The sequence below is a fragment of the Dendropsophus ebraccatus genome, chromosome 1, assembly GCF_027789765.1.
Source record: "Dendropsophus ebraccatus isolate aDenEbr1 chromosome 1, aDenEbr1.pat, whole genome shotgun sequence".
NCBI classification, from domain to species: domain Eukaryota; kingdom Metazoa; phylum Chordata; class Amphibia; order Anura; family Hylidae; genus Dendropsophus; species Dendropsophus ebraccatus.
In genome coordinates, this window is record NC_091454.1 from 88,348,025 (window position 1) to 88,553,265 (window position 205,241).

General features: G+C 42.6%; 3 protein-coding genes and 1 long non-coding RNA gene across 8 annotated transcripts; 2 read left to right on the forward strand and 2 right to left on the reverse strand.

The window, feature by feature from the left end:
- Positions 1-20,926: 20,926 nt before the first annotated feature.
- Positions 20,927-63,499, forward strand: LOC138775172 (uncharacterized). Its single transcript, XR_011360518.1, has 3 exons — positions 20,927-21,016; positions 48,487-48,536; positions 63,358-63,499. It is a non-coding gene; the product is annotated as an uncharacterized lncRNA (long non-coding RNA).
- Positions 63,500-68,452: 4,953 nt separating this feature from the next.
- On the reverse strand, positions 68,453-184,459 carry TBC1D30 (TBC1 domain family member 30). Of its 5 annotated transcripts, none has more exons than XM_069974626.1 (15): positions 184,410-184,459; positions 127,046-128,021; positions 110,090-110,254; positions 100,274-100,335; positions 97,627-97,692; positions 95,944-96,069; positions 94,493-94,678; positions 83,428-83,596; positions 83,124-83,292; positions 82,010-82,115; positions 81,686-81,798; positions 80,379-80,518; positions 76,480-76,686; positions 75,688-75,726; positions 68,453-70,344 (listed from the first exon to the last, which is right to left on the reverse strand). In XM_069974626.1, the coding sequence occupies exons 2-15, from the start codon at positions 127,560-127,562 to the stop codon at positions 69,593-69,595; spliced, it is 2,817 nt and encodes a 938-aa protein (XP_069830727.1). In that variant the 5' UTR covers positions 127,563-128,021; positions 184,410-184,459; the 3' UTR covers positions 68,453-69,592. The 5 variants fall into 5 exon arrangements, with proteins under 5 accessions (XP_069830727.1, XP_069830716.1, XP_069830737.1 ...); XM_069974615.1 differs by lacking the exon at positions 184,410-184,459 and adding an exon at positions 128,689-128,796; XM_069974636.1 differs by lacking the exons at positions 75,688-75,726; positions 184,410-184,459 and adding an exon at positions 128,689-128,796.
- On the forward strand, positions 152,093-175,184 carry GNS (glucosamine (N-acetyl)-6-sulfatase). The gene is made up of 14 exons (XM_069974569.1): positions 152,093-152,363; positions 156,350-156,409; positions 157,704-157,907; positions 158,234-158,299; positions 160,847-160,945; positions 163,724-163,891; positions 164,170-164,252; positions 165,021-165,139; positions 167,285-167,388; positions 171,341-171,442; positions 171,900-172,004; positions 173,339-173,449; positions 173,888-174,048; positions 174,154-175,184. Exons 1-14 carry the CDS (start codon positions 152,211-152,213, stop codon positions 174,245-174,247), a joined length of 1,629 nt encoding a protein of 542 aa, XP_069830670.1. The 5' UTR covers positions 152,093-152,210; the 3' UTR covers positions 174,248-175,184.
- A 5,887-nt stretch (positions 184,460-190,346) lies between the features above and the next one.
- On the reverse strand, positions 190,347-203,561 carry LOC138775183 (adipocyte plasma membrane-associated protein-like). Its single transcript, XM_069955842.1, has 9 exons — positions 203,420-203,561; positions 200,917-201,006; positions 200,656-200,774; positions 197,201-197,299; positions 195,154-195,303; positions 194,022-194,134; positions 192,776-192,936; positions 192,329-192,524; positions 190,347-190,676 (listed from the first exon to the last, which is right to left on the reverse strand). Coding segments are annotated over exons 1-9 (1,131 nt in total). The 5' UTR covers positions 203,422-203,561; the 3' UTR covers positions 190,347-190,475.
- Between the last annotated feature and the right edge of the window lie 1,680 nt (positions 203,562-205,241).

A 205,241-nucleotide genomic window follows, 5' to 3' on the forward strand; every position in this document is an offset into this window, starting at 1 on the left:
GTTGGACCCGCCACCCACAGAAAGAGGAAGTGTCCCAAGGTTGCGGTGTACAGGCTGTGTAGGTGGTGAGGAATGATCACAGACTCTTGAGATAACGTTGAGTTGGTTTACTACTTGGTTTACTAAATGTGCAGCAGGTAATACAGAAGATCTTTGATATACACTTGACAAAGTTCCAATACAGACTTGAACATAAGACAACTGATCTGTGAGATAAGTTCTGAGTAGGAGATATTTGTGTTGGTAGAGTTGTGTTGAGGTAGAGTAGCAGAGAGGAGGATGCCGTAAGAGTCTTAACCCAAGTAGAAATGTGCTCTGCCGGGATGTTGGAGGATATAGAAGAATACTTGTAGACGAAGAACACCAGTGCCTTTGTATTGACCTTTGATTTCAGTCTTCACTCCACCTTATGCCCACTAGTGTTGGCTGAACCGTACTAATGGGTAACACAGGTCCCAAACCTTGTTACCTGGGCTGAGTGGAATGCTGAGGGTTCCCTGCTGACACCCGTGCTGCGAGAGGGAGTTGATAGGCTTACTGCAACTTTGCTCCACCCGGATAAGTTCCTAGCTCTTTGGCTCTATAGCGGATACTGTCCTGCACTGTGACTTATCCTTGTCCACGGCGTGGGTTGAGGTTGTCTTTTGGCTCTTTTTCCTCTCCTAAGAGCTTTAACACTGCATAGTGCTTTGTGTGGATATTTGAGAGAAAGTTGGTGACAGTGTGCTGTCTTGCGGAGTACTGGCTAAGACTGAACTACGGGGACATGGCAGAGGGCCAGTGTCCGGACAAGACTGCTGTGGAGAGCTATAAAGCTTGCGTCCTTCCTCCACACTGTCCCAAACGGAAAGCTCTTGCTCCTCCCCCACCCAAGGGACTGACTTCCTCTACAGGGTGTAGGGTGCACTATGAGTGAAAAGAGTGCAATAGAAGAACAGAGAGAAAAGGTAATAGGAAAGGAGAAAGCAGAAATCCTACTGGTTCACAGATTCTGGTACACATAAAGGCTATGTTCACACTACGTAAAAAACACGACGGTATTTCATAACAATGGCCGTATTTGCGGAAATAACAGCCGTTGTTTGCGCAAATACTGCTGTTGTTATGAAATACGGCCGTGTTTTTTACGTTATCAGTGTGAACCCAGCCCAACACAATAACCCTTTGCGATCCTTCAGCTGTGCAACTTCTATACATCAATACATAATACAGCGACATCTAGTGGTCAACCCTTAATACTACTTTTACTATAATAAGACCACAAAAACTACAGACTTTTGCGAAGGGTGTATATAATAGTAACACCCCTAGTGGAATACCACAAATGCATATAATTCTGCCTCCTGAGTGATATTTTCCCCATCATTTTCTGCAAGCTTGTTGTCATAAGCAGCAGTTCATTTATCCTTACCTGAGTTATTGGGGAGTTGTAACAAATCATGATGGTGTTCATGCACCAGTACTTCCCTGAAGTAAAGTGTATGCAATGCAGAAAGATGTAAAGGCTCTATCTGTTGGGTGAAAAAAAAAAAACAGTTTTTGGATAGCAACCTAAAACATGGAGACAACAACCTATGCCCAGCCTTGGAGGTACGTTATAACCTTTATTTAAAATAGAGGTTGCACAAACCTAGGGCCCACTGTAGTGAACTGGCTGGTCACATGGGCTCTTGCCTGGACCGCACAAAGCACACATTTTTTCTTTTTTAAATAAATTAATTTGCGAAGGGTGTATATAATAGTAACATCCCTAGTGGAACACCACATATACATATAATTTTGCCTCCTGAGTGATATTTTCCCCATCATTTTGTGCAAGCTTGTCGTCATCAGCAGCAATTAAAAATAAATTAATATCTGACTTGGAATTCTGCATAACGTGGTATAACATTATGCATAGCAATAGAGACTTAGGGGGAAATTTATGAAAGGGTGTAAATATACACCTGGTGTCAACTGCCCACAGCAACCAATCACAGCTACTCTTATATTTTACTAGAGCTGAAAGATGTGCTGTGATTGGTTGCTGTGGGCAGTTTACACCAGGTGTATATTTACACCCTTTCATAAATGTCCCCCTTAGATTTAAAAATTCACTTCTGTTCAATGTTGGAGCTGTTTTAAAATGTATAAGTCTTTGTATAATGACTGTAAAATCACGTTCCTTCATACATGGCCGTTTCTAGAGGCAGGCGGGGCGGGCAACCGCGCGGGGCGCCAACAGCTTGGGGGCGCTGGTGGCACCCCCAGGACCTCACTTAGCGGCGTGCACCCCCGGCCATCAGCCCGCCCGCCCGCCTGGCCACCTCATCACCTGCCACAACCACTGGACCTCCCGCTGGACCACCCCTCCCCCCCCCCCGGACGGTGCTCGGCCGAGCGCTCATCACCCGGCAGCAGCCACCCCCCTCACACATCGTCTCCACAGTGACGTCATATCACTGCGCTGGAGGGAGATGTGTGCGGGGGCGGTGGCGACCTGCTTGCTCCTCACAGGCCGGAGGAGAAGAACAGAAGACAGGGACCTGCTCTTTCTATTGAGGTGAGTATAATGTTTTTGTTTTTTGTGTGTGTGTGTGTGGGGGGGGGGGGATGTTGCAGAGCACAGGGGAAGATTATTACTATGGGGGGCAGAGCACAGGGGGGGTTATTAATATGAGGACAGCATGGGGGGATTGTTACTATGGGGGGCCCAGAGCGCAGGGGGGGTTATTAATATGAGGATAGCATGGGCGGTTTGTTACTATGGGGGCAGAGCACAGGGGGGGGTATTAATGTGAGGACAGCATGGGGAGATTGCCACTATGGTGGGGCAGAGCACAGGGGGGGTTATTAATATGAGGACAGCATGGGGCGGATTGTTACTATGGGGGGCAGAGCACAGGGGGGTTATTAATATGAGGACAGCATGGGGGGGATTGTTACTATGGTGGGCAGAGCACAGGGGGGGTTATTAATATGAGGACAGCATGGGGGGGATTGTTACTATGGGGGAAGAGCACAGGGGGGTTATTAATATGGGGACAGCATGGGGGGATTGTTACTATGGGGCTGAGCGCGGGGGGGTTATTAATATGAGGACAGCATGGGGGGTTGTTACTATGGGGGGCAGAGCGCGGGGCAGATTATTATTATGAGGACAGCATGGGGGGATTGTTACTATGGGGCAGAGCGCGGGGGGGTTATTAATATGGGGACAGCATGGGGGGATTGTTACTATGGGGCAGAGTGCAGGGGGAATTATTATGAGGACAGCATATGGGGATTGTTACTATGGGGGCAGAGCACGGGGGGTTATTAATATGGGGACAGCATGGGGGGATTGTTACTATGGGGCAGAGTGCAGGGGGAATTATTATGAGGACAGCATGGGGGGAAATTTTTACTATGGGGACAGAGCACAGGGGGGGTTATTAATATGGGGAAAGCACAGGGGAAATATTTTACTATGGGGGCAGCACAGGAAAGGATTATTACTATTGGGACAGAGCACAGGGGGATTATTACTGTGGGGGACAGCACAGGGGGCATTATTACTATATGAAGGCAAAGCAGGTGGCATTATTACTATATGGGGGCACAGCAGGGGATGCTACATACGGGGGGCAACCCACATACCTACTCACTTTACTGCACATGACACAAAAAAAGTGGAAGTTGTAAAAGTGCTGAGCCTAAAATGTTTGTCTGACAGGTTCACAAGAGACAAATTGTTGCTGCAAGAAATCATCATGGTGGTCCAGGCCAGAAGGAGAGGAACCAAAGGGACATCACCTGTGAGTCATTGAATGACTTTTTTTTGCCCCGAGTCGAAAAGGATTGAATAACATGGCTCTATGCCATAATATACACACTGCTTCTCCCTAGTAACACTCTTAGCAGGATTCGCCCTGTAGTTCAAATTACCTAGAAACAGCCCTGCCTTCATATTGCAGAAGCATACTTGAGGTTAGCAATTAATTATTGTCGAAGGAGGCACCATTCGGTTTATCACCTGGTTAATACACTGAAAAAGGGTGACCTGGGAGGGAAGCAAACAGGAGGGGAAAAAACAAAACACATTTATAGCATTTGTCCTGGAAAAAGAGTTCGCAACTGTACAGACAGATTAATTTAGTAAGCCAGACTTAAAGGGCAACTTTTTTTTTCGTTAAAATAAACTTGTATCAAAAAGTGACAGAAATTTGTAATATACCTCTATTAACAAATTGGAAGTCTTCCAGTACTTATAAGCTGCTGTATGTCCTACCTGTCTATATTTATGTCTATGACATACAGCAGCTAAAAAGCCATTAGCCCCCACTACCTTCCCCCACAAGGTCTCCCCCAATGTGCTGCCATTTCTGCTACAACTGCCTGAGCATTGAGCACCAAGTGTGCCATCAGGGGTGGGGCTAAACACAAAATTCCAGCCAGGGCATTGGAAGGATGCTTGTCCCATCCACCTGATGACTCATCCGGTGACTTCACATTCACTGGAAGGAACAGAAAGTCAAAATATTTACACATTTAGGCTATGGTCACACTACGTATATTTGAAGCTGTATGTTTGAGGCTGTATAGCAACCAAAACAAGGAGTGGATTGAAAACACAGAAAGGCTCTGTTCACATAATGTTGTAATTGAGTGGATGGCCGTCATTTAATGGCAAATATGTGCTGTTATTTTAAAACAACGGCTGTTGTATTGAAATAATGGCAGTTATTTATCGTTATATGGCGGCCATCCACTCAATTACAACATTATGTGAACAGATCCTTTCTGTGTTTTCAAGCCACTCCTGGTTTTGGTTGCTATGAGGACCTGACATGAGGACCAAATACAGCCTCAAATATACATAGTGTGAACCCAGCCCAAACATCACATTACAGAGGAAAGCAGAGCTGTCATGTGACCCAGATTCAGAACACAAGGTGTGATTTATCATGCTCTGCAGAACAGCGAAAAATTTATTTTTTCCGCACTCTTTGCCACTCGTGCCAGGGTGGCAGATAGAGCCAGAATGATGGGTGTAGCTGTGTAGTAGCTTCCATGTGAAAAATAAAAAACAAAAGTATACCTGCCACATGGCTCCCTGGCAGTTGCTCTCTCCTCCTAAAGCTCTAGTTGGTCCCAATAGTTGCTATTTCCAAGTAAAGAGAGCCTCGGATGTAGGCAGCCTGATACACAGTTCAGCTACCTGCACCACTCTTCTCTCCTGTTTGGTTCCAGACATGTGACATCAGCCGTATATTATAGAAGACATGTAGCTGACATTACATGTCTGGGCCAATCGCGGCTGAGCAGCTGGTGACGCGGCATAGGGGGGCCGGCATGAGGGACGGATGGAGCGGTTTGGCCGGCCTCCAAAATACGACATCATTGTTACAAGATGGCGGACGGGGGTCGACACGAATGCGATAAGTATAATGCATCTTCTTCACAACTTCCGCTGATGTGTTGTTCTGACAGAAAACGGATGATCAGCATAGACATCGCTATAATGGAACTGGCATTTACAGTAGAGTTGGACCAATAAGTATATAGTATACATTAGTCGCTTAGGCTGGACATCTTTAACATAAAATTCACAACTTATAACATTTCTTAATGTCTGATGAAATTATGCAATATGTTCTACAGATAACAAATAAATGTTGCTAAACTTTCATCCTTTCAAAATTATTTTTTGGAAGGTACCAAGCTTAAAAGCCAACAATATATGAAACACACAAATGCTTTCTGCATTATGATGAATTTATGACATGCAAAAACTCCACTCTATACTCTTGCATATGAACTCTAAAAACTACGTTAAATTTATCTTTAGTTTCCAGTACAACTAAAAGTAAATATTGGCCTTATAGCTTTGTATGGATAGTTAAATGCTATACCTGTGTGTACTGTAAAAAAGTTATTGAGTTTCTTTTAGGATATATTAGAATATGGAAAAAATATTACATTTCCTCAGCTAGCTATTCACCAGCACCTTCAATATATAAGTTGGCATAAAAAAAATCAAGTGGGATCATGGAAACAATTTGTGAGTAAAAGAGAACCCATCAAGAATATACATGCCAGACTTAAAAAAGAAAAACTAAAGGACTTGTGGAATAAGAAAATGAAATATTCCAAAAACATCATTTTTCATTGTCGCTGGCAAAAATATGGCAAGAGATGGAAATCTGTCAGCCTATCAAAATTACTAAGTGTTCAGGAAAGACATCATGCCAAGGTGGATAAAAAACATCTGTAATACATTCAATGGTAGAGCCATGTAGCGGGAAAAATCTGTTATGATCATTGCCTGTCTATATCATGTATTTGACATTTTAATCATAAGTCAAACAATTAAAAGTTAGAATTAAAAGTCATACTGAAACACGGTACTTGTGGGAAAGTCATTTACAGAGTGGCATCACAATAACCATGATAACCACCTACAACAATTATGACTCCCTGCTGCCGTTATGAAGAAACTTGGTCGCACCAGACAGTACCGCCTTGTACTGGTCGAGTGATGAGTGAGGCGGTTGAGGTTCGGGTTTGTACAAACATGAACTGTCAGCTTCTGATTCCCGCTGTCTGCTTGCTCCGTAGAGAGGGTGGATACAGCCTTAGGCCCGCCTGGAAAACTGGGATACAACCATAAATCATAAGCTGAATCCCAGTTTTCCAGGCAGTCCTTAGACTGGATCCACCCATTTCACAGAGCGGGCAGACAGCGGGAATCAGAAGTCGATGGTTCAGGTTTGTACGGACCTAAACCTCGGCTGGCTCGCTTATGTCTACTTTTAAGTCATCTATTACTTTTTAAATGTTTGTCTATTAAAAATTTAAGCTGTGCATTGTTGCGTCTTTTGTATCTAACAAACTTCCACAAAAATGCCAGTGTCTTATTAACAAATAGACCATGTTCCCACAATGTATGAACATTAGCCGTTGTTTGACCCTGTTCAAACAATGGCCGATGTCTGAGATGTTCACCCGGCCGATACTGCAGTCACTTTTTTTTATTAGAATGCAGGCACATTCGGTTGTGCCCTTGCTCCAATTTGCCAAAGAACACAGTGTAAAGTACGGCCAGGAGCCGTACTTTAAACTCTGAGCACAGGCTATTATGTACGGCTGCTGTTCACTGAATAGCGGCCGCACAAAATAGATCTGTCAATTATTTTGTGCAGCCACAGAGAACCACAGTCGTAAACACTATGGCCGTGTTTCCATGGACTGCTTAACTGGTTCCATGGACTGTTGTTTAACGGCCAAATGCACTGTGTGAACGTGGCCACGTAGACATTTTACGTCTGAATGTACACTGTTCTACAGGCATGGGTCTTATCTACAAATGTACAATATGGCAACTCTGAACCAAATAAAATTAGTAATGCACAGATATGTGTCAAATTCATTGAATACAGATGTGTACGTAGGCCTCATAATAAGATAATGTGTATAATGTGCTATTTTTGAAGCCAGTGTCAAGAACAAATCATGAACAGTGAGAAAATATGAATAGATTACTTTATTTTTTGTCATCTAGTCCTTGATTTGGCTTCAAAACTGAAAAACAAAGACTATAACTCCAATTCACATTTGCCTCAGATGTTTGTCCTTGAGTTCAAAGATTCATAAAAGATTTCAAACCTTGTATTTGTTTATTTCATCTCCTAAAAGAAAGTCTTTGTAGGATAATGAATCAATATTTATCAAACAGACCCTTCAAAAATATACTAAGTACTGTTTATTTACTAACCTTTGGTCTTTCATAAAATTCTACATTATGCAGGAAGTCCGACTTCAATAAACTGCAAGGAATTCTAAGCACTGAACATGTGCATATGGACAGCCAGGGAATGCTTACAACTTTGAATATTTTCTACCTTTTCAAATGTGTTTCAAATTAAGGAAGATCTCTGCTCCCACTTTTCTTATTAGTAACTGTATCATTACTACAAAGAGCAAATGCCTCTTTTTATTTCTGCCAAATTGCTTTGTTAAGCTTTCCAGCCTAGTAAATTGTAATAGTTTACCTCAATCTACAACAGGTGCCTAGCTGCTGGGCTATTCAGGTTTTTTGCTGTGTATATTTAGGCTGGCCTAACGGAATATAGTACATTTTGTATGTAATGTATTAGGCTATGTTCACGCTATGTAAAAACAACGTCCATATTTCATAACAACGGACGTTGTGTGTGCAATGGACATTATTTTTGAAACAATGGCTGTTGTTTGCACAACAACTGCAGTTGTTATGAAATACGGACCTTGTTTTTACATAGTGTGAACATAGCCTTTGTGTGTATTTCAGTCATTTTTCCAAATACAGCTTCATTTCATGAGCTACGTTTCTTCAATGTAGGTAGTAGCACAAAAATAAAAGGAAATTCTTTCCCTCTCAAATGTATATATAAAACAAATGAATGTCCAATTTAGATATACTGGTCCAGGTGTGTAAAATATAAAGTGGTGTAAACTGCCCACAGCAACCAGTCACATCACAGCTTCAGGCTACGCTCCCACACAGTATATTTGCTCAGTATTTTTCAACCAAAACCAGGAGTGGATTAAAAACACAGAAAGGCTATGTTCACACACTGTTGAAATTGAGTGGATGGCCGCCATTAAACGGCAAATAACAGCCGTTATTTCAAAACAACCGCCATTATTTTTAGACAGCATGTAATTAGATCCCTCAGTAAGCTGACAGTGTCGTTTCTCTAACAATGGACTTGTAGCAGGTTTTAGTGAGATTGACGAGTTTAGGAGTGCCCAGATGACTACTTCCCGCCTCTGCCTGCAACACGCCTCGGGAATAAAACTTCATTTCATGTCAGCAATCACAATTACGCTTGGTGAGTGGTGAAAATCTTCATCACCCACTGGATGGATACGCCCAAAACAGTTTCCACATGCAGATCTGCTGCAATCCACCCGGACAGGCTCAAGGTCCTGCGGTATTGGAGATATTTGTACAAAAAAGAAGAAAATGGAGAGCGGATACTAGTATCATAAATAACAATCAATGACCTTACCTTCTTATACAGGGCCGGACTGGGACTGAAAATCAGCCCTGGCATTTCAGAGCACACAGGCCCACTCGCCGCGCGGTGAAAAGTTATGAGATGGTGTTATGAGTGCAGCATGGCTACATGTTGTATCATCACGGCCAATTGCAGATAATAACAGAGTAAATGGGGTCAGAAGCTTCTGTCTCTGTACTGTGTCACAGTGCTGCAGTTACAGGTCCTCACCACTACACAGTGTACAGAGACAGACTGCTTCCGAATCTGGTCACCGTGCTGAGTTTAAGACCACCACCACATACTGACTAATACCACCACATACTGATTAATACCACCACATACTGGCTAATACCTCCACATACTGACTAATACCACCACATACTGACTAATACCACCACACGCTGACTAATACCACAGCATACTGACTAATACAACCGCATACTGACTAATACCATCACATACTGACAAATGTCACCACATACTGACTAATACCACCGCATACTGACTGATACCACTGCATACTGACTAATACCACCGCATACTGACTAATACCACCACATACTGACTAATACCACCACATACTGACTAATGCCACCGCATTATGACTAATACCACCACATGCTGACTAATGTCGCCACTGCTACTGAATAAAATCCACTTAAAAAAGACCAATATCACCTCATACAGTTATGTAGAGGTAGGCCCAGCTCCACACAGGTTCTGTACACCATATACAGTACATTACAGTGCAGTTGCATCAGGTGACTCACAGGGGACGTCTTCTCTGATCAGAGTTCTTCCCTTTTCATTTTCTTCTCCATCTGCCCTGGGCCATTAGAACTTCTCCGAGCCACAAATCCACAGAATCTGCCAGACAAAAATATTTTGTCAGGCACCATCCTCATCACTCTACAAACTGTACATCTGTATTGGCCCCTCTACACCCTCCCCTTATAGACCCCTGTCCCCCATGTTGTCCCCTTATAGATTGCCCCCTCTCCCCCTATGTTGTCCCTTTATAGCTAGTTCCCTCTGCCACTATGTTGCCCTCCCTTATAGATGGCCCCCTCTCTCCTCTATTGTGCCCTTATAGGCCCCCTCTCCCCCTATGTTGCTCCCCCTTATAGATGGCCCCCTCTCCCCCTGTTGCCCCCCCTTATAGATGGCCCCCTCTTTTCCCTTATAGATGGCCCTCTCTCCTCCCCCCTTGTAGATGCCCCCCTCCTTTATAGATGGCCTCCTCACCCCCACAAAGAATATAGAAAAAAGAAAACAACTCACCTTACAACATGCTCCCCCGTCGATCCTCTCTCCTCCTGTTCTGTTCCCCGTATGATGCGTGGCTGCTGAAGTTGTCGCGTCCTATCCCCGGGCAGTGCGTGCATAATAGAGCTCCCTGGGACTTGCGACACAGGGAGCGTCTCTAACGTGCAGGAAGTTACAGGTGCACAGAGAGCTCTATGATGCGTGTGCTGCCGGGGATAGGAAGCGACACCCTTGGCAGCCACGCATCATAAGGGGGACAGACGAAGCGCTGTGGGCCGGTTCCGTCTTCCTCCTGGCCCGGTGACTCCTTTTCTCTATGGTAAGGGAAAGGAGTCGCCGGGTCAGGAGGAGCATGGGACCAGCCTCCGGAGGCCATCGGCCCTTCTGGCATTTGCCAGAAGTGCCCTATGGCCAGTCCGGCCCTGTTCTTATATATCTGAGAAGCTAAGGTCATTGATTGTTATTTATGATACTAGTATCCGCTCTCCATTTTCTTCTTTTTTGTACAAATAAATAAGTATATTGTAAGGTTGAATCATCTTTATCCATTTTTGCTTTAAGGGCCCTTGCACACTATGAAAATCCTGCGTAGAGATAACTTGCTGCAAATTCAGTCTCTTGCCCCCCCACACTCCCACTTGAAGTTCTGCCAGTCCCATTGGCTCCATTCTATGGTCAGGTGGATTCCACCAAAAGAATTGACATATCAATTCTTTAGGCAAACGTCAAAATCCTCCTGAGTCTAGAATGAAGCCTATGAGACACCCAGATGTTCAAGCGGGAGCACGCACGGAATCCGCGGCAAGTTATCGGCGAGATTTCTGTAGTGTGCAAGGCCCTTAGGAAGAGAAGGACCATTATGTGTTTTTAATAATGACAAGCAAACATCCAAATGACTATAAAACACTTTTGGGCTTATTTCTAAATAATCAGCTCAAGAAAATGTAGGGAAGAAAAAGTAAGGATGAAGACTGTGGAAGTATGGGAGAAAAAGAGTAATATAATGAATAGAAAAGAAAGGCAGAACTGGCTGACATATAAAAAAAGAGACCAATATCTATTAGACGTTAGATGTCTTTTGTTCTGGGGGATCTGCAAAAAAAAAAAGCTTCTAGTTCTAAAGACTACAACCAGATTATAGTGCAGTAGTCACCAAAGATAGTTATTGCAGGTTCCATTCAAAACCCATTTAACAGTAACCATTTGACAGTACATAAACTACTACACTTGCCCATCAGTCTTTGCTATATTTGGTCAGAATCTTAGAGCATATTGTGCTTAAAGGTTTCTGAGCTATAAATCCGATCTTGAGAATGGTAACTTTATGGCTATATTCCCACTATGGAAACATGCCACCATTTAGCGGGGAAAGGCGGCTGTCTATTGATAATGATGGCCGCAAATAATGATCATGATCATTATTAATAGATGGCTGCTTTTCCCTGACAAATGCCGACCCATACGCATAGTAGGAACATAGCCTGTAAGTGCTTCAAACACTGCTCAGTATGTACCTTTTCAGGTGAGGGGGGGGGGTATAGTAAGAATGAATGTGGCCATTTTGGAATGCATAGGTCCTGGTCATATCTGTTAATCTCATCAAACCCTCTCTGGATTTTGTAGCTTCTATGTTATTGTCATCGAGTCCTTTTCATCTTGCTTTGTTCCCTCTGAAGTGATGACATAGAGCTTTTATCTGTCTTTATTCACTTTATTATGAATTTTCTCTTTATTGTACTTGATGTGTCTTTGAAACCTTAATATCTAAATGGCCAAATGCATCTGTGTTAGAGTTTTGGCTGAGCCTGTTCCTATATTAACATATGATTGATGTATGTGATATCATTATTTTAGCATTTGATCTCTATAATGTTATTTGTAAATTTCTAAAAATATAGACTACTTTGGGATCTACGAGCTTTTATCTGCCATAGTCATTTGCACTTCAAAATTCATACCAATGCACAGGCTGAGCATTTGGCTGCCTTCTACAATAAACCAACTTCCTTATATTTTACCTGTTGTTTTGAAAGACTTTTGAAAGCCTGCATTGTTTTGTTATAGTAACTCTTCAGAGTGCTTACAATAGGGATTTTTAATGCTTTTACTTGGGTTATTAAGCCCCTGGGAGTCCTCTCTATAATGCATTTGAGGGGGCAGAACCAGTGCTGGGCTGTTTGCCAGTTGTATACACAGGGCTTCCTTGTCCTTACTTCTCTGACCAATCAAAGCATCCCACCACGCTTATGGTCCCCATGTCCCAGATGTCCCAGATACCATACCTAAAGCCCCTATTCCACGGGTCGTTTAAAGGAGCAATATCGTTCGTATTCGGCCGATATCGGCCGCTACGAACGATATTCGTCCCGTGGAATAGAGTGCAACGATCAGCCGACATCGTTCATGTCGGCTGATCGTTGCAGTCGCTTGTTTTTCAACATGTTGAAAAACAAGCGACTGATATAGCAGCGATCTGCTGCCGTCGCTCCGTTGAATAGGAGCGTCGGCAGCAGATGCTGCTATATCCTATGGGCTGCCCGGACGATCAGCGATCCTCCGAGCAGCCCCTCCCGCACTCACCCGCTCGCTGCAGCCGCGTTGAATAGCGGCGGCAGTGAGCGGGGAACGAGGAGCAAACGAGCGCTAATAGCGCTCGTTTGCTCCTCCAAACGACTCGTGGAATAGGGGCATAACAGGAATGGGTTCCCTACTCCTTGAGGTTCAGGAATGAACTGACTAAAGCCAAAGTTGTTGCCCACAGATCCTGAGGGCACAAGGACCACAATTTAATGTACTCCAAAAAACTGTATAAACACATGATTTTAATCCCTTAACTCAGCAGACACTTTTTGCATTAAGGACCAAGACCAATTTTTTAAAATCTGACAGCTCTCGTTACGTGTTAACAACTTTGAAACTTATGCAGTTAATTCTAAAATGATTTTCTTGACAAAATGTACTTCATGTGGTAATTTTTTTGTGAAAAACTCTAAAATATCGTGAAAAATGTAAAAACGCTCTTTTTTTTCTAGGTTTGAATTTTTCTGCTTGTAACAAACATAGCCAGGCAACAAAAAAGAGATTATAATTCACATTTGTAATATGTCTACTCTGTGTGGCCATTTTTTGGTCACAGTCCTATTACTTTTAAGGACCTTATGGGTTTAGAACTTTAGGAGTAAATTTTTCAAATTTTACATACAGTAACAGAGACGACAATCATGTACACTAACAGAAGTGAGGAATAGGTACAGAAACAGGACCAATGAGCATATACTCTAACAGCAGCAACAATCAGGTACACTAACAGCAGCTGCAATTAGGTACAGTATCAAGGGCAACAATCATGTATAGGGACAACTATCAGAGTAACAGGGGTGACTATAGGTTTAGTAATGGGGAATAGGGGAGACTATCAGGTACAGCAACAGTGGACAGGGATGACTATTAGGTACAGCAACAGGGGGCAGGGATGACTATTAGGTACACAACAGGGTACAGGGGAAATTATTAGGAACAGAAACAAAGGACGGGGCAATGATCAGGGTAGGAAGGTGTTAATTTTGGTCCCATGTCGTTTGCTGGTCCCCCTGCTGGTCATAGCATCTAGCCTCCTCTCCTGCCTACTTTCACTGCCTTCTCCTCTGTCTTGAGCCAGCATGCGTGTTCCCATCTCCTAGGGCACACGTATGCCATCTCTTTAATTTAAGAGGCTAGTGCCCTAATTATTGGTTAATTGTGTATCCACCCCTAATATTGTTCAGCCTCTTCCTGGGTCCTTTGCCAGATCTTTAGTGCCCTAAGCCTATTGGGAAAGTATTCCTTGCAAGTCATCTTGTTAAAGTGTCTCAGTTCCCTTGACTCTGTTCTTGCCTGCTGCTGCTGCCTGCCCTGACCTGCCTGTTCCCAACCACACCTCTGCCTCACATTTCCGTACCTGGCCTCACCTTGCCATCAACACAAGCAATCCGCGCCAGGGGTAGCAACCTGGGGGTCGCCTGCCACAGCAAGCCCGTCCTGCCTTGCAGCAGGCTCTGGTGAAGACCCGCTTCCTGGTGCGGCTTACCACTATTCGCTTGTGGAGGTTCAGCGTATCCACTGCTCTCCAAGCTGTTACAATTGTGCATATTATGAGGCACACATGTATTTCTAAATATGCTACATCTTTTGTCTGTCTGTTATAGCATGTACTAATTTAGCAGAACATCTATTTGAAAACTCAGAAGACAAAGTTTACCACATCATCAACTGCAGAGAATCTCAATACATAGAGGGGACATTGACATGGATACCCCTTACTATACTTTTGCATATTACTGCGTGGTGTTGATTAAAGTTTGATTTACTTTTTGGTTGGAACCGTTAATGAAATAACTTTTATATATAACCAAATAAAAAGCAAACAATAAAATACATCAAAGGAAACTATCATCTCACCAGAGACATTAATAATGTTAACGTACGCTGGCACATGGAAAAATGAGAGAATTTCTTGCCAAGGTGTATGGAATAAATGCTCTCACTTGTTTCTCAAGCCTCGGTGTAAGCAGTAAAATGACATATACTCCGAATGGCAGTGAATCAAATGTGGGCTATAAAGATGAAGACATTGGGTAAATGGTCTTTAAATTGTCCACACTGAAAGGCTGAATTAGCAGACATTAATAGACATTTCATTTTTAGCATATAGCGACTGGTTTATGTTGGCTTCAGATTTACATTATAATCAAGTTTGCTTTGGTAGAGTTTTATGCTGTAAAATCAGGAACTCAATCGTAACAGTTGATTGCACAAGTAAAGATATGTTAATAGAATGACTGTCTTACTGAAAGGTTTGAATCCCTTCTTTCCTTCTTGCCAATGACAGGGGAACAGGCACACATATTTTAAAGCTATCACTATTAATTATAACTGTGTACCTAGCATTAGCTTGCATAGGAATATAGCTAATACGAGGGGCTGCTGAAGTCTTTGGATTTACCGAGAAAGAAACAAGATAGGAAGATAAAGCTTTATATTTATTCCACAAACTGATGTCAGCACACTTCTTACATCGGTATTCCAAGTTCTGTAAGCCTTGCAGATAGAAAGATTTCGGTTGTGTCCCAAACCAGTCATCTGTAGCAGCCATGGCATCAGAAATGGTGTGAATTTTGGTACCCTTGAGGTGTTTCTTCAAGTTTGGAAACATATAAAAGTTGGAGGGGGGTAGATCTGGTGAATAAGGTGGGTGGTTAACCAGCTAAAAGCCTAGCTCCACCAGTTTTGCCGTGGTCACTTGTGCAGTGTAAGCGGAGGCGTTGTCTTGCAGGAACAAGATTCCTTTGGACAGTTTGTCACATCTTTTGGCCTTCAAAGCTGCTTTCAATTGGTCCAAAAGTTCAATAACTTGCATTGATGGTGGAACCATTTTGAAGGTAGTCCACTAGCATCACACCCTCCTTATCCCAGAACACAGACGCCATCACCCTGAACTTCTTTGGACCAGGAGAAACACTGTGCCTCCACTCTTTTGACTGCTCCTTTGGTTTCAGGTCATAAAAATAATTCCAGGTCTCATCCATAATATCGATCCAGGAAGTTCTTTTTAGTCTGGAAACATTGACAAATGGACCAGGAAGTTTTCACTCACATGCTTTTCTGATCTGTTGTCAAACATTTAGGGACCCACTTTGCAGATAGCTTCTTCATATTTAAATGTTCATGGATAATGACACAAACACGTTAATGAGAAATCCCCGTGATCTCTGCTATTTCTTTAGCTGAAATTCGCAGATTCTCCAGTATGAGATCCAGGTCATCCAGAATGTCCCTCATCATTGGTGCCGAAGCCGCCCGTTTTAAATTTGGCCACCCAACTGTTAACTGTAGAATATGAAAGACATTGATCCCCAAATGTCTGCGACATATCACCATGAATATCCTTCATGGACATTCCTTGCGGAAACAAGAATTGTATCACTCCTCTGCCCTCATTTTGTTTTCCTGCGCACCTAGATCACTGATGCCATAAGCTACATACACGAAACATATATTAGACACATAAGGCTTTCATGTGATGTAACATTTGTTACCATAGAAACAAAAAAAGAACACGAAGCCAAAGACTTATCAGCAGCCCCTCACAAGTAACAACTAGAAGTACTATTGTTACTCTGAAAACTCTTTATATAGGAAATTATATTGTTCACACAAGGTCCTATAATACAATATTTAGGAGAAAGCCTCAAGATGATTTTGCATCCCCACTGCTGTGCAAGATAACCTACCGTTTCGCAAAACATTTCCCAGTGTAATTTCCCATCTTAAGGTCCCTTTTACATAGCCCGATGTAGTGCCGCAAACATGTGCCCATCAGCTAGACTGGTGCTCATTTGCAGAACCTTTACACTCAATTAATCACGTCTTTTAGTGCTTTTAAATAAAACTTCTAAAAAATCCCCCCAACCCTCCACCAATAAAAAAAAACAAGCATTGTATTCCCCATACTTAACCTCTTCAAGACCGAGCCCATTGATGCACGGATGTCCGGGACAAATTAATGCAATGTTCCTCCCCGCCTTCTAAGAGACATAGCGCTTTTATTTTTTTTAACCTACAGGACTGGTTGGGGTGTCATTTTTTGTGCCATGATATCATATTGGTGTAAAATAAAAATTTTGATCGCTTTTTATATATTTTTTAATGATATATAATTTAAAAAGTCTGCAATTCTGGTGTTTTTTTAAACTTTTAAAAACTTTTATTACACTTTTTTTTAAACACTTTTAAACACTTTAAAACATGCAATCAATAGATTTACAATGATATGTAACTTGGGTAACTTTTATTTTATCTGATGGCTTTTAAAAAATTAAAACCTTTCTAAAAAAAAAGGTCTATGAGATCTATGCAGTACATATATACTGTATAGATCAATGAGATCGTCGATCTATTGCTCTGGCCTGCTGCAGCCAAGAGCAATAGATCGTCGAGCCAGGATCACTGCCAATACGGCACAGACCCCTTGCCGGACAAGATGGAGAGACCACTCCTCCTCAATCGCATCGCGAGGGGGAGATCCCGCCCACTAGGCCACTGGGTATGGGGAAAAGAAGCCATTTAAATGCAGTTGTTAGCTTTGACAGCTGCATTCAAATGGCTAATTAGCGTGCACAGCGATTAGACCGCAGATAGCCGCCGGGATTGCAGTGGTTCACAGTGGGGTTGCCGCGCCCCCCCTTTGAACTCCCCTAGTGACGTCAGGGTGTACATGGGGCTCACGCCTACTGATGCATATTCCAGCCTGCCTGCTTATGCATATGCGTCAGTAGGAGTGAGCATTGGAGGCAGGGGGTGGGCTGAACGGTGCTCTGGGGGGGCCAAGGGATGCCCCCAGTGCTCCTAACGAGCAAATTTGCCTATTCTTATAGCATTGAATATCACAAAAAACGGCGGCACTTAGGAGCATGAGAAGAATAGCGCCTGTAAGAGAGGTTTAGAGGCTACCAGGAACTATCAGCAGGTTCCTATGCACAAAGCTGCTCAAAGTTTTCCTTTAAGTCATTGAGCATTGTGTGGACCTAGCTTTATCCCTTTTGAACAAAGTCCAGCAAGGACTTAATTTTTTGAATTTCTTCAGCACAGTTTTGAAAAGCATCTAGCATCCTCCCTGTATATTTATGTCAAAAGTCATTTTTGAGTTGGCAGCTGAAAATGCAAGAGACTATTTTTTTACATTTGTTATTATCATTATACAGCTTGCATGAGAAATGAGAACAAAAGTGATATTTTTGGAATTGCCTACGAGTAACAAGCTTCATGATTTAAAAAAAAAAAGCTCTCAATAGTGTTTAAATTTGTTAGTTTTTATCAAAGTTTCTATGGACACAGATTTTCTATGGGAAAATAGCAATTCAGAGATTAATCTCTGAACATTTCAAAAAGAAGATGAAATATAAGTAAGCCATGTGTTGGATAAGCCTCAAACTTTGTGAAATGGCTACATCCCAGTTGTGGAAATTTTATTATTTTTCAAAACCATTAGTGCTGAGACCATACAACCTTCTCAAAATACTATGTTAAATGTTGAGATAGAGTTAATAACAATATATTAAAGGAATTAAATATCTTGACTGGACTAAACTTAATAACAAAGGTGACATGGTGACTACATGGTGACCACTTGGTTCCTAGTGAAAGCTGACCTGCTTTATTCCAGTCACTTCCTGATTTATGGCAATGGCTTTTTATTTTTTTTACATCTCCACCAGTGGTGGAACTACCGCTATGCTGCTACGGGGCCCGCCACATCACGGGGCACAGCGGCCCGATTATGTAATGGCCCGAGCCCCCTGAGCTAATATTCCATGCAGCACCAGGCAGCCGGGTCTCCCGGGTGCTGCAAATGTCTAGATCCGGCACCTTCACTGTGGGCGCTCCTGAAGAGCGCTCGCAGCTAAATGCAGGTCTGTGATTGACAGGAGCCACTGGATCCTGACTCTGCCAATCACTCTTATATTCGGAGGCAGCATTCTGCCTCTGTCCACAAGAGCCTGCTCCCTCCCCCAGCACTCTGGCGCACGAGTGGGAGGAATGAGATGTCAGGCACTGCAGTAGGTGAGTAAAGTTGCTTGTTTTTTCACACAGGAATGCCTACAATGGGGAGGGATTTTATGCTTCCTAACAGAGGGATGCTTATATGAGGAGAGAGAGGTTAATCCACAGGGGGGTGTTCACGTTGTGGTAAGGGTTAACTCAGAGGGGGATTGCCTGCATGGGAGAGGGTTAATCTGCAGTGGGATGCCTACATGCGGGGGAGGAATTGAACGCGGGATGCGCATATGGGGGGGGCACAGTACCAAGGGAGATGCTTACATTGGGGGAAAGGGGGGTTGGGGAGGCTAACTGCCAGAGGAGAGACAACATAGAGAGGAGCGGGGGATAACTACCAGGGAGATGAGCACATAGGAGGGAAAGGGGTTAATTACCAGGAGAGATACCTATATGGAGGGAGGAGACTACAAGGGGTGATGCCTAAGAAAACTACTTATGGGGGAAATAGTAACAAAGGGGATACTACCTAACTACTATACAGATGCACAGATAGGGGCCTAACTACTGTATGAATGGGGGGTATAGAAGGGTCTAACTACTATATGAATGCAGAGGGGACTAACCACTATATGAGGGCACAGATATGGGCAACACGGATGTTGGGAATGATGATGGTGCATAAGTGAGGAGCCTAAAATGTTTGTCTGGCAGATCCTATCGGGACAAACACTGTAACTGGCTGTAACTGCACTATAACCACTTATAGTGTGCAGGGCCTGTGTAGATATGGCCTGTGTGATATCTGCTTCTATATGGTCACTGTATGAGGTGATATTGGTCTGATATTGGTTTTTATTCAGTAGCAGTGGTGGTATTAGTCAGTATGTGGTCATTATATTTGTTCCTCATAAACTGGAAATTAGGTATTATTGGTCTTAGTATACTGGATTTGGTCAAACAGTAATGGTGGTAATGTTAGTTACATCCCTAATTCCCACCTTCTAAGAGCCATAACTATTTTATTTTTCTGTTGAACTACCTGTATAAGGGCTTGTTGTAGGCCAAGCTGTATTTTGTTACGGTACCATCCAACCCTTTTGTCTTTGGTTGACTGTGCCATATGAATGAGATGCTAAAATTATTCTGCAGTTATGTAAAATTACAGTTATATCAAATTTATACTTTTTTTCTGTTAATCGGCCTATATTTCTACCATTTGGGGGAGATGAAATTTTTAATCACCTTTTCTCCAATTTCTTTTGGGGCCAATGTGAAAAAACTAAATAAATTTGGCATAAAAAAAAAAAAAAAGACAATTTTTTTTAATACTTTTTTTTAGTTCTCATAATAAAGTAGAAAATGATTAGGAGGACTAGAATTGAACACCCAATTTATTTACAGGTACATGTCCCTGGCACACTGGCACATCAGCTTCAGTCTGGAGGTATAATTTACCAAATTTTCAATAAATAAAAGGATAGGCCGAACATTTAGGCCTAGGTAAGAACTTGGCAACACTCCTATTACAACTGTATAAATTGTACACACAAAATTAAAATTAAGTGATATTGTCACCGACCCCCCCCTTACTCTATGAGCTGTTCTCCACACCATCCACAAGATTAGATGCTGCACATGTGATACATCCCTATATAACACTTGTCTGTGTCTTCTTTCTGCTCTAAGGGTACAAACCCACTTGACGTATTTGCTGCGTGAATCAGTCTTAAAAATAAGCAGGCAAAACGCAGGTTGGCTTTATACGATTGTTCTGCATTAAAATACGCAATTGCGTATTTTTGAAGCGTGAAGCTTGTTGTTAGCAAAGCATCAGTTGTTAACAACCTGTGTGAAAAACGCATGTAGCTTCACGCTTCAAAAATACGCAATTGCGTATTTTAATGCAGAACAATCGTATAAAGCCAACCTGCGTTTTGCCTGCTTATTTTTAAGACTGATTCACACAGTAAATACGTCAAGTGGGTTTGTACCCTAAAATTGCTTTATTTTATCGATAGACTGTGGCACTGCAACAGCAGTTGGGCCATCTCTCTCTATGGACAGTGGCAGTTAGGCTTTATCTCCCAGGCAGGTAGAGGGCCTAACTGTCGTGAAGCCCTGCCTAGGTGACACTGTCCCCTGATAAAATGAAGCGATTTCAGAGCAGAAAGAAGACGCAGACAATTGTGGTGTGGAAAACAGCACATAGAGTAAGGGGGTGACCATATCACTTTAAGTCCACTCCAATTGAACAGTATGTCACTCGAACAAAATAATATTAAAGGGGTGCTCCAGCATGGGGGCACTTTCTGAACGGGTCACTCACCGCTGCGCTCCGGTACCCGGTTCCCGGACGCTTCCTGTAACCCCTTTAACCTAAAAAAGAAGAAAGGGAATTAGAAAGGTAGAAATCATTATGTCCCTCCTGCCTTTTCCGAAAAGTAAAAGCCTGATCTTAGGGTTCGTTTACACAGAAAGATTTATCTGACAGATTTTGGAAGCCAAAGTCAGGAATGGATTTAAAAAGAGGATAGATCCCAGTCTTTCCTTTATGACCTGATCCCTGTTTATAGTCTGCTCCTGGTTTTGGCTTCAAAGATCTGTCAGATAAATCTGTCTGTGTAAACGCACCATTAGTAAATTTGAAGTGCCACCATAGTAATGAGCCTTTATGCTTAGTTTTGTCCACATTTTTATACAGCATAAAGACAAATATTCATGCAAAAGCTAGCCTCTAAGACCAAAGGCAGATTCCAGTTGATCATATGGTCAATGGAATATTGTATTAATAAACAGGTTTTACAGTAAATGTAATTGTAGCAGTATGCATACTTCTTTACATGACTTTTCTATTCCTGTATGCCTGCATAGATAATTCTTGGAGCTTACCAACAGTGAGGTGTCTCAGACATATAAGGAAAAGTTAAGGTAACAGAAGTTACATGTTTATGAGTATTGCCACCCAAATCCATCCACTTTGGCAGTAAATTAAACATGTTGGTATTCACAGATGAGTCATTTTTATTAGCTGAATTACGATTTGGCTTATTTAACACCAATAAAAAGTAATGACTTATAAATAATGACCACTCACTAAAAATACTGTAACTACATGTTTTTAAATTTCTGTATGTCTAAGATTAAGCAGCTATTTGTAGGAAAAATATTAATTACTTAGTATAAAGATTAGAAAACATCAGGCTCTTCTCATTTAATGAACTGGAAAAAGACCTTTAGGCTGGGTTCACACTACATATATTTCAGTCAGTATTGTGGTCCTCATATTGCAACCAAAACCAGGAGTGGATTGAAAACACAGAAAGGATCTGTTCACACACTGTTGAAATTGAGTGGATGGCCGCCATTTAATGGCAAATATTTGCTGGTATTTTAAAACAACGGCTGTTATATTGAAATAATGGCAGTTATTTACTGTTATATGGCGGCCATCCACTCAATTTCACCATTGTGTGAACAGAGCCTTTCTGTGATTTTAATCCACTCTTGTTTTTGGTTGCAATATGAGGACCACAATACTGACTGAAATATACGTAGTGTGAACCCAGCCTTAAGCTGTTGCAGAATCTACTCAAGTCATGTGTTTATTGTGAACAACTTTTTATTCTCTCATTTTCACTCCCATTGCACACATTTTCCATCATATATTATGTTCAGAAACTATGAAGTGCCGCACCCAAGGATTGACAAGCCTAAACCATGTTGTGTTGAATCAATCTCATTGATCAAAGTTTTAGACTCTATCTGTTCTTCAAAGACTTGAAATCTACATTGTAGTACAAACAGACTTCTTGGCTTTTGCTTTTTCATGGGTTTACAAAGAATTCATTGTAGGCGCGTCCACCGATATTTCATAAATCACAGCCAATAAAGGAAAGCTGATCATTAGCCATATGTCATTCATTTCTCAGAAAAGAGAGGACAACAGTTTGTCTATTACACCAGTGTTAGTCAAAATAACACAAAATACCCTAGGACATAGTTGTCAAAAAAAAAAAAAAAGGAAGGAAGCCTGCTAACCATATGTAGGGATTGAACTATGGGGGGATTTATCAGGACTGGCATATCTATGCACTGGTCTTAACTAACATGGCTGCACTCTGCAATTTAAGGACACAAAGAATTGCTCTGTTTTTAATGTAATCCCTTAGATTAACACCTGCCTTTTGGCATTTTACATACACCATACCGGATGTCTTATGCTATCGGGAGCTCTGTCTGATTTTACTTTAATTGTAAAAAATCTGTGTTGTGCCGCGCTAAGTACTAAAACTCCAACTGATTATACTTATAATTAGCAGTGGATAGCGTTAAAAAACATAAATAGCGTTTGAAACATAAAAGCTCACCAGTTTCCATGCATGGGCTGGCTTGGATGTGTAGTTCTATAAGTCCGTACTCCTGCACGTTCGTGGATTGGCTGGATTGTATAGAATATAGGTCCGTGATCTTGCACATCCGTGATGTAGCTATAATGGCATAGTCATCGGGATCCAAAGCATTTGAATGAAAATAGAAGAATCCTGTCTTCTTGCAAGGCGCGCCCCGGCCGGTGGCATGTAGGCACTTGCTGGGAGAAAACCTGAGCAAGAGTCCTTCTGTGACGTCACAGATTCTACGGGTCGCTTCGTAAGGCAAAAACTACCTCAACGCGTTTCAAAGGATACGTCCTTCTTTCTCAAGAGGATCTTGCACTTCTCTACAATTCCCCTATATAGGTACATGTTCTCTTCTCAGGTATTAACCCTTTCAAGTGACTTTTACAGAAATGCAAATAGTTCAAACTCTGCATTGAGTCCTACCGGTTGCATACTATCAAATAGAAAGATATATTCACTTTCTTTTCTAGACATTTTGTGAATATAATTACCTCCCCGTCGATCTGCTTTCACTAGTTCCAATGCCCCGAACATGGAGCCACCTATTTGGCCATTATGATGTTCTCTAAAATGCCGTGATAGTGGATGACCATCAAATTGTCTTTTGATATTATACATATGTTCAGATATTCTTTTATGTAATGTTCTTTTCGTTCTCCCTATGTATATTTTATTGCAAGGGCATTTTAAAAAGTAAATTACCCCTTTAGTTTTGCATGTGATGTGACCTTTGATGTCGTAACATTGTGATGGACAAATTTCTTCATTCGTTTAACATTTGTCATACTGTCATACTGTCATACAGCAATTGCACTTCCTACAGGGGAAAAAACCTTCTTCATATGATATTCCCCCCTTAATACAATTATTACGGGAATCCCTCATTTGTAGAACAGTGGGGGCTATTTTATTTCCCAAACTGTTTGCTTTACGATAAATCATTCTAGGTTTGTCTGGGATAAATCCCCCTATGATTTTATCCTGTTTAAGGATGTCCCAGTAATTTTGTATAATTTGTTTCACGTTCTTTGCTTGATTGGAATAAGTTGTAATGAGTGGGATGTCGAACAGGTTTTTTGAGTCATCTTTTTCATCATTTTTCTTCTTCTTTTCCTTATTTACCATTAGATGATCTCTGTCCATCTCTCCCACTTCTTTTCTATTTTTTTCTAGTTTTTCTAACTGGTATCCTTTCTGCAAGAATTTTGTTTGTAATATATGAGCTTCTTCTTCATATTTTTCTTTATATGTACAATTTCTTCTTAATCGTAGGAATTGACTGCGTGGAATATTCAAAAGCCACATCGGAAGGTGGCAACTATCAAGTGAGATGAAACTATTGCTATCAGTAGGCTTCTGGTTTTAGTGCATAGTTGGCCATCATGTATATAAATAGTGAGATCTAAAAAATTAATGCTGGTGGTACTCGATGTTGGTGTAAAGTTTAAATAAAAATCATTTTTATTGATATCTATTAAAAATAAATCCAGTGAACTCTGATCCCCCTCCCAAATAAAAATCACATCATCGATAAACCTTTTCCATAGGACCAGGCCTGCACCAAGGCCCCCTCGTGGGTATATGGTGGACTCCTCCCACCTACTCACGTAAAGGTTGGAGTACCTTGGCGCGAATCTGGTCCCCATGGCCGTACCCCACGTTTGAAGATAAAAAACATTGTCGTATAAGAAAAAATTATGTGTTAAAATAAAGTGGAATGCATTGACTTTATTTTAACACAATGTTTTCTTATTAAGGGGGGAATCATATGAAGAAGGTTTTTTCCCCTGTAGGAAATGCAATTGCTGCACCAGTATGACAAATGTTAAACGAATGAAGAAATTTGTTCATCACAATGTCACAACATCAAAGGTCACATCACATGCAAAACTAAAGGGGTAATTTACTTTTTAAAATGCCCTTGCAATAAAATATACATAGGGCGAACGAAAAGAACATTACATAAAAGAATATCTGAACATATGTATAATATCAAAAAACAATTTGATGGTCATCCACTATCACGGCATTTTAGAGAACATCATAATGGCCAAATAGGTGGCTCCATGTTCAGGGCATTGGAACTAGTGAAAGCAGATAGACGGGGAGGTAATTATATTTACAAAATGTCTAGAAAAGAAAGTGAATATATCTTTCTATTTAATAGTATGCAACCGGTAGGACTCAATGCAGAGTTTGAACTATTTGCATTTCTGTAAAAGTCACTTGAAAGGGTTAATACCTGAGAAGAGAACACGTACCTATATAGGGGAATCGCGGAGAAGTGCAAGATCCTCTTGAGAAAAAAGGACGTATCCTTTGAAACGCGTTGAGGTAGTTTTTGCCTTACGAAGCGACCCGTAGAATCTGTGACGTCACAGAAGGACTCTCACTCAGGTTTTCTCCCAGCAAGTGCCTACACGCCACCGGCCGGGGCGCGCGCCTTGCAAGAAGACAGGATTCTTCTATTTTCATTCAAGTGCTTTGGATCCCGATGACTATGCCAATATAGCTACATCACGGATGTGCAAGATCACGGACCTATATTATATACAATCCAGCCAATCCACGAACGTGCAGGAGTACGGACTTATAGAACTACACATCCAAGCCAGCCCATGCACGGAAACTGGTGAGCTTTTATGTTTCAAACGCTATTTATGTTTTTTAACGCTATCCACTGCTAATTATAAGTATAATCAGTTGGAGTTTTAGTATTTAGCGCGGCACAACACAGATTTTTTACAATTAATATTTTTTATGAGTGGAAGCAGTACCACTAGTTGTAGCTCGCAGCAGTACATACACTAGTAAACATATAGTTCTGTTACGAGTGTACTATATCAGGAGCGCGACTGTGTTTTAGTTCTTTTTACCTGATTTTACTTTAGCTTATGCATCTCCAAGCCAGCATCCCCTTTTTGCTCTAAGCCAGGTCTGTTCAGCCATTCAGTGGCACAGATGGGACACTACTGCTCTGTAATAGCAATCTGTCAGCTCTGTATGTGGTAAAAAGCTGAAGCCCCTGTGGTTAGGACATAGGGAGATAAGAAGGAGAGCCAAGGCCATAGCACAATGGAGGGCTCGCAATCCCAGACCCATTCCTTTATTTTATTGCAGCACAATTACAACACATGAAGAGTTGGGGTCAAATAAAGGGGGTGGGAGTAGTGGGTCATATGGTTACCTGGTTAACTGGATACACCCCGCCTTTGGCTGCTATTGATGTAGGCTGTATAAAGGGACAGGGTCAACCACTGCCTACTCTCCAACTATTGACCAAGGTTTGGGTTAAAACCAAACGGTTACTGGGAATAAGTGGTTTTACTAACTATTCTCTTTTATAGAGAAACCCAAACTACTAGAATTATTCAGTTTAGAGGGTTTCTCATGGAAAGGGTCAGGGATTTAATGTCTGGCACAAGTGTGGCAAGAAGGAGTAATTGTGTCATTTGAACACCTTTAAGATACAAAGATACTTTCTTACTCATGAATAGAGCGTTTCAGACATATTTGCAGAATAGACACGCTCTACAAACACAAAATACACTGAGCCCATTGGTTATCTCATCTCACCATGTTTTGTCAGATGTGGGTGACAAGGGAGTTTGAAGGGGACCTATTTCTAAGTTTACACTTCACTACTGCAGAACAAATTGCCTAACACACCTCTGGTAGCAAGAGACAAGTAGGTACAAGACCTGGGTCCAATTGAGCACTCTCAATGGCAAGGGAAGTTTGAGATGACCCCTGCATTATCCTTATGTGAAGCCCAGAAAATACCTCAGCTCTTTTTGATTCCCTGTGTTTATAAAACCCCATATGTTCTACACAAAATATGATAGAGACAAAACTCTAATTGCCCAAGATGTCATATGGAAGAGCCCCACGCATAACACGTTTTAGGAATGTCAGAAATTGGACAGTTATTTTAGGAGTATACGGGGATTAATAAGGCAGGTATATGGTATTACTTTGACTTTGTCGCCTAAACAATGTATATTGGGAAAAACCATAGCATCTAAATGGATCCAAATGGAAGCCCCCACCATAACTGAATTTCTAAATATAATGAATGCAGTTATAAGGCTAGAAAGGGGAGTATATATTAAAAGAAAATGTAAATAAATGTGAGCAAATTTGGGGACAGTGGTTAGATACCCCAGGTCTCCCAAGTCCTGTTCTATTGCAGAAGTATAGAAGCGCTTATCAGCAATTCCTAAATGCAATGGCCAGATAAAAGCGGAAAACAGACATAGTAAGGAAAAATGATTCCACTGGGGTAGTAGGCCCTTTGAAAATGTACCCACACGTTCTTATGCAATATGTGATGTCTATTTTGGTGCAATTATATATAGGAAGGTGCATAGTAAAGAATGCAAGGCTCCCATAGAGCCTCTTGTTGACGTTTTAAAACTTAGGGGTTGTCCAGCAAAAATCTTTCAAATCAACTGGTATCAGAAAGTTGTTTAGATTTGTAATTTACTTCTATTTAAACATCTCAATCTTCCCATACTTATTAGCTACTATATGTCCTGCAGGGAATGTTTTATTTTCATTCAGACACAGTGCTCTCTGCTGACATCTCTGTCCGAGACAGGAACTGTCCAGAGCAGGAGAGATTTTCTATGGGCATTCCCAAGAGGAGGTAAAAAAGAATTACATTACAGCACTTAACTTTAAAAAAACATGATGAAAATACACCTGAAAAATGTCTGAAAAAGTAAAAAAAACAAAAACAAAACACAGCTTCAAATGGAATTTTTTTTTTTCAAGACTGAGGGGGAGATTTATCAAAGGGTGTAAAATTTAGACTGGTGCAAACTGCTCACAGCAACCAATCACAGCTCAGCTTCCAGCTCTGGTCAAAGAAAAGAGGAGCTGTGATTGGTTGCTGTGAGCAGTTTGCACCAGTCTAAATTTTACACCCTTTGATAAATCTCCTGCTGAATGTGCACATTGCCTGAAGATATTCTAACCATAGCCCATGGATGTGATTAGTTACACTATGTGAAACCATATGACAAATTTGCTTTAAAAGAATATATATAGGGACTGCATAAATAGATGTTTCCAAATATACATTAAAGGAAATGTTTCCTTTCATGTTTGTAAAATTCTGATAGCTCCATGAGGTCTGCATGGGATTTCAGCATTGTCAGAAAACAGGCTATTGGTTTCAGATGGTTCTGCAGGTACGTTAACCAGCTAAACAGACAGCGTTGAGACACCAGTTCATCCCTATATGTTGTTATCAAAACATTATTTTTAATACCACTGATGTAAGTTTATCAAAGTTTATCAATAGGTGAATTTAGATTGCGAGCCCAGATGGGGACAGGGACCTCTATGAGTGATGTAAAGCACAGTGGAAGAAGTTAGTGCTATATAAATAAAGGAATTAATATTTATTACTATAGATGAGAGAATCTCAAGCACGCTTTGGTTCATCTGATCCCGGACCCTGCATTTATCTAACTGGCTGAAGAAGTCGGATGCAGCCCTAGGGAACCCTGGAAAACATGGATACAGACAATGGCAGTAAATCTGCACATGCAGAGTGTTTGGATTTGTGTCGGACGGCATATATTGCCATGGTGTATATTTTCTCTATCTCATAAATCCCCAAAACCCTTAAAGCAAACCTGCCCGCAGTATGACCCAAACTTCTGATAGGCCTATACAGAGGTTGGGGTGGGGATGTTTCAGTCATGTAGCTTGGATGACTAAATACCCAGAGCCCTCTGTATTGAGAGTGTTCCCATTCCTCCTCTCAGCTATGACTGATAGCTCTAGAGTCCAAATAGAACACCACTAGAGCTATCACTCAAGGCATACCTCCCAACATTTGGCGAGAACAAAGAGGAACATGTGTGCCACGGCCCTAATAACCACCATAACCACCCCTTGGCCACACCCCATGACTACACCTCATAACTATGCCCCCATAGTCACACAACCACTCCCCAGGGTAGCTTCATACACTGCAGATTTTTTTGCCGCAGAAAATGTGGTAAAATCAAAAAGTAGATTAAGCAGAAAGTAGAGTATAACATCTTTCCTCACCAATCACCTAGTTATCCCTTATTCCTGAGCAAAAATACGGAGTGTGAACACATAGTTGCCTGGACTGTTCCGATTCTGAGGAGACATCCCCGGCAAAACCATGTCCCGGGTATGTCCTGGGAAGCCCCGTCCCCTTCCTGCGCGGGTGATGTCACTCATGCAGAGCAGGGAGAGGAGTGAGGAACCATACTGGTGAGGTAAGTATAGCTTTTTTTTGTTTTAAAGGGACAAGTGAATGCTGAAGGGGGTACTGGTATGATGATGAAGGGACAGGAGGAGGATGAAGGGGGAAGTAGTATGATGATGGAGAGGCAGGAGGATGAGAGGCAGGCCCGGACTGGTAATCTGGCGAGCCGGGCAAATGCCCGCTGGGCTGGCCAGATTACCAGTCCGTGGGCCGCCTGGGCTGCATAATAAAAAAAAAATATTATTAAAAAAAAATAAAAATCACCGCCGCAGCCCTTCTCTCTTGTCCCGGCCCGACCAGGTCACCGCAGCCCGCACGGCCCGCTCCGGTCACTGCAGCCCGCTCCTAATGTGCTCATCCAATCAATTTGGAGTAGGAGCGTGAGGCCGCTGCGGCCGGCCGTGGAGCGCACGTTGTATGTGCACTACAGCCGGCCGCAGCGGCCCCATGCTCCTTCACGTTGATTAGATTAGAGAAGCACATCAGGAGTGGGCTGCAGTGACTGGAGCAGGCCGTGCGGGCTCCGGTGACAGGAGCGGGCATTAACGGGCTGCAGTGACCGGTGCGGGCTACTGTGAAAGGTGACCGGAGCGGGCCGTGCGGGCTCCAGTGACAAGTAATCGGAGCGGGCCGTGCGGGCTCCGGTGACAGGTGACAGGAGCGGGCAGCAGTGACCGGAGCTGGCCGTGCAGCTCCGGTGATAAGAGGTGACAGGAGCGGGAAGGGCTGCGGTGACCGGGGGCCATCTATAAGGGACAGGGGGAAAAGAGAGAGGGAGCCATCTATAAGGGACAGGGGGAAAAGAGAGAGGGGGCCATCCATAAGGGAAGGGGGAGAAGAGAGAGGGGGCCATCTATATAGGAGGGGGGGAGAAGAGAGAGGGGGCCATCTATAAGGGACAGGGGGAGAAGAGAGAGGGGGCCATCCATAAGAGAGGGGGCCATCCATAAGCGAGGGGGAGGAGAGGGGGTCATCAATAAGGGAGGGGGGAGAAGAGAGAGGGGGCCATCTGTAAGGGAGGGGGGAGAAGAGAAAGGGTCCATCTGTAAGGGAGGGGGAGAAGAGAGAGGGGGCCATTTATAAGGGACGGGGGAGAAGAGAGAGGGGACCATTTATAAGGGACAGGGGGAGAAGAGAGAGGGGGCCATTTATAAGGGACAGGGGGAGAAGAAAGAGGGGACCATTTATAAGGGACAGGGGGAGAAGAGAGAGGGGACCATTTATAAGTGACAGAGGGAGAAGAGAGAGGGGGCCATCTATAAGGGAGGGGGGAGAAGAGAGAGGGGGCCATCTATAAGGGAGGGGGGAGAAGAGAGAGGGGATCATCTGTAAGGGGAGGGAGAATGGGCCATCTATAAGGGGTAGGGAAAAGGGGGCCATTTATAAGGGGGGAGAGGGGGCAATCTATAAGGGGGGGAGAGGGGGCCATCTATAAGGGAGGGGGGGAGAGAGAGGGTGCCATCTATAAGGGAAGGGGGGAGAGAGGGGGCCATCTATAAGGGGGGGAGAAGGGGCCATCTATAAGTGGGGGGACAACATAGGGGGGAGGGGGCCATCTATAAGGGGGGGATAACATAGGGGGAGAGGGGGTCATCTATAAGGGGGGACAACATAGGGGGAGAGGGGGCCATTTATTAGGGGGCTAAATAGAGGGATGCATATACTATACGGGGGTCACATAGAGTCAGCCTACATACTAAATGAGGGTGTAAAGGGGCCAATGCAGATGTGCAGTGTGTATAGAGATGAGGATGGTGCCAGGGTGAGGAGCCTAATATGTCTGTCTGGCAGATTCTGTGGATTCGTGGCTCGGAGGGCCCAGGGCAGATGGAGAAGAAAATGAAAAGGGAAGAACTCCGATCAGAGAAGACGTCCCCTGTGAGTCACCTGATGTAACTGCACTGTAATGTATGTGGTGTACAGAACCTGTGTAGAGCTGGGTACCTCTATATGACTGTATGAGGTGATAGTAATCTGTGTACAGTGGATGTTATTTAGTAGCAGCGGTGGTATTAGTCAGTATGTGGTGGTATTAGTCAGTATGCGGTGGTATTAGTCAGTATGTGGTGACATTAGTCAGTATGCTGTGGTGTCAGTATGCGGTGGTATTAGTCAGTATGTGGAGGTATGTGGTGGTGGTGTTAAACTCAGCACGGTGACCGGGGCAGGAAGCAGTCTGTCTCTGTACACTGTGTATTGGTGATGACCTGTAACTACAGCTCAGCTACACAGTACAGAGACAGAAGCTTCTGACCCCATTTACTGTGTTATTATCTGTAATTCCAGTCATGGCCGTGATGATACAACATGTAGTCGTGCTGCGCTCACAACATCCTCTCATAACATTTCACCGCGCGGCGAGTGGGCCTGTGTGCTCTGAAATGCCAGGGCTGATTTTTAGTCCCAGTCCGGCCCTGATGAGAGGGATAGTACTATGATGATGGAAGGGCAGGAGGATGAAGGGGGTATTAATATGATGATGAAGGAGCAGGAGGAGGATGAAGGGGGAAGTAGTAAGATGATGGAGAGGCAGGAGGATGAGAGGGGTAGTACTATGATAATGGAAGGGCAGGAGGATGAAGGGGTACGTAGTATGATGATGGAGGGGCAGGAGGATGATGAAGGGGTAGCCTTAAAAATTATACAATAATGGGAAAAAGTAAAGACCTATATTTAATTTCCATCAAGGGATTTGAGCCAAAAAATGAACTGCTGGAAGGTCTGTAAACAGACCAGTTACCCCTTGACCACAGCTCCAACACAGAGCCTTCTTCTGAGTGCTTGTGGTGGTGTCCAGGAGGAACGGCAATAGGGGTCAAAACTCCAATATAACTGAGCCTGTATGGTTGGGGGGCCTGCTAGCCCCCCTTGACACATGCTGTCACTCTGGAGTGGTGCCCTGTGCTCTCCTGCTATACAAAATGTCTGTGTTATGAAGAGCAGTGTCATTGGCTCTGCCTGCACTACACAGCATCCAGACCTGACCAGATGAGGTCAGAGAACGGGAGCTGACAAGGAGCCAGTAGAGGTAAGCATTACCAACACGTGGCTCTCCAAGTTGCGGAACTACAGTCCCCCTTATGTCCTGCTGACAGTTTATGTTTGGAGCTGTAGATTTGCAGCATTTGGCTATCCAGCTTTCAGAACTACAATCCCATTATGCTCTGTTGACAGTTCATGGCGGTAGTTGTAGTTTTGCAACCTATGGCTGACCAGGTGTTGCAGAACTACAACCCCCATTATGCCCTTTGTGTTTATTCTGCCCCTGATTGTGTCTGATTTAGGGTGCGTTCACACGTACAGAATGCGCAGCAGATCCACTGCAGATTTGATGGTGCAGATTTGATTCTGTGTTCAGTTATCTAGATCAAATCTGCTCCAGATCTGCTGCAGATCCGCACCATCAAATCCACTGCGATACGTTACGTGTGAAGCTACCCTTAATGTGTGAGTTGGGAGAGGGAGGGGCATGCTGAAATTTTTCATTGGGGCTCAGAAGCGTCAAAAAATTTTATTTTGGTCATGCTAGCGTTATCAGGTAGGTGTGGACTCCCCTAACCACCCTCTGTATAGTCCTGTCAGCAGTTTTAATAGCTCAAAACTGCCGACAGGTCCACTTTAAATGTATTGAACATCAAATAACAGGCACACAATTTCTATTTTTTTTTTAATCACAGCTAATGATGTGAGTAGAAACTAAATACTGCCATAGCATTTTCTGTGAATTGTAACGAGCAGGAAAATCATGTACCAGGACTGGCAAAGTAAGATACTGGAAGATCTCCACTGGAAGGTAGACGTGTGATTTCACCCATCATCAGGCAGTTGCCAAACTGGAAAGTTTGACTTTCTTTGGAGATTTCATGGGAATAATTTAGAAGATCCAATGTATTTTAAAATATGTACAACAGACCAGGGTAGAAGTATCAAAGTTTAGAATAACCTGTAACATCTGCAAGAAGCAAGCAGTGGAAAAATGATTTGTTCTGACTATAACACTAATAAATAATTAGACCAGATGCAAAGTTGACATATCACATGTGCAGGAGGCCCATTGTCACTTCGAAAGGAAAAAAAGATTGCTTCCCAATGTTTACTAGATTCCATGTTAGTTTGTACTAATGGCTACCAATACATTGTGAGGCATTGTTTGTTTTCACACTTTTGTGCATTAACTTAAAGCACTACAGATTTTTGTGAGGGGTGTAAAATACTAGTAACACCCGTGGTGGGACACCACACACAGAGAGGCCTAACTACTATATAGAAGCTCAGACAGGTCTAACTACTATATGGGAGAACACAGGGACGTACTTATTATTTAGGAGCATAGAGGAGGCCTACTTACTAAATGTGCTGGGGAAAGGAACCTAAAATGTTTCTCTTCTGAACATAATTGTTTGTGAGTGGATTTATATATGCCTAGGATAAACATATACCTATTCTTAGATAATAAAAAAGGAATTAATAAAAGGGCAGATTAGATGGACTAAGTGGTCTTTTTCTGCCAACAATCTTCTATGTATCTATGAATCGGGGGGCAATGGTCACAATAAACCTAGACCACTGCACCGAGACCACTAACCTGTGATCTACAAGAGGCTGGCAGCACAATTAGGATGTCAGTGATGCAACAATATTGCATCGCACCTCCTACACTGAACCTCAGACTATAAAACGAGGTCTCAGCTGTTAGTTGTAGTTACTGGTAAACAGTGATTTTATTTTCCTGGCACAAAGAGGGCACTACTAATGTGGGTGAAGAAAGTGTACAAAATACCTAACTTGTATATATGGACAAAAGAGAGGACAACTACTGTATTGAGCAAAAGGCGGACATATACTGGAAAAAAAGGCCAGGGTGAAGCCTAGGATAGTCAAACAGAGGCACACGTATACCATCACTTAACCAACTTTAGATGAGAATAATAAGAAGAGTTCTTCTATCACATGATTAGACCTATACACTTCAATTCACAGTCAAAGGAAAATCCTTATTACATAGTTTCTTTATAGAAACTAGGGGAATTTATACATAGCACCAGGTCTTCTAATCAAACGCAGCCTAGGCGCATCCTCTCCCGGAATCCTTCACACAGCAAAGTGATACTCTCTCTAGCTCCTACAGGTGTCTCAGCTACTTAGGTGCAGTGGCTCATGAAACCCCTGTAGTTTATACATGATCATTAGTTGCAATTTAGCAGTGTAACAATGGGATTAGGCAATATTATTCTATTGTCATGTAACCTAAACCTACAAAATCAATTCAGAAGGCTATTCATACCCAGGTTGCAAGCATTGGGAACCTAGGGCTCATGCCCTGCATTTTTTGCCTGGTTTCCTGGTCTCCAGGCAACTGGCTTTCCTCACTGCATGTGTGGTGTACCCCCTGTGGTGTTAATCGGAGGAGCGGACGGTTACTTGTTAGATGGTGAAGTGTGACGCCACTTCTGTGGTGGTTGGCCGAGATACAGTCGGACCTTGGGATGTTGTCACGTGATGCCAGTGCCTGGAGGGCACACAAGTGTGATGGCACGCCTGCTTTTATTTTACAATGCCGGTTGTACCCTTTTCCCCTGTGCTTAGTGTCCTGCCGGGTTGCTACTGGGTCCCTTGGGGTTATGTCATGGATCGCCAGAGTGGTATAGTGACCCTCCCGGATAATAGGACCAGCAACCCACAGAAAGGGGAGAATGTCCCAAGGTTACTGTGTGTGCTGTGTGGGTGGTGGCGAATAATTACAGAGTCGTGGAGATATAGTTGAGTCGGTTTATTACTTGTAGATGTGCAGCAGGTCATACAGGTTCAACAGCAACGGTTCCTTCAGATAAAGGCTCTAAAACACACTTGATAAAGTTCCAAATTAACACTTAACAATAGAACGACCATATCTGTAGTAGAAGTGCAGTGGAGGATATAGTTGTGTGGGTTGAGTTGTGCTGAGTGATACAAGAGTGAGTTGCAGAGAGGAGGATGCCGTGAGAGTCTCAACCCATGTAATACTGTGCTCTGCCGGGACGTTGGAGGATGAGGTAGAATACTTAGAAGAATTTGACTTCAGTCTTTACACCACCTTATGCTCACTAGACTTGGCTGAACCTTCCTAATGGGCGACACAGGGCCCAGACCTTGTTACCTGGGTTAAGCAGAATGCTGAGGGTTCCCTGCTGCCGACTTGTCCTCGCCTAGAGGAGGAGTTTAACCATGCTGCCTTGCGTCCTACCCATACGGGGTACTGACTAGGACTGACCTACTCTCACTGTCTTTTGTGTGACTTATTTCCTCTCTAGCATGTAAGACGCGCTGTGAATGGGTGAAAGAGTGCAACAGAAGAAGAAAGGAGGAAGATGATAGGAAAGAAGAAAGCAGAACTCCTACTGGTCTACAGATTCTGGTGACTCATAGAAAGCAATAACCCTTGGCAATCCTTCAGCTGTGCAGCTTCCATATACATAATATAGCGACATCTAGTGGCGAACTTTAGTACTACTTTCATCACAATAACGGCACAATAAGTACAGACTTTTGCAAAGGGTGTCTATAACTGCAACACCCCTAGTGGGACACCACACATTTGTCCAGACACAGGCACAGAGTAACACTGTCAGTTCTCTGACTCGCTCGTAGGCTGCAGGTACTTCAAGCTTATAAACAGCTGGGATGTGATATCCTTAGGGGAAGCTAGGGGATTTTTCCTGCATTATACATAGCGCCAGGTCTCTTGATAAGATGCAGTGGTACTTCCGTTCTCAAAGATATTTGCTTCTGGAAGCCTGTTCACCTGTTACATGTAGTGGTCTCCACCCTGTAGATCAGGAGGGTCCCCTGGCTGCTGCATCACTCTGCCCAAACTTCATTTACCGGGAATGATGAAACATTTCAGACATACACAACACAATCTCTTAAAGGGATTTATTATTCTTACTGTATTCTTCATGTGAGGCAATCAGAATGTCATCTGCTCCAAAGTATGGATATACTGTAGTATGCTTTGTGTCAGTCCCCCTCTGCTGCCAGTTATTTGCCAATCCAGGGTGGGCTGCATGGAACCTAGGTAGGAGCACCAACAGAAATATTTACTTTCAGATTTGTGCCTGTGTAAACAGCCCAGTACTGCCCATAACTCTTCTGAAATCCTAGAGCCTGGTATTAAAATATTTATATTAAAACCCAAACGCTCAGCATTCAACTCCTGGCGTCTGGAGAAATTGGAGGCTGCCCTAGGGCTGCCAGAAAAACAGCATGCAGGGTGCAGCCTATCAGCAGTGATTAACAGCATCCATCCCCACCCCACCCCTCACTCAGCACTGATTGATAGCACAAACACCTTCTAGTATAAGGTTCCTCCCCTCTGCAGCCCTCAAAGAACCCGGTGCACTCCCCCCCATATGGTGTCAACCCCCTCTTGGAGCCTTCACATATTATCAGTCTCACCTTCTTGGAAGACTTCATTTAGCAACAAGTTCCCCCTGCAGACCCCATATAGTAACAGTTCCCACCATATAGTATCAGCCCCCCCCCTTGCCGCCCACATATCAAATCAGTCCCCCCCTTGCTGCCTACATATAAAATCAGCCCCCCCCCCCCCGCAGACCCCATATTATATCCATCCCCCCAGCAGCCACACCTTAATATCAGACCCCTTATATAATTGTATAGATAAAATGTTGCTTTAAAAAAAGTAATTTCTAAAAAACAATCATATACATGGCTCTGTACTTAGGAAAAAGCCAACTGTTATGCTGCTAAAGTGTAGCAAGGGATTCCGTGGTCCCTAATAGTTAAAATACGCCACAAATATGTGTATACACTTAAAGTGCTACAGTGTGTGCTTAAATGATGGAAAAGAAGTTTCCTAAGAGATACTGTCCTATAAAGATGTTATCATAATATATCTTATGTAAAGTACGTAAGTAAATAGTAACAATGGTCCGTTCAAGCAGTTTAAGTATCCTTAGTAATATATAGCTATACTGCTGAATACCTGGTAGTTTTGTGATGTAGTATAGTATCCTCGATTCTTCTGTATCTTTTCAGTAGTTGTAGGTGTTTAGGTGTCGAGTTGGGAGCGGGCCCCGGCCAGTGGCTCCACTACTACCAACTCTCGGCATACGGTGAGTAATCCAATGATTTTCCACCGAGTAGCAGTGACGTCACTGTAGTAGTTGCCGTAGTTCATGCAGGTCAAACATCTAACATGTTTCGGCGATCAGCGGTCGCCCTCATCAGAGATAATTTTGGCCTTTATGCAGAATTTATTTAATGTTACCCCCACATCCCTCATTTAGTATCAACCCCTGCAGCCACCATTTAGCCATCATATCAGTATCCCCAGTCCCCATTTAATCAGCTTCCCCTTGCAGCTATCATTTAGTGTCATTCCCTTATTCCCCTGCAGCCCCTGTATAGTCTCATCTACTCCCATTCCCTGCAGCCCCCATTTAATATCAGCCTCTTCCCCTGCAGCCCTATAGAGTATCAGGCACACACTGTGCTAAAAAAAATAAAACAATCATACTCACCTAGCTTCCGCTGGCTGCTAGCTGCTCTGTCGCCCTGTCTTTTTTCCCCGCTCTGTGCCGCTCTCCTCCTAGAAAGTAGTAATTTATTCCACTTCCTTATTTAGTTACTCAATTTATTTAATTTGGGTTTAACCCCTTAGCGACCCATGACGTACCTGGTACATCATGGTGCCGCGGGGGATGTTCAGAGCAGGGTCCCGCCGCAGCACCACGGCAATCTGCAGCCGGGCAGTGCCTCTATTAGCCGGCGCGGGTCCCGTTGCCGCGCTGGCTAATTAAGCACTTCAATGCAGCTGTTCTTCTGGCCGGCCCGGGCCTCAGCGTCGTAATGACGTTGATCCCGGCTTGGCAATACATTGCTATGGCCTGCAGCAGGCCAAAGCAATCTATGACCCATCTAATCGATCTTTGCTGTGTATATACACAGAGACTTCTAGTTGATGTAAAAAAAAAAAAAGTAAAAAAGTGTTTTTATTAATAAAAAATCCCCTCCCCTAATAAAAGTCCAAATCACCCCCCTTTTCACATTTTACAAATATAATAAATAAACATATTTGGTATCGCCACGCACGTAATCGTCCGAACTATTAAATTATCACATTCCTGATCTTGCACGGAAAACTGCGTCAGCACAAACAAATTCCATTTTTGGGCGCATCAAATAAAAAGTGATCAAAAAGTCATATATGCGCAATCAAGGTACCGATAGAAAGAACACATCATGGTGCAAAAACTGACACCTCACACAGCCCCATAGACCAAAGGATAAAAGCGCTATAAGCCTGGGAATGGAGCGATTTTAAGGAACATATATTTGTTAACAATGGTTTGAATTTTTTAAAAGCCATCAAATAAAATAAAAGTTATACATGTTACATATCGTTGTAATCGTAACAACTTGAGAAACATGCATAACAAGTCAGTTTTACCATAGGACGAAAGGCGTAAATGCAAAATTCCCCGAAATCAAAACAAATTCCTTTTTTTTTTTCAATTTGATAGCGCAAATTATTTTTTTCCGGTTTCGCAGCATATTTTATGGAAAAATAATGTCTGTCATTGCAAAGTACAATTGGTTTCGCAAAAAATAAGCGCTCATATACGTCTCTAGGTGAAAAAATGCAAGCGCTATGGACTTTTAAACTTAAAATGTAAAAAGGAAAAGCGCAAAAACGAAAATTGGCTTTGACCTTAAGGGGTTAATGTTTCTACATATTTCTTCGTCTATAATGAAATCTCAATGCCCCGAATGCCACCTTAAGTTCTGATTCATTGTTGAATTAATTGGCAGCAAAATAGATTTATGCTAGTTTAAATTCAGACCTGAGTAAAAACCAAAATTCTTTACTTTGTTTGTGGCCTAAAAAAAAACGTCATCAGCATATAATGCAATTTTACCCCCCCTTCCTCACACCCTGAATCCCTCTTAATTTCCCTAGCTAAGGGCTCTACTGCAAAGACAAAAAATAGAAGGAAGGTAGGTAGGTAGCGAGACCTGGTGATTCTTTATAGCAGGTGTAATGCAGATCTTTAGAATACATGTGACACCAAGCCTCAATCCAGCTCAACCCCTGCGGCAGTCATGTTAATAGAGTATAACAATCTACATTTATAAGTCTTGCACCCCTCAACCTATTACCTTTTTCATTGGCTACAAAATTTAAATCTTCTATTATGTAAACTAGAATACCCGAATGTCTGGCAGTGAAAAGAAAAAAAAAGTCTTATCAAAACCTCAGGAGAGAAAGGATGATTGATAGATAGATAGATAGATAGATAGATAGATAGATAGATAGATAGGATTCTACATCCATATATTTATCCCTTGAGGAATTCGCACACTTCCCTAGCAAATGCAGAGTAGGTTTAATGAGCTGTAAACAATGGGAGGGAAGGAGCAGCATATCAGGTGTAGGAGGCAAGTTTGCGAAAATGAATATATTCACAAAAAACATGGTAGAATATATATATATACACATCTTCTTGAGAAACTGCACAAGTGCAATGAATTGTATTACAGTGGTAATACTGTCATTTCTGTAATGGCAATGCTCTTAATATTGTCTGCATCTTATGTCTCAGTTATTGGCGCAGCATCAATCACCATTGGTTAAGGAATGTTGGTAAAGGATTATGTTAGCTTGACTGTGACTGCCATAAGTATAGATAACACACAACATATAACAACAAAGCTTGTGTAATGGCCCTATTCCACGGAACGATTATCGTTCGTTTTCGGACGATATCGACCGCTACGGACGATAATCGTTCCGTGGAATAGAGTGCAACGATCAGCCGACATCGTTCATGTCGGCTGATCGTTGCAGTCGCTTGTTTTTCAACATGTTGAAAAACAAGCGACTGATATAGCAGCGATCTGCTGCCGTCGCTCCGTTGAATAGGAGCATCGTCAGCAGACGCTGCTATATCCTATGGGCTGCCCGGACGATCTAGCGATCCCCCGGGCAGCCCCCCCGCAGCTCCCCGCCGCCCCCTCCCGCACTCATCCGCTCGCTGCAGCCGCGTTGAATAGCGGCGGCAGCGAGCGGCGAACGAGGAGCAAACGAGCGCTGAAAGCGCTCGTTTGCTCCTCCGACGACCCGTGGAATACGGGCTTAAGTCACCTTAACATACAGTCATTAGATTCTGCTGTCAGCTGTGTTATTTTTATTCTTCATCATCATCATGTTAGACTCTTAGACAATTATAATCAAAAAACACAAAGGCTGGTGAGAGTCTGTGAAATTCCCTTAACACATCATCACACATCATTTATTTTAGGTTTCTGTTTCAAGTTAAGGAAACTAGAGAATCTCCTAATTTACACGAAACCTTAGATCATTTTACTGTGATAACAATTTGTTGTATTATTCATTTTCATTGTGTTTTGCAAGTTCTTTGAAAACAAAGATAGAGCTTCACCTGGCAAAACAAAAATGTTTTTATATTGTTGTTTTATTTTGTAGCCCCCTTTCAATTGCAGCTACCTGTGTTATCTGTTCCCAAACTACAATTTTTTTTCTGTAAATGAAGAGTCCCAATTTTCCAATGGGAAATTTGATTAAAAACAGACAGCCCAGTATAATATGTCTCCCACTGGCGAATAACAGCATCTTCTGCCAGATAGACAAACATCTGAAAGGTGTTTCTTATGCTACTTGAAGCTGTTGAAATATTAACTGTGTGAATTTCTATACTATTGATCACCCTGCTGGCCAATTATATTATTCAAGGTCACTGTGACATTTTATTACTCAGCAAAAGCCAATTCAATAGTGTTAGTGATTGGTCACTCATTTTCATTACCCATTGACATATGGAAACAGTTTAGGGAATAGTTCTTGAATAATGTAATGTTTTGCATTTAAGTTTTGATGGCTGTGTCACAGTAAATACCATCACAAGTAAAATATCTTACAAGGCATAATGTGTAAACTTGTAAGGCATTGGCATACTGCAAATACTGAGAGCATCTGTAACAATTGTTAAAGAGGCCATACTGAGCTGCAGAATCAACATCTATTTCCTTCCCCACCCATCCCTGCCTTGACTGACTGACATACAGGGTTTGTTTGGCAGCACTGATCCATGCACGTCAATCAGGCAAGGCAAGGAGAGATTAAGGAGGGAGGAGGTATGCATGCTAAAGCTCAGCACTGCCTCCTTGACACTTAAGTTCTGAGCAGGATCTAGAACATTCCCTTTAACCCCTTAAGGACAGAGCCAATTTCGATTTTTGCGTTTTCGTTTTTTCCTCCTTGTGGCCATAGCAGTTGCATTTTTCCACCTAGAAACCCACATGAGCCCTTATTTTTTGCGTCACTAATTGTACTTTGCAATGACAGGCTGAATTTTTGCATAAAGTACACTGCAAAACCAGAAAAAAATTCAAAGTGTGGTGAAATTGAAAAAAAAAACGCATTTTGTTTATTTGGGGGAAATGTGTTTTTACGCCATTCGCCCTGGGGTAAAACTGACTTGTTATGCACGTTCCTCAAGTCGTTACGATTAAAACGATATATAACATGTATAACTTATATTGTATCTGATGGCCTGTAAAAAATTCAAACCATTGTCAACAAATATACATCACTTAAAACCGCTCCATTCCCAGGCTTATATCGCTTTTATCCTTTGGTCTATGGGGCTGTGTCAGGTGTCATTCTTTGCGCCATTATGTGTTCTTTCTATCGGTACCTTGATTGCGCATATACGACTTTTTGATCGCTTTTTATTACAATTTTTCTGGATTTGATGCGACCAAAAATGCGCAATTTTGCACTTTAGGATTTTTTTGTGCTGACGCCGTTTACCATGCGAGATCAGGAATGTGATTAATTAATAGTTCAGGCGATTACGCACGCAGCGATAGCAAACATGTTTGTTTATTTATTTATTTATTTACTTTTATTTATAACCTGGGAAAAAGGGGGTGATTCAGACTTTTATTAGGGGAGGGGGCTTTTTATTCACAACAACACTTTTCTTATTTTTTTTACACATATACTAGAAGCCCCCCCTGGGGGACTTCTAGTATATACACTTTGATCTCTCATTGAGATCTCTGCAGCATAGATATGCTGCAGAGATCCATGAGATCGGCACTCGTTTGCTTTCGGCTGCTGCAGCCGGAAACAAACGAGTGCCGAGCCGGGGACGGCGCCATCTTGGCGCGGTCCCCGGCCGGCTTCAGAAATGGAGATCGCTTCTCCGAGATAACATCCCGGAGGAGCGATCTCCGCCACTAGACACCAGGGAGATGCTGGATCCGGTAATCGGATGCAGCTGTCATGTTTGACAGCTGCATCTGATTACTGTATTAGCGGGCACGGCAATCGGACCGTGCCCACTAATACCTACGGTCCCGGGCTACAAATGGCACCCGGGACCGCCGCGGTTCAGAGCGGGGTCACCGCGCGGCCCCGCTCTGAACGCCCTTACCTGCAATAGGGCGTACCTATACGCCCTTTGTCGTTAAGGGGTTAAGTATTTGGGTATCACCACACACAGTTCTGTAGATTTTTATTGCAGATTACACCCATCTTATATTAAAAATTGTGATTTCCATAAAATTCTGAAAATTCTGCAACATAATTAACACATTACTGAATGTTCAAAGCCCTGTACTTGTAACAGGCATTTTATCCTATTTATTTTACAAGCATGCTCCCTTTTCACAGCAGTTATATACAACATTATTGCTTGCAGTGTCATGCATAATTGTCGACGTCAGCCTGTACAGGCCCATCCACACTTTTCTCTTTCTAGTGGTTGCACTAAAATAAACAGACAACACTGGCAGCAGACTGGAAGGAGCCAGGGAGGATGTATCATTTAGCAACCTGTTAGAAACAAAATTAGACATTAAAGAGAGGTCAAGAGACGGCCCTAACCATGGGGGCAGAATTCTGTAATTGTAACGGTCAACTCTTTCACTAAGAAACATAATTAAGATAAAGAATAAAGCTTGGCTTTCAAAGGCTTCTTACATACAACACTTTGTCATTATTCATGATAATTGTTTTACACTTCATCAGATTGCATGTTCCTTCATTTTGGACACTGCCCCTCTAATATTCTAGGCCACGTTTCCTTTGTAAAATACTATTTAACATTTAAAATGATGTATTTGTTTATAATGTGCCCAGTTTCCTTTGAAAATACACCCATCACCCCACTTTGCCACATTGTCACGTTTATTAATCCATATTGTTCTAAAGCTGCTCAGATGCTTAGAAATCTCAGAGTCCTTAGAGTCCTGCAACTAGAGATGAGCAAACTTTTAAAAAGTTCGATTCAGCAGGAACGTTGAAGCAAAGTTTGAGTTCATCTGAACAGAACTGTAAATGAACTGCACTAAAACAGCATGTTTTCATTCCAATGTTGCAGTCAGGAACAAAATAACAGGAACATTGAAACGAAAACATGCTTTGATGAGTAAATATACACAAAAGAAGCTGGCGGGGGAGAAAACAATACGTGTAAAGCTAGCATACAGAAAACTAACTGTATGCACCTAAATAATATGGATTGGTAAATAGTAGGTGACCTATCTGTGCTCCTAAGCCAACAATAATACCCTGCTATACAGGCCAGTATTGCAAATTCTTGCCAATAGAAGTAACTGCTAACTAACCATATGCAGTAGGTGTAAGTTGTCAGATGGGATGTCCAAGGTTGTATGAGGATTTTCCTTGACACACAATTGTTTTCTAATGTCATAATTAAAAAAATGCTCCTCCACCTACATGTCTTACATTTAAATGAATCATTCCATGAGCATTGGTACCCATAACAAACATAGCAACATTGTACTTAACCCAAATGATTTATAAATAAAAAATAACCTATTAAGGGTATACTGGGGAAAACGCCATTAAAATCTCAACTTTTAATAATACAATTAAAATAGAAAACCCCACAAACAATTAATACCACACATGTGGCGAACACAAGTACAGACCTTATTCCACAAGGCCACGCACCAACCACGTGGCAATCCTGGACCCAATCCACACCAAGGTCAATGAATGCGGTAATAAAGAATAAAGATACGATCTCACCCATTCAGTTGTCCAACTCGTTCATGGTGTGTTACTTCATGGTCCAGTGTAAAGCAGGAGTATACACTCACATGTAGCAGGCCTTCTTATCTCTCCCTGTATGCCCCTAAGTACACGTGAATGTATATGTGTTTCTACCCCTGCTCGCACAGGGTCTGTCGGGGCACTCGCCCTAACAAGGGCGACCCCTGCCCCGATCTACCCTTTGAAGTCCAATCCCTATTAAAACCCTATATCTGCCTCCCGACGTGGCCCGTTTCTATTGGATTTGCCAATTATCATCAGGGGAATGACAAACAAAAAGGGAATAACTTAATCTGGGTATTAAAGTGCGTAAAAAATAGAGTACCTAAATATGGTCACAGTGGTGACTACAAAAAGGTGTCCTGTGCAGGTAAACAAATCCCCATGCTAGTGGGGATCACTAGTTCAGTCTACAGGTAGCCACTGCACCAGACTGCACCTTGGCAGGCCCCGAAGCTAATACAGTGCATCGGCTTATCGCTTGCCCACTGGTATAGTTTACAGCATTGAGCACTTTAGCATGGGGATTTGTTTACCTGCACAGGACACCTTTTTGTAGTCACCACTGTGACCATATTTAGGTACTCTATTTTTTACGCACTTTAATACCCAGATTAAGTTATTCCCTTTTTGTTTGTCATTCCCCTGATGATAATTGGCAAATCCAATAGAAACGGGCCACATCGGGAGGCAGATATAGGGTTTTAATAGGGATTGGACTTCAAAGGGTAGATCGGGGCAGGGGTCGCCCTTGTTAGGGCGAGTACCCCGACGGACCCTGTGCGAGCAGGGGTAGAAACACATATACACTCACGTGTACTTAGGGGCATACAGGGAGAGATAAGAAGGCCTGCTACATGTGAGTGTATACTCCTGCTTTACACTGGACCATGAAGTAACACACCATGAACGAGTTGGACAACTGAATGGGTGAGATCGTATCTTTATTCTTTATTACCGCATTCATTGACCTTGGTGTGGATTGGGTCCAGGAGTGCCACGTGGTTGGTGCGTGGCCTTGTGGAATATTGTCTGTACTTGTGTTCGCCACATGTGTGGTATTAATTGTTTGTGGGGTTTTCTATTTTAATTGTATTATTAAAAGTTGAGATTTTAATGGCGTTTTCCCCAGTATACCCTTAATAGGTTATTTTTGATTTATATGTGATTGCCGTAAGGGGAATTTATTCCAGCATTTAGCTGGATTTGGTAATTAACCCAAATGATGCAACAAAAAAAACACCTGTAATTAAAAAAAGTGACAGTTACATAGTTAATAGGGTTGAAAAAAAGAAAAGAGTCCGTCAAGTTATACCTATAACCCTACTGTGTTAATCCTAACAATATACCAAAGTATCGATCAATGGGTGTGAGAAGTGAGAAACCTAGTGGCCAAGACTTTCAAGCTGTACTCCTGAGAAAAAAGTTATATTATTAGTATATTACTTCTATTTTAAAAATTTTAAGTCTTGAAGTACTTTTCTTTCTTTGAGTACTCATTTGCTGTATGCCCTGCTGGAGGTGGTTTATTCTTTCCAGTCTGACACAGTGCTCTCTGCTGACAGGAACTGTCCAAAGCAATAGTAGATCCCCACAGATCAAAGCAGGAGAGGTTATATGTGTGGATCTGCTATTGCTTTGGACAGTACCTGTCAGCAGAGAACACTGTGTCAAACTAGAAAGAATACACCACTTCCTGCAGGACATACAGCAGCTGATAAGTACTCGAAGCCTGGCACAGGCAGTCCCCCCTTCCCCCTTATATTTATTCTATAGGCCCCTATTTCAGGTCTATAGTGGTTTGAAAACCATGGTTCTTTAAAGTAGCACCATGAGCAGGTTCGGGCAAGTGAACCTGCTGATATGAGCCAGCCACTCTTTACTTCAGGATTCCCGTGCTATACTTGTTATTCCTCTGCGGTCCGGTATAGTTGCCTTTTCTGTTAATTACCAATATGCTAATTAGCTGGTCTGAGCACCCGCTCTTCCTGCCTAGCCTGCCTCTTCCCTGCCCGCCCACTATGCATATTTATTTAAGCATAGTTAGGCCACTTGTTATGGCGCATGTGCAGGAAGCAGCCCATAACAAGCAGCCTAGCTATGCATATATGAATATGCATAGTGGGCGAGCCGGGAGGGGGCAGGCTAGGCTGGACGAGCAGGTGCTCGGATGCATGAGGAGCGCCCCAAACTTTCCCTCTAGCATTCTAAATGACCTATTACTGTATTCTTAAAGTGTAACTTTTTTTTTTTTTTAGCAAAAGAGTTTCCTTCTGTACTCAAAAAGCTGTTTCCCTACCTCCTCCCCCCCCCCCCTCATATCAGAAGAGGCAAGATTTGTGTCCATTATGCTCTATAAAGGGGAAGGAAGGGTCGAGGGGGTGAGTGAGCAAACAAAGAGGAGAAAAGGCAGAGAGATTGCAGAGAGCCTAGACAGTCTCCAAACTGTACAGCTGTTTCTTATGCTCACTCATGCCCCTTAACCCCTCCCCACTCCACAGGTTATAATGGGCTCAGCTAACCAATCTTTACTTTGCTCCTCTGTAATGAAGACAGCCTTGCCTTATGATGCACAGTTAAGAAGTTATGGGGGGAGGCTGGAAAACAGCTTTTTAAGTACAGTATTGCCTAATAAAACTTATTACAGAGTTTCTTAAAATCACTTGTAATAATGATTTCTGAAAAAACAAATTTTAAATTAGTTATACTTTAAGCAAAAAAAAAAGATCACTATCATAACCATTTGCTTGCATATCAGGACAACAGCTGAACTGAATGATGTAAGTAATTCCTGGTTCTGTTCACCATTTCTGTCTCTATTTTATCTGCCCTCATTTCAGATTACGAAAAATTATGAAAGCTTCCACCTTCCTCACAATTTCAGTGCTTGTCCAGGGATCCTATTAACCGCCACTGTATTGACCTTGAATAAAGCAGATTGTTCACACTGGCCAAAGATGTTCCAACTTGCAACAGCGCTGAAACCACCTCTGAGCCACAGTCATCATAGGGTGGCCAGCCATGAAATGGGTTATCCAGGCTTAGAAAACATTCCATTTTCTTCCAAAAACAGCACCACTCTTGTCCTTAGTTTCAATGTGGTTTTTCCTCTCAGTTCCATTCAAGTCAATAGAGCTAATTTGCAATACCATACGCCATCTGAGGACAGGGGTGATGCTGTTGCAAAAAAAGTAGCTATGTAGCTATGCTTGTACTAATCCTAAAAAAAAGTTCCATTGATGTAAATGAGAGCTTCAGAGTATAACCACACTTAAGAGACTTTTTTTTTACGTAACACTGCATGGTATAAAAAAAGAAATCAGAACATATTCTCCTCCCCACCAACCCCACTCCCTGTGTCTGCATGACGAACTTGAAGGGGGCCGGCTGCCCTAAGCCACACAGAAAGCCCCCTTCAAGTACATCACTAAAACAGAAAGTTGGGGGAAAGCACTATGTTTTTGTGTGACCAGTGTGGAAGTTACAAGACACCCAGAACCAGCACTAACAGAACAGTTCATTACACCATACTAGTCGTGTCAAATTGTGTTTGTAAATAATTGTAAATAACAATTTTTGTCTCTGGACAATCCCTTGTCATGTCATAGAGGCTTCTGGCAATCTTGCCTCCATGACGCAACTGGTCCAAAAACATGCAGCTTAACATCAAAGCTGTGATTAGACGTGCAGACAGGAAGCTGCTGTACTCAGTTCATTGCAGTTTTAAATAGCATATTGGATTGAGAAAATGAGATCCCCATGTACAGCTATACAGGAACAGGCAGTATAACAGTAGAACCAAATGGCAGTAATGCTCTCTTTTCTCCTAATGACAAGAGAAATAGTTGCAGATTTTAGAGATTAATAGAACTTCCTACAGAAACAGCAAAACACAAGTGAACGTTCAGCTTTTTTTTACAGCCTAATTAAGTTAAGAGAAGCTAAAGAGACAAACAGACTACCAGGGATCGGTAAGTAACCCAAAATGTGACGTTTTCTTCTCAAAACTGGTGTTTCAGTCATCCCAAGAGAACCATTCTAGTCTCATAGAAAGTGCCAACCCCCATCCACGTTTTCAGTTTAACATCCTCCAGCCTGAAAAGAAGGGAAATATAAATTCCACTTAAAATTCCTGTGGGTCTTGTATGTGTGATTGACAGTTCTGAAGAATTCCAGATGGATTAACACATTCTTTTGAACATTCCGTTTGATCTTAGCTAACTGTCTTTTTCATTTCACCTGCTGAATGTTTATAGAGTGGGGGAAGGCAGGTGGGCTTGCTGACATTCTCCCTCCATCTTCTCCTTGAATGGTTCCCCTCTCCAGATGGGCACCTGTGCAGAATCACATTCAGTATGTGTATACAAATAAATTAAGACGATTTTGGGGAGAGATATATAAGAACCCACAGTTATCTTAGCATGGCACATATCGTACATTTTATGGCAATGCCTCATTGCCAACAGACTTTGTTTGACAGGTCGGGGCACATTATCAGGATGCTGCTTAGATTTGGCTCCTGATTCATGGATGCACGCATGGAATGTCTAAGCAATTAGGAAAGAATACATTTATTTAGTTTTGAGAGGAAATGTGTGGCATGATCTACTTATTTAAGTGCATAAAATGAAATACAGAAATACAGTGAAAAGATGCTCCAGGTAAAACCCCTTAAAAAGACAAGGGGGCACTGCCTCCGCCTGGAGAAAAAAAAAGTCCAGTCCTCTTTACCATGAGACCTGTTGCAGTGTCCCAAACCCTGCTCTTATTGCTGCTGAATGTAAGCATATGTGTATTGTGGCACTGTCTAACATTTATTCCAGGTCTACAGGGTATTCTAAGGATGAAGGGTTCTTATACTGCATTTTTATGTCTTATATAGTGGGTTTCCATTCAATGACAGCAGGCATAGGTTGCTGGATATTAAAGGGTTAAAGTGTTATTTCTACAAAAGATTGTTAACACATGATGTATCTGCACCTTATAGAACTTTGCAGTAAAGTTAACCACTCTGAAATTTTTCCTGAATGCTCTGTGATTGTGTCTTGCACCAACACACTATAGAAAGGGGGAATACGGACATTTACAAAGTGTGTGTTTTGGGACCATGAGAAAAGCTATTGTACCAATCAAGCCCTGTGACAAGTGCCTCAGCAGTACCACAACATTCCTAGCTCCTGCATGTACCACTTTGCAGCCCCTCAGTCAACACACTGCGACTCTGTGGAACAGTCTACCCCAGGATCTGGTCACAGCAAAAACAATGGAGTGTTTCAAAACAGGCCTAGACAGGTTCTTAGAACAAAACAACATTAACAGCTTTCTTGAAATATAGAATTTTCCATCTATGCATCAATCAATCCCAATCCATTTCATCCATCTTCTCCCTTGGTTAAATTTGATGTACATTTGTATTTTTCCAACTTTACTATGTAACTATGTAATAATGCCTTCCTGGCCCCCTTTGGCCTGTTCCCAGATGCCCGAGGTGGCTGTGAAGCTGAAAACAGCCGATGCACAAGAGTTAGGGTCCTATTACAAACTACAGCCCGATCATTTTAGTAAACGAGGGCCGGTCTGCTCATTTAATGGACCTATTAGGCGGCCTGATAATTAGACAGCAAGGGCTGCATGGACATAGTTAGCGATGTCCATGCAGCCTTTCCCCAAACACCTGACACCTTACCTCTCCCCGCTCACGGTCTTCTCTCCTGTGCTCTGCAGCTTCCTGGTCCCGGCAGCAGCAGAGTCTGAGCGACCTGTCAGCTGACCGGAAAGCTGCGGAGCACAGGGAAGAAGACCGGGAGCGGGGAGAGGTAAGGTGTCAGGTGTTTGGGGAATCATCAGCCGTTGGCTGTGCATCACTATTACATTACGGCGCCCGACGATTTCAGGTCCAAACCTAAATGAAGTATCAGCCGATAACAGTTGTCACGGAGTGATAATTGACCCAATTCAGACGATTATTGCTTTGTGTGATAGGGCCCTTACACAATTTGGGAGGTATGCAAATAACATAGTCCCACAAGCTACTATGCTTCTGTAACTCTGTAATGGGAATCCCCATTTAATACATATCAATTTAGTCTGCTCCATGAAATCTTTATTGCTTACAAGCAATGTGTTTCACTTTTTCAAGGTCCATTAGAGGACAAAAAGGGACTGTGCTGATGTTTCCATACTGTTTGTGCAAAATAATTAAAAATTGCTTTAAATAAAACACACAACTTATCATCTAAAGAGAACTGGAAAATGAATATCTGTGGTTTTCAAAATGGAAGGAAATAACAGAAAATTTTTAACAGGGGGACAATTTGCACACTGTTGAGGCAGTATTGATGGGAAACATATTGTAACGGAATGTCCAGACAATGCTGGAAGCCAACATTTTAATTACATAGAGACATTCAGTTCTGTTCATTTGGCAGTAAAGCCTAAATACAAATGCCCACTTGCTGATTATGGTCACCATGGTGGAGACACTGATAGCAGAATGTTTTCTGAAAATATGCTACTTAAAGATAATATCAGTGTTTCCATCTTTAAACTATTTCCCAGACAGTGTAATACTAGCCTACAGGAAAAGGGACAGATTTTAAATGAGCCTCTTAAGTCATAAGTATTGTTTGTAACTTTCTTGGACGTGAAAAAGAGCATTAGGAATTATACAGCTTTATGATACAAAGAAGGTTAAAGTGCAAATGACGGGCTAGTCACAAGGAATGTCAAAGGTGGTTCATTCATAGCAAATGCTTCAATTGCAATCACATATAGCTAATAACAAATGTCCTTATTTACAGGTCCTGTAAATTTAGGGCACACTGATTTCTATTGAGCTATTCACACTATGCATAGTTTTGCAGGTCAGCAATCTGTGCTGAAAAAAAAATAAAAAGGACACGTCCTAGTGCAGACCGTAATTGCGGCATTGATTGACACACAGAAATCTATGGGAGCCTCTGTAATTTTTGCAGATGTGTATTTTTGGGGGAAAAAAACATCCATAAACGTCCGCAGAACATATGGATCACCCTAATTTAACCATCACCTTCCCATTTTTATGGATTAACAACAAATAGAGATTACAGATGCACTGTGGACAAATTTTTTTTGCGGATTGCGGACAACGATTGCTAACATAATATACAGTCCTGAAAAACGACTGAACATATAAATGAGGCCTTAGTTTTGTTTTTTCTGTTTGAACATACCCATTATATTCACATACAGTTGGCTATATTTTCAGCCTGCAGACTGCAGTTTTCCATGCAAAAAGAGCTGAAACATTTCAGACATTTTTAACAGCTAAAAAAAGAAAAAAGACTGCAAATACAGACTGTTAGAAACAAATAAATAAACATATGACTGCTCCTACCTTGGCGTCCCTCAGTGAGCCCATATGTTCCTATGGAGGATGACAATGGAGGCGCATGATCACATGCTCAGCCATGTTATGGGCAAGATCCACTGTTTGGAAAAATACATAAAAACACATAAATAGGCCATATGCTTAGTTTTTACACACACAAAAAAAGAATATTTTACCGAGTACACACAGGGTCACTGAATGCAATAAAATGTTCAAGTCAACTGCATTACATATACCCCTAGAGCCAAATGAACTTCAGTATGAGGAGGTTCTAAAGCCCCCAATACTTTAAGCACACTATTCTTCTTGTCGCAAGCAGCCAGAAATGTGTGTGTCTTCTTTTGGGACAGATTTGTTATGTAAACAGCTATTTTTGTATTTCAGCTTCACCAGCATGACATGTCAATACTTTATTAGATTTAATTCACACTGTGTTTAAAGCCTGTATATGCACTCCGCATGTGTCCCTCTAGTACTTTTATCAAAAACAGGAAATGAAGAACATCAGGTCACACCAGAGGCTGGGGGCTGAATAAAGGATTTTCTCACTGGTAAAACTTTAAGCCTACGTTAATTTTGAAAGATGTTAAACAACAGTAAGAGTGAGCATTTAACAGGTTAATAGACCAAAGAGGAGACATACGGTAGCAGCATGGCATATGAAACAGGGCATTTCAAATACTCATCATTCTTGTGCTGAATTTGCTATCCATAAGTCTTAAACTGTTAACATTCCAGTAAAACATCAATATAAAACTATGCTGGGCTGGTTAACCAGAACCATGCAGGTACACCTCTATGAATGATATTCCATCCTGCATCCAGATGTGGTTCCTCTTACAAAAGAGGTCTATTGTAGCCACTGTGTACAGAATATCATACAACACTTACTCAGAGATGTGATTCCTCAGTAGTAATGGATGTTATTTCCCGTAAATGTAAATAGCTGCACACTGAACTTGAAAGATAAAACCTACGTTTATTTTCTCAAAAGCACATAAAAGACATGCCATAGTTCAGCATATACAAAAACACAGTCAGCAGATAGTAAAATATAAAATATAGGAATCAAACTTGAAGATGTGCGGTCAGCCAGTGCCAGTGTGGTTCCAACCACTAAGAAGACCATCAAAACAGGAACTTATAACACAAGCGATAATACATAAGCGAAAATAAAAATATATCAAAGATGTTTGGTAGACAAGCTACAAAAACACATCTTTAAAAAGGCCAATATTCACCATCAAAGAGATGACCTTAAAGCGACTCTGTACCCACAATCTGCCGCCCCCCCCCCCCCCCCCCCAAACCGCTTGTACCTTCGGATAGCTGCTTTTACTCCAAGATCTGTCCAGGGGTCAGTTCGGCAGGTGATGCAGTTATTGTCCTAAAAACAGCTTTTAAACTTGCAGCCCTGTGCCCAACAGCGTGTGTGCCCAAGCCTTGCACCACCTCTCCGTCGCTCCTCCCCACCCTCCTCATCATTAGGAATGCCCTGGGCATGATTTTTCCTATTCATCAGCTGTCTGAACACTGCACAGTTTAAAAGGTTTTTTTAGGACAATAAATCACCTGCCAAAACGGACCCCAGGACAGATCTTGGATTAAAAGCAGCTATCCAACGGTATAAGCGGTTTGGGGGGAACAGATTGTGGGTACAGAGTCACTTTAACTGGGACAAAGTCGTCACTATATACACCTTATGGGAATAAACACCTTAGAAACAGAAGTAAACCAATGTGATTGTGTAAAAGAGAGAGACATTCAATAAATAATAAAGTTTATGAAAGGCTGATTGTAGTGAAAACACATAAAAAATTATGAAGACAATGGTGATTAAATAAAAAATTAAAAGGATCTAAAAGTGTGTACCCACAGAAATAATTCGGGGGTAGTGGTAGCATAGGATGATGAGAAAAGTGTCAGTTTATTAAATGCCAGTAGTTTAGTAGTGCATTGCTCTGGCCATCGAGGAACTCACTGCATCATAATTCAGTATGATGCTGGGAGTCTCATTTACAAAGATGTGTTCAGTCCATGTAATGTGGCTATCATGCACACCACATTTCATGGACAGAACATGGTCATGTGTATGCGCCCTTTGGTGTGGATTTCCTGCTGTGTGGCCATACCTTTAGGTGGAATCAATAGCTGTGAATCGTTTTATTACTAATTGCTGATGGACCACAACATGGATTCTGTTATTTACAGCCCCACATCACTTCTCAGCATGTAGTTTTAATTTCCAAGAAAAACCATCTTTGGCTAAGAATGACAGATAGCTGCCAAATATTTAATTGTAAAACAGTGGATTGTAGTGAAATACAGAGCACATCGGGAAATCATTGCCATCATGAAAAAAATAAAAAAAAAGTTGGAAACAAAAGCCTACTGTACGAATTGCTTGTTAGTATCAAGTTCTTAACCATAGCGAACACACTTCTTTTGATGTGGGGTTAGAAGAAAGATCCAGTGTCCAAGAAGATTAGTGTAACATAAACCAGGCAAATGTTTTGTTTAGTGGTTAATAACTTTACTTACATTTTTGTCCAAATCCTTTGTAAACTCTGGAGGAAATCTAAAGTGTGATTTTAACCTGATCTGTGGTTGGGCCAACAACTGCAATTATTGACTATACTACTATTCTCACATGTCTATAAACCAATGGGTATGTCTGGTCTGGAATAAATACATAAACAGCCATTAGAGATGAGCAAGGCAGATTCGTTTTGCTTCGTATGAAGCAAAACTGATCTGCGCTCATATCCCTGATGCTGCTGGTTTCGTGCAGAGGGAGGATACCGCCCGGGGACCACCTAGAAAATGCATGGTGCTTTTTGTCTTAATTTTTTGTTGTTGGAATAGTAGCAAAGTTTTTATTTTTTGCATAGTAAAATACATTTTATCTGTTACTACATCAGGGTATGTGCACACTAGGGAATCCCAGTGGTTTACTCGCCCCGGATTCCGCAGCTCGCTCCCTCTCACGGACGCTGATGGCCACACGCATCTCCGCTGGTCCCATAGGCTTTATTCTATGATTTACCAGATTCCACCATCCCCCCCCCCCCCCCCAAAAGAATGAACCCACTCATTGTTTTGGGTGGACAGCTGAATCTGGCAAACCATAGAATGAAGTCTATGGGACCAAAAGAGATGCGCAGGTCTGCAAGCGGGGGCGGGCTGCGGAATCCGGGACCGGTGATCTGCTAGGATTCCACATTCCCTAACTCCTGAATGCATCTTATCAAACAAAATATGACCAGAAAAATCAAGAGTAAGGTCTTTTTTACATCCATCATCCATACAAGTACAATGTTGGTATATGTTAGAATACCAAAAAACAGTACTCTGACATATACCATGAGCTAAAAGGGGAACTCCAGGTAGTGGTAAAAAAAAAAGCTGCAGAAGCAAATAACAGTACTACATGTTCCAGAATGCGTTGCTTTCCCTCAGTTGTTCATTACAGTCCTCCAACCTACGACACCCATGTGACACACTGCCCCCATGGCCCACCTCTTGCGCTCATTGATTGCTCTTTTGGGCTCCTCCTTCTCTCCAGATTTGCCTCTATGCCCCCATCCTCACCCTAGTCACCCTGTGTCCCACAATCCAAAACTGGTTAATTATGTCCCTTAACAAGAAACCATAGTTTCTCAATCTGTGGCTCTCCAAATGTTGCCAAATTACAACTCACGCCCCTGAGACCAGTCACAATTATGCACCCTTTGGTGAGCTACAGATTAGGGAACACTGACTGCTAATATTTCAAAGCTAAAAAGTATAAAGAGTGCGACATTCACCAGTCCAGAAGTAGTTAATTAAAACAAGTATTAGGGGGGGCGTGGTCTAGGAATGGCGCCGAGCAGCCGCATACTGTAAGAGCTCCACTCCTTTTTCCCGGCACCGAGCCCATAAGCACCGGCCAGACCGCACCACATGTCCCGCCCTGTAACCCCAAGAACCGGCAAGCCACGGAGGACAAAGAAGTCTGTAGCTGCTCCCTCTCCAGGACCTATCCGGCAGTATCTGCGGAGCATAGGGGTGAGTCCCGCGGTCTCCCCGCCGCCATCACGGAGCAGCAGCCTCCCTCTTATAGCTTCCCCTGCTTCTGCCGCCTACCTGCCGCTCATCTCCAGCGTCCCGGACCGGGGCTCGCAGAGTCCCCATAACAGTCGGTCACCTCCAGCACTGCTCCCGACGGGAGACCCGCCACAGACCTCAGACACCACGTGGCTCCCTGCGTCCTCACAGCCGCCATTGCTGTGTAGCGGTCCAGACCTCCCAGCAGCAGACTTGCTCCTCACAGCTCCCTGCACATTAGCCACTGCACACAGAGACTGCCTCTCTCAGGAGGACGTGTCCCCCCCTTTAGCTGAAGGTTGTGTCCCCTTTGTAGGTGCAGGTGTTTCCCCTGCAGCTCCTGCCATGGGGGAAGATCTCAGGGAGCTCAGGCAGCAAATGACAGCCATGCTCACCAAGGCAGATATGGAGCACTATGTGCAGCGCCTAGAATCCACATATAAGCTTGAAATAAAAGCTCTTTCTGCTAATCTCTCTCAACTAACTGATCAGGTGCAGCGCCTGAAGGAGGACGTTGTCACTATTTCTACGGCACAAACTGCCCAGCATAATGTACAGTCTGATCAACAGGTCATGCTCGCCCAACATACCCAGCAAATTCACTCTCTCTTTAATATGGTGGACGATCAGGAAAATCGCAACCGCCGCAATAATGTCCGGCTTAAAGGCGTTCCTGAGACTGTGGACACTGCGGCCTTGCTTCCTGCATTACAAAAGTTCTTCAACACCTTATTGGAGAGGCCTGCTGACAATGTGATAGAAATTAATAGGGCGCACCGTGCACTTGGCCCTCGCAATCTTGATGCGGACAAACCGTGCAACGTCATCTGTCGTATTCATTTCTATCAAATAAAGGAGGAGATTATGCGAAGAGCTAGGGACAATGAGAATCTATTCATGGATGGTCACCGTATACAGCTGCTATCAGACCTTTCCCGCCTCACACTAGCAAAAAGGCGCTCTCTCAAACCGCTACTGGACTCACTACTCAACCGTAACCTGATGTATTCTTGGGGACACCTATTTCAATTGCAAGTGAGAAAGGATGGTCGCCTGCATGCTTTACAGTCGCCGGCAGATGTGGAATTCTTCTGTGAATCTCTGGATCTCCCTGTTACTCGAATCGCTGACTGGCCGTATACTACTCCTCCCATTCCTCATTGGCAGCCTCGTCGCAGAGACAGACGACGTCGAGGCCCACCTGGAGAGGATGACCACCCCCGAGAGGCAGAGGCTGTCTGAGTGGACTTGTAGCGATAAGTACCTTGCTGGAGCAATGTTTTGTCTAGCTGGGACATGTACAGTTAGGAATGTGGAGAGACTGCCGGATAAGCTATTCGCCCTATGTAACTGACACTGCTCACCTCGAGTGCCTCTCATTGCTTACATTGCATTTCTCAGTTATAATAGATTGGAGCACTTGTGCTTTGGGGGGTGGGAGGTAGTCGTTTTCAGCATAATTCTGTTTAGCGGTAGTTACTACTTACTTAATGGGAACGTTCTATTTTAGATGGGGTGGGTGTTGTTCATGTGTTGTGTGTTTGCATATTTTCTCTGTGTAATTCTACTTGGTGCCGGGCGGGAGGTAATGCTTTGGCTTACCTGGGCAGCTCCCCCGCTTTAGGGTAGACCGCTATTTTGTGGTCCTTTTGTACTTCTTTTACCCCTTAGTTTAGTTGCTAGGGGGTTTGCCGGAAGGCTTATCCCTTCTTCTTCCTTTTTTTTTTTTTCCTTTTCTCTTTCTTTCCTTTTTTGTCTTTCATACTCACCTATTCTGTTGGCTTCTTTTCTTTCTTCTACTTACTTTTCTCCACTTCTGTCTGTTCCCTAACCTTTGGCTGTTTTCTCTCCTCCTTGCTCTCTTCTTTTCCCTCTAATACTTTTACATTCTTCCTGTAACATTAGTTTTATTCACCTTTTTTGGTTGAAGTTGTCAACAAGTTATTAATGGCGTTGTTTCAATGACTGAGTGACTATTAATATATCAGAAAAGTGTAGGCTGACAACAATGGAGATGCTTATACTTGTTGTTCGCTACCTTAATGGTCACTTCTTGCATCTATAATTTCTATATCACTACTGGGGCCGTATGTTATGTGATGTTATGTTATTTTCTTTTTTGTGCCCTACATATTGTATTTGTTCACAATGACTTTTATGGAAGCTTGTTGCGCCTTCCGCATTGTTCTGCTTTTCTTTCTTATTCCTTTCTGTTAAAAGAAAATTCCTTTCACTAAACACATTTAAAGTAAAAAAAACAAGTATTGGGGCGCTATAGGCAACAGCTGTTTCACTATGTTCCCATAGCTTCTCCTGAGCCAAACTCACCTGCATTAATCCCGTGCTGCTCTAGCTCCACTGGTTAGTTCTGACTTTGGGGTGGGAGAAATTATCACTGCCTGGCTCCAAACTTCAAGGGAGGCAGGGCCCTCCCTCCTGCCATCACTCAGCTTTTCAACTGTATCGGCACCCTAAGGCTGTGGTTATACATAGCTTTTTTTGTTCATTTTCCATGCACTTTTCTGCACTAATCTAAACACAGCCTAAGAGGTTTTTTAAATTGACATTGCTCATTTACGTAAACAAAACGCACAATCCAGTTCACATCTAAAGACTGTATGAGGCTGTAATCACACATGTGATAATGTTGTGGTACAATTTCGGTTTTTGCCACCGTTGTAATTTTTGTAATAGAAAAGAAAACCATCTATTAAAACATCAGCTAACAAAATATATGTAACAATTTTATGGAATCAGAAGGGTCATGGTACCCACACAGAATACAGACACGACAAAAACAGGGGGTTTAAGTAATGAGGTTCCTATATAATATCACAAATAGAAAGGGAGTCCCACTGTTAATTACAGATTTAGTAGCTGTAAGTATTGGGAGTAGCAATTTAGCGAAGTTTAGCTAGCATTTTAGCTAAGTTCCTGCAAACTTTTTGGGAGGAACACAGATAAATTACTGGGGTCGGCGCTGTCTCTATATTATATATATATATATATATATATATATATATATATATATATATATTCTCTTTCTCAAACATTAAATAAAATATTAAGAAACACAGAAAAATGAAGTAGAAAAATAAATTAAATTACAGTAAGGGTTGGTACTTTTCATAGGAGGAAATTTCAAGTGGAAGCCGCTTGAAATTCTGCCTGTCCCATTAATTTAATGGGATTTCTCATGCACCTCCAATCAAAGAATGGACATAAGATTACAGATGAGCAAACTTAAAGTAAGTTTGACCAAACCCAAACCTGATTGCTTGGCCGTTGAATCCCAAAGCCTGGAAAAGATGGATGCATGCATTTCATGATTGCTAATCAAGTAATAGCTAATCACAATATCAGGTGTTATATACCAGTTTTTAAAGCCTATTTGCAAATTCTATGGTTGCATGAAATATATTCACTGCACCAAAGTATCGGCCTGATAGGCAGAGTGCCAGTTGCTGGCTACACACCTAACATGTCTGTGATGAATATGGACAGCCCTGTCCCTATTCATGAGTGTGTAGTTATATTATATGTGGTTATGAAAGTGCAACACTATAGACTGTTATGTGTATTCCACTCACTATAGCTTGTCAAAACATCATAAACTCTGGGCAGTTTATTGAGGGTCTCTGGTCAGGAAACACCAGGCCTGGTTTATTGAGGGTCTCAGGAAACCTGGAGTTCTTATCTACTTCAAAGAATGGATAGACCCACTGAAGCACAACACCCCCCAACCATAGGTCAATGGTTCAATTACAGGACATATGCAATGAGGTGTCCCTGGTCCTTCCCCATTATCACCTAAACAGCCAATTAGGGACAACTCATTATCCTAATCACCTGATGGGCGGCCAATTAGGGACAACTCATTATCCTAATCACCTGTTGGGTGGCTCGGAAATCTGAGCTGAGTTTTCACTGTATAAAATATGGTGCCAACAGCTAAACTTGGTGGCAGAGTTGGGGGTCAGTCTGACTGAACTGCGATCCATGATTTCTCCTACCCCCTGGGAAGGCAACAACTATTCTAAGTGTTAGATAGTTTCTGCTTATTTCTCCCTTTTATTTTATACTGTTATTGCATGTATGTCATCTTATTTACCTTTTTTTTTGTAAGCACTGTACCTTTTGTCTATTAAAGCTTAAAACTTTAATAAGTTTGGTCCTTGTATGCTCTAAGAATCCATAGCCTTTGGATGTAGCATTTTAACCCTGTGAGTGCCAGTGAGTGGTGTTGTGGGTTGACCGTGTCCTTTTACACTTAATTTAAAAGATGGTGGCAGTGTGTGTGTGTTGGGGTGCTGGGACTGTGTTGGGGTGTGATTTATGCTCAATTTGCCACCTGAGTGAAAGGTGAGTGCAAGATTGAGTGATTGGAAATATATTAACCCCTTGCAGTGGCATCCCCGTCACGTGCTGGTGTGTACGTGACAATGTCTACTTTTATTTGCTTCGTAATTTAGGTCATCTTAGCCAAGTTACAATAGATTATTTGTGAAATAATACAAAAAAGTAATAAACCCCTGCAGTGACTGACTTGCTTCACTCTGAATGAAGAGGTTTTGTTATACATTATTATGATCTGGTGACGTGTGATATAATTTTGACATTAGTAATTAATGCTTTCATTACTACAGACATTTACAGTGAATACAACAGACTTAAAGGGGTGATGCCGCAAAGCAGAGAATGTATAATCAGATGTGTACCATATACATACATGTGCAGGAGAAAATATGTGCTGTTCCTAGTAAAGTAATCTACATCACTACAGCACTGCAGACCATGGTTGTGTTCCCACAACGTCTTTTGATAAAAATGGACATCAATGACCATGATTTATGTATTATGATTTATCATAAGACAGAAGTTTTTCACGTTAAAAAGACGTTGTGGGAACATAGCCAATCTTCCAAAGACCATGACCAGTGGACTTTGTACACGTCCGCTTGTCGTTGCCTTTCAGCATGCGCTATTACACTGAACGATAAGTGACCCGAATGGCCAATAGTAAGGCTGATAATCGTTCAGTGTAATAGGGCCTGAAGTATATATAGGTAACACATAAAATAATGTTATGCAGTTTAAAACACAGAACCCTGGGCATAAATAGACTTATTTCTCGAGTGAGCGAACCCAAATGTGCATCATTTGATTACCGGTAGCTAAAGAAGTTGGATGCCCGGGTTCACTCATCTCTACTTATTTCCTACCCTGGATTTTATATCCTTCAGTCATATTCAGAAGAATGTATTTAATAGGTTTAGGGTCTACCTTTCGTGGTAAATACTTGAAATCAAAGTATTTTAGGAGTGATCCCTTCGTCAGACAGGTTGATTCATTTGTGAACTTGTCTGACGAAGGGATCTTGTGAATCCCGAAAGCTCACAGCTCTAACAATTTTTTGTTGGCCAATAAAGGTATCACTCCTAAAATACTTGGATTTCAAGTATTTACCACGATATGGATTTTTCTGGCTAACACGGTACCATACTATACATTTTTTTAGGGTCTACCTTTCAAAAATCATTGGTATAATAATCAAATATTTCAAGTGTCTAGTAGGTTGTTAAACCTTTATGTTAAAAAATAAAATTATACATACAGCATAAGAATCGTATTATCACAGAGCACATGTCATAACAGCAGAATCTCTATGAATGATCTCTGCAGTCTGAATCATGTCATTTGTTAAAGTAGCATAGAACAATACTGCCCTCTGCTGTTCAAACTAGTTAATAAGCATATTTTAAAACACAATAAAATCTATTGGTTTTGATTTATTGTATGTCTGCAGTAACGTGGGGTAGCTAGGTGTTGTTAGCAGTGGGCTAGGTATAGGGGTACCAACAAGGAGCTTGTCATGGTGGCCAGGAGTTGTATGCCCACCCCCAAGTATACTAACACTAGGCTTTGTAAAGGTAGCACTAGATGTGTGGTTGCTGGTGCAATGCAAAAATGAGCACGTACAACAACGTTGTAGTAACCAAACGTCCATAGAATTGAAGTGAGACCTAGTTACAGAGATGTCGGGTAAGCAGTGAAGGCTGGAATACAGCTCTCGGCTAGGCCTTCATACGAAAAATCTCCATTAGGTGTAACCTAAAGCATCTAGAAACTAATAGCAGATAAAACTATTATAACCATAACCAAAACTCTCCGTCTAACACAAGGAAGAAAAAGATGTCCTGCCAGATGAAGCAGGCCAATTATAAAAATAGGACCAACAGCTTGTGAGCGAGTCGTACTGAAAAGGATTAACAATAATAAAAAGAAAGAAGAAGAGAAATCTCAAACGCCCAATCGAGACAAGGAGTGTGAGAAAAGGCTGTACAGTGCCATATTCACGTATACAGATACCTGACTGTCGCAGGTCATATCACTCAGATGTTGTTACAGGGAGTTTTAGGTTTCCCAGCGAACCCGTAAGGTCTGACTGGCAATACCATGATGTTAGTTTAAAATGCTGCATTAATTAGTAACTCCTTTCAGCGGACGACCAGACCTGTATGTACTTTTTCCATTTAATAAAGAAATTTTTTGCTGACCGCTCCTTGTCTCGAAGCACAATTATTAATTCCCGATGTAGAAGGGAATCCATATAGTCACAAATTTCCCCTATCTGGGGTGTGGTGGGTTGCAGCCAGTGTCATAAGATACACTTGAGGGCCACCAAGAGGAACAAGTGAATCCCTTTGTGTGCCACCAGCGTGGAGTAAGGGTCAGAAGGGACAGTGGGTATGTAATGGAAGATATAGGCCAGAGGGTCCAGCGCTACAGTCATTAGCCACACGTTCTTTATGAATGCACTCACTCCTTTTCACACATCCTCAATCGAGTGACAGTGCCACACACAATGAAGTAAGTCAGCCCTAGGGAGCTGGCATTTGGGACATTTGTCTAAGTGCACAGTGTGAGTGTCTCTAAATGGTATATTAAACGCATAAGTCGCTTTGTGTAGCATTCTAAGGTGAGTTTACCTCAGGGATTCGCTGGGGGTAGCTTGTCTGACATAGAGGATACCTTTCCTCAATTTCTCAGGCAGGTCATCAGTCTGAAAGGAGGTCGACCATTTGGTTAGAGCTTTATCCTCTACAATTTTCAGAGAGACCCCTTTTAGTGTTTTATAGATGTCAGATAGAGAATCATGTCTCGAGGCAGGGCCTATGATAGAGTCAAACACATTCAATTGTTCTAATTTGTCACAGCGGGTTAGACCGTATATTACAAACGTGTGAATGGGGCTGTTTTTTTTATTTAAAAAAAAATTTACAGTGGTGTATTTATAAGGAATGTAAAGTAAAAATGTATACTTCCTCTCCCGGCAGGATCCACTTCTGGAATCAAAAACTGTACAGTTATGTCAGCCGTACAAGTAGAAAATTGAAAAGGCGAGTGAACATATATGACATTATCTATATACGCTGAAGAAATCCGTCAGTGACATTGAGGCACTTTATAGAAAGGCGTCAGGGATCTGCAGCATATTTACAGTTCTATGCTATTGAGAAATTAAGTGCGCCACCTTGAGGTGGGGATCTGAACAGCAGATAACACAATCAGGAAGCATATTGGATGTTTTTGTTGAAGCGTTAAAACTATTAATCTAAATATTAAAGATTTGTGCTGGTATCTGATGTTACAATGTATGCTATTAAGTGTATTATAGTACTGAACATCTGCGTCTTCACATACATGAATTAGGGTTTGTTTTTATGTTATTAGAGAAGGTCACTTTAAGAGTTCTCATTAGCTGACATAAGTATGCACCTGATGTGGGTGCTCTGTTCTGTTCAGCTATTTAGTGGATTTCCACTTCTGCCCTAGCTAGCCATGAGTAAGGGTGTCGGAAGCACACCAGAAACCCGTAGGCGTTCATTCTTAGCATCCTACTTTAAGAAAAAGATAGATACTATCCGTCAGATCATCTCCCAGTCCCCAGGTAATATTAATCCTCTTCCCTCTCAGCATTTGAACCAGTAACAGAGGAGGAAGTCTCCAGACTATTCTCCTCCTCTTGTCCCACAACCTGCCCTAGTGACCCTATTCCTTCACACCTTGTCCAGTCTCTCTCTCCTCTCACTACTTACCTAACTAAAATCTTCAACCTCTCACTCTCCTCTGGCATCTTCCCCTTGACTTTCAAACACTCTGTCATTACTTTATTACTGAAAAAACCCTCCCTAGACCCATCCTGTACAGCCAGCTATCGACCTGTCTCTAATCTCCCTTTTATCTCTAAACTCTTAGTACGTCTGGTCTATTCCCGCCTAACCTGCTACCTCTCTGACAACTCTCTTCTTGACCCCCTTTAATCTGGTTTCCGTCCTCTCCATTCTACAGAAACTGCCCTTATGCTATGTTTACACGGAGCAATAATTCGCCCAATCGATCGTTTAACGATTTTGAAGCAACGATTTGGTTTTGATAATCAGCGTTTAGACAAATAAATTGTTAGAAAAATTATTGGAAAATTCGTAAGAAAAATCGTATTGCGATCGTTTTTAAGATCGCTTAAGCCCATCTTTTACATAGGGTAAATCGGTGAAAGACTGTTTACACTAAGCGATCTGCGAATTTTCAGAAAACGACGAAAGACGATTTAAGAACATGTTAAAAGATCAAAATGAACGATTTCTCGCTCGTCGTTTGATCGTTTGCTGTTTACACTGTAGGATTATCGCTCTTTCCTGGTTTTCCTCCTCTCTCTCTGACCGCTCCTTTAGTATATAATTTACTGGCTCCACCTAATCTTCTCTCCACCTTAATGTTGGGGTTCCCCAGGGATCAGTCCTGGGCACTCTCCTTTTCTCACTTTACACTTTACCCATCGGACAAATCATCAGCAAGTTTGGTTTTTAGTACCATCTCTATGCTGATGATACCCAGCTATATACCTCCTCTTGTGATATCACCCCCGCTCTTCTACAGAACTGTCTCTCTGCCTTCTCTAACGTTATGTCCTCCCTATTCCTAAAACTAAACCTTGCTAAGACTGAGCCGCTTGTATTCCCTCCCTCTGCTAACCACCCTCCACCTGACCCCTGGACAACAAGCCCGCTGCCTTGGGGTTATGTTTGACTCTGATCTCTCCTTCATTCCCTATATTCAATCCCTCTCATGTTCCTGTAATCTGCATCTAAAAAACATCTCTAAAATCCGTCCCTTTCTTACTATGGAATCCGCTAAACTCTCATTGTTGCTCTGATTGATTCCCGTCTAGACTATTGCAATTCCTTACTAATCGGCCTTCCTTCCTCTAAACTCTCCTCTCTCCAGTACATTCTCAATGCAGCGGCCAGGCACATTTCCATGTCCAGCCACTATACCAATGCCTCCCCCCCTGTGCCAGTGACTACACTGGCTCCCTAATAAACACAGGATACAATACAAAGTCCTCCTGCTCACCCACAAAGCTCTCCACAGTGCTGCACCTCCCTATATCTCCTACCTCATCTCTGTCTACCGCCCTACCCGTGCCTTACGCTCCTCTAACGACTTAAGACTAACAACCATCTTAATCCGCACCTCTCACTCCCGTCTCCAGGACTTCACCCGAGCTGCACCAGTTCTATGGAATGCATTACCCAAGACTGTCAGACTCACCTCCAATACACAAAGCTTCAAACGTGCCCTCAAAACACATGTGTTTAAACAGGCTTACCAGGTTCCCTGAATTGATACCCCCCCCCCTTCCCCAAATACATACGCCAGGCATTCAAGCACTTAGACCTGTAGCAGGCAGGCATTGGTTGGTGACTGCTTTACTCACCTTCACCTGCACTGCCTTATTTATAAAGATGGCCGGACCATGCTAAAAAGTAAGGACATTGCCCCTCTGCCATTTTGTCTCGCACCCCCTCCTAGTAGTCTGTAAGCTGATGCATGCGAGTAGGGCCCTCACTCCTCATGTATGGATAATTATATGTAGATCTCTGTAATGCCTGTTTTATGTCTATTTATGTACCCCCACAATTGCAAAGTGCTGCGGAATCTGTTGGCGCTATATAAATAAAAATTATTCTTCTTCTTAGGAATATTTCATTGCACATGTTTAAGTGCTGTATAAAACTTGAAGAACGCATCACAAGGTTTGCTGGACTCATTTATTACCTGTCTATATGTTTAACAAATATATTTTATACTGTTAAAAGGAATAAAAACAAAAGCCAAGTAGATGCTGCTGTACGCCATAATATTGATATGGAAATGGTGAAACTGTGACAAAAACGCAGTGTGAACCCATGAGCTGTTTAGCTTTACGTCTTGTCATACAGCTGGATGCAGTCCAACCTACTTTTTAATGTCAACATTGATGATTTAATGACCCAGTACAGATTCTTATACATAAAATAAATAGCTTAGAAAACAGCAAACGTGTCTATATATTTCCATTAAATACAAACCCATGCTCTTTATTTTTTCATATCATCTAAATGTGTTTTTTCATAGTGATATATTCAGGCTCACAGCCTTGATGAATCTTTCACATATAGAAATCTCCCATTCCCTCCCAATGTTGCTACAACGGCATTCACAATATGGCTTAAGATTAATTTGGTATGAATTTTAATGAGCACTTGCATTATCATTAAATCAGCAGGGAAGGTTATATACTACATCTTTACTATTTACTTCATTTATTATGTTTTGCCTGTTTCCTATATGAAATACAATGCTATAAAATTAGCCACTAGGGGGCTAATCAAACATGGCGTAAAGTGAAAGTGGCTCAGTTGCTCCTAGCAACCAGATTCCACTTTACATTCCTCGGAAAATTAAAGGTGGAATCTGATTGGTTGCTAGGGGCAACTGAGCCACTTTCACTTTGCACCATGTTTGATCTCCCCCTAGGTGTCTTACTTACTGGAAAACTGCAGTCAACTGGCCCAGTGAAGAAGATGAATGCTGATTGGCCTGCAGCTGTGCACACTCCTTTTCATTGCTGCTGCAGAGTAAACTAACTAAACTAATGGTCCTTTTACACGGAACGATTATCGTTTGAATTTTCACGATAACGATCAAATTCGAACGCAACGAACGATCAAACGATGAGAAAACGAGAAATCGTTTATTTTGATCTTTCAACATATCATCAAATCATCGATGGTCGTTCGCAAAAAATTTGCAGATAGTTCCGTGCAAACAGTCGTTCACCGATTTAACCTATGTGCGAGATAGGCTTAAACGATCGCAAAACGATTTTTCAGTGTGATATATCGTTCCGTCTAAACGCTGATAGTTATAAAAAAAAAAAATCGTTACTTCGAAATCATTAATCGTGCGATTGGCCGAATTATCGCTCCGTGTAAAAGTACCATAAGGGTCCATTTACACAGACCGATTATCTGACAGATAATCTGTCAAAGATCTGAAGCCAAAGCCAGAAACGGATTTAAAGAGAGGAAAAATCTCAGGCTTTTCTTTATGACCTGATCTCTGTTTAGAGTCTGTTCCTGGTTTTGGCTTAAAATTTTTGGCAGATAATCTGTCAGATAATCTTTCTGTGTAAATGGGCCCTAAAGCAAATTGTATTAAGTAAAAAAGGCCTGCCCACATGCTCTGAGTGAGAGCAGAAGCATGAGCAGTACGGTGAGGCACTGAAGAGACCGCTGGAGCTGCGAAATTAAAATAAAAACCAACAGCATACATAAGGGATACATGAACTCTATACTTTCTGGGGAGCTATTTTTGGGTGTCATGGTAGGTACACTTTAACCCCTTAACGACAGATGACGTATATTTACGCCATCTCGCCACTAGGGGAGTTCGGGGGGGGGGGGGAAACTATTAAATTATCACATTCCTTATCTCGCACGGTAAACTTGAGCACTGGAGGTAGAGTGGGCCGCCCCCAGTGGGAGGGAATTCCCTCCCCTGTATGACGCGGCTCCCTTAGAAAGAATGGAGCCGCGTCATACAGGGGATGCCCGGCCTACCTCCAGTGCTTGAGCACCGGCCGGTTCCGTTGCATAGAACAGCGCCGTGCACGGGAACTGGCTTCCGCGTGACGGCACCGTTCGATCCGTTGGTTCAGATTAAAGAGGATGTACCTGGTGGTACATCCTCTTTAAGGCAAGGCTAGGTTCACACTGCTTTTTTGCAATGAAAAAAACAAATACATTTGTGTGCATCCATTTTGATAAATTTTTCCATTGTAAAAAAAAACAACAAACGGATCAAAACGGATGTTTTTTTTTTAACGGACACAAGTAGTGTCCACTACGTTTTTGTGTCCGTCCGTCCTTTTTTTTTTTTACAATGGAAGTAAATGGAAATACGGATAAAAATAGATGCACACAAATGCATCAGTTTTTTGTAAAAAAGCGGATTGCAAAAACACAGTATGAACCTAGCCTCAGACTTGTATTTGTGGGACCTAGAAAATGATTGGTCATAATTACTCCACCAACACTGTGCTGTTCTAGTACTTTATTAATGAAAAGAATTAAGGAGACAACACATACCACACATATCTAGATTCCACCTTGCAATTTTACCTTTCTAGAGAAACCATGCATTTGGCACTTGAAATATGAAGAAATGGTATTTGTGGATCAGCATTACAAGTATTTGGACATTTTACAGATGAAAAGTAAAAAGTTACTACATCATTGAAACTTTTCTATGGAACACAGACAAAGATCAGCAAGAACATCCTAACTGCATTCTAGAAAGAATCATTTCTTTCTAATAATAGCTGCAGAACAAGTCAACACAAAATGCAAAGTAAAGCATGCATTACTAAAAGCATTCCTATGGAAACCAGTCCTATCACTGTCAGACAATGTCATTTCCCAGGCCAATGAGGCAAGACAGGCTTTTCGACCATGCTGCCTCACTACACAAACCTTGGTTATGTACACAATTTCATATAGAGGACAGTTGTATAATTAAATAAGATTATACAATGGTAAACGACATCAGCACTGCATAGATAATATAAATATTCCACTATTCTGTTGCTCTGCAATAACTTACCTGTGTGTCAATTTCACAATACTGAAGCATAAGCCAGATGGCCACTGGATTATACTTATGCATCCATACAATGTGCATATGCTGACATTTGGCAACTGAAAATGACTCTACATAAAGTAATTTTTTAATAATCCCTTAATAAAAATAAATAGTAACATGATTTATTATAGCATATAAATCCTGGTTTGGGAACAAGTTCCACTGAAAATGGGTGAATTACTTTTTCTGTGCCTTTCCATATACAGCACATCAAACCAATGTCTTTGGCTAGAATACACATTATGCCATTTATATTTTTCCTTACTCGTCAGAAAGAATGACAAAAACAACAAAGATTTCAATATATATGGCAAAATGTAAGAATGTTAAATAATCATAACAGAAATCCAATGATTCTTTACATATAAATCTAGCGGACTCCCTTTCAGCCTTTTACAGCCAAATTCTCCTAAGCAAAATCTCATATGAAACCACAGATCTACAGAAGCATGTCAAGTGTGGACACAATTTCCATGAGAGATTAAGGACAGAGAAAATGAAATCAAAGAGAGTCTACGCTGAGAACAAAGTGCTAGAACTGTGTTATCGTTTCTTGCTCCCAGTTGCACCATTGGCAGGCTTGTTAAAGCTTCTGCTCATATGTGGGAAATTTACTGTTGGGGTTCTATTATTTGGCCCATACAACCCCAAATTCCTTGCAGCTGCAGATTTTCTAAGAGGCTTCACACTTGGAAAAGGGCTGAAAACAGGTCCTTTGGGGGACTTTGATAAAGTTCCACTGTCACTAGAGAAACTGTGTGCTTTTGATGGTGTTCTTTGAACATTTGGGACCACCTCGGAAAAGTCTTTAGGTTCACTACCAGAGCTCAGCTCCAACGTCTCCAGTTTGTTCTGCACAACTGTAACATTTGCATTTTCATCCTCAAAAACAGGCTCTGGGGAGTGTCCATCAGCCTTCATAACAGTCCTGTCTAAGTTGCTGTCTCCACTTTCCATAGTGGGTGCATCAGGTTCAATGTCCTCAGGTTCTTTGGCTGCATCAACCTGATCTTTAAGGATTTCGTTTTGCTCTTCTATCAATCCAACCGTGTCCCCATGGCCTTTAGCCCTTGCTATGTTTTTTCTATGAACGCGAATGTGGGTACACCATGGAGAAGTCAGCTTTGCTCTGGATTCCTCATTGGGTAGGATCATGGATTTAGAAGATGGTAACTGGATGACTGTGTTTTTAGAAGCTCTGTTGACTTGCTTTAACTTCTTGCCGAGTAACAGGTGGTTTATTACCGGGGAATTATTAACTTGGGATGGCAGTATGCTGCTCACTGGTCCTTTATCTGAAATAAGGTGAGACAACATTTTGTAGCTATAAAACATGTAAAGTCTCTTTTCTTCAACACATTTACCACAACAACTACTATCTGCAATTACTTGATTGATGTTTGCATTTATAGTAACAATGGATGGATTGCTTTGAAGACACATTCAGGACTATCAGTCAGAAATTTTAAATCGTTGCTATAGTTTAAATAAACTTTCGACATGTCAAAGGTTTTGATCAATCAGGATCTGGGGGCTCAGACCTTGAGCAGGGAGAAGCACTTGTGAAGCATTCTAAGTCTCCCCATCTCTAAGTCTATGGAGTCCATCTTAACACAGGGAGATGTAGGGTTGTGATGCGGTGCACGGAAAGGACCACAGGTCTTAAAACAATAGAACATAAGAAATAATTCATAACCAGTAACAATAGAGGTCTCATATAGAAGATGAAGGAGAGGATGCCATTACATACTGAGGACAGGTTTAAAATTAATATTCTGCATTGCCCAAATAATGTTGAGAAGATCACTTACATCATTAAAAAAGTTAAAGTATTTAGGTGTCTGCTGAGAGAGAGAGAGTGGTATTTTCATAGGATTATTAGGGCTTTGAAGCCAAATATCCCACTGAAAGAGGAATTCTAATTTGTACCAGGAGGTTAGGTTTAAATTACTGATAACGTAGGCAAGTGTAGGGGGTCTTTAGAACCCCAGTTCTTTGCAATTCTCAGTCTCACCAAAGTGATGGTGGTGATAGAAACTTGCCCACTTTTTCACTGGGCAATCCCACTGGACATGTAGGAAGGTGCCTACTGAGTCACACCTCCAGCATAAGTTAGAGGAACCATCAATATGTGATAATGTTGTGGGCACAAGGTACCATCTATATTTGAGTTTCTTGAGAAACACAAGATACAATGGTGTGAGATTGTTTACATTGATAGGAGATTGAGATTTAGAGCAATTCCTCCTGTTTAGATTTATATGGATCAGGTTGTGATATAGAAGATAAAAGAAGAATTTTGTAATTTTGTCTGGATATCCACTTTTTTAATATTGGTTCTGTCAACAGCCACCTGTACAGATCCGATTACCTATTATTAAAGCAAATGTACCATCAGGAACGTTCGCTTTAAGTGTTAAATATGAATAGAACAGTGCTGGTGCTGTGGTTCTTTTTTTTGAACTGCGGTCCGGTTCCTGCGCACAGCGCTGGTCTATTCCCGGGCACAGCCCAGGCTGAAGCACTGGAGGTGGGCCATTATGAAACGCTTAAACTGAATGTACCTGATGGTACATTTGCTTTAAGTAGTTTAGTGGAGGACACGGCATCTGTAAGAACTTATAAAAATCGGAGTTAGGTAATTGGTAAGTATTGCGTAGATAGATAAATTTAAGTCCGGCATATGGCTCTCTAAAACTGATATGTGCGCGTTTTTATGATCAAACAGAAACAAATTTGATTTATTAATGAAGTTGTTTCAAGGAGAAAATATTGCACTTAGATGGGTGTGGGAAAGTCACTTTTGAATTAAAAATTGAAGCGGCTAGAAGCTTTAACCCTTGGTTTCCTTGTATTCCATATGAAGTTTGTAATTGAGGATTGTATTTTTTAAATCTATAAAATAGGAAGGAAAATAGGGACATTCCTCATGAATTAAAAGGATCTTGGGCAAAATTAACATTTTAATTTCAGCTATTGTGCCTAGCTAGGAAACTCCAAATGTTTTGCATGATGTTTCTTTAATATCAGTAAGGAGTGGTATGTAATTAGCTGCAAGTATAGAAATGACAGACGCTTTCAAGTGGATTCCAAGGTATGGTAGAGCATCCTCCACCCACAAAGATTTAAAACATGGAAGCACCATGTTTTAAATCTAGGATTTAGATTGATTCATTTTATAGAATGAAACCTTGCCAGAGTCAGAAAGAACATGTACTAAGTTTGACATTGCTGTTTTAGGGTTAGGGCAGACTATGATTACATCACCGGCAAAGAGACCGATACAATGTTCTTTAGTTCCTACTTTGATCCCCTTTATGGAATTATCCATTCTTATTCTTCTGTCAACGGCTCCATTACAAAGGCAAAAATGAATGGGAATAAGGGGCAGCCTTGGAGTATTGCATTTGTGATGTTAAATTTGCAGGATGAGAACCCTAATGAAAGGACCACTGCAGTAGGGGGCGAGTATAATGTCATAATGGTATGTAATGTTACCGGATAGTCCAAAATTACACATAACAGCCTTCAGATACCCCCCAGTTGACCATCTTTCTCAGACTTCAAGCAGTAGAGAAGGTGTTCAACATTGTTACCCACTTTGATACAATGTAGTAAGCTTGTATAACAGTGTAAATTTGCTGTGCCCTCCAAATATCACAGCACACAGCCAATAATGTCTAAACTCCTGGTGACAAAAGTGAGTATACCCCTAAGTGAAAAATGCGACTCAATGGTGTTACAGGCTTTTAGGTATTAATGGGGAGCAAGTGTATTAAGTTTTTTATTATGGTTCTCACATGCTCTCATTCTGGTCACTGGAGGTTAGCATGGAGTTGCAGCCCGGCGGCCAGGACTATACACCGGTTTTACAAGAAAGGCTCCAGTCAGAACAGGCCTCACCAAGGTCGACGAAAGAAGGTGAGTACCTGTGATCGGCATCATTATAGTAGTCTTTTAAAAATAGACCTATGAGTGCTGCCAGTATTGCTGCAGAGGTTAAAGGGTAGGGGTGTCAGCCTGTCAGTACTCAGTATGCTTGTCTTTAACAAATGTATGGTCTAAGGACATGCATTACTGGAACTATGTCCTGTGGTCTGATGAGACCAAGATAAACATCTTAGGTTTAGATTGTGTCAAGCAAGTGTGGCGGCAACCGGGTGAGTTGTACAAAGATAAGTGTGTCTTGCCTACAGTCAAGCATAGTGGCGGCAACACAACATATTGACATTTTGGGCAAAAATTGATCATTTTTTCTTAGGGGTGTACTCACTTTAGTGCCAGTGGTTTATACACTAATGGCTGTGTGTTGAGGGCACACCAAATATACTGTGTTATATCAGCTTGGAACAGCCCCTTTCACTTGTACCACAGAATAAATGCATTTTCTATGGTCTGTTAAATATATTAAAGTAAATATATTAAAGGTACCATGTGTCTCCTGGCCTTAACTTCTGACAGGATATTGGAACATGAATTATAGCTGACAGATTCCCTTTAAAGCAAATTTATAGCTAGTTGGCATCAGGGAGTCTCCTTACAGTTGATGTAAAAACATTAATCAGTTTGCACATATGACATATATAATCAATACTACAAGTATTAGATTGTCTAAAGCAAAAAGCCTGTCTTTATAGCTGAAGTCATAGGTTTCCATATGCTCAAACTAAAGTCACTAAAACTCGTATTTCTCCTTTCCACAGATTCAATTTCAATAAACTATAGTTGAATATCTACTTTGTACATGACAAGCATTTCTTTTAGTAGATCAGAACTTTACATGTGTAAAGCTGCTACATAGCTTGGAATATTCCAAGAGAGGATGTCATAGCTTTGGAATCTTCTGAGTGACATGATGTGAAATCACTTGAGGAGTAGCTGTGGTAGGATTTTAATGCTTTTAAGGCCTACGGCCTACTTGCCCCTCTGCATATATAGAAAATCATACAATCAAAAGCAGAATTGTGGACCTCCATATGGCTGGTACCGCCTTGCAAGCAATTTCCAAAGGCCTGAGGTTCCCATGTATATATGTTCAAATGATAATATGAACACTTAAACAACCATGGAATCACATAGCAATCATACCATTCAGAAAGGAGATGCAAGAACAACAGGAAGCTACTGGAGGAAACAGGTACAAAGCTATCCATATCAACAGTAAAACATGTCCTATATCAACATGGTCTGAAATGCCGCTCAGCAAGGGAGAAGAGACTGCTGAGGACATAAGAACTGTTTGGCTACAATGCTCATAGCTATATATGTAGGGGAGGGAAGGTGAAGCATGGGGTGGCAGCATTATGTGGTGGGGGTGCTTCGCTGCAGGAGGGACTGTATTAAGTATTATCTTAAAACATTAGCCACGAAGTTACAGCTTGGGGGTAAATGGGACTTCAAATGAACAATGATCCCAAGCGTATTTCCATAATTGTAGCAAAGTGGCTTAAGGTACTGTAGTGGCCTTTATAAAGCCTTGACCTCAACCCCATGGAAAATGTATGGGAAGAACTAAAAAAGCATGTGTAAACTCAGGAGCCTACAGGCCTAAGGGTTATTTTAGATGCACAGATTTGTCGGTCGCGAGGGTGCAAACGAGCACAAGTCAGCAAGGAGCTCAAATGCAGTGCCTTTATAAAGGTATGGCAAAATGGTAGGCAGGGCCGCACAAACAATCCTTGTATCGTTCGTGCAGCATTTGAAACTGAAAGCACGGATATGTATGTACCTTTGCTGTCAGTTTCCAGATTATAAGCAGTGTATACCTATCATACGTGCTGCCTATAAACCGGCATCCGGCTGTTCAGTCTTCTGTCTGTAACCCGCCTGCTGCAATCATTCTGGAGGAGGCGGGACCTAAAGATACAGCCGGCGGCTGGACTGGAGACCCGGATACCGGATGACAATCAGCACACAAGGTAAGTATATACTGCTGCTTGTGATCTGGAAACTGACAGCACAGATATATACCTATCTGTACTATCCGCTTCCTTTTATCTTTGCGAGCTGCACATCCCCTATTTACATAGGGAGATGTGTGGCCGACAACATTAAATGTTATAGCTTGTTCTAAAGACCTGATCAGGCGAGGATCAGGCATTTTCCCCCTCCTTGGCTGATCAGTGTCACTTTTACACAGGCCGATCATCAGCTGCAGGAGCGCTTCTAGCAAAAGGCCCTTAAGAGAGGCAACATATAGTATGATTAAAGTTCAGGAACTGTGGAGAGTTTTAATAAATGAGGCAGAGGTGTATGGAGACCTATATGACATCATCTGTAGAAGAAAACTGCCCTCCACCAATCAGACTGTATATGAAATCATCACCAAGTAATCACATATCTAAGCAAACGTGAGGATTCATTTTCATAATGGATTTGTGACAAATAAATTTGTAAAGCTGGCTGTGATTAAAGATATAAAAATATTCATGGTCATCCAGTGGGAAACATCTTTACAGACTTACAATATACACTATGTAAAAGTATAGTAGTGAGGGCGTGCAGTATATACCCTGATAGTCATACCACATGTTCATTTTTTAATTTAATTTAGGTATGATCAAGATGTTTCACAACAAAAGATGACCAATCATATGGGTTTAAAGCAGAACCAAAATAGGCATTTTCTTTTTAAATACCAGTATTAAGCTGATCCTTAGGATCAAATTCTTCAAGTCCTATGTAAAAAAAACATAAAACATGCAGATAAATGGTAAATGAAAAAACATGGCTAAACATTCTGATAATTACAATCTAAGCAAGAATAGTAAGGTCCTGGAAATATTGATCTTAATCAAGGTCTTCCTTCTTTAAAGGAGTATTCACATTTCAACTAACATAGATAGGGCTGTAGGGCTTGTCAAGTTAAATAGTTTTGCAAATGCATGCACTTTGTCTTTATCTAGGTTACCGACCACCAGTCTGTTCTAAAAGCAGTGGCCTGGCTATTATATACCTGCCAATCACCTAGAGGCCTCTAGATAACTTACAGACCAATGGTACCTGACACTGTATCTTTCAAAAATATTCCCAGGTACATCAGCTGGAGGTGCAATGCCCATGTAGGTACATTAATGCATAAATGGTGGACCTGCCCCTCTATTGTTTATTTGTGGAAATCCATATGAGACATGATTATACACATAATAGGGCATGAGATACTGTGGCATCTGGGTTTTGCCCACTTATTGGTAAACTTTGAAGACCTATTGCCCATAGACAGAGCAATTTTATTCCATATCTTAGTAACCAGAAGATCTAAAATTGCGCAGCAGTGGATATGAACAAAACTACCTACTATGACAGCAATTTTGTAGATAATCCAGTTTTCATGGGAATATTCCTTTAATTTCAAGGAAAGCAAACCAGGAACTGAAAATACATTGCCTTTATAATTCTACACACAATAGGGGTAGCATAGGAAAGGTTACCTGCACGAATGTAAACCTGATGGACTTGCTGCAGCTGCCTCTTCTTAATCCTGGAGTACTGTTGTTTTAGGGCATTGATATCAGTTGTCATGCGCTCCATCATCATACTATTAAAAACAGCATGATATTCTCCTCGACAAGAATCTATTGCGCCTGGGCTAAGCTCTGCAATGTTGCCAAATTTCAAACTCTGCTCCTCTTTTTGATCTGAAGAGTGAAGAAAAAGAATTGACATGTCATCTCTAAAAATTTGGTAATGAAGTTTCTTAGCAAAGTTAAACTGCAAGGTTTTTCAAGGTTTTAGTGAGTTTTCCAGAATTCCCCAGAAGCTGCCGCATGTTCACACTGAGCAAAATAGGCGGAATTTCAAATGCAGCCCTTGTCGCGCACACCACTTGAAATTCCACCTGGCAATGGGACAGACGGAATTTCAAGCAGTGTCCGCCCTGCTTGCAAGTCAGCCACTTTTGCTCAGTGTGAACAGGCCCTAACCCCTTGAAGTGATATTGTTTCCCCCCCCCCATCGATATGTGCAGTTCTCCGCAGCACTTAGAAGTTTACATGCTGCATAGCTCTTATTTACCTGTATAAAACACATCTTTGTGTAATCCGACCCTCCGTGACATCATCGGAATGGGCCTCTTCTACTCCAGTGGGGGGTGGGATTCCCCTTTTGTTGTGGCACGGTAAGCAGATAAGGATATGGCAACACCAATGCCCGAATGTGCCTGCACCAAAGACAATGAATCCTGGCCTCCACTGCATTAGGAGCAGTCCATTCCGATGACATCATTGATGGGACGGGGACTATGGCACAGGGGTAGGCAGAAAGATGGGGCACAACAGCCATAAGGCCCGCCTAGATGACATTGTTTTATAGAGGTAAATATGAGCTGTGCGCCATTTCGCTCTGCAGGAAGCAAAACGGAGTTGGAATGTGAGGTGGGGGGGCCTGGACTCTGGGTCTGCTGAAAGTATAATTTTTTCAGCGAAAAAATGATAAGGAAACCTATGTTTCCCTCTGTGCACATACTGGTGCGCATGGGATTTATGTAAGGGCAGTGCACCTCTACATAAATCTGCGAACCGTTGGCGCTGTGGGGACATTTTTAAGCCCAGTGCAAAAAACAATGTACTAACTAAATGTCCCCCTAAGTGACAGCTCCATAGTCTCTAATGCTGCAAGCACCTAGCCCTAGCTTCATACAGGTTGTAGTATCCTATCATTCATATTGGACTGACCAAGTAACAGGAGTGTCTTCAGCTTTATCTCATGTTAAAAACTACTCACTTTTGTATATAAGTTTGTAAAACATTTTTTGTAAGTAACCACTAAAAGTGGCATCATTGGGGTCAGTACCCTTTGTAATATACAATCGGCACCCCTGCAGTGTGACTGTTTTTAGGGCAGCCACATGCCTACCTGTGGACTGTCTGATCTGCAATCTGATCCTAGAGTCTGCCTCAGGCTGCCTCAGACTGTTTTTAAAAGTCCCCTCCTCCAATAGAAGTTAAAACTACTCTCTTTTTTTCATTTATATTTTTTTTTGTCATGTTATATATCAGAAAGAAAAAAAAAAACTATAAAAGTGACCAAAAATGTAGACATTATGGCCCAGATTTATAAAAGGGTGTAAACTGTACACTGGTGTAAACTGCCCACAGCTCAGCTTTTATTTTACCAGAGCTGAAAGCAGAGCTGTGATTGGTTGCTGTGGGCAGTTTAAACCAGTCCCTTTAACCCCTTAAGGTCAAAGCCAATTTTCATTTTTGCGCTTTTGCTTTTTCCATTTTATGTTTAAAAATCCATAGCGCTTGCATTTTTTCACCTAGAGACTTATATGAGCGCTTATTTTTAATTGTACTTTGCAATGACAGGCATTATTTTTCCATAAAATATGCTGCGAAACCGGAAAAAAATCATTTGCGCTGTCAAATTGAAAAAACAAAAAACAAATTTGTTTTGATTTCGAGGAGTTTTGGATTTATGCCGTTTGCCCTATGGTAAAACTGACTTGTTATGCATGTTTCTCAAGTCGTTATTATTACAACGATATGTAACATGTATAACTTTTATATTATTTGATGGCTTATAAAAAATTCAAACCATTGTTAAAGGACAAGTGCCATGAAAAACTTTTTCCCAGTAATTGAAGCACATTACAAAGTTATATAACTCTGTAATATGCATCAATCACCTATCTGCCTCCCTTCCCTGTCTTTTCCCCCCTCCACCCCCCCACCAGGAAGTGTCCTGACTCACACAGACCTGATTACTGTTGTCACCGTCACCAAGCTCTTCTCTCAGCTCCTTCTCCTGTTACACTAGCCTCCCCCCTCCCCTGCCTTGTCAGGTGACTCAGCTTGCTCACCTCCGATTGGCTGAACAACTGCAAGCCATCACTTGTCACATCTCACTTGCTTATCTTCCCTCAGACTGACTCCTGCACATAGGCAGCTCCCTCATACCCTCTCTCCTGCTGCTGTGGACTCAGTGAAGAAGTCATGTCACTAGAGAAGATAAGCTGAGCAAGCAGAGTCACCTGACAAGGAGGGGAGGGGGAGGCTGGTGTAACAGGACCTAGACCAGCCCTCCTGCTGATGACTCATCCTCACAAGAAGATCAGGTCTGTGTGAGTCAGGACACTTCCTGGTGGGGGGTGGAGGGGGGAAAAGACAGGGAAGGGAGGCAGATAGGTGATTGAAGCACATTACAGAGTTATATAACTTTGTAATGTGATTCAATTACTGGGAAAAAGTTTTTCATGGCACTTGTCCTTTAACAAATATATGTTCCTTAAAATCGCTCCATTCCCAGGCTTACAGCGCTTTTATCCTTTGGTCTATGGGACTGAGGGAGGTGTCATTTTTTGAGCCATGATGTGTTCTTTCTATCGGTACCCTGATTGCACATATATGACTTGTTGATCACCTTTTATTACATTTTTTCTGAATTTGATGCGACCAAAAATGTGCAATTTTGCACTTTGGAATTTTGTTGCGCTGACGCCATTTACCGTGCGAGATCAGGAATATGATAATTAAATAGTTCGGGCGATTACGTGCACGGCGATACCAAATATGTTCATTTGTTTATTTATTAATTTATATTTATAAAATGGGGAAAGGGGACTTGTATATACACAGTACTGATCTCTCGTAGAGATCAATGCTGTGTATATACACAGCAAAGATCGATTACATCGGTCATAGATTGCTTTGGCCCGGGCCAGCCAGAAGAACGGATATCCCCCTGCGATCACATTGCAGGGGGGAGATCCATCCCACTAGACACCAGGGACGTGAGGTCTGAAGCCCTTCAATGCAGCTGTCAGGTTTGACAGCTGCATTGAAGTGCTTAATTAGCCGGCGTGGCAACGGGACCCATGCCGGCTAATAGAGGCACTGCCCGGCAGCAGATTGTAGCCGGGAGTGGTGCCGTTCAGAGCGGGGTCCCAACGGGACCCCGCTCTGAACACCCCCGTGGCACCATGACGTACCAGGTACATCATGGGTCGCTAAGGGGTTAATAAATCTTCCCTATATTGGCATACATGTTAGGGTGTTTTTTCTATAAACTTTGATAAAATATTTGTTTAAAACAATGACTGTTTAAGAATAGTAAAATATTAGAAACATTATGTAAACAAGGGTAAAACTTCATTCGGACTGACCAACAGGATAAGGGTAACATGTCAGCTTTACCGTAAGGTGCATTACATAACAAACAACACCCCTCCCCATGAACTTTACCAAATTGTGTTTCTCAATTTCACCCCACAAATATTTTGGTGGTTTCAATGAAAATTGTCTCTGTCCACTGTGTCTTTAAAGGGTTAAGGAAAGAAAAATGATTTCAAGAAAACAAAAGCAATAAATGTCTATTTATTTTTATTTACCTCTTATTTGCCTCTGATACTTCTGCAATTCTGGAGCCAAAAGTCCACTAAATGGGCCAAGACACCCAACAGAATTGGCATTTATGTCATCATCATCAATGTCATTTTCTTCGTCACTGTCTTGCATCTTACTTGGGCGTCTAACATTTAAAAGATGATAAATACTTAACAGTATGCGGTTTTAATGCCATGGCTGGTTTAATGTTTGGTTCTAAATCATGATTATATAACTTAAGACCGTATCATGGAGCTTCCGCTTTCATTGCTAGAAACAACATCACTTGAACAATTATGTGAACATTCCATATTTTGATTCAGCTTAAAGGGGCTCGCCCGCTGCCCGCAAAAATTGCGTAATGCAAAGAAAGACTTTTTAAAGTTTTATCAGTATCGCCACAACTGTATTGACCCACAGGAAAAAAGTTAGGCCAATTAAATAAAACGAACACCTGTTTTTTTAAATACAGTACATCTTGTCCCACAAAATGAGCTTCCATAGGGCTACATGGATGGAAAGTAAAAAAAAAAAAAACATGGAGTGGGGGCAGCTAGTAAAATCTCATTAAAAGGTAAAGTCGGGGGGGGAGGCAAAAAAAAAATAAAAAAAAATTCAGGCTTGGGGAACATAAAAGAGAGGTCATATTCACCTGTCCTGGAACCCACGCAACACCACGTTCTGCTCCTGGACCCCAGCCGGCTGTCTTTTTAGCTCCCCTCCAGCTACATCATGATCCGGCTGATGGATGCCCCGCCCAGCCACTGAGTGACTGGGGTGGGACACCACTGTAGTCACTGATGGGCTGAGCAGGCTAAATCCCACCCGCTTGTGACGTTTCAGCCGTCTCGTGACATATCCGGAACCCAGGAGAAGATGATACCCGGTGGGGTATAGGGTCATGCAGCACAACATGGGCCCGAGACAGGTAAGCTAAGTGTCTTTTTTATTTTCCCCCCACCCCCTGCCCGTAATGATTTTTGACCCACCGGACTTCTCCTTTAAATTCATAAATGTCATTATTTATATCTCTTTAACAAAAAATAAGTCCTTAAACTGCATATAGTATATAAACACAGTGGAACCCTCTGACATTTTTTTTTCAGCAACAGCCTGAATAAAGACATATGGAAGATTGACAACATAGCCTTGCATTACAAATGACTAGAGAAAAACATCTCAGAAAAAAATATTACTAGTTTCTATAGTGAAACGTTGAGATAAAATATACCATGAATATAATATAACTTAACAGGTAACATAATATGCGAGATAAAGCAAAGAGTAATTGGTCACAGACTTTATGGCATACCCAGAAAATGAAGCAGACTTGACTGGTGCTGGAAAAGGTGTGATATTATATGTATACTTCTCCCTCAGCTCGGCTAGTTGTGGAAACGGGAAAGTGGCCATTGAGTACACTGTCTAAAAACAAAAATATATTGGTAAATCTAAAAAAACATGTCATACCCAAATAGTCAGTCAATAAATATTAAATACCAATATACCATACGGAAATTTAAGTAAAAAGATAGTGAAAAATAAATTATTGTATTTTTTCCATATGGCGTACAAATATCACCAAACAAGTGACATCATATTCAACTGCATAGCCTAAAATATAATGTTTTCTAACCTGCATCAGTTCATTGCTTTCTATCAGGTTGTCTTCAAGCATCTCCTGGGTCAGTCTTCCCATTGTACTGTAGAATTCATCTGCATTTCGGCAACATTCAATCTGCCTGCAACAAAACAAGGAGATTTTAATATTCTTTGGTGCCGCTATGGAATAACCATATACAGTATGTGAAAAATACATATAAACATACAGCTTACAGCGGACATTTTCTAATCTTCCCTGCTGGTACTGGAAACAGTTGACAGTAAAATTCCTCAGCATCAGATAACTGTAGAAAATCTGGTAGATGGATGATACTTCAAGAGTATAAATTGATAGCGCCAACAACTGAGGGGCTAGTGTATCTCCTTAAGGAGAGCATCAATCTAGAGTGTGAAGTAAATAGGCCAAGCAAAGCTCCCCTGGGATACAATATGCAAAATATCTCTCCTCCAGAAGAAAAGTATGTTGCTCTCTGGTGCCACCTATTGGAGATTGGGTTCATGTCAATGCTTAAAGGGAACCTGTCACCGGGGAGCGGGTACAGAGCCAGCCCGACCCCCCGATGCAGCCTCATCTAAGAGGCGCGTGCACTGCTTCCGGCACTGATTTCTTCGTCCCGGGAGCAGCTCCAGGAGCGGGACTCATCGGAAAGGGTAAGTATCCGGGGGCTGCATCAGGGGGTCGAGCGGGCTCTGAGCCCACGTCCCCGGTGACAGGTTCCCTTAAACTAAACTTTACGAGCCATAAAACATAACTGGGGATTATCCTAGCCCGAATGTATTAAAATAAAATAAAGAAATAAAGAAAAAAATATAAGTTACCCATCTGTACATTACTGCTTTGGGCTTCTTAACCCTCATTCACGGTACCAGAGAACAAAGAATGGTAGATTTCAGCACAGAAGCTAGTAAAACTAATCTTCATCTTTCTGGACTATAATACACTCTGTAAACTGGAATTGATCAAATGACATCATTTATTGCCTATTGTACCATATATAACTGCATTGTTAACACAGTGCTTTAGCATTGTGGGGATTTGGGCCAGAATCTCAACGGAATATAAAAAGAGATCTAGACATGGTTTCAAACCAAAAATTAAAGTATACAATTTAAAAAAACAAACTTACTCTCCAAGCTTTGCCCAAATGGCCAGTGCTACTCTTAGGATGATCTCAGATCCCTCAAAAAACACTGAATCCCAGATTTTAAGAACAGTGTGGTTTGGAAGACATGTTGCAAACAGAGTCAAGAACCACTGCATAGTGAACACATTAGTGAGAGGAGGTTCATAACCACCTGCAACAAAAAGATACGTTTTTAGGATTTGTACAAGAAAAAATATACAAAATATATAAAGAAACATAAGAAACAATTTAGTTTTTAATAAAGACACATTATAAATTTTGAGGTGATCATTCTTAATAAACTTACCTCCACTTTCTCTATACGCAGTTCTCTGAAGTACATCCAAATGATGAGATAGATCTGGCAGCTTCATTCTCAAGAGATCCCTAAATACAGCCATATCCACTGACAGTGCCCGAAGATTATCGACAAAGTAACTGTCTGGCAGTACCTTATCAATAAGATAAATCATTACCTATAGTGGGAGAAAAACAATGCTTACACAAAAATAAAAATGGCTGCCTTATGTACACAAACAACTAGAATCCAAGAGGGAGGTTCATGTGTTCATGTGACATAGCAAAAAAAAAAATGTAAAACCCTACTAAATACTAAAGACATTTCTGAAAAATAACTGCACAGAACAGTCAAGATGATATTATATCTACAATAATTATTTTTAAAGCACCCTTGATTCCATGGCACACCCAGTTTTTAATTTCATAATCATAATAGGGAGTAAAACCCAATGTCATGGAGGATCTATGGAAACCAAATTACTGGTAAGAATCATATTCTGTTTTCCATTTCATCCCCCATGCTACACACCATCAGATGTTCCAAATTATAGTACTAGAGAAGGACCATAGACTGAATAAAGCTCCTGTCCTATAATACTTCTATGTAGAGATGAGCGAACCTTGAGCATGCTCAAGTCCATCCGAACCCGATCGTTCGGTATTTGATTAGCGGTGGCTGCTGAAGTTGGATAAAGCTCTAAGTATGTCTGGAAAACATGGATACAGCCAATGACTATATCCATGTTTTCCACATAGCCTTAGGGCTTTATCCAACTTCAGCAGCCCCCGCTAATCAAATGCCGAACGATTGGGTTCGGATGGGCTTGAGCATGCTTGAGGTTTGCTCATCTCTACTTCTACGAACCCCTGGCAGCCCTATAAAATCTGGTCTGGAGATGCATCAACTCTTTCCACCCAGTATAGATTATAGAAGTTTTTAAGGAATCATTTTTAATGATCTGTAGCAAAATATGATACTGCTTAATAAGAACCTTCATCAAGAGAACAATTATGTTTTTAGGATGCATTTTCCCCTTGCAACTGAATGCATAGACTGGAGTTTTTGTTTGGTTCAGGAACAGAAAATGACCAATTCTCCAAACTGCCTAGTTGTAAGTATACCTAATAAGACAGTCTTCCAGTTTACATGTTTAAAGAGGTAGCCCCATCTAAGTTATGACCAGCTGCTAGGACATGATGTCTCCGCCTCCCACTCAGGAGGAGCTGCTGCACTTCCCTCACAGGATCAGTTGGGGTCCCAGATGCACACTTAATAAAGGGATGGCATATCCTAGAAATATGCTGTCAGAGATGTTTAGAGATGAGAATACCTATTTTAAAGGCTTTAAAATTATTATCATCCGGAACAACCAGTAATTGGCCATAGACGGACAATAATCCCTGGGTCCTAAGTACCTTCACTGCTCCAAATGAAAAGACAGTGGCCGGCCCTTAACAGGTTAAGTAAAATGGATGAGATTCAGTATCTTGTCAATATTAGGCTAACACTGCATCATGCAGGGTCAAATACTTCTGAGATCCAGCAGCGACTGTGAACCGATATAAATTATTCATGTGTATCCTTTCAAGATTTCTAAAAAGATAAAACAGTGATCTGAATTTTGAATATTCATTTTATCTTTCTGCTTTCTTTGTTCTGTGAAATATGTTACATTAGAAAAGCTTTGATGGAATTAACACATGATTAATTAATGTTATTTATTTTTTATTGTAAGTTAAGCGTCTGCAATTCACCATGAATTATTAACAAGAGCAGGCACTTTCACTATAGCATATTGCTAGGCTATATAATCTCTTATGTATTCAACAAGTGCAGTTCAAGAGATTCACAGTAGCTGTTGCATCAGGGAAGATACTTTATTAACCCAATGTTGTGCACAATGTCACCTCTTTGCATTTGCATTCTGATTTTACAAATACATGCTCCTCAATTAAAGGACAACTCCAATCAAAATCAATTTTGTACATTAGGAATTTGTCTAACTTTGCTTATTGGAAATGCACATATAGTGGTATTTCCCTCAATTTAGTAGATCAGACAGGCTTCACTTTCTCTAAAAAAAAACAAAAAAAAACAAAATGTGATGTCACGACCCGGTCTATACCTAAAGAGTCCAGCAGGGGGCGCAGTATATGTAGAAATTACATGTAAAAATTATAACAGGTCCTGATCAATTACTGCAGTGGAAGAGAGGCGGCAAGGTCCATGAAAAAGGATGGTAGTTAAGCAGCGTTCACTCCGCTGCACGGGATGGGATTGGGGGTTCAGGTGCGATCAGGCGGCTGCAGGGTGTGGCAAGTGAAGGTGTGATCGAGCGGCTGAATGTATACGAAAGCACAGTATATAGCAACCAAAATAATCAAAATTAAATGTGTAATTTCTCCGCCTTCTGGATCCTTTAGGTATAGACCGGGTTGTGACGTCACATTATTATTATTATTATTATTTTTTTATTTTTTTTTAGAGAAATTGAAGCCTCCCTGATCTACTTAATAGTGATCTACTTAGAGTGAAATAGCTGTAAAAATTCTATTTCTAATTCTCTAACTTTGCTAATGTAATAACATATTAAAAAATACATTTTGGTCAGAGTTCTCCTTTAAGAATTCTCTCAAGACTGTCATAGTTGAAATGTTGCATCTGGTAAAATAAAAACAGTGCTGCCTTGTGGATCTTTTCCTGAATTCTACATTGGACTACTGGAGGTCTTCAGTGGGTGAGGCGTGCATCTACCTTTAGCTCTATTATCTCAGCATCTGTGCTGCTGCATACAATATATCTCAATGAAATATGGACGCCACACTTTAAATACCATATAATATCCAGCAAACCAAGTTCTGTACTACTGTAATACTGTTTTTCTGCATAAATCATTTCTACAATTAGAACCTTGCTAATTGTTGGATTAGGATGACGAGATGTATGTATATAGTTATGGCAAAAAGAAAGTACACCTGCCTCAAATTCTCTGCTTTTAGTTAAGAGGACCTAAACAAATAACCAACTAAACCAAATCTATAGTTGTTAAAGGGGTTATCCAGCCCTACAAAAACATGGCCACTTTTGCCCCACTCTTGTGTCCAGTCAAACTAAGTTCTATTGAAGTAAATGGAGCTTAATTGCAAACCACACCTGACCTAGAGACAAGAGAGGGGGAAAAGTTGCCATGTTTTTGTAGTGCTGGATAACCCCTTTAACCCCTTAACGACATCGGGCGTAAACTTACGCCCTCGCGCCCTGGTACTTGGCGCATCAGGGCGTAAATTTACGCCCGATGTTTCCCCAATCGCTGCGTGTTCACACACAGCGGTCGGGGAAGATGGCCTGCTATAAATCATAGCAGGCCATCATAGCTTCACGGCACGGGGGGTGGTTAACACCCCCCGTGCTTACGATCGCTGCTATAGGCTGATCAATTCAGATCAGCCAATAGCGGCGATCGGAACCTTTCCGGGTCATCGGCGACCCGATGACCCGGAAAAAAATGGCGGTCGGTGCTGTCCGAGGACGGCACCGACCGCCATTACTGTAAAAAGTAATGGTGATCGCCGTGCCACCGGCCCGATCGCCGTGAACGGCCGGCCGGCTGTTCACGGCGATCGGGCCGGTGGCACGGCGATCAGAGTCCCACAATATAGTAAATACCTGCCCTGGACCCCTCAGCTAGGTAGCCGAGGGGTCCAGAGCAGGTATTTGTACATTACTCACCTGTCCCGGGCTCCTGATCGGCGTCTTCCGGGTTCGCGGCATCCTCGTCTTCGTTCGGGTCTTCGGCTTCTTCCGTGACGTCACGTTCGGCTTCTCTCGGCTATTTTCGGCTCCAGCGTCGGCTCTTTCCGTATTTTGCGCTCTGCTGCCCTCTAGCGGCTGATATGTGTAATACACTTATCAGCAGCTACAGGGATGTTCAGAATGTAGAAATTTTTTTTTTTTTTTTTTTTCAATTTTTTTTTTTTCTATTTTCCGCACCCTATCGCCGCTGAGTGTTGATCAGCATCGCACAAAAGTGCGCTGCTAATCAGCAACTCCTCCTTTTTGGCGTAGGGTGTTTTTTTTCTATATTCTACTGCCACGGTCTGCTGATAAGTGCCGCACATAAGTGCGGCATTTATCAGCAATTCCTTTGTTGGCGTAGGTTTTTTTTTTATACTTACTGTAAAAAAACACGTAAAAAACACTACATTACACCACACTACATTGAATAAAGTTTGAGACTACACCACTACATACCCCATATACTAGTCCCCGTATAAAGATTGCCCCCAGGGTGTTTTCGGCGTCAGAGGGATACGTTATTATTACCTCCGACACCAAAACAGCCAGTGAGGATGAATGGGGGGATCCTTCTTTCCTCCATTCATCCTCATCATCCTCATCATCCAGTGACGTGTCTGGGAGTAGCGTAGCGTACGCTGCCCCCCAGACACATCTTTTCCGCCAGTACCGTCCCAATAAGAGATGACGGTATGGTGTGAAATTCTACACACTCTGTGACAGTACCTCAGGGTACACTTACAGATTTCGGGTACGTGCACACTGCGGAATGGCGAAGGATAACCCTTTGTGCATTCCGCAGCTGGCACCCTGACTGATGCGGGCGCGTGTCTCCATCCGTGTCATAGACTCCATGTTATGCATGGGCGGATTCCGTCGTCCATTCAAAGAATGAATACGTTGGACAGAGAGCGGAATCCGCCCGGGCATACACGGACGGAGACGTGCGCCTGCATCACTCCGCCGGTGGGTGCCAGCTGTGGAATGCACGAAGGGTTATCTGACGCGATTCCGCAGTGTGCATGTACCCTTAGAGTGTATGTAGGAAGGGACACCCGAATCCAGCCCCCAGATGCCCACTCCCTCCCCCCCCATCCTCGGAGTTAGTGGGGAGATCGTTTGGGAACTGATCTTCCCACTGCTGGATAAAGGTTACCACCTGTACGGGGATAACTTTTATACCAGCACCCCCTCTTCCGGTCCCTCGCTGCCCGAGCTACTGTAGCTTGCGGCACGATCCAAAAATATCAGAAGCAGTAATACCAGCCCTAATATTTAGCAGCCATGGAGCGGCCCCAGCGCTTCTGGATATGGGGGACCCTGGATCGCACCAGGACAACATTTTCCAGGTGACGTCCCCCACACTGGAGAAAGGGAGACCCCAGAAGAAGCGCAGAGTGTGGCGTAACAGGGGGATCAGGAAGGACACCATTTTCCAGTGTGACACCTGTCCTGATCACCCCGGCCTCTGCATACTGGATCGCTCCAAGGCGCACCACACGTCATTGGGGTTCTACATTATCTAAATTCTGTCCCTTATTCCTATTTCAGGGGTCACGTTGATCCAGGGATTATTCTGATCGCCATTATGGAGTCGGGAAGGAATTTTTCCCCTGTGATGAGGCTACTGTCGTCTGCCTCACGAGGGGTTTTTGCCTTCCTCTGGATCAACACAGGTTGAATTTGATGGACACCTGTCATTTCCAACCTTATAAACTAATAATTGGCCTAATACCCCCAAATAAATTAGAATTGTCCCTTTTCCCCAGCTAAATAGGTATGGCCGCCATTCCCATTAGAGGATGCCATGATGCAATTACAAAGCCTCTGTGCGGCCAGGACAGTAGAAACCCCCCACAAGTGACCCCATTCTGGAAACTACACCCCATAAGGAATCTAAGAAGGGGGGCAGCGGGGATATGGCCCCCTGGTGACGGCCACATTTGGGACGTGAAAATGAAAAAAATTGTATTTTTTATTTTCTCGGCACATGTTCTACGTAAGTGCCCGTCACCAGTGGGGTCCATATCCTCACTGCACCCCTTGTTAGATTCCTTATGGGGTGTAGTTTCCAGAATGGGGTCACTTGTCGGGGGTTTCTACTGTCCTGGCAGCACAGGAGCTTTGTAATTGCGACATGGCCTCCATCCTCCATTCCAGCCTCTAAATGGCGCTCTGTCCCTTTGGTGACTTGCCCTGTGCCCATATGGCACATTATGCCCACATGTGGGGTATTTTCGTACTCAGGGGACACTACCCTACACGTTTTGTGTTCATTTTCTTTTTTAACCCCTTGTGGAAATGGAAAAAAATCAAGGCTAGACCAACATTTAGTGTAATTTTTGTAAAATTTTTACTCTAAATCATTAATCTTGTCATGTTTTTTCATTTTCACAAGGGGTTAAAAGATAAAAAATTTCCCCTGAGTACGGAAATACCCCACATGTGGACATAAAGCGCCATGCGGGTGCAGGGAAAGCCTCCGAAGGGAAGAAGCGCCATTTGGTTTTTGAAGGCTGGATTTGGATGGAATGGATTTCGAGGGGCCATGTTGCATTCAAAAGGCCCCTGTGTTGCCAAGACAGTTGAAACCCCCCACAAGTGACCCCATTATGGAAACTGCACCCCTCAAGGAATGTAACAAGGGGTGTAGTGAGCATATGGACCCCACTGGTGACGGACACAAATGTGGAACAATGTGGCGTGAAAATGAAATATTACATTTTTTACACTATAATGTTGGTTTAGCCTTGAATACATCATTTTCACAAGGGGTTAAAAGAGGAGAAAAAAAACAAAATGTGTAGCGCAATTTCCCCCGAGTCCGTAAATACCCCACATGTGGACATAAAGCGCCATGTGGGCGCAGGGCAAGCCTCCGAAGGGAAGGAGCGCCATTTCGTTTTTGAAGGCTGGATTTGGATGGAATGGATTTTGAGGGGCCATGTTGCATTCAAAAGGCCTCTGTGTTGCCAAGACAGTTGAAACCCCCACAAGTGCCCCCATTATGGAAACTACACCCCTCAGGGAATGTAACAAGGGGTGTAGTGAGCATATGGACCCCACTGGTGACGGGCACAAATGTGGAACAATGTGGCGTGAAAATGAAATATTACATTTTTTACACTATAATGTTGGTTTAGCCTTGAATTTATCATTTTCACAAGGGGTTAAAAGAGAAAAAAAACACACAATATGTGTAGAGCAATTTCCCCCGAGTCCGTAAATACCCCACATGTGGACATAAAGCGCCATGTGGGCGCAGGGCAAGCCTCCGAAGGGAAGGAGCGCCATTTGGATTTTGGAGGTTGGATTTGGCTAGAATGGATGATGAACGCCATGTCGCATTTACAGAGCCCTCGTGCTGCCAAAACACTGGAAACCCCCCACAAGTGACCCCATTCTGGAAACTGCAGCCCTCAGGGAATCTAAAAAGGGGTGCAGTGAGGATATGGACCCCTTGATGACGGGCACATTTGTGCCATGAAAGTGAAAAAATGAAATTTTTCCCTTTCACGTCACATTGTTCCACATTTGTGCCCGTCACCAGTGGGGTCCATATGCTCACTGAACCCCTTGTTAGATTCCTTGAGGGGTGTAGTTTCCAGAATGGAATCACTTGTGGGGGGTTTCCAGTGTCTTGGCAGCACGAGGGCTCTGTAAATGCGACATGGCCCTTGAAATCCTTTTCAGTGAAATTCAGGTTCCAAAAGCCAATTGGCGCTCCTTCCCTTTGGAGGCTCGTCCTGCGCCCCCTTGGCACTCTATGGCCACATGTGGGGTATTTCTGTACTCGGGAGAAACTGCGTTACACATTTTTTGTCTTTTTTTGCCTCTTATCCCTTTAAGAAAATGAAAAATTGAAGGCTAGAACAACGTTTTAGTGTAAAAAATAAATTTTTCTTTTTTCACGCCATATTGTTCGGAAAATCTGTGAAGCACCTGTGGGGTCCAGATGCTCACCGCACCCCTTGTTACATTCCTTGAGGGGTGTAGTTTTCTAAATGGTGTCCCTTTAGGGGTGTTTTTTAGGTTTTGACACCCCAGAGCCTCTGCCAACCTGAAGTGGTACAGTCAAAAATGACCAAATATAACGGAGGCGTTGAAATTCACTAGGCGCTCCCTTATATCTGAGGCTTGTGGTTGCGTCAAATAGCGCAATAGGGCCACATATGGGGTATTTCTATAAACTGCAGAAACGGGGCAATAATTATTGGGGTGCATTTCTCTGGTAATAGGTTTATAATTATGAAAAATATTGGATTACAATAAAATCTCTGCACAGAAAATTAAAATTTTCAAATTCCTTACACACTTAGCTTTTATTTCTGTGACTCCCCTAAAGGGTTAAAACACTTTCTGGATGTGCTTTTGCAGAGTTTGGGGGGTGCAGTTTCTGAAATGGGGTGCTTTGTGGGGCTTTCTAACATACAGGCCCCTCAAATACACTTTAAACCTGAACAGGTCCCTAAAAATATCTGATTTTGAAATTTTACTGAAAATTTGGAAATTTGCTGCTAATGTTTTAAGCTTCCTATCGTCTAAAAAAAATGAAAGATAGTTTAATAAATGCTGCCAACATAAAGTAGACATGTTGCTAATGCTATTTAATATATAACTTATGTGGTATAACCACTTTCTGTATACGCAAAAAAGTTTCAAAGTTGGAAAAATGCATTTTTTCACATTTTTTCACATTATTTGGGTTTTTTTCATAAAGATTTGTTATGAGTATCGACTCCAATTTACCAGAAATGTAAAGTACAATATGTCACGAGAAAACAATCTCAGAATCAGCCGGATAGGTAAAAGCATCCCGAAGTTATTAATGAATAAAGTGACACTGGTCATATTCATAAAATTTGTCTCTGTCATTAAGGCCATTTCAGGCTCTGTCCTTAAGGGGTTAAAAAAGAAAAAAAGATTTTAATAATATGGCCTTTTTCTCAAAATGAAAACCAACACTGAGAAATCAGGTGGGAAAAATAAGTAAACCATATAATTCCTTAATATACAGAAGCCGAGCAATAATAAATGTAATCTATAGCAGTTCATCAGTCTCATATTATCTTGGAGACATCTTAACTAAGGGCCCATTTACACAGAAAGATTATCTGACAGATTATCTGCCAAAGATTTGAAGCCAAAGACAGTAATGGATTTGAAAAGAGGAGGAATCTCAGGCTTTCCTTTATGACCCGTTCCCTGTTTAGTCTGTTTCTGGCTTTGGCTTCAAATCTTTAACAGATAATGTCAGATAATCTTTCCGTGTAAATGGACCCTAACTCTTCTTTACAACATTTTTTTTTATTATAGAGATCATTTGCTTATACACAGCTTAAAAAAATATCTGTCAGCTGCAATTCATGTTCCAAACTGCTGACACTTAGTTGTTAGGTCACATGGCACCTTTGACACATGGTACCTTTCCTATATCCATCTGTGCTTCCAGAACATTTTATTTTTCAGTGAAACTCCTCAAAAACGGCTGAATTAAGCAACAGCAGGACCAGCAGTTCAACAACTGTTATGTCCACACTCATGATACTCCACAATGTCCATGACCATAAGCATTTATAAATAAATAGAGAGGTTTCAGATAATAGTAATACAACACAGTTCATATGTACATTATTTGCTCATGCATTTCTTGTTAATGTAACTCTGTTTCAGACAAACAACATACTCACAAGTCTTCAATGCAAATGGCTGATTTATTCACTGGGTACATACTTTTCCTGCACCGTCCAAACCTGCCACTCCCCCACGGAGGTTTCAGAGGATTAAAGTGACTGTACCACCAGGCCCAGGCTGAAGCACTGGAGGCGGCCGACCCACCCCCAGTGGGAAGAATACCCAGCCCCTCCATGACGTGACTTCATTAGAATCAATGGAACCCTATCATAGAGGGGCTGGGGTTTCCTCCCACTAAGGGTGGGTCGGCCCGCCTCCAGCGCTTAAGCCTGGGCCTGGTGGTACAGTCACTTTAACTCCTCCTTGCTCTTGCGCTTGAGGAGGGAAGAGTTAATCCTACAAAACGTCCGCGGGAGAGCGGCAGGTTTGGATGGTGGAGGAAAAGTCAGCCTGTGGGCGTGAGCGACTGTGGTCATAAACCACATAAATATCTTTAGCTATGCATATATCCAGATTTTGTAGCACTTCTATAACTTCTTAAAGGGGTTATCCAGTGCTACAAAAACATGGCCACTTTCTTTCAGAGACAACATGACTCTTTTCTCCAGTTCAGGTGCGGTTTGCAATTAAGCTCCATTCACTTCAATGGAACGGAGCAGCAAAAACCCGCCCACGCTGGAGACAAGAGTGGGGCTGCCTCTGGAAGAAAGTGGCCATGTTTTTGTAGCGCTGGATAACCCCTTTAATGTCTCAGATAACCCCTTTCACATAGTTTCTAACCCCTGCTGTGAATTATTGGGGAGATTTATTGGGGTTTCAAGCTTATAGGCCTATCAAATTCATCCCAGAAATAATTTACTCCATAAAAAAAAAAAAAAAAAAAAAAAAGATTGTGGAAATTTTTATGAAAATTTGCTGTTAATCTTCCAAGCCTTCTAACCTCCCAAAAAATTACGACAACATAAAATAGACATATCGTGAACTCCTTTCAATGGACCAACTATCCTTGAGGGACTTGGATTTGGAAGTTTAAGCATTTCAAAGTTATTACCACATAAAAAAGATGGGTCAGTTTTAAAAAATGGGACTGTGTCCTGAAGGCCAAAATTGCCTGCATTCTTAGGGAGTTAAGTATAAGGGAGGATATATACTGTTAGAGATGAGCGAACCGGGTTCGGGTCCGAGTCGATCCGAACCCGAACGTTCAGTATTTGATTAGCAGGGGCTGCTGAACTTGGATAAAGCTCTAAGGTTGTTTGGAAAACATAGATACAGCCAATGACTATATCCATGTTTCCCACATAGCCTTAGGGCTTTATCCAGGTTCAGCAGCCACCGCTAATCAAATGCCGAAAGTTCAGGTTCGGATCGACTCGAACATGCTCGAGGTTGGCTCATCTCTATATACTGTATATAAAAAAATACATAGGCTTTGTTTGCAGTCTGTCACCATGGAAACACGATGGTTTCCATAGGAGCAGTAAACAGTAAACTCTAAGTGATTTTTAATGAACACTAGCTGCTTCATCTTCAGGTTGACTGTGAAGCTGAAATTATACTATAAAAAAATGATTATCTTTATGGCAATAGGCTGTATAAGGTTTAGACATTTAAAGTATACAGAATTTGCAGATTTACCAACCTTAAGTGCATCACCCTCATTGCCCTCCATCACTTCCAGGATAAGGGCAGCCAGAATATTAAATCCCTGGCAGTAGCCTACAGTCTTGTTCCACCTGGCATAAGCCAAAAGCACACGCTTTAGTACCACCCTATCCTGTTCTGCCTCCTGTCCACAATAGGAGCTGCAGCCTGTTCTATGAAGATCCTGAAATAAATCAGACAAACAAAACAATTACTAATAAAACCAAATTAGGGATAACTTACAGGTATACTTATAATACAAATCTTATAAACTCTGTAAAATAAAATATATAAAATTAAGAAAAAAAAAAAAAACATTTTAACCATGCAACCGGTTTTATAGTTATATACAAAGGACTGGTAGATGTGTTTCCACTGTATAACAAATACTGATGGCACAGTTTACCGCCAATGTAAATTAGTCAATGTATATAAGTAATAAACTGCAATCAAATTTAAAGAGGGTGCCCAAAGGTCAGTAACCTATATGAACTTAAAAAAAATAAAAAATAAATAAATAAAAAATTGTTAACAATCTGAAGATAGTATTTTGGTCGGTATTTTTAAATCCAAACTAGTACTAACCATGCACATATAACTTTTTAGTGTGGACTAGAGATGAGCGAGCTGGGCCAAGGTTCCCTGAACCATCAGCATTTGAATCCTGCTGCCTGCTCCACGAGGAAGGTGGAGAAAGCCCCACCTGGAAAACATGGATACAGCCTGGAAAACATTGTCTCAACCTCCCCATGGCCCAGGAAGACAGCGGAATTCAAATGATGATGGTTCAGGTTTGTACGAACTGGAACCTCGGCCTGGCTTGCTCACTTCTACTGTGGACAGATCAGAAGGGTAATTCTCAAATCAGCGATGTGAGGCTTTTTAAACCTAAGGTCTATTTCCTGATTTATTCCAGATATCCCTAATATAATAATCAGCTTTTTTAGTACACTGGAGGCATCGCCTAGTGCCCCCAGATGGGACCTACTCCAGTGCACTAAATAAGCGGATTAGCAAATGAGAAATGAGAAATATTGTTAGCATCTTGAAAATCTGACCTTGGCATTAAAAAATTCCTTGGAATCAGAATGATTGTGCCAATTCACACTAAAAAGCTAAGTGGTCTTCTTTCCAGTCTGGGGAGCAGTAAATGTTTTCTATAGGCATTTGCTACTGCTCTGGACCGTTCCTGACATGGACAGAGGTGGCAGCAGAGAGCAGTGTGTCAGACTGGAGAGAACACACCCCTTCCTGTAGAACAAACTGCAGCTGATAAGTACTGGAAAACTTGTAAATTTTTAACAGAAGTAAATTACAAATCTCTGGCACCTTCTGGCACAAGTTGATTTAAAAGTTGTTTGTTTGTTTGTTTGTTTTTTGCTGAACTACCACAATTTATGCAGCCAGTTTTAAGATGCAGTTTTGGCAGCTACAAACACTTATCTTTACCTTCACAATTTGTATGCCCATTGAGTCATCATCAGGATTGCTCCTTTCATTAAATGTAAAGCGCATTGTTTTCTCCCAATCGATAGAAATACTGTGCAGATATTGGTCTGCAAGTGTCAGCCATACCTAAAATACAGCAAATATAAATCAGCACACAGAATTGATGAAAAGAAGGGGTTCAAAGATCTTACTAACCGATAAAGAGGGGAAACTAAAATTAAAAAGTACATTAGGAAACTTATTACTTTAAAGGATGTATAGCTGTGATATCAAGAAGATAGATATCAGGTAACCACTACCCTTACAAAAGAATAGCCATGGCAAAGAACCATACAGGGCCCCATGAATCTTGTACTCTTCCCACCCCTCACTCACCTGGCCCAGCACAGCATTCATTCATTCTCCAAGCTCCCCAACAGACGTGTGACTCCAGAGAGCTAGGAGAACAAACATCGGGGGACTGCGCGAGGTCAGGTGAGTATGTGTATGAGGGGAGTCTCTTGTGACTGGAGGTGCAATGCTGCCTCCAGCCACAAGAGAGACTAGCAGGGCAGGAAGCCAATGGCTTCTTTTGTGCTGTCAGTCAGAGCGCTGCAGCATTTAACTGTAAGCGATTATCACAAAAGCTCACAGTTAAAGGGCCAGATGCTTGTTGGCCCCCTTAGTGCATGGGCCCAGTGGCACTGGTGTGGTCTGCATTTATGGTAGCTACTCCATTGCCATTGAGCTTTAGTAAAAGGGAAGAGAGCACAGAGTTCCTCTTTGATCACATATTGAGTACAACAACTCAATGGTCTGTTAGATTATGTGTTCGCTTCTACTTTTTTATTGGCCTTAAATGAGAAGTTAGGCAGTTTTTAAAATCTGTCAGCCTGCAAAGGGGGGGGGGGGGGGGGTATTTGATCAGGTGTATGAACATACCTCTCTCTGTGCCCATGGTGAGTAGTGGCACTGGCCTGGGACCACCTCTGGAAAGCATTTCCCCCCCAAGTTGTGATGTCATGACTCAGGGGAAAAGGCCTGTCCCTGCTGATGGACTGGCCGCTAAGTCAATCAGTGACCAGTCTTCCAGTACTTATCAGCTGCTGTATGTCCGTCAGGAGGTGATATATTGTTTCCAGTCTGACACAGTGCTTTTTGCTGACACCTCTGTCCGTGATAAAAAGTAAATCCCCATAGGAAACCTGCCCTGCTTTCCAGACTGGAAAGAATACACAACTTCCTGCAGGACACCCAGCAGCTGAAAAGTGGAAGACTTGAGATGTTTTAAATTTAACAGAAGTAAATTACACATCCCTGGCACCAGTTGAGGTGAAAGATTTTTTTTTGTTTTGCTGCAGTACCCCTTTAACAGAACCTATGCACAATACTCACCAGGCATCACACTACTGCAAAGCCCAATGTCAGATAAGACTTTTTACCCTATTCATTTTTATGTAATGTATTGTTGACCTTATACTGTGACTAAACACCAATGTGGAACAACCTACAAATATTTAGCACAGATGTCTTCAATTTCATATCTGGGGATTAAACATGCATAACCACTACAAGTTTGCCTTATGTAACTTCTTTTGTAGATTTTTGTAGTTTCTTTATTAAAAGAAATATCTTGAAGTAGGCTTTTCACATTCATTACAGCTGCAGTACGTGAAATAAAATAAAAATTGTTAAAAAACCTACTCTTTGCCGCCATTCTTTTGGTATTCCAGTAGGTAATCTCGCAACGGCTTTGAGAGCATCATACCACTAGAAGAACAAGCAACATCATAACAATATGAAGGGCAAAAAACGTACAGGCAACAGTTTGGTATTTGTCTTCAAATCTACTCGGTATCACACAGAACAAAGCATTTTGCTTTACAAGTAGCTACAACTTCTTGAGTTGTCTTCAGATTGATTTAACAAATTATTTATTTTTACAATCTCAAATCAGCAAGGACAGAAAAAGAAAACTCAGCCTTAGAGTGCCTTCACACACACCGCATCTGCAGCAGATTTGATGGTGCAGATTTGATGCTGTGTTCAGTTATTTAGATCACATCAGCTGCGTATCTGCAGCAGAAAATCCACTGCGATACGGTGTGTGTGAAGCTACCCTTAAAGCATAACAATTCAGAAATAATTCAGAAATCAATAAATATCAATAGTACAAGCAGTTTTAAGAAAGTCTGTAATTGGTTTTATTAAGCAAAAGAGTTTCCTTCTGTACTCAAAAAGCAGTTATCCTACCACCACCCTCACTTCAGAAGAATCAGGATTTCTGTGTCCATTATGCTCTATGGAGGGGCCGAGGGGGCGTGTGAGTGAGCACAGAGAGGAGAAAAGGCAGCCCTACAAAACACTACATCCTGCAAACATATCTCATCAAGCTCCCAGATAAGCAGTGACCTTTCTGGCCTCTTAATCCAGTGCTTTATGTGCCCAGACAGTCTCCAAACTGTACAGATGCTTATCTGCTTACTCAACTCCCTTGACCCCTCCGTAGGCTTTGCCTGATAATAAACAGATAGGAAGTAAGAAAGGGGGAGGCTGTAAAACAGCTTTTTAGTACAGACAGAGGCATGTTTGTCTAAAAAAAAAAAAAATCATTCCAGAGTTTCTCAAAATAGCTTGTACTAATAATTTCTGCAAAAAAAATATTTAAATGGCAGCTACACTTTGAAGGTCTCCAAACACTCTATGTTCTTGCCAGTTTACAGTGTATGGGGCTCTCTTGATGTTCCACCAACAGAAGATTTCGGTAGAGATATAGAGGTCGGGTGTGATGGAAAAAATCACTGCCCGATTCCTTTGTTTTCTGCTAGACCACCACCAGAGCGGCTGCGGCTTACCCCTTCCCATAGAGATCACAGGAACACTTGGCTTTGCCAAACGTTCCTGCGTATGGAGAAGATGGAATAAATAACTTTTGGCTGTGAAAAGTTTTTGAAAGTGTATGGTCACCTTTAATCTCAATGTAAGAACAGTAGGACTATGGAACGCTTTGCCAGAGGAAGTGGTCATGGTAAACTCACTGGAAGTGCTTAGAATGGGCTTGGATAAATTTCTATCAAACAATTCAAGAGTATATCTACATGACATCTTATGCATAAAATAGCAATATATCTGAAGTGCCTTGTAGGAGTGTATTTTAATCATTCTGAATTAGAAAAATTAGGTCTGCAAGTTTGATAAGTATTTCCTGGGTTAACCAATGGCCTTTTTTTCCCGCCAATTATATCTTTGAACATAACGGTAGCATCCAGTTTCAGATTTAGGGTGTCCTCACACATCCTTTTTGTGTGGCGTTTTTCGGGCCTTTTCAGTTTTTTTTCTGCCGTTTTTGACTAGATGGGAATGATCTTTTTCGTGGTTTAGGTGTTGTGTGCTGAACTTTTTTTTTCCTCTGCCATGACATGACCTAATTGCTGGACCACGAAAGGTGACAAAACACCATGAAAATAAAACATATGCACAGCAATGAAATTTTTTTTATAGAAACCAGAACAATCTCATTGAAGTCTATGGTAGAAAAACACCAGTTTGCATAACAAATGCCACACTTTCAGCATGCTGCACTTAGGAAAAACTGCCAAAGAGCCTGAAAATGCCAGAGAGAAAAATGCCACACCAAAAAACGCCATGTGTGTAAGGAGTATCATAAATTTCCATTGACCTGATTCTTTACATGAACACACTGCAAAATTGCTGCAGACTTTTCTGTGACTAAAAATCTGTTCCATTCATCTTAACAGTCCCTGTACAGTGAAAACAACTGGAGAGCAATGCCCAGCTTTTCTCTGCAAACTTCATCAAATCACACCAGTGATATAAGAACAGAGCAGAACACACTTGCTCCTCTCTGATCTATATTTGTGAGGTATAGCAGTCACAAACCAATTTATTACAATGAATTTATTTAAAAAAAAAACAAAAAAACTGTAAAACACACACACACGTGTAGTAGCAACAAGTCTATGTGTTTCCCCCTTCATCACACTGCTATAAATGTGAGTGTATTGAATACACTTATTATTTATGATTCCTGTGTCTAGACTCCCGGCTCTCCTGGTTTTTCTGTTTGTACATTCCCCTGAATGAGAGAGTATTTCAAATAAACAGAACAGTTGCAGAAATTTCTGCACCCCACATGTTGTGTGCACATTCACCTTAAGTAATCTATTGAATAAATTTGAAAAGCTGAATGTGTTAACAGATGTTAAATAAACTATACATTAATCTAGGGCCTTTGAACAGATAACATGCAGAAAACCCTAAATCATAATGAAATGCAAGACTAAGTAAAACAAACTGAAACATGCAAAAAAAAAAAAAAAAAGTGTCTTACCTGTTGAAAGCCATGCTGGCCCAATGAAGGCTCAAGGGTAAATTTCAACTTTGTGTCAACGCCTACAGGGAAGGATAAAACTGTTACTTCCATGGTTCATACACTAGTGTAGAACAGAGCTCCCAATAAATAAAGGTGCAGGATGTATTATACTTTATGTCACCAGCATCCCCCACTGACAAACACATGCAGGCAGCTCCTCCACATTCACTAACCACCTACACTCAATTTGAGTCATGCATAAGTTATAATAATGACATATTATCCGTCTTTATGAACAAAGCTTAATAACTGTATCCAGCACAGCCAGAAACGTACATCCTCCTCAGTTCAGAAACTATCAGTTCCTACTATCATAATTGCTTAGTAAATAACTCCATTAGTATAGAAAGACACAGTCCCGTCCACATTTTTTTTGTAACTCTGTGTATCAAAAAATAAGCCAAGTACTACAACGACAACAACAACAACGAGGTGGCCTGGGATATTTCTGGAAGCTTGACCTGAGCCTTCCTGTGTTGGCTGGAGGCTAGAAGAGGCAGAGGGGCGCTGTCCAGTGCTGAAGCAGAGCAGTCACCCAGCAGGCTAGTCATTCCACACAGCATGTATGGACCTGCCCTGCTAGCTTCTACATACCAAACACTAGCTCCCTACTACAAACACAAAACTAGCTCCCTACTACAAACACAAAACTAGCTCCCTACTACAAACACAAAACTAGCTCCCTACTACAAACACAAAACTAGCTCCCTACTACAAACACAAAACTAGCTCCCTACTACAAACACAAAACTAGCTCCCTACTACAAACACAAAACTAGCTCCCTACTACAAACACAAAACTAGCTCCCTACTACAAACACAAAACTAGCTCCCTACTACAAACACAAAACTAGCTCCCTACTACAAACACAAAACTAGCTCCCTACTACAAACACTAGCTCCCTACTACAAACACTAGCTCCCTACTACAAACACTAGCTCCCTACTACAAACACTAGCTCCCTACTACAAACACTAGCTCCCTACTACAAACACTAGCTCCCTACTACAAACACTAGCTCCCTACTACAAACACTAGCTCCCTACTACAAACACTACACTAGCTTACTACTACAAACACAAAACTAGCTCCCTACTACAAACACAAAACTAGCTCCCTACTACAAACACAAAACTAGCTCCCTACTACAAACACAACACTAGCTTACTACTACAAACACTAGCTCCCTACTACAAACACTAGCTCCCTACTACAAACACTAGCTCCCTACTACAAACACTAGCTCCCTACTACAAACACTACACTAGCTTACTACTACAAACACAAAACTAGCTCCCTACTACAAACACTAGCTCCCTACTACAAACACAACACTAGCTTACTACTACAAACACTAGCTCCCTACTACAAACACTAACTCACTACTATGAACACAACCCTAGCTCACTACAACAAACAGTAACTCACTACTACGAACACAACACTAGCTCCCTACTAGGACTACATCATAAGTGAGATCCCTGAAAAGACAAAGAGCTGCCATCCATCTGCTGCAGCACATATGAAGGGTTGTACCAGGCATCTGCATCATGCATCCTCTCCAGGCCTCCACAACAGAGGGAATAAGAATAGTGCAACCGGTGCTGAGCCGATTACTACGCCAACACGGGGTTAAGCCGCGATTACTAAGAACTTCTTCCCGGGCGGCAGCAGCATGCCTGGCTTCCTTCCTACCACCCAGCTAGGGCCGGTCCCGGCAGCAGCATGCCTGGCTTCCCTCCTACCACCCAGCTAGGGCCGGTCCCAGCAGCAGCAGCAGCAGCATGCCTGGCTTCCTTCCTACCACCCAGTTAGGGCCGGTCCCGGCAGCAGCAGCAGCATGCCCGGCTTCCCTCCTACCACCCAGTTAGGGCCGGTCCCGGCAGCAGCAGCATGCCCGGCTTCCCTCCTACCACCCAGCTAGGGCCGGTCCCGGCAGCAGCAGCAGCATGCCTGGCTTCCCTCCTAGCACCCAGCTAGGGCCGGTCCCGGCAGCAGCAGCATGCCTGGCTTCCCTCCTACCACCCAGTTAGGGCCGGTCCCGGCAGCAGCAGCATGCCCGGCTTCCCTCCTACCACCCAGCTAGGGCCGGTCCCGGCAGCAGCAGCATGCCTGGCTTCCCTCCTACCACTCAGCTAGGGCCGGTCCCGGCAGCAGCAGCAGCATGCCTGGCTTCCCTCCTACCACCCAGCTAGGGCCGGTCCCGGCAGCAGCAGCATGCCTGGCTTCCCTCCTAGCACCCAGCTAGGGCCGGTCCCGGCAGCAGCAGCATGCCTGGCTTCCCTCCTACCACCCAGCTAGGGCCGGTCCCGGCAGCAGCATGCCCGGCTTCCCTCCTACCACCCAGCTAGGGCCGGTCCCGGCAGCAGCAGCATGCCTGGCTTCCCCCCGCCACGGCAGAAGCAGCAGCGCTGGGGCTTCACCTGGCTCCAGGGTGCAGAGCAGGCGGGGAGCCGTCCTGGAGATGCAGTTCCTCTTCTTGAGCACACTGCTGAGGATGTTGCCCACCCCTCCTCCTCCAGCATTCTGCCTCTTCAAGCCTTTGCCCCCTCGCCTCAGGCTGCAGGAGAGCTTTTCTTGTCTCATCTATGGGAGCAGGAGGGCGCCCGGTGACAGCTGCTGATCTCAGAGCTTCTCCTGCGCATAAATGACGCAGATGCATCCGGTGGATCCCCGGGCAGCCACCTGCCACCAATCCGCTGGATCCAAGCAGATGACTCAGAGGCGATGAGAGGCGGCAGCTGCGGCGGTACCGTGTGTCCCTACCGAGTGCTCGGGATCCAGCTTTGTTTTCTCCAGGAGATCTGCAGTGCAGAGGAGGCGGCGGAGGGAGCATGTACGGATGAGGAGGGGCTCCACCTCCCACCATTATATCATCGCTCCAGCAGCACTGCTGTCACCAGCATGCAGCCCCTATACCATGGCATAGACAGAGCCTCCAGAACATGGAGATGGGATAGAGTATTACACCTCGGATCCCTGCCTGTAGCACATCACCTATCACCTACCTGCCAGGGGGGCTTATGGACTGCTCCATTGTATACAGCCAGTGAATCAGACCCTAATGCAGTAATATGGAGGAAACATATGTGCTACAGGGTAGCAGCATGCTAGGGCAAGATTACAGCAGGTTCTACAATACAGCAGCTATATACCAGTGCTCAAAGTTTTAGGTAATTCCCGATGGCTTGTGTAATGCAGTGGTTATTATGGTGTATCCAGTTACTGGGCCTGAATACACCCCATTAGGGCGATTTCACATGCATCAGAATATTTTCATACAGATCTAACATAAATAGGCAGCATGGGCTACATACAGATTTTGTGGCAGATTCATGGTGAATTTCACCCATATAAGCAGAAGGTGGGGGAATCACAAGTCCACAACACAATGAGCAAAATCTGCAGTAGTTCTGTGGACTCAACCAAAGGGGAAAAATCTGTATTTTTTGAGCAGTCCATGGACACTGCAACCCCAGGCACAGGGTGGAGGGTGACTAGTGACAAATTCTGTCCTGGAGATGCAAGTACATCTGTTAGACATGTCTTACTGTGCAAGCACTAGAGCATGGAATATAGCACAAGTAAGAGTAAGAAAATATGCAGCACTCATCAAAATTCTTATTATTCATTTATTCCAAAAAGATAAGGCACTACATGCAAGGAGGTCAGGCTTTCAGCAGTTACTGAAGGGGCAGCAACAGCAGTCAACCAGTGAACACCTGACCTCTTTGCATGTAGTACCTTATCCTTTTGGAATAAATGGATAAAGAGAATATTGTTGAGTGCCACATTTCTTCTAAGGCCCCATTTACACATCAGGAAAACGTATTTGGATTTCTTATCGGGAACTCCAGATAGAGTTCCTGACCCATAGAGTTCTATTGGGCATGAACAGCCTTCAGTATTTTTTGAAATACGGACGCTTTCCTAATGCACTCCCAGAAACTACAATACAATTCTGCAACTTCTGGAGCAATGACCTGTGGATGCTGATTTTTGCTGAGCACTGCTGTCTTTGTTATTGGGACTTGTATTTCTTTGACACTTACATTTCCTGTAAAACTGACTCACCGCCTCCTACCTTGAGTGATACACAATGTGGAATATAGCATCTCAAAATGACACTGATGTCTATGTACTAGGTGTGGCATTAACACATTTAAAAACATAATATAGTTTTAATAATTGTAATCCATACACTGATCAACATTGAAAACACCTGCATCTGCCTCATGCTACTATATAATTCTGGGCTGCAGAAGATCTCTAACAATGTCCTGTGGTATATGGCACACGTTAGCAGCAGGTTCTTTTAAAGGGGTATTCCCATCTCAGCTTGTTATTTCCTATCCATAAATGATCATTGGGGGGCTGACTGGCAGGACCCTCACAAATCCCGAGAATAGGAATGCAATTTATCTGCAGTAAACAAGTGTTCATGATGCCTGCACTCCATTAATTCTCTATGGGACTGCTCAAACACTTCAGTAGTGGCTGTGGAGGCACAGTGAGTGCTCTATTCCTTGCAAGGCGATTGAGTTCTTGGCATCAGTGGGGTCCTGGCAGTTTTAGCCCTATGGCTAGGGGATACCAAGCTGCTTTAGGAAAACCCCTTTAGGCTATGTTCACACAACATATATTTTCAGAAAATCACAGCCGTTGTACAACAGCCGTGATAATTACGAAAATATATGTTACCTCTCCGTCTATGGGATCCTGGTCAGAGCGTATACATATAGTATACGCTCGGCCGGGATCCCTAGCAGCGTTGCAAACTGACATGTCAGTTTTCTGCATCTGCTATTCATTGAATAGCGGCCGCAGAAAACCATGTCAGTACACACAGTGGAGCGAGCGGATCCGGCCGCTCTCTAAATAGTGTGCAGTGCAGAGTTCTGATGCGACCGCATCAGAACACTGCGGCCGAAAAGATCATCTGGTTCGTACTGCAGTACCGGCCGGGTCACGGAATATGGCCTTAAGCTGCAAAACAGAACCTTGTTTTTCTATCACACCCCACAAATGCTTGAAAAGATTGAGATCTGGGGAATTTGTAGTCAAGTAAATAGCATAAACACTTTGTCATCTTCCTCAAACCATGCATAAACCATTATTGCAAGGTGACAGCGATATTGTCCTGCCGAAAGAGGGCAATGTCATTAGGCAAGATATGTACTAGATTTACAAAAGTGTTTCGATAGGTGGTACGTATCATCCCCTTGAATGCCAGGACCCAAGGTTTCTCAGAGCATTATTCTGCTTCCACTAGTTTGATTTCTCCCAACAGTGCATCCAATTGCTCTATTTTCCTTAGGTGTTAGGTGAGCCTTCACACGTACCGCAGCAGATTTCACTCTGCGAGTTCCTCAGCTAAATCTGTTGCGATTCCAGGTACTGTCATTTCCTATGAATTTACATCCTCACAGAAGATTCTTCATTCCGCTGCATGAATGTAAAGCGCCTTCCCACTTAACCCATTGCTGCCAGGCTAATATGTTACCCACGCTCCCCCTTGCTTCTCAGGCTCCCGGCTCCCCACTCAGCCAATCAGTGCGCAGTTCCGCCACAGCAACTGATTGGCAGCCTTGGGATAAGTGGGAAGGAGCTTTACATTCTCACAGCGGAATGAAAAATCCACTGCCAGGATGTAAACCTATAGAAAACTACAGTATCGGGTATTGCAGCAGATTTCAATGTGTAACTATACAATACGTGTGAAACTGGCCTAAAGGGGTATTCCAAAAAAACCTAGCTTGTCTCCTATCCAGGATGGGGGGGGAAGTAAGAGGTCATGGGGGGGGGGGTCCTACTTCCATATGCCCCAGCGATCTCCAAAAGGTAAAGTGACTTAACATTAGTAGCCTCCCCACTACTGCTGGGATGGAAGAAGCTTCAGTCCTGGATATTTAACCCTTTGATCACTGATCTTGTCACTGGGTTGTCCTTTGACCCAAACAGAACCTCTGACACAGATAGGAAGTTAGTCTTAGTCCTTTGTAAGGATAGCTTGTTAGGGAGCAAAACATACGAGACCTTACAGTGGCACCTCATGACATTGTTATATATCACTGTGCAATCCTAGCTGCTTCTAAAATGGGTAAAAAGAAAAAAAAAGTGGCAAGTAAACACTGATGATTAGAGTCTAGGCAACCTCTGTAAAAAGCACAGTCATTTCATTCTTCTTCATCAAATCACAATTGACAAAATGCCATCATTGTCTGTTCTGAACACTTAAATCCCAATTTGATTGGGCAGCCACTTTAAAGGGGTTATCCAGTGCTACAAAAACATGGCCACTTTTCCCCCTACTGTTGTCTTCGGTCCAGGTGTGGTTTGCAATTAAGCTTCATTTACTTCAATGGAACGGAGTTTCAAAACCCCACCCAGACTGGAGACAACAGTAGGGGGAAAGTGGCCATGTTTTTGTAGCGCTGGATAACCCCTTTAAAAACACCACTACAAATGATAACTTTCTAAAAATGGCCTAAAATGAAGTTATCAAGTATCAATATATATGGACAGACATATCATATATGGAGAGACAATTCACACTTACTGGATTTAGCAGAGGTTTTCTGTTCTGAATAAATTAATTTGTGGCACCACTAGAGATGAGCGAACCTCGAGCATGCTTGAGTCCATTCGAACCCGATCGTTCGGCATTTGATTAGCGGTGGCTGCTGAAGTTGGATAAAGCCCTGAGGCTATGTGGAAAACATGGATACAGCCAATGACTATATCCATGTTTTCCAGACAACCTTAGAGCTTTATCCAACTTCACTAGCCCCCGCTAATCAAATGCCGAACGTTCGGGTTCGAATGGACTCAAGCATGCTCGAGGTTCGCTCATCTCTAGGCACCACATTTCTATCAAAGTGACATTCCCAAACTAAATGTTAAGTAATCCTAGATGGCTTTTATATCGAGTATTAAACAACAAAACTACCAAAAAATCATCTTATTATTACTATTATTTGAGGCAGTTTGTGATGGAAGTGTTGACACCACCACTAATCTTACTACAATTAATGCCCTATGTACACTCTCTACTACATTCACCGAGAAGCGAGCTTAAAGAGACTGTCAGTATGTTTATGCTCTACTATATAAGAGTAGCACAAACTAATGACAGAGAAGCTGAACAGAATGATGTATCACTTACGTTGCTCTATGCAGCTGATTCAGAGATATCCTCCTGAATAACATGGACAATAAGTAGTCAATTGAGGCCTTGAGCTTCAAGGATACTACTGATGTGGCTTGTTAGATAATAATTTATAAGTCTAAATAGCAAGTTGCTTAACCAACCTCAGCTGCTTACCTGCTAGAGAATGGAATATGTAATTGACACTCGCTCCGAATAAAATAAGAATGAATATGTATGTGACATCTTAACCAACAGGAGTTGGGGAAACACCTATGTTCTTTCTTGGTTAGATGCCACCCTTTTTCTTTATGTATAAACATATCCAATAAACTATGGGTCTATTTCACAGAATCTTGTGTCTGTATCATTTCTCTCAGCAGTACATACTTACTGTTGCTGCTGTGATCCGCCATCCTATTCCTCTTGCACTCCAGCTCAGCCGCTGTACCTTCAGGACCCGCCTCCTCCAGAATGAAGAATCCGGCTGGACCGGTGAGCCAGAGAATAGGATGCTAGGATGGCTCTTTTGGGTGTGGCAATTATTAAAGGGGTTATCCAGCACTACAAAAACATGGCCACTTTCCCCCCTCTTTTGTCTCCAGTTCAGGTGTTGTTTGCAATTAAGCTCAATTTACTTCAATGGGAAAGAGGGGAAAAAGTGGGCATGTTTTTGTAGCGCTGGATAACCCCTTTAAAGGTCCATTGAATTTTGTTGAAAAGGTGGTGAAAGGACGGCAAAAAAAAAAAATCTGTATGTGAAGAACTTAAAATAACAGCGGTTTGCTAAATATTGGCCACCAAAAAATGTCCTGAACATTAATTTGATGGCTCTTGCAAACAACGGCCAGGATTCTATGCATTGTGTGAACTAACAGCCATTAATTTCATTGACTTCAATGAAAATCACTGAAAACCCCTGTTATTTTAAGTATTAAATAACAGCTGGTATTTTAATAAAAAAAAAAAAAAAACAACACACACAAGTGTGTAAACATGACCTTCCACTGGCGGATTATCAGCCACAGGAACGTTTCTTGCAAGACTCCTGGCCAATTATCTGACCGAGTAAAAGGCCCTTAAGACTGGCATTGGGCGATTTACCTCACACAGGGAATGGGGAGAGGAAGCATTACAGCTATTTAGGAGCTTGGAACAGCCACTTTAACCTTTTTGTACCAGAGAATAGAAGCATTTCTCTACATCATGGAAGCACAGCTGGATATATGAAAGGTACCATGTGTCTCCCTGACCTAACAGCTATCTCACAGTTTAAAACATGAATTACAACTGACAAATTCAGTTTAAGGGTGCCTTCAGTTCAGGGAAGAAAAAGAGTGCTGCACCTCACACCTATGGCTGACACCAGTACCTCTCGGCTGCATAAAAAACATCAGAATTCTGTATGTGAATTGATCAAGCCACACTGCCCCATGTACCGCGTGCAGGTATCTGATACACATGGGTCCCTACACTAAGGGTGCCTTCACACACACCGGATCCGCAGCAGATTTTACGCTGCGAATTTGCAGCAAAATCCACTTTGGGTCCATTGCCAGTTCCTTCCTATGTGAATACATACTTGCAGCGGGATTAACATCCCGCTGCAATTATTTAAGTTAACCCCTTGCTGGCCGGAGCATACATCACCTGCTCTACGCTCCGGCTTGTTTGGGGAGTTCCCGGCTGGACATCCCGCTCAGCCAATTGGTGGCCACGGACAGCTCACTGATTGTGATGCCGGAAAAACCCAAAAGCAAGCCAGAGTGTGGAGAAGGTGATGTATTCTCTGGCCGGTGGGGGGTCAATCCAGCTGTGAGTATGTATTCTCATAGGAAACTACCGGCAATGGATCCAAAGCGGATTTCACAGCATGAAATCCTCTGCGGATTCGGTGTGTGTAAATGCACCCTAACACAGTTATGGCAGGGTTTTTTTTAGCTAGATCCAGAAGTTGGTTCAAAAACAATAATTACATATATTAGGAAGGCATTATACCTCTCCTTGGTGACCATAAAAAGTTTAGGTAAGCATATAATACAAACAACTGGAACTGAGACATAATAAACACCAAAGTTCTGCAAATCCCTATTAATTTTCAAGATCAATTCAAATAAAAGAAAAAACAATGATGCAAACATCATACATTCTGTGCAGATGTACTGTACCTTCAAACAATATAATGCCATGCTGCATGTCAATAAAACAAAGAGAGCACGTTAACACAGTTTCTCAGCCAGGGTATTACCATACCACATGTTTTTAAAAGCCAATATTTTAAAGGGAAAAGGCAAACAATTAAATATTTAGCAGTAAACATTTAAAAATGTCTTCAGTGTGTTCATGCACTAGATGTAAGTTGTACAAAGTTGTAATAAAGTGCCCATAGAAGTGTATGGGGCCTCACTGCACCTCCGATCTAATACTGAAGCATACACAAGTGCTTACTGAATTCATTTGTGCTATGCTCCATCTCCCCTGTGTACCGTGACATACAGCGGCACAGAGTAAGACAAACTCCATGTTCTGCAACACAACCTCCTGCATATGTCTTTACAAACACATATTTGCATCATCATGTCTTAACAAATCATATCCAGTATGCTTCTTCCCAGTGAGTACTTACGGCGTTTCTGTGAGACCGCCTGCAGGCATGCAGTGACAATGTCACAATTCTTCTGCACTTTGTGCTGAAGTCTGTCTTTTTGCTTCAGCTGTCGAAGTAGCTTGGCAGACTGGACGGCAATCCGATGTCTAAGTTCTTCTCTTATAGCTTTCAATTCGTAGTAATCTGTAAATATCAAAAGCAGTCAATCAGGAACAAATTCCACATATAATGCCCTTGTACACACATAAAGATTAACATATAAGAAAACTGCACTGAAAGCGTCACATGGTGGATGTATTTTATAAAGATGATATTTAATCAAGCAGATCTAATTATACTATCTCGAAGTACATGAGGAGTGATAGAAGATGATGGGAGGATAAGGGTCCTTTCACACTAATCAATTTGTCAGCCGCTGGAGTCCACAAACAAGCGCTGATCAGGGAGATCCACACTCTCCCTGATCAGCGCCTTTACATAGTAACATAGTTAATAAGGTTGAAAGAAGACAATAGTCCATTAGGTTCAACCTCGAGAAACCCTACTGTGCTAATCCAGGGGAAGGCAAAAACCCCTATAAAGCAGATGACAATTGCCCCATCACAGAAGGAAAATTCCTTCACAACTCAAATGAAAATGAGAATAATCCCTGGATCAACGTATCACCGGAAATCTAATGCCCATAACTTGTAACATTATATTGTTCGAGAAAATCATCCAGGCCTTCCTTGAACTTAATGAATCGGCCATGACAACATCATGTGGCAGAGAGTTCCACAGTCAATCCATTTTATTAGGGACGGCTGTCTCGCTGGATCACTTTTGGACATTTCATTTGACCAGCCCTGTAAGTTCCTGGGCACTAGCGACGCCTCCTACACTTTCCACCTCATCCATCTAGGAGAAGGTTCACACCAAGTGTTACAGGCATGTATATGGTTGTAGCGTTTTTTTTGTTTTTTATATATCCATGCTGTCAGTTTCCAGATCAAAAGTAGCAGTGTATATTTACCTTCTGCAGTCTGCACTGCTTGTGATCTGGCATCGAGCTGTCCAGTCTTCCAGCAGTTCTCCAGGCCCCGCCTTCTCTGGCTGTCAAGAGTCAGATGCTGGATCACAAGCAGCATGGATAGTAAGTATCCACTTCTGCTTGTGATTTACGGTTATGTATATATCTGTGCTGTCAGCCACACATTTCCCTGTTTACACAGGATGATATGCGGGTTTTAACAGTTAATTCTGAAACCTCCTCTAAAAGACATGATCAGCCAAGGATTGGGTGTTTTCCTGCTCCTTGGCTGATCACTGTCACTTTTATACGGTCTGACTGGCCACTGGAGCATTTCTAGCAACACGCCTGGCCAATAATCAGACCCTGTAAAAGGCCCTTCAGGTGCTGAACATTTGAGCCATCCAATAAAGTTAAAGAAGATTTACTGTAGTAGACAACACGTTTCGAGGGGTCATCCTCTTCATCAGCTCCAATGATCAATCTATTAGACCCGATGAAAAGGGAAACCCCTCGAAACATGTTGTCTATTACAATAAACCATCTTCAACTTTATTTGATGGCCCAAATCATTACTGATGCTGCTCTCATTCCCGATGTCAATATGCACCTAAGCCTTCCATCATCTTCTTGCATCACTCCTTCTGCATCCAGCACCATTTATTCAGACCTTATAAGGGCTGCACACAGCTTTATATTGATCCATGTGACTAGCAGTGCCATGCTCGGAGCACGACCACCATTTCTGATGCACCTGGCCTACCACTTCTCCCTATAGAATCATGTTATGTGCGCAACTTGGTGTCTTTCTGTTCTAGCTTCTCCAGATCTACTGGGTCTGCAAGCTACTAAAGGGGGCAAATTCCTAAAAGTCTACAGTATGTTTCTGTGGCTACATTCACACATAGTATTTTGAACCTATTTGTGTTTGCAGTAGAAAATAGTAAAATGCACCACACTTGTGCCAAAAGGGGCCTGACTAAGAACTGTCTATGCTTAAAAGGGTTATCCAGCACTAAAAAAAAACATGGCCACAGCATCAATTTTTTTTTTCCAGTCTCTGTGGGGTTTTGCAATTTAGGGTCCTTTTACACAGAGATATCTGACAGATTTTTTTAAGCAGAACCAAGAAACAGACTACAAACTTGGCTTTGACTTTAATAATCTGTCAGATAATCTGTGTGTGTAAAAGGACCCTTAGTTCCATTGAAATGAATGGAACTTAATTACAAACCACACATGAACTGGAGACAAGAGTCATGTTGTCTCTGGAAGAAAGTGCACATGTTTTTGTGGCGCTGAATAACTCCTTTAACCCCTAGACGACCCTGGACGTAGAGTTACGCCCTGGCCGCCTGTCACCAGACGACCCTGGGCGTAACTGTACGTCCTGGGTGTTTATACCGCTATGAAGGGCACTCCAGGGTGGAGCGCTCTTCATAGCAGGTGGGGAGCGGCTGCAGTGAGTAGCCAAGCCCTCACTTGCCATTAACCCCTTAAACGCCGCGAGATCACAGCATTTAAGTGTAAGTGACAGGAGCAGCCCCTGTCACCAACTGATCGGGACCCGGGTCCCGATCATTTTAACGGACTTCCGGAGGTCTCTTACCTGCCTCGTGCGGTCCGGTCGGCGCTCTGCTGATTGAGCTTGCCTGTGACAGACCCAATCAGCAGAGCGCCTATAACATTGATCAATGCTATGCCTATGGCATAGCATTGTACAGTGTATGCAATCTATTGATTGCAGGTAAAAGTCCCCCAGGGAGACTTAAAATGTGAAGGAAAAAAAAAAAAGGAAAAATGTTTTTAAAAATACTCCAAAGCCCCTCCCCCAATAAAAGTTAAAATCACCCCACTTTTCCATTATATAAATAAAACACAAAAGTGTTGCATAATATGCCCCAATGGGACGGTTGTAGAATTTTAAGACAAATTTTGCCACGTGCAAAAACTCCACAAACTGGTACATGTAAAAAATGTGCGAAGTTTATAAATAGACATGCACCAGAATAATAAAGCCACAGATGCACAAACATAGACTACAGATGCCTGCAGATGTATCCCAGCGGATCAGGCTCTAGTCTAAGTATGCACTCTTTACCTTATGTTAACACCAACTATTGCAAAGCTAACGCACCAAACTTTTTGAGCTTTTTTTTCACACAGTAAAGAATCTTGGGCCACATCCCTTTGTGAGACAAGTCACATTTTACTGAACCACAATGGGGATAGAAACCAATTTAACAGATGACAAACCTTGTGGAAAGACAAATAACTGTGATAGCAGTGATCTGCTGCCACTGCTCCGTGGAATAGGAGTGGCAGCAGCAGACCACTATCCTGTATGATTTTTTTTTTCTGAATAACATTTAGAACATATGAAAAAAACAGATACAGTTGAAAAACAGAATGGGAAACAGCTGGATATGTTATACTATAAGTTACTGTACAGTATAGTATATCAGCAGGAGTATAATGTATAGTAAGTACATAAACCTGAAAAACAGCTGCTGTTTGTAGATACAGAATGGAACTGCAGATCACCATAATGCAGGAGCGTAGTACAACAGGCTAGAATAGAGAAGCAGGGCTGCTGTCAGAGGTCTATGTGGTCACATGATAGCAATGGGAAAGGGTGTGTGTTCAGAATGGACCAATCAGGAAGTGAGAATCAATGAGCTGTGCAGGAGAAGAGTGACAGAAACTTTATATATAGCAGTATGTATAGCTGAGTGTGAGTGCAGGCACATTATAGCAGCAGTGTGTATAGATGAGTGTAAGTGCATGCACATTATAACAGGAATGGAGAGGATGGGAAACACAAGGGCTGACAGAGACTGCAGGGAGCATGGAGGAATGAGCAGGGCATATGTGAGCACATAATGTGGTTACTCTTAAACCAAGGTACCACTGTATTCTGTTTGTCGTTCAAATTGAAATTCACTTACCTAGACAATAGCCTATCAATATCTACTGTATAAATATGGATGGAATATTAATAAAAATATTTAAGCCATTTTATCTGTAAAACGTCTGCATTTCAACTATGTGAAGCAGGCCTAGAAGTAGGTTCACACTTAAAGGGCACCTGTCACTATGTTTTGGGACACTAAACCACCAACATGTGTTTATACAGCTGGGGTTGTGTCCCAAAACTCCCTATATGAAAGGCTGCCTGGTCTCGCAGTCTTACAATTTTTAATATTTATTTTAATCTAAAGACTTACAGACTCCTCTCTAGCAGTACTAGGTGCATGCACATCAGACAGTGGACCTCTCTTTACTACTCAATGCAAAATAAAGCAAAGAGTAGTATCCACAGCTTCATTGTTACAATGTGCATGCACCTGAGGTCGCTGGAGTCCACTCCGGTAAAATAAAGATTGCATGACCAGGTAGGCTTCAGTTTTGTAACCCAAAACCCCAGATGCAGAAAGACATGCAGGTGGTATAGTACTCAAAACATGGTTACATGCTCCCTTTGAAAAAAAAAAAAAAAGTGCACTGGGTTCTGGGTATACAGTATATAGGCAAACAGACAGATAGACATTTTATAATATACCATGTATACTATAATGTACCTGCCCTATCAACCCCATTGAAATAAATGGACTTAATGCAGTCTACTTCTGACTATGGGTGATCCTCTGAACTCAGCAATGGCCCCCTAACGGGCAATGCAAACCTATCCTTATAAACGTTTTAGTGTAGGTTGTTATGGGAATCTGTTCCCAGCAGTTGCTATCCTGCCCCTTCGCCTTGAGTGACACATCTTTTGTTCTATGTGTATCAATAGGTTCGGACAGCATGAAACATCTGTTTGGTTCTCTTTAGCACAGATAAAATAGAGACAGTACAGAGTAGGAAGTGATCAGTAAACTCTGCTCATAGCTTCTAAATAAGATACAATGTGTTGGTCAAGTATGCCATTAAATGGAGTCTTACAAGAGAAGAACAATCCGCAACACAAATGTGATGCATAGAAAGCTCATTCAGCATAATTTATCTAAGTAACACAGCCACTTATCAGACACATCAGGGTTTCTTGTAACATATGGTGGCCTTCCTCACTTGATCTGATGTCATGGTTACAAGAACATCGTGCCCCAAAAAACAACACAGTATATTTTATAGAAACCTCTCTCTCTGAAGGTTACATGCAATATACGATTTGCTTCACTGTTCTGTACTGAAGGCTGTTTACTAGCATTCAGCACCACTATAAAAACTAAGCTTTAATGTATATACTGCTAACTACTAAGTGAATAATGCATGTCTTGTTACTATGGGTTTACAGCATATATGTATATCTAAGCATTACCAGATATATCTGTCAAAGACTAATAAAGGAAGAAAGAATATTCTAAGAATTTCCATGCAAGATGCCACGTGTCATTGAAAATGAAATTCACATACGATCATTTCTAGAATAAACTATGTATCAGAGAGTGAAAAGATTATGATGAAGCCTCGGGCAAGAAAAGTGTCCAAATTCTCTGCATACACATGTGCATTGACTGAGGAGGTTCACACACAGGAGGAGATTTATCAAACTGGTGTAAAGTAGAATTGTCTTAGTTGCCCCTAGCAACCAGATTCCACCTTTCATTTTCAAAAGAGTCTGTGAGGAATGAAAGGTGAAATCTGATTGGTTGCTAGAGGAAACTAAGAAAATTGTACTTTATACCAGTTTGATAAATGTCGGTTCCCCCCCCCCCCAGTATTTTGCCCACTAATGTTAGCTAAAACCGGGAGTGGAGCCAACACATTGAAAACTACAATAGAAAGATGTGTACCTCTTTCTGGTTTGGGTACACAGCTTGTGGATGCGGTTTGTAAAACCTCATCCACTTACCTAGTACTGTATTTCCAATGCAGATTTTACCTGGGTAAATCTGTAGCATTTACCAATCTATGGTTTTGTAGGAGCAGGGTTTGTCTTTATCCATGCAGTAAGAAGCCAGAGGCGACAGGGGGTGTTTCATAGCGCCTGTGACATGCCACACGCCTCACATGTATGCAAGGTGTCAATAACTATTCAGCGTCCCACTGAAATAAACACAATACAGTACATTGAAGTGTTGTTCCATACTGTGAGCTTCAAGCTGCAGCTTGGTGGTGACGCCACTGATTATGTCATAATAATTATTATTTACAGTGATTTGCAATAAATTAGAATTTCAACAAAGTTATTTTTTTAGTAATTCAATTTAAAAAGTGACCTCATATATTCTATAGTCATTGCATACAGAGTAAACTTTTTCAAGCATTTATTTATGTTAAAGTTGATGATTATGGATTACAGACAAGAAAAACCCAAAAGTCAGTATTTTAGAAAATTAGAATATTTAACCCAAAACACCTGCAATGGCTTCCTAAGTGTTATAAAAGGTCCCTTAGTCTGGTTCAGTATGCAACACAATCATGGGGAAGACTGCTGACTTGACAGATGTCCAGAAGGCAGTCATTCACATACTCCACAAGGAGGGTAAGCCACAATAGTTCATTGCTAAAGAAGCTGGCTGTTCTCAGAGTGCTTTATCAAAGCATACTAATGGAAAGTTTGAGTGGAAGAAAAAAGTGTGGTGGAAAAAGGTGCACAAGCAACCGGGAGAACAGCAGTCTTAACAGGACTGTAACAAAAATGCCATTCAAAAATTTGGGATAGATTCACAAAGAGTGGACTGCTGCTGGAGTCAGTGCTTCAAAAGCGTTGTTACAAGTGTTGCATTCCATGTGTCAAGCCACTCCTGACCAATAAACAATGCCTAAAGTATCTTATCTGGGCCAAGGAAAAGACGACCTGGACTGTCGATCAGTGGTCCAAGATGCTGATTTCAGATTAAAGTAAATTTTGCATTTCATTTGGAAATCAAGGTCCCAAAGTCTGGAGGAAGAGTGGAGAGGCACACAATCCAAGCTGCTTGAGGTCTAAAGTGAAGTTTCCACAATCAGTGATGGTTTGGGGAGCCATGTCCCCACATCTGCTGGTGTAGGTTCACTGTGTTTCATCAACACCAAAGTCAACGCTGCCGTCTACCAGGAAATATTAGAGCACTTCATGCTACCCTGTGCTGAAAAGATTTTTGGAGATGGAATTTTCTTCTTCCAGCAGGATCTGGCACATGTCCACACTGCCAAAAGTACCAATACCTGGTTTACTAACCACAGCATCACTGTGCTGGATTGGTCAGCAAACTCGCCAGACCCTAACCCCATAGAGAATTTATGGGGTATTGTCAAGAGGAAGATGAAAGACACCAGACCCAACAATGCAGACGAGCTGAAGGCCACTATCAAAGCAACCTGGGCTTCAATAACACCTCTGCAGTGCCATACGCTGATCGCCTCCATGCCACATTGCCGCATTGACGCAGTCATTCATGCAAAAGTGCTCCGACCAAGTATTGAGGGCATTTACTGTACAGACTTTTGATTTGGTCGACATTTCTGTGTTAAAAATTTTTTATTCAGTTGGTTTTAGATAATATTCTAGTTTTATAAAATACTGACTTTGACTTTTGGGTTTTTCTTGGCTGTAATCCATAATCATCAACTTTAACAGAAATAAACGCTTGAAAAAGTTCACTCTGTATGTAATCACTATAGAATATATGAGGCCACTTTTTGAATTGAGTTACTGAAAAAAAAAAAAAAAAAAAACTGTTGATATTCTAATTTATTGCAAACCACTGTATATGGCGCCAACAGATTTTGCAGCACTTTACAATTCTGAGGGAACGTACATAGACCAAAATAAAACATACACATGTAGCGATCAAGCCATGCATTACAAGCGAGGAGGGAAGCAGTCACCAACCAACGACTGTATGCTACCTGCTCCATGCCCAGCTTCCTGTCATCTGCAGCTAACCCTTTAACCCCTTTAAGACCAAGCCTATTTGCACCTAAAAGACCAGGCTCATTTTTCAAAATCTGACCTGTCACTTTATGCGCTTATAGCTCAGTGATGCTTTAACGTATGCTAGAGATTTGGAGATTGTTTTTTCGTCACATATGGTACTTTATGTTAGTGGCAAAATTTGGTCACTACTTTGTGTGTTTTTTGTGAAAAACATCAAAATATCATGAAAAATTTGAAAATTAGTATTTTATGAACTTTGAAATTCTCTGCTTCTAAAAAAAGAAATTCGTATCACATAAATTAGTTACTAAGTCACATTACCGATATGTCCTCTTTATTCTGGCTTCATTTCATAAACATATTTTACTTTTTTAGGGTGTTACAGGACTTAGAAATTTATCAGCAAATTACCACATTTTCGTGAAAGTTTCCAAAACCGATTTTTTTAGGGACCAGTTCTTTTTTTTAAGTTGATTTAGGAGGTTTGTATACTGGAAACCCCCATAAGTGACCCCATTTTGTAAACTACATACCTTAAAGAAATAATCTAGGGGTATAATGAGCATTTTAACCCTACAGGGCCTGGAGGAAAGTATTCACCATTAGGCTGGGTTCACACTACGTATATTTCAGTCAGTATTGTGGTCCTCATATTGCAACCAAAACCAGGAGTGGATTGAAAACACAGAAAGGATCTGTTCACACAATGTTGAAATTGAGTGGATGGCCGTCATATAACAGTAAATAACAGCCATTATTTCAATACAACAGCCGTTGTTCTAAAATAACAGCAAATATTTGCCATTAAATGGCGGCCATCCACTCAATTATAACATTGTGTGGACAGAGCCTTTCTGTGTTTTCAATCCACTCCTGGTTTTGGTTGCAATATGAGGACCACAATACTGACTGAAATATACATAGTGTGAACCCAGCCTCAGGCAGTAAAAAAATGAAAAATTAAAATTTTCCAATAATATATACGTTTAGATGAAAGTTTCTCATTTTCAAAAGGAACATGAGAGAAAAAGCACCCCAAAATTTGTAACGCAGGTTCTCTTGAGTACTACGGTACCACATATGTGGGCGTAAACCACTGTATGGGCACACAGCGGGGCTCAGAAGAAAGGGAGCGCCAATTAGGTTTTCCATTGCAGATTTTGCTGAAGAAGTTTCTGAGCGCCAGGTGCGTTTGCAGTGCCCCTGCAGTGCCATCAGAGTAAAATCTCGCCATAAGTCACCCCATTTTGGAAAGTACACCCCTCAAAGAATTCATCTTGGGGTAGGATGAGCATTTTGACCCCACAGGTGTTAGAGGAAAGTATTCAAAATTAGACAGTAAAAATGAAAAACTCGAATTTTTCCATTAATATGTTCGTTTAGTTTGAAATTTCTCAATTTCACGAGGAACAAGGAAAAAAAAAAAAGTACTCCAAAATTTGTAACGCAGGTTCTCCTGAGTAAAAAGGTACCTCATATGTGGGCATAAACCACTGCATGGGCACACAGCGGGGCTCAGAAGGGAAGGAGCGCCAATTAGCTTTTTCAATGCAGATTTTGCTGAAGAAGTTTTTGAGCGCCAGGTGTGTTTGCAGAGCCCCTGTAGTGCCAGCGGAGTAAAATCTCGCCATAAGTCACCCCATTTTGGAAAGTGCACCCCTCAAAGAATTCATTTTAGGGTGTGGTGAGCATTTTGACCCCACAGGTATTAGAGGAAAGTATTCAAAAGTAGACCGTAAAAATGAAAAACTCGAATTTTTCCAATAATATGTTCCTTTAGTTTGAAATTTCTCAAATTTCACGAGGAACAGGAGAGAAAATTCACCCCAAAATCTGTAACGCAGGTTCTCCTGAGTAGAACGGTACCCCATATGTGGGCATAAACCATTGCATGGGCACACAGCCGGGCTCAGAAGGGAAGGAGCGCCAATTAGCATTTTCGTGCAGATTTTTCAGAAGAAGTTTCTGAGCGCCAGGTGCGTTTGCAGTGCCCATGTAATGTCTACAGAATAGACCCCCCCCCCCCCCAAAAAAAAGTCATCCCATTTTGGAAAGTACACCCCTCAAAGAATTCATCTTGGGGTAGGATGAGCATTTTGGCCCCACAGGTATTAGAGGAAAGTGTTCAAAATTGGCAAGTAAAAATTAAAAAACTATAATTTTTCCAATAATATGTTGGTTTAGTTTGAAATTTCTAAATTTCACAAGGAACTGGAGAAAGAAAAATGTACCCCAAAATCTGTAACGCAGGTTCTCCTGAGTACAACGGTACCCCATATGTGGGCGTAAACCACTGTATGGGCACACAGCAGGGCTCAAAAGGGAAGGAGCGCCAATTTGCTGGAGCAAAACCGCAGCTAGTAATAGTTATTAGAATAGCGCAGTTACTAAAATAAAATAAAAAAATGAGATTACAGGTAATGTGGGGTGGTTACGGGTAATCTGGGGTGGTTACGGTCAACATGGGGTGGTCACGGGCAACCTGCTGTGGTTACGGCAACCTGGGGTGGTTACAGGCAACCTGGGGGTTACAGGCAACCTGGGGTGGTTACAGACAATCTAGGGTGATTACAGGCAACCTGCTGTGGTTACGGGCAACGTGGGGTGGTTACGGACAATCTGGGGTGGTTACAGGCAACCTGCTGTGGTTACGGATAAACTGAAGTGCTTATAGGTAATCTGAGGTGGGTACCTGTAATCTGGCGTGGTTACGGGCAATCTGGAGGGGGTCAGAGGCGAGGTGCGGTGGTTAGAGGCGAGGTGCGGTGGTCAGAGGCGCGACGTGCGGTGGTCAGAGGCGCGACGTGCGGTGGTCAGAGGCGCGACGTGCGGTGGTCAGAGGCGCGACGTGCGGTGGTCAGAGGCGCGACGTGCGGTGGTCAGAGGCGCGACGTGCGGTGGTCAGAGGCGCGACGTGCGGTGGTTGCGTGCAATCTGGGGGGTTACATGTAATCTGGCAGGATTACGGGCAACCTGGGGGGTTATGCGCAACCTGCGGTGGTTACGGGCAACCTGGAGGGGTTACAGACAATCTAGAATTGTTATGGATAGACTGAAGTGCTTATAGGTAATCTGGGGTGGGTACATGTAATTTGGGGTGGTTACAGGCAATCTGGGGTGATTACGGACAATCTGGAGGGGGTCACTGGCAACGTGCGGTGGTTACGGGCAATCTGACGTGATTACGGACAACCTGGGGTGGTTACGGGTAATCTGGGGGGTTAGGGGTAATTTGGGAGTAAACTGCAATTATTACTATAATAAAAAGTGTGTGTTTTATTTTTTTGTAGGTTTGTCACTTTTTGTACTTTATACATTCATCTTCTCTGTATTACTATTACTGTGATATCATATCAAACTGGTCTCTGTCACTTTAAATTTTCAGAGTTGGCTGGTTGTGGAGCGCATGCGCACTTCATAACCAGCCAGGACGTCGAGGAGGAAGGAGCTCCAGGATCAGGTTAGTATATGGGATAGGGGGGGGGGGTGACACTCACTTTTTATCCCCTGTCACCAATCATTTATGGTGACAGGGGATAAAAAGTGCCTGGAGCACATGGTACAAGCGATCAGCGGTATATAGTATATACCGCTGATCGCTTGTACCGGGACCCCACAGGGTTAGGTGGGCGGAGAGCATGGGTGTTTCATTCATTTTTACTAGGAGATCACTGTGAACAGATATACTCTGTTCACAGTGATGGCGGCGGCCATCTTGGATCTGATGGCCGCCGCGGGGAGGGGGGGGGTTAGTTACCGGGGCACTAGGGGGGCTGATCTGGGGTCTGATTTTACTTATTTCATCTCCCCCCACCGTGGATTCACGGTGGGGGGAGATGAAATACAGTGGTGGCACCGGCCCATTAGTGACCACCGTTTCGGTCAGTAACAGGAACGTATATATACATTCCTACTGCATGGGGTATGTGCAATAGGAACGTAATAGGAACTTATATATACATGTTACTGACGTGAAGGGGTTAAGTTTTCATTTTTGAGCTTTTGTTTTTTCCTCCTCGTGTTTAAAAGGCCACTGCGCTTGTGTATTTTCACCTACAGACCCACATGAGCCCTTATTTTTTTGCGACACAAATTATACAAATTACAGACTTAATTTTTCCATAAAATATGCTGCAAACCCAGAAAAAAAATTATATGCACAGTGAAATTGGAAAAAAAAAAGGTGCAATTCTTTTTATTTTGAGGGGTTTTGTGTTTACGCCGTTCGCCTATTGTAAAACTGACATGTAATCTATGTTCCTCAAATCATTATGATTACTACTATATTTAAAGAGGACCTGTCACCCCCCGTTACAGCCCCCTATACTCACCTGATCCCGCCGGGTCCTGCTTCCTGATCCGGTCGGGTCACGAAGATATGAGCGCCCGAAACCCGCCGCGTGCTCACAGGAGAGTCCGATGCCCATAGAGAATGATGGAGCATTGGACTCCCCATTCATTCTCTATGAGGGTCGGACTCTCCTGTGAGCGCACACGCGCCAGGCGCTCATATCTTCGTGACCTGACCGGATCAGAAGCGGGACCCGGCGGGATCAGGTGAGTATAGGGGGCTGTAACGGGGGGCCGGGAGCCTGTCACCCCGGCACGGGGGGTGACAGGTCTACTTTAACTTGCATAAATTTTATTTTATCTGAATGCTTTTAAAAAATTAAAACCTTTAAAAAAAAAAAGTGTTTAAAATTGCTCTATTTCCATCCTTATAACACTTTTACTGTTTGGTCTATGGGGCTGTGTGAGGTGTGATTTTTGTGCCATGATGTGTTCTTTCTATCGTTACCTTCTTTGCGCATATGTGACTTTTTGATCACTTTTTATTAAATTTTTTCTGGATTTGAAGTAAACAAAAATGCACAAGTTTGCACTTTGGCGGGTTTTTGCGCTTACGCGGTTTACCATACAAGATTAGGAATGTGATGATTTAATAGTTTGGCCAATTAGGCACGCAGCGATACCAAATCTGTTAATTTTTATTTAGCGAAGAAGCAGCGATGATTTTTCCTTTAAACAATAGGCATTTAAAATCACTATAAAAAGTTGTTAATGCAATCGTAATAGCATTTGTATCTATATAACACACATACTTGAATGATCGCAATTGCGTTCACATCTATACATGGTGACCGATGATTGTTTACACTGATTTAAGAGAGATTAATAATGATTTTGAGATCAGCTCAAAAGATGTGATCAAAGACATATGAATGACATTCGTTCGTAGTTTGATAATTGCCACGCTTACACCAGAAGATTATCGTTCAAAATCAACAAAATGTAAAAAAATTTTGCATAATATTTGGGCCTTGTAAAAGCCCTTTAATGCTCATGATTCCAGAACACAATGTCCAACAAGCTTATACAGGCGCAATAAAACAGAACTTTAAAGTGTCACTGTTTGGGAAAAAAAATTTGACATGTCAGATACACGTCAAAAGTATTGATTGGTCTGGGTCTGAGTGTTCAGACCCATACTGATCGGGAGAGGACACACTGCAGTATGGTTCGCTCCAGCTCTGTGTTAGAAAAAAAAAAAAAAAAAAAAAAAAAAAAGAGTTGGGCTCATAATGTAAGTCTAAGGAGATGTAGCTCTGTCCTCTCCTGGCTCGTTCTCCCAATCTGAATACTCAGACCCAGACCGATCACAATTTTTGAGACGTGTCTGTGTCATATAAAAAGTTTTTCCAAACAACAGTGACACTATAAATCCTAATTTCAGTAATAATAAGCAAGCTGAATTATATCTGGCCCCTGCAACTATTTTACAACATGTGCCTCTCTCTCTCTCTTTTTCTAGTATGATAGTTGAGAGTGCTGCAGCAGTATATACAGCTATCTCCATTCACTAAGAGGGTTGCTGAGTGTCACACCTCTGTGAACAAGCCAATAGACTTCCTTTCATATACTGTGAGATGACTCCATATCATCCTATTGGGTGACAAGGCTGCAGCAGTTCCGTAAGGTGTTACTGCAAACATACACCCTATACTGACTGGTGTGTCCAAGTTCTCTTCTAATACTTGTAAACCAGAGACAAAAGATTCATTTAGCTTCTGGGGGACTTGAACAGTATTGATTTAATAAATATGCACACAAACAGCATAACATGTTAACCTACACTTGGTTTATAGGAAACAATGCAGGGGTTAATAAAGCTGGCACTAATTTAGCAGAAAAGGCTTGTGTGTTACTCAATATTTATAAAGCATACCAAGGTTAGGTGAACATCTGTTGTATAGTCTCTAGGAGAACACCAAGTAACAAATAGGAACGAGAAGGGAGACAAAGGGTGAATTTACACAGAGATTTCTGACAGATCTTTTAAGCAAAAGCCAGGGACAGACTACAAAAAAAAGGACTACACGGAACGATAATAGCTTAAAATTCACTAAAACGATCAAAAATGAGTGATTATCTGTCCGTGTAATAACACCTAACAATCAATCAAAGAAAGAATGAAAAATCGTTTATTTGTCTTTTAACATGTTTAAAAATTATCGCTGGTAGTTCGCCGATTGTTCGCATATTTGCTTGTGCAATAGTTCGTTCACCAATAAAACATGTTGTGTAGGTTGTCCTGAGTAACGATTAACGACCATATAACGACGTAAAAACAATTGTTCAGAACAGTAATCAGTGAATGTAATAACTTCAGAATCTAGTTATCGCTAGCGAACGATCATCATAGCGAATCTTTGAATAATAATCGCTACGTATAATAAATACAGGCTTGAGATTTCTCCTCTTTTCAAACCCATTCCTGACTTTGGCTTCAGAAATCTGTCAGATAAATCTCTCTGTGTAAACACACCCTAATAGTAATGAGAATAGTCATTCAGGTCTCCACTGCTTTTTGCCAAGTCAATGAAAATTGTCTCATAACGGACAGGTTACAAGGGTTTCCAGTATTGGTAAAACATAGCTGCTTCCTTCCACAAACAACTCTATTCATTCCTCAGTTTGTTTTTGTGGTATTGGAGATGGGTTCACACAGCATTTTTGCAATCAGTTTTTTTGCATTTGTGTGCATCCGTTTTGATCTGTTTTTTCATCGACTTCCATTATAAAAAAAAAAAAAAAAATCAAAATGCATCCATTTCTTTTGTTTTTGCTCCTTTTGATTAGACATTTTGGAGTTGTCAGAACCAATAACCAGTTTCCTATAGAATATTGGTCTCAAGATACAATATTTTTCAACATACAATGGTCATCCTGGAACCAATTAATATTGTAATTTGAGGGACCACTATACAATGGCCATACACAACATACAATGCTACAGACAGTTCAGATCTGTGACGTGCACTTACTCAGCCTATACTCTGAAGCTGCAAACACATGTTCTGTATATACAGCCTACATGTCACGGACTGAACTGTCACAGCTCCCTGCATCATTACAAAGCAGTGAGCTCCAAAACAGAGTGGTCATGTGACTGAGGACACAAGAGAAGATAGAAATAAAGTATCAAAGTGTATATAGAATATACAACATTTACTGAAGTCAATGCAAGGCTAATTTATAGAAAAGTCCCCCGAATAACCTCTTTAAGGGCGGGTTCACACTACGGAATTCTCGCGGACAATGTCCGCGGAATTCCGTCAGCTGTCCGCCCGCACATCTGGGCGCCTTTCCGCCAGCCCCATAGACACCATTCTATGGGCCGGCGTATTCCGCTATACGCTGAAAGAAGTGTCTATGGGGCCGGCGGAAAAGCGCGTGCCCGTGCGGGCGGACAGCTGACGGAATTCCGCGGACCTTGTCCGCGAGAATTCCGTAGTGTGAACCCGCCCTAAGGCTAAGTGCTACTTTACTAACACTGCCAAGTCAGTTCAGCAGTTCAGCCAGTCAGTGACTTAAGTGGTGTTGTAACCCAATCACTGATTGGCTGAACATGTGGTTGCAGCTAGGAGAGCTGCAGGAAACTGTCAGGAGTCAGCGGGACCCAGGAGTGATATGGGGCATGAGGATAGGTAAGCAAAAGCCAGGAACAGACTACAAAAACAGACTACTCGGAGTGATAATAGTTTAAAATTTGCTAAAACGATCGAAAATGAGCAATTATCTGTCCATGTAATAACACCCAACGATCAAACAGCGAATGAAAAATCATTCATTTTAGTCTTTCGCCGATTGTTCGCATATTTGTTCGCGCAATAAGTCATTCGCCATGTTGTGTGGGTTGTCCTGAGGAACGATTAACGACCATATAACGACGTAAAAACAATTGTTCATAACAGTAATCAGTGAATGTAATAACTCCAGAATCTGCTTATCGCTAGCCAACGATTGTTATAGCGAATCTTTGTAATATATATGGGCTTGAGATTTCTCTTCCTTTCAAATCCATTCCTAGCTTTGGCTTTAAAAATCTGTCAGATAAATCTACATTGTTTATTATTTTGCCCCCCCCCCTCCCACACACACACACACATACACACACTGTACTCTGGACCAGGAACTCTCCCTCACCTTCCAAATCATAGCAGAACCACTTCAGGCTGGGGCTTACATCAGGGGACAGGACAGTGGAGGTAATCTCTTCATAGCTGTAACCCCTCTCTCCCCGCACAGAGAGCGCTGCATGTTTGTGCCCACATCTGCGCTGCTCATTCCTTCATGCTCCCTGCAGTCTCGGTCAGCCCTTGTGTTCCCCATCCTTTCCATTACTGTACAGTAACTTATAATATTACATATTCTGCAGTTTCTGAATGTTTGTTTCATTTGTTTTACATGTTATTCAGAATAATAAACCATTATTTTGGGGTGTGGAACCAATTGTCCTCATTTCTATGATTTCTTATGGGAAAATTTGCTTTGGTTTAAGAGTGGATTTGGATGACAAGCACGGTCCCGGAACGAATTATGCTTGTAATCCAAGGCACTACTGTATATGGAACGTGTTTTTGAATCCTGACAGGTTCATTTTGATACTGCCATGGACATTTCTGCCGATCTAACCAGTTCAGTAGGGGAAAAATAACCAGTTTCTATAGCTACCATCTCAGAGCAAAATGTGTGCAATGTGTGGCTAAGGCCTTTATGGATATACAATGGTATGTATGCATTTGTCTTTTACGCTTACCTTTCTTCCTCAGAAACTGTAATTGATGCCTGCGGCTCGGCTTCTCTGAAAGTTCTAACAAGAAACCAGACTCAGGGTTACTCCTGCTTAGAAAGGCATCTGACCCTGATGCCTCAGTTGAGCTGTCCACACTGTCATGATATAGGCCAAGAGCAGATCCAGACCCATTCCGATAAGTGTCATAGAGTTCTGTAAGTAATCCATTTACCAGGGACGAGGTGCGGCTGCGTACTTCCTTTGGATAGTTACAGCTGGCATCATCAGTACTCTCTCTTCCACATGAGTTCTCACTAGGAAGTGTCGGTGACTCAAGCTCTTCAGGAGATGGAAGTGGCCAGACCACTGGGTAATTGTTAGGCCACACATTTAAGTTTTGTGGGAACCCCGAGTCAGGGTGAGAGTTATTGACGAAAAAATCACTCTCATCATCTATACATAATTCATCATAGATAGAGTCTTCCCCATTCTCCTCCTGAGTTACCTGAGAAGACATGGTTTCAGTACATGCCCATTTCATCCAGAAAGAAGGCTGGAAAGAGCAAACATAATTATACCAGTCTAGTTCTGTTCTGATTCTCCACAAGCAGACCCAACTTTTAGGTACTGAGATAGTTCCGGGAATGTACTATTCACAGTGGTAGGGAGGGAGCGGAGCTCTTTTCATTACTATGTCCTCACTCCTGTGCTGCCACCTTTATTTACTCTCCCCTTCTTTTTGAGTCACGTTGGTTGAAACCTGTCTGGCAACTTTTCTTCAGTAACTTGTACGACAGGTGAAAAAGAAAAGTGACGTCTCCAGTCAGTCCACCTGCAGCAGCTTGCAGGCATGCACGTCAACTTTCCTAGATCACCTGGCAGGATGGGTGGGGTGCCAGGGGAAGGAGACGGGCACACTGAACAAATGATCCCAGATGTCTGTACACTGTGTTTTTGTTCTTTAAGAAATGTAGCCGGATACAGTCCATCACTATAATATCTGTGTACAGAAAAAATAATATTTAGGTAAAAATATTGAAAATAATATTAGATTATACAAATAGATAATTCCATACAATAGAAATATAACAGACTGCTTTATCCTCATTATCATATAGATATATACATAAACATTCAAGCCCCAAAGAGAGGGGGTTTACCACAGCCGGCTGTGACGGGACAATGTAAAGGTCTGGCCTTGTTTGTTCACCACCACCAGTTCCCTTGTAGGACAGCGGGGTGCCTAATCCATGTAGCACACAGCCACTGTAGTAACAGGTGCATCTAAAAACAGCACATTTTATATCAAGACTTGTATTAAATATACATACTATATGCAAAACTACACATTGTCTATTATATTACATGTAACAGCTGGCTGCTTTAAATGTCAAGTAGTAGTCTAGATAGGGCACATACACTGGTTAACATGGCATCACTGCCCACCAGTATACATGGAAGGGGATGACTTTGTCCTGTCCTCCATACCTGGTCTATGGGGGATAGTCCAGCACTGATAGCCCCTAGTAACACAAGTACTAGCACACACTTCTGGCATTTCCTCTCCACATTCTCTAGTAAGTTTCCTCCCGCAGCGCTGCCCATCCTGTCCTGCTCCAGCACACGCCATCCTAGCAGTGGCGCAGTACATAGCTGAGCATACCCACCTGTAGCAGACGGCCGGGGCTATCCTGCTGCCATGTCCAGCACTCCGCCGCCGCCGCCCGTGCCGGGGTCAGGTAAGCGGAGCCCGGCTGTGCAGGGAGGAGCCATGTGCTGCTGGGGAGGAAAGGAAGGGCGGGAGCCGGGATTTCGGATCAGCATACAGGACCTGGTGTCAAGTGCAGCAGCCAGCATCATGTGCCAGGATGTGCAAACACTGGCATCATCATATGCTGTGTACATGTACAAACAGCTATACCTCCTATCTGTAACATGGGTATAAAACAGCACCCTCCCCCACTAGCAAGGAGACACTATACTTATAGTTCAAAGTTTCCAGTGCTCACATAATGCCAGTGCCACATTGCATAGGAGGAGTTATGCCACACCAGAGCAATTCTCTTGTCCCAGTGTTACATTGTCAGCATAACCAATGATACATAATGATGTCAGGAACATATTGGACAGGTTGTTATAGATGTGATAAATCTTATATGGTGGCACTTATACTCAAGGCCCCTGCAGCATGTGGCTCTCCAGCTGTTGCAATACTACAATTCACATCATGCTCTCTGGACATGATGGGAGTTGTAGTTCAGCACCAGCGGGAGAATGGTGTTTGTTGTAGTTTTGCAAAAGCAGGCGAGCCACAGGTTTAGAGACAATACAGTAGAGTTTATTGCTTGTAGTTGTGTGAATCTGGTGATATTTTAATATTTTGTTGTTTTTTTTTATTTCACTTTTTCTCAGACCCAGTTATCCATGCATGGATTGTGAATCCACTCTAACACACAAAATTCAATAATATACAGTATATCACACCCTTTCACTGAGGGTTGTTATGAGAATCAATGTTATCTGTAATAATGTCAGTGGACCAGTGGACTTAGATTATAAGCTCTCACATCAGTCCAACATACGGTCCTTTTACACAGCCAATATGGAACAAGATCGTAAGCGAGATCAGCGATCGATTGCAGTGCTTTTAGAAGGCATGGCTACATGCGTGGTTGGGCTACACGAATGATAACTGTATCGTTCTTGTGGCCATTCAAATATATTGTTATCTTTTTACACAGGGAGATGTGCGGCCGATAACGATAAAGCCACACAAAAAAAAAGTGATCACCGGACACTTTAAGGGTGCCTTTACACAAAGAGTTTATCTGACAGATTTTTTAAGCCAAAGCCAGGAACGGCCTATAAACAGAGAACAGGTCATAAAGGAAAGACTGAGATTTCTCCTCTTTTGAAATCCATTCCTGGCTTTGGTAAGGAAAACTGGTAAGAAGGAAAAAAGTACTATGAAAAAGGTAAAAATAGAGAACAAAAAATATCCTGAGAAAATTATGGTAAAAACCAGAGCACATGTACAAAGTAGAGTACATGCCAATGCTACACTATGCAGAGTACCAGGACATCAGTACTGAATGGCAACAGTGCTAACTACTGAGCGACTGTGCATGACAAGCATGCATTTTCCACTATACTTTTATTTTCACACAGCAAACACAAACAACACACATTTTATGTTATGTCCATTCTTTACTTCATTTCCTTCCTTTTTGCTTATGTCAATAGCAGCATTGTTGTTGGAGTAAAAACAAAACAAATGGGGGTCGGGAGTCAAACTCCTTTCAGGTTTACAAATCATCACATCAATCAATTTTCCCCGCAGACTGCAGCAGCATATGTCTGGCACTAGTGATAGTGAGTATGGGAACTGTTCTGTTAAATAAGTATTCCTATCTGGGGAGTGAGGGGAGCCGGGAGCGTCACACACAGCCACGGCGCCGAGCAGGTAATGTATGCTCAGGGGCGGGCGGGCGGCCGCGAGGGGTTAAAGGGGCCAGGTCCCATACACGCAGTGGTTCTGCTGCGTGTATGGGACCCATTCAGCTTCATATTACAGGATCCGCAGCGGATTTCGCTGCAAACTCGCAGCGTGAAATCCACTGCAGATCCGGTACGCGTGAAGCTACCCTAAAGGAGAATTATGAACAGAGGAGGGTGAGGATGAAAGAAATAACACACACTTACCTCCCCGGCTCTAGTGCTGATGCCCGTATACTGCAGCTCCAGTCCCTGGGGTCTCGCTTCTGACTCACTGGCTGAGCGGAGCTGGAACGTCACGTCCCTGATCCTCTCTCTAACCAGGAAGCGGCCGGGGACTAGAGCTGCGGTATTCGGGCATCAGTACTGGAGCCAGGGAGGTAGATGCACGTTATTTCTTTCATCCTCCCCCTCCCCGCCTTTTTAGCAAAGAAGCCCCCTGTCCAGAATTTATCCCCTATCCACAGGATAGGAAATACCAAGCTGAGTCCAACCACTGGGACCCTCATCAATTACCAGAAAGAGGTGACCTGTCTCCTGGAATGTACAGAGCAAACCACACATGCACAGCCAGCACTATTTTTTATTACGTATGTGGCTTCCAAAAGTTGCTGAACTCAGCTCCATTCTTTCTCTATGGAGTCGCTAGAAAGAGCCGAGTGCTGTACTCAGCTCTCTCCGGCCGCTCCATAGAGAATGAATGGAGTTGCAGGTCCCAGACCACCTACGGCTCCATTGATAGCAAAATGGAGTCGTGGTTAGAGAGATCCCCGGTAGGCATGGAGGTCGGACCTATGCAATCTCATACTTGTCCCCTATCCTGTGGCTAGGGGACAACTATTTTGAAATGGGAAAACCCCTAGAATTTGGTGCACGTGTGTTCACATTTATATACCTGTATATTTTATCTTCAAGATATATGGCAAATCTGCAGGATAAATGTCTGATAGATGCAGGCCCCACTTCTGGGACTGAGGACCTCCAGTTTCCGTCTAGCCAGCTTGCAGCGGCAATAGTTGGTTGGCAAATGAGAAAAGCTGAATAGGCTGTTTCACTCGTTTTACATCACACTCACATAGAGGTTAATGGGAGTTTTGTAAACAGCTCAGCAGCGGGAGATACGCTCTTTCTGTAACTGAGGAGGATTTAATTATGACAAAGGATTCAGTCATGGAAAGCATAACATGGATGTCTGTACCAATCCGGTCTTCATCTAACGACTGTTAGGTTTAGTTATCTCCCAGGCTGCAAAACATTTTTATTGCCCAGTCTGTTCAGTTGGTGACATTGTGTGTAAAGGTCCCTATTCTGCTGCCCAGTCTTAAAGGGGAACTCCAGGTAGAGGTAAAAAAAATGAAACTTCTTCAGAAGCATAACGCATTACTTACCTGTCTATCCCAGTTTTGAAACTATAAAAAATCAATTTGTTTGGGGGGGGGGGGGGGTTTGCTCTGTTTTGTGTTTCTGTTCTTCCTGGTTTGGCATTTCCCAGAATGCAATGCTTTCCCTCATGTGATCATCACAGCCCCCACCCATTACAATTAATAAAATTAGTACAGCAGCTGCTTCTGTTCGGTCAGAGATGATGAGCCAAGCGAGATCACGCCCTGCCCCCTGTCTGCATCATCAGCAAACACACACAATGTGAGACAGAGGCATGGAAGATTTGTCTCCTAAGGGGATAGGAGCAGGAGACATTGTGAATTGGCACAGGGGCCATTTTTTTCTACTTCCTGGATTTCTATCAGCTACCAGTGTGGCAGAACTGTACAGATACGGTAATACATTGTATAGACACATCTATATAACTTTTAATGTACTTTTAATAGAAAACAAGTTTTTCTTATCCGGAGTTCCCCTTTAAGTCTCTCATTCAGGACTAACTTTCCAACCATCTGTGCATCCTCTACCACTTCTCTACTGCAAAGCATCTTCCATATCATATGAGGTCACATGATGTATGCTTGCGTTAAATGAGAGGATTGGCACTGGTAACTATTTTTTTAAGTGAGGGAAGGAACATAGAAAACTATCATTACTCACCTCACTGTGCTTCTCCAGCACTGGATCACCGCTCCTGGACCCTCTGCTGGGATCTCTTCTGAGCCGAAGTCACAACCCAGTTGATGGACAGAAGACATTGCCCAGGTCTGCCCCAGCCCTCTAATACGGACCAACCCAAAGCCCTTCCTAGCCCAGGCCAGCTCAAACCCGCTGACACAGACCCACCTGATGCACATGCCAATCCCTAACGTGGACCCTTCCGGCACCATTCCCTGCCCCTCTAGCACAGAATCATCCGGCATTCAGCCCAGGCCAGCTTTCTAATGCAGGAACTTGAGCCCTTCCTAAATTAGGCCTGCCCCAGTCCCTACGTTTGCATAATAATCCCTTCTAGATAGATGCCCCCCCCCCCCCCGTAATAGAATATATGAATTATGTGAAAATAATAAAAAAAATTGATTCAAATATATTTTCCTTCCAAGTGGCTTGCTACATAACAATATAAACATTCTGCAACGTTAGGCAAACATGTAACACCAAAATCACCATCCCTCTAGGCCTTCTAGTAGTGGAGTGCAAACTGTCTCAGCATCACAGGGGAGCCCATTCTAATGGAGACAATGTCCTCCACCCGTTTCCAGAACATTGAGAGGCCACTCAAAGGAAAGGGGCAGTCGAGCCAAAGCTTCAGACAGTTGTTTTCATCCTGTATTTTTTATCTAAAACCCTTACTATATTGTCTTTGTACAGAATGCCACATTTATTTTGACAATACATTAATAACATTGTTAAAACATGTGACACCAAAACTTATCGGAATATATACAGTTTGCCAATGGGGTGCTAAGGCCTTCTAGTAGTGGAGTCCAAACTGCCTCAGCATCACAAGGAAGCCCATTTTAATGGAGACAATGTCCTCCACCCGTTTCCAGAACATTGAGGGGCCACTCAAAGGAAAGGGGCAGTCAAGCTGGAGCTGCAGACGGTTGTCTCCATCCTGTATTTCCTTTCTTTTTTTTAATGTTTTATTTTTACTTATACGTCCATAGTAGGTTCAATTGCTGAGTCTCAGTGCAAAGAAATTATGACTTTCCAACTACAACTAACAGCATATGTTTAGTGCATGCTGGGATTTGTAGTTTTCTGTGGGTTTTCAGATCTCAGGATATGTTAGGCACCCATGATGCATTAAAATTAGAGATGAGTAAACCGGGTTCGGGTTCGAGTCGATCCGAACCCAAACGATCGGCATTTGATTGGCGGGGGCTGCTGAACTTGGATAAAGCTCTAAGGTTGTCTGGAAAACATTGATACAGCCAATGACTATATCCATGATTTCCACATAGCCTTAGGGCTTTATCCAACTTCAGCAGCCACCGCTAATCAAATGCCAAAAGTTCGGGTTCGGATCGACTCGAGCATGCTTGAGGTTCGCTCATCTCTAATTAAAATGTGAGAAACTATAACACCTAGAGTATCCTAACAGCTGCAAACCTTTACTACATGCTAGGAGTTGTAGTTATGAACGCTTTTCTGAAGAGGATATGATGTATGTATCATGTGTTAAGACTTTAGTAGTGAATGAACAGACAACCCCTTCCATAACCGACACATCATATTGATGCCAGAAAAGACAGGGCATCACATCTAGATTCATTAAGTAGCGGTCGCACAACACTGACAGTTCGCACATTGTGTGCTATGCGTAATTGGGATGCGGACGCACAAAAGCGACCGCATCCCAATTCTAAAGAAATTAAGTTCATCCAGCTGGTACTGCAGTACTGGCCACTGACACCGGCCGTTTTTTGACACGGCTGGGTTTACAGATGAACGGTGTCATACATAGTGTGAATACAACATTCAAGAAGAAGATAAATCTGCATGCACTCACCGATATAGCAGAAAAAAATGTTCCTTTATTTTTCAGTGAATATTCTCACAGCATGGTACAAGCAGGCGGAGGACGCCAAACACCCTCCACTGGGTGATTATATGAAATCATCAGTGGAGGGTGTTTGGCGTCCTCCGCCTGCTTGTACCATGATGTGAGAATATTCACTGAGAAATAAAGGAACATTTTTTCTGTTATATCGGTGAGTGCATGCAGATTCATCTTCTTCTTGAATGTTGTATGAACAATAGCTATATGCTTTATTCCTGGTCAATTGCACCACCAAAAGCAAACCGTTTATTGAGCTTATGTGTATAGGCCATAAGTGGCTGAAAAAAGAGTTGCACAGTGCCGATCCCCAAATTCTACTGCTGACTATTGATACATAGTGTGAACTCGGCCTAAAAGTAAATATACTCAGAGTGCTTCTGTATAAGATCAGAGGCAAATGGAGGTGTAGTTTGGGTGGTGTATTATGAATCTGTACAGCAGACTGCCTAGTCTTAAAACAGTGCTGTATATTTTACCTCCTGTTACCATATTTGATTATATCCTGTGTAAGCAATTAATATTTAATAGTTTCTGCGTAAAGCCACCAATGTTGCACGTAGCAGCTTCCTGTGTTCTGTCACAATTATAGTGTGTTATTTCTGATGTAGAGAAGATAGTAAGAGGACGGGACAAGTAAGAAACAATAAATTGTTGTTACCAGGTCATATGTAATAGTACTCCACTGGATTTCAGGAAATCAATAGCATACCAACTCGGCTGCAAAGGGAAGACAATGGCCTCAAGTGACAACACAATTCCTTCTGACTTTGCACAGCCTCAATTCCCATTTAATTAGAAAATTCCTATACGTTCATAGAGTCTTTGTGCAGTTAAATAAAGTGTCCTATTGTACAGCGTGGACCATACTGCATAAAGGAAAGGTCACTGATGTCTAAAGTAAATGTTTTACCTGGTATTGTGATACAGACTTTCAATACTAACATAATTTCTAACTCACTGGTTCTTGGTGTGCCATATGGGTATCACAAAGGGGTTTTTCATTCAGCATTACACTTTAGGTAAAAATGTAGCTTCCTGTTCCAGAGATATGTGGGTTTATATTATGTCTGACATTTCAGTTAATAATCAGATAGGCTTATAGGGGAACTATCACAGGTTAGACGAATCTAACCTGCTGATAGCCCCCTATAGAGAGGAGGAAGGTGTGTGTCATACCGTCCTCCTCTGTACCAGTCCTGCACTGTTAGTCGGCATAATCTTTGGCCATGAGTACTGTTTTTATTGGATTAACAATGGAGTGGGTGGGCAGGATGACGCAGCAGTGCTCCTAACAGTGCTTCCGGCCAAAGATTACACCGACTAACATCGCTAGATCGGCTTTGAGGAGGATAGACGGTAAATATCAGATGATGGGGGGCCTGATTATTCAGTTAGGGGTGTGTATTAGGCATAAATGCCGACAGTTGTAAAACTTTAACACCCTTTGACTATAATCATGCCCTTCAATTGATATTCACTCCCATTATTTTATTACCATCTGACTATTAATTAAATTATCAGGCAAACTATAAAGCTATTTTTCTGAGGAATGGGAAGGTGTGTTAAGAAAATGTAAAATTGGTTACAGATCCTCTTTAGGATAGCTTCACACGTACCGTATCGCAGCAGATCCGCAGAAGGTTTGACTAAATAAATGAACACAGCATTAAATTTGCACCATCAAATCTTCTGCAGATCTGCAGCAGATTTGACAGATCTGCTGAGGTGCGGTGTGTGAAGCTACCCTTAAAGGGGTAATCCAGCGGGGGGGCATTTTTTGACGGGGACCGGGGAGGAGGTGGCCGAGGGAAAAGACGTCCACTCACCTTCCCGGTTCCAGCGGCGAGTCCGGAATCGCGACGCTCCGGTGTCCGGTTACCGGCCGCTTCCGGGTGTCTGACGCGGGCCCGAGACGTGACGTCTCAGGTCCGCTCAGCCACTCAGTGAAGGAGGCTGTATCCGTTTCAGGTCTTCACGTCTCGGGCCTGCGTCAGACACCAGGAAGCGGCCAGGAACCGGGCACCGGAGCGCGGCGATGCGGAACCCGCTGCTGGAACCGGGGAGGTGAGTGGACGTCTTTTCCCTCGGCCACCTCCTCCCCAGTCCCAGCCAAAAAATGCTGTCTGGATGCTATAGTTGCGATCCCATCACTCCATAGACGCCAAGTTGAATGAACATGTCCAATTTGATAGCTGGGCACTGCCACACACTCCCCCATCTGTATCTTGGGATCGCAGTAGGTCTCAGGAGTGAGACCCAATGCAATCAATCAATCTTGACATGCCTGAGGACTTGAAATGACAGATTGATAAATATCATCCTTTGGCAGGACTGATTCTGCCAAAGGTATGAAGAATCACATGCAACATGCCTCATCAAATGTATGCAAAACTCCATGGGAATTCCAACTCATGCAAAAATAAATAAGTGTGCAGAGCACAGATTTTATATATATATATATATATATATATATATATATATATATATATTTTTTTTTTATTTATTTATTTTTATTTTTTTTCATTGAAATAAAGTCTACTGCCAATATATACGCATGTAGTCTGGGTCTACAAACTGGTCATGTTCTCTCCCTTGACTCCTGTAAGGCCTTGGACACAGTCGAGTGGCCCTACCTCTGGGAAGTAGTACGAAGAGTGAACATTGGTCCCACATTCCTATCCCTAGCACATCTCCTCTATAATAAAACCTACTGCACGGGTTAAAACAAAAGAAAAACATATCACCTCCCTTTCCTTTAAGCAGTGGCACTAGGCAAGGATGTCCCCTTTCCCCTATATTATTCGCGCTGGCCATTGAGCCCTTGGCAGCTGCAATTCGACAATCTTCGTCCAACTGGGGATTGGTAGGAGGTTCTAAATTGTCACCAGATGATTGAGAAGGTTTTTTCTTCAGGTTACAGGTTATTCCCCCCCCCCCCCCCCCCCCCCCCCCCCGATTAAAACGTCTAGGAATATCATCAGATGACACTTGCTTCATGCGGTACTTTCTTTCATGCGGCCTTCTCGTACTCTAAAGTCTTCCCCTTCTGGTCATCTGACCTTTTCTTCTTAAACCAACAATTTGACTTTCCCAGAGTATTGACTCCTCAAGTGTGCCACTTGGGGATCATTGACACTTTGGTCTTTGGCACAAATCTAAGAGTATTTTTCCACATCTTACTTTATTGTGCCAGTAAAATTATATTAATGGCATGAAAATTGAATTAGGCTCCCTTATTCTCACAGTGGTAAACTGCTAGCTAAGACCTTATATATGCAAAGACATTGCCCCCCAAAAATGTGATGAAATCTGGTCACCATGGTTAGCTGAGCCTGATTTGGCTTCTACATGGACTAATTGAGTACAGCATATCTCATGTATGAGGAAGAGAGGCCTGGGGATGGTCGGGTTTGCTTGAGTGAGTTAGTGGTTGAGTGAATGGTTGGTCGGCCTGAAGGGAATGCCATTAAATTGTTCATGTTTTTGTGTAGGTTGGTTGCCAGAGTTGTCAACTTTGCTATGTCATTCTCTGTTGGTAATATCCACAATACGATTCTACCCCCTGTATTATGCCTCTGGATCAATACTGCTTCCTTTGCTCTTCCTTTGTTATTACTTTGACACTCTCTGAGCAATGTACTTATTGTGTGCCCTTTAAATGTTTTTGCAAAATAATAAAAAGAACTCTTAAAAAATAAAGTCTACTGCAATCTCTGCATTATGAAGAACCCATGCAACAGTCTTTCTTACTAGGTCTCTATTCATCTAGTTACTGTAGTTTGCCCCATTATTGCACTTTTCTGTTTAGTTATATAAATGAAGAAGTGTCACTTTGTCACATGGAAGACACCACACTGCCATGTGACTGGATGTGACCTCCTCATCAGTTTTCACATATGTCAACAATGGAAAAACTGACACATGATTTTATTAACACTTTTATTATCTGAAGAGCGACCAGGTAGCACAGCCCTTAGGATGACAGGAGATAACAGTCTGATCATTTGTGACACAAGTAACATGATCAGTAGGGGCTCCTCCAGTGATCTTACTTCTGGTAACAGTGTAAATTTCACAGGGCTGGACCTAGGTATAATGGCTCCCTTTAAAAATTTCACAGGCACTCCTCCCTGCTGAGTCCTCTTAGTAAAAAATAAAATGTTACAGCACACCCATATATAAGCACCTTCCTTACAGCAATTGGGAGATCTGACAATGCAATTGCAAAGATGTTTTACAGTAATTGCATTGAAATAAAATGGTATGCCAACACAAAATCGGTTGTGATGCCAACAACATTAATCCTCTGTCCAAAGTAATAAATGTGATTGCTGGTGGTATGACCAATGGGACCCCCAGGGACTATAAGATAGGGGATCCTGAATATCTCTGTACATGTGTATACACTAGAGATGAGCGAATAGTAAAATATTCGATAATTCAAAATTCGATTCGAATAGCTCCCGATATTCGTATATTAGAACGAATATCGAATCCCATTATAGTCTATGGGAGAAAAATACTTGGGACCTGGAAATCAAGATTCGACCATTAGGAGGTCACCAAGTGCACAATGACACCTCAGGAAATGATGCCAACACCTCTAAAATGCATATGGGACAGCAGGGGAAGCATGCCTGGGTGCATATAACACCAGTGATGAGCGAACATCCCAATTTTCGGTTCAGATCCCAAACACGAACAAAAAAAAAATTTTTGTGATCGGTTCATGTTCACGTTCACCGAAAATTCACGAACAAATCACAAAGGTAAAGTAGAAGCGTACGTTTCTGTCTAGCGTTATGCACTTGGGTACGTATCAGGTGCAGTAATACGTAATAACGAAAATTAACGATAACTACAAATCAGTAGTAGCAAGATAACAGCTATTATCCCCCAATCACAGTATACAGCCGTATACCGGATATAAAATAGTTTTTTACAATAATAAAATGAAACTCAACCTTTACAGGATGCAGACTGCACAAATCAGTAGTAGCAAGATAACAGCTTTTATCCCACAATCACAGTATACAGCTGTATACCAGTAGATGTCTGAACACACTGCCTGTCTCACAACAGCTTCTAAATATATGGTTTTTATACTTTAAGCCCTAACAAGGGCTTTTGGGGGTCCCTTCCTACCTAACTTCACCTTAAACCTTTCTTTCCCTCGTGTACAGTCTGTCCCTCTCTATACCTGGTAATATTTCAGAACAGTTTGACGGTAATATGAATGGTGATAATATTTGTTTTTTTTGTATAGTGGTAATATTTTGCAACTGGCATTATTTACAGCAGTGGTCCTCAAACAGTGGCTTGGAAGCCACAGCTAAATCTCTACCCCACATTCATTGGCTTGTCATAGCCCAGCACTCTACAGTGTTCGGAAGCCCCATAAAGAATGAATTGAACTCTAGTCTGAGACAACCATGAATCAGCTGGTCATTTTTGGTTCATCAAACTTTGAATACATCAATGGAATAAGCTCTGCCCCGGCACAGGGGGGTTGACAGGTTCCCTTTAAAGCATACCTGTCACAAGGACATGTCAAAAGTTTTGATCATTCAGGGTACCCTCACTGATCAGGATAACAAGCAGTAAGAAGCACATGGCAGTGTGCTCAACTACCCCACTGTCAATCATCTCTGTCCAGCGGCCTCATAGAATTATAATGGAGTTACTGGACAGAGATTGCTGCATGCTAGGGAGTGAAATGCACTACTGCGTGCTTCTGCTGACTGGTGAGGGTCTCAAAATGTTAGTCCCTGTGACATGTCAAAAGTTTTTCTAAATGATAGCGCCCATTTAAGGGATCAGAATACATTCAGCCAATAGATGAGAGGCGAGAAGGGAAGGGGGAGAGGAGGGTGAATAGAGTTGTAAATGGACAGAGGGACTGCACAAAATCTATAGGTGTTTAAAGATAGTATCAGATCCCACACCAGTACTGATTTACAGCTTTGACTGCTCAGTACTGCTCTTTTATGTCCCCTGTTTTGCTTTTGTTGTTCAATGTATGGAAGGCATCACAGAGGCCAGGATGATTAGATCTAGGATAGACTAAATGATTCTGGCTTTCGTTTTTCAAAGGCTGCTCAAGGGCTGCAAGAGGATTATTTAGTGGTTATAGGCTCTGATTAAACAAAGGGCACAAATGGTCCACTAATAGACAAACCCATTTGAAGCTGACTCTGGAGTCAGTCGCAATGATAACAGCAAAGAATTAAAATGGAAGATGGGCTCAAGGGCTATGTCAGTCAATTATACAGAGCCATAATGTTGTCACAGCCATTCAGCATAGGGCCCTATTCCACGAGAGGTATTATCGTTCGAATCTAAATGATAATCATTCATTTGAATAGCAGTTAACGATTAACGACCGAACGAGAAATCGTTGATCGTTTAATAAGACCTAGACCTATTTTTATTGTTGCTCATTTGCAAATCGTTCGCATTGAACAAGATGTCATTCGGTTGTTCGCAGTAGTGACGAACGCAATAGCGACGACAAGACGACCGCAAGAACGATCATAAGTAACGATTATCGTTCCATGTAAATGGGTGAACGATTTCAGGTCTTTCGCAATAGTGGCCGTTTGAATCGTTTATCGTTAACGATTATGCGAACGATAATCGTCCCATGGAATAGGGCCCTTACTTCCTCCCCCCTATTGCTTCCACCGAACTCAGTGCAATAATGTATGGTAACACATTTGCAACAAAACCAGTGTTCTAATACAGCACACTGAGAGACTACACACAAAGGCTTATTGTAAATATTAAAAACTCTGCATAAATAAAGCATAAAGAAACCTAAATGTATTTGTACGTGTTTAGTTTTTTCAGCATAGATTCTTGTGTTAGACAAAGGGATTTGGTTTTATCTAAGAAAGATTACTTCTCACCTTAAAAATAGAAGAATAGAAAATATTAAATACAAAAAAAAATAATGGTAGTATTAATGTAAGCTGTAGTTTTCTGAAGGAATCATGTCGCTCTTTGTGGTTACATTTCACAGCATGAGAACTATATATGACAAATATATTACACAGTTTTTGTAATCACGTGCATATTGTGTAAGTTGTTTTTTTATACTTTTTTTTATCTTTTCTTAACAGTTTGAAATAAAGAAAGAAAAATATATTGGTTTTGTTTTGGAAGAAAAATTGGAGCAGTTTTACATTGCAACTCTATTATTTTTATGGCGCAAAAGAGTCATTTTGGATTTTCTGTCAAGGTTTTTGGTTTTCTGATGGAGGGAATAGCACAGAACTCTGCATAACGGTATGTGCACACTGAGGAAAACACGCGGAGGACTTGCAGCCGATTTCGTCGCTTGTTCCCGCTTCACTCTCCACCTGTGCCATAGCCTCCTTTCTATTGTCAGGTCAATTCTGCCCTCCACCCAAAGAATCAACCTGCCCATTCTTTGGACAGAGGGCGGAATCTGCCTGACCATAGAATGGAGTCTATGGCACAGGCGGAGAGGGAAGCGGCAGCGCGTGGGAACGAGTGGTGGAATCCGCTGCAAGTCCTCTTCGTGTTTTCCTCAGTGTGCACATACCCTAATTCAGTAAAGTAGGATTCAGTAAATTTATACAGCATGGTATATATTTTTTTTAATTTTTTTTTTTATCATGGATGTCTATATATGATGGCTGTCACAAGGATCAGCGTCGTCTATTTTTTCAATATCTAACAAATATGGCTCATCACTTATTACATGTTAGTAAGTGGATTTATTTTACATTCCCCTAAAAATGATAACTTTTCCTACCGTTGGACAACCACTTTAACTATATATCTGAGAATGGGGCATAAAACAGGCCATACCCATACCAAGATAAGCAAAGCAACTTATTTGTAACTGTTTGAAGAAAATCTGTACCACCTGTACAGGCACCCAAAACTTTTGGTACTGTTTTGATGTCCTCATCAAGACGTTTTCATGGGGCCAGTATTCAGGGTAAAAACTTTTATTCCAATGGCATGGTGGGGTGACAGTGTCCTAGACCTGCAGTGCCTCTCTTCCCGCCTTCATCCAGCCCAGGGGTGTGCTAAAAAAGGAGAAACAGGGGGAAAGGCGCTGCAGTCCTAGGGCCCGGATGCTCTATGCCTCGCCTCATTGATGCTGTGCTGTTGAAATCCAAGAGACAGGCAGTCCCCGGAACCGGACATGTCTTGATGGGGACATCAAAACGGTACTGGCAGTTTGGAGGGGCTGTCCAGGCGGTACATGCTCACTTTAAAGTTCTATATATCCTAAATGTATATTTATTTTGATATGCTCATTTATTTTTGCGTATGAAGCTGCAAGTGCATTACAGTCAAGGAGATTGTATATTCTGTAACACTGGAATTTAAAAAAATTTTGGACATGTTGTGTTGGAGTAATTTTTTTTCTGGACCTGGAGTGTCCCACTACTAGTGCAGTTATGGTTTATAATCTGCATATCTGCATGTTATACACATGGAGGATGTTACTAAATTTATACCTTTTCTGGGATTGTATGTTTTCTGTTTGGAAATTCACTCTCCTGAAGTTGTATTGGGTTGAGAAATTTTGTAACTCCTATATGTTGGCCTCTAAATTCTATCTTTTAACATACTTACCTAGCTTTCAAGTTCTGTTGCATAGCTATTGGTGGTTTTGCTAGGGTCACATAAACATGTTTAGCTGTTGGCTCTAATGATTGCTGAGGAGCACACCGCTTGGCACTTATTCACACTTACCTTGGAGTGCTGCATTTTATTTTTTTTTACTTGCATTGTGCTACGGAGATAAATCATATTATATGGTTTCTAATGCTTTGTTTGTTCCTGGGCATACATTGATTATGGTGCTTTGTCTACTGTATTTATGGAAAGCTTGTTATCTCATATTCATAGTATAGGGGATAACAATCTGGTTGCTGGAGGTCCAACTGATCTAAAAAAATTGTAGGCATTCGTCAGCCCCATAGAAGATGAATGGAGTGCAAGCACAGTGGCTGTGTAGGCGCAATCAGCACTCCAATCATTGAGGGGCCTGCACCCCCATTTTTGAGATCCATTTGGGTCCTAGAGGTCGGACCCCCTGACATTAGTCTAGAAAAGTATAGGCACATAGATTCTTTTTCACCAACACTGTAAAAAAGTTGCCTATTTTTACAGACTGTCCAGGGATTTCTGGATGGTTGGCAGTCCTGAACCTCATACAGTGGGTTGGGGGCCAGTTGAATATGTTGAGGTCAGTTAACAGCTCACCTCCACCCTTCTCCTGTTCCTGAATCTCCTTACTAGGACTGTCATACTACACTGCTATACTATGTTGTATGTCTATACTAATTTTTATTTTTATACTGCAACATGTTTTTCCATAAACAACACCAGGAATACTTTGCATAGCTGTTTCTTTTCAAAAGCCAGAAACCTTGGAAATTTCCAGTACGGGAATGGCACAGCTTTCTGTCACACTATTACCACCCCATACTGATGCCACATCTGTCCAAGTAGCAAAACCTGGATCCGAGTTTAGAATCTGTACACAACATGACACCTTTATATTTAGAAGGATTTATTTTTTACCAAGATGTGTAAGCATGCTTCACAGTTCTACAAATGGGGAAAAATTCTCACAAGATTTGTGGCGTAAAATAAACACTGTACAGACTAGGCTAGTAAGAATGCTCTACCTGGAAGGTCGCTGCACTATACATTGCCGCCATTTCATCTGCTTAGCTTGGTTACATTGTTTGTCTTCCTTAAAGCAACTCCGTACCCACAATCTGACCCCCCCCCCCCCAAACCACTTGTACCTTCAGATAGACTTTTAATCCGGCAGTGCTGTGTCTAACGGCCGGGGCTTACATTTGTATATGCATTAGGCTGGCACCACCTCTCTGTCCTTCCTCCCCACCCTCCTCATCATTAGGAATACTCCAGGCAGATTGCTTCCTATTCCACACCTGTGGCAGCCCGGCACATGGGCTGGATCGTTAATACACCTGTGCAAAGCTCAAACAGCAGTAAATGTTCCTGGATCATTCCTAATGATGAGGGTGGGGAGGAAGGACATAGAGGTGGTGCCAGCCTAATGCATATACAAATGTAAGCCCCGGCCGTTAGACACAGTGCTGCAGGATTAAAAATTGTTTTTATGACGATAACTGCATCCCCTGCCGAATGGACCCCAGGACAGATCTTGGATTAAAAGCAGCTATCTGAAGGTACAAGTGGTTTGGGGGGGACAGATTGTGGGTATGGAGTTCGCTTTAAGGGACCATTTACACAGAAAGATTATCTGACAGATTATCTGCCAAAGATTTGAAGCCAAAGCCAGGACTGGATTTGAAAAGAGGAGAAATCTTAGGCTTTCCTTTATGACCTGATCTCTGTTTATAGTCTGTTTCTGGCTTTGGCCAATCTTTGGCAGATAATCTGTCAGATACTCTTTCTGTGTAAATGGACCCTTACTGTATTATTTGCCATTAACTATTATAATCTGCAGAATCAATGATTTAAAAAAAAAAAAAAAAAAAACCTCTTACTTCCAAGTCTAGATATAGCGAATTCTTAACAAAGGCTCTTTGTTTCCTTACAGCCCTGAATCATTCATATGCCATTGCGTGCCTGGCCTTCAGGTGAGCATGGTATCTATTCTAACAGGTTTATCATATCTTTCAGATTAAAGATAATTGATGTAGTCAATCATTTTCTACCCCAAGGGGCAATGTTCTAGACATACACTGAATAGTAAAGAAAATCAATACGACTTGTGCTATGGTTTTCCTATAAGTATTACCATCAATGCCATTTCTACCACTGCCGTAAACTACACCACAGAGGGTATAAGCTACTTAGACATATTGCTGCTCGCCAAAGGAATTTTCCACAATCGAATAGTAAGAGGCTTTGTTCTTCTCAGGTTTGTCTTCAAACTGTTATTATTAAACTAATCTTGGACATTTCAGAAAAGGGTCTGAGACCATTTATGTCTCCAGAGGCAAACTTCTATGGAGCAATGTTGGCCCCGCACATGTGGTGCACACCATTTATTCTGGGGACTTTCTGGGAATCTTGTCCCTGCTTTTGGGATGTGTGGGGGTCTCAGTGGTCGGACCCCAACTAATCAGCTTGTTAACCCTATCATGTGAATAGGTGCTAACTTATTCACATAATAATATTTATAGATAAAATGTTCTTTAAGAAAAAAAGTAATTTCTAAAAAACATTCATATTAACGGCGCTGTACTTAGAAAAAAGCCAACTGTTATGCTGCTAAAGTGTAGCAGGGGATTCTGTGATCCCTCCTAATAGTTAATTAAATTACGCCAAAAATATGTATGTTCACTTAAAGTGCTACAGTGTGTGCTTAAATGATCGAAAAGAGGTTTCCTGAGAGATACTGTGCTGTAAAAATATTTACATAATACAGTGGTACCTTGGTTTAAGAGTAACTTGGTTTAAGAGCGTTTTGGTTTAAGAGCTCAGAGTTTTTCAAAATTGTGACTTGGTTTAAGAGCATTGTTTTGGTTTAAGAGCTCCCTGTACTAGGTGGGAGCGCGAGTTGGGGAGGGACATGGTCTATATAGCGGGGTATACAGCACTGTACTCTGACCCAGGAAGTCTCCCTTGCCTTCCAAATCATAGCAGATCCACTTCAGGCTGGGGCTTACATCAGGGGACAGGACTTTGGAGGTAATCTCTCCATAGCTGTAACCCCTCTCTCCCCGGACAGAGTGCTGCATGTATGTACCCACATCTGTACTGCTCAAGGCCCTATTCCACGGGTCGTTTAGAGGAGCAATATCGTTCGTATTCGGCCGATACCGGCCGCTACGAACGATATTCGTCCCGTGGAATAGAGTGCAACGATCAGCCGACATCGTTCATGTCGGCTGATCGTTGCAGTCGCTTGTTTTTCAACATGTTGAAAAACAAGCGACTGATATAGCAGCGATGTGCTGCCGTCGCTCCGTTGAATAGGAGCATCGGCAGCAGGCGCTGCTATATCCTATGGGCTGCCCGGACGATCAGCGATCCCCCGGGCAGCCCCCCCAGCAGCTCCCCGCCGCCCCCTCCCCCACACACCCGCTCGCTGACGCCGCGTTGAATAGCGGCGGCAGCGAGCGGGGGACGAGGGGCAAACGAGCGCTAATAGCGCTCGTTTGCTCCTCCAAACGACTCGTGGAATAGGGGCATCAGTCCCTCATGCTCCCTGCAGTCTCTGTCAGTCCTGATGAGTCCATGCTGAGCACACACCCCTTCTTCATTGCTGTCATGTGACCACATAGACCTCTGACAGCAGTCCTGCTTCTCTATTCTAGCATGTTGTACTAGGCTACTGCATTATAGGGATCTGCAGTTCCACCCTGTATCTACAAACTGCTGCTGTGTTTCAGGTTTATGCACTTATTATACATTTTACTCCACATGCTGATTGCTATACTGCACAGTAACCTATAATATCACATATTCAGCTGTTTATAAATGTTTGTTTCATTTGTCTTACATGTTATTCAAAATATAAAATCATTATTTTTGGGGTGTGGAACCAATTGTCTGCATATCAATGATTTCTTATGGGAAAATTTGCTTTGGTTTAAGAGTGGATTTGGATTACAAGCAAAGTCCCAGAACTAATTATGCTCGTAATCCAAGGCACCACTGTATATCTTATGTAAAGTACGTGAGTAAATAGTACTCAGTAACTATTGTAACAATGGTCCATTCAATCAGTTTAAAGGGGTTATCCAGCACTACAAAAACATGGCCACTTTCCCCCTACTGTTGTCTCCAGTTTGGGTGGGGTTTTGAAACTCAGTTCCATTGAAGTAAATGGAGCTTAATTGCAAACTGCACCTGAACTGGAGACAACAGTAGGGGGAAAAGTGGCCATGTTTTTGTAGCGTTGGATAACCCTTTTAAGTATCCTTAGTAATATATAGCTATACTGCTGAATACCTGGTAGTTTTGTGATGTAGTATAATATCCTCGATTCTTCTGTATCTTTTCAGTAGTTGTAGGTGTTGGGTTGTCGGGTTGGGAGCGGGCCCTGCCCGTTGGCTCCACTACTACCAACTCTTGGCGCGTGGTGAGTAATCCAAAGGTTTTCCACCTTTGAACACCAACCCGACACCTCAACACCTACAACTACTGAAAAGATACAGAAGAATCGAGGATACTATACTACATCACAAAACTACCAGGTATTCAGCAGTATAGCTATATATTACTAAGTATACTTAAACTGATTGAACGGACCATTGTTACAATAACCATTGTTACAATAGTTACTGAGTACTATTTAGCCACATACTTTACATAAGATATATTATGTTAATATTTTTACAGCACAGTATCTCTCAGGAAACCTCTTTTCCATCATTTAAGCACACACTGTAGCGCTTCAAGTGTACACACATATTTTTGGGGTACATAATAATATTTATTTGTATTGTGCCAACAGATTGCACTGTGTTTGTTCTCCCAGGTGCAGGTGGTACATTTACGGGTACAGGGGTTACATTTTCATACACACATTAAGGAATTAAATAAAAATACAAAAAGGAGTGAGGGACCTGCTCAGAGGAACTTACAGACTAATGGGAATATCCCTATAATTGACCGGGACTCGCTGTATGTAACAGGAGGCTTTTTAGAAGCTGCAGATGGCAACACCACTAGCTGGAAAACTGGTTCCAAGGCGTGGAGTGCACACCAACAAGGGTTGTAAGATAGTAATGGAAAGTCTTCCGTATTTCCGTATTTAATTATATGAGATACTCAGTTTTCTTTTGTTTGATCACTGTAATTGTATGTTTGTTGTTAGAATCTAAAGGCTTGTGTCAGAGAAAAGTGCTTGTGGCAAATCACTGTAGTGCACTATGTACTTATGTCCAGTTGATCTAATGAAGAGAAATCTGAAAAGTGTTACCTTTGGACTAATCGTTTTTAAATAAAGCTGTAAGGGCGGGTTAAAGGGGTTATTCAGCGAAAATCTTTCTTTCAAATCAAGTGGTGTCAGAGTTATATAGATTTGTCCGGCAATTTTTTTCATTAAAGTATTGTATTGCCCCCCAAAAGTTATACAAATCATTAATATACACTTATTACGGGAAATGCTTATAAAGTGCTTTTTCCCCTGCACTTACTACTGCGTCAAGGCTTCACTTCCTGGATAAAATGGTAATGTCACGACCCGACTCCCAGAGCTGTGCGGGCTGTGGCTGCTGGAGAGGATGATGGCAGAGGGATGCTTAGTGTCCCTCCAGTGCCCTGTGTCCCTCAGTGTCCCTCTGCCATTATCCTCTCCAGCAGCCACAGCCCGCACAGCTCTGGGAGTCGGGTCGTGACATCACCATGTTATCCAGGAAGTGACATCACCATGTTATCCAGGAAGTGAAGCCTTGAAGCAGTAGTAAGTGTAGGGAAATAAGCACTTTATAACCCTTTGCTGTATGTCATGCAGGAAATGTTGCTTTATTTTCATTCAGACAGTGCTCTCTGCTGACATCTCTGGCCAAGACAGGAACTGTCCAAAACCGGAGAGGTTTTCTATGGGAATACACACAGGCTGGATTGAGCGTTTTCAGTTAGGGTCAATTTACACAGAAAGATTATCTGATAGTTTATCTGCCAAAGATATGAAGCCAAAGCCAGAAACAGACTATAAACAGGGAACAGGTTATAAAGGAAAGACTGAAATTTCTCCTCTTTTCAAATTCATTCCTGGCTTTGGCTTCAAATCTTTGGCAGATAATCTTTCTGTGTAAATGGACCATTATGGTGCGTTTACACATGCAGATTTATCTGACAGATTTTGGAAGCCAAAGCCAGGAATGGATTTGAAAAGAAGAGAAATCTCAGTCTTTTCTTTAAGACCTGTTCCCTGTTTATGGTCTGTTCCTGGCTTTGGTTTAAAAAATCTGTCAGATAAATCTGTCTGTGTAAACGCACCATGAGACTTATTAACAATGTCCTTTTTAGCTGAAAAACACTTCTGACAGATAAAGCCTACAGCAAATTACTGAAAAGCCTACCTACACAGTGTTCTTACAAGTGTATTCTGAGTTGTATTATAATTCCACAAATGTGCTTGCCTTTTTGTAAAATAACTATGCTTACCATCCTTGCTCCCGCCATTGCCACTGTTCCACAATGGCTCCTTTGTCTGTGGTTGGCGCTGCCTGCTCAGCCAATCATTGGCAACATTGGGGTCCAGCCTCAGCCGCTAATAGGCTGAACAGGCAGTCCAGCTATTCAACACTCAAATTACGTTACTCAACCAGTGCTTGCAGAACGTGGAGGAAGAGGAGACGCTGTGCTGCAGCCAGATGAGTGCTTGTTTTCTATTATAGAGTGGGGGATGCCTACGTGGGGAAGCTTTTCCCCCCTCCCCCAATGTAGGTTAGGAGCATCCAACCTGCTGATATTTCACTATAGCACATGAGGTGCTGAGGATGATAGCAAGTTTCTTCCTATCATCCTAAAAACCATTTTAGTATACTTTGAAGTTTAATCCATATGCTAATGAGACGGCTTGGTGCACTGGGGGCGGGACTAGCACCATTAGTGCGCTGATCTGCCCCACCCCTTGTAGTGAACATTTAAAGGGGTAGTGCGGCGTCCGCCATCTTGGGACAATGACGTCATCTTTGGGAGGCCGGCCGAACCGCTCCATCCGTCCCTCCTGCCGGCCCCCTCTGCTGCGTCATCAGCTGCTCAGCTGTGATTGGCTGAGCACAGTTATGCTCAGCCAATCGTGGCTGAGCAGCTGATGACGTGGCAGAGGGGGGGGCTGGCACAAGGGGCGGTCGGAGTGGTTAACGTCATTGTCCCAAGATGGCGGACGGGGGTTGACACGGATCAGGTGAGTATAGTGCACTACACTTCCGGGTCTAGCGTGGGTGGGGGGAAACAAGGGGAAGGGGGCCATTCACATACATAACATACATTACAAAGTTGTATAACTTTGTAATGTGTGTTATTTAGTGAATAATTTTGAAACGCTGCACTACCCCTTTAAGGCCCTATTACACGAAACAATTATCGGCCGTATTTGGCCAATATTGGCCGATAATCGTCTTGTGTAGTAGAAGACAACGATCAGCTGACATGAACGATGTCGGCTGATCATTGCAGTCGTTTGTCTTTCAACATGTTAAGGCTATGTTCACACTGCGTATGAATCCGTCTGTAGTGCGAACCGCGAATATACGCACGTAGTTTTGAGGTTGATGCGTTCGCTTGAAAGTATACGATATACGCCCGCACAGTGCACACTACGTATGAGCTTACGGCCGGATCGTATACGGCGCCGTGAAAAATTAATAAGACCATTGTTTGAGGACGGAAATGTTGAAACTCACGGCCATGGATTTCCATGCGGTCCCGTACGGAGTACTTATTTCAGCCAAATTGAACTTGATTTTTCGATCCAAAAGGTTCTGTGAGTTTTATTGGGCTGGGCGAAGATTTCCAAGTAAATGACCTGTTTCAGATCGCTTCGAATCAAGCTAGGGAAGCATAACTGTACTACGGGCGTATGTTCGCGGTGCGTACGCATCCGGCGCATGTCGATTTTTCCCACTCCCGTAGTTTCAGTCGCACATGTACGGCGGCATACGAACTACGGACGGAATCATACGCAGTGTGAACATAGCCTAAAAGACAAACGGCTAAGATAGCAGCGATATGCTGCAGTCACCCTGTGGAATAGGAACAGCAGCAGCAGACCCCTGCTATCCTCTATAGGCAGCTCCCTGTGGCCCCCCCTGGCTTTTACCTGCTCTCTGCCAGGGGGGTAGTCCCATCTCCAGCGCACCAAACTGCCTTATTAGCATATGGATTACCCACAAAGTACATGAAACCAGCGTCAAGAATGATGGTAAGAAAACGATCATCCTCAGCTCCCTGTGCGCTATAGTGACAGGTTAGATGCTTCATTTTGTGCTATGTGAAAACTGTCCCCCCAGGTGCGTTCACACCTACAGGATCTGCAGCAGATTTGATGCTGTGTTGAGTTATTTAAATAAAATCAGCTGCAGATCCTGTAGGTGTGAACGCACCATAAAGGTATATACTAACACAGGGCAACATATGCCAACACACACTGTACCATACCTTACACTGCTATCCTTTATTCTCTGGTTTATTTTGCAGGACTCAAAATTGTAGCATAGTGTTCTGATCATGCAAAGAAGCACACGTTTAATGTAGCATGAAAACGCAGTGTGAACATGGCCCTACAACTCAACCGCTAAACAGGGAAAACAAGTATTAAGAAAAGGGAAGGGGGACAATCACAGGGCACCAGGATGAGTGTGCTCATCCGCTTTTGGTTGTTCTTTAGGAATAACTGCATGGTTTTCGCCCATGTGAACAAGCCCTTACAACCACAAAAACAACCCGAGGACACAACTCAGTGCTGTGTATATTGTCCTGCTGGGAATGGAAGAAAATAAAGCGTCAGAGACAGGAAGAACGTCTTCCATCACAGCAGAAGCTGTCACCTGACCCCCTCTAGCGCTCACGCTTCAGTGCTCCGCGCAATGTCGCAGAACCAGCAAGACGGCGCACTGGGTGACCAGGTGCCACAGCTGGGACGTCCCTCTAAGCCCCGCCCTTCCTGTTGTGAGCAGGCATGTGACTACAGAGAGCAGCTGACCAACTCGGCTCCACTTCCTCCTTGTCAGTGCTCTACCGAGCCATGAGATAAGCGGCGGTACCGGTCCAGTGTGTACCGAGCTCCGGAGCACCATGCGGCATCTGGGCTCTCCCCCTGCGCGGCTCTGCCTGCTGCTCCTGCTGGGGCTCCTGTGCCCGGCCATAGTGCCAGTGCTGGGGGCAGCGCGGAGACCTAATGTAGTGCTCATCCTCACCGATGACCAGGACGTGTCCCTCGGGGGTATGGTACGTATGCAGTAATAAGGGCTCTATCTGTGTGTGTATATATATATATATATATATATATATATACACATACACACACACCATTGTCATGCAGTACATGCCAAGTACAGTGTATGACTGTGCATAGTGTACAGAAATGTATGCAGTGTACACAGGTGTGTAGAAATGCGTATACTTTGTGTGTATACATGTATATATACAGCATTGTATGTGTATAAGGTACAGAACGTATGCAGTGTACCTCTTACACCTTAGCTGTACATCGTTCTCCTACCATAGTTGCCATCAAGTACAGACAGTATACAAAGCATCTTACCTGACTGCTGTCCCTTCTCTGTATACAGGCCAGGTCTATAGAAATAATACTGATGCAGGTTGTACACCCTCCTTTTGTTCTTAATTTTTACAGTATTTTTTTTCAAGGTAAATAGCTTGGCACCAATCAATGCTTGGATGCTATTCCTTTCAATGGGACTAAGACAAGGTGCCCCAGTTTGCATTGCGCATCATCTTCCTTACAATTCATGAGTGGATGTCAAAAACAAATAAACCCGTTCACTTCATAAAACCTTGTTAGAAATCATAGTAATTAGTAAATATGACTTTTGATGTGGCCCAATCCTTTGTTCCACTTGGCAAATAAGCTGCTGCTGGGGAGCCTGACAATAGAGGATTTCATTAGCTGATCTTTACATGTGTTTATGGGGAAGGTGCTGGTATATTTCTTGTGTATGGCCGGACTAACTACTTGTTAAGCTGGTACATTACTGATATTAGACGATGGTATTTCTACCAACTGGTCTTTGATGATCCTTCAAGGTTGGTGACTTGGATGACATTACCTTTAGGGTGCATTCACACGTACAGGATCTGCAGCAGATTTGATGGCCGGATTCAAAGCAAATGTGCAGCTTTAAATCAGCGCCATCAAATCTGCTGCAGATCCTGTACCTGTCAAGGCATCCTAAGGCTACAAACCCACTTGACGTATTTGCTGCGTGAATCAGTCTTAAGGGTACAAACACACAAAGCAGATACGCAGCAGATAAGCAGCAGATTTGATACTGTGTTCAGTTATTTACATCTAATCTGCTGCGTATCTGCTGCGTATCGCAGCAGTAAATACGCAGCGTATATGCCGTGTGTGTTTGTACCCTAAAAATAAGCAGGCAAAACGCAGGTTGGCTTTATACAATTGTTCTGCGTTAAAATACGCAATTGCGTATTTTTGAAGCCTGAAGCTACATGCGTTTTTCGCACAGGTTGTTAACAACTGATGCTTTGCTAACAACCTTCACACTTCAAAAATACGCAATTGCGTATTTTAACGCAGAACAATCGTATAAAGCCAACCTGTGTTTTGCCTGCTTATTTTTAAGACTGATTCACGCAGCAAATACGTCAAGTGGGTTTGTACCCTCAAGGGCTATTCCCACCTCATCTAATATAGCTACACTTGTAGGACTCATCACATTAAAGAGTAACTCCAGCAAAAATGTTTTTCTTTCAAGTGGTGCCAGAGATTTGTAATTAACTTCTATTAAAAAATCTCAAGTCTTCCACTACTTATCAGACATAAGTCATAGACATAGATATGTAGGACATACAGCAGCTGATAAGTAGGGATGAGCGAACTGGCCGAGGTTCGGGTTCCTATGAACATTAACTATCAGCTTCTGATTCCTGCTTTCTGCCCGCTCCGTGGAGAGGGGGGATACAGCCTGAGGACCGCCTGGAAAACTGGGATACAGCCATAGGCTGTATCCCAGTTTTCCAGGCGGTCCTCAGGCTGTATCCCCCCTCTCCACGGAGCGGGCAGACAGCGGGAATCAGAAGCCGAGAGTTCAGGTTCATATGAACCCGAACCTCGGCCGGTTCGCTCATGTCTACTGATAAGTGCTGGAAGACTTTAGATTTTTTAATAGAAGTAAATTACAAATCACTGGCACCTTCTGACACCTGTTGATTTGAAAGTTTTTTGTTTTTTTTTGCTGAGTTTCCCTTTAAATATTTTTAATAAATAAATTTAGCTAATCTGCCTCCTTCTCACTCTTTCCCTTCCACTGTTGACAGCCTGTTGTCTTGGTTACTGACCACTACTTTGCTCTGAAAACAGTGGTCTGGCTGGTGTGTATATAAAGTTATCTATATTATGGCTGCAAGTCCTAAGGTCCTTTTAGATGGCCTGATATGGGTCCGTCTACAGACACAAACAAGCTGCGATCAGCGAGATCAGCATGAATCTGCAATGCCTTTAGGAGGCACAAACAGTTGTGCTGCCAGGCTGCTCGATCACTGTATCTGACTGACTTTGTATGCAGTTCTACTATCTGTCATCTACATGGACTCTCCCATTCTCCCATTCTGTTAAGGCTTTGTGTTATAAATGTGCTTGTAAGAACTTTTAGTGACCGTATTGGACTCATCAGAGTAGTTTCTGAATAAAGAACATACAGCTGTCATCCAGGGCACCTGTCCTGCCCGGCTGGATGTGAGGAATTATTATCCACTATATATGAGGTATGAGACCCGGAGTGACTAGAGAGGACATGGAGCTGCAGTCAGGGTGTATGTCACAAGACCTTCTATATTTAGCCGACACTTACAATAAGAGAAATGAAAGTACAGCCTTAGCTATACAACAGCTGCCTGATTCCTGTTCTCTAGGTTCCTTATAAGTTCATATATTGTTTTTCATAGCCAAAGTCTAAAACCCATTTTGTGTTAACAATTTCTGGCCAAAGTGTACGTCAGGTAATATCATAAATCATTAATGTAGTTAGGTTCTGTCCTACAACAGTGTGGAGACTGACAGTAGTGTCCTTTACAGGAAACTTGAATGGGCCCTAACTTTAAAGTGCTTATGAAGCTCCTTGGCTTAGCCCCAACAGTCTGGTGTAAAAACAATAGATGAGTTGTACCCGCCTACCCCGAGCCCCTGCAGCTTCTGTGCTCACGTTCTGGTCCCCACTCGTCACTGGTGAAGCATCACCCAGCAAGATCTGTCACCTACTGAGGCGGGACGCTGCTGCGGCCAGTGATTGGCAGAATGGGACATTTCCTGTGGGGATGATGAGTTACCAGGAACCATAAAGAAGCCAGGGGGAACAGGGCCCTGGCGCTTTTGTGTGGGAGCTCAGGGAAGGCGAGTATAGCTTCTTAATTTTTACACAACCTACAGATCTCAATTAATATAGTTAAACTTGCAGGGCGGGCCAAGATTAATTTAGTGAACTTGCCACCAAAACTTGATATGCTGCTCTTTACCTTTCATTGTTGGCAGCTCCTTATCTAGGTTCCAACCACCACTCTGATCGGTCCCACTGATATATGTGTGTGTTATATATATATATATATATATATATATATATATATATATATATATATATATATATATATATAATATATAGTAGATGTATAGACCTATAGAGTAGATATACTGTATAATATATAAATATGTATACTTTAGCAATACATACACCAGCCAGACCACTGCTTTTAGAGCAGAGTGGTGGTTGGTAACCTAGACAACAAGCTGTCAGAAAGGGGATGAATTTAGCAGCATATCAGGAGAAGGAGGCAAGTTTGCCATATGAATGGGTGATATGAAACAGGGACATTATTAGAATGGTCTTTGCAATGTTTTAGAGGAATGATACTTTAAAAGCTGTCTAGGAGCGTAGCCTGCAGTTACCAGGACAATACTAGACCATGGCTTCTCACCCTGCTGGGTTTCATTAATCTCTCCCAACTGTGGAGACAGAGACCTATAAATCAAGTTAGCCAATGGGTTGGCTCAGGGACTAAAAAAATGATAACCTGTTCCCTTTAACACAGAAAAATCCCTAAGTCAAAAACATTGAGAACATTAGACAGTGACATGGGTGCCAGAAATCTTTCCACTCATGCAATTGATTATAGGATTTCCAGAAAAGGAATTTATTTTGAATTTTAGTTAACATTTTTTGTCTTTCTATTTGTGCTAGACCCCATTAAAGAAGACTAAAGCACTGATTGGAGATCATGGTGTAACCTTTACCAATGCAGTAAGTGTTTTGTTCTACAGTCAAAAAACAGTGATGTGTACTTATTAATACTGGTCTCGAAGTGTCCCAAACTCCCCTCCCCAGACAGTGGACTTCATCGCTGATTCAGCAGCAACCCTCATGACAGGTACACTTTAAAAAGAGCACATGCCCTTCAAATCATACCGCTTTTTTGGGTGCATTGGTTACATTTGCCTGATTTAGAGAACAGTAATTCTAACCGATGCTTGGCCAACATAATGTCATTTAAAAGAATTACTCTGTAGTTAACTGAAACAGTACACAGGGTGTTCCATAGAGATTTGTTTGTATCTTAAACAAATGAGGACAAAAAAATCTTGCCGATATGGTTCCCAGCTGCACATTATAGATCTACTGTGCAGCTCTACTAGGCTACCAGCTGTGTGTGCAGTGGTAGCTTTACGTCAGGGAGAGAGGCAGCAACTAGTCATATGGACTGGGAGCTGCCCATGACTACTCATGGCTCTCTGCCTGTCAGTGCGTTCTTCGGAGATGATTGACAGGCTGGGAGCCATGAGTTGTCATGGGCAGCTCCCCGTCCAGATGACTAGTTGCTGCCTCTCTCCCAGCCCCACACGGAATAAAACACTTTTTTTCCCTGATGTAAAGCTACCACTGTAGATGCGGCTGGTAGCTTCGTGGACCTGCACAGTTGATCTATAATATGCACCTGGGAACCATACCTGCACAATTGTGCTGAATGGTTCCCTTTCAGAAAACTGCATGACATTTTTAACCTTTACTAGTTTATTTCCTATATTCATCTCCTTAATAACCTATATTCAAAACTTTCCAACAATGTGGAAAATCCTTGCAAGTTGGATCAAACGGCTGTGTATTTATGGGGTATATCTGTGTGATACACCAGCAGATAGGGGGCCACAGCTAACCACAAAGACACATAAGAACAATTTGCAAACATTCTTGTGGTGGTGTTTTCTTCCCTTGTGTCCGTGATGACTGTAAGTTATTGGAAATAAGAGAGCTGACTTCTGGGAAAGCAACAGTGATGTATTTTTAAATACACATGGCTTCCTGTGTTAACTGTATGACTAGATAAGTTCCCAAGCTAGTGGCTAACACAGGTTAGAAAAACAAACTATTGAGGTTCTACTGAAGTACACCAAAATCACAAAACTGCTGATTTTGTTTCTTTTTAGTGATATAAAAGTGTGGCAGGTATATTAGGTAAAACACGACCATTGGCTTACTAAGAGATTAGATCTATTAGAATGGGAAGGCATGAACATATACTTTCCGCTTATCTTTGCAGTATGTTGGTAGCGCCCTTTGCTGTCCCAGTAGAGCAAGTATTCTGTCCGGCCGATACCCACATAACCATCATGTTATCAACAACACACTAGAAGGAAACTGCAGCAGTAAAGCATGGCAGAAGACCCAGGAGCCATACACATTTCCTGCTCTCCTCCATTCCTCTGGTTACCAGACATTCTTTGCTGGGAAATACTTAAATCAGGTAATGGCTTTATCCTGTAAAGGGTACGCACACAATGTATCCTATAAGCTGTATATATGACGGTGTGTTTTCTCCTGCATTTTTTTTTTTATGCTGTTTTCCATTTGTAACTCCCAGTTGTCCTACTGTCTCCAGCTAGATCTAGATTTTTTCTAGATCTAGAGCTAGATTTTTTTATTTTATTTTATATTTTGTATGGGACTGTTTAATTTGTTAGCTTTCAATTATATTAAAGTATGGAAGGGGATTAAATAAGTCAAATATTGTGCAGGTCATGTTGCTTTTGTCTGGTTTACATGTTTTGTTATATTACTATTTTAATATAGTATGGAGCAGAGGATGCGGGTGGAATCGGTCATATACCTCCGGGATGGAGCTTCTGGTTTGCTTTGGTAAGTAGCATATGCGTAACTAACAGTATCATAATGCCTGGGTCCACACTATGTTTTTGCAATACGTTTTTTCATTCGTTTGCAGAAAAACGGATGGGAAAAATGCATTTGTGTGCATCTGTTTAGATCCGTTTTTCCATTGGCTTCCATTATGAAAACACGATAAGTGAATAAAAATAAAAAAGAAATTAAGGTACTTTAGGTCAGTGCTGTCCACACAGAGAAGTAGCCGAAAGCTTAAATAAATGAATTTAATATAATAAAAAAAATCTTTAGTATAGCACAAATATGACACGTTTCGAAGACATGCGTCCTCTTCATCAGATAAAACAGAGTCTATTATGCACTCTGTTTAATCTGATGAAGAGGACGTATGTCTTCGAAACGCATGATATTTGTGCTCTACTAAAGAATTTTTTTATTATATTAAATTCATTTATTTAAGTTTTCGGCTACTTCTCTGTGTGGACAGCACTGACCTAAAGTACCTTAATTTCTTTTTTTTATTATTCACTTATTGTCTCCAGGGCCTCATTATTTTGGGAGTATCCTGTGTTTTTGGTACAGTCAGCTCAGCAGTCCCTAGAGGTAGTAGGCCCCTATACAGTGGACTGTTACTAAACAAGACCCTGGATTCGGATTTGTACCCTGTTGAGGGGTGATATGCACAAAGCCTAAGTGGCATCCAGGTGAGCACCTTCTCACATAATCCTTATCCTTGGTGTATTGAGGTATCACACGAGGTGCCGTTGCCCGCTTTTTTTCTCCCTTATGATGAAAACGCATCCTTTTTTTTTTTTTTTTTTTTTTACATACACAAAAGTAAGGTCAGCTATGTTTTTGTGTATGTTAAAAAAAAGGATGTGTTTTTTTTTTATAATGGAAGTCAATGGAAAAAAAGGATCAAAACAGATGCACACAAATGCATCCGTTTTTCATCCTTTTTTTTTTTTTTTTTTTTTGCAAAAATGTAGTGTGAACTCAGCTTTACTAATATCTTTGGAGCACTTTACATCCTTGCTGAATGATCAGAATCTGTAAAAGTTTTTTAAGGGAAATTATTTGAGTTGTATATTAGAGAATTATTTGCAATGCAGTTCCCAATATCTTAAAATATGGAGCCAGAGAAGGAACTTCAAGTTAAGTGGCTGCCTATTTAAGGCCAGGTTCACACCTGCGTTTGACTGATTCATGAACGGATCCATTCGCAATAAATGAATGGATCAGGAGACTGAAGCAAACTGATTGCAAAATGTTCACTTATGTTTAATGGTCCGTTTGCATTTTGGCTTTAAAAAACAGACTTTTGTACATCAGTTTGCATCATTCAGCATCTGGTTGCATATCAATTTATTTTTCTTCCTCGTTTCTTACTTCTGCACATGCTCAGTGAAAATAACTGATGAAAACTGATATCATACAAACAGATGTAAATGGAAATAGCTTCTGTTTAAATCCGTCCTCAGTAACTATAATATAAAAAAAACACCAGTGCATTTTCTGTTTGTGTTTCTTTTTTTTTGGCAGAAAAAAAGGGTGCAAGAATAGATTTTACGTTCATACAAAAAAATGGAACACTGACAGATGTGATGAACTGAGCACAGTACAAACCCATTCAAGTGAATGGGGAGATGGACGGATCCGCCAGATTCCATTTCTCTGTTATCAAAACGGAAAAGAGAAACAGAACTGTGGCGGGGGTGTGAGCCTAGCCTAACATGTTAAAAGAAAAAGCTTTTGTGTACTATGTTAGTTAGTTGATAGAAGTGCAATAAACCACTGAGAACTGTCTTTTTGGCTATATAACATGGTCACACATTTTTTTTGAAAGTTTGATTCTCAATGTAGTTGACACTGTAATACTGTAATAATTTTTTTAATGTAACTAATCATGTCCATGGAAGCATACAGACATTAGATTTTATCAGCTGTGATTCCTTCCACCTCGGTGAGAAAGCTATGACGCAGAGACCTTTATTAAAAAGCCATGAGCCTATTGTGTAACACTCGGCTAAGCAAGTGGCATATGTCCTTTTTACAAGTGTTTACTGTTCTTCTTGAGCACAGTATGGTCATTGACGCAGACTTGCTTGTATTACACACTTAGGCCTATCAGCCATATCATTACAACCACCTCCCTACTGTTGAGTTCTACATGGCTGTGTGCTCTTGGACTACTGTGTGCTCGTGTATTACTTGGCAAAACCTATAGACAGTAGTGTTATTATTTCAGTAGTGGTGCAGACCCTTTATTCTTATCCTAAACAATCCCTTTAAAAGGGGTTATCCAGGGTTAGAAAGCAAAAACTCAGCTACTATCATGCTAAAACTGCACCACACCTGTCCTCAGGTCGTGTGTGATATTACAATTCAGCTCCATTTACTTCAATAATGCCAAAATGTATGTTCCTTCTGTACTCTTCTTGAGCTGAGATAAGTAGATTGCTGTGGGCATATAGGTGCTGCTTGTTTGCCCATGTATAGTCCATATCTTTACTGAGGGCACAGTGGAAAGCCCTGTTTTAATACAATGCTATTTTTCCCTAGGAAAAAAATTCTAAGTATTACAACTACACTCTCTCAGAAAATGGCCGGGCGCGGAATTATGGACAAAACTACAGTGTGGATTACCTAACAGATGTCTTGGTGAGATGATATTTAATTTTTACAGTGGTTTTCTAGAATGAACAGGAATGACATTCACCTCCAGGTTAGTGTGGTGGGGTCCAGCATATGAGAACACCCCTCCATTAGCTTGACTGCAAAACAGAGAAGTTGTCTGCTTTTATCTGTTTATTCTCACTAGTTAACCCACTCCCGCCACTGCACAGTAAATTAAAGGGGTAGTGCGGCGGTAAAGAATTATTCAGACTAACACACATTACAAAGTTATACAACTTTGTAATGTATGTTATGTCTGTGAATGGCCCCCTTCCCCGTGTCCCACCACCCCCACCCGTGTACCCGGAAGTGTGGTGCGCTATACTCACCTGTCATGTGCCGACACCAGTCTCTGATCTTTAGCGAGTGACGTCGTCTTCGGCCGGCCACCCTCTGCAGTGTCATCCGATGCTCAGCCGCGAATGGCTGAGCATAACTGTGCTCAGCCAATCGCGGCTGAGCACAGTTGTGACGCGGTGGAGGGGGGACGGGCGGCAGCGACTCGGCCGTCCGAAGATGACGTTTGGCACAAGATGGCGGACGGCCCTCGACACGGATCAGGTAATGTATAATGCACCAACACTTTGGGTACACGGGTGGGGGGGGTGGGACACGGGGAAGGGGGCGATTCACAGACATAACATACATTACAAAGTTGTATAACTTTGTAATGTGTGTTATTCTGTGAATAATTTCTGAGCGCGGCACTACCCCTTTAACGTCCCTGCAGCAACGTTAATTTACGATGCAGGTTGACACAGGCACATAAGCTGCTTCTGTGTCAACCGCGGTGGACTATTAGTGATAGCCTGGGACTAGCTGAAGTCTCAGCACCGGAGCAGCGCTTCAGTGCTGAGCGTTAACCCTATATAGATGCTGCGGTCAGCACGACAGCAGCATCTATAGGGCTTTAGACAGAGAATTCACAGAGCCCTGATGGTAGCCATGGAAACCGAAAGCCTGAAGCTTCCGGTTTCTAGCTACGGAGGCCACATGGAACGGGAGGGAGGTAAGGCCTCCGTGGCGGTGCACATCCATAAGCTCTGCCCCCTCCCCTCTCTCCCCTGCTGCTGTTACAGGCTTCTAACAGCATTAGGGGGCAGAACTATGGACATCAGCTTATGGGATCGTTATTTCAGTAGCTGATGTCTAAAAAATGACCTGGGCATTAAGGAATTAATGACCCATGGTCTTGAAAGGGTTAAAGAAACACTACTTTGGAGGCGGTTGTGTGAGGTATGAACAAGGGGTGCACAAAAAGAGGTTTTTGGAGGATGGAAGGATGCGTGTGGATGGAAGGACACTAGTGGGATATCTGGTTAGAGATATACGGAGAGAACAGGTTGTGGATGGCCTTGTATGTCATGGTCAACAATTTAAAATGAACATGTTTATATAATGGATATATAAGTTTATATAATTCAGGTCTTATTACATCATTTGGTTGATCTGAAAATTCCTTGAATCTTTTTCGTTAGTCATGTGATCTCATGGTTACCTACATGGGTTTCTGTGCTCTGCATGGGGTCATAATCTCAGCCATTTTATATGATCAAGCTGCCTGGACTGTTCCAAATTAGCTGTCCACAGAGGGGGAGACAGAAATTCCCATTAGTTACTGATGGTTATTCAACGATTGTCAGTTATAATTTGATGACCATTCCCCTCCCTGACTGTATACTCACAGTCTCCTAGTTTATTTAGAGACTCCTCCCAGCTACAGCATATACTGGTTCAAGCTGGCCATGTGATTCTGTGCTGATGAATCATGGGATTGATAGCAGATTTGAAAGGAAAAGGTTTCAGTTTGCAAGTGAAGATGGTGGCTGATCAGAGTTCACAGTTCACATGACCTAGACACAGAAATTAAATGTATGGATGCAGCAGAGCTGGGATGACTTATGGCCCTATTCCACGGGTCGTCATAGAGGAGCAAACGAGCGCTCGTTCCCCGCTCGCTTGTGCCGCTATTCGACGCGGGTGAGTGCGGGAGGGGTGGCGGGGAGCTGCGGGGGGGGCTTCCTGGGGGATCGCTGATCGTCCGGGCAGCCCATAGGATACAGCAGCGTCTGCTGCTGATGCTCCTATTCAAAAGAGCGATGGCAGCAGATGGCTGCTATATCAGTCGCTTGTTTTTCAACATGTTGAAAAACAAGCGACTGCAACGATCAGCCGACATGAACAATGTCGGCTGATTGTTGCACTCTATTCCACGGGACGATTATTGTCCATAGTGGCCGATATCGGCCGAATACGGCCGATAATCTTTTCCGTGGAATAGGGCCTTTAGACGACATGGCAGGCATAGTGGTGGTGAGTGTGCATTATATAAACAAAAGAGCAACAAAAAATCCAGGAATACGTCTTTAACAGAAAATGTGACTAGCATAACGTGCTTGTAATAAAATAGATAATTCCACTGTCGTCTTAAAGCTGCTTCTAGAAAAATATCTTGTAGATTAACACCTTAAAGAAATACTTTGTAAGGAATATATTTTGTACAGATTTGTTAAAGTCTTCAGTATCACATATGTAAATGATATTAGGCAATAAATATTAAGAATAATAATAATAATAATTTTCATTTATATAGCGCCAACAGGTTCCGCAGCACTTTACAATTCTGGGGGTACATACATAGACAGAAATCAGACATCACAGAGATCTACATATAGTTATCCATACATGAAGAAGTGAGGGCCCTGCTCGCATGCATCAGCTTACAGACTATCGTTGTGTAAGTTCATTATCTATCTTGTCTAGGCTAACATCTCCTTGGATTTCCTGAGCTACAAATCAAACAATGAGCCTTTCTTCATGATGATCTCCACCCCAGCTCCGCACTCCCCGTGGACTGCAGCACCTCAGTATGAAAACTCCTTCCAGAATGTTACAGCACCCAGGAACAGCAATTTCAATGTCCATGGCAAGGTTGGTGACAACAAGAGCATGGGAAAAGGCACGTGTACACAGGCTGCTAGGTGTAATCTCTCCTTTATACACAAATGCACATTTATCTTTCCAAAGGTTACTAAAATGACAATAATCCTTTTGAGGACGGCGCCAAGCATTGCTATTTGTTGTTTTCAGTGCGGCAGAAAGCCGTTACAAGTTTTATTTGCTTTTTTAATCCATCTTTGGAATGCCTGTAATAAACTGAACAATGAAAGGTAGTTGTAAAAACACTGATCTAATCTTATATCTTTCAGGATAAACATTGGCTAATACGACAAGCCAAGACCCCTATGTCTAACACTTCCATACAGTTTCTAGACAATGCCTTTCGCAAGAGGTAGGCCATTCTGATATGTTCTTCACTTTGAGTGGCACCCTAAAGATTTCATGTTACCTGCTGCTCTGCATATAATCTGTATTAATGCTATCCATTGGCATGTTGCACTTCTCACTCTGCGTTAATTGATGATAATTCAATTGTTATTCGAAGGGTGAGTTTACATGAGCTGCAGTTGTTGCAGAGATTGATTGATTAATTTCCTCTGAATGGAAATATTACAAATGAATTCGAGAGTTACAGAAATGTCTGCAACAAATCTGCTGCATGTGAATTCACCCTAATAGTGATGGCGTGCTGTGCTTTCTCATTAATGTTCATACCACAGCTTCTCTCTTCCCATCTGTGGAGTGGCTTATTTGTCTTATAAAAGGCCATTGCCGTATACAGATGTCATGCCTGTCAATGAGACCATTGTGCATTAAAGGGGTTATCCAGTGGTACAAAAACATGGACACTTTCTTTCAGAGACAACACGATTCTTGTGTCCAGTTCAGGTGCAGTTTGCAATTAAGCTTCATTCACTTTAATGGAACTGAGTAGAAAAACGCTGCCCTAGTTGGAGACAAGAGTGGGGCTGTCTCTGGAAGAAAGTGGCCTTGTTTTTGTAGTGCTGGATAACCCCTTTAGAGAAGTGGTCTTCTGTGGGGTGGTCTTCTCGAAGAAAATGAGAACTATATAATTGCTTTTTAATAAATAGTTGTAAGTGTTTCAGCCATCTGTGACAGTGGTGTCTGGTGTGTTCATGCTATGTGGTGCTCTTTACAGGTGGCAGACCCTGCTGTCTGTTGATGACCTGGTGGAAAAACTCCTAAAACAACTTCAGGCCCGTGGGGAACTGGATAACACCTTCATCTTTTTCACATCTGACAATGGATACCACACAGGTAATCGCATGTTGGTTAGTCTGGTGTAGCAATGCAGCAAGCAGTAAAAGGAAGAGAAAATTATTTCAGAAACCACAGTATAAGAATGAATATTAAAGTGATCTCTGCAGTTAAGCTAATGGTCCAGAAATCTAACACCTAGACAAAGATTTAAAAAGCAAGACTGGACTACTATGAAACTTTTTCTGTGATTTCTAACCAGAGCTGATATTTTAGCATTACTAGCCAAGCTTCAAGGGTCCCTGTCATGATGTTTTCTGCCACGATCGGTGGGCAGTCGCCCCGCTGGAATATTGGGTAAACTGTGGATACGACTGCGTCAGTTCCATGCATGAGTCCTATTCTGATCCAATATAGCTTGTGCACAGATCCAACCTGGTGTGGTCATAGCCATAGTTTTCTGAACTAGTGGGGGAGAAAACATGCCAAGTATCCTTTAAATAGGTATTCCCATTTTATAAAGTAATGACATGTTACAAAGAGAGGCCATCACTTTATGATTAGTGGTGCCTAACCTCTGGGACCCCTAGAATTCCTGACAGTGAAGGGACTGAACTAACTCTGTGCTGCGACTCCCGTTCTGCTTTTCCCAGCTCTGCAGTGCCACAGCCGGCCTCACTCGCTTGAATGGAGCAGTGGTGCAGTTGCCACTGCATATGGTCAAGGCACCAGTGGGCAAGGAGATGTCAGACTTCAAACAGTCATATTCTAGTAAAGGAGACTTCTAGTATGTTATATGCTTCTGCGCTTGCATACTTCACAAAAATGAATTTATTATCCTGTGCAAAGAGCTAAAGAGGCTTTCCCAAGCTCCTGAAATGCAGCAAACGAGAACACCTCCTCTTTCCTCCTTCCATACCTGACTCGGCCTCAGCTTCCAGATGGAGCTCACTGGCAATCAAGCTGGGACAGGGCTCGAAGGGAGAGCACACTATGGGGGGAATTTATTAACCCTGTGCCTGACGTACACCAGAGAAAAGGTGCAGATTTTTGTATAGGGACGGGGCTTTATGTTAGCTTTTCGTACTTGTACACCAGTCTTAATAAGTTATCCCCTATATATTTTTATGCATAGATGTATAGAGATTATAGTGTGTGTGTATGTGTAAATATATATACACTATAGTTATATATACACCAGCCAGGCTACTGCTTTTGGAGCACAGTGGTGGGCAGTAACTTAGGGTCCTATTCCACGGGCCGAGGAGGGCCCGATCAACGATGTAAACGAGCGGCAATCTGCTAGATCGCCGCTCGTTTACTGGGCCTATTCCACAGTCCGATGATCGTTGAGCGAGGGCTGCAAGGACATCGTTACCGATGTCCTTGCAGCATCATACATTACCTGTCAGGTCTTCTCCCGCTGTCTTCATCCCCGGGTCCCGCGCGCTCTATCTTCAGCCAGTCACAGGCCGCGGCGGTCCCGGCCTGTGATTGGCTGAGCGCTCCATCAGCTGACCGGCCATTCTGAAGATAGAGCGCGCAGGACCCGGGGATGAAGACAGCACGGAGAAGACCTGACAGGTAATGTATGATGCTGCAGCCTGTCAAATCGTCGGTCGCCCGCCGTGCACTGCTATTCAACCGAAGCGATGCGCGGTGGGGGAACGATGATTTTAGGTCTGTCCCTAAATGAACTATCATCGGCTGATCGTTCTCTCTATTTCACCAAACGATAATCGGCCAAATGGGGCCGATCCGGCCGATTATTGTTACTGTGGAATAGGCCCTTAGACAATGATTAGTCAACAATAGGATGAAAAGAGGGGCACATCAGGAGAAGGAGGCAAGTTTGCTAAATGAATATATTTGCAAAAACTTGGCAAGCCCTACAAGAATACCCATGATAGTTGAGATGGAAATAAAACTTCAAAAATGCCTTTATTCAGTTTTATGGTGTGTTCTCACGTACAGGATGATGGTTTGATGGTGCAGATTTAATGCTGTGTTCAGTTATTTAGATCAAATCTGCTGCGAATCCGCACCAGCAAATCCGCTGCGGTATGGTACGTGTGAAGCTACCCTTAGACTGAATATATAGTTGAATATATAACCAGAGTGGAGTTTATAAATAGGTAGTGTTTTATACTCTGAGCAGGTTGTTGTATCTACTATAACATTTATTTCCTGTCCTTGTTGTTGCAGGGCAGTTCTCCCTGCCAATCGACAAAAGACAACTTTATGAGTTTGATATTAAAGTGCCATTACTTGTCCGGGGACCTGGGGTGAAGCCAAATCAGACCAGCCAGGTAAATTCAGTGGCCTAGCTTACTGATAAAACAGGTTCAGACAGCAATTCCCAGCAGCATGCAGATAAGCTATTAATATATATGGGGGAGTTTTCTCACATGCCTACAATTCATAAGAAAACATTTGCACATAGATATGGCTTCTATCAAGTGCCAGTCATACGGTTCTATATAGTGTACCATACTGGCTTACAGCTTATTAGTCATGCCTATACTCAGGGGCGGTCTTGGCATTTCTGGGGCCCCAAGCGAAGTTATGTCTGCGCCCCCCCCATGACACGCGTTCCAAAACAATAGACCCCCCGTTTCCCCCCCCCAGTAGTATATACCCCTTGTGCGCTACCGCCAGTAATATATACTCCTTCTGTGCTGCCCCCAATAGTATATACCCCTTGTGTCCTGCCCCCAGTAGTATATAGACCCCTGTGTGCTCCCCCAGAAGTATATAGACCTCCTGTGTGCTGCCCCAGTTGTATATAGACCCCCTGTGTGCTGCCCCGTTGTATATACCCCTTGTGTGCTCCCTCAGTGGTATTTAGCCCCCCTGTGTGCTCCCCCACTTGGATATAGACCTCCTGTGTGCTCCCCCTTCTGGATATAGACCCCTGTGTGCTCCCCCACTTGGATATAGACCCCTGTGTGCTCCACCAGTAGTATATAAACCCCCTGTGTGGTTCCCCCAGTAGTATATAGACCCCCTGTGTGCCCCACCAGTATTATATAGACCCCTTGTGTGCTGCCCCAGTAGTATACAGACCCCTGTGTGCTCCCCCAGTTATATATAGACCACTTGTGTGCCTCACAAGTAGTATATAGACCCCCTGTATGTTCCCCCAGTAGTATATAGACCCCCTGTGTGCCCCACCAGTAGTATATAGACCCCTGTGTGCTCCCCCAGTAGTACATAGCCCCCCTGTGTGCTCCCCCAGTTATATATAGACCACTTGTGTGCCTCACAAGTAGTATATAGACCCCCTGTATGTTCCCCCAGTAGTATATAGACCCCCTGTGTGCCCCACCAGTAGTATATAGACCCCTGTGTGCTCCCCCAGTAGTACATAGCCCCCCTGTGTGCTCCCCCACTTGGATATAGACCTCCTGTGTGCTCTCCAAGTTGTATATAGACCCCATTCTGCTGCCCCAAGTAGTATATAGACCCCCTGTGTGCTGCCCCCAGTAGTATATAGACCCCTCTGTGAAGCCCCAGTAGTCTATGGCCCCCCCTGTGTGCTCCCCCTGTTATATAGCCCCCCTGTGTGCTCCCCCCATTTATATAGACCCCCGATGTGCTCTCCCCCAGTTTAACAGACCCCTGTGTGCTCCCCCTCCCATATAGTATATAACACAATAAAACAAACACTTATACTCACCTGGGTCAGGGCGTCTCCTCTTCTCTTCACTCTTGTGGCCGCAAGAAGGGTTTTCCCTGCGATCACAAGAGGCCGCACTCCCCTTGTCCTGGCGCCGATGCTCCAGTGATGTCAATGACAAAGCTGCCACTTGTGACCACAGGGAAAACCCTTCCTGCGGCCACAAGAGTGACTGACAGGAAGGGAGCCAATGTCTCCCGCCCTGTCAGTGCTGATTCATGTAACTATGAGCGCTCATTACCAGTGCTTATAGTTACAGTTCAGATGGCAGCAGCGAGCTGGACCATGTCCAGCGGTCTTGAGCACAAGAGCGGGGCGTGGGGGCCCCCCTGGATGTTGGGGGCCCCAAGCGATCGCTTAAGGTGCTTGGTGCCAAAGACCGCCACTGCCTATACTATTATATCAGGTAGGATGTCCAACACCATGTGTGAGTCATATAAGGCTCAGACACCGATGCTCCATCGACATCACACAATTCCTGTTCTTCTAGGAGTCTCAATTCATCCGGTAAAGATTTTTCTAAATTAAGGATTATTTTGAAAATGGCACCGGCTAGGAAACTGCATCTCCTGGCATGCCATGTGCCACCTTCTCTAAGGGGAAAAGCCACTGACCATCGCAGAAAAGAGCCCTCTAGTGGCCAGCCCTCACAATCCCTACTCCTCTGCACCTCTTTAGTAGCCCAATACACTGCATCCTGACCCACAGAGCTTGCACTCATCCCATGAGTGCCAGACGCTGATCAATCAGCAAAGCGGTCTCCGTAAAGTTATACCAGGGGTTTCTGCTGCTCCAGGAAATTAGTGTAGGATAAGTGCAAAAGGATCCATGTTGAACACCATTGCAGAGGCTGCTACCGATCACTGCTCCAGCTCCCCAATCAGTGGTCACAAAGGTCCGCTGCCCTGTTAACCTCTGCGGTGATGTGGGATCACGGTTACTGCAGTAGGCAGGGTTATAAGCACTAACCAAGCCCATTAAAAAGATGGAGGACAATGTGATCCTTGTTTCAGAAGGGGGGCCAGTAGAAAGGAGCAAGGCAGAGAGGACTCATGATTTTTAGCATCCAGGGGGCTGAGTGCACCTTAAAAGCACCAAAACAGCACAGAATCCATAATTTTAGAAAGATACAAAGCTATGGGTGGGCTATTTATTAATTTGAAAAATTATTTTGGGTGGAATACACCTTTAAAACGAATTTACCATCACGTACATTACCATAGCTTGGTGGCGAAGTCCTTTTTTTGAACCGCGACCCAGTTCCTGCACACAACGTCGGTCTAATACCGAGCACCGCCCTAGGCTGAAGCTCTGGAGGCGGTTCGGCTGGCCCCCAGTGTGAGAACTCCCTCCCCTCTGACATGGCTTCCCTTAGAATCAGTGGAGCTGCGTCAGAGAGGGACGGGGGGGTTTCCTCCACCGGGAGCGGCTGGCCTGCCGCCAGTGCTTCAGGCTGGGCCAGTGCTCGGGAATAGACTGGTGCGGTGCGCGGGAATCTGGATACGATTCAAAATAAGGACCACCGCATCGGCGCTGTTCTATTCATGTGCAACACTTAAATCCGCAAGTCTTTTTTAGTTTTTATTCTGGCCTAGTCTTAAAACGAAGCTGAGACTTTCAGTTCTGTACAGACCATTTCCCAGCAGTGTCCTCCTTATCAACACAGACAAGAGTACAGTGAAAAATAACATCAGTGTATAGCTAATACATTGACAGTGATACATTACCCTTAGGCCTAACAGGGAGGCCGCCTTTTCCATCCTACAATAAATATATAGTAAGTTGTCTTATCCTTCCTCATTTGTAACAGGCTTGCATTCTTGTTTGGTTCCTGAGGATCATGTTGTTTGACTTACTCTTTGTGCTTAATAAATTAGCCTATTTACCCTTATAAAATGTCTATTTCATCAAGTATGGCCAATAATAAGAAATGGTTTTCCCCAGCTTTAAAGTCCAAAACGTATGTGTTGTGAGATGCCAGAAGATTACAGCATACATCTGTAACCAGTTCTGCCTGTTTATGCTGGCTGTGCATGATCAGTATTTGACTGCCTCTGCCTAGTGTACTCCTGCTTTACTCTAATGCCTTCAGACATTAGGGTATGCACAAAGGCTGTTCTGACACTTTTTTTTTTAGATTTTAATTTACATTTTCTAAACCCAGCATTGACATGTATCTGGTAAACATATGACGTGTCAGAAGACATTACACTCAACCACAAGAAAATAATCCTGTAGTTGGTATTTTCTCAGTTACATCCTATATATTTACATACTTACTGTTATAGGTGTGTGTGTGTGTGTATATAGTGTGTATGTATATGTATTTGTTATGGAAGTTGGCTCTGTTACAGGAGGAAGACTGCTGCTTCTCTAGTGCCACCTGTTAGAGGTTTCTGTCCCGTACGTTAATGTCCTAACCATTATGGAACCTTGAAACATTATTCAGGATTACCTTCCTTAGGTGGCACTGAAAAGGGACAAGAGTGTTAGGCGCCCATGCTTTGTTACTTTTTATGTCGAGTTTTATTGAAATGCATGCCTTTATCTGAACCTCCTGAATGTGTTTTTGTTTCTTTTAGGCACTGGTTGCAAACATTGATCTTGGTCCAACCATCTTGGATATTGCTGGATTTGACCTCAATAAAACCCAGATGGATGGGATGTCATACTTACCTGTTTTGGCAAGTAGAGGCGTTGTCTTGTCTTTTTAGTCAAACATTAAAGGTCTTTACCTTTTATAGCATACCCTAGCATACAAGATCATACAGTCTTGCAAGACTACTTGCCAGTCTTGTTGGTTCAACCATTGGGACCTCCAGTGATCAGAAAAGTTGGCGTCAAGGCCACTTGGAGATTTTCTCTGCCCATTGCTGCATTTGGCACTGGACAATATACTACAAGACTGCACTTTAGTGAGGGCATCTCAACTGACATTAAATATACAATTTTTGGCCTATTCTAGTGGTATACCATGACATTCTTATTTAGGAAAAAAAAAACCTTTAATGCAACACTTGACTGCTAATATTTGAAACCATAAAAAAGACACCCTGTAATATACAAATACTCAGCAGTTCCTCCACCCTTTTCAGTATGTTTAGGTCTTGTTCTGAAAAAGATATTTGCTTTTGTTTTTAGAGAAACAGCAATGGAACCTGGAGAACAGATCTATTGGTTGAATATCAAGGAGAAGGTGTTAATCGTACTGACCCATCATGTCCTGCTCTCGGGCCTGGAGTCTCTGTAAGTAGTAGATATGCCCTCATATTGTAAAAATGTTTGAGAAATAATCTCCTATGGTGCTTGTTTTATAATATGTAAGATATTAACATATTGGAACTAAGAGGCTACCTTTTTTGACCCCTCTTCTATGACTCAATTTGCCCCCACCTATGCTGTCACTAACCTTGTAATAATTCAGCTATAACCATAGATGTGAGATAATTCTATGGTGTAACAATCTTTTGTGCAAACAGTCTGTATACAATATTCTCATTGTATTATTAGTGCCCTGTATTCTGCCATTACCAGAGGTTTAGGGGAAATTAGGCATTATACTGTGCCCGAGTAAGAAGGTATGCTGGATTAGTCAAAAGTATTTGGGGTCCTTCTACATGGGGAGACTATTGCCCATTACAAGCACTTATTGACTATATACAAGTCGAACAGCATTGAAAGGACCATTTACATAGCCTGGTTGTAGGGACTAAGTGGCCAGACGAACAATTGCCAGATCATTTGTTGTAACGGTTCACTTCTATTGTTGCCATGACATCCCTTTTTTGCTTTGGGAGATGCGTTGCTGCCAAATAATTTTTGCTCCCATTCAAAAGACGGGAAGAGCCAATGGACAAGTATTTGCTGGTTCGTCAGCCGTTTGAAAGACCTTTTACATGGGGCAATTTTAGGAACAAAAGAACATTCCTACAAATGCTTGCCTTGTGTCAAAGAGCCTAAGGGCCCTATTACATGGAGCGATAAACTGCTGAATAAGGCCGATTTGGCAGATTATTGCTTCCTGTAATAAAGACAATGTTCAGACCATGTAAACTATGTTTGGCTTATTGTGTCATTTGAGCTAGCTTAAAAATCATCGGTCACTGGCCGTGCATCGCTATGTGCAATAGAAATGCCCGGCTGATGAATGTAAAAAGAAAATAAGAACCGCATGGACATCGCCAACTATATCCACGCAGCCCATGCTGCACAATTATCAAGCCATGTAGTAGGCTCAGTAAGTGAGCGCCGATCTAGCAGATCATCACTTGCCTACATTACTCATCAGGCCGTGTAAAACAGCCCTGTAATATCTGGCTCCTGGCATCTCTGCCATTCAACAGATGACAGCTTGTCCTATTGCAGCGAATGTGACAAGGTGCAGTACCAGGCACAGCTGCTATGAAGTATATAGCACTGGTAAGCAGTGAAGAGGCTGCAGCACAAGCACCACAGCACCTTCAATTGACTTATCAGTGGTTTTAAGTTTTTGGTCTATGCCAAATATAGACCATGACTATGGCAGCATTGTTCTACTGAAATTACACTTGTATTAATTCTCCCTTTTCTATGATTTTCAGCAATGTTTCCCAGACTGTGTATGTGAAGATGCATATAACAACACTTACGCCTGTGTAAGGACTATTTCTAAGGACCATGATTTGCAGTATTGTGAGTTTGATGATGCAGAGGTAAGTTGGTTAACAGGGTAAGACCTCATCCACACATCAGTTGTTTTTTTCCCCTCTGGGACCTCAGAAATCAGGATCAGTGATGTCCTGGAGAAACTCTGGATAAGCAAAAACGCATAGGAGGGTAATGAATGGTCACGGGGTGTAGTCCATCTAGGTCCTGCCAGGCAATACATTAATAAAAACGGACGTCACGCAGATGGTACATCTATATGTCCTCTTGTTTAAAACAGACTAATTGACTTCTGTTGGAGCTGGAAATGGATCCTCCTTTAAAACGGATGTGTGGATCCTGATTTACTGGCAAAAAAACTAGCGTGTGGATGAGGCCCAAGATTAGGTAGAATCCTGTTTCAGTTTGTAATGCACATTAGCAATATGCTGCATATTTTTTGTTTTTCCTTTGATACAACATTCATATAATGTATTGTATTACAGGTCTTTGTTGAAGTCTATAATTTGACAGCAGATCCAAACCAGTTGACAAACATTGCTAAGACCATAGACCAAGAGATCCTCGAAAAGATGAACCATCGACTCATGGTCCTGCAGTCCTGTTCTGGGGATTCCTGTCGAAGTCCAGGGGTCTTTGATCCTAGGTAATATATCTTTATATTCAAAGAAACACAAAAAATAGCCAAAGAATACACAAAACACCCATCCCTTCTACTGTGCTGATGTAACAATTAATTTTCTTCCTGTAGGTACCGGTTTGATCCTATGTTAATTTTCAGAAAACAGGATGAACAGGGCCGTATGTTGACCAGAAAGTCTTTGAAGCGGAGCATCTTACTTTAGCGGATGGCTCTTCTACATGATGATGAAGTTAACTGTTTGTTTGGTTGCCTACCACCAGGCAACAAGACTTCCATGATCTGGTGTATTGTCAACTTCATGTGCAGGATCTAATCAAAAGCCGGCTGCCCTTGCTGAAATCTGTGAATTGTGGAACTCTGGCCATACCAGTGTATTCTTCGGCCTCTTGTAGCTGAAATTCTTACGCCTGGGGTTGGTTGGTTGGCTGCCTGGAGTTCTGAAGGTTTTGCTTTGTAAGATAAAGGGAACAGAACTAGTCCAATTCCTGTCTTCTAGCCAGTATGAAAAGCAATGAAGACTTGTTTGATCTGATCTAGTATCCAAACTAAACTCTACTGCTTGGCACTAATGTCTTGTACTCAAATTATTTTTGTAACAAGAATCTTTTGTTATTTAGATATTCTGAACACATATCAGGCTTTTAAGACATCAGACCTTAGAGCTAGGGTTAATCCTCTGATTCTTAATCATGAATCCATTCTATATTCTGCTCGGATCATATAGTCTTTATCATGTGGTCTTTCTGGTATACGGTCATATTTATTAAGAATATAAGTGTGTGCTCAACAGAAATAATTTCCTGGTTTGGTCAGTGCTGAACCACTGGATACAGCCCCTGGTAATAATAATATGTCACTGACATAGAACATACATGGTAACATACCATAGACAAGCACAGTTAAAGAATACTTTATTCAGCAACCCACCCGGTACCGTCCGTTTGATTAGAGTATGTTTTTCCCGTCCATGTCTTTTACAATTCAACTGGTTCCGTGATTAGGGTAAAAAAAATGATCTTTTAATCTGCAGCAGCCGAGTCAACATGGTGGGGTCTAGAGTGTCTTTGTCCTTGGCCTGCGACTCCTCTCCTTCCTCCCCTGCCGCCTCATCTTTAGGAATGCCCCTGGAAGGATCTCTCCTATTTATTGCTTGTCTAAATAGTGCTCATGTGCACTGTTTAGATAAGTGATGAACAGGAGAAATTCTGCCCAGGGCGTTGCTTATAATGAGGAGGGAAGGCAGGAAGAGAGGCGTTGCAGGCCTAAGACACAGACTGTCTAGGCCACGCCACGTTGACTCGGCTGCTGCAGATTAAAAGATCATTTTTTACCCTAACCAAGGCATCAGGCACATTTTAAAAGACATGGCCAGGGAGGACTTGCTGTCATCAAACGTACGGTACCAGCATTTTTATTTTTTTTTTATTTTTTATTTTTTTTTTGGGGGGGGGTGTTTGTGGATACAGTATCGCTTTACAGCGTGCCTGTTATAAAAATATATAAATAAATGAAGATTTTTTTGGCTGTGGTCTGAACACTTAGACCCTAACTGATCGGGAGAATGAGAGGGGTAAGACATACGCTGCCACGTGCCTCTCTTTGTAAGCAAGACTGCCCTATAGACCTAGCCACGTTGGGGTTCTATTAGACAAAGCAAATTTTCACTTTCTCCGATAAACTATTGAAAATTAGTGCTTTTAAGAACGACGTCATTTCATTCACCATAATACACAGAGAGATAGTCATTACTTACAATGGCTTATGATGTGTATATACACTTAAATATTTCAGAACAATTAACAATGATTTTATGGTCTGCTCAGAAGATAGGATCAACAACATACGAGCGCATTTGCGTCAATCGTATGATCGTTGCCTGCATACAAACCGAATGGTTATCACTTAAACAGTATAACGTTTTTTTGCCTGATTAATTCTTCCATGTAACGCTGAGAGCAGACTTTCCCCAGATTGTTCACCTGATTGGTCACAGTCTGAACTCAGACCCCGACTGATACATATGTCTCTGACATCTCAAGTTTCCAGTCATAATGCCCATTTAAATGGCTGTTGAGGTCCATTTTTTCTACCTCTTTAAAAGTGGTAATAACATGCCCATATTCTTGAACGCTTAAACTTTTTGGTTTTATGCAACTTGTCCAGAACTTTAAATGTTAGGCAATGTGAAGTGTGAAAACAATGCAAATCTCCTACATCATTAGGTTGGCACAGTACATTTTTATTGGTACATGGATTTATTTGATTAGGAAAAAAGTTTTGCAGAAATCCCAAAATCGTGTGAATATGTGCTGCTGGAATGCTGTTTTGTACAGAGATCATTTGGTGTTCCATGTTTCTTTAGACATGACAGGCCCCCACTGCAATCTGTAGTCTAAGCGTCCATCATGACAAGTTAGTATGTGGTTTTTATTTTGTTAATTTGCTACCCAGCTCTTTTTCTCTTGAAATACCACTATAGTAGTATAGTAAAACATACAGTGTTAGTTTTTAGTAATGGTTCATTTTTCCTCAGTGATAGACGACAACCATTAGAAGGTCTTTCTGCCACATGGTACCTGTAGCCCTTACGATTTCTACACGTTTGTGTGTTTAATGTTTTTATGATCTTTTACACGTTTGGGTTGATTCAGGTTATATTTTAATACATTACTGTTAACAATGATCATCTCTTTTAAAATGTTGCATCACATTGTTACTATTTGAGAAATTGGGTTCCTATATGAAGTATCCAAAGTTTTATATTTAAATGTATTTTATACTTGGGAAATGATTATGGAGTTTCTATCCTAATTTGTAAGTCCTGATTCTATAAATCTACACAAACACTTTGGGGGCGATATCAATATGTGTCCTGGCTTACTTTTGTGCAAACTGGTTTGCACAAAAATCTGTACCCTTACCCTGGTGCACACCTTATGGGTGGGCAGGCGGCGTCCTCATGCACCTGATTTATTATGGTATACACCTGTAAAAAGGTGTAAATCATGGCTCTGGAACAGGTGTAGTTTTCTGCACCTGCCGTTTGCTGGATTTATTAAGAGTCGTGCTTCTTAGTAAATCTGGCACAGTACGCTGGTACGATTACGACAGTCTTGATAAGTCTCCCCCTTTCATTCTCAGAATTTACTTGTGCATTATAGCATACACACAATCTATGGACACAGACAGGTGCAGTGTAAATTGCACAATGCTATATAAGAGCACGGCTATAAAGTAGCATAGCAGCTCTGTAGCATATTTCTGGGTAACTGCTAAGGAATAAGCCAATTAAAAATACAGATCACATATAAATTTAACAGTCTGCAGCTGTAAAAGTGTATATATAAATAAATATATATATCCTCAAAAATTTCATTTTAAGGAAGTCATTTTTATTCATTTATTTATATTGTACCAATGTTAAACACAAATATTTTTTTAGACATTTCTAAGCCAATTTCTCACACCATGATATCAAGTGAAAAATACCGCTCTCACCCAGTGCTGCACTAAAATAGAATTAGGTGCTGGAAATGTTCCTGGTGCCATGTGCTTATTGGAGAAAATTGTTGTGGTTAGGTAATGCAGTATATGAAGTGAAATGTAAAAGTACCCATGTACTGCCACTGCACATCTGTGATCACAGCCTTACCTTTCTAGACATATGTCACTAAGGTATTGTGTCTGTCTCTCTCTCTCTCTCTCTCTCTCTCTCTCTCTCTCTCTCTCTCTCTCTCTCTTGTTAAACAGGTAGGGGGTCTTGTGGTTTGTTTATGTGGTTGTAATTCACTGTAATAACTATCTATGGCAGGGATGGGGAAGCTAAAGTTTTGACTGTCCAGGCATGATGTAAATTGTAGTTTTACATTGGCTAGAAGGGTGGGTTCACATTGAGGAATCCTCACAGATAAGTTCCGGCGGATTCCCATGCTCGTCCCCGCTCGCATCTCCGCCCATTTCATAGACTCCATTCTATCGGTGGACGAATTCCGACATGTCAGTTCTTTTGGCGGAGGGCGGAATCCACCTGTGCATATAATTGAGTCTATGGCACAGGCGGAGATGCACATGGCTGCGAGCGGGGACAAGCGACGGAATCCACCGGAACTTCTCCCACAGATTCCTCAGTGTGAAGCCACCCTAAGGCTGAAGGTTCACCATCCCTGGTCTATGGGAATAAATACATGCTCCTGTGATATTCTTCCTCAAAAGTGGGACAGACCATGCATTTGAAAATGGTGCCACATCTGTCCAGAAGCTTTGACAAGTATTGCTGTTCAATTTTAGTATCAGTATTGATGTTCAAAGTCAATGGGTTAAACTGCAGTGAAAGATGTAGCCCGTGGACATTTGTGGTTTCTAAAAAAAAAAAAATTAAGTTGATCCACTTTAGACTGTGTTTTAGCAAAAAGAAGAAATAAAGTTTTTGTTTTATAATTCCCTTTTTTAATCAGCTTGGCTTAGGCACAAAAACTCCAATGACATGTTACCAAAACTGCTGTGTGTATGAATCGGTCATATTGGATTTTAAAGGCAACCTGTCACTACTACTTTCATGCTGCCTGAGCCGTATGAAACCTTGACAGGCAACCTTATTAGGTGATTCATGACTGAATGGCTGCACTGTTTTTAAAGTGATCAGCACTACATGTATGCAGCCATTTAAAGTATAGGGCCACATATACTTTGCACTGGTATTTTCTAGATGCAGATATTTGTATTATTTAGCTTTGTTTACTATGTGTGATCTTTAGATATCTGTAATTTGCTTTGCCTTGTGGTGATTTGGTTAACTTGTTTAGAAAGTGACCTTTAACTTGACCCTGTTCACTGCTGCACTTTTCAATAAATTCAGTTTGTCAGTTTTACATTTTTTCTACTGTCCAGTTATTGTCTATTGGCTTATACCACAGTAATAGAGGTAGGTCACTTTGCAGTTCACATCAGTCTGTACCTGTATATACTGCCTAAATATTTCTCTCCTTAACCTACATAACTAAACAGTAACTGCTTTCAGGGCATGTATGGCTTAGGTTTTCTTTTTCTGATGGGTCAGATGATATCAGAAAATAGAAACAGATTAGGGAAAAAAAGTAAGTTTCAGTATTTTTTTTGTCATGGGGGCTGCCATCTTGCCATCGTTGTTTATAACAGCATTTATAGTGATAAATATTTTACAGCAAGCCTCATGGATGTAGATGACAATAGACAGGACCTGTTCCATTAAGATAAATGTGAAACATCATTGAGCATATTTTGTGACCTTTGAAGAGGTCATTCTACAGGGCGGTTCTATTGTCTTACCCCTTTCACTGTACTGGTGCACAGCCTCCTCTTATCATCTCAGACGTAACAATGGAATTTTAATACTTACCCTGCCGGGAAATTCCTGTTCCTGGAGTCCGTAGGCAGCACACAAAGGGTTAAGTCTAGGATCCCGAGTGCAAGGCAGAAGAGACATGCTCAGCAGTAACCAATCAAAAAAGGTCACATGGTATAAGAGGCAGCAATAACCACACCTACACAGAGTTCGTATGCAGCAAATAACTTTATATAAATCATAGGGAGGGAGTCTTGTGCTGCCTACGGACTCCAGGAACAGGAATTTCCCGGCAGGGTAAGTATTAAAATTCCATTGTTCCTGGTAGTCCTACGGCAGCACACAAAGGGACTTATAAGCAGTATAAATCAACATAGGGAGGGTCAACAATCACCACTTTTAGCTCTTAAGTATTTTAGAGCCTAAGGCCACCCCTGTAGAGACATCTAGGCGGTAATACGTGAAGAATGTAGATGACGAGGACCATGCGGCTGCTCGACATATTTCCTGTAAAGGGACATTGGCAGATTCCGCTCAGGATGCAGCTATGGCTCTGGTTGAATGAGCTTTTAGGGCTGAGGGCCCTGGAAGTCCTTGGGATGAATAACAGAATAGAATTGTATCCCTAATCCATTTTGATATATGGGTTTTAGAGGCTTTAGACCCCTTCAGTCTTCCTTCGTACAAGACAAAGAGGTTCTCATCCTTCCTGAATTCTTTTGTTCTGTCCATGTAGAGCAGAACCGCACGCCGAACATCCAAAGGGTCTTCACCTGACTCTAAGGATGGTAAACTCGGCAGGATAATCTCCTGATCAATTGTTGATGAAACTTTCGGCGTAAATCCTGGCAGTGTTCGTAAGTACAACCCATCACCGAGATCCTTAAAATAGGGTTCTCTGGAGGAGAGAGCTTGGATCTCGCTGACTCGCCTGGCTGAAGCGATAGCCACCAGGAAGGCGGCCTTCCATGTTAAGTACTGGAGCGTAGACTGTAGTAACGGCTCAAAGGGAGGAAGTTTCAACCCTTCTAAGACTACCTGAAGGTCCCATGTTGGAATAGGTGCTTTTGTCGGTGGATGCAGATTTTTTGCTCCTCTCAAGAAGGTTGCTACTAAAGGCTCATTTGAGAACTTCCCACCTAAATAAGAGTTAATGGCTGAAAACTGAACTCTTACAGTACAAAGCTTCAAACCTTGATCCAATCCTTTCTGGAGAAAGTTCAAAATTGAAGGAAGTGAGTAATCTGTGGTAGTGGAGGTGAATGTCTTCCATACCCCTTCATATTTTTTCCGGGTACTAGCTCGCCTGGCATTTATTACAGTAGAGATAGTCTTTTCAGATAGTCCCTTCTTCCAAGCGTTCAGTTCATTCTCCAAGCTGTTAATTGGAGTAGACGGATGTTCGGATGGAAGAACCCCCCCTGTACAAGCAGGTCTTGTTTGTAAGGCAGTTTCCATATTCTCCCTTTCGCCATACTCAGGGCTAACGGGAACCACGGTCTGCGGGGCCAATAGGGAAGAATCATCAGAGTCCGAGCCTTCTCCTCTTTCACCTTCCTTAGGACTCTCATTATTAGAGCCGGAGGAGGAAAGGCATAAACGTAGATTGTCTCCCACGAGATGGATAGGCCGTCCAGTATCGTTGGACGATCCGCCAGATTCCTTGAACAGAACTTCGGGAGTTTCGCGTTCTTCCTTGTGGCAAAGGCGTCTAACTCTGGGGTTCCAAACTTCTTCGTCACTCGACGAAAGGTATCCTGGGATAATTCCCATTCTCCTGGAAGAAGCTGATGGCGACTCAGAAAATCCGCTGTATGATTCAGAGTCCCCCTGATATGGATCGCGGAAATGTCCTGAAGGTGACGCTCTGCCCATGTGAAGATCTTTTGACTTTCCTGTAGGAGAGTTAAGCTCCTCGTGCCTCCCTGCTTGTTCAGGTAGAACATGGCTGACAGATTGTCCGTCTGTACTAAGACATTCTGGCCGGATAGAAGCTGGCTGAAATGAAGGAGAGCAAATCTTATCGCTCTCAGCTCTCTCCGGTTCGAGGACATCCTGCTTTCTCTGGATGACCACCTCCTTTGGACCCATTGGTCCCGAATGTGTGCGCCCCAGCCGTAATGAGAGGCATCCGTAGTTAGAATTATTTTGTCCTGTTGGATCAGGGGTACCCCCGCAGTCAGGACTGAATGGCTCAGCCACCACGCTAGATCTTCTCTTGTCCTTGGAGAGAGGGAGATAGGATGGTCCAGGGCGAGGTGATTTTTGTCCCAAGAGGCAAGAATTTCCATTTGAAGAAAACGCACGTGTGCCCTGGCCCATGGCACAGCATCCAATGTTGACGTAAGGGTCCCCAAGACCCTCATTGCTTCCCTGAGGGTGACCGTAGGGCGAGATCTCAGAGCCATCACTTGTTTCCTCAGCCGGTCGATTCGAGCCTGAGAAAGGAAGAGTCTCATTAATACGGAATCTACCAGGAATCCCAGGTAAAGGATCTTTTGAGATGGATTCAGCTGAGATTTTTCCTGGTTCACTAGAAACCCGTGTGCTTGCAACAGACGTAATGTCGAGTTCAGATGGACTTTTAATACAGAAGCTGATTCGGCTATTACTAACCAGTCGTCTAAGTACGGGATCACTGTCAGACCCTGAATCCGAAGAGCCGCTGCCAATGCCACAGATATTTTTGTGAATACTCGAGGGGCAGACGACAGACCGAAGGGCAGGCAAGTGAACTGGAGATGAAAAACTTGACTGTCCGATTGCAGAGCTATTCGCAGGTATTTGCGATGGCACGGTGCCACTGGCACATGCAGATAAGCGTCCGTGAGGTCGATGGATGCCATAAAATCGTTTTGATTTAGTAATGCAATGACTGTCTTTATGTTGTCCATCTTGAATGTACATTTGGTCATGTACTGATTTAATTTTGACAGATCCACTACCAGCCTGAATTTGCCGTTCTGTTTCGGCACCAGGAACATATGGGCGTAGCATCCACTTCCTCTTTCCTGATGAGGTACTGGTTCCAAAGCTCCTTTGCCTATAAATTCTTTGATCGCAGAAAGAAGATTTGGATCTGAAGCTCTGTTTATGCAAAACATATCTGGGGGCGGTGACTGTAGTTCCAGGCAGTAACCGTGTTTTATTATGGATAGGATCCATTTGTCTGTAGTTGTTCTTTCCCACTGTTGAATGAACAATCTCAGCCTGCCCCCTACCGATGGAATTGGTAAGGTGGCGTCATAAGTTCTCTCTCTTCGCCCCAGCTTTCCCTTTAGAAGATGAAGCCGCCGAAGACGGTCCCGTCTGTTTAGACCTGAAATTTCTAAACCTGTTCGCCCTGTAATCCTTCCTTGGTCTATGTGAAGATCTAGACTGACGACGAGCAGGCTTATATGTTTGCTTCTTGGGCATCGGGAACGTCGACTCTTTGCTCTCATGTAAATCCTTGAGGATTTCCTTGAGCTGGGGCCCAAACATTGATTCAGGCTGAAATGGGAGTGAACAAAAATGATTTTTTGAGGCCACATCTCCTGGCCATTGTTTTAGCCACAGACAGCGTCTAGTTGAGTTGGCTGCCGACATGATCTTTGAAGACATGGACAATGCATCCAGAGGGGCATCGCATAAGAACTCCGCGGCTGCCTTTAATGTCGGCATCTTTTCAAGAATCTCCTCCCGAGGAACATTAGAGGCCAGGTCCTTAGTGATGTCGCTTAGCCAAACTCTAAGAGCCCTGGCGACCGGGACAGATGACAAAGCGATCTTGGAGGAAGCTGCTGCGGCAGAATATATCTTTTTCGATAAGGTGTCTGCCTTTCTATCCAGAGGGTCCTTCAGCATTGTGGAGTCCTCTGCAGGGAAGATAGACTCCCAGGAGCCTCCCAAGACGAGGTAGATGCCTCGTCCAATTTGTAAACCGCCTTGAAGCGGGAGCCCGTGTCCAATCGCTTCTCAGGTTTTTCCCAGTCCTTCCTTAGTAGTTTGTCCACGGTTGGGTGGAGAGGGAAGCACTTGCTGTCAGAAACAGGGAAATAATACAGCGCATCCCTAGGGGCTTTGTCCTTTAAATTCCTATCCGATTCCAGTGTCCCTTTAATGGATTTAATTAACGCAGACACATCATCCCTATGGAACATGTAGTAGTCCCCTTGTGATACATCCGAGTCAGAGGATGAAGCATCCGCCGAATGTGCGGGGGAAGTATTGGACCTGCCGGTCTTTATTCTTTTGGCCGATGGACCTGAATCCCCAAACATAGAGCGCAATTCGGCGCGGATCACATCTCTAATTGAATCAGACAAGGATGGTGTGTGTAGTGGTGTTTCTGATGCAGCTGCTGATGTGCACAGTATGCAGGTATCCCCACTGTTGTCATCAGGTAATAAACCATCACATTTCACAACAGACCTATGCTTGGTCTTGGACACACTTTTTCCCCCAGGAGATGACATAATGCACTAAAAAAACAATACATGTATGTGTCAACATATATCCCAAGGGTAATGGGTGGTAGAAATAAGGAGGTACTTACATCGGTCACCAGGCAATGCGACTGACTCACCAGTGCACAGAAGCCTGGGACCGCCTCCTATTTAAAGGGGTAAACCTTCCCCCTTCCTAGTAATTGCCACACATCCTGTAAACTTTTATTGCCCTGCTGAAAAGGTTGCCCCACTTCCTGGATATAGACCAATGAGGAACCAGGAGGGGGAGGACGTCACTTCCGGTATGGACGCTACAGCGCCCGACATCCGGAACGCCCGCCGCACGTGTATCTCCAGCGCGCGGGAAACGCTCCCGCCCGGACTCTGCAGCGAGCCGCTTCCGGTCTAGCTCTGACGACTTCCGGTCTCGGCGGCGTGAACGCAGGACGCCGGCTCCACGTGCAAACCCGACAGGGATTCAAACAGGTATAAACATCCGGTCTGAGAGCGGGTGCACCACCAGTAATAACCATAATAATTCATGGAAAACATTCTCACACTGGGCAATACATTGTACCGGAAAGGCAAATTATGACATAATATGAGGGGCTCACCTTGGTCGGACTTCGATCTTATCCAGTAGTCCCGCGGCCGAGAACCTCATGTAGAAAGATGGAAGGTGGCACACTGCAACCCAGAATCCATCCCTCGTCTCGGTGGCAAGCCTTTGAGAATTTTCCCCCCCAGAGATGGAAAATAGCACACTGCTACTTTGTACCCAGCTCGGGACTCTCGCGAGAAAACCGACTTTGTGCAAGGCAGAGCAGGGTAAACCACTCACAGTAGTTTAGAGCCCCTGACTGTCCTAGCGATGTGCCAGCAGACACTGCTCAGGCAAGCTAGGAGGAAGAAATAAACAATATAAGCAAGAGAAATAAATATGTCTCTTCTATCAATGCAGCAGAAGAAAAAAAACTCTGTGTAGGTGTGGTTATTGCTGCCTCTTATACCATGTGACCTTTTTTGATTGGTTACTGCTGAGCATGTCTCTTCTGCCTTGCACTCGGGATCCTAGACTTAACCCTTTGTGTGCTGCCGTAGGACTACCAGGAACAGGAAGTCTCAAAAATAAAAAGTATAGAACACACACCACAACGATTTCTTTTCAGCTGCTTAAGACTTCATTTTCTTTTTTCTTTTTCATCCAAATATAAACATATACATGTTCACAATAGTAAAGTCTGAAAATGTATATCACCCAGTGAAAGTAGCAGAGTCTTTTGTATAGGTCCTACTTCAGCATGCCGCCCTTCAGACACAGTTCACAGTCAGGACAGAAACATCCATAGAGTCCATGAAAGATACGCGACGTTTCGAGAGCTCTTGCTCCCTTTGTCAAGCCTACTACATGTGCATCCCATTACCAATAAATACACGTCGACCTCTCACGGGATCTGAAAATGGTTTAAAATAGACATTAAAATACATCAAATATCATGGAAATGTAACATAAATCTCACGGAGCATTAATACTGGTAACATATATAATATTATTCTTATAGGAAGACACTGAAATTACAGTTTTCATTTATCCCTTTTGGGTTCAATGCCTCCATTTTTTGTATCCAGTATACTTTTTTTTGCGAACGTTCCAGCCTATCTCACACATTGGTTAAATCGGCGAACGACTGTTCACACGGAACGATTTGCGAATTTTTTGCGAACGACGATTTGATAACATGTTGAAAGATCAAAATGCGCAATGTATTGTTCGTCGTATGATCGTTCGCTGTGTTTACACGTATGATTATCGTTCGAATTCGATCGTTATCGCGCAAATTTGTACGATAATCGTTTCGTGTAAACGCACCATAAGGCTGGTATTACACGGAGCGATTATCGTTCGAAAAATCGTTAAATCGCTCGGATTTGAACGATAATCGTTTCATGTAATAGAAATCGTTGATCGTTTCATAGGATCCGGACCTATTTTTATCGTTTTATCGTTCGCACATTGTTCGGTGGAATAAGAATTCGCAGCTAAAATGTACGCAATACCGACGACTAAACGACCGTGAGAATGATCATAAATAACCATCGTTCCATGTAATCATCGTTCCATGTAATTGGGCGAACGCTTTCGGGTCGTTTGCCTTAGCGGTAGTTTAAGATCGTTTATCATTAATCGTTAGTCGTCGAAAAATTGCTTGCTGTAATAGTACCCTAAGACACTTGTGTAATCACCCCTCTATGGGTGTCATACACAGCCCCCTGTCACTGCATCATCATCCGGGGGTGGGGCTGGGACTGTGTAACTGAGATCCAAAGCACTGTGGCTCCATATCCCCCCTGCACTGTATATGTGTAAACTGTCCTCACAGACAGGCAGCTGCTGCTGCACACAGCCTCCCGGAATGGATGATTCTACACCAGCAGCAGCCAGAAGGGTTAAAATCATTCATTCAGGGACGCTGTTATCCCCCCTCCTCTCTCTCCTCATGTTCTCCTGTGACAGCAGCAGCCCCCCTCCCTTCTTTCCTTTCCTCCTCCTGCCGTTGGTGCTGCACTCCTTATCACCCATCTCCCTCTCTGACAGCATAAGATACATGTATGGAAAGTGTGTTGGAGGGTGTATTAGCACATATTATTGGCCTCATATCGATTTTTCAGTTGATTGGTTCCCTTTAAGGAAGGACTTTCACTACAGGTTTGGACAGAAAGGCTGAGGTGCAATTTATTGAGTTCACCGCACAATTGTCCAACAGTAGTATGTTGATGTATTTAACATTGTTGGCCAATACACTAGAATGTAAATGACTAATTGTTGGGTTCAAACACATGACACCTCCATCAATTAATTGTTAGGGTACAAACCCACACACCGTATACACAGCAGATACGCAGCAAATACGCAGCAGATTTGTTGGTACAGATTTGATGCTGTGTTCAGTTATTTAGATCTAATCTGCTGCGTATTTGCTGCGTATTTGCTGCGTATCGCAGCAGTAAATACGCTGCTTATACGGTGTGTGGGTTTATACCCTTAGGCTGAGTTGTGGGTGCAGCACAGACACATTGAACACCCGAAAGCCTTGACTCCATTCAGTATGACGTCTGCTTACTGCAGCTACCATGCAATTCAATGTAAGCCTCGATGCACAAACAAACTAAACTGACTGCTTTTGGCTGTTCACTTGGTATGTGCCCACAGCTCTGCCAAATTGTCCATCAGAGGGGGGCACTGGGTCTTGGCTGTTCAGCAGCATAGGATGCTAGATGGGGGGCAGAGTCAATGGAGAGTAAAACTGAAACAGTAAACAGTGCTCCATGGTGAAGATCATAACAAATGCAACCGGGTGAGCAGGGAAGATGAAAACTCTCACCTGGGTCCGCTGTGCAAACCGAGGCACAACGCTCACAAGGGCGGGAACCAAGATGAACTGCAGCCACTCCCGTAAACTCATCTAAGGGATTAGACAATGAGACAACTTTTCTCCACTCCAATACAGGTCATTGGACGCAGGTCCAAGGGCAAAGGGCAGACTTCTTTTTCAAGTGTTATGACACGCTGTCTTAATAAATTAGATATTTTATTTACGTTTTACCGTCTATTGCCCTTGGACCTGCACCCAATGACCTGTATTGGAGTGGAGGAAAGTTGTCACAATGGAGAGTAAGGCCATTATGACACTGCATCAACAATTTAATACTACGCTTATTGACTAAACAAAATTAAAGAGAATCTGTCAGCTCCAGGGCCCTACCTGCTAAAATTGCAATCTGTACCACACACCAAAAGATAAGCAATTTATTTAAAAGGTGCGATCAATGACACACAAACTATTTTTGATCGTTGCCTGCATTTACACAAAAAGATTATCGTTTAAATTTGAATGTTTTTTTCACACGATAATCGTCCCATGTAATAGGGCCCTTAGATGTGGAGGTAATAATTGCAGCAGGCACCTGGAGTTGGTGTGAGCAACAAATATCAAGGAGTCTGAAGTGCCAGTGGTTGGTCAGCACATGGGCTTCCTGCTGCTAAAAGGGGTTGGCCACTTTATAGTAAAATAGTTCAGTCTACAGTATTAGTAAGTGTACTCACTGTATATACTGTCAGAAGCTCCCTGTGTACCTCATAGAGCTAATATCAGACTCCCCTCCTCCCTGCTCTGTGGTGTTTTGGTCCATAAGATGGCTGACATGGAGGAGCATGTGACCATGCCCTGCCCCCTAGTGTCCAAAACTGAGCCTGTATACACCTATGGAGCACACTGGGGGCAGGGCAAGGTCACATGCTCCTCCATGTCGGCCCTCTTATGGACAGACTTACCACAGAGTAGGACAACCTGGAGGAGGGGAGTCTGATGTTAGCTCTATGAGGTACACAGGAAGCTGCTGTCAGTATATACAGTGAGTACAGTTACTAATACTGTACACTGAACTATTTTAGTATAAAGTGGCCAAACTCTTCAAAGCGGTAACTCCAGGTGCCAGCTGCCACATGACTTTACCATTGTGGCGCTCTTTCTTAAAGAAAGCAGCTATCTTTTTCTAATCTCCTGGATAACTCCCAGTTTCCCAGAACTGGATCCAGCCTTGGAGGTGTGGCAGCCAGTTAAAAGGCAGTAGGCTGGTGAGCAGATTTTAGAGATTAAAAAAAAAAGTGCTTCACTTCTTTATTACTGTAAATCTCTACTCAAAATTGAAGGCAAATCAAATGACTGGCTGATCCAACTTGAGGTTCAGTAGAATGTGTGGCCTCTCTACAACACCTGGGCATGCTCCTGATAAGGCGGAACATGTTCATCTGAGGAATGTCCTACCAGACCTGGATTGGAGCATTAGTCAACTGCTGGACAGTCTGTGGTGCAATGTGGCGTTGGTGGATGGAAAGAGACATTATGTCCGAGATGTATTTGATTGGATTCAGGTCTGGGGAATGGGCAGGCTAGTCCATGGCATCAATGCCTAGAACTGCTGACACACTCCAGCCACATAAGTCATGCATCAGAACAAACATAGGGCCAACCACATTAGCATATGGTCTCACAAGGGGTCTGAGGATCTCATCCCTAATTTTAGTGTTCTCTGGCCAATGCCAATTACTCTGCACGGTTTTGGGCTGTAAGCCTTACACCACCACCCTCATGGAGTCTGTTTCTGACAGTTTGAGGAGACACATGGATATATGTGGCTGCTGGAGGTCATTTTGCAGGGCTCTGGCACAAAGGAGGAGGTAGCGGTCCTGCTGCTGGGTTGTTGCCCTCTTTTGGCTCTTCTCCAGGTGTCTGCTCCATGCTCTGGCCACTGTTCTTACAAACACAGCTAACCTAGTCCCCGCTCGCACTGATGTGCCATCCTGGAAAAGCTTTCATACTACCTGAGCACCTTCTGTGGGTTCTAGACACTGCCTTATGCTACATCTAAGAGTGAGAGCAATGACAAAATGCTGAAGTGACCAAAACAGCAGCCCAAAGGGATGAGAACAGAGAAATGGTCTGTGGTCTTGTTACTTGCCTATCATTTCTACCTGTGGTCTGTTCCATTTCCACAACAGCAGAAGAAATGGATTCACAATCAGTGTTGCTTCACTGAACAGGCTGATTTCACAGATGTGTGACTGACCCGGAGTTACATTGTGTGGTTTAAGTTTTCACTTTTTTTTTTAGCAGGGCATGTACATAGCAACTCACCTTCTTCCTTAGATAATAAATAGGTTATCCAAAACTGGTTTATGTCATTTAAACCTGTTGAGATCGGGAAGGGGGGGGGGGGGGGGGGTGAATTATCGTACTGTTTTATGCTAAGATTCTTTGTTATCCATAGCAACCAATCACCACTCATCTTTTATTTTACCAGAGCTGCATGAGAAATGAGAGCTTTTCTTTATTACAGCTTCCATTTAAATGCTGAGGTAAAGTATAGGCTTAGCATTCACTTACAAGAAGGTAAAGTCTCACAGGAAAGTCCGAACTTTGTTTTAAGGGACTCCCCCTTTCTTGAGCTGAAGAGTCCTTCAAAATGTGTTGGAAGCATGGTGGATTGCAGACTCCTTGTAGAAGTCTCAAGTTACTGCACCTCAATGCATGAGTGTGAAAGCTTGAATGGCTGAGATCGTGGTCTCTTTGTGCACTAGTATGTGTAGGAGAATGGTTAAATATATTCAGTGAAGAAAACTGTAGTAAATATCTGTATATGTATAGAAACAAACAAGCATATGCTGTAGGTCTTTTATATAACTTGGACTTAGGAGTGATGACCACTGACATCTTAATATACTGCACGGGTAGTATGTATTAGTGGCACTACTCTTTGCCAGTGAGCACTGCTGTCTGTTTTAATGATTGGTCGGAGTCTCAGCTCCCAGATCCCCCCCCCCCTCCCTGATCAGAACTTCTAATATAATTAACAGCATGCTAAATGCAAATCAATATATATATATGTGAATCTAGCCATACCATCACACTCCTGTAAATAAAGGAACACAATATAAAATGTTCATGTTTAAAGTTTTATTACAAAAATATAAAAATAAAAAGAAACTGATCAACATTATACAATACATGGTCTACATAACAGGACTCCATTTAAAACCAGTTATGGTAGTAAACTATAGTAGTATATAAATGGCTAAAAGGCATGTTATCACCCAGCCACACTATGTACTACCTAACTACCTATGGTGACAAAACTACAAGGAAGGGCAAATCAGTGTTACCCAAATAAAGTTTTCCTTGGTGCTCATAAACATCACTTATTGCCCATATTACACTTCCGTCCGGATCATGAAAGCTGTCTGCTATTTCTCCAAGTGCATTCAACTCAAGGAATAAGCCATGTTTTTTTAACAAGATGCTGTATGCAGATAGTGGGGTAATCTACAAAAAAAAACAAAGAGTTAATACATGGTGTGATTATAGCTTCTTTTCATTTTATCCCAAGGCATAGTCTTTTCCATGTTTGAAAAAGACTGTCAGAAGTTGAAACGTTGCATTGGTGGAATAAACTCATGGACTGAATTATTCTTCTGTGGTCCAGGGCCTACACAGGTCTTATCTTACATACTGCAAAAACGTGCTGCTACAGAAAGATTTATTGCTGTGTCTGGTAGCAGAGCTATGAAAGTAGGTGATGACAGTAAATGCCTCACTACCTTAGGGTCCTATTACATGGGCCAATGAAGGCCCAAATCAATACTGTAAAGGAGCCCCAATCTGCTAGATCAGCACTCGTTTACTGGGCCTTTAAGGGTCCATTTACACAGAAGGATTATCTGACAGATTATCTGACAAAGATTTGCTGCCAAAGCCAGGAATGGATTTGAAAAGAGAAGAAATCTCAGGCTTTCCTTTATGACCTGATCTCTGTTTATAGTCTGTTTCTGGCTTTGGCTTCAAATCTTTGCCAGATAATCTTTCTGTGTAAATGGACCCTTACCCGGCCCGATAATTGTTTAGCAAGGACTGCACAGACATTCTTAGCGATGTCTGTGCAGCCCTTGCCTAAACAGTAAATACCTCACCTGTTCACGCTCCTGGTCTTCTCTTGTGCTCTGCATGCGTCTCAGCACAGCATGTTGTGACTGCAGAGTGGCCTGTCTGAGCTGACTGGCCGCTCAGCCAATCACTGGCCATGGCGGTCCTTGTCTGTGATTGGCTGAGCGGCATGTCATCACTATGATTATCTGTGTAATAGGACCCTTACCCAGGTAATGTCCATGAGAGTATAGAACAATCATGAGAACTGTAGCAATTTACAAGGTAAACTTACCCACAACAAGCCTTGGTAGCATCCAAACAAAGGTGCTATTCAAAGCTAGACAAGAAATTATTATATCCTAGCTATGGTGACATCACCTAGTGAAATTTACACAGATATGGACCCACTTAAATTCTACCACACTAGTGGGATAAGCATCATATTTCAAAAAGCTATTGTAATGCACAAGGTAATAGCAGAATTCAGGGTGTCATAAGAAAATTACCGGTTGTTTATAACATATTTTTTAGGAATTTATGGTAGTGATTTTTAATTTTCCGTTTTACTATGCTTATTATAAAATCATCCTGAAATCCAGCCACCAGACCTTTTATTAAAGACAGACTTCCTGTTCTGTACACATCACAGTGTCCTTACTATCATCATAGACAGGAATACAGTGGAAAAATACATCAGTATACAGAAAACAGGCACACTTTAGACAAAGCTCACAGCTAAGCCTCCCCTCCCCTGAGAAATGATATCAAGAACGTCACAGAGCATGCTTAGCAAATGGTCCCATTTTAGTAAATATGGTGTGGGCCATTCAATTGTGCTTATGTCCATAGGGCTTGCTGTAAAGCATTGCTCTATCTGCTGTACAAACAGCTCAGACAAGATGGTGACCACCATAAAAATGCACTAAAATGATATTTTAGAAAATTAAAAAAAAAAAAAAATTTTTTTGGAAAAATTAACAGATTTATTAAAGAAAAAAACAAATAACTACACCATCAAAATAGTAGAAAATATGCATCAAACACATACATACCTTGACAATAAATCTCTTTAGGGCGGGATAAGGTGCAATGGCATCCAAAAATGGGAGAAAGAACCCAGGAAAACGTGTTGTTGACATTCCAACTCTGTATGTGCCCAGTGTGGATATTCTAATATTATCTGGGTAGCCTGGCAGATTGTCCGCAAATATTTCTTTCACTCCCACTTTACTACCTGCTAACCAGTAGCTATTCAGGCGAAACAAAGAAGAAATTATATGAAAATAAATGTAGGGACTATATGCACTGAAAACTGGTAAAATGTTTATACAAATGTTTTTTATGGATATATGATATATGACAAGAGTAAAAATGCTATGTAGATAATGTATGCCATGTGTTTATTTACACTGCTGTTTTCCTGCTGACAGGTCCGCTTTAAAAATAGTGTATTTGAGGAAGCCCTAAGGGATAATAATATAGGAAGAGGATAACCATACCGTATGATTCTGGAGATGCTGGTCTCTGCTATTAAAATATAGTCCTCCTCTGGCGATAAAGCCAATCCATTAGCCATATACAGGTTGGTCAGTAAGGTCTCTGCCTCTTTCTTTACTGGATCATAACGTATTAAGCGACCCCTGTGATTTGTTTCCAATACCTGGAATACAATAAAATAAACACGAACAACTTAACAGAGCTGTTACTCTTCAGACGTCAGAAGTGGCACCGGGAAACGCGCAAACATTGGAGGAGGACACTAGGAAAACGTGGTGAGGTACAAATAAGATGTTTATTATGTTTTATATAAGGACACTAAATAAAAAGTATGCCAGAGTACCCCTTTAAGGAGCTCCATTAAAAAGGCTCTGAGTGGGCACTATAACTTAGAGGTAGGGGCTATAGCACCAACATCAGTGTGAGGGGGGGGGGAAATGTGGGTACACTAGTGGCCCCATTATAAATTTTATATTTCCATTGTTGATCAAAAGACTTAGGTTCCTACTAGACGGACCAATGGTGGCCTGATCAATAATGTAAATTAACCCTGATCTGCTAGATTGGCGCTCGTTTACTGAGCCTATTAGAGGGATCAGCACAATCATGCTGATTGGTTCCCTTTAAGTAGACAATATTTTGTTCCCAGCTTGGGCTACAGTGAAAAGACAGCTGATTATAATGAGGCTGTAAGCTTTTGCCTATACATACATCAGTGTTTAGGAGTGAAAGAGCCTGGTTCACATTTTAAGGCCTAATGTGGTGATTTGCACTGCACTGACCCCCAATTGCAGATGCCTGATGTGAAATAAAAGAAACCCTCCAAAAAGCAACCCATTTTGGAAACTACACTCCAAAGTGTAAAGGTGTATATTGAACATTTTGACCCCACTGGTGTTTTTCAAAAATTAACGGATGAAATGGATGATGTAAAGTGTATACTACATTTCTAAAAATCAGTGCCTCGGTTCAGTTGCCTCGCATCACAGTAGTCCCCAGGTTAGATTTGGTACTGTGCTTCCAAGGGTTTCCTCTTACACTTCAAAACTGGGGAAAAATAACAGGCTTCTTGAGACACTGGCCCCTGACATAAGAAAACTGGAGTCCCACTGGGCACATGGACAATCTGCACACTTTGCAGAACATGTCGGTGTAATGTAAACAACAAGAAAATATTTCTGGGTAGAGTCAGATGGCACATTACATAACTACACTGATAGGTAGCAATTATGTAAACTTGGAATTTACCTCATATCTGTGATGTCGTCTACCCCACTTGTTACTTGAATCTGTGAAATAGATAATCCCATTCTTGGACAATTCAAGTCCATTCAAAAACCTGAAAGGAACTCCATCCACTCCTGTCAGACATTAAAATACAGTAAATGAGAAGGGCAACTAGAAAACAAAAGTCACAATATCACAGTTTTCAAGAGTCCCGTTTTTTCTGGGACTGTCACAGGTTTGAAGGGACGGTCTCAGCAAATTAATGTGCCAGCAAGCCCCGTACCCTGATGACAAACCCTGCCCATGGCGCTGACCGCAGATGGGATATTAACTATCACTGCCTGAGTGCACAAGGCCTGAGGAGGAGAGATGGGATGTACAACAGGTGGGATATTAACTCTATCACTGCCAGTTAGAGGTCACCTAGCTTCCCCAGCATCTTGAACTCACTATGATGGAGGTCACCCAGATTTCCCAGCATTTTATACTCAGTATCATGGAGGCCACCCAGCTTTCCCAGCATCTTGTAATGTACTTAGTATAGTGGAGGTTACCCAGATTTCCCAGCATCTTGTGGTCACTATAATGGAGATCACCCATCTTTCCCAGTATCTTGTAGTTAGTATGATGGAGGTCACCCAGCTTTCCCAGCATCTTGTACTAAGTATGATGGAGGTCACCCAGATTTCCCAGCATCTTGTACTTCGCATAATGGAGGTCACCCAGCCTTCCCAGCATTTTATAATCAGCATGATGGAGGTAACCCAGCTTTCCCAGCATCTTGTATTGTACTCAGTATAGTGGAGGTGACCCAGCTTTCCCAGCATCTTGTACTCAGTATAATGGAGGTCACCCAGCTTTCCCAGCATCTTGTACTCAGCATGAGTTTTCCCAGCATCTTGAAGTCAGTATGATAGAGGTCACCCAGCTTTTCCAGAATCTTGTAGTCAGTATGATGGTGGTCATCAAGCCACACCCCAGCAAAACACACCCACGGTAGACCACGCCCCATAGACCACACCCACAACAAGCCACACCCTTTGTTTCCCACAATAAGCCATATCCAAGTGTCCCTTAAAGCTATGTAATATACATGGAACCCCTGTGATTAAAGACAGTATATGGCTGTCTCCTAATATATAATTTTTATTACCTTCTTCATTCGAGATCAGAAGATACTTCTCCCCAGTTTGCGGATGTACCCTGTATAATCCATAGTACGAATCTGCTACAATTAGATAGCCATCACTGTCCATTCGGATGCCATGTGGACGGCCACACACTGGTTCATATTCAGGGGTACCTAACAAATAAAGAATAAACCTATAAATCTATCTGTATTGCATTGTTCTTTTGTTACTTTACATATATCTAATCACTAGTTATCATATGATGTCATTTTCAGGGTTCACAGCTGCATGCAGTGGAATGTGTAGCGGAGAACGGAACGTTGTGTCTCTATATGAGCTTTCGTCTGGTCCATTTTGTTTGTTTTGATGCCACAATGAAGGCACAGTAAGGACACCATTCAGCTCTGTATAATATGGAGCTGTGATATGGATGTGCACAAGCAGGGACAGCCTGGGTGTAGATGGCACCGTGAGGTGGCACACAGCTACTGCTTGTAAATTATGTAGTTTGGGGCTTGATCATATTACATAGCATTATTCAGGGCCTGCCTAAGGGTCTATTACATAGGTTGATTATCGTAGACATTGCTCTTTGTAATAGGGCCAGCGATCAACCAACAAACGTGAAAGTGCTCACTGGCTGATCATTCACTTTAAGGCTATGTTCACACAACGTAAATTTTCGTAAAATATTACGTTAGTATACGTTGCATTGTTGTCTATTGGATCCCGGCCGGAGCATATACACTTATTATACGCTCCGGCCCGGATCCCTACCGGCACCGCAAACAACTGACATGTAAGTTTTCTGCGGCCGCTATTCATTGAATAGCAGCCGTAGAAAACCATGTCAGTGCGCACTGTGGAACAAGCGGCTGCACGCTCCATAGTGTGCAGTGGGGAGTTCTGATGCGGGCGCGCACGGATACACCTTGCATCAGAACTCTGTGGGGCTAAACATTATCTGGATGAACCTTTCAGAGACCGGCTGTACCGTGACCCGGCCAGGTCACGGAATGGCTGGTCTCTTACATAATGTGCACATAGCCTAAACCTGTCAAAAAATAAACTGCCATCGGCCGCATATCTCCATGGAGATGTGTGTGGCTAACTGATGCTAGACTGCACAAAACATCCAGCTCTGGCTGCACAATTATGAAATCATGTCATAGGCTGCAAACTCATAGATTGGAATTCATTTACAACCTGGCACGAGCCGTATAATACGGCCTTAGGCTGTGTTCCCACACAGTATTTTTGCTCAGTATTTTTCAACTAAGACCAGGACCGGACCATCCACTAAATTTCAGCAGTGTGTGAACATAGTCTTTCTGTGTTTTCAATCCACTCCTGATCTACATTACGGACAGATTAAAAACCCATCGATTTCTTGTACCTATTCACACATCCACAATTTTTGCGGATTCGTGAATAGCGGACCACTACGGAGGCAAAAAGCATTTGCAAATGCGTACTGTGACTGAAGCTTGAAGGGGAAGTTATGAGATGTTACGTCATACTGGGCATAACCACTATTAGTCTGAAGTTTGGCAAGTGATTTAAAAAAATGTCACGGTTTTTAACTATGTTAGGGCCTCCTGACTGAGTAATTCTGGCAGAATATCAAGCAGAGGCTGTGCCGCAAACTCCACTTGAAGTTCTGCCTGTCCTATCCATAGAATAGGATGCCTTGTGTGTCCTCTGCTCTCTGCCGAAATTATTGAAATTCTGCTTGAAATTCCACATAATTTACACAGTGTGAACAGGCCCTTAATGAGTGGCAAGTGCCCACAGCCCTCCTCCCCTATCATAGCCCCCCCCATCCCCCCCATTTCGTTTGATCACCTCCTCACAGTCCACCACACTCTATACCATAAGTGACACTGGATAGTGGCTGTGGAACTGTTGAATTTCCCTGATCAGGGGCTGAACTAAAAGTATCAGTGTGCATATAGCTCCCCTAACATTAGACTTTAACTGTAAACCCTACATTTAGGCACATATTCACAAATAGCTCTCATACACTATTAACATCTACACAGGAACAGAGAAGTTAGTGTAAGGACTCACCACACTGGGAAACATTCTTCCCCATCTGGGTTATAAACTTCAGCTGCTCTCCATGAATCATCCACAGCTTTCCATCCACAGTGCCAGTATAAAGGTTTCCTATACATTGTATCATCACAAGTTAAGATATCACATGCCACAGTGGTTACACAGAGATAATGCATCATCTGGGAAAAAACTACAGTGATAATTGCACTGTATTTACTGGGGGCTAGAAAACATACTTCTAGCCTAAAGACCCTTTTACATGGCCTGATTTACGGCCGCTCAGCGAGATAAGCCCTCGCAGTGCCTTTACATGACAAGATTCATTGTGCGGATGGGCCACACAAATGATCGCTGTATCGTTTGCATGGCCATTTAAATGAGAAGAGAGAATTCAGTACACTCAGATCCCAACTGATCAAAACTTTTGACATGTCTCTGTAAAATGTCAAAAGTTTAATCTAATGACAGGTACTCTTTAAAATATAAAGATCCTAAAAAAACTGCCAGGCTTTAGTGGTGCAGGGAAAAACCCCTAGTAGTTTCCACACCAATAAACTCTAAAATTGTATACTATAGCTTGTGTGACATTTGCAGAGCTATCATCCTGAGAGAGTCCTCTTCTTCATCCCTATTCAACAGGTGGTACTCCAGTATTAAGCTGTGGCAACAGGCCTTTTCAAAGGGTGTAGCATATATCAAAGAAAAACTATGAGCAATTTTGTGCTCATAGTTCCCAGTTCTTCTCGCACTCATAAAAATATGCAAATTCCCTTGTTAGGAGCACTGGGGGGAATTCTTAGCCCTCCAGAGCACTGTTCAGCCTGCCTGCCGCCGTCAATGCTGACGATTACTGACGCATATTCAAGCCTATCTGCCTATGCACAAGTATGAGCATTAGAGGGGCGGGCAGGCGGGCTGGACAGTACTCTGGGGGGCTTGGAATGCATTAAATATGGCATGGCATTAAATATCACATAAACGGCTATATCACATAAATATGGCTATGGCATTAAATATCACATAAACAGCAACACTTAAAAGTGTGAGAAAAATGGCGATTGTAAGAGAAGTTCAGCGGCTACGGTAAACTATCAGCAGGTACAGGTGCACAAACCCGCTTATAGTTTTCTTTTAAATAGTATGGCTGAATTCCACAGATTTAAACTAGAGAAAAAAAAAAACATTCAGATCCCAGACCAAACTAAATATTTATTTTTCTTGTCTTTAAAAGCCAAACAAGGATCTCACAGTTGGTGGGAACCATGTAAGTGATAGGGAGTAGGATACTTCAATTCAAGCAAAATCTGGCCCTCAGGTATGAACCTGGCTAAAACATTGATTCTTATAGCTTTGTGTCCTGTTCCTTTGTTATTCCTACTAGAAATGTATGACTAAATAACCAACTGGGTGATACCAACTAGGGATGCATCATGCACTACACAATCACAGCTGCCAGACAGTGTAGGGACATACCCACAACTGGTAACACCCAGTTGTCTATGTATTTAATTCATAACAAAGTAAGCACTTAGGAACTAAAACATAACTTTTAATCAAGATAATAAAAAAGAAAGGTATATATAGCTAAAATAGATAGAATCACCAATCTGAATCAAAATCACCGCACTTAGGAAAATCCTAAGGTGCACTCCTAAGGTGGTAGATGCCAGGATGTAATGCCCCTAGCTCCTAGGGGCATTACATCCTGGCACCTACCACCTTAGGAGTGCACTGAACATCTGCAACAGGATGCCTGTTCCACCATCGGGACGCTATTGATAAGTATTGCTGGTTTTCAGACACATGTATACGTTGTGCTTTTATGCTATTGAGCATTTAATAATCCAGTGATAGTAGGATGCAGCTATCAGCTGCTTGACTGGGCTAATTGCAAACAGTATACTGTATCTTAGCATGCCTGTCACATTCATGTAAATGACTATTTTTTGCTATATCCTGCCATTTGGGTACTGACTCCCAAGAGTCCTATTGGTGGTATTCACTTGCTGTAATACTTAGGATTTCTATTGTCCTGATTACTAGTACTGGCATCATCCCATGTGCATTCTGAGACACACATGTGTCACTGAGTTACTCCTCAGCATTATCCAGCAATCCACCGGAGGTGGTGCAGGTGGTTTTGCGCTGTACATCTATTGCACTACATTTTCTTTTGTTGTTATTGTTTGTTGTACACCACTATATCCCTGATGATCCTGTTATTATTTGTACAGGTGAAACGCGTTGGATTCTTTTTTGAATATTGGTTTGGTGTGGTACCCCATTTTGTGTGATTCACATTTTGTGTTTGTTTGTGTCTTGTCCTGCACTTAGAGGAGGGAAGGGAACGTCATAGTGGTTGGGGCCACCCTTTTAAGGAGGTGGGTCACCCCAAAAGGTAGGGAAAGTATCACAATCTAGGAGTGGACAGAGTGCACCTTGTCCTCTCGTGTGTTTCCCTTTTAATAAGTTCCGTTGTTTATACATTTACACTGTTATTTTCCTAAGTGCGGTGATTTTGATTCAGATTGGTGATTCTATCTATTTTAGCTATATATACCTTTCTTTTTTATTATCTTGATTAAAAGTTATGTTTTAGTTCCTAAGTGCTTACTTTGTTATGAATTAAATTTGTTGCTTTATAGTAGCACAGGAGTGTGTATATCGGCGTGGAGGACGTTACCCCCTCGTATATCTAATTGGGTTTTCTGTGGAATTCGCAGTTGTCTATGTAATCACAGGCGGATAAACAGAAGAAGCATACACCATAGAGCTATACGATGTTTAAGAATTGTTATTTTATGGGAAATAAAAGTATTTATCAAAACAACTTTTGATGGCCACCAAAGTCTTGTGCTGCAGAAAACAACAACCATCGCCCTATTTCTTACTATATACTTACCCAGCTATGTACACCTCTTATACTTTTCCACTTAATACTTGTGAGATGAGTGAATCTTGAGCACACTGGTCGCTGAAGAAGTTGGATGCAGCCCTAGGGCTGTCCTGGAAAAGATGGATATCTATGTTTAACAGGACTCCCTAGGGCTGTGTCCATCTTCTTCACTTGCGATCTACTCATCTCTACTGCCTATATTTAACCTCACTTCCTGGGAACCATGAAGATAAGTATTTTGCTAGGTGACTAAGTAAAGGGTGGCTAAAAATAGTGCCACTCACTGTAAACTGTGAGAGCTGATATAGTTAGTACAGCGCAGCATCAGCTAATATCTGCAGAGCACTGGATACCAATGGTGTATGGACTATCTTAAAGGGAAATTATCAGCAGGTCAGAAGAATCTTTTGTGAAACTGGTAAAATCATTGTTATTGGCCACACAAATGATACAGCGATTACTAGTGACTTATAAAGCTGCGGACTGGTGCTTGTCTGTGGCCGTGCACAGCCACTAATAAAGTCGTCTGAAACTGTTTTGGATGTTTCTTGAGACTCCACTTCATCTTTACCTTCATGATCACTGGTAAAGGACTCCGGACCTTTCAGCTGTCCATAAAACGCTCTTTTCCCATGCTGCAGCTTTCTGTTTACCGCCAGTGGTCCCACTAGTGATGGCGGCTTTTCAAACCTAGATATATTAACCAAGATGAAAATACTACTGACTACTGGGAACTGAAGAAAACTTAACAAAAACAAGTGGTGCAACAATTTTTGGTGATAAAGGTGGAAGGAAAGGAAATAATATGCTTCCCTTATAGCATGGCACTTACTGGAATGGCTCTGGGTCAATTGGTGATGGCAGCAAATAAACCCCCACAATGGTAGCGAGACATGCTGCAGAAAAGCCCCACTTGAGATACCTGTAACATAAACAAGTGCACAACTTATTATGCAAAACTATGACACAAAAGCTCCTCTGGCTGTGGCTTATCTTCCCAAGAACAAAACCACTGAGAAGTGAAATTCCATCATGCCCAACCCTCCTCTGACATCTGCCTTCAGGAGAACGTCAGGTGGTGTTGACAAACCCAACAGACATCAACAGGTTCAGCTGACACCTAATGTGTACGTCTAGCTTAAAAAGTGCCTATACCACCAGGTCCAGACTGAAGCACTGGAGGCGGGCCGCCCCATCTTAGTGGGAGGAAACCTCTGCCCCTCTATGATAGGGTTCCATTGATTCTAATGGAGTCACATCATGGAGGGGCTGGGGTTTCTTCCCACTGGGGGTGGGTCAGCCCGCCTCCAGTGCTTCAGCCTGGGCCTGGTGGTACAGTCACTTTAAAGGTGTTATCCGGAGAGCAGAAAAGGTGCTACCTCTTCTGCGCTCTACTTCCTCCCTCTAGCCGTCTCTAGTGATAACCTCTGCATACAAGAGGGGCATGGGAGCTTGTTATGGGCAATGATCAATAGCTTCCCAATGTTACCGATGTCACTGTGACATCACAGAGATGTTGGACATTGGTACGGGACATGCAATACTTGCACCATGCCCCCCTCTCATCTCAGACATTATCAGCAGACACAGTTGCAATTCTTATGTTTGCATCCATATGGCACAAGCTCCAGCCCGAATGCACCACTGTGAAGCTTTCAGTTTGGGCCTACAGATGCTTGGTCAGGCCATGACTGGTGTCTGTTACAGCAAGTACACACTAGAATTGCTGCAAATTTCCTGCACAGAAAGTCACACAGAAAATCAGCAGATTACAGTGCAGAAAAGTAAATGCAATTTTTAAATTCAGATATTTTCATGATTTTAAAATCTGCAGCAAGTCAGTTTACATTGGGGGTCAGTCATAGGTTTCCCCCTTGAAATCAAAGGGAAAGGCAAAAACTCAGCATTTCCAAAGTAAATCTACACAACTCTATGTGCATTTTCCTGCAGATTTCACCTAGTGTGCATTCCCCCTCTACATAATCCATACTATGCTCATGCAGCCTTAGGGCCCCAATACCTGAGCCTCCTGAGCTATGTAGGGCCCCAATGCCTGACCCTCCTGATCTCTGCAGGGCCCCAATGCCTGACCCTCCTGATCTCTGCAGGGCCCCAATGCCTGACCCTCCTGAAATCTGCAGGGCCCCAATGCCTGACCCTCCTGAGCTCTGCAGGACCCCAATGCCTGAGCCTCCTGAGCTGTGCAGGGCCCCAATGCCTGACCCTCCTGATCTCTGCAGGGCCCCAATGCCTGACCCTCCTGAGCTCTGCAGGACCCCAATGCCTGAGCCTCCTGAGCTCTGCAGGACCCCAATGCCTGAGCCTCCTGAGCTCTGTAGGGCCCCAATACCTGACCCTCCTGAGCTCTGCAGGGCCCCAATGCCTGACCCTCCTGAGCTCTGCAGGGCCCCAATGCCTGACCCTCCTGAGCTCTGCAGGACCCCAATGCCTGACCCTCCTGAGCTCTGCAGGGCCCCAATGCCTGAGCCTCCTGAGCTCTGCGGGACCCCAATGCCTGAGCCTCCTGAGCTCTGCAGGACCCCAATGCCTGAGCCTCCTGAGCTGTGCAGGGCCCCAATGCCTGAGCCTCCTGAGCTGTGCAGGGCCCCAATGCCTGACCCTCCTGAGCTCTGCAGGACCCCAATGCCTGACCCTCCTGAGCTCTGCAGGACCCCAATGCCTGACCCTCCTGAGCTGTGCAGGGCCCCAATGCCTGAGCCTCCTGAGCTCTGTGGGGCCCCAATGCCTGAGCCTCCTGAGCTCTGCGGGGCCCCAATGCCTGACCCTCCTGAGCTGTGCAGGGCCCCAATGCCTGAGCCTCCTGAGCTCTGCGGGGCCCCAATGCCTGACCCTCCTGAGCTGTGCAGGGCCCCAATGCCTGAGCCTACTGAGCTCTGCAGGGCCCCAATGCCTGAGCCTCCTGAGCTCTGCAGGGCCCCAATGCCTGAGCCTCCTGAGCTGTGCAGGGCCCCAATGCCTGACCCTCCTGAGCTGTGCAGGGCCCCAATGCCTGAGCCTCCTGAGCTCTGCAGGACCCCATCTCCACAATATGTCAGGTCATCGCTGAGATTTCAGTTTGCACTGTGTCTACCATTGGCCATTTCTGGCTGACCCTCGCCCCCATTCACACTGTGCAGACATTCCAGCATTATCCCTACCCATCAGAGCTGTAAGAAGAAGCAATGCTATAGCAACTCCCCAGTACAAACACTAAACAAGGCTCCAAAGATGCAGCTTCTTATCCATTCCTATTCCAGGTGAAGACTGAGAGCCGCACACCAACCGCACATGTGCCCTATAGGTGATGCGGTACCGCGGCGTCTCCCCCCGCTTACATGTTCCGGCAGATCGGAGCTCCGCTTGTTCTGTGTGATGTGAGGACGCCGGGCGGAGAGGTGGGCGGAGCGGAGAGCGGGGTCACCCAGAGTGCACGGCCGCCTCCGGGAGCAGGTCCCCGGCCTCCTGTCACTCCCGGCCCGGACACCTGTCTCGCTGCTGCGCTGTGTAGGAGGCAATGGGGGCTCCTGCCAGGGAATAACGCGTCCCCGTCATATAGATAGAAGCCTGTGTTCACACTAATGTATACTAAACATACATGTATACAATAAAGACAATGTATTTTTGTATATAATAACGCTTTTTTATATGATGCTGGCCTAAGCTTTCTATGTAGGTTTATTGCTGCTTGGAGTCAGCAATATTTGACCCCCGTTGGGTTACTACTATATATTCCTGTTCTTGCTGGCAGGTACATAGGAGTACTCGTGTTTGTTATTTACAAGTATATACATTTGGCTTTCAGTATATACTTCTGTGCTACTTCCTATGCTAAGAGATGCTGTTATAGGTGTGTGGTCTCCTTATGATTAGGGTTTAAACTACTTTATCCAGGACTCAAAGCCACTTTAGAGAGTCCTGCCTACATCTATTGGTATTTTTTTACAGGCAGATTTATATGACAGATTCTTGAAGCCAAAGGCAGGAACAGACCATAAACAGGGAATGGGTCATAAAGGATAGACTGAGATTTCTGCTCTTTTCAAATCCATCCCTGACTTTGGCTTCCAAAATCTGTCAGATAAATCTGCCTGTGTAAATGCACCATCAGCCTCTGTAGGTATCTGCACACTACAGAATCTGCGCTGATCACCCACGGTGGATTCCACAGTTTTCTGTGTAAATGGACCCTTAGGGGGAGATTTATCAAACTGGTATAAAGTAGAATTGTTTCAGTTTCCCCTAGCAACCAATCAGATTCCACCTTTCATTTTCCAAATAATCTGTGAAGAATGAAAGGTGGAATCTGATTGGTTGCTAGGGGAAACTGAGCCAATTCTACTTTACACCAGTTTGATAAATCTCCCCCTTAGAGTCTCCTTAGACACAAACTTCTCCCAGGACTGCATCCAGCTTTCCCAGGCACCAGGAGCAGCAGCCTGACAAGCCTATGGCGAGCGTAACAAAGAATTTTGTTAAGGGTACAAACACACACACAACTGATCCGCAGCGGATTCCTTGCTGCAGATCCCTGCCCTGTAATCTCTATGGGCAGATATATTCGCAGCAGTATTGACATCCTGCTGTGAAAATGTTGGGAGACCACCTTGTTAACCCCCCGTTGGCCGGAGCATATACATTACCTGGTCCGCAATCTGGCTTGCTTTGGGGGTTCCCAGCTACATGTCCCACTTAGCCAATCAGTGTGCTGCCCTGCCGCAGCACACTGATTGGCTGATTGGGACCTGTAGCCGGGAACCCCCGAAGCAAGCTGGATCACCGACCAGGTAATGTATATCCTCCGGCCAACGGGGGGTTAACGGGGTGCACCTTGAAATCCACTGCTGATCAGTCAGGTGTGTTTGTACCCTTAGGATGTCTTCACACGTACCGGATCCGCAGCGGATTTCATTCTGCGAGTTTGAGGATGCTGGTATAGTGAAGGCCTATTGGGTCACATATCCGCAGCGGAAAATTCATCTTGCTGCAGATATGCAACCCGGCCCCTTTAACCCCCAGCCCGAAGCATACATTACCTGCTCGGCGCCGCAGCTCTGTGAAGCTTCCGGCTCCCCTCGCTTCTTGTGAGCCAATCAGTGCTGCTGTGCACTGATTGGCTGATGAGGGGAGCCGAGCTGGTAATGTATGCTTCGGGCTGGG

What these genes read in the sequence shown, in the direction of transcription:
- TBC1D30 (XM_069974626.1), bottom strand. Translation starts at nt 127,562, where the DNA reads ATGAAATGGGCATGTACTGAAACCATGTCTTCTCAGGTAACTCAGGAG. An exon ending in TGGGCATACAAATTGTGAAG is followed by an intron (nt 94,679 to 95,943) that starts GTAAAGATAAGT and finishes GATTTATTTCAG; the next exon opens with GATCTTCATAGAACAGGCTG. An exon ending in TCAGGTTTACATTCGTGCAG is followed by an intron (nt 75,727 to 76,479) that starts GTAACCTTTCCT and finishes TTTTTTACATAG; the next exon opens with GACTTGAAGAATTTGATCCT.
- GNS (XM_069974569.1), top strand. Translation starts at nt 152,211, where the DNA reads ATGCGGCATCTGGGCTCTCCCCCTGCGCGGCTCTGCCTGCTGCTCCTG. An exon ending in TGACAATGGATACCACACAG is followed by an intron (nt 165,140 to 167,284) that starts GTAATCGCATGT and finishes TTGTTGTTGCAG; the next exon opens with GGCAGTTCTCCCTGCCAATC. An exon ending in AGCCAAATCAGACCAGCCAG is followed by an intron (nt 167,389 to 171,340) that starts GTAAATTCAGTG and finishes TGTTTCTTTTAG; the next exon opens with GCACTGGTTGCAAACATTGA.
- LOC138775183 (XM_069955842.1), bottom strand. An exon ending in CTTTACCAGTGATCATGAAG is followed by an intron (nt 197,300 to 200,655) that starts GTAAAGATGAAG and finishes TACAATGTATAG; the next exon opens with GAAACCTTTATACTGGCACT. An exon ending in GACGACATCACAGATATGAG is followed by an intron (nt 192,937 to 194,021) that starts GTAAATTCCAAG and finishes ATTGTATTCCAG; the next exon opens with GTATTGGAAACAAATCACAG.